The 288,358-nt window shown below is 46.0% G+C and overlaps 4 protein-coding genes and 1 long non-coding RNA gene across 11 annotated transcripts; 2 read left to right on the forward strand and 3 right to left on the reverse strand.

Moving 5' to 3' along the window:
• Positions 1-62,317: 62,317 nt before the first annotated feature.
• On the reverse strand, positions 62,318-90,692 carry LOC125708555 (phospholipid phosphatase 3-like). Of its 2 annotated transcripts, none has more exons than XM_048976167.1 (6): positions 90,066-90,692; positions 77,754-77,908; positions 74,573-74,853; positions 74,244-74,301; positions 68,433-68,609; positions 62,318-64,074 (listed from the first exon to the last, which is right to left on the reverse strand). In XM_048976167.1, the coding sequence occupies exons 1-6, from the start codon at positions 90,202-90,204 to the stop codon at positions 63,949-63,951; spliced, it is 936 nt and encodes a 311-aa protein (XP_048832124.1). In that variant the 5' UTR covers positions 90,205-90,692; the 3' UTR covers positions 62,318-63,948. The 2 variants fall into 2 exon arrangements, with proteins under 2 accessions (XP_048832124.1, XP_048832123.1); XM_048976166.1 differs by lacking the exon at positions 77,754-77,908 and adding an exon at positions 77,318-77,475 and having other exon boundaries at positions 90,066-90,691.
• A 1,102-nt stretch (positions 90,693-91,794) lies between these two features.
• On the forward strand, positions 91,795-113,406 carry prkaa2 (protein kinase, AMP-activated, alpha 2 catalytic subunit). Of its 3 annotated transcripts, none has more exons than XM_048976387.1 (9): positions 91,795-92,255; positions 98,683-98,824; positions 100,920-101,013; positions 101,338-101,482; positions 103,934-104,021; positions 104,387-104,611; positions 106,377-106,878; positions 107,237-107,363; positions 107,766-113,406. In XM_048976387.1, the coding sequence occupies exons 1-9, from the start codon at positions 92,180-92,182 to the stop codon at positions 108,005-108,007; spliced, it is 1,641 nt and encodes a 546-aa protein (XP_048832344.1). In that variant the 5' UTR covers positions 91,795-92,179; the 3' UTR covers positions 108,008-113,406. The 3 variants fall into 3 exon arrangements, with proteins under 3 accessions (XP_048832344.1, XP_048832342.1, XP_048832345.1); XM_048976385.1 differs by lacking the exon at positions 91,795-92,255 and adding an exon at positions 92,268-92,453; XM_048976388.1 differs by lacking the exons at positions 91,795-92,255; positions 98,683-98,824 and adding an exon at positions 99,705-99,904.
• A 3,491-nt stretch (positions 113,407-116,897) lies between these two features.
• Positions 116,898-127,178, reverse strand: LOC125709365 (neurofilament heavy polypeptide-like). Its single transcript, XM_048977688.1, has 15 exons — positions 126,830-127,178; positions 124,917-126,183; positions 123,713-124,013; positions 123,474-123,577; positions 123,139-123,161; positions 122,745-122,785; positions 122,105-122,249; positions 119,827-119,986; positions 119,180-119,303; positions 119,026-119,060; positions 118,846-118,909; positions 117,768-117,799; positions 117,398-117,458; positions 117,020-117,091; positions 116,898-116,916 (listed from the first exon to the last, which is right to left on the reverse strand). Exons 1-15 carry the CDS (start codon positions 126,836-126,838, stop codon positions 116,898-116,900), a joined length of 2,457 nt encoding a protein of 818 aa, XP_048833645.1. The 5' UTR covers positions 126,839-127,178.
• A 2,450-nt stretch (positions 127,179-129,628) lies between these two features.
• Positions 129,629-130,303, forward strand: LOC125709272 (uncharacterized). Its single transcript, XR_007382669.1, has 3 exons — positions 129,629-129,744; positions 129,898-129,983; positions 130,079-130,303. It is a non-coding gene; the product is annotated as an uncharacterized LOC125709272 (long non-coding RNA).
• Positions 130,304-132,071: 1,768 nt separating this feature from the next.
• On the reverse strand, positions 132,072-225,393 carry LOC125708317 (disabled homolog 1-like). Of its 4 annotated transcripts, none has more exons than XM_048975764.1 (15): positions 225,030-225,393; positions 187,523-187,730; positions 164,633-164,772; positions 163,129-163,227; positions 152,856-152,987; positions 151,964-152,083; positions 150,395-150,433; positions 149,314-149,379; positions 147,773-147,826; positions 141,712-141,774; positions 141,490-141,586; positions 139,105-139,683; positions 137,886-138,013; positions 135,751-135,846; positions 132,072-133,337 (listed from the first exon to the last, which is right to left on the reverse strand). In XM_048975764.1, the coding sequence occupies exons 2-15, from the start codon at positions 187,587-187,589 to the stop codon at positions 133,284-133,286; spliced, it is 1,734 nt and encodes a 577-aa protein (XP_048831721.1). In that variant the 5' UTR covers positions 187,590-187,730; positions 225,030-225,393; the 3' UTR covers positions 132,072-133,283. The 4 variants fall into 4 exon arrangements, with proteins under 4 accessions (XP_048831721.1, XP_048831722.1, XP_048831720.1 ...); XM_048975765.1 differs by lacking the exon at positions 225,030-225,393 and adding an exon at positions 216,463-216,925; XM_048975763.1 differs by lacking the exon at positions 225,030-225,393 and having other exon boundaries at positions 135,724-135,846; positions 187,523-187,727.
• Positions 225,394-288,358: the final 62,965 nt, after the last annotated feature.

Here is a 288,358-nt window from a genome sequence, read left to right on the forward strand (position 1 = left end):
CCGATTTAGCAGATGCTTTGTCCAAAGTGACGTACTATTGAGGCAGATGAAATATCACTTCAGGTTTATTGAACAACCTCTGAGTTTAGGCAATTGTTAGTTTGTAATGTCAGTTTCCATTACCAGTACAGAAGAGTAACTGAATTAACAACTGAAACTAATCAATAAAAGTAGATAGAATGAAAACAAACTGTGCACTATTTCTCATGTTTAAAAGTGATACAATAGTGATATTATAAATATAAGTATATATCTATATGCAGTCAATAAAGTTTAGTAAAGCAACTCTTAAAAAAAAATGACCCACATATTACATGCCCTTTAAAATCACCAATGAATTTAAGAGATGAAATAATAAAGTGATTCTAGAATTTACAGGATGTTTGACACATTACTAGAATAACAGAAGAGAAAAGCAATACAGAAGATGAAAGATACTTTACTTAACGACTGAAGGATGTGACAGACTCTGTCAAGATGGAAACCCTAACCAGCCTGAGGACGGATTCAGTGAGGAGAAGACTGGTCGATGTCTGGGCCTCCAATCAGTGCAATGAAGGGGAAGCCAAGTGTAGGTGATTATCTGTAATACCGACTGTTTAGATGCAGCGTAAGACCGGAGGGTGGGTGTTCAGCTGCAGCTGTCAGGCTGTATTCGCTGTCTGTCATTATTTTTGTACAGAAGTTTATTGTTTTTTTAAGCACATTCCCCTTTATAAACATGGGAGAAAGAGACCAGCGGATGGTCATCACACCAGCAATCTTGTGCTGATCTGGTGAGCAGGATTGGCATAGCAGTGGGGGGTGGAGGGGGGGGGCACTGCTGTGGGCTACCAGCCTCAGTCTGCAGTCTGAGGGCCTACTGACCTACAGCTACAGTATCCAAAGTTAACATAAATGTATGTGTATAACAAGAGCTTGAGCCCCTTCAACTGTAAACAGGCATGGATAAAAATGTACTCTTTAGTGGACAATTATAATTTTTGAATTTTTCCAGTGGACATACAATTCATAATATAATGAAATAAAGAAGTAAAATAGAGGTCTGCCAGGGTATGACGTGTCTGTGGTAAATTGGAAAGATCTCAGAAAAACATCACTGCTGCAGTACTCCAGTAGAAATGCATAAAAGCAACATGTGCTGGGGCTATTCTGCAGGGCCTCATCTTCCCGGCCACTCCAGTTATAATGCCGGGCCTGAAAATCAATCACTCAAAGCTCTTCAAATAATCACAACGATGTCCGTAGGACCTCAATAAATCACCAGTGTGCAATATGAATGCATGGCTTTACTCAGTGTAGTACATTCTGTGCAGTGTAATCATTTACACGATACGTCCACCCTGTTAACCGCTTCCTCTGGTATCACATAATGGGGGGGGGGGATGGTTAGGGCCTCATAGACAGGGGTAAACCCTGGACAGGATGCCAGGTCATCACAGGGCACATACACACACACACACACACACACAGGCAGTAGAGGAAGGATTTGTTTAAACACCCAGGTCTGTGTCCCTTTTAAAATGCTTCAAATCAGTGGTTGAATCAAACAATTCAGTATTAGATGGGAAGCTAGAACAAAAGCCAAAATGCGCTTTGGATCACAGAAGGCAGCGTTGTTGTTACTTCATATGAGCAGTAACTTGTAAACAGTATTTTTTCACCTACATTTAGATATTGGTCTTTGCTTCCCTGGGAGACTGTCTGTTTGAACCTGCTTATGCCTGAATAGGCTCAAATGTGACAGTATGCAGCCGTGCTGACCCTGCAGTGGCCTGCCTGGAGTCTCAGGAAACCTCGGCAAGGCTCTGGGACGTTTGCTGGAGATGCCTGACGTACCGTAGCTCGTCAACAGCAGGTGGTATGAAGTGTCCTCGCTTTCTGTCCCCTTTCCTGACAGTAGGATTATTTGCATCGCTAAGAGTAGGGTGCCATAGCTGTCTTTTAGATCAATGGTTATGCGCATGAAAGCTACTGCAAGCGCATGGTTTTTGTGTTTGTGAAATATTGAGCAGAGGTCGAATACAAGGTTTGATTTTAATGGTGGACATTTGCGATCTTAAAGGATGACTAATGGGCAGCAGGGCCAGGCTTAGGAAGGAAGAGGGAACGTGACGCAGAGCAAAATAAATCTGCCTGTATTTTGTTTTCCAGATGTTAGGCAGCATTAAGAATCCATCACTAGTGGCTCATGTTCAACTTGGAATTAGAAACCTCAGAATTACTGCCTTCTGCCTTTTTCCCAAAGATATATTTGCTGACAAAAGGCTGCCCTAACTGCTGTACTGTAGTCTCATGTCATGTGAAATGCTTGAAATTATAACATTTAAAAACAGCTCCTCTAACCCTGTGTATCTGATGCTAATTAATTTCTGGAAATTTCATTGTCTCATTACCAGCACACTTTGCCCCAAATCACTTAGAAATCCTTGAAATAATATAAGTATGAGTAGATGTTAAAGTGATTCTATGCCATTGTTGGCACGCCGCAACAAAACATATCCTGCGCATTTTACGCATGTGTGACATAGCATTGGGCTGCTATCACTTCGCAGCCAAAGAACAGGGCCTTGCCGGTCAGAGATTCAAACCAGCAACCCTTCCACTCATAAGCAGTCTTCCCTAACCATTAGGCCACCACTTCCTCCCAGACTAAGACTGAACAGCAGTAAAAATTATACAACTGAAATGGCTGAATGGAAAAATCCACAAAGGGTGGCATCATTTTCAGGAAATACTAAAATGCATTGTATTGTGTTTCAGTCCGAATGCGGACCAGGGTCTGCGATTTCAGTACCTCTGCTATAAACACTGTGGCTTTGTCATATTAGCATTTTTCTGGAAATTTTAAGGTCACTAGCAGATCAAAAGCAATAATGTGAGCAGCTGAGAGAATCTGATTTGTCTGCAAGTCGACAGCAAAGCAGTCCAGACCTTCTGAAGTCGGGGGAAAGTATCAATTTGAAACAATAATTCTGACTTGGTCATGATTTGTTGACAGAGTTAGACTCAATCGGTCTAAGCGGAGCATAGAAAAGGAGTATATAGCAGGCACCCATCCAGACTCACTAACCTCCAGTACAAACATCCTGACCTAGATCTAAAAGATGACTGATTTGGTTCCGGCGTCGATCACTCAGCTTCTGGTGAACAGACTGACTCTCAAGGGATGCTGAGGAGATCTTCAGCCACACACGTACCCACCGCCTTTGTGTTGATGGACGTCTGACATTGGGATCAAAAGGCCCAGCCCTTCCCATTCCCATGAGAGACAGCCTGCTGAATATCCTCAGTTCCCACAATCCCCCTCTCACCTCAGCCAGCCAATCAGAAACAGAGATGCACGAAGGCCTCTAATATCTGTGTCTGCTCTGTGTGGGTAAATGACCCATTGTCCACGTTGTGTGTATATAGAAGCTATCGCCTGTTTAATCAAATTACAAAGGGAAAATATATAAAGAGGAATATAATGAGCAATATAATAAGGAAGCAGCCTAACAGCCAGGACTATAGAGAGACCGTAGCTCCTACAGTAGTTACCTTCCAGGGCCTAAAATTGACCCCAGATGTGACCTAAAAGGCTTCAGCTCTCAGGAAATGTGAACTCTTTGATTGCAAAAAGGTTTATGTAAGAGAGCAGAGGCTCAGCCCGTGAGGGTTAGGCCGGTTGACTTTAAATTAGAATCAAGTCCGTCCTGTCACTCTATATTATCCAGTAAATACCCTTTAACTTTAAGGTTTTCTCATAGAGGAGGCCATTCTCAACATTGATTGCGTTTTGGGGGTGAATTTTATTAAAAAGGAAACACTGTTGGAAACCTTACTTGTCCTTTGTCAGTTATTATTTTGAGCGTACAACATAACCATCCCAGTAAGTGCTTTGCTTACTTTAGCTTGATTCGAGTCAGATGTTGAGGTGCATTGTGCTTTTCCACACATTCCCACATGTCTGGCTGAAGTATGGCAGGACATTAATGCTGTACTTCTGCAGGACTCGCTGCTCCATCTGGTCACCGCTTATTACTGAAATCTCACTTCACTACATACTTGCTGTCATCGAGGCGGCTTTCACATGAGGGCTATTTTAATTATATTGATCAAAAAGACGTTTTATGCATGGTGCCATGGTTAACACTGTCACCGCACATCTCCAGGGCCTAGGGTTCGAATTCCACCCTGCCCTTTGTATGTGGAGTTTGCATGCTCTCTGTGAGGCTGTGTGGGTTTCCTCTGACTTCTCCAGTTTCAAATCCAAAGTTGTGGCGTTAGTGAACTGGCATCTCTAAATTGCCCATAATACATGCCCTGTGATGGACTGGCATCCTGTCCAGGGTGTCCCCTGCCTCCTGCCCTGTGATGGACTGGCATCCTGTCCTGTGTGTCCCCTGCCTCCTGCTCTGTGATGGACTGGCATCCTGTCCAGGGTGTCCCCTGCCTCCTGCCCTGTGATGGACTGGCATTCTGTCCAGGGCGACCTCTGCCCTGTACTGTGCTCCCTGGCATATGCTACAGCATTCTCAGTGATCCTGTACTGAATAAGAAAATGTATGTATGGATGAATGGATGGATGAATGGATGGATGAATGGATGGATGGATGGATGGATGGATGGATGGATGGATGGATGAATGGATGGAATTTTTAATATTATCAGTCAAACCTCTTCTTAGGTGTAATATGTATAATGAATATTTACTTTAAATTCAGATATTGCATATTTTGTACTAAAATCAAAGTTTTCTTTTCATTTATATGTTTAACAAGTGTTTCATTACGATTGCCAATTTGTTTAGTCATTCGGTCAATTAATCATCGAGGCCCAAGACGGAAATAAAGACTTGGTGAGTGATTAGAAACATTTTACAGTGAGATATATGATCAGTGGAGCTCAGGCAGTTTCTCGGAACATTCTGAGATGCTATTGAGGTGTCTGTACCGGAGATCAAGACAGGAGAGTCTGATAGTAATTGGGTGATGGCTACAAGAGGCCAGACCATAAAAATGAGCAGCTCTCTAGGTGAAGTCAGGGGTCTTGGAAAAGAGCTAAAGGGGTATCAATAAAAGTCCTTAACACAGCATGCTGAATTTTAATATTAACCAAAGCTCTTTAGAAATCAGCTTTAAAAGACGCAGTTTGTTTTCAAATATAGGCATATCTCGTTATTTTATAGTTTCTCTGCAGCTTAGTGTGAGGGACTGGGATTGTGATCTCCTAGGATAGACTCTAAGCTCACCATTACTTGGATACTGGATAAGTGATTATGGAAGATGGATGAATGGATGGATGGACAATAAAAAGTCCATCTCTGTATAAGTACGTAACGAAGATGTTGCGAATGACCTCAAAAGCAGCCCCTGGTGCTGTTTGAAGTTCACTGCCCATCCATTCGGCGGCTCTGCTTTCATCGTTTATTGAATCATAAATTAAACTTTTGGACAGGAAAACCTCACGCTGGTCGGGAAGCAGGGATCCGAGGTTTTGTATCCTTTTTGGCAGCCTGCCGCTGTATGTTCGAATTTCAACGGGTGGATTTTCATAACAATATCAAACAAATGCCCAAACACTGTGCCTTTTCTCTGCCGATACTGGCTCATGGAATGTTTGAAACGGTATTCTCAATACCCATCATTCCCGGGTAGAAGATGCACAAAGCATACAACACATTTTGAAGCATATGTAGTGTTTTGCTGCTGCTGTCTACAGTCGATTCTACCTTGATCTACGGCAGTAATACCGCTGAGAGGGGATTACCCCTATATGTTCTTAGTGGTATTCGTTTTGCAAACCATTCATATCCCTGCCTTCCAAAAGGCATTTCCGAACAAAGCAATGGATAAATAATATAGTCCTTTTAAACTTAGCCGTGGGGGGTGAGATCAGCAGTTTGAGAGTATTCTGCGTTGCACATAGATTAAAGCGGATACAGAGACCCGTCAAATCATTCATGATGAGTAGGAGAGGTACGGATCAGGTGTCTTGCTGTTTTCAACAGTCAGTGGTGTCAGTGATATTAATGCAGTGCATTGGCTGATTCTCTGTGATCTTCTGGAGGTCCTGCCTTGGACATGGTGACAGTCAGCTGTCTGAGATAAATACCTCCGCACTGCAGTACAGAAGCCTTTCCCTTTGTCTTTAGGGGGCTGGCGACATCACGGGAAATAACACGGTAGATGCACCTCCACAGGACATTCGAGATGCTAGACTCAACTCTAACAGGAAATGATCTAATCCACCCTGCAGACTGTACCTTCCATAACAGAAGACTGAGGTCACAAATTGGCCTGCAACAGTTGACGGTTTCATCTGGGATTTTTGAAATGCGTTGCTGCCATATTCGTGACGCATTCTCCTTGTCGTATCGACGCATCGATCCACTGTGGTCTGTGGGAAGGCCGTGGACTTTGTTATTACAAGAATGAATATGGCTGTAGCTGCATCAGTCTGGAGCCGCTAACACGACTGGCAGCGCAGGCATACAGCAGTACTGCTTCGGCATAATGCCGCGCTAAATGAATCCAGAGTCTGGTCAGATTTGATGAGGAAGATTCATTTGAAACTAAGGATGGCTGCAGCACTGGTGCCAGTGGGTAGAATTATTAATTCAAAGCATGAATAAAATCAGGAATCGCCATGCATCCTGTGTTTGGACAGTACTGATTGACATTCTGGAAAAGCAAAGAATGCCACAGGTACTAATAGTTCTTCAAAAGAAAAGCAGAATGATCAGCTTGGTCTCATCTAAGCTTGGGCTTGCATTTAATAGCCTGGCTTTCATTTCCCTGTCACATTTGAGTGCACGTTTTATAAGATATATCTCCCACGATTTCAACAAAAGTGGCTCATTTATTCTCGTTTTCTGTTGATCAGAAGTTTTTTTTTCCATTTAAATCTGAAAGCAAACTTTGTTTGGACTCACATCCTGTTTATTGCGCCAATATTGCGAGGCCTTCAAAATTCACCCCTTCCTGATCCACTGCCACTTAGCATGCAAACACTCAGTCAGATTTTCTGCCGTGAATAGCAGGCAGTGGTTAACATTGTTGCCTCCCACCTCTGGGGCTAAAGTTCAACCCCCCACCATGGCTCCATGTGTGTGGCACTTACATGTGCTCTCCATGTTGCTCTGGGGGTTTCCACCAGGTACTCCCACCCCCCTCCCCCCAAGGCCAAAAGCCTGCTGAGTCTAATTGGAGTTGCCAAATGAACTGTACTGTAAGTGTGCCCTGCGATGGGTTGGCACCCCATCTTGGGTTGCTTCCTGCATTGCACTATAGGTTCCGGACCCCCTGCAACCATGAGTAGGACAAGCAGTTTCGGATAATGGATGGATTGAAATATCAGGCAGTTTTGTTTTTGCTCTTTGATTCAGTGCAGAATACAATTCCTCAGTTCAATCTTGGCTGGTATGCTAGAAACAGAAAGATAAGATGCTGTTATCATGATCAGAAATGTTGTTCCCTCCTAAGAGAGTCAGCATGGATCCACTGCATCTGAAATCTTTTGATTTATTACCTTAGTTTTATAAAGATATTTATAAAGCTCAGCACAGCAATATATAGAGAATGCACATGAGAATAGAGATCTGCACATTGCATAAGCTGATAGATGTGCTGTGGAATTTCAGGGCCATTTTTATGAGGTCACGCCTGCTGCAGTAATTCTTTCGTCCTGCACGTGATACAAACGCATCTAGTTGAGCAACGTTATTCTGTCAGAGTCTGGTGATATATTTAGGATCACAACACTGGAAAGGGTGCAAAATGGCCCCAGAAGACTTGAAGCCAAACAGCAGCCTATGAATCTGAGAAGAGCTGATATCCTCACAAACATTTTAAACATGACGTAGCTTGTGACTATCAGTGTCTGTTTCTGTTACACATTTATCGTGAAAATCGCACATGGTTGTTAAACATAAAGGGTAATTTAAATTTTGTTTCCTCTTGCAAAATCCACCCTAATAAGCTTGTTTTTTTTTGTTTTTATTTTTGAATGAACTATTAGGATTGTCCTTTGTCTTGAAGTCTTATATCTAGGGGTGTAATGAGATATTGCAACATGACGAGATTTCTTGTCGGAGTGAAAATCGGTCTCGCGAAGGCCCTGCAAATCAGCTGCTGTAAATCAGCTGCTGTAAGCATGTTGGCGTCTGGTGAAATTACCATAGTCGATGCCCCAGACACTTTTACATCTTTTGCGTGCTTTTTGGGTATAAATGGCGAAAGGGTGACAGACAAAACACGAACCATCTGTAAGCATCGTAGGAAACTAATGCCATGCACAGCGGCTAAAGCTACTGCTATGCAGAGCCAGTTACAGCACCATCGTAGCTCTTTACTTAAATCCACTGCACCGGTGAAGAAAACATAAAAAAATGGATGGATGGATGGATGGATGGATGGATGGATGGATCTTATGGTGCTAGATATTTGTTCTATTCTTTACTGCATATGATGATGCTGATTATTTAATTTAATTTCACCATACATCTGCATTATTTAGCATTTTTTTGTTTTTCAAATTAATCAGATAAAAGGCTGCTTTCCAGTAATATATTTCCTCTGAAGTTCCCCTTAAAATATTGTTAAAATATCGTGTCTCGTCTCATCTCGTGGGCTGAGTATATCGTTACACTCTTACTTATATCTAATCAAAAGACTCCCAAGGTGGGCCAATAAATAGCAGATGTGAGCTGGTGTGTCTGTACGCTTCTGCTCGAGCACCTTTCATTCTCGCTGGTCTTCTGGAAGTTGCTTCTCAGCAAAACAAACCTTTAAAACGATAAACACGCCTGTCAGACTCCTGTCATTGGAGTGCTATGCCTACATTTCTGATTATTTTTGGTAAATTTCATGTTGCGTTTCACTCAGCCACATGCATTTTCCAAATGAAATGCAGGAGGGCTTCCAGTGCTCATATTTGACATGAGGTGGCCCCATGTTATCTCTGGGGCATAGAGCGCGACCTCACACAGGAGGGGGGAGTGGCCCCAGCATAGTTAGGCGTGATGACTTCCTGGTCAGCTGACCGTAGCTGACACTGATGAAACCCTATATTCACTATGGAGCCCACTCAGGCCTTGCCAAATATTTATGGATTTTTTATTGATGCTTCAGTCGCCACTCAAGAGTAGCTTTTGCTTAATGTCCCCATCATGAAGCTACAGAACGAGTATCAGTCAAAACATGTACGTAGTTGCTTTTGAAGCCCAAAGGGGACATTTGACATTGCCAATGTTTTTTAAAAGACTTTAGTAGTTGCACTAAAACTTGCAGTAACTTAACTCTTTTGTAACCTTTCCCTTCTGTAACATTTGACTCAAAGAGAGAGGACAGCAGAGGGAGGTACCAGGAGCAAGGAACAAGCAAATGCTGTAGTGGAACATGACGTAGCAGAGAAACATGCACTCATATTTCCAATATTCCAGGATGTCTCGTAAACATGATGATTCTCTTGCAAAGTAGCTGGCTTAAGACAAAGAATCCCTTTAATTATCGCCTTCCGTCCTCGTATAGCAGGGTAGGAAATGACCACAGAGGCAGCGCTGCACTTGCTGTCAGTGTGACGCTGTAAAGTGAGATTGGCGGCCTCCAACCCGCCTTACCGTCTCGTGGCACTGCAGGCCGCAGAAGGCTGATCAATCACAATTATAAATGCTGCTTTGCTTTGTCATTTTCATCCCTTTTTTTATAGGATTTTTAAAGGATTAAAAAGAACAGGATCGTTTTGCCATAAAAACTAAGCGATGATTAAACTTTTGAGATCCACAAGCTGGACTGTTTACTTGGAATCAGTTTTAATAACTGGCAGCACTTTGCTGGGGTATAAACCCTGCATCCACCCATCTTCTAAGCTCGGCACGGGCACAGTGCAAACAGTAGATCTCCTGTACAGTTGTATTTGTCTCGCGTCTATACAGCATTTCTAATAACACTTTAGAAAGCACTTTGGTTTATGTATTGCTGGATGCGGCTGCCTTTGTCAGGAATCCAGCACTGCCCCGGAGGCCTGCAGCGTTAAACACGCATTACCTTAAAAGAACCAGGGCCTCGTGGAATTTTCACCACCTCCAAATGGCAGAGGAGACGGCCCCCTCTGCACAGCCCTGGCTGGCTCCGCTCAAAGGAAAGATGCATTAGATCATAGATGCTGTTTGTCCAAAGCTCAGCCTTCCAGACCTTCTGTGTCACCCAATCGCCGTGCCAGATAAACTAAAATAAAGGTCACAGCTAATGGCAGCTTTGGAATGGCTGCAAACAAGCCTTAATTAATACCAACTCTTTTGAGGATTTACTTTTTAAAACCTGATATTTTGACGATCTCATTGTCAGCAATAAATCACAGATAGGAAAAGGAAAACAATCCATCCATTCATGTTTCTTGCAGTAGTGGGATTTTCAGAATATCTACAGTTCATTCTGTATTCAACAGTCAAAGCAAGGCATATGAAAAGTCTCTCACCCCCATAGTTGAGCATTCATGCCCCTGTGTTTATGGTATCAACAAGGTAAATCAGACAGATTATAACACACCTAAGCAGTGGTTGACATTCATGTTTATCCACCTATCACAACAGACAATGGCCTGTTTACAGAGGGCCTTCAATGAAGAAGGTCTTGTATACAGTACCAATCAACAGTTTGGACATGCCAAACCGCCTGCAAAGGAGAGTGATAGCGTGGCATCACATGACATGGATTGGAGGAGTTTGACCAGAGAGTGAAGGAAAAGCAGCCAGTGAGTGTTCAGCATACGTGGGAACTGGATTAAGGGCACCCAGACAAAGCATACCAGAGGGGCACCTCATGAAGGTGCTGTAGGGGAGACAGGCCCTGGAGTAACTGGGGTTAAGGGCCTTGCTCAACAGCCTAAAATTGGAATCACTCTGCCAATCATGGGATATAAACCTGCAACCTTCTGAGTCCCAATCCACAGAGCTGCCCCACACCAACATAATTTTCTGTTTAATACTTCTTTGGTTAGCACATAATTCCATATATGTCATTTTATAGTTCTGATGTCTTCATAATTATTCTTAAGTGTAGAGAATAGGAGGAATAAACCTTTCTATGGCTAGGTGTGTCCAAATTTTGACCGGCATTGTATATCACGCATTTTCACTTAGAAGTATTTTAATGTCACTGTGCCATAGTGTTAAGAAAGTAGCTTTTCCTGGGGAGAAATCACACTGCAAGGACTGTACACAAGATGTGCAAAGGGCTGGAACACATACAGCATTTAAAGTTCTTCAAATAAAGCAGTTACTGCAAAATCTATTATTGTCTAATTTTGATGCCGCTAACCTCCTTAAATTAAGAACGAATATTATATTTCTCAGTTACATTTCTCAAAATTGTCATAAAGTTTGAGAAATGACTTGGTCTATCTCAGGAATTTTGGGGGTTTTTGGCATAGTTTGATATCCTGGAAATGACTGGAATGCATGATATCATTAAATCGGGGGTCTCAACTGCCAAGTTAATGGCGGTAATGCAGTAAAAAGCTATTATGACCCATTTTGTTTAGGTGGGGATGATGAATTGAGAGGCTACGGAGTGTAATTCACAGTAGGCATTCAACAAAGGTGAAGGGCAATTATTACTGCTGTCAAAAATAAAACCCACCAATAAAAAATACAAATTTAATGTTTGGAATAGATCACATTTAGATTTATGTCGTCTAATCGCTTGCCAGATAACTTTCTTTATGTTTGGAGCGTCAGTTTCTTGGAATCTGGGAGGTAATTTTACTGGTTCGTAAAATGTGTCTAGTCAAAAACACTAACCGCAATCTAACCATCATTGTAATAACTGTGGATGTTGAGCTAGTGTGGTTAGCTATAGAAACACTCCGTATGCTGGATGGGGTGGGCACGGTGGGTGGCATGTTGGCTGTGGTGCCAGCGGGTGCCTGCTGCAGCAGCTCCCCAGACACCGGCGGATGCCAGCAGGGTGGCCCGAGCCTGTACATCAGCGGCCGGTGTTCTGGGAGTGCCTCTTGAATGATCCCCATCGTCCACATTACATTTACAATGAGTCATGTTTGAATTGTGTCTCTTGTAACATTAGCGCAGTTCACTTATTTCCAGACTGAATTCCATGTTCCATTCGGCTAATATTTATGGTTAATGAAAGTTGTCCCACCGGGGAACAGCTGCGAACACTCACTCTGCAGGAGAGCAGTAAATTTTCATCCTTGTGACTTTTCTTCCTTTAGGAGTTGGACCACATTCCTCATGAGCCAAGTGGCGACGATGGTTCAAGTGCAAACTGCCGTCTCCCCCAGCCGCACTCAGAGGCACGGAGACTCCAAACAGCCACACGCGTGTGCGGTATCCTCGGCTGCGGCAGGTAGCCATACATTACAAAGAACGATGACAGCCAATTATAATTATGTGGCAGTGAGCATGAAATGGGAGAGGTGAGTGTGTACTTTTGGTTGAACCATAACATAAATTATGCACAAATATTTTGTAGATACTGACATTTCACTTGTAGCACATTTGATACCGAAGCAGATCTCATTGCAAGGGCCTGTCATTCAGTCATGCAGTTGGATATCCGGGCAGAGAGGAGACGAGCAGTGGGGTGAGCAGAAAGACTTAAACCTACAAATTCTGACGCAACATTCCAAAAAATGCAGATATAACAGTGACAGGCAGTGTTTGCAGCTGAGTCATTATTGTTCCAGTATTTTCAGGTGTGGATTTAACAAACGACACCAGCTGAAATAATTCAGACTTTTCTTTCAAGCTCCCACGACGAATGGGGCGGCAGAGACGGAGCTGATCCAAGCATCCTTACTGCCCGCTTATACAGTACAGGCGCCCTGGGCATTGGGCCAGCTGGAAGGACACAACTGGGAGCAAAATGTCCACTCTACGACCTGCTGGGTTCAGGCATCCCACCAGAATGTTCTCACACACTGGTCCCCTGAATAGAACATCAGTGAACGTTATGATTGCGGTCTTCTGTTGGAAATGGTCATCCCAAGGCACAATGGTAACCTCATATTTCTGAAACACCACACTGATCATCTTACTGTGGGATACAGACAATCATTGGCAGCTTGCAGGAGAAATGTTAGACAAACAGTTGTTTCACAGTTACAACATGAAAATCACATACATATAGTTTTGGGTGTAATAATATTACAATGGGACACTATAAACGATACAATTCATTTCGACCAGCAAGTCTAAAACAATTGAAAATCATGACAAATGCCAATTGTTGAAGAACATTTGCATACAAGAAATGAAACATTTGGAGATTTGAGTGAAGCAATGAGAAATGAGGTTTTGCTCTGCGGAAGTGACATCACAGTATGGGCGGGGATTACACTTGTTGTTTTGCAAATGTTAATTGTCTTTTTGAGAAATGCCCCAAAACAATGCAGAAAAACTGCAAAAAAAAATTTCTTTTACAGTTTTTCTCGATTGCTTTGGGACATTTTCATGAAACATTCTCATGGCTACAAGACCATTTGTCACAAATATTTATATATATATATATATATATATATATATAGCAGAGCATTAAGGTTAAGTTAACAAAATGCTAAAACTCACCCAAAACAATAAACTCATTTCTCAAAAGCAAATAATTCCATCAATGAATTAGTTAATGCAGCTATAATGAAAAGTAACTTCAGCTTTGCTTTAACCACGAGACTCAAAATGCTTACGTATATTGTCAGCATGTCAGTGTAAGCAGGCTCCTGAGCTCCACAATGCTGAATGATAGTCGGGTCCCTCTTTCTCATTGTCACTGACCGATCATCCCTCTTTAGTAAACTGATACTTATTCATGTCAAACGCACTTGTTTCACGTTACAGTTTCACACGCACAGTACTGTATGTAAAGTTCAAGAAAGCACTCACATCAGAGCCTGCTCCAGATCAGCACTTGCAGGGGGGCATTTCAGCTTCAGGGAGGGGGGGGGGGGGGAGTGGGGGCAACTTCAGATTACCTGACGATGTGCACATCGCAGGACTGAGGCAACTTTTTTGCTGCTTGCTACGAAAGGACAACTCACACGGTTCTCATTTTCCACGAGGAGTCAGTCAGATATAACTTAATTCACTCTGATGGAAGTGTTTTCGAGTTTGTTGCTAGTGATCGGCATGTAGGCACTGCATGCACTGCGAACCACCAATCAGAATCGTACTTTACACAGCTGCACAGTGTGCGATGTTACACTTTTTCCTCGATTGCTTTGGCACATTTGTTGACACATACTGAACATTCTCAAGGCTGTACACTTTACAGGTTACTTACTGTAGATCACAGTATGTAAACTGTAAAATGATGCTGATTGTTCTTGTCATTTTGGCGGCACTTGCTAATTCATTGATGGAATCACTTGCTTTTGAGACATGAGCTAATCGTTTTTGGTGAGTTACGGCTTACTACAGTTAAAGAATCTGTGTCTAGTGTTGTGCTATATGCATAATCTGTTTTGAGAAATGCTCTTATAATTGTGAGAAGGTTAAGTATGTTTCATGAAATGTGCCAAAGCAATCGAGAAAAATTGTAACTAACCAAGGTCCAGGGTGTCCCCTGCCCCATGCCCTGTGATGGACTGGCATCCTGTCCAGGGTGTCCCCTGCCCCATGCCCTGTGATCGACTGGCATCCTAGCCAGGGTGTCCCCTGCCTCGTGCCCTGTGATCAACTGGCATCCTGTCCAGGGTGTCCCTTGCCTCATGCTCTGTGATCGACTGGCATCCTGTCCAGGGTGTCCCCTGCCCCATGTCCTGTGTTCGACTGGCATCCTAGCCAGGGTGTCCCTTGCCTCATGCCCTGTGATGGACTGGCATCTTGTCCAGGGTGTCCCCTGCCCCATGTCCTGTGATCGACTGGCATCCTGTCCAGGGTGTCCCCTGCCCCATGTCCTGTGATCGACTGGCATCCTGTCCAGGGTGTCCCCTGCCCCATGTCCTGTGATCGACTGGCATCCTATCCAGGGTGTCCCTTGCCTCGTGCCCTGTGATGAAGTGGTTCCATGCTAGTTAGTCTGCAGTGAAAAGTTTCACTGATAACCTGGAAAATTCAAAGGCGCTATATAAATGCCAAGTATTCTCCTTGCGGTGGACACCTTCCAGAAGACGAGTGCTCCAGCACCAATTGTGCAAGCGAGCGACTCGCCAGGACGTGGGGTATCTCGCACAGAGAGCTGCACGCTTGTTCCTTCTGTCTTAGCCAAACCCCACTGCGAAGCCCACTGTGTTTAATGCGACGCATAAAAAGCAAGAGTCGGGAAAATGCCTTTGCTGGAAAAACTTCCACTGCATGCCACATTACAGTGCTGCAGCAGTCCGGGACAAAATCATTGTCGTTCGTATTAACAAATTTATTTGGGGGTGCATTGGAATTGGATTTGTTTTCATAGCATGCTTCCTGATTTCTACTGAATCTGGACTATGCCAACTGAAGCTGGACTCTTTCCATCGAAGTTGGACACTTCTTACTGAACACAAACTGTTTCTTTGGAAGCTGGACTCTTTCCATTAAAGCTGTTCGGAGTTTACAGAGATTGGTGTGTTGAAAAGAAAAAAAAAAACTTTAAATCAGTGGAATTTTAGTGGCCCAAATCACCTGGTTATTGAGAGACATCGGAGCAGAACGGGCAGCCTCTTCTAAGCTGAGAGGGAGGCCACAAGTTAAAAAAAATAACAGCTCAGTACAGCAGTAGCAAGCAGAAAGGCTTCCCTGAACACACCACTTGTCCACCTTTGAAGTGGTTCTGAAAGCAAAAGTGGGCCAGTACTAACTAAGCATACACAATAAATTGGGTCCCACCTGGCACTAGCTAGGTATACCCAGTAAAGTGGGTCCTGCCCTGTATGAGGAAACCACACTGCCTTGGTGAAATCCACATATGGGGGGGTACGATTTGAATCAAAAACCATGGAGGTTTTAAGTTGCAATGAGACAGAGTGCCATGCAAACTAGCAGGCAATCTTGTGAGCTTTCTTACGCTTTTGAAATCAAATGATTTGGTTACAATTTTGAGAAGACTTTGGGATCCCGCACCTTGAAGATGGACATAGTTGATGTCTGATGACTTCAGGTTGTTTCTTCACTCCTTTAGGGTTCTGCTTCTGCCTGAGAGCCCCGCACACATACGGCCGACCCCCCCCCCCCCCCCCCCCCCCTTTTTGCCCGCATGTGCCTTCATTACCATGCACATGGATTTGCTCTTTGCTGGCTTTGAAGCAGAGCCGGTACACACATGAAACATTGTTGTTGCAGATTGAAGCACTGTTTTGTCAAACATCCTAGTTCCCTCATGTATATTTTCCAACACAGAATGGATTCATTTTCACGCCTCTGGAGTAACTCTGAACATTTCGGGGAAAGGCTCCATCTGCGCACACAAGTTTTAACTTACAAATGCGTAAAAGAGAGAAAATTACTTTAATGACTAACAGCTTCAGGCCACTTATGGAAGTTCTGAGAAGGTTTATTTAGATGAATAAACCAACAGTGTTCAGCTGGGTTGAGCTGTGAACAATAAAGCAGATGCAGTCTTGCATGTGTTCTTCACTTTACCCACAAGCCCCATTCTCCGAAGATGAAGGCTTATCAGACTCTGACGCTTCCTTCAGCACTGAAAACGTCTGAATGCCTCAAGTGTGAAAGTCCAGATGATCCAACCAGCCCTCAGTGGTCCAGCTGTCCTATAACACTCTGCAGATCACCGTGAGGTCCCTCTGGGGAAGATGAGCCTCACTGTGAAGATGTTTCTGCACATATAAGATGTCGCGGGTGGCGAACAGACCAACCGTGGGAGGTCATCCGATAAATCATGTCAGAGTGTGTCGAGCAGATGGACTTATGGGAAATGCAAGTTCAAACTCAGCTACTGTCGCCATGTTTCAGTCCAGGCTACATCCGAATCCTGACTATACTATTTTTTCTGACCTAAAAAAAGCATCATTCCAGTACCTCTACAGCACACTTTGGTTTGCAGCACCTGCAAATCATTTTTAAAGGGATTTTGATGATGGCATTTTCATCACTGCGCTGTTACCGTATCTTTGAGTCACCCGAGTGCCTCACCTCCCAACGCCCTGGGGCCTTCGGCGTCAACGGTGGGAAAAGCCCTTCTGCCAAACCACGACACTGAGATAATATTTGCAAACCCCTGAGCATATCATGAATTTCTTCGCCCAAAGTGGGACCCCATCTCCCCCTCGGACAGCAGCGAGATTGATAATAGCAGCATGGTGGGGGGGGGGGCCGCTGGCTGCGGGGCTGGAAAGCAACCTCATCCTGGCACCCTCCATCTGGACGGCCATCAAAGGCCCGGCCGGGACGTGCAGCGGGTGAGGGCCCCGGCCTGGATGGAGGGGGAGGGAGACTTGAAAGGCACTCGGCAGGGTGTCTCGATGGGGGGCAGTTACAGCCGGTGAGGAGGCATATGCAGGTTGAGAGCCCAATGAAGGCCGGCCAGCTTATTTATGCATTGGCTTCAGGTTCTTTAAAACATTGCTCTGGTCTTGTAAAGCCGCCTCGAGTCGTTCCGTATTTTTCTTCCCTGTATGACATAATGTTAAGTTTGGCACGAGAGACTCTAAACAGCGAAAAGGTCATTTCCACTCATCTAGCACACACACACACACACACACACACACACACATGTTTGTATACATATCTTTATGGGGACCATCCATACATTTGCATGAGCATAACCCTAATCTCAACCATGACAAGCTTAACTACCACACAGCCCTAACCTTAACCATACTGTAAGTAACCAAACAGAATAGTTTTTTGATTGCATTCACAGTTTTTTTTTTATTTTTTAAAAATAAAATTTAGGTTTCTATTGTGGGAACCTGAAAAATGTCCCTATTAGCTTAAAAGTTACAGGTTTTACCTCATTGTGGGGAGAACATTTGATCCCCACAATGTGGTAAATGCAAACACGCAACACCCACACACATTCACCATAAGAGGGAACTTTTCTCTCAGACACGTTCTTCATTGGCCTGCCTTGGCCTCAGTTGTGCAGCATGCGTCCATTCAGCTAACGTTTACTGGGTGAAGTCAACACAAGTAAATAACTCTTACACTCTTGTCGTCTCCCTGGCAACAGGGCCCCAGTCAATAGGCACGGGAAAGGGTCACCTGTAATACTCACACTGCGACTTCATTGGTCAGTGAAGGGCATTCATGCCATTTCTGTTCTATATTATGTGAATTACAGTTCTACTACCCTTGTCTGATTTCGATCAAGGTACAATGTCTCGTGCGGAATTAATTTTCAGAGAATAAAAGATGTTTTGTGTGATGGTGCTCCTTCTCCATTCTAATTCTTTTATAATAATTGTTAATAACATGGCAAAGAAAGGATGCAATATAGCTTTGCGCAGTGCTGTGTTCCAGATTTGATCTCAGATTCATGTTGTTTTTGTGAAGGCATTTTACTTAATCGGGCTGAATTGTTCCTACATATGAAATCTGTTTCATGGTATTTACACTTGCACTGTCTCTATTCATCTGAAATATGTGAACTGATGGGGATGCTTTACTCCCCATTGAAGGAGTTTCACCAAGGACATACTCCAGAGTGTTTAAGTTTTGGGTTTCACAATGAGTATGACGCTGACTAGCTTGAAAGGTACTTTCGAAGCAGCAGATAAACAGCTCACCGTCCCTGGTCAGTGATGGTGGTGGGTGGGGGGGCGGGGGGGTGGGTGGGGGGGGTGGGGGGGGTCCGGCAAAGAATAACATGGATTCACAAACACTCACATGTCTGCACATACGCACACACACAGGTCCCGGCAGCAAAGCACACGGCTCTCACGCTGATAATGGCTTCAGCAGAACGGAACGTTTCAGTATAGAGCCTCAGAGCTTTGGCAAGACCTCTGGTCGCTTATCAGCCTCTTTGTTTTTGTGCCGCGCTGACCGGTGATGTTTGGTCTGTGCTAATCTGCACACACTGCCAGTGGATACATACTACACAGCATCTTGCTCTTTTCCTAGAAAACACTGCATTTTGCTTTGTAGTCAAAACGCTAAATGCTATTCTGACAGAACCAAAATATCACTGCTTTAAATCTTGGCAGGTATTAGAGTGTCACTCTGCTCCTGGTCTGCCAGGATATTGAAATGATGAAAAAGGTCAGTTATATCAATCACCTATAAGCTGCCTTTGTCCAGAGCTGGCTACATACATTGTGCAGCCAAGGTGAAAGTGCATCTTGGCAGAAGCCATTTAGGTCCCTCACCAAATGGTACAATAGCAGTTCCCCTGCAGTAAATGGGAAAGGTGAAAAGTTCAAAGGTGACAGTGTCAAAAGTCTGCATCCTCTCCTCATCGAGTCGTTATCTATTGGGATCTAAGCCCAAACATTCAGGGACATGATGTCCCCCGGCATGGAAACAGCCCCTTGTGAGAGGAGGCGATGACGTCAGGGTGCCTGGGTGAAGAAAGAGAGGAAGTGAGGCTTGGTTACCCCCAAGTATAACCAAAGTGGAACCCGCCTTGGGAAATGGGAACCGCACCCACAGGTCCCTGCTCTTCAGACATGTCACCAAGATAACGTTCTCCAAAGCCCTGGGGGGGGGGGGGGAATAAAAGAATACCTTTGTTAAGTCAACAGACAGGCAGTTTTTCCCGTGAAGCAATCAGGCCCAGTCTGGATAGAGGTCGACTTTCAGCCATTCATATGGTTGTCCGACTACAATTAGCCGTGAGGGAACAATTCTCGTCCAACCGGGTGAAAGTTCTGCAGGCCTCAGTGGAATTGATACAGTTTTTGGCCTGCATGTCAAACACCAAATGAGGTAACTAATTATGCAGTTAATTATTACAATTAAGAGCTGTGGCTGACTGCACAGCAGAGTGATTGCAGCACTCAGAAAACATGGCTGGGTGCCTGCTAAAGTAAGTAAAAAATTTTCAAGGCCATTTTAAGATTAAAGGCCATTTACTGTCTACAAAATACCGTTGTCTTGTTGGCAAAGAATGCAAATAACACTATTAAAATGACAATATCAAATTGCAATTTAATTATAATTAATAAGATGCTATAACTAATGACATGTTATCATGAAGCCAACTGTGCTGTGTAGTTCTCTCATTGCTCTATCCCAGCCAGTAGAAATGTATGTACAGGAACCTGGAGTTTCACAATCAAAGAGCTCCGAAATTTAAACCTTGGCCTACAGACTGATTTAAACCCCAGGGCTTGAACAGAAATTCTGGCAGGGGAGAATTTGTTTTAATCTATCATGCTGAGATCTACCATCTGCTCTCCAGGTCCGTCTTAAGCAGACAAGTGCAGAGTTAAGAGAAGATGGAGGGGGAAGATGAGGTGACCGCAGGTTTTGCATGCTTGAAACTGGTTTGTAATGCTGCTCTGGGTGATGACAGGGATCGTTAATTCCACACCTCATTACTCCATGGTGTCAGAGTGTCTTATTTTACACCTTGAGGCAGCACTAATATATAATGATGTTAACGAAGGCCAGCACACACAGCCCTGCTGCATCATCATAAATAAATAATGGCTTCCTTCACTGTGCTCATTAATAAGATTAGAATGGCTTGCACGTATAGACAGAATGATACGGTTTCATTTGGCTAAACTCATAGTTCTGTGTTAGCCACAAATTCTTAATGCACATGCTAAAAATGTAGGAATTACAATGTTTGTTTCATGTATGTGTGTGGGGACTGTTAGCCAATGTTGCTTTGCCTTGGGGAGACCTGTGTCAGTGTGAAGCTGATGCTCGGCGCGTCCATATGGCACCTGGGCCTGATTGCAGCGAGAGGCACACATGCACGGAGATCACTGACGAAATGTCCCGATTGTGATTAGCATTCACTTCGGCGCTGTTTCAAAATGGAGCCTTTATTCTGAAATCAGATTTTGGCCTCCAAGGTAAAAAATATAAATAGACAGAAAAATACAGCACGTTGCAGCATCTGTGTTCGATCACACAATCGCCGCTTTCATCGCCGGAATGCAGCTGAAATGGAAGCCGCTTGAGGGAGCAGTCCGTACCCACCTCACCCACTGCGAATGGTCTGGCTTCCCTGCTTCATCTGAGCAATGCGGGCAAATCACATTTATTCAGTCTGACGTGGTCACCAGTCCAGTCTAATTAGCCTGTGAGAAGCAGTGCCTCAGGCCATGTGCCACTTTGAACTTATGCCTCATAAAGTCCCTCATTGGTTGAGTTTCATGTGCTTCTCGGCATGTTGTGGAGTGTTTCTTGAGTGTGAGGCAGGTTAGCGAAGAATGATTGAGATTGGTGAAGAGCCAAAGCAGGAAACCCAAGAAGCAGGTACTGTTCAATGGTGTGACAGGGAGGTTGGAGATGGATGCATGGAATATATATATATATATATATATATATATATACACACAAGTAATCTGTATCCCAAAGATGACCTTCGGAGCATCAGATGCACTTTGATTTTTGCTTTATTTCCTAACAACTTCATGCTTGGCAAAGGTGTTGAAGGAACATGGATACCAAAGCTGATTCCAGGGGCCTGCACTGTATAGAGGCTGCAAAAAAGCTACCAGCAAGGCTCAAACTTTAAGGGGGTCGCCCCCCTGATCGGAAAATTCTGACAATTCTTGCCAACCTAAGCAGGGGGCCCAAGGTGACAATTGTCAGAATTTCTAGCTATTAAATAAATAACAAATTATCAATCGAATATGTTTTTCTTGTTAGCCATGTAACTAATTTGTTTACCAAATTATAGTCTTCTGTTGAGCTCCTTCAAGCCGGTATTTGAATCCAACATGCCATATGAATGAACTTAAACAACCCTATTCTGAATTAATGTCTGTTCGTTTCCGTCCATCTTCCTGATCACGCTGTAATGATTTTGTTGTTGGGAGAGTATTTAAAATCATTTATAACGAAACACGCAGAGGTTCAATGTTTGTATAATTCAGAATCTCAGTAAAACTGGTGTAGAGGCCAGGAACACATCTGTAAAAGTATTGCCTCAAACTGCTGGCCAGCTACCACGTATCTCCACAGGAGCGGTTTCTGTGCTGCACCACGGTCAATCTACAGCCACGAAGTACTACTGTGTAATAACTCCCACTTCACTCAATTCCAGTCATTTTATTCTTCAGCTTAATCTGTTTTGTCCAGTTTCATTTTTCAATCAATTTCCCAAACACTGAGGTATCTACTGAACGGAGAGGATCTTAAATTGTTGATGCTGTAGTCTTTCCTAATATTTAATAGTTTTTCCATCTGTTTGTGTCCTCGTGTCATTTTGCATTAACTATTCATACTTGTAAATCAGAAGAAAAACTGCTCTAAAAAGACTTTCAATCAAGACTTTCAGATATACTTGTAATCCATGCAACCCGAACGTATTTATCTGAGGTATAAAAATCTTTTAATATTCCCATTTTTCTCTGATAAATATCTTTCTAAATTGTAAGGAAACACATTCATTTTACATCACTTATCAGAGATAAAATATAATGAAGCCCTGCCTAGTGTTCATGGTGGGTAAAACATACATAAATATAAAGCCTCTATTGTTTAATTTCCCTTCAGCTCTCCATTCTGAGATTTTTTTTGGAAAATAAAAATCTTGATGGCCTCATCCAGGGAATTCAAGCAGCACAGAACGTCCTGCACTATCATACCAAATCAGCGATGAACGGCCAGAGGATTCGCACAGAGTTATATCATTTGATTAAAGGCGTACTATGGGAAAAGCCAGCGGTAGTTTAGCCAAAGGCTACCCAAAAAAACAAAACGATGGAGAAGACACTACAATCATGTGGTGCCTCGGTCGAGGGATTCTTCTTGTTAAACATCCAATCTCTCATTTTCCATTCATTACATAACTACCCGTAATAAGTGTCTCAATAGGGGAATTGTGGATTTCTACTCTTGGAATACATACACGGGAGCCCGAGAGAGTTGGTTTGGATTTGGTGTGAAGAGGCTTTGAGTGTGATTTAGCGTAGCAAATATGCTAAGCTAATAGCCAGTAGTGTTTGACATTCTGTCACCACCGTGTGAAGACCAGAGTGCTACTGATGAGAGGGACTTATTACCGAACCTCCCAAGGAGATCAGATTGTCAGGACAGTCTGTAAGCACTGTTCCCAGAGCCTGTCTGCCTCGAGCTTGTTGCCCAGGAGACCCCTTCCAGATTCTCTCAGGCCTCGATTCAGTTTGAAAACAGAGAACATCATTTCTGTTTGAGATCACTGAATTCAATTGAGGAATTTCATGAAGAGAAATCAGGAGAAGATAGTAGCCTTGAAGGGGCATTTTTTGGCTTACAACCATTTCAGCGGAGGAGGTGCTGCCTCAAGTGGAGGAGTTCAAGTATCTCGGGGTGTCGTGAGGGTAGGCGAGATCAAGAGCTGGACAGACGGCTCGGAGCAGCATCTGCAGTTTTGCAGGCGCTTAACCGGTTCATCGTGGCTAAGAAAGAATTGAGCCGGAAAGCAAAGCTCTCGATCTATTGGTCCATCTTCGCCTCTACATGAGCTTTGGGTAATGACCGAAAGAATGAGATTGTGGATACAGGCGGCCAAAATGAGGTTTCTCTGCAGGGTGTCTGGGCTCTTCCTTAGTGATAAGGTGAGAAGTTCAGATATCCAGGAGAGTAGAACCGCTGCTTCTCCACGTCGAAAGGAGTCAGCTGAGGTGGTTTGGAGACCTGGTGACGATGCCTCCTGGGCGGCTACCCGGAGAGGTTTTCCATGCACGTCCTACAGGGAGGAGGACCCAGGGCAGACCCAGGACATGCTGGAGGGATTATACCTCTCAGTTTGCCTGGAACGCCTTGGCACCCCCCCCCCCGAAGAGCTGGTAGAGGTAGCTGAGGAGAGGGAGGTCTGAGCATCTCTCCTGAAGCTGCTACCCCCGCAACCCGAACCCCGGACAAGCGGAAGCTAATGGATGGATGGTTTGACACAGCAGACTTAATAACTTGACCAATTTACTTGCTCAAAATGATGTGGCAGGCATCCTACTCCACACAGTAGTATCTCTCAAATGCACGAAAAACTTTCATTACAGGAGCCAAGTTCACGCATAGAAGATATAAGCAAATGCAGGAGCGATGATCAGGCTGAGCAGGAAAACAGAGGCATGAATGAGGGTGTGGCTTCTGGGATTGGCGTCATACCGCTATCAAGGTTCCTGTAGAAAAACAAAACTACATCCAAGGCCAAAATACACTGACATTTTCAAGAACCGCAGGGCAGGTTGAACAACTCATTTCAAACACACCAGGTCACCTGACTCTGCCTCCCCATACGAGGCTGGACCCCTCCCAGAATATTGTTCATAGATTTCTTAAATACAGTGGCACATTCATATATTACTAGTCATCAAAACCAGTTTGTCCAATTTATGCCAATTTTTTCCACATTGAGACGCTGGTTGTGCCAGTTCCTTTCAGGGACAGATAAACTGGCTGGGTGATGGAACCACATACCTCCTCCGTCTGCCACTACGACAAACGATTTCCTTTGTCCAGCCTTTCATTTTCCGTTCGGGGATAGAATCCAAGAACGTCAATAAAAGCCTCTCTGCCCCACTTTCTAGCATATTCTGGAGTCGTCCAGCCATCCTCATATCCTCTAGCATTTTCTCTCTCGCTGTGACCTGTCTCACTGCATTAGGAATTTAAATATGGTGCAGCATCCCAGAGTCCATTCTCAGTGCTCCCATAGCAGGGAATTCTGTCAGCAGGATCCGAACACGGGTAAAACAAAAGTTGTGTAACGAAATCCCTACCCACAAAAGAGCCTACGAACAAAACGCCTCATGTCCACAACAGGAAGACAAGACGGGTGTTTTCCCTCAAAGTCTGGAAACCCCAAGTAGAGTCAAGGAACCAGAGCTTTTGAAGCACACGTCAGTGAATGACAAAGTGCTTCATCCTGCACCAGCTGATTTAACTCAACATCCCTGTCGTCCCAGACTCCCAGGAGAGCAAAAGCTGCAGTGGGAGAAGACTACATGCACTCCATATGGAATTTTTAAATGAAACTGTCACGTGGTGTTTTTCTTGCAGATAAAAATTGTGACTAACGAAAAACATGCAGAGCTGCTGTTGTGGACCAGCCTGCTGTTGTTGGCCGAACATACAAAGTGTCCTCAAAGCGTCTCTTTCCTTTTAAAACTGTCAGCTTAATCACAGTTTCCTCAAGTAACAGTTTCTCCCAATTCAAGACATAATGCGCAGAGAGAAAAACGAGACAGTCATTCATTAAATACTCTCAAGTGTAAATACAGCCCACTTTCTGATGATGGCAAGAAAATACCAGATATGCATTCAAATACAAGACATTTTATTGCACGGTAGCCTCCAGCCTGTTTACAGTTAGAGATACCTATGGAAAAAAAATCTGGAGAGGGCGATGGTTAAAAATGGAATTAAAATTGATTATTATGGGTTACTGATATCTTGCGACTGAGGCATTGGCCACCACTGCATCACTGCACTCTGTATGCTAATAAAGTTAGCTAGTGACCTGGCAATGCTCATCCAAACAAAATACAAGACGTTTTTAGCTTTTTGAAGGCACTGAGTTTTCATAACCCTGAGGTAATCTTTGTGGGGACCAAACAAGGTGAAAAGTTACAGTTTTTATCACCTTGTGGGGAAATCCGGTGCCCACAATGTAATAATTGTAAAAATGTGTAGTAACATATCTACACACACTTACTATTGGTAGTTCAGTGACTCCAGTTGCCCCGACAGTGCAACACTGTACACTGGGTGAATGTGGGCAGTGGAGATGCACATCTTGGCTCAAGGACAGTGTTATTTGTCAGGCTTTGGGAGAGGATGACTATACCCTGAAGCTTCCTCTTCCTTTGGCTGCAGTGTGAATGACACATACTTTCACACCAAATCCCTGGGTCAGGGAAGCCAAGTTTTTTACCCTGAACATTCCCAACACTGAGCTGCATTGCTCAGTTTCTTAGGGTGTCGTTCCAAGCACAAAGCCTCCATCTGTTTCTCATTAGCAAACCCAAATCATCATGGTCCATAGACCCAGAGCTGGATTTGTATTTAATTCTAGCACGCTGAAACTCCGAGTGCTGTCCAGCCTGATACTGGAGAATCCCTCTTGTACGGAATTATAGATTCAGTAGAATGAACAGTGTTTACAATGAAATGTCACCTCAGACCCCCATTCCAGAATGAACATTAAAAGTAACACTTTTGTCAGGCAGAACTGTCCATTACGTAATAGAAACAGCGGTGACATGGTGAGGTGGACAATATCATTCACACCCCATGGCTGACTTTCTTGTGGCTTTTATAGAAAACATTTTGGACACAATATGGGTATGACATCACTGAGCCAGCAGGAAGTGCCCTGTGTACAAACAGGATGTGGCGAAGACTCGATGGAGACGGCAGCTCGCCATTTGCCTGATGCGTCCATCTCCCCTTCAGCACCATCTTGTCCCACAGCTGACTTAAATTTTGGATCCATTTTCCTGCCAAGGGTCTTGCTATAACTTTTGAATGACAGTATCTTTAACATTTTTTTTCTTGTGAAAAAGCGTTTTTTAAATTTTAGATGGTATTTCAATTGTTTTGAAAAAGACTTAAAAGTTGCTTCATCCTAACAGCCATCGTCCAACTTGACCAAACAGATGTCCAAAGAATGTACAAGAATCCCCAGTTCATGATGTTGGAGGCTGACCGAAACACACTCAAAACTGAAAGTGCTACCAGAGGTGCTCATGCAAAACTTTAACTACAAAGAGGACTAATGGTTATGATTATTTCACTGAATTTTTGTTGCCTAGTATAAATTCTGATACTTCAAAATGTCAAATCCTTTCTGTCACTGGGTTAAAAATAAGACCTTATTAATGTACTGCCTATAATATAATAGAGATATTTGATATTTCATGTTCAATTGGGGTCAACACTTTCATTTTGTCCGGGGGAGCAAATACTTTCTGAAGCCACGAATGTCTATTTTATCTTTTTAATTAAATAACTGTGTATAACAAGAGTGGTCAGAATGGAGGAGTGACTGTTGGTGTAGAAGAGGAGTGATCAGAAGGGGGGGAGGTACAGTAGGGAGGGTGATTGAGGGCCAGCCAGTGAGATTGGCTGATGATGCTTTTCACTGGGAGTGAAAGCAGGCTACAACGCACTAAGCTCGGCCTGGCAAAAGAAAGCAGATAGATGATAAGAATAAGCTGCTCCCTGGGCTGAGGCTGGCCTGGGGGGCGTCCCGGGGGTGAACATGGCTTTGCTGATCCTTTTATACACTGGTCTTCGTTTTTTTCTTTCTCAGGTTTTATCAGACTTCAGGCCCATTTATGACATTCTGTCACACCCTGACAAGTGCCTAGCGGGGACATGGGCCCCGGCCATCCGAGGCCCGGTTCAGCCCAGGCTGTGATGCGGCTCCTGTGGAACAATATGAGAAAAGCATAACCCAGGGTTGGCCAGTCTTATCCGCAAAGGGCCGGTGTGTCTGCAGGGTTTTAAGATGACCGGTAGGTCAGCTGTTGAAACCCAAGTGTGAGCCAATCAGTCCTCTAATGAGTAATCTAATGAAACCTAATCTAATGATCTTCATTTTTTACTCTCAATGCAGTCAGGACAGTGAGCCACTTGTAGGAGTTAATACAAGGAACTTTCCAAATTCCCTTTTCACATTTCAGATATGCCAAAGCTTAACTTGATTCATTCTGGTTGTATATTTGTTAATCACAAGTTTTCAAATGAGCAGCAATTTCACCAGAATTATTAATGTATTTGTAAGAGTCCTTCTTTGAGTAGCTAGTGCTCAAGCATGATGTGCTCTGGCCCGACACCAATTTTGGTTTTTCTGTGGACTTTGCATGTTCTCCAGTGTCTGTGTGGGTTTCAGTCAGTGTGGGTGTCAGCATGTGAGGCAGGTGTCAGGATGAGCACTGGGCTCCATACAGGATTCCTGTGGGTGAGAAAGAGCCAAGCAGAGCCGACATAAACAAGGCACAAGTGGACCGAGTCACGGTAAACAGCCACAATCAGCCGGTCCTCCCACCCAGAATGCCAGCAAAACAACAGACACCAGAACCTTGGAGTACAAATTGCACATTTCCTAGCTGACGCAGTCGCATTGATCTGCACGTATGCTTCTCCGGGGAAGTGTCTGGCGGACTTGTCTGAGAAACTTCAAAGAGCAGCATGGATGCAAAAAATTCGCCCGTAACACTTTAATCTCTCTAAAGCCACAGCCATGTCTGAAGCAAAACTGCCAGTGTTAAGCATTCACTGCAACATTTAGGATTCATAACTTTTACATGCCAATAAAAATCTCGGCAAGGATCCCGACTAACCCTTTTACAGTCTCTCGTATATTTGTTGCTTGGCATGTGCATTTGATTAAACGTTCATTGCGTGCAAATAAACCATACAGTGGGTGTATATCGATTCGGCAATTCACATTATTCAAGGTTTAGGCACTATGAGCTCTGTGTAACAAAACAACATGTCTGGCGCGTGGAACAAAATGATACAAAATGCACGCCTCAGCATTTTGGCAGGTGCCACCACGACAACCTGCTGGGAGCTGACCACAGAGGGTAGGTGGGGGATTTGGGTAGATGAGTACATGTTTGATCACATCAAAAGGAGGCCATGGTTTGACTGGACATATTTACTCTTGAACATTGAGCGATTTCATAACCCACTACGGCTCATTTGAAAAAAACCCGTAGTTGCCGTAGGAACTTGAGCAGGGGTGGGAAACCCGATCCATGGAGGGCCGGTGTGGATGACCTTTCCATCAACCAATAATAAAGCCAGTGGTTCTTAATCCCAGTTCTGGGGACCCACTGTTATTGGCTGATTGAGAGGTCATCCCAAAAACTCGCACTCATATCGGCTTTCCATGGATCCTGTTTCGCCACCCCTGAACTAGAGTGTGACACATTTACCCAGATTTGTACACCTAAGGTCCTTGAAGGTCACATGACATATTCAGTTCTATGTCCCTCAGGACCTAAGTTGCTCATCTGAACTAAGCGAGTGGCAGGTGTGCTCTTTATAGGACATGATGTCCCAGTCATGAGGCAGGTCCCCATGAAAATGTGTAATACTGCAGGAGCCCTTGAAGGTCAACTTCTCCATGAAAGCGTTCAGCTGAGGGTCGTACCAAATGCCCTCAGTGCCCTGTACAGAAGATGCTGACTTAGAGATAGATAGATAGATAGATAGATAGATAGATAGATAGATAGATAGATAGATAGATAGATAGATAGATAGATAGATAGATAGATCCATTGTTAAAATTGTTACTTCATTTCTGCTGTGTTTTAGGGTTAATACATTTTGCTATTGTTTCCTTGTTTATTTTTTAAAATTAGAACCAGCTTGCAAAGTCACATCATTCTGATGAAAAGAGAACAGTAACACAAATTGCCAAGCATGTGTTTCCAATTCTGCACACATGTCCTCAAAACACAAGTTCGAGTCCACTGTTTATTCTGCTCTCAGGACGGGAAATGCACTGCATGACATCATAACGAATGAGTGATGGACGTCTGCCAGCGGTCAATCCCATTGGTCCGACAGATTTCATTTCCTGCAGTGGCTGTGGCCTGTGTCTCCGGGTTTATAGTCTGATGGTCTGCGTCAACCAGGACTGGGGGCTTCTAGTCCATCATCCTTTCTGCCCCGTTGCCCTTGGAAGGATTTTTAAGAGGGTCATGCAGCACTAGACTGGGTTCTGTTGGCCATGTTTAACAATGAGGGGTTGTCTTCATACCTGCACCACTAAGTTCATTGTCACTAACAACCCTAAAATTAAAAGTATGGATATGTGATCTTTGAGGTAATAATTAACACATTAGGGATTCCGTGAAGTCAGATGTTAGGCCAGCTAAACCAAATTCATGTGTAACGTCTGTTCAGCATCTGATTAATTTTTTTCTTTCCTTCCTTCACTGGTGGTGGGTGGTAATCATTAAAACATAAACTATAATTAGTTAAGATAATCACCATACAGGGTCTGCTGCTAACTTGACTGCTCCAGTAAATGTTCAGGTGTATACTTAAGTTGCATTTAATAAGGGACAACAGTGGCTTAACGGAAGTAGGCAGCGTATAAATGGTGTGTTCCATGGCAGAATCATAGCAAACTTCTCAAGCCCCAAATGAGCCAAGGGCAGCATCTCCTGCCTTTGGGAAATAGCAGGGTGGTGCCAAAACCTATTGTTGCCTATCTCAGCTATAACTGATCTGGCGGGTGGGGGGGTCCTGGGTAATTTCCTGACACAGTGTGATAACGTTTCACACTGGCCATCCGATTTCCACGTCCAGCACAAACATGCACAGGATGCACATCGAATCCAGATCCAAAGTCTAGCCGTCATTGGGCAGCCGCCTCAGCTGACAGCGGTCCAAGTTCAGATCAGAGTCAACTCTGGTCTTCCCATGTTTTGGTCCAAATCATGAGCAAGTTCAGGGTGACACCGACAAGGCTACAAGCGGGGATGGAAAACAGAGGGATGGATGGATGGATGCTGACGCTGTGTTTGTGCGAACATGCTCCACACGGGGCCCCTGATCAGAGCTGCTCCCAAGGACACAGACGTTTCATATCTGTACCAAGACTCATACTGATCAGAGTCCTTCCCAGAAGTTACCAGCTCAAGAGATTAACTCTGGACGGGGTACAATCCCTTGGCAGACCGCATAGACACATACATGGACGTAACATGTTTTTGGACATACAGAGCATGAGGAATCATTCAGTTTTATTTCAATATCTCACCATGGACAGCATGGACCTGTGTTCTATCTCACATATATTGTCTGAGTTTATAGGGTCACGGATGTAAACACATAATGTAGCCTTCATCTAATGTAAATAGGCTAAGAAGCTGTTCGTGAAAGACACCACAACCTCCCCAGCTGCTGAGGTCAGCTAATTGGTTTGAAACTAAGCGCATTTCACAATATCGCCACTTGAACCCAGATCATACATATCCTGCAGCTTTGTGCCATGACCTTGTGAAATATTTATTTTTGCGTAATTGCGTTCAGAAATTGAATACTTAATCAAACAAAACAAACGCCTCCCACACTGTTGAAGAAGGACATTTGGATGTTTGTAAACGCACAGAGGGGTCAGCAGGATCATACCACACACACAGAGAACAGAAAGGGGTCAGGTTCTGTGCCGATGGCCCCCTTCCTGTTGGGGCCCGATCTTCGGCTTTGCAGGTCAAGCCGAAGCCTGGACTCGAAGTAGAGATAATGACCTCCAGTCCACGTTGAGAAAGCTAACCCTTCTGACAACAAGCACAAGCTGCAAACACGCTTTCAGCAAAAATCTCCACAAAGAAGGTCTTTGGTCCAGGATGCATTTTTCCATGACAAGCTGTTAAACAGGGGGCTTGGTCTGGGTCCTGTTTTCTACACGTTGATGGATTGTGTGTATTACTACATTCTGAGTATTGTGCCGGTGTTGCATGACACTGCTGCTGTTGCTGCTGTACAGCATCCCTGGTAAGCCAAACGTCAAAAGATCCCAGCACCGTCTCTAATTCAGAGGTCTGTCAGGGTAAATGCAAACTAATTTACTACGCCATTTAAAACGTGCATAATATTTGCTCCTGATATGAAAATGCCAGTGGCATTATCAATTAAAGCTGTCCAAAGTTCTCACTTCATGGACATTTGTAAGGACCAGCATGTAATTAATTTCACTGAATCTGCCCTTCAGAGCAGAGAGGAGATGCATTTGCTCAGGAGCTCATTGTTAATGACCGAGACAGCTGCGAATGGCAGTCGTGGTCAGCAGCCTGGACCAATGACGCGTCGTTGCTAAAGTTAGCTTGCCGGTGGAGTCCGAGCGCGCTCCAAAGCAACTCACATGTCATTTTCCATCGGGGCTGAACTCTGACCTCGGCACCCGGTTACTCTCATCCTCAGGGAATGCCAGCATGCCGACTCGATCTCATATGACACTTTCCCTGACACAAAGCTGCCGTTTGTGTGTCCTCACCAAGCCAGCGAGATTCTGCCCCCGGAACAATTGCCTGCATATTATGGAGACTCACGGAGCAGCCTGCTCCCCAAAATAGAGATGGCGATTATTATATCGGGCTGAGATGAATGCACTCTTCACAGACACTGCAGCCTTTGTGTGAGCTAGAAGGCTGCCTATAATTAAATAAATGGGAGTTGGGTGATGCATCTACAGTACCCCTTCCAGGGGGCCCTGCAGCCCCAGCCGAAAGACCCCCCTCCCATCTCAGAACCCAACCATAGCTCGACGACCATGAGAACAAACTCATGATCGGGCTGCTGGTTCCTCATCATCATCCACATAGGAGACGTGGAGCAAGTGGCATGACTTCTTGAATGAGCTATCAATGCACTGGTGGGTTCACATTGTGCTGCAATTCCTTGTATAAGATTGGCACTCATTTATCATATTTATTTCGGCATCAACAGTTTCCAGGTGAAATAAAAACCTCAGGCTAGGTGTGCTTGTGTCACACATACTCTGTACAAGAATATTTCAGAGAGTGTCAGGCAGAGTGTAAGTTTCCCCTGCTGAAGTTCCCAGTGCTACTGATCTCCGCTTCTAACATTATAGCTGAGCCGAGGAAGGGAACAGTGCATCTTGACTGTTTAAATTTATCCACCAGTAACACCAGATGACATGAATGAGCCCCGTGGCACCAAATGAGTTATCAAGTCCACCAGGTTCCTGTGCCTCCACATGCAGTCAGCCAAGGATGAAGAAGGTCAGGGGTCTTATTTTAAAATACCCACTTGGCAGACAGCTCTTGTTCATAAGCTACATCAAACGATGCCTATGAATCTGAGTAAATATGAATCCCAAGCTGAAAATAAAGTGTCTCGACATTTTTAACATTATTATTTAAAAACTTAGCTGATTTTTTGTTCACACGTTTTCCATAATTTTTGCATGCATTAATTTGCAACTTAGTTAATGAAGTATGCTTTGCATTTGAACCATGTGGAAGGTTCTAGAAGCAGCTCTGGAGCACAGCCTAGGGCTGTGGCGCGCCCTCTCAGTGAACATGCGCTGCCTCTCTGAGGGCCGTGCATTTGCTGTCATGTTTAACATGCCACATTTCTGCTGGATGAAAGAGGTAAATGGTTTATTCTGTACTTCATGCAAAGCAATATCGTCACTGTCGTACAGGATACAGGGCGGCTATTGCTTGTTGACATCCCTGAATTGTCGGAGACCCGTGGGTTACTTCCCAGCTTCCTCATTGACCTCGGATTGTCCCAGCACCACATTTAACGGGGTCCAGGGCGTGGGCAATGAAACACCCCTAATGTTGGACTCTGTCCTTCAAGTGCTGCTACAACACTAGAAGGTTGTGTCTCCTCAGCAGCTGTCAGCACTGGAACACGCTAAGATGTTATCACGCTAATGGGGAACAGCCAATGGTGTCTGAACGTGGCCAGTTCATTAATTGTATACGACATAATCATCACAGCTTTCAAATGATTTCCAATGGTTTTGATGATTTTAAGCTTCTGTGGATCTGAAATTATTTCATGTCCATCTTAAGATCATCGTAATTCACCTAAAAAAAAACTCGAAGCACAAACTATCGGAGATGTTTCTCTGTGCATTTGAACGTTTGAAAGCAAAATGTATTAAAGATCAAACTGGATGTCTTAGAAATGTTTTGGATTCACCTTTACTTTAAACGTTCTTAATACTTCTTTGATTTTAGGCTGGTAAAGATGTGAAATTCATTGGATCAAGAATCCCGGCAAAAACAGACCCTTTACTGTGTTATGATAGAAAGGGCAGGCCAGGCTTGTAGGACATGGCTTACTTTGGATTCTCTGCACTCGTGACAGATTCCTCTGACAGTTTGTGTTCCGCGAAACACAATGACAGAACTGCCAAAGCATAAACATGGGTAGGAATATCCCATGGGGACTGTCAGGCTTGTTTACTTATTTATTTGCAGTTATGCACAGATGGTTTTCATTTCGTTTAATCAGCTAGCTACTCATTACTGCATGTTGATATTGAATTATTTACCCATCGGGCCATGTTTAATATCATTTTGCCCAGTTATGGTATTGATGGTGCAGAATTCAGAGGTGAAGATCAGGGGCCTCAAGACTAGCTGATGAGCTATCATGCTAACCACCAGTAACAGTTTATTTATCAGAACAGAGTATGATGCGGACAGTGTGGTGGCTTGGTGACAGCCTTGGACCTTTAGGGGCTTGGGGTCTGGTCCCCACCTCCTTTCTGTATGTGTGCGGTTGATATATTCTCCTTGTCCTCTGGGTTTTCAGGTTTCCAACCACAGGTCAGTCTCTCTCTCTCCCACAGAATAGAATAGAATAGAATAGAATAGAATAGAATAGAATTTATTTATTGTCAGGGGTAGTTTAGGAGGGTGGGGGGTAGATGGCAATACCCCCATGACAACATTCATGGCCCTTATAAATATGTATGCTACTTAGATCTGAAATAAATGAATTATTATTATTATTATTATTATTATTATTATTATTATTTACATTTAAGTACATGAGCTAAAAATTTGTGGGCTGGGAAGAGGCGAACCACAAACGTGAGCACATTTTCCTGACGGAACGCAGGTGCGCTGGGTGGTCGAGTCGCCTCATTTGGGGAAACGCGAAGTTAACGGCAGAAAAATAATCAAGCTTGCGGAGATGGGTCAGTCTAAACAAGAAATCAGAGCGAGTTACATGTTTGTAAAAACTGGGAAATGTGACTGCAAAGCACTGCATAAATAACTTATCGATTTTCAAAATTGTATTTTGCTTGTTAATGCTGGCAATCTGGTGTACTGTAAGTCATACTTGGAAGACATTTAGGTCAAATGCATCTGGCCCCCATAACAGAACAACTGGCAACAGTTGGAATGGTATAGAATCACACTGTTTATTGTCATTGCACTGGTTTATACAATTAAAATCAGGCAGAGCTCTAATAATGAATATAAGTCACGGTAAAATAAACAAATACACAGTATAAAAAGAAGAATATAAAACAGTATATGCGAGTCTCACACACACACACAGACAGGTAGGGTATACCTGTCCTTATGGGGCCCGCTCATTCACTTCTATGGGAAAAATGCTAACGCTAACTATGACTACCTTAACCCCCACCCTGCCCTAACCATAACCATAAGTAACCAAGCAAAATGCATGTTTAGTTTTTTCATAGCAGTCACCGATTTTTATAAAATAGAGTTTTCCCTTATGGGGACCAGGAAAACAGATATTTATCACATTATGGGAACATTGTGTCGCCATAAGGATAGGTGTACCCGTTCACACTCACACACACAGACACACACACACACACACACACACACACATAGACACATTATGCCTACATGAGCACCCTTATGTACACCTCAGGAATAATAAGCAATAATTCCTGAATATACAACCAAGGGTATAGGATATTGCAAAGGGGAAACCATTACACAGAATGTGTAGCCCTGAAGTTAGTGCACACTGTAAATATAAATATTGCACACGAGTAGCTATTGCACAGTATATTTATATATAGATCCATAGTGTTTCCATGACCCTGATGGAGTGGCATCCTGTCCAGGGCGTCTCCTGCCAGGAGAACTCTGTACTGGGTATGTGATTCTGCCTGCTGGATGGGAAATATAATATTATGTCTATTTATGGTCTAAGTGTGGATTCACTTTCATTGCTGCTTTAATTTGTTAGCGTTATGTCTCTAAACAGGTCTCAGATTTTAATACTTTGTGTCTGCCTAAAATGCTCATTGCTCATTTGTGTCTTGACATTGTAAAGATTTATAGTGAAAGAAGAACATGGGCAGTTTTGGCATGAACGTTTCAGCACCATGTAGAGTCGCTGATTTTTGGTTCCATTTGCTGCTACAATATTATCGTCATTTTGGGCCTTGTGTTTTTGTATATCTTGTGTTTTCCCTTCCACTGTAATTATTTAGATGACACTGGGTAGTACTGACCACAGTAATAACGACGGCGAGTTCCAGCACTTGATTCATGTAGTTCTGAGTCAAAAAACTCAGACAGACTAAGGGTGTGGTGAAAATTGTGAACATAAGTTATTCTATTAAATTCGCTAAATTATGTTTGCTACGGAATCGCGTAAATAACTAACTGCATATTTATCCTGTTAACACTGGAGAGATTTCACTGTGGAATGACCGTCTGCTATAAATTCAGTAATTCTTTTCCCAAAAGCTACGCATTCATACATCCCATAGCTAGTAGCCAGTCACGAGCCTTTGGCAGATGAGTTGGACATGCTCTCTGTTGTGTCCCTCCCTTACATCGCAGTCCGATGTCACCCATCAACATGCAGGAAGGGGTGGGAATGCAGGAGCACTTTAGCCCCCACGCAGCCGCCCATCAGCAATGCTTTCCTGCTGAGTCACACTCAAGCGAGGCGTCCCGTTTGAACAGTGAGAACATCCCCCCCGACGTTACTTCATGGTGAAGGAAACAGCATTTAATAATGTGCTCGATCTTCACAGAGCATCCCGTTGTCTATTCTTTTTGAAAATATGAAAGACGCAGGGTCATCCATCTTGGGAGTGTTAACCAACAAAGGAAATGATATCACTGCTCTTCTGTCAAACTAGTCCATTATATCTTCTCCCTGAATGGATGCCCTCGCCCACAGGGCGCCAAGCTGTCTGCCCTGTGTCTGTGCAGCCCTGTGTCTGTGCTGCCCTACGCCTTTGCTGCCCCATGTCTGTGCTGCCCCGTGTCTTTGCTGCCCCATGTCTATGCCGCCCTGTGTCTGTGCTGCCCCGTGCCTTTGCTGCCCTGTGTCTGTACTGCCCCGTGCCTTTGCTGCCCCATGTCTGTGCTGCCCCGTGCCTTTGCTGCCCTGTGTCTGTGCTGCCCTACGCCTTTGCTGCCCCATGTCTGTGCTGCCCCGTGCCTTTGCTGCCCTGTGACTGTGCTGCCCCGTGTCTGTGCTGCCCTACGCCTTTGCTGCCCCATGTCTGTGCTGCCCCGGGCCTTTGCTGCCCTGTGACTGTGCTGCCCTGTGTCTGTGCTGCCCTACTCCTTTGCTGCCCCATGTCTGTGCTGCCCCATGCCTTTGTTGCCCATGGTCTGTGCTGCCCTCCACTCTCTCCTGTTTCTGTCCCATATACGTTTCTTTGCACTGAAAGGTACTAATCAGGCTTACGCTCCTCCACAGTCCTCCATGTGAACCGACACATGTGTTAGTTTAAATGAGCACTGCTATGTGAGATTAAGCCATATGCTGCCTTTAGCTGTGTGTAGCATTTAACATGATCACAAATCTTCTGCTGTGAAACTGTCACAGAGAACTAACTCATAGTAACATTGGCTTATGGTAATTATCAAGCAGTGAATCGTTTGCAGTCCGTAGCCCTGCACGTCTCAGATGTTGAGTAGTAAACGAAGTGGTCCTGGGGGACGTGGCCTGGCCTTCATGCTTCACTGACTTCACAGGCTTCTCCGACACTGGATGGGATTCGCAGGTGCTCCTAATCCATCGCTGGATGGGCTTGTGTGCCGTAGCCATTCCAGGAACTGCACAGGCTCCAGAGACACAGGTTCCAGGATCCAGTCCAAGGTTCTGCCCTGAGTTCAGTCCCTGCCCACCAGGGCACATTCCTTACCTGTCATCAACATGTACATTTAGTTACCGTCGTCTGAGATCCAGGCCTCCAATCAAGACAGAAGCCATGAAGATAAAAATCAGTTTAGGGGAGGCCTGACACTAGGAATGCCATCCATCCATCCGTCCGTCTTTTAACCACTTGTCTTGATCAGGGTCGCAGGGATAACAAATAGAACTGAGAACACTGAGCACTGAAGCTTCAACCCTGTCCGTGCCGACCATCTTCGTCCAGTATTTCATTATATCGGCAAGAAGGGAAAAAACGCATCATTTTGCTGATGGTGTCTGAGTCACAGCTCAATCGTCTGGGCTTTAAGCTCTTCCCATAACCTTTCAATCATTTATCTAGAGCTGAGCAGACCCCTTCTTCACAGACCATCCATCTGAGACGACACTAGGACACCGGCCGTGATTCCAGTTGTAGGTGTTTATACAGTACAGCGTTTTATGTCCTCGGGGGGGAGCATGTCTAATGGGAACTCATGTGTTTCCACTATCCTTCACGTTTAAATGATTCTAACATCATGCTAGAGCTGGAATACAGCTTAAGCACTGATTTGCTAAATGGGGGATTATTGTATTCGTTTCAAGTTCATGGTCTGGAGTTTATGCTGTACGTGCATCGTTCAGTCGAAGCCAAAGCACGGGAAACACACGCATGTGCTCCTCCACAGCCGCATGTCTCAGCTACATACAGGACTATAAAATGATCCAGCTTGGATATCCATATTTTCACAGCAGAGTGATGTTTGTGAGGCCAGGACATAAACACACCCGGCTGGACCCCGGGTTCCTAACTTCAACCCACAAAATCCCTCACATTTAAATCAGAAAGCTTTCAGCGAATACTGGAACATTCTGTGCGTGGATGAAAAGTAGGTTATAATGAAAAGCCACACATGTTGTGATTGTGATATAAATGAACGTGATTTTGAAATAAATAAAGCTTATAAAAACAAAAGTCTCATGTGCAGGGCAGGTTTGCGGTCAAGCCTCCTAAGCCAGCTGCTTAATGAAGTGCATTTTATCCCTAATTACACATCAAACAAGAGATTTAGCGCAGAAAAGAAAAACATATTTCTGGAGTATAACAATGAAGGAGATAAAGTCAGTGGGAAGGTTTCTGCGATTCGTCACCGGCTACAGAGTAACGTCAGAGTAGCTGTAGAGAGGGAGAGACCAGGGTCGACGTGCTGTAAGGTTACCGTGGGCAGGCAAGGATCGTTAGCACACATACTAATCAGGCTGCAGGAGTTCCTGGAAACGAACTACACCAGGCTCGTCCCCATCCAATTCCCAGATCCGATTTCTTTTCAAAAAGATTTGCAAAGATTACCTCCACATGTTCTCAGAACAACTTACGATACAAAACAAGAAAACACACATTGTTATTCCTTACTTAGACATGATACTCTTCAAAGAAATCCCCTGCTCCCCATGTATTGGTCCAGTTCTGCTCGTTCATGTTCATTCACATTAAATCAAATTGCTGTTATCTTATATGAAGTTTCGTCATAGTGTCTGGTGCTCACAGTTGCTTTTAGTTGTTTCATTCTATGAAAGTGAATGTATTTCCAAGATACGCACGGCTAAATTTGTGCTGAGGATGCTCATCTCCTTGCATCCGGCCTGATTCAATCTTAGATAATTCAGGGCCTAGATTCTAGTGAATAAAGAAGTTGTAGGTACTGCTGCTCTGCCCTGCAGCTGTGTGTTCCTGCGTCCGCATCTGTATGAAGTGTGGATGATTATTTTCACCTCTGACTGGGTTTCTCTCGCTCCCTTTCGCCTCCAAATGTTTCTGCCCTGAAAACCTCAGTGAGGAAACCCGAAACCCCAAAGATGTTTTTCATTTTCACATGTGGATGTTTCTCGTCTTTATACACAATCGCGGGAAATTGCAAACTTTTGTTCCTGTAGTCATCCATTTGAAAACAGAGTAAAACAATTCATATGGGGTCATAGGGCTCGGAGTTCAGGGGTCTCCAGGACACGAGGGCGTCTGTGGGCTTTACCTGCCTTCAGTGTTTGGAAAAAGCAGACAGTTTGCGCAAACTGTGACAATCACAGCTCTTTCTTCGGCTACCTCCCCCGGCCGGCATATTTGTACGGGTCTTTTCGTGCACGCCAGCAGAATCCCGAATCCCTAAAGATTTTGCCCTGCGAACTATGCTGTGTGGTATGTGCTTTTCCGCCCAGTTGGATGACAGAAGTCTTTAGGAGAAATTCCTTGGAAAGCTCGCATTACTCACATCCCTCTCGAGCTCCAAGAGCTTCGGGGCCCTGAGCACGGAGCTGCCACGGCCCCAAGCGTGCGTGGGGCCCCTGCGTATGGTTAGCCTGGGTGCTGTCCTCGGGGATGCAGTTCATGTGCAGCCAGATATCTGGCCAGTGAGGGCGCCCCCCAGAGGCTGGATCCTGCAGAACTGAACTTCACACCACGGAAAGATGTCAATGGACAGTACTCTCACTCACACTCTGAAGCTGATCTGAGGTCAGCACTATGTAGCTGTGATACATGTATAAACCTGCTTAGATATTTCAGAGAATAAATGAAACACACTGCATATATTTACGTACATCTTGTGGCAAAATTAACATTAAATGGCATCAGTCTCACAGGATCCACCGTTGTTCACATATATTTTCACATGTCAGATGCACAGGCATGGTTGGGAAGAAGCCCCCATATTTCTGTTCCTTTTGTCCTACCCTGTTCCACCGTAAAGAGACTAAAGTCCTTAATTCCATGTTTTACTGCTGGAAATCAATCCCAGAACACGTGTCCGTTTCCAGTGTAGCCCAAAGCACAATTTACTTCTTTTACTTGAGCTATAAACATCAGTGGGGGGGGGGGGGGGGCTTCATATTGTTGTAGCTATAATGAGAAATCGTTAGCGTGGTGATATCCATGTGGCAGGAGGTTCTGAAAATGCTGCTTTGCATTATGGACGCCGGGGCAGCAGATTAAGCACAGAATCGCACGTGATTTCAGCCCAGTCGACGTCTCCAAGATGCTCCTCAGTTACTGAGTGAAATAATCGACTCGCCTAAGACTTTGAAGCCGGCAGATGAGACGTGGGTTAGAAACTACACTTAAGAGCAAACAGTATGACGGTGTGGATGCCAGGGGTGTGTGGAGGCTGGATCAGGGCCTGCAGGAGGGCAACGAAGAGCTTCCGCAGATATGGCTGTTCTTTGCGGTGCGTAGACAAAGGGTGGTGCTCTGGGCAGCCTTACTGTGTGCAACCAAATGGCGGGATAAGAGGCAGTGAGCAGCTGCTGGGCGCCAGCTGCAAAGGGCTGCAATGGCCACCCCTCACCCTGCATATCAACATGCAACTCGCAATGCATCCCAGCAAGTAATGCGAAAACCCAGTATACCTGTATATGGGTGGTATAACATTAAAGCCTGCTCATTATTATTCATCTTCTACTTCACCTTCTTCATCATCTTCTTCTTCTTCTTGTTCCTCTTCTTCTTATTATTATTATTATTGTATGCTGTACTGTGGACCTGGGGGGATTTTGTTTTATGCTGTTGTTTACCTGTATATGGGTGGCATGACAATTAAGCTCCCATGACTTAAATTAACTTGATTTAATGAGCCAACCTAGTGCTGCTAACTTAACTATATATCTGCTGAACGCTAGTCCACAATTCTGAGGGCATTTGAATGGATACATGCCTGCAGTGAACAGTTATTCACGAAAGAGAGAAAAGGGGTCAGGAAATTTGAGCCAAGAAACATCTCGCTTGGTTCTCTTTCCCTGCCTGGATCTCGTCCATCCTGGCACAGGGAGTAGAGCTGATTAAGAATCCAGTGATGTAATCCGTAGGGGCCCTCCTCCCATAGTGGGCAGTAAATCACCGTGACCCCCACTCGCCAGCTCCCAGGGACCACGCAGGGGGCCAACACGCCGTCCAAAGAACGGCTCTACTCCGAGATCTGAGGAAAACTGATATTCAGCAAGGAGAAGTGGATAAACAACAGCATCTGTGATGGAATAATCTGTCAAAAAGAAATATCTGCATCCTTTTGAAACCAGAGCGCATTTATAAATGTCCTCAGAGAAAGAGGAACATATGAGCCACTCGAAAGCGACATTCTCCGTGGCAAACTGCGAGACTGCACTCAACTTTTCCACCGAGCCTCTTTCTGCACATGCTCTGGTTTTCCAGCGCCTGTTGAAGGACAAAAGTTACAGTGACACATCCTTGGAGCTTCTCAGTGAGAGGAGAGTCCTCACTGGAGCCCTCGTCACCTTGCAGTGAGCTGCAGGAATGGGACTTGGCCATGAAGGGCTCACTGATCAGCCTAGTCACAAGCACACGCACAAACGGACTCTGAAATCCGCCCACCCCAGCCCCACCGTGCAGCTGAAATGAAGATGTTGAGGTGCCTTTTCAGGCCAGTGAAGGGCGAGCAAGGCCCACTGGACAGGGCGCTTAACCAGTGCACTGGAGGCCTCGTGATGACCCAAGATGAGTCTTCGGTCGTTCAAGTCCCAGGGTTGGCAGAGTAATATCATCGTTGGGCCCCTGAGCAAGGCCTCCAGCTGTTCTGGGAATTGTCTGGTGCAGCTTGGTCAAAAAAGAAATGTTTTGAGTAAAAATGTCTGGTAAATAAATAACATGTAAGAGTACTATAGAGAAAAGAAAACAGACTATTACCATTTACACAATTGATTTTTATTAACTTGTTTTACCTGAGGATGTGCACTATAACTGTGACAATATAGCTGTGACAAGAGCCTGTGCATGCTGGGAACTGGAGAAGACACTGACATTGGTGGAGTACAGTGAGCGGTAAGGAGATTAGCATTCATGCTAATTGATAGCAGGCCTGGGACTGGGATTATAGACTGGTGTTTTCAGACAGGCAGTCATTGCTGGAGTGATGAGCTCTCTGTTGGGTTTATCAGTTCTCACATCACAAAACTATGTTTGGTATTTCCAAAGAGAGAGCTTTAATTCCTTAGCCCATTTGTTTTAATTGTTCCTAGATAACACATTTCAGTGAGGAACTGAATGGCGTTTATCTTGGTGATTAAGGTGTTTCAGGTAATACGATATGGTTATAAAACCAACGTTTGCCTGGTTCACACTTGTGAATTCAGGACCAGATTAGTTTGTACTTACACAAAAGAAAAGCAAATTCATTTCACTGTACTGCTGCATTTCCTGGCAAGATAAAAAAAAATTTAGCAGGTAATAGTCCATAGTATTAAGTGAGATTCCCGACTTCACAACCAAACCCAACTTCCCGACTTCATCTTGTTTCTCTGGCTACGGCTTCAGTGTTAGGAAATAAATTCACAAAAACATTGAGGAAGCTGAAAGGAATCCTGCTTTACTGCGGTATTACATTCATCTTCGTGTTGATCAGGGAACTGGAACAGAAACAGAAATTTGAAAAGCTGACTTAGCAAACCACACTTCTAATAGCATGCATGACAACCAAGAACACTGGCAGGAACAGCGCAAGACGTGGACAGTGAAGCTGTTGATTGGCTGCTGGCAGTAGCAGCGTAAAATGTGAACATCAAAAGCAGTCGATTGGCTCCTTGTAGGAGCAGTTGACATAGAAAGCAGACGATTGGCTCCTGGTAGTTATTATGACAAAACACCAATGGCTCAGGTGAGCGAAACATCTCCGGCTGGACAGCATCCTGGGAAGCTTGCAGAGCAGTCCAGAATATGGCCACTCCCAGTTATTTCCCATTGTCGTTCCTTCCCCCGTAATTTGCCAGCTAAATTTAACAAGTTTGACAAGCCCATTGTTCCGTACTGCAGTGTCTCCACCTCCTGTCGGAACTGGCTTGCGATGGTTTGCATCCTTTCCCGTGTGGGAACGCAGGAAAGCGGAGATGGGAGGAGACTCTGGTCAGACTGGTGGGGCTGCAAGATAGACATGCCATTTCCAAACAGTGTACACAGGTAGTCAGTTTATGACACTTTTATAAAAGACTGACATTTCCAATTTATTCTTCTGTGAAAGAAACTCTAATGCCACCTAATTAAACCCCAAACAAATTTAAGAGACTGAAACAAACATGCTTGAACAAACACCAATAACATATAGCATTCCTGTGAATAACTTTGTCTGCAATTCCCATTTTATCCACCAGAGGGTATGTATGAAAATTCAGGCTGAGTCACGTGTTTGCTGATTTCACCTACATGGATTCTTCCTCTGCGATGTTTAATGTGAGATATCCATGAATTTATTTTCTGAAGATCTAAGCTCATGCGCTAACTTGAACTTAATACCCATAAAATTAATTATCAATGTCCTTTATCGACTCTTGCATCTCTTTGGGTGGGTCGGGAATTATGGCCATGTTCAGTAGGTCTCCAGTTCGAATCCCAGACCTGGCAGACTGATGCTGCCTTTGGGCCCATAAGCAAGACCCCGACCCCCCAGCTCGAAGGGCACAGCGCGCTGGCTGACCCTGCACTGTGACCCCCCCAGCTCGAAGGGCACAGTGCGCTGGCTGACCCTGCACTGTGACCCCCCCCAGCTTGCTCTCACATCTGTGTGTCTCATGGAAAGCAAGATAGGGTAGTAGAAGACACAGTTTTGCCACCGAGAATCTCTGCCTATTCTATTGTTTTTTATTTGACTTGTTAAAGACTTTTGTCTTCAGTTTTTCATATAACTTTAAGTTAAAAGCAAAGAATACTTTAGACGTGTTGAAGTTATCTGTGTCTTTAATGGTGAATTTCAAAATAAAACATGCATGCAAAATTAATCAGTTAGGTCATGCAAATATCTTAACCGTTTCCAAGCTCAAGATTATAAATGCTCATGATGTCAGCGTCCAATTAAGGGAGAGAGTGGAACCAGTGAGAAAGTGGATGGTGTTGATCCATAGCTCCACCCTGCATGGGTGCTGCTGCAAATGATGTAATCCTCGTGTAAACATAGCAAACAAAGCTCGTGGTGCGCAGATGTTAAGAGCAGCAGCATGCCTTGAGCCCCTTGGTGGGGATCCCAGAGAGTAAATCACCACGACCGCCACTCACCTGGATCGAAGGTTCCGAGGATCTGATGTTCTTCTCTATTTATAGCAGCGAAGCTGATGTAGAGGACTGGCACTCTGTGTGCTCAAAGATCTCAGTTCAAACGATGGACTCATATGACCTGCCCAGCCTTTAAACATGTGGCACATCAATATGAGGTCATTCATTTGGAATAAGCTTTTCAGTTTAGCGTAGTGTATGCGTTGTATGCCAGCGAACCCCACCAGTGCTGGCCGCCCATACACCACCTTACAGAACACTCTCACGCTCTGCTCCTGCTCGGTGTCACGGGAACCCTGCACACGCCATCCTCTTCGATCGCACTTGAAAAGGAAACCCACCTGCCAAGTAAAATACTGGCCTTGCTTGGCGGGGCTCTCGGTCGTTTCCACCAGCTTCTTAAATGACCTGTAACATCTGAAGTGCCGTTCCAGTGGGGGTTCTTAGGTTCTGCTGCCTTAGTTCGGGCAGAGGTGCTGTGCAGGCCGGTCCAGACCCTAAACTTTGTGCGACAGACAAGTGTTACATTTACGGCGGCATGACGAGCTAATTGCAAGCCGGGGAATGTGGGAGTTATGGCACCTGTTTGGAGCGAAAGCACAGTGCCCACTGCCCCCCTCCCAGAGAGGGCTTTCCAGGTAACAGCCAATCAGCACTGGCACCTGAGGGACAGTGACACGTCACACAGGAGCATCGTAGAGTAGGCGTCACGTGACCCTAACAGACGCAGGGAGCTATTCCCATGTGCTTTTCCCTAACAGATCAGAGGAATCACGTTTTTCAAGGGTTTTAAGGATTAGACATGGTTAGGTCACTGCTCTTGTAATCAAGACATTGTCAGTTCAGCTCAGAGATGGTGCCTTGTTTCGCCTTTGAGCCAGTATTTAACTGCTGAAAGATTCAGTCGTTTTCCATAAAATTCTACCAGCAATGCTATTATATACAGCCGGCCTCTACACAAAGCAAACATGAGATCGCAGAATATCCACAGGGGACTGACATCCATACTCCATAAATCATGAGGAGAGCATGCAGTCCACACATGTAGGGCGGGACTGCGATGCTGGAGTGTGACATCATGACACGGCGAAGTGAGTCACCGTGCTGAATGAATCACAAATGAATCACAAAGTGCTACAGCTACAGTACGTTTCTAGAAGATGCTATGCATTCATCTTCCAACCAAATATTATGTTACAGTAGAAACGTTCATAAAGTGGACAGGAATAACCTTTCACCATACGCTGAGCTCAGCAATGCTTTGAGCAAAAGTCTTATGCAGTCAAAGAATAAGGCTATTTATCTTGGTTCTAACTGTACATTTTCTCAGCAAAAAAAAGAATAATTTACCATTATAACATATTCAAACTAACAGTAACACAATAAAATAAATAAACAAGGACTTTGTCTGCTCTCCAAAAAGGTCCTGATATCTTCTTGGAAACCTAGTTAAACTGTGCTTCAGAGTTAGCTATAAGAGTTAGCATTTCTGACTGGATTACATTAAAATTATGCCTGATTAATGTGTTTTTCAATGGGAGGTAATGCATACCAGGGTCAATGTGTCGTCACTCACACACGTTACTTTACAGTACATTAAAATTCACCCTGTAGATAGTGTGCCTGGCCCTCTAAGGTCAGTCATAGTGAGAGGAAGCTTCCCAGTCTCAGTTTGCTGTCAGACGGCCTTCCTGCTTACAGCCATTTAGCCCTGGAAGTACCTCTTTACCCTAGAAAACCAAAGTTTTGTGTGCGCTTGTCTTTAACCAAATCATAAGACAGACATGCACACATGTGGGGGGGTGATGAGGGTGCCGCTGGCCGGTTTGCTTGCTTGTCCATGTTGGGATGAGATTCACCAGGACCTGGAGCACCGTGAAGCTCACTGGCGGCGTGCCCTCCCTCGACCGCCCCCCAACCCCCCGGATGCAAGGGCCTGGCCGCACCACCCCCCTCCCTCGCCTGCTCCTTCCCCAGTGCACTTGGTGCCTTTTCTTCACACTGTGCTCTCTGGGAGAAGCTTTCTAAAAATCCCACACTGCTGATGGAGGCCAGACAAACATCCACCACCAACGATTTCTCATGGCTCTGAATGCTGATTTAACCTGAGATCTGTACATGAAATGTTTATGAGTGAAGTTCATGAACTCCAGCTCTGCTCTGCACTGTAACCCGCATAGTAAGGTAACCATGTCTAAGGGTTGCTTACTTCTGTACAATGACGAGTGCGAGCAAACAGACAGCACCTCCCCATCCTGTCTAGATGAAGATGCTCTGCACCATTTTGAGGAACCTCTTCCTAAAGCAGCTCCCAGTGGAGCACCAGGCCTCCATGGTCGATGAGCGCAAAGCTCACCTGTGACTGACTTTGCGTCCTCAATTTAAATGATCAAAGTGCAGAGATGCAGTGCAGAGTGCAGAGATGCAGTGCCAGTGAGCCAATAGCCTTGAACTTGTCTTAAGGGCACCTCTGCGTGTGAGTGAACGGCCTGCTAGCATCGCTTTCTGGGTGATTCTATAGCTCAGAAGACCAGCTCGGCCTTAGCATCCACCCTTCGAAGTTGAGTGGACTGGGATCCATCAAAGGAAAACTGTCTTGGAACATGCTGAAGACACATTCCTCAAAATCACAGACCTCCTGCTTCCCCGTCTGGTAAAGAGAGGTCAGTGACAGCATTTCAGCAAGGGGAGAGGCATCATGATTAGCTAGCAGACTTCAGTGATCTTCTGCAAGGTTGGGTGCTGCAGCTGTTAGCAGAGGCCATTAGGAAGCCCCCATGTCAACTGTGAGGGGGGTGGGGGGCACCTAGAGTGTCAGCCCCCACTGTGGTAAATAAGGCCCTTTTGTCCTGCTCACTGTCTGTCACTGGGGGGGCCTCCTGCAGGAATTTGGGCCTGACAAAGGTGAGCCAAGACGAGCAGATTAACCCAGGAGTCGCCGCCCTGGACCTTTACATTGCCGAAATGTTCTGAACATCCCCAGCTGCTCCTGGAGTAGCTTCCATACACATTCCGGGCATTAACGGCTCATTGCTGCTAACCAGATAAGTTACAGCCAATGTCGAGGAAGAGGGTGTGGCCTTCCCAAGCTGTGGGTTCTCTGTCCTGCGACGATACATGCGGTGTCCCCTTGAAGGCTTCGTGGGGACGTCTCTTATTGGTACTATGGTATTTTTCTGAAGGATACTTGAAGTCTAAGTCCCAGAATACACAGAAATGGCCCGAGAACAACTTCTACTCATCCATCCCATCCCAAGAACCCTTGCAGGAATGTACTGTAGCATTGCAGTCAGTCACGGGTTCTATAAATAATCTATATGTTTTATTATACTTATTTTGTTATATTTATAGTCATTCCCATGTGAAAATACCTCCCATTTATCTACTCCATCATCTACAGCACCAGAGAAGATGAAGATAACTGAAAGATTACAGTTTTACCATACCAGGCCGCCCCTTCTCCACCGGACATTGGCGGGGGGGGGGGGGGCGGGGGGGATGGTTGGTGGTGTGGGGACAGCTGGACTTTGAGCAAAGCAGGTGCTGATCCAAACCCGGCAGTGACTTGATGTTCCCAGTCTCATGTTTCATCCTGTGGTTTGTGAGGCTCCCTATCACCCCCCCCCCCCCCCTTCCGCTTGGGGGGTGGGGGGGGCACAGCTGTGCCGTTCCATGAAGGTGGGGCTGCAGCATGGCTGGGAGGGCCAGTGGGGGTCTGAATGGCATTCAGGTGGCTGATGGGGACCCCATGTTTGGGGTTTCCTGTATATCGCTTTACCTCAAGAGCAATAATTGTAATTTTCACCTTTAGCTTTCCTCTGCAGCATTTTATCTGTAGCTTTCCTCTGCCACATTTTATATATAGCGTTCCCCTGTAGAATTTTACCTGTAGCTTTCCCCTTTAGCATTTTATTTGTAGCTTTCCCCTGTAGCATTTTACCTGTTGCTTTCCCCTGTAGAATTTTATCTGTAGCTTTCCCCTGTAGAATTTTACCTGTAGCTTTCCCCTGTAGCATTTCATCTGTAGCTTTCCCCTGTAGCATTTTACCTGTAGCTTTCCCCTGTAGCATTTTATCTGTAGCTTTTCCCTGCAGCATTTTACCTGTAGCTTTCCCCTGTAGCATTTTATCTGTAGCTTTCCCCTGTAGCATTTTACCTGTAGCTTTCCCCTGTAGCATTTTATCTATAGCGTTTCCCTGTAGCATTTTATCTGTAGCTTTCCCCTGTAGCATTTTATCTGTACCTTTCCCCTGTAGCATTTTACCTGTAGCTTTCCTCTGTAGCATTTTACCTGCGTGGACATCACTATGTCCATGCCATCACATTGAGGACTGTTGCACACCTAAAACATTGTTTGCAGGAAGAATGGGACAAACTAACACCTGCAACACTTAGTCACTTGATTTCTTCAATGCCTAAACGTCTTTTAAGTGTTGTTAAAAGACAGGGGAACTGTACAAAGTGGTAAATGCTGTACTGTCCCAACTTTTTTTGGAATGTGTTGCAAGCCTGAATGGCAAGAATGGATGTTTATTTACAAATCAGATGATGTTGACCAAAAAATACATGAATTATCTTGTGTTCATACTGTCTGCAATGAAATAAAAATTAAGGGACATTTGTGAATTACTGCTTTATTTTTTTATTCACATTTTCCACCCTGTCCCAACTTTTTCTGATTTGGGGTTGTATATTCTTGACACATGTCTGTTTATTATCTGTTTAGCATATGTACTGTAGTGTGTTCTTTGCAGGCACCACATGTGTCTGACTGGTCATGCCTGTATGAGCAGCAAACACGCTGAAAAGATGCCTGGTCTGGACCCCGTCTGTGCTTTTCTCTTACCGTCACCTGTGAGGTGCAGCGAAACGCAGATATCCATCAGTGACGTGTGTGCGTGCGAACGTACAATGAAGAGGCTCTTCTAAGCACACCATCCTCACCGGGGAGCGTCAGGACCTGGCAAAGATACTGTGTCCCCTGGGTGCTCATCTCTCGATCACGGTTATTACGTGCTGTGTTTGCGTGAGGAAATGCAGCAAATTACCAACCACTGCGATGTCATTGCTGCCCGACCAGCGTGACCTTTCAGCTATGTGGGAAAACATGATTTTCCCGGGCAGGAAGAGGCCACAACCTTAAGCTAACTCCGGACGGCAGTTTTCCGTGCTGAATCATGAGACAGACAGATGTTTGCCCCTGAATATATCTGCCTGCTCTGCTCACCCCAACTGCACAGTGAGCCCGCACAACACCCACATCCAGCTGCATCTGTGAAAAGGATCGAATTCCAGAAAGCGTCCATTTCTCGTTCAGCATAACTCATCACGTCAGTTTATAGCTGTTTATAACCATAATTAATGACCATTAAATATGCATCAGCAGTGATTAGGAGTACACACAGATGCTAGACGTCACATGTAATCTGTAATTATACAGCGTACTGATTACTGCACAATATTATTCTGGCCTGCAAGCCAAACACAAGTCCTGCAGTGAGTGATAACTGGTAACGATGAAGTGGCAGGAAAACCAGCATTTTAGGGAAAATTTAGTTTCACACAGCAGATTTTTTCAGTGTAGCAGTACTTGCTCAGAGAGGTGTATGATGCTGTCTTCGAAAGGACACTAAGCTGTGACAGGTGATCTTGCCATTTCTTCCTCCATCTTCCTGATATGTAGCGACACTTTCCAGGGCTGTTCGCTGCGAGGTGGGAATTCCAAGTCTGGACCACAGACCTCCTGCTTTTCCGCCTGGTGAGGAAAGCCCAGTGACAGCATTTCAGTGTGGGCATCATGATTAGCGACCATAGTTCAGTGATGAACTGCAAATTCCGGCACTGCAGCTGTTAGCAGTGGTCACTGGGAAACCCCCCACCTCAACTGCAGGGGTTGGGGGGGGGGGTCCTGAAGCTGTCAGCCCCTGCTGTGGTAAATAAGGTTAATTTTAATGGGTTCAGGACCAATTTCCTGAACCCACTTCTCCTACTCAAGGTCATCGGGGGTCTGGAGTCGATCCCAAAGGCTACAGGCACAAGGAAAGCCACACTCACACACCATTCACACACACATGCACACCTATGGGCAATTCGGCAACTCTATTAACCTCAGCATGTTTTTGGACTGTGGGGGGAAACTAGAGTGGACCAAAGCATCTCACAGATAAATAAATGTATGTTTGAATAGCACCAGCAGCTCAGCTAGCATGATTCAACGGCGCTAACAGACTGTGTTACTGTTGGGATGTGTAGACAGGTGAGTGCTGCTTGGGGTCAGGGGCATGAAGGATGGGCCAAGCTCACGAATAGCACACCTGGTCCCTGGAAATAACCCTGTGCTGGCAGAAGAAGTTTCCAGGCGTGACCACAGATGCATCAGATCATAGCGGGAATCAAAGCTCCAGGAACTGAAACCAGTGCAAATCTCCACATGCGCATTTACATGCGCTTTGGAGAGGTGTGTCCGTGCTCCTCCTGCCTTTCAGCATTTACACACAATCTCGCATCTTCCCATTCATACAGAAATTACTGGCTATGTTAAGGTACGGTAGGACTCCTTTAACAGATCCATGGGTAGCACAAAAATGGGAATTTAACCAAGAGGAATTAAACAGCCACTTTCTTTGACTGATCATACAAAACAATTTCTTAGTTTCTAAAGTTTCTATGAGAATCTCAAACGGAACGATCCCATAGAGAATGTACTGCGTCCATGCCGAGGAAGTGTCTGAATATTTAGTGTGAAGAAGTCTTTGCGTCCTGTTGGTAAATATGTAAAAGGGAGAGTAAAAAAAAAACTCACCATTGAATGAACTTTGTTTAAGTCCATAAAAGGGAGGACGGGATGCTTCCAGTTACCATGACAACAGCATCAAAAAGGGCTTGTTCAGTCAGCACTGAGGTTTCAATAAAAAAAAGCAGAATCCACATGTGAAAAGCAGGGAAAAAAAACATGGATAAATGTGAAAACAGACACATTAGTTGGAATCAAACGAAGAGCAGACAACCGTATTAAAAATTCCGCGGTTATATGGTTGGTTACAGAGCAAAACTCACCTCATCATGGTCAAGCCACTTCCCCTCATTAAGACAGAGTTTACTAGCTTTTAACCGTACATAACGATCCTTGACATATAAGCGGCCGTTTTCAGGCTGTTTATGCTAGAATGTGTGGAAATTTGGTAAGAAAAAAAAAAAAACATAAAACAGCAAAAGAATTTTTTAAATGCCATCATGTAAAACGGCAGTGAGGATGAAACTGATATGGTTAAATTGTCGGAATTCACTACTCATTGCATTCTGTTCCGCTGATTGCATAAACATCACTACCTGCTCAAGTTCCTTCCTGTTAAGAGCAATCTTAATGTTACAGTTACATTAAAATGAATTTAATCTGTCAGCCGCTAAACCTTCATCCCTCCCCCCCCCCAAAAAAAATAAAAATCCTGCTCCAGAAATCACAGCACTGGTTTTAACAGACGGGTTACTGGTGTGTTTCCAGTGTGTCAAACAAAAGGTGCATAGCTGTTGTGTCCCTATATGGACTCAGGGTGCATATCTAGTGAAGAGCTAAAAATCATGTGCCTTTTCGAGGCTGCTAGATGCTTATCTTCTCACCAAAATTGTGAAAATGGGGAGACGGGAGGCAAACCCCCTCCCCTCCCATTTTCACAATGAGAACCTTTCTGAGCACAGATATACATATGAATGAGCACCGACTCTCAACTGGTCTATTGAGGCTTTTTGTGTTTGTGTCAGGCTGCGTTGAGAAGGGTTTCTGAGTCTGCTAATCTGCCATTTAGCGATAGACGACGTGAGGTGCCTGCAGTGTAGGTCATTGAATTCATTTGCACTCACCAGGAAAGAGAGAGACAGAATAGCAACAGACCGATCCAGCCACTCAGCACATTCCGGGGCAGCGGAAGCCCGGGATCCTTCCCGTCTAAAGGCAGCCACACAGAACCTCGACACAGGGACCAGCCCAGAAACACCGGGAAGCCAGTTTCTCCGAGAAACCGGAGAAAACTGAGTGACTCGCATCAGTCCAGGGTACACCAGCTTTCTGGAACATCACAGCAGGGCAAAGATGGCTTAAACTCTGCAGTCCAAGGTATATCAGGATTCTGGAAGATCACAGCAGAGCCAGAACGGTTTCACTGTTATTTCTTTAAATCGCTGAAGTTCTACGGGACAGTACAGTTTTGGATTTGTACTTTTTTGCAGACTCATGCTCATCCTAGTCACATGCAGCTTCCCAGATGTCGTTCATGTTTTTATCATATTTATAAGAACCTTTGATAAATGGGGCCATTGTTTTATTACTCTATAATTGACACCATGTACTTTCTAATCAGCCCTCGCAGTGAACACACCCCATCCCACCACACCCTGCCTCGCCCCACAGGCACCTGTAACATATCTTATAATTACACTCAGAGAGATAGAAGGCAATTCCCTGAATTGGGACCTCTGTGTGTAATTGAGATTAGCTCTCGCTGACCTGTATTCAGTATCTGCGCTTCCCACCGATGACAGCTGGACCTTTTCTGCTTTCAGATAGTGTTTGAATTTCAGTATGCTGATTACTGTGGCCCACCCACCCTGCCCCCCTCCCTTCCTTGACCACATTTCATGTTTTGTAAGCCATTGTTTTGCATTTTGACTCATTAAATCTACAGCTTTGCAGTAGGATCTCTCCGATCACGTCATTTTTGTCCAGGGGCACCCAAAAGCGGAAGCGAGCGTTAATTACGAAAAAATAAAGACGGAATTCAGGCTGTGGTGTTTTTCCTGAAATGAATGGGAGGCACGCCTGAAATCCTTTCAGCATAAAGAGGATGAACTTGTTTCCTCCTTAGATGATTGAATATGAGTATAGACTGCACATGTGAGCCGGAATTATCCTGTTCCGTCTGAGATCTGCTCCTCCCGGTGTGATTTATAGGAGGCTCCTCAGAGAGCACACGTGAGGGAGAGACAGCTGATAGGTTTAATAGAAGGATGACGTCTTGAGAAGGTCCACCTGGAGCTACACACACTTATCTCCTCTGACTGGCAACCAAGCTGCCATGTTTGCGTAATATTAACACTCACGGGAGCTTTCAGTCTGGGTGTCGTTTGACGCGAGCACACCACGGCGCGTGTGCTGATGATGATGTAATATTCGTCAAGGGAGCAGGCCTTTCAGACAGCCTAAGGGGGCCACGAGTGAGGGAGTGAACCATTCAAACGACGAGCCTCGATCTTTCATTAGCCAGGGGAAAAGTAACAAAAACTTAGCGTGAAGATCCGACCAGCATTTACATGATTTCTCCCAGAAAACTACAAACTAAAATAAAATACGTTTGTAACTCCAATGTTATACACCTTTGCATGTCCTTGCATCAGTGTTATTATAGTTCTGATGTTTTTAGTTTTTATATCATTTTCAATTTTCATTTGAAATCCAGTTTAGTTTCGGCTTTCGCTGTGGTTTCATTAGGTTTTGTCTTAAAGATGTGTATCTTCCGTTAGTGCTCTCCAGGGCATTAGCGCTCACTGAAGCTGTAACGCTGGCTGGGGCACTGGCACTCGCTAGGGCATTAGCGCTCACTGCAACATTAGCACTCGCTGTGGCATTCACGCTCGCTAGGGCATTAGCGCTCCCTGGAGCTGTAACGCTGGCTGGGGCACTGGCGCTCGCTAGGGCATTAGCGCTCACTGGAGCTGTAGCGCTGGCTGGGGCACTGGCGCTCGCTAGGGCATTAGCATACGATGTGACATTAATGCTTACTGAGGCATTAGCACACGTAGTAGCATTAGCTAGAACTGTAGCTTTAGCGCTTACTGGAGCCACATGCTATGGCCTGGCTGAGCCCAAGCTGAGGAGCAGGCAGTCAGGGCACATGAAAATCTGTCCCAGGTGCATGGAAGGACAGCTATATCCAGCGTGGCCCTCTCTTCACAGAGCGCATAGCCATTCCCGCCAGTTAAATACCTACACACTGGGCCCATTTATCTGTTGGACATGACGAGGGGCTATAATAATACACACATACACCTTCTGTTTGTAATCCAAGTAGTGAAGCACAGCGCAGGTCCACGTCCAACCAAGTCCATTCTTAAAATGGACTTTTTCAGAGCACAGTCAGGCCTGAATAGGAAGTAGTATCAAATCAATCATGTATTTATTTCACATAACTTTAGGTCTTATTCAGCACTTAACCTAATTCATCAAAAAAATAAGCTCCGTAAATTCCACATAATTAGGCACGTGGACATTTTTTTAAAAGTATTCATAGTTTCTCCACTCCTTTTTCCTCGATTCCTTTTAACTGCTGCTGCGTATACACAGGAAATAATAAATATATATATATGTTAAAAGAAGAGGATTATTTTGATCACTATTCTATAAGTCTTTCAAAAAATAATAGGTAAGAATTTAGTGGGGTCCTGCAGCTCGTGTTCAGCCTGTTTCATTTGCAGATGCCCCAGGCAGTAGAACAAACTGGCCTTGTTCCACCAAGGGTCTGGGTTCGGCTGCTTTACTCATGAATTCATTGGGCACCTGGCACCTGGCCAGTCACTGGTTGTATGCCATGATGGACATGTTGTTCCTCCAATTGGCACTGAGATCTATTATGAGACATTGGCTGGTTGCTAGACTGACAAGATACCTGGTCAGTTATTGGCTGTCTGCCATGATGGACATGTCGCTCCTCCAAATGGCACTGAGATCTGTTATGGGGCACTGGCTGGTTGTTAGACTGATTAGGTAGCCATGTTGCAGGACAGGGGGGCTGGAGGATGCCACAGAGGCTGTCGTTTTGTGGCAGAGAGTCCCGTCTTGGTATCAGTGATGACCTGTACGGCGTGTCTTCAATCAAACCAGAGTGACCATCTGGCTATGAGATCTGATAGGGCTGACTGGACATGGAGAGTTTGTTTCCACTGTGGTTGAACACCAGAACATGTGCAGAACGTGGCAATGCATGAGGGTCCTCGGAGGACAGACCACTCTCAGTTTCCCATAAATGATAATCTGTCTGATTTGCTACCTGCTGACCACTGATGCAGAGTCCCGTCCACGATGTGATGCAGAGTCCCGTCCACGATGTGATGCAGAGTCCCGTCCACGATGTGATGCAGAGTCCCGTCCACGATGTGATGCAGAGTCCTGTCCATGATGTGTTCAAAATCCCCTGTGCATGCTGTCCATGGTGCGCAGAGTCCCATTAAAACTCAACAGCACTATAAACATATGGGTAGCAAAGTCTTGAAAGATAAATCAATAACTTTGTTCTTTCTCATAAAAATAACCTTTTGTATACACACTTCATGGGTACCAATTTTTGAAGTAAAAATTTACTTGTGCTTGAGGAAAGCTCTACAAAAAAGTCTTATGAGGAAAAACAGAAAGTGAAATATTGCATTTTCTACAGTTCCCCAAATCAAATATTTCACACAACTAGTTTAGTGTCTTAGCTTCCAAGTGCCTTGGCAGGAAAACAAATGCAGCTGTTTCATATGCCGTTAGCTGTGCTACAGCAGGAAATGGCTTTGAGCCTCATAGCTTAAGAATCAGCATTGCGTTGTTGTGAAATTTTGCTGCAAAAATATTTAAAGGATAGTGAAAAACAAAAGATGAGGTTAAGTGCTTTATTTCAGCAAATATTTGTATTAATAGGGTAGCGTCTTTTGGTGTAACTTCCTGCTTTCCTGTTGCAGCAAGAAAGACCGTCTTTGAACTCTGGGAAAGTTCACAAGTGGAAAATGTGATTTGTTGCAGCTTTAGCGGGATGGTAACAGGCATGAAATTGGCCATTGGGTGCCAGGTCTCTGAGTGGGAGCAAGCTCGCTGCGTGCAACACAAAGGTCACTCTGCCCAGCAGCGAACTAACATGAGATGCAATGCCCAATGTTGAACTGGCATGAGACGCTTTGCCTAGTAATGAACTGGCATGAGACAATTTGCCCAGTGGTGAACTCATATGAGATGCTCTGCCTAGTGATGAACTCGCATGAGATGCTCTGCCCAGTGGTGAACTCGCATGATATGCTCTGCCCAGTGGTGAACTCGCATGAGATGATCTGCCCAGTGGTGAACTCGCATGAGATGATCTGCCCAGTGGTGAACTGTTGTGACACACTTTGCCCAGTGGTGAACTATTGTTTACAGCCCACTGGACAGCCCAGTGACCCGAAAGCTGGACTGGTTGGGAGGGGCAGCAGGCCAGCTTGGGCTCCTGACATTGATTGTCCATCATGTCTTAGCCACATAAATGTTCAGTGAAAAACTTGGTGAATCCACATAGTGACAAAATTGAATATGTGACCAGGCTGTGAAATTTTAGGTAAGGACACAATACAGACACGTGCAGGCGAAAGTCCTGGCTTTGCATAGTGTCTGATTTCAACCGTTTGTTTTTTATTTTAACAATAAGTTACACAACATAAGATCCAAAAACAGCCCTCGAGAACCCCGGGCAGCCCTCACCGGTCTCTTGAACCCGGCACAGAAATAAACCCCTTAATTTTGAAATGTACACAAATGTTCCAGTAAGACGGCTGTGAGAGTCTAATGTTCATTATGGACCTGGGTTCTGATTCTTCACACGAGCTTGAAGCCCCAAAGAGCTGAGGGGCCTCCCCCACTCCCATCATCATCCCCCGCGTGCCAATGGGGGGGATTTTCACGCATCTTCCTTCTGTACTTCATGCTGATTTTTAGCTCTACAAAAGGCAACTCTGGACAGCCCAGGGTCTCACTGAGCCTCACAAAATGTCAGGCTGAAAAAGGAAGAATACTGCTTTTTCATTTCCATATGAACAATATGCTTTTCTTTACAAATCGGCCAACTGACACTGCAAGGCACAAGAGGATTGAATTGTACCTTTCATCGCCCCACCCCCCACGAAAAACATCGAGATGAAACTGACAAGCTGAGACCAAAACTAATTCTCATACAATGGGGCAGACGAGCTCTCAATAAGGCAGCCTTCTGGTGTTTTACGACTCTCCTCTAAGAACCATCCGGAACATCGTACATCTTTCCTGATCAGGATGTATTTGTTCATTGGCTGAGTGTGAAACCCAGCAGTGCCGGAAGGTCCAGATCGCATCTGCAAGAAGCAGCTGTTTGCTTTGGGCGCCAGCAGAGAGTTTGCATGTTATACTAGAAGGACTTTCTGGTTTTTTTGCGCTCCATCCACATCAGGAACAAATTCGGAGATGTGAAGGCCAAGGAACATTCCGTATCCATGCAGAGCAAGCATGAGGCTGCATCGGTGCCTGATGAGCCTTGGCCACCAATGACATGCATCACATCACCTGTTGTCCACATCTTCATTCACACAGCTTAAAACTTTATTTAGCACTGCACTCCTAACAGCAGGTACATGTCACCAGACCTCACCGTGCACCATTTGTTTGTACATAGAATTGCTTTTCAGAAACAACATTCCATAAAGAATGCCTTTCGGAATTTATAATCTTTTCCTCCTTGTAAAGGAAGCTAACTGGAGCAGTACAGTGCAGAGTTAGTGCAGGTAAATAGGCTAAATTCACTCACACTTATTTCCCACTGCTGTGGAAGCTACAAATAACGTACAGTAGTACTGTTTCATATTAACAAAAACTCCAAAGAGATGTTTAAATGTAATTCTTTTGGAATAAACTTGTATTTTAGCTTATTCTGTTAATGTTTTGCTAGTGTGAAATGCTTCAGTTTTACATAAAATTTGCACATTTGTTACATCTCAGTGTATTTGCAGTGCTTTGCTCTGTGACTGTGCCTTGTGCTGCAGGACATTCCAGTGGCCGCGGTGCTTAATTGTTCCTGTTCCTGCCGTCAGTGATTGGCTGTGCGGCTGTATAAAAGGGGTGCTGTTCCCTTGAGAGAGGAGGCTGCACTCTACCATCAGCGATGCTCCGCCCAGTCACATTCTGTCATCATGACTGCTTTTTGCTTGTGTGACAGACAGGCATGACTTTGGTATTGTGCCTTGTAATTTTTGTTATTGGGTCCTTGTAAGGTGTCCTATCCCTAGAATGGCGCTTAACAAACTTCAGGTCTATTCCTTTTGTTAAACAAAGACCCCACATAAAACCCCCCTTTCGAAAAACAGAAAAATAATTTGGAATATAGATCACCTTTTGTATTTCAGCATTTGACGGATGTTTGGATGGATTTTTCAGATCTATGAGTGTTGTGACGTGATGTGAAATGAAGCAAATAAATCCCATGAACTTAATGTTAACATATTTATCTTTAATACACATACACATACATTCAAATAAAAATAATATATTAATGTTTCAATTTATGAATTACAAGATATTGCATTTTAATTTCTGCAGCATGTCAGTGTAATAGATATCACTGTATGCAGATTATTGCACCAATCAGTAAAGGGTGTGACATTAACATTGCAGCTATTATGATGGAATTTTACTGTCAAGCTGAATGTGAACAGGGACAAAATGCAGAATAAGTATTAAAAAATTATTAATACAGCAGGTATTGGTTCTCATGGTCGTATAAAGGTTAAGCATTTCAGGGCAGGTTGGGAAGCGTGCACTGCTACAGTGGGTTGTGACATCCGCTATATGATGAGTCACCTCAGGATCCCAGTTGGCAATGGAAGTGACACAGTACCAAAGGAATCCAGTCTTTGTCTAAGGTCACTGAATAGCATCCATATCTCACAGCCATGTAACAAATCAGTGAGCACCGGACTCTAAACACTTGGACCTTCCTCCTCTTACAAAGATATCAGGAGTGCCAAACACCCTTTTCCAGTGACCTTATTACTCTCCATGTTCTCCCAATTCGTCTACTGGCTTCACAGGAAGACGCACCAGAGACATAAATGTTGCTGCCAAGTTAAGTCAACCTCTTGACGCGGACATTCTCTCTGCAGACAGACATACTGCTGGTGGCCGCACCCAAGAAGTCATTAAAGGTATGGAACTTGGTTTTTATCCAGGACACTCGCAAGCCCAGACACTCAGACTCCTCGCTCAGTCTCTTGAGACCCCCGGTCAGAGCCTCCATTGACTCCACGAAGATCACAGCATCATTGGCAAAGTCGAGATGCTGCAGGACCCCACGACCCTGCCCAATACCCAGTCCATGCAATCATTGAACAGATCAGGAGCAAGAACACATCCCTCAGGAACACCTGAATCAACTGGGAAGAACACAGTGGCTGTGCCTCCACTCTGCACAGCACTCACAGTACCAGTGTACAGGCTGGCTGTGGCATCCAGCAACTTTGGGGGGATCCCGCAAAGCCTTAAAATGTCCCACAAGGAAGCCTGACTAACTGAGTCAAATGCTTTAGAAAAATCAACAAAGGCTGCAAAGAAACTCTGCCGATATTCACATCTGTGCTCAAAATAAGGACCCTTGGTGCCAGGATGTGGTGGATGGTTCCTCACACCTACCTGGATGGGCCACCTCAGATGATGACCCGAGTCCTGCCGTGCAGCAGGCGACACCTCATCGAGACACCAGCTCCGATTCCCAACTGGCCCGACTCCCTTGGCTCTCCAGTGGTGTCGACTCTTCCGTGGATGAGGATCCCAAGAGACTGGGAGAGAGCAGAGCTACTCGCGCAAGGAGTTTTTTTTCACAGTGGGCGCTTTGCCATTCTCACTACAAACAGAGAAGTTTTTTTCCCTGAGAGTTAGAGGACCACGTGCAGGGCCGGATTTTGCATCCTACCCATTTCAAACTATTGTAGTTGCACTTCAAGTTAATATAAATTATTATTATTAACTGAAACACTTCTCCAGCGGCCCACCCCTCCATCGTCTAACCATTGTCGTGGGAATAAGCAGTTAAAAGCAAGTAAATATAGTTTATGTATTAAACACTCTATGAACAGTCTTTGTTGACCAAGATGCTGTATGGAGTAAATAAATAAATAAATACATTTATAAACTGAAAATCCACTCAAAAAATTTTTTGACGTCCCCAAGGCTAATAAAAAAGTTTTTATTTTAGTTTTAACACCAGAAACTGAAGAGGCAGCCCTGCTATGGGTGGGAAGACGCTTCAAGGCCTGGATGCTGTTACTAGCGCAGTAACCCTTTGATTTTAACCTCACCTGAGGAACTTGCTGTAGAGGCTGTTCAAATGACCTCAGCAGTTTTGTGGTGGTGGGCTGATGGATGGATGGATGGATGGGTGGATGGATGGATGGATGAATTACCTCTGAAGCATGTAGACACAGAGTGGTCATTTGTAGACGAGCGAGCGGGGTTTGACAGTGCATAGAGACGCCTGTGTGTGACTGCGCACAGGGATTATTACAGATTACACAGAGCCGGCTGTCACTACCCAAAAGGACGGCTCATCGCCTCCTGCTCTCAGTGTAAACCGAACGTCTGCTTTGCTCGCTTTATTTTCTCTCAGGGAGTGATTGAGATGCATAACATTTACCTAAAGGAACTGCATAATGGAGCTCCAAGCTGCCTGAAAAGACACTCTGATGTCTGGATGGCCTCCCCCCATGCGGTGCCCGGCTTGTGGCAGAAACGGCAGTGCACATAAAGTCACTGTCAGGCGCAGCTCGGCCGTGCCAGTGAAGCGTTCGCACACACGGAGGGGCCCCGGCGGTCCTGCTGACGGTGCGATCTGTACACTTCCCCAGGTTGAGGCAAATGGGGCATGACACCCAAAAGTGCAATATCGCAAAGTAACTCCCATTTCATCGCGCGTGAGGAAGAAAACGTCATTGTCAGGCTTTGAGGACATTAAACCATTCACTTTGGGGGCCTTGGTGATGTGGTGCCTCAAGCAGTGCCTACATACTCATGCTGTAGTACACCTCATACTATAAATAGTATGTATATATATCTATATATAGTATGTATATATGTATATAGTACGAGGTGTGTGGTATGAGGTATATATATGTGTGTGTGTGTTCTCCCTGTGTTGCTGTGGGGTTTCTTCTGGGTGTTCTGGCTTCCCCTCACAATCCGAAAACATGCTGAGGTTAATTTGAGTTACCAAATCGTCCATAGATGTGTGAGTGAATGAGGTGTGAGTGTGCCTTGTGATGGATTGGCACCCAACCCTAGGTTGTTCCCTGCCTTGTGTCTGTAGCTTCTGGGATTGGCTCTGGGGCCCGCATAAGGATTATCGATTATACACAGTATGTTGTTTTTATTACAGGCAGCATGAGGATGCAGTGGTTAGTAGAGTCTCCGCCGGGATTCCATGTGTGTGGAATTTGCATGTTGGTGCACAGGAAAAATTACCTCTGAGAAACTGGTTTTCGTCTCGCAAAATGAGTTAAGCTCATAACAAAGACCTTGTTATGGAAAAATCTGCACACAAAACTCATCATAGGAGCCACAAATGGCCCAAACGCCTACGAATCTATTTGTCATATAGTTATTTCTGGGAGCAAGGTTTTCTGGCACCATTTTACGCAAAGCATAAAGGTATAATAATAAGCTCCTTGTTTTCAATTCCAACACCCAGAAAAGTCTCAAGGCAGTTTGGTTTGTGTCAAACCTGATTTTCAAGCTGATGATGCTCCAGTGTTCGTTAATTTGCCTGCTTGGCTAATGAAAAAAGAGAGGAACGGAGTGAAGAGCCACATCACATGCGAAAGACTGCAGGAGTAAGTACAGGAACATGAAGAGCTTTTTGTGATGAGATTTTTATTTAAAGGCATATGTATTATAACTAAGTACATTTAGCAGGGGAAAAATGCTAATAATTTCTTTTGTACAAAACAAGACAATACAAAAATACTAAAATATATCTTTTCATCTGTAGTTGTAATGAGATTTATGCTCCTTACAAATCCAGAATATTTTAGTTTACTAAATACAAAATATAGTCAATCGATGCATTTGTTTAAGCAGCATTTTGTAGGTAACACAGGACATGACACAAACATTTTAATTCATAGTGGATATATCTAAAAAAGTCAGGCATAATATTTTACATAGTTCATTTTTAGTGATATATACATTATTTATACATTTATCAAAAAAACAGCTTACTGTGTTTGAAATGACAGGACGGACTAAATAATATGTGAGACGCACAATGTACGAGTTTTCTTTTCAGAGTTCTTGCATATAAAGTGAAATACCAAGACTGTACATTATTATGGTTAATAAGGCAGAAGGCACAGTATTAAAGGTGTTAGATGCAGTTATAACACACAATAAAAATCCACAGTTCTTTTTTTTTTTGACACATAATAACAGGCAACGCCTCTGCCCCCCCTAGACGGACGGCTGTGTTCGTGTAGCAGACTGACGCTCAGGCCCCAACTTGTCTGAGACTGATCCATACACCGGGGGTGGTGGGGGGGGGACGCTTTTCTTTGTGTCAGTTCCCAACATGTTGTGGCACTTGAGTCAACGGGGCCCATCCCAACCAGCGGAAAGAGCCCCCAGCCAAAATGTGCTTACCAGCCCCAGGAGTCAATCCCAAGACCGCCCCCCCCCCCCGCCCCCCCCAGACAAACAGCCCCAGCCCACAACACTGACCCCACCATGGCACTCAGCCTGGGGGTAAACAGCAACCGGACCCCATGTCTCTCCATCCTCCTCTCTTCAGCCCCCCCCAGACAAAGCCCCCTCGCTGAACGTTCGCGCCATAACTAAACTTACACTGCAAGTCTGTATGCAGGCATTCTAATGGGGCAAACAAGTGGCTCATTTATGCTGAGGATCCTCGTTTTCCTCGGAAAAGGACAAACAACCCCTTGGTGTCTCATTAAGGCTTTTTTAATCATCCCATTCGGGACAGTGAAATGGTGACAGTTAGCTTGGATATAGTGCTGTGAGTTATTTAATATTGTTAAATTTTGTGCAGAAAAATATCATTCCTATTACTAAGGAATTTGTTGTCCTATATGCATACAGGCTTGGAAACCGAGGGAATGCATGACAGTCCTGTCCCGGGGAAAGAACTGGGGCGAGCAGTGAATCCTCACCCCCGTTTCACGTTTTCGCTTCTCTTTCGTTCATTCTGGTGATTCCTCTTTGCCTTTTCATCCAGTTATTTCCCACAGAAGGAGATCCATTCCGAGCCAAGAGCCAGTAGCTGCTCGTCATAGTCACTCACATTTAGGATTCAGGCTCTCCTCTAACGTGGATCTAATGAATGTCATGGTGAATAGTCTAAGTAGTGGGAATTAGTTCCCTTGCCTACATTCTAGTGTCAGACGAGGAAAGTGAGCAGCAGTGGGGGAGGCTGTCAGTCAGGTGTATTTTCCATGTGGTTCCCATTGTCCTGGGGTGCGAACCCCCCCCCCCTCACACAATGTTATGGTGGTTGTTCCTGTCAATTATGTCTGTCGGAGGAAGAAGCTCCTTCTTCACTGGAGATGGCGGCGAGACAACCTTGGCCTTGGGCTTGAAGAGGTCAGACACATAGAACACCTGGGAGATGGGAAAGAACAGGATTAACGGGCGAATCAGGCCGCGCGCTTTAGTTCCGGAATGTTCTCCACTCTTCAGATACAGTTATCACACTGGCAACGTCCTGCACTCGAGGTATTCGACACCAAGGCTGGAAGCACTGTTCAGCTGTGGAAAAAAAATGCTTGTCCTATTACTGTATCACACATCGTGTGGATCACACCGTCAACTGTATTTGCTCATCGTGCATTTTCCACCAGGATTCTGTCATAGGTCGTGCTTAAGCATGAAATTCACTAACTTATTAATGATTTATTTAAAGAGTGACATCACTCAAGGGGGTAGAATTTTGCATGGAATCTAAGAAGCAAAATGTGGAGACTGGGTCACAGATTTAGTATGACCCAATGTAACCCCATCTGACAGCTTTCAGTCAAGAGTCACTGATGTAAGTCATTTATCGTAAGACCTGCTTACTCAGACAATCGGTGTATTTCAAAACCGCATCGTTATGATTTTATAAAAATGGCACAGAGTTAAGATGGTTTATGGATTGCGGGTGTCACTGGAGATCGGCTGAATTTCCGGGTTTAGCAGAATACTGTCGACAGGCATTCTCTTGAATATTAGAAACATCCGCTAACCACTATGGCGTTTAGGGCGAAATGTTGAACCTCATCTCATTGCACATGTTGAAGGGAATCCTGTTGTTTCGTCAAACACAAAATCACAAGAACTTGTATATGGCCCTCACCGCTACACGGATCAATTGTTATGAAGCTTCCTGGTAAGCACAGCCTGCCAGTATCACCAGAGCAGTTCTACACCATGAGAGCGCCAGTGAGCCAGGAATACTGAATAATGGCGTGCTGGAGTTGCCCGCTTTAACGGCGCTCTGGACGCAGGGACACAACTGCAGGAACTATTTTTGCTAGCAGGCAAAATTCTGTCACGTTTCCTCTCTCACTGTCCCATCAGATCTCGCAAGCCGACCGGTGCCAGTCAGAAAGGCCTGCAGCTAAAAAAAGGAATTCACTTCCTGTTTTGTGTAAAGAGTCGGGAATCCCAGACAGAGGCATTCTCTGCTTTGCTGTGGCTGTAACACCGAGTGAGACGCCCTTTGGGAGGAGCTGAACACCGGAGAAAGGGTGTAGCAGGAGATGGTGTGACATCAGTCGCCTGCCAGACACAACGTGAGGGAGCACCCTCAGTGATGAGCAGCAAGGTGGCCATGTGTCCCACTTGTGTGGGATATCTTCAGTCAGGAAGTGTCATCTGTGCCGTTATCTTTTGCAGTGTGACAAGCAGCACTGACAGCATAAAAGGCTTAATCGTTCTATTCTATAACACAGGACAGTTAATTCTACTCTGACATGAACAGACCTTTTGTGTACGTGTGGTCACACAGGACTGCAGCGCCAGAATATCTTAAGGAGGCCCTAGACTGAGCTCTGCCACGAGAGGCTGACCTGATGAGGAACGTCCTGACCCCAGTGTGAAGCCTTATCAGAGCTGGGAGACTTCCTGTGTCGTAACCTGCAGAATGCAAACGACCATCGCCTCGCTCTAGAGCCCATTGTGCTGCGAATGCACAATCAGCAACAGGAACCAGCTACGAGTCTGTTTGCCCAGCTCCGGTTCAGCTGGAAACCCCGCAAACAGTGGAGGGGTAAGGGTAGTGGTGGGGGAAGGGGAGGGCCAGCAATGAGCTCAAGCGGATGTTAGCGGAGCGGCAGCCACAGAGATGAGACCAGGACCGAGGCAGCCTGAGGCTTCTCTGCTTCTACCTCTGACTCTGAGGACTTTGGTAGACACATATGACAGTGGCACAAGCAATGACTGGAAGAGTGAATTCACGCTCAAGGGAGATTAATCACGAGTCTCTATCCATGATTATGCTTCTCCTGCAGTAGAGAATATTAAGTATGGTGAAGAGGCAGAGACTCGAAGAATGATGGGATGGATAATGTCAGGAAATATGTGCAGAGAGAAAGGCCTTGATAAGTTCAGCGAGGAGCGGGGGAGGCAGCCTTAGCGTGGTTTCACAGCTGCTTCCTCATGCCTGACCTTGGGTTTGGCATTTCAGGAACAGTCTCCCCCCCCCCCCCCCTTTCCCGCTGCCGTACGCTAGCGTGGACCATTTCCACAAAGGTCACGGCGCCGCGGACAGGAAGCCCCACGGGATGCGACGCACTAAACTTCCTGTCGAACCACTCATAAGTATTTGTGCCTGTCTGTGACTAGAAAACGTCTAAGAGTTCGCTTAGTGACCTTCGCTGTGATTCAGACCAGTTAAAATATATGGCTCTTGTTGATCAATGTGGCCACCGCCATGTGCGAGCGAGTCTCCCGTCACGTCATGGCCCTGCCGTTTAAATCGCCACGTCCGAGGGCTCTCAGGGTCACTAGCACAATGAAACTACAGTGGCGAGAGTCCATCTGGCAAGCCAGTGCCGAGGGCCACTATTCATCGAGGGAGAGGAGCTCAGCTGGCTCCTTCCGCGGGAACACAAACGCGAATGAGACCCGAAAATATGGAAAACAGACGTTCAGCTCTTCCTGAAATCAAAACTGTTTTTCAATAAAAAAGACTTGTTATTTTCCATTTTTCTGGAGGAGAAAATCCTTACGGAGTGTCGCAGCATTCAGGCTGCCGTAGCCATGGCACGGATCGCAAACGTAGATGGGAAAAAGGTCCGGAAAGTTCATCCCAAATGACAAAGAGGGCAGAGTTCACTCTGATCTCAAGTATAAGGTTCTGTATTTGTACCCAAGCCAGGAGAACAACCAACCATCCATTTACTGTATCCATTATTCAAGGTCGTGGGGGTCTGGAGCCTAACACAGAAGCACAAGACAATGAATAATCCAGTATAGGGTGGCGACCCATCACAGGGGCAAGCACACACACAGGTTTGTAATTATATCTTTGTGGGGACTCTCCATTCATTTCTATGGGGAAAAATAACAACAGGACAACCTTAAACCCTTCCCAGCCCTAACCTTAACCATAAGTAACCAAACAAAATATGAAACTTCTGGCATTTTTATTATTTGATTGCAGTCATAGATTTTTATAAATATGAGTTTCCCCTTGTGTGGTCTGATAAGGTGGTCCACAGAAGGACAGAATCACATTATGGGGACATTTGGTCCCCACAATGTAATATTTATATGACTCACACACAGCTACAGGCAAACTGTCCTTGGTCTGTAGGGGGAAACCTGGAAGAAACCCCACAACAACACGGGAAGAACATGCACACAGGCAGAGCCAGGCTAGAGACTCAAACATCAGGCCGAGAGGCGTCAGGCACCAGTGCTAACCACCGCGCCACCATGTCACCCAGTCAGGGGAAGGAAAAGGAAGCCAAGCGGAGGAAGAGCCAAATATTTAGTTATGGAGAATGAGCCAATACGTGAGAAACAGCACATCAGGCTTTAAGAAGTAATACTCCATTGCTGCAGTAAAGCGCTTGTCAGTGTCGGTTTCTGCTATTAAAAGCATGTCTAGTCTTGAGAGAATGTAGGGTGTCAGATTGTGAAGTTTAACCTGGACATTGACCTGCAGCACAGTGACGGTACTCAGCCTGATGTGTCTAGAGACCTGGCGGCTGGCTGGTCTCTATGAAAGCCATTTTATTTCATGAAAATCTCTGTGTCTGTGTTTGAGGGGGCAGGGAAGCCCTGTAAACTCTGACGTTTCTTAACAAGAACCTGATAATAAGAAAGGCTCGTGAGATTAAAGGATGCAGCGAAGATGGTGGCTCTGCCAAGCATGTGCTCAGCGGCAGACATCAGCAGTAACATTCTCCTCATCTCACAGCTGGCTGACAGGTTTATGGTGAGAAATGATCCCAGTGTGGTAAAAGCATAAGAATGACACTGTTTTTCACTAAAAACATTATCCTGCTGTAATGAAATGTAATACAGACGCTCCTCTACTTACGTTCCGAACGGCCGTTCGTAACTTAAAATGTTCGTAAGTCGTTATTCAACATCATATTAAGGGTACGTGCAAGTACTAGGAACTAGGATGCGGGGAGTTCGTACGCTATGCTGCTGCAGGGCGGGAGTAGCGGCCGGAAGATGTACCAGGCGGAATTGGCATTTATGTTGCGGACAGGAAATGGGAGCCCAAGGGACACAATTTGGACTTACACTCCTCTTCGTTCGTATGTCTGAATGTTCGTAAGTTGAAAGTGCGTAAGTAGAGCGGCGTCGGTATCTTCTTTTTGTGATGCAGATTCCTACACTATGCTATTGGTCAAACAAACAGGCACATCCAGAGGTGATGGGGAATGTGAAGGAGATGGGTACAGGGGCCTGTAAGGGAGGACATGCGAGGGGGATCGCGACTACCGTGAGGAGGCACTCACCACGCAGTAGGCCACGAGCGCGCCCTGCGCGAAGCCCGCCAGCACGTCGGTGGGGTGGTGCTTGTGGTCCGAGACGCGGGACAGCCCGGTGTAGAAGGCCATCATGAGGAGGGTAAACTGCAGGAGGGGCCTCAGGAGACGGGCGCCGCGCCACGTGAAGCGCGATTGAAGGTAGAACTACAGGGGGCGACATAGAGCAGATGTTTGTGTCGCCAATCAGACATTACAAATAATAACCCACAGGTCCATCCATTTTATCAAGAAATAATAATAATAATAATAATAATAATAATAATAATAGCACAGGACACACAACTTGACCTCATTCCTTAACCCAGAATATTGTTCTTTATGGGAAATGAAGTATCAATAGTAAACTGCAAGTATGACATATTGCGCTTACACATACATGTAATTATTTTATATTTGGAAGTGAGGAAACCTGCCGGCTACCACTGCAGTTTTACCCCAAATTGCTTTAAGATGAGTTTTAGAGGTCAAAATCAACTTTCCGTTCTTCCAGCGCTTAAATGAATATATTTACTTTAGAATGTTCAGCATTAGCTGAATGTTAGATGTAAATTTTCTAAAGTTAACAGAATTAAGTGGCTCTATTTTCTACTGGAAGACCAAAATCCAGATGCATTAAGCTTATAACAATGTGAAGCGAGGAGCCATACACTTCCTGCTTTAGTCTCCTCTCGCTGACATTCATCACTTAGTTTTCCTCAATTTCCTGTAAGAGTGGCCAGGAAATGTGGACTGTGGGAGGAGCACAGAGTCAAGGAGATCTCTCCTTGACCTCCTAAGACAACAGAGCACTTAAGAAACCCAACAATGTTGAAGACATTCGGGACTGCTGTTAATGTCAAACTTCTAGTAATGGGGTGGACAAGGTCCTGCTTGGCTTCCAAAGCTGCTCCTCAGCTGACTCCCAGATGGATAAAACTCTGTACATATATAACCTGCGTGAATGATGACTTTTAGGAGGCTTGATGAGGTTCAAAATAAGGACTACAACCTTAAATATACAGAGGATGACCATTAGTTTTGGGATTTAACCAAACAAGCCTAGAAGACCACAAATAGCCACAAAAAGTACAGTATGTAAAACTCATCCATCCAATTTCTGTACCAACTTGTCCTATGCAGGGTTGTGGGAGTCCGGAACTCATCCCAAAAGCTACGGGTGCAAGGCAGGGGTGTCAAGCAAAAAATGGGACAAAAATATAAATATTACATTTTCCACCAAAAATCATATTTCACCAGCCACCATTAAATCAAAATTTCTTCTAAAAAGTACATTTGCAACAACAGGTTTTTAGGTCAGTGCAAATGAGCGGAAGAACCAGGCTGCTATTTCAGCTCACGGGGCAGTAAATGCAACATCTGTGAGCATCACACCACAGAAGAGGAACTCAGAGCTCCAGCCTGTGTGTAGGAGATTGGAAGGGGAGCAGGACACTGGTAATGTTTGTGACTAAACCATGCAATTACTACACTTGCCTCTTTTTTCTGATTGACCTGTTTTATGCTTTCATAATGATGCTTTAGCTATAAGTTTTCATGTTGGTTTGACCATGAAATATTCAAAAACTATTTTCAACCTGTTTATGTGACGTGTATTTCACAATTAGGCATTCCAGTGGCTTGGGGTAAGCGTTATTAGCTGGACACAGCTAAACTTTAATCCGTTTTTCAGTGTAAAGCCTTACTACAGTGTACTCTGTACACAGCAATTTTCCATAGCATTTACAAAGTGCACAAGAATAGCAAAATGATAAGAAATTCAGGAGACGGAAATTTGAGAAAGGAGGGGCCGAAGCTTCTTGGAGTAACTGGAGCTTAAGGGCCTTGCTGAGGTGAAAATACTGCACGGACCCAGGGATTTAAACCAGCGACCTTCTGATCACAGACACAGCCTCCAACTGACTGGGGCAGACGCCTCCTATTTGCCCACAGAGCAGCAGAAAGAACATCAATAAACAGAACAAGCCCTCAATTTCAAAGGAAATACAGAAATACAAGCAGCAGAATACTGTTCACTGTGATCAACTTAGGTTGGGTCATCATAGTTAGAGTTGTATTGACTAAGATAGTGGATAATCCTTCCACTATCCTTCCAATATCCAAATGAATCAGTTCCACCCAAATAAGTCTTATGCATAAACTCTCAGGACAAACTTAAATGCAGGGCAGACGTATTATATTAGTATGTCCACTACATGTGCTTATTTCAAACAATATATGGGTAAAAGTATTGGGATACACCTCTGAATCCATGAATTCAGGTGTTTCATTCAGAGCCATTGCCACAGGTGTATAAAATCAAGCTTTGTGAAAGAATGGGTCGTTCTGTAGAGCTGAGTAAATTTCAGCGTGCTACTGTCATAGGATGCCACCCGTGCTATAAGTCAGTTTCCAAAATTTCTTCCCTGCTAGGTATTCTACTTTCAACTGTAAGTGGTCTTATTCCAAAGTGGAATCATTCAGGAACAACGGAAACTCAGCCATGAGGTGGCAGATCACGTATAGTGGTCTCCAAGTGCTGTTGACTCAATAACTATAGAGGTCCAAACCTCCTCTGGCATTAACATCAGAGTGCTGAGAGCTTCATGGAATGGGTTTCTATGGCTGAGCAGCTGCATGCAAGCCTCACATCTCCAAGCACAATGCCAAACGTCGGATGGAGTGGCGTAAAGCACGTGGCCACTGGACTCTGGAGCAGTGGAAATGTGTTCTGTGGAATTTTGAATCACACTTCTCTGTCTGGCAGTGTGATGGACAAGTATGGATTTGGCAGATTTCAGGAGAACGTTACCTGCCTGACTGCATTGTGTCAACTATAAAGTCTGGCGGAGGAGGGATTGTTATTCAGGGTTTGGTCTACGCCCCTTAGTTCCAGTGAAGGAAACTCTTAATGCTTCAGTATACCAAGACATTTTGGACAATTCTATGCTTCCAACTTTGTGGGAACAGTTTCGGGAAATCCCTTTTCTGTTCCAGCATAAATGTGCCCCAATGCACAAAGCAAGGTCCATAAACACATGGGTGGTTGAGTTTGCTGTGGAAGAACTTGACTGACTCGCATAGAGCCCTGACCTCAACCCCATCAAACACCTTTGGGATGAACTAGAACAGAGATTGTGAACCAGGACTTCAATGATCAACATCAGTGTCTGACCTCACAAATGCTCTTCTGAATGAATGGGCAAAAAATTCCCACACTCTTGTGGAAAGCCTTCCCAGAAGAGTGGCAGCTGTTATAGCAGCGAAGGGGGGACCAATTCCTTGTTGATGCCTATGGATTTAGAATGGAATATTATAAAAGTTCCTGTAGGTGTAATGGCCAAGTGTCCCAATACTTTTGTCCATACAGTCTATGTACACTAATGTCCCCAGAGACACCTGTTCTCCCCTGCCTTTCCTGGTCATCATCTATGAGAGAGCCCACCAGCACACAAGCCAACCCTGCCCTTCTCTGTCTCCCAATGGGCCAATGCAGCTTTTATAACACCTCACAACCCCAGCCACACTGTTAATACCTTCTTCTTTCAGCACCGAGGTTTGCTATCACCTCACTATCTCAAAAGAAACGTCTCCTCTTCCATTTGAAGAGGACAGGTGCCACTGATTGCTATCAAATAGAATTAATGCACTGAGGTCAACTCACGGTCTTTCGGTGAGTGAATTCTGAAGGCCATGAGGCCTCGGTGAATCCATAGCAGGCTGCCCACTGGATGGTGAGCTGCAGCAATGTCATTGCCATCTGGAGGTGCTGGAGGACCTCAAAGTAGGCAGAACTTCCTACATGTTTGACCTGTTCATCCACTACACAACCTCAGATCAAAATTACAAGCAGATATTGAGTTTTGACCACTAAATGTAGGACAAGACCATGAAACATGACTAGGGTGAACAGAAATTATCCTGAGCCCTTTCCACAGAACGTGTGATTTGGCTGGAGAGAGGCCATTTGGAGCATTTTTCCACTTTGCCATCCAAAGAACACTCCCCTCCGCCAGTTCTCCTGGATCCCCTCGGCCTTGGCGCCTTTCTGCTAGGTGGGACTGCCCTTCCCAGCTCCCGATGTGTGCCTGAGGAACTTTGGGGAACCCCCCCCCCCAAACCACAGGCCACCTTGTGCTAGGCGGCAAATGAGGAGGTTGGACTGGGCTGGGAAATCACGGCCTGGCCTGCTCAGGCATTAGCGGCGGCTTGCTGGCTCTCTGAGTCATTACTCTAATTTCCATTGTTATCGTCTACATCGGCCGCCCGCCTCGATGTACAAACGCAGCTCGAACAAAAAAAGAACACAGGGATGGATATCATGGCAAGACATCCTGCCCTGTAATTATGAGTCATTATCCGAAAGACTGCAAAACCTCTTTAATGCAAATCCGCTAATGGGAATGAATGAAGTGGCAGACTTCAAAGCCCCGTACATGCTATAAAGACCTCGGAGTTCTCCATGCCCTGACGGCACAGCTCATTCAGCATGAAGGGAACCACATTCATCCCAGTGACTAACCCTAACCGACCCCTTCCAGGGCCCTTCTGCCTCTGCTGAGCCGGCAGTCGGTCAGCGCACATACGCTGCCTGTTGCAGCAGGTAGGTCTCTCTGGACCACTTCAATATCAATACCATTAAAAAAAAAATGAGTTCAGTATCTCACCTGACACAAACCAGCTATGTCTAGCTTCAGAAAGTACAGAATTTCCCTCCCAAAGAACAGAGGGAGATGTGAAGTACTATATATAAATATTACAATCCCCAGCTTAAGAACATCCAGGTTACAGACAGCTCATACTTATGAGACTAATGCCTGTTTTATGAAAAATTTGGGTTAAATACAATGGTTCGTAATAACTTTGTGATGCTGGTAAAAACATTGTTCCGCTTTGGTGGTTCATCGACCTGAGGAACAGTACAGTACCGTATGCAATTACTTTTATTATTATTGCATTATTATTAATTATTATTATTATATACTGTATTATTATTCTGACTTACCTACAAATGTGACTTAAAGACAGGCTAAGGGCACTTTTCCACCGCACCAAGTACCGTACTTTTGGTACGGTACTTTCGGTACTTTTCACATTGACTTCACATTGAGTACCGGTACCAAAAGTTCCAGTACGGAAACTGCCAAACAGCTGGAGTACTTCTTTGGTACTTTGGGGTGGGACTTGAAAGGCTTTCTTTGCTGATTGGTTATGCAAATAGCCTACCTCTAAACACAATACAAACACTGCTTTGAAAAAAAGTTGCAGAAGTCAGAAAACAATGATAAATGCAGTACAAAAATGCAATTTGGTCAGAAAAACATACACAACAAAAGAAAGGCAGCTGGCATTACGAGAAATTGAAAAGCATTTTGTTGAATAAACTAATACAGCACGCATATAGCACGCTGTCGTAGCGAGATGATTTTGTTATAAATATATATAGTGATTTTTGTACAAATTTCACTACAAAATGCCCCACCTCGAGTTGTGATGTAATTCGGCACCTTGAAGTACCGTACTGTTGGTACCTTCTGAAAGTACCAAAACTATGGTACCTGGTGCGGTGGAAAAACGCCCTTAGAGAATGGATGTCGTTCCTAACCTGGGGACTGCCTGTATATTACGTTTACTACCCCTTTACTGGACCACTCCAAGTTAACAGCTTAGCCCCAAACTACAGCAGCTGCAGCCCCTGAGGAACGAAAGCATTGTTGTGTGAAAACGCTCCAAGCCGTGCTCCTCCAACAAACCCACATGGGAGATGTCTGCTTAACACACACAGGAAGACTGTTTACTCACCACCAGGTACAGCATGGTGAACATGGAGAAGGAGGCGTGGCCTGAGAAGAAGGACTTCCTGTGGGATATGACAGCACACAAGATAAAAATCACACTGTAAACGCGAGGCTAATTACGAGAGCTATAAAAACAACATAAAACATGAACAATATGAAATTCGTTTATTGTGCACCCACTGTGAGTAATCTTAGGATATCATTCCAATATGACTACTAACTACCAGTTTTATTATGATTTAATCAGTAGAGTCAATCAGTAGAGTTAATTAGGCCAATGATCGATTCATATCCAGTCGAATGACAGATCACAGTGAGCTTCGTCCTGCATACCTTGCCTCTTGGACCCTGCTCTCCGGGCCTTGGCACTTGTAATCCACGACGTATCCCACAGAGCAGTTGATGAGGCTGAAATCGGGGTCACACACAGCCAGGAAGTGGGGGCGCATTCGGCCCACGGACACCTTGGCGATATCGGTGAATGACTGGCTGACGGCGCAGCCAAAAATGAAGAAGCCCACTTGTTTATAAAGAGCCGAGACGTAGGGGTTGCCGATGAAGGATCTGGAGCCTTGGCTCAAGTAGTGGATCCTGTAGCATTCACCTATGATTATCTGCGCAGGGGGAAACGCGTCTCAGGTAATCACGCTCTGCACAATCCCCCAGTGACACAAATTCTGCTGCTTTTCTGTCAGTCAGTGTTTTCAAATCAGGGCAGTAGTTGAACAGATGCTGAGACTGCCGTCACCGCTAGACTTTGCATATTTTTATAGCAGCACAGAGTTTGAGTCACCGTCAGATTGCACACTGATGGTCACACACATGCATAGACACGCAGGGGTGAACGTGGCAGAGAAGGAGTGTGGTGAGAGATGGCGGAGAGGAATATCAGCATGGCCTGCCTTGCCTGGACAAACGATTGTTAGCGTAGCACAATGTAAACGTTGCTGGTATGTCGCTAAAGCATTTTACAGGAGCCCATCATCTCACACGTACACCAGATTCTTTCCTAGCAAACATTGCCAGCCACCCTTTGTGTTAGACGAATGACTTATGGAATAATGTTGGGATGAAGAGGAAAGTTTAGTGCTAAATTAGCCATTAGCGGTGGTTTTATTTCTACAGACAAACAGAACCATAAAAGCTTAGTAAAGTTTCAAACAAAGTGAACTGGCATTGAACTTAAAGCACATAAATAGCTGCTGTGTGAGTATTAATAATTATATGTAACCAGGAGTGAGTAATGTAATAAAAGTGAGCGGCTTGGGCCGGGCCTAGCAGGGACATGGGATATTAAAGAAAAACTGAAATGCACTGTTCCAGCAAGGAAGATGGAGGCCAAGCACTGGTCACGCAGGGACGTGCCGATCAGACACATCAATCAGGAATCATCCCGGGGACCTGACAGGCACCCAAAAACACATCACTCTTCTCCACAGCCTCTCAATCGACTTACAAATAACCTAACTGAGTTTATACTGGATCTTATCCATCTTTAACATCTTTAACAACAATTCCAGCACAACTAAAATGGCCAGTAGTAATAATGGGTCTCAAAAAGATGAATAAACAAATATTGATTCTGGTATTAGTGGTGGCCTGTTGTCTGGAAGGATTTGTGTAAATATATCTACAGATCAGAAAGGATTCCTCCATGATTTTATGAAATAGAAGACAATGACCATGGAAGAAGATCTTACTCTTAGGACATAAATGTCCTGTATCTAGTACATATCCCTCTGTATGTAGAAAGTCCCCAGTTTCGCATCGGAGATGTTGAGAGCGCCACCAGCTGGTTACTCAAGCCCAGTGTAGGTCAGATGTAATCTGAACTACGTGGACTATGTTTAAAACTGCTACGTGTGACAAACATGACTCCCAAAATGGACACCCCATGCCTTCCCCGTGATAACATAATGCCTAAACTCTCGCTTCCCATGTTGTTCTAATTCCAGGAATCGCTCACAACACAATTTGCCATTTAACACCCCCAGTTGCTCCACACCAACAGACACCCACAGCTATGAGATTCTGCAGCCGGAGGGCCAGCAATGTTGGGAAGCCTGGCCCTAGAATGTTCCACGGATTTATCAGGAAACTATGCGCCGTCCAAGAATGTTTCATTCCCATATATACTGGGCGACCGGCATAATGGCCCCACTGGGGGGGCTTCCTCCTCCCTGCTGGCTCAGCCCCTGCTTTTCTCTCAATGGCACTTTCACTGAAACTTAGTCCAGAATCTGACGAGTGGGTCTCAGAGACCCCGTCAGCGAGTAGCTGGAGGCTTTCTGGAGGCAGCGAGGCAGCTTTGGCTCTCTGGGATGGAATTATTTACCGTTGCTATGCAAAGGGGATTTGCGGGGCAGCGACGAGAACAGCGCCGACACCACAGGGAGGTGACAGAGGAAAGCAGAGGGACAGAGGAAGCCCACAGTGAAGCCAAGAAGAGAGGGATGACTAAGGAGGAACACTGAGGAGGGACGCTAAGGAGGGATCACTAAGGAGGGATCACTAAAGAGGGATCGCTAAGGAAGGACCCTAAGTAGGGATTCTAAGGATGGACCCTAAGGAGGGATCGCTAAGGAAGGACCCTAAGGAGGGATTCTAAGGATGGACCCTAAGGAGGGATCGCTAAGGAGGGACTCTAAGGAGGGATCACTAAGGAGGGAGCCTAACAAGGGATAGCTAAGGAGGGATCCTAAGGAGGGATCACTAAGGAGGGATCACTAAGGAGGGACCCTAAGGAGGGAGCCTAAGGCGGGATCACTAAGGAGGGACCCTAAGGAGGGATTACTAAGGAGGGAGCCTAACGAGGGATTGCTAAGAAGGGACCCTATGGAGGGACACTAAGGAGGGACCCTAAGGAGGGATCACTAAGGATGGACCCTAAGGAGGGATGGCTAAGAAGGGACTCTAAAAGCTCATACTCTCTAATACTACACAAAGGGCACGAGCAACACACTCGGCCTGCAGAGTGTTATCTCCTATTTGTACCTGTCAGCGCTTTTATATTCCACAGAGGGTGGGGGGTGGTGGTGGTGCCAACATTGATTTCGTTGAAAAGAAAAAAAGACTTACAGAAAAGACGGTAATAAGAATGCCAGCAGCGGTAAGCACAGCATCGCTTATGGTGTCTCCGTCTTTGAGCGGGAGCTTGATGGACTCGTCGCTGCAGTAAAAGCCGCGCCGGTAGGGCTCGACAGCGCTCGTTTCGATAACCAGGAAAGGCAGGCCGGCTACAGCGAGGTCGACAGGAAGTAGAGAGACAAGACAAAAAGAGAAGGGTTCAAAGTCAGTGAGGAGGACACTCAGACGTAGGTGCAGCGTGGGGCTGCCTGGAGGCGTGGCAAGGGGCGGGCGGAGCTCTGGGTGGGTGTGGTCTATGCTTCTGTCATTCCTTGCCATGACAAAGTGGGCAAAGCTAACTGAGCTAACTAGTCTAACTAGCACCACCTCCATGCCCCCCTACTGCCCTGCTGAGCCCCCAGGCAGCACCGTGCTGTAACCGACTTACAGAGGTGATGGGCAGAATGAGGCCAACAGCTAGCAGCACCGACGAGGAGACGGTGCTTCCCTTATAGGAGAAGCGGATGCTGCCGTCATCACAGTAGAAGCCCCTCTGATAGGGCTGGACGCTCGACTTGTGGAGCATGAAGAAGGGAAAGGTGACTGTGCAAACAGACAACAGGAAGAGCGTCAGGCCTCCGGGGGGAGCCACGCACCTACCTGCCAGTCCACGGCACGCTGGTATTTCAGCAAACTGTCATTCTTACACTACGGATCACTGATTATTTTGTTTAGCATTTTCGGTTCGTTCAAGTGAGCATTGAATGAACCACTGGAGGTAACATCTCCATGACGATATCACACAGCAGTATGCAATGAAAACAGGAGTTTTCTGTCCAGATATTTAGAAGAACGATAGATCACTATTTTACTTCTTCATCATTCAGATCATCTTCTCGTCCACATTAATATCGTGTTTTGGAATCTTATATCAATGATTGAATTGAATTTTTTTGCCGAGTCACACAGAAAAAAATAATGTTTTCTGCAGTTTGACAGCATAAGGAAAGGCATTTAGGGTGATCTACCTGTCTAACATGCTGGAAAACGTGCTGCACCAGCTTCCCCAGGACATACAAACAGAGAAATCTCTGGTTAAGCTTGTGTCTACAAACAGAAAGAAGCACTTTCCTTAATCACCCAATCCGGAAAACTCTCAAGAAGAGGAAGGGTGTTTAAGTTCGTATGGTAGTGCCTCGGGAGACAGGCCGGACTCAGGAACTTCAACTTCCAACCATAGATTTAGAAAAAAAACTGGCTGCCTTTGAAGGCCAGGCACTATGGCCTAAGGCAGCGATTTTCAACCACTAGTGTCCCGTGAGAGATTGTAAGGTGAACTGTGGGAAATTCTAAATAGGTCTAAAAATTTTTTTGAAAATTCAGTTTTATTTGCAAATAATATGCAATTGTCGAGTGTCCGTGCTGTAATAGCGATGTATCCTAAAGAAACAAAGCTATTTCAAGGTTACTCCCATTTTGCACGACATATCTGTGAGAGCTGACATATAAAAACAAAAAAGAAAGAAAGAGAGACTGAGAGCTACTGAGGAAGAGCTTCGTGTGTCTGTCTGTCTTCAATTCCTGCCAGGATATCAACTTTGCGTTCATCCAGACAGGCTCAGGTTTCACACTGAGTGAGTATAAATAAATTGAGAGACTATTTTCTCATTACTAGGCGACAGAGTGTCATTTTGTAACACTTTTGGTTGGTGGTGTGCTGTGTGATTGTTTTCGGTGTAAAAAATGGCTCAAAGAAGGTTGAAATACACTGTAGTAGAGGGTTAGAAGGTGACAGGGTGACACAAACAAAGAGAAAACACGTCGCTTCTCCAAATCCTGAAGGTGTTCAGAATGTGATCTTTCCATAGGAATCCATTGTTTTCTCCCCCAATTCTCAGGCCTGCTTCCGGTGAATCAAAGGTCAGACCCAACATGGAATAATTAAGTAGCTACTTTGAAACCCAAAACATATAATTTTATCGAATCGCAGGCATCATTACAAACAAGTTCAGCCTTCTCCAAAAACAACACAGATCAGATTTTTAATATAGAGGGATGACAAAGAAATGGGGTAAAACACATCTCATACATGGTCTGTGGAGACACAGGAAATCCTCAGTGACAATCACTTAGTCAAATATATAGGTTCTTAAGCGGTGCTGTGCTGTGCATTTGGGATCAGGTACTAGTTAGGGTTCTATTTTCTTTCTGTACAATCTGAACAGCCGGACTGCCCTTTCTTTCTGTTACAGCTAGAATGGATGCCATTAATAGACTAACAGCTGCAGAAATACAGAAGGAAATTTGATGGGATTGGAGGGACAGAGGAAATTATACCAGATAGCTGTGTCATACTTTCCATAAAATGCCATCGTTCAGTTGTGAAAAGGGCTCGATGGAGCTCAAGGCAGTAGGTAACACCGAGAGACCCGGTTCCTCCAGAGTGGCTACTGAGGTTCTTTCAATCGCGTTCATTTTCCACGCAGGAGAGTCAGCTCAAACGCACTCGGGTAACGTTACCATGTTCCACCCGGAAGTAGAAAGTTCTGTAGCGTGACCAGCCTACTGAGTGCAAGTCCCCATTGGACCAGTGGGTCAGCAAATGCACCAAGGTACCCTGAAAAAATGGGGACACTATGGGACATGGGAGATCACAGTGCGGGGATTTTAGCAAACTGAGGAAGCGCTGAGGCAGACAGACCCCAGGGAAGGAAAGCAGTTGGCATGAAGGGGCAGGGCGGAGCTTCCACTGAGAAGCCGAGCGTCCAAACAAAGCTCGAGGGGCTTTCTAAACAACACTCTGACCCGTTGGGGGCCTGATCCAGCCCCAGTCTGTCCACGCTGCATCTATCTGTTTACAAAAACCCCTCTGTCCCCATTGCCTCCCTCCAGCCTATGGGAGGCACTGTAGCAGAGTACCTTTGTATTGCCCTCCATACCATTGCCATGAGAGCAGCCTGGTATGTTGAAAACACTCACCCCCCCCCCCTCCACTCCTGCGCCCCATTTCACCCCAAACAAAGCAAAAACCTGAAAAAAAAAACAAAAAGCCAGTTTCCTGGGGCAGACAACTAGCATACAGAAAGTGTGACCAGAGACGAGAGAACAACAGAAAAATGTGTGGGTGACTCCTTTATTTGGCAGTTTTCATACGAAAGGAACAGAAAGGAAGCAGAGGAGAAGAACAGAAGAGGGCAGAAGAGACGGAGGAACAGGGTCCATTGAGTCTCAGTAAAATAAAGACCAGAAAAAGAGGAGAGAAGAGCAAGTGGCATGGAGCGCAGAGCATTTGTGCTCAGTGACACAGGGGAGGTGGAGAAGAGACAGACAGGACGGGCAGAGAGACAGGACGGGCAGAGAGACAGAACGGGCAGAGAGACAGAAAGAGCGGAGAGACAGAAAGGGCAGAGAGACAGAAAGGGCAGAGAGACAGGACGGGCAGAGAGACAGAAAGAGCGGAGAGACAGAAAGGGCAGAGAGACAGAAAGGGCAGAGAGACAGGACGGGCAGAGAGACAGAACGGGCAGAGAGACAGAAAGAGCGGAGAGGCAGAACGGGCAGAGAGACAGAAAGGGCAGAGAGACAGGATGGGCAGAGAGACAGAACGGGCAGAGAGACAGAAAGAGCGGAGAGGCAGAACGGGCAGAGAGACAGAAAGGGCAGAGAGACAGGATGGGCAGAGAGAGAGGACGGGCAGAGAGACAGAAAGGGCAGAGATTCAGAAAGGGCAGAGAGAAAGGTACGGGCAGAGAGACAGGATGGGCAGAGAGGCAGAAAGGGCAGATAGACGATGAGCTTTTCAGCATCTTATTTTGTAAAAAGTGAGAAATGTATAAGGCAATGGGGGGGCTGGGGGGGTCTGAGCAGTGTGTCGGGGACGTTGGTCACAGTCCCATAGGCACTGGGACACGTCGCCCATAATCAGCAATGTCAAACTGGCTGCTTAATTAGAACAGAATAGAAAACATTTCTATATAGAAATAGGCTGGGGGGGTTGGGGGGGCGGGGGCGGGCAGTGCACCAGTGATGACAAGCAGCTGTGGAGTGGTGCGCTGTGTCACCCAAGTTTGGAGTGACTTATCAGATCTGGACACACAACCTGTGGAAATCACCACACTGATCATGGGGGTCTACGGGGCCTACCCAGACTGCAGGAAGAACGCCCCATCGGAAAGTATGATATGCAGTGGAGGGGAACCTTCCTATCGGCATTTAGATCATCTCCGCTTACAGGACCGCAGCGGTCCAGCCGGGCTCGCAAACAGCTCTTTCTCATTGAAGAAAAACACCACAGAATCCCTCTGTCTGAAACATCTACCCGTCAAAATGCAAAGCAAAGCCAGCACTGAACTGAACCCGTCTCGTTAAACAGGATTAAAGACAAGGGGATCTTCCAGCTCATCCTATTACTGTATTGAACTCAAGCACTGGAAGAAAGTACTTAGATAACGGCTGTAAAGCACCTGGGGATTTACCTGTAAATTCCTCACTTTCACTACCTGGTTAGATAATTTAGCTTTACTTGTCTCAGAGCATCATCATATCAAGACAAGGAATCCATTGCCATTCCATCTCTAGCCTTCAGTAAAATGTTTCATATTGCAGAAGAGAATGATTGTATTAACCAAGTGCATAAAAGGATCATGATGTAAGTGATCTTTCCATAACAGACAATACAAACCATTCAGCTAGACGACCAGGCTTTTGTTTCTGCCGTTATGCAACCTTCCAGATATCACTTAAAGAAACTCAAAATGAATCTTCCAACAGTGTAATAAAATCTCTTCTTTAAAACGATCTTGAGCGCTAAAAAAACTGTAATTATAATTTTTTTAACATTCTTTAAGCTTGCAGTGTGACTGGAAAGAAGCTAATTGGAATTATAGTCATTCCTCTAACCAATTATAACCTAACCTATCCTTACCTAACCTAACCTAACTTATCACTAACCTACCCCCACGGTCAGAGAGTGTGGTCATCCTCTGTCCTCAGCCTATTGCTCAGTCTCTTACTGGCAGCGCAGAGATCAGTTGCAGCTCAGGGATGGTGCACTGACCAGAGAGAGTGATGGAGGACAGCAGGAAAGGAGGTAAGGTGACAGATGCCTGCTGTTCTCCTCCAGACCATGGTGCACATCTGCCCTCCATCCTTCTGCACACAGAGGTGAGGAAAGGTAGATGGACTGGGTGGAGGGAGATGGGCGTGCAGTGGGAATCATTCCTTCCTTCTTCAGAAAAAACTATGGGCTTAAAATCATACTCACTATGTATCTATTCTACATCTCATTCATTACCAGTTAGACGTGTATGCAGATCATCTACTGCTACACAACTACTTAGGAGGAGGCTGGGTCCCCGGTGTCTACAAGGTCTCTATGCAGAATTTGGTGTCAGAAATTCACTGGCATCCTAACAGCCGAACAGCTACAGAGGGGCACGTCCGGCGGTGAGGAAAATAAACACGCATATACTGAGGCCTGCATGGGGCACAATGAATATTCACTTCTGGAGACGGCCAGGCAGTGACACGCAGTGCGGCAGTGGGCCGTGTGGACAGAAAAGGCTACTCAGCGCCCACCGCGTGTATTTAGGTGATCTCCAGCGCAGTTATATTTAGAAGTGAAGTTTGCGGGTGGAAATCCTCTTTAGCTGCCATGTGATTGCTGTGAGGAGATTCTTGGCAGGCCAGGTCTGCATTTTAAACTTGGGGGGGGGGGGGGGGGGGGTTCACGCCTGGGCACATGCTGTAAACACAACGGCTCTGACTGCATTCTTCAACCCAACGGAGAGCAATGGTAACATTGAACGTGAGGCAGATCTGGCCTATAATTAGTAGGAGCATGAGCTGAGGAATGGGGGCAGAGACATTAAGGGGGGGTGGGGGGGTACACAGAGATTTATAACATACGCTGAAACGTGGCTGCTGTTGTATATAGATCTGCTTAATATATTCTGCTGTTAACAAATATAATATTGTTAGATAGGAGGCACTGTTTGTTTGAGATAACCAGGCTTTAGGAAATGCCTTTTATTTGTGGTCTGCTCCCATATCATCACCGAAAGAGAGAACCAAAAATAATTCCTTAAAAAAGTAAGACATCTCGTGGCGATCAAGGAGGGAGTTTGACATGGTTCAGAGTAAAACGGACCGCACTCCATCGTGGTCAGTTATAAAGCCAACTGCGGTTTGCAGTTGATCATGCTCCATCGTGGTCGGGGTAAAGCCGACCGCCCTCCATCATTTGAATTCTTGCTGTTGACAGCTGATTTACACCCTGAATGCCCAATGAGGTTGACTTAATTAATGATAAAATAATTAATGATTAAATGATAAAATGACTGAAAGAGGGAACACAGCACCCATTGTGGTTGGCATGGTATTCAGAGCACTGACCCAAACACCGTCTACATTAGGGTTGTGATTTCACCCCTGTGGCTGCAGTTTATGCCCATTCCAGGGGTCATTGCCCATCCCCTGAAGCGGCCTGTTCTCTGCTTCAGGGAGCTTTGTCTGCACATGCTGCTGAGGTCAGCAGGTCGTAGGTTCAGCCAATCCCTTCCTTTCTTGCTCTCTCAACACATGAAGCAGGGTAAGGACCCACACTGCGGCTGCAAACTTGCCTGTTCGGAATTTTATTTAAATGTAAGCCTTTGGCCGGGCCGACACCCTCCCTGTGCAGGATGTTCTGCGGTAAAATTCATCTGCAGGCTCCCAGCTGCCTCAAGTGGTCACAAATCGGAATAAACGTTCTCACTGCTCCCTCAACACGCTTAGGCTTCAAAACATGTCAGGAACTGAATTTGGGGCCTCACATTTCAATTACTTCTGACACCGCGTAACCAAAGAAAATTATAATATAGCCACAAATGTTTAGTAGCCAAGGAATTCACTGGTGGGAACTGAAATGCACCAAAGGTATATACTATTTCAGGTGTCAGGTGAGCTACAGAACAGGAGGGCAGATAAGGCTCTCACTGTTTTTCATTTTCATGCCAACTAAGGTTGAGGATATAAATGTTTTTTTTTTGTTTTAACAATGAATATGATAATTTAATGATTTTTCTGAACCGGCCAGACCCGTTCCGGTCTGAGGTGTAGGCGAAGTTGATTGATTCTCTGCACAGTGCACTTGAACTCAAAGCTGACGTCACACTTCAGATCACTTCCAAACAAGATGTTGCGGGAACGAAAAAAAATAATAATGTTTAGGGGTCAGCGAGGCAGATCGTGGCATTTCCACTTTCCCGTCCATCATCAGTCATCTGGCTGGAGCTCCTAACTCAGCGCTCGCTATTGGGAAGTAAGGGGAGGCTGAGAGTCGTAAACCAGACAAACAGGACGATTTACTTTAAAGTGTCATGCGATATTAAATTCAAACCTTGGGACTAGAATGGCAGTGAGAGCTAGAGACACCACCTTTGCCTCAATCTTAGGTTTCCATGGTGGTTGCAAAAGACTCCCCAGCAAGTCTTCTCATGCAAGCGAAAGAGAAAGCACCTGTAAGGATCACCGAAGAAGATCATCGCCCCAGCCTGGTATTTTGCTACAGGCACAGGTGAAGATGAGGACACTTTCTCCAAACAAGGGTTTTTCAAGTACATTGGAGTCATAATAATTTTTATTGTTCTACTAGGAATTGTGAAAGGATAATTAAATAATGACAACATAACAATAAAAACACGGTTTACAGAACTTCTCGGTTACTCAAATGTTAACCATTTCTAAACTCTGATGGTGGGCTTTGTGGAAGTAGCGCCTCAATAACAGTGATGGAGTACGCTTGCTCCATTTGGCTTGAACTCCACACCTTGTGTAAGGTGACAGTGACAGCACAGCAGTATGGAGTACGCCTGCTCTGTTTGGCCTGACGGGGGGCTCCGCGAGTAAGATGACAGTGGCAGCAAGGCAGTTCAGAGTACGCCTGCTCCATTTGGTTTGACAGGGGGCTCCTCGAGTACGATGACAACAGCACGGAAATTTGGAGTACTCTTGCTCCGTTTGGGTTGATAGGGGATCCTTGATTAAGATTACATTGACAGTATGGCAGATCAGAGTACGCCTGCTCTGTTTGGTCTGATGGGGGCTCCTCGCAGGTCTTGACAAAGAGACACTAGTGCAGCACCCCCAAGTCCCCCTCCCCCTGGGGAGCTCTGACACATTCGTGCCCCTCGGCCTGTTGTGCATCCAAAGGCTTCTTTGTTCATATACAGGCAGAGCTTTTCTCTCGTGCTCTCGGGGGGCATCTATTGTTGACAGGAAGGGAGCCGCAGCAGCAGGGATCAGGACAGAGATCCAGTTGGGTGCTGAGTCAAGTGAAGAGCGAAGAGAGAGATGACACCAGAGGGCGGTCTGGTGCCTCACGTAGCACTGAGAGCTGAACATGTCACAGCAAAAGCGGCAGTTTACCACACTTATTATTAATCACAGTGCAAGTTAATTTACGTTTTTTCTTCTGGCGTAAGTATGGACATACCCAAGGCTGTGAGTTATTCACCATCTGCATCACGTCTCATATGCTCTCCTTGTTCTTACTCATCCTTCATGAGAGGACATCCAGACAGACCCAAATTTAGGCTCATCCCTATCTCCAAGACTTTCAGGGAAAACTTAAGTCCCTTATCAGGAAAATAAAAACTTTCACGGAACAGTTAACATTTTGTGTGTCAAATCCTTTGTAGAAGGAATATCATATTTCACTTGCCATCCTGTTAAGTTTTTCCAAAACAGCACCTCCTGTGGCACAAGCACCACAGCGCATAAACATAACAGCGTTTTTCTGAGGTGTAACATGGTATTACGCCACATCCCAAAGTTCAAGTCTTTTTCATGTCAAAGCTCAACAATACACTATATGTTTTGTATAGAAAAAGCAACATTAATACGTAGTTAATTTTATTTGTAGAGTCATAAACATGGTAACACAGACCACAGTGTTTATCCATCAAAAGCTTCTTGTCTGGGTTTCAAGAAAATGGCGATCCAGATGTTACACAATAAAGCGCTTTATTTACTCACTGTTTTCCTCAACTGTACATTTTTGCAGCTTAATTACATAAAGAGTAGTGGGGCTGCAGAACTGTCTACGAGTGTAAACAGAACTGGCCCCAGTCAATGACGCCATTCCCAGAAAAGGCACCCCCACACCAGTGGAGCGACCCCCCAGGAACGCCCCCTGGTCCCGACACCTCCTAATCATCATTCCCGTCACACAGATGCCGGCCGAGTTGCTCGGCGCGGGGGACAAGAGACGTTCACAGCCTCCCCGTTAGGGGCCGTGAGACGCTGCCGTAATCGCTGGCTTGCACAAGCCTTCATGCCCTTTAAATCTCACTGGTGTATAATTTGGTGATATTGTGAGAGGCCTCAGAAACCGCGTTACGTTGTAAAGGGGACTAGGTCCTTACGCGAGGCAGACAGGGCCGGCCACCGCACCGGAGCAGTGTGGAACCGAGGGCGGCTGGTCACCACACGCAGACACTGCCTCATTTCCCACGGAAGTCTGCTCTCCGCCATTCATCTGTCTGTCTATTGCACTGCCCACTGCAAGCTGCCTCTACGTCTGCCCTCAGCCACACAGTCAGGCGGGGGAAGAACCTTCTCCATCACACAGCAGCTTCCTGTCTGTTGCCAGGTGACCTCAATTAAGCCGTGTGACCCTAAATCTAACAGTGACGCTGCTTTTGAAGTGATTATCAAGCCGTTCCTAACATGACACAGCGAAAATTAAAATAAAACACTGTTTATAATACGTCGCAACCGCCCAGTTACCAAGGGAATGTAATCTGATTAATGTGTAGCAACTAAGCTCTGCTATGGCAGAATGAATGCTTAACGCTGATTGTCTGAGTCTATTTGGCCTAGACCGAAGAGAGAAATTTATGATCGAAAAAAAAATTTGCCAAATTCCCCAGACAGAGCATTAGAGATCCCTCCATCGAATCCCTGATAAATGCTGTCTGTGGGGTTTAGCTGTCAGCCAACAGCCTGCTCAGCTGCTAAACCTTTGAAAGTCCATGTAATAATATGCAAGGTCAGAGTGTCTCTCCCAATTACTATGTAACCACGACGGTGGTCGATGGCAATGGCTGGGGGGAAAAAAGGGATTTCATTTCAGAGGGAAGTGGGCCACACCTAACTCAGCTGAGCCGCTGTGCCTCTGCCCACCCTCTCATGGATTTAGGCAAACATACTCACCTCCAAAATAATACCAGATGTCACTTCAAGAGAGATCTCTGCTTGGTCGCCAGTGAAGAATGCGGGAAATTCTTTAAAATATTTTTAGAACGGGCCAAGTCAAAAGAGTTCAAAAGGTAAATAGTGGAGTGAAAAATTCAGAAAGGTTCCACGCAGAGAGTAGGCCCTCTTTAAGGCAGGTGTGCGGCGTTAACATGTTACAGGAGAACGGAAAGCAGTTCAGATGTGATATGAAAAGTGAAAGATTGTACGATGCTTTCCGTACAAAGGACAATCCATTTGATAATTACACATTTCTCTACAAAGGTTAAAAATATATATTAATGGCCGACAGTAGGTCTTCCCACATTACATAACCTGAAGATTCTATTAGGATTCTGGTAGTTATACTGACACCAGGGCATTGTTGGGCACTTTCACACCACAGGAACTTCTTTCAGGAACCACACCCTTTTTTCAGGAACCAGGAACTTTTGTTGTGTTTCCACCACAGGAACTTGGCCTGATTATAGCTCATCAGAGGTAGTTCTGGAACCGCTTTTTAAGTTCCTACTCCAGACTAGGTACTTTTTGTTACAATGATAGCTTGCTGATTATGCGGACAGACTGGGAAGAAAAGACAAAAGTTGTGGAGGAAAAAATAAGCAGATGTGATTATTTTTGGTAACTGGTTACATTAAATGCATTGATGGATACCTTTTTGCATGCGTCTCCATATTGAAAAATTTGCTTGATAACTTATATGCAATTTTGTCTATATCACTGGTGCCAACAGATCCTTTGCAGCCTGGGAAAAGAAGGACGTATGTCTAGGCTGCACTTGAAAGAGCCGTCTAAACGGGACGGCCTTGTCGCACTGCCGTCACACATTCAGCCTTCGAATGCAGCCTTAGAAAGCTGCAGCCATTGAATTGGAGCACAGTAAGCCTGTAAGGTCTTATGAAAAGCAAGTTCGTATCTCCACCGCTAACGTGGCCCAATGAATGTTCCAGTAGTGGGGGTCAGTCCAAACCTCATACACATTCCAGTTTGTGTCCAATTAGGCATTAACAGCAACTCTGTGCCAGTCTTTCTTATGCATTATTTTTTTATATAGCACAACATCTCTATTTCCTAACTTATTCAAGTATTTGTGAGACATTGTGTTGATAAAGAGGAGTGACAGAGGCACCCAGACCAGCAATACCGGATCAGAGTATCTCAAAAACAGTCATCAGACGGGATCGTAGACATCGGAAGGGTGATCTGGAAGCGATTTGCACCGGCGCTGTTACAGCCTGTCCGCTAAACAGACTGCTGGAGATCGCATAAACCCGGTTAGGCTCGGCTCTGGCAGGATCTGCAAACAAAACACCACGATAATAATGGAAACCATCCCGCATCCCAGGGTTTTAAGTGGGACCCCGGCACTCCGTTACTAACACGGCTCTCCTCTTTTTCGATTGACGTTAAGTAACCCAGATTTCTTTTTAAATGGATGTTTCTGTTGCACTGCTGCCTTCTCTTAATTACCAGTCCACTTGATATAAAGTCTACATTTCACTCAAACCCCGCTAAACCATAGATCAGAATGTACATTCAATATTGCGTTCAATAATATTTTTATATACTCATTTTCTAATTTAAAAATTATATTGGCTTACGTGTTAAACACATGTAGTAATCACCCCATCCACAGTCATTAAAAACATAAGGACATAAGGAAAAAATACGGTAATTTGATAGCCGGGGGGGGGTACACTGGCAGGAAGCTCTTATATAGAGAATGTGTGTGAGGTTGGCTCAACTTTCTTAATGCTCTGCATCCCAAAACTGAAGAGCCACCAGTCTCATGGAGCCGAACTGGTTCCGAAGCCGTCATGAAGCGTACAGTATATGGTGCCCTATCAATTCACCTTGTTTACCACGAGAAACGTACAGATTCAGAGACAGCGATCACTAAAACATTCGTATTTCTATACAAATTTCCCAAAGATTTATTTTCCAGGCACAACCCGCTGAAATCTAAAACGTTTCAGCACCATTATACATTACGCTTGACCTGTAGCATTACAAACAGTCCACTTGTCATTAAGTTGGATCTTCTCAGTTCTCGGATTTGAATGAGATTGCATGACATATAATTCAATGTTCCCTGTACCATAGAAATTGTTGATTGTTAGGCTTCTGCACATTCACGCATGTATAATTCACAATAACTGAGGAGCAGACATGGTCTAAACATTAAATTAATGAGTTTTAAAATGACCCGAGATGTGTTGCAAGAAATGAAGTGTACTTTATCTAGGCCAACCTTTGATCAAATCTTATTTAATTATGTGATTGATTTCCTAATGATCGACTGTAGATGCCTGGCATTTAATCGTATCTCAGCATTCCGTGAATAATCTCATTAAACTGTCATAAGACATCGGCTTTCTTTAAATAAAAGTGATCATTAACACTTTGCATTACATGTCAATAGTACCAGTTACATCCCTCACTGCGCTATATTTTTCGTTGATAAAGGGCACTGGCACAGTCGTGTAAATTACAACAGCTGAAATAAAGTCGTAAAAGCACTCACCTAAAAGCAAACAGAAGACGTCTAAGATAATAAGCAGTTTCCTTTTGCAATTGTCCATGCCGTTGCTATTATTTAACGTTGTGTTTCCTCCGTTCCTGCTCTCTGGTGCCATTGCTTTCTCATAAATGTACTTTTGCATTGACAACTGTCTTCTGTTTTTTGGTTAAAATCCAAAGCAAAACAGACAAATCATCAAAAAACATTAAGTTCCGAGAAAAGTTTTGCATTCGTTGGGAGGGGAGCATGCGATATTGATGAAAGCAAAACTTTGACAAAGTTCGCATCAGCCGATACGCTCGCTTTGATTTGCAATGCAGCGTCTATTTATCTGCAGGGCAGACAGACACTGACTGTAACCGGTAACTTCGATTCTCGAAATTCGCTTGAAAACAAAACAAACACAGAAATATATATATATAAATATATCTGTGTTTTTATGTAATAAATGGAATTTCTGCGCAGTCCTGCTGTGTTCAAGATCCGAACCTAATGCATAGCCTTTCGTGCCTGGCGATCAGCTCCCGTTTAAGGAAAACCTCCTCCTTCTTCTCCTCCTCCTCCTCCCCAGAGTAGTGTAAGAAGCTCGGCCCCCTTCCCGAAGGTTTTTATCCCCAAACCTCCACTGGAGCGGTATGAAGGCGCCTGTCTTTGGTACTCCATGTGGTCGCGCTGGGTAAAAAAAAAAAAATAAAAAAATAAGGCAACAGTTGGTTGAGGAAAAAATTTACACATGCCCCCACATGGCTGAAATTATAACTCAGCTTGGCTGACAAACAATCACAAAAATAAATAAAGTAAATAACTAAACAAATTTAAAAAAAAGATAGGAGTAGGATAGGTGTCATCTTCATATCGCAGTATGAAGGCATCGTCGACACCCATCAATCCATCCATTTTCCAACCGCTTATGTTGGTCGCGGGCGTGTATGATTTTTCACGTAAAACTGAAAACAAGTAAAATGTATGACTCCCCTAGGAATAATAACAATAATAATAATAATAATAATAATAATAATAATAATAATAATGGAATCAGAAAACTTGTATTGTCCTAAAGGACATTTTTCCAGGGTTTAATTTATAAAAAAGTTTTACAGTTTTTGCAGCATATAGGTCTACATTTGATATTAATATGAAACGGCACGTTTAGAAAAAAAAATTAAAGTTTGACTTTTGCCAAGTGTTGAATTTTGTGTGTATGCAGTGAAAATGAAACGTGCATACGTAGTGTTACTCACTTTCTGCCATCTGGTGTTCAAAACTATGAATTACATGAGTCTCAAATGAATATCCATCCATATGTCTGTTTGTTAATATTCATCTACTTTGCATTCGCTCATCCTTGGTTATCATGTTTTTTTGTGTTATTATTATTATTATTATTATTATACTATTATTATTATCGTCATCGTCATTATCATCACCAAATGCAACACAAGCGAATAGCCTATATATGACCACAGAAAAGACAAGAAGTCAATTTAATCTAATATTACACATAGGTGTATAATATCTACTGACGATATTTATTATAAAGTCAGTAAAATACGAGTTACCATCACAGATTGACAGGGTACATAATTATTGCACATGAAAGCCCACATAGCACCGGGATATCGCGAAACTGCATGTAAACGAAATACGCGTGAAAGATCGGAGTCACCCGCCCCGAGCTTCATGCATTAGTGATGCTGGGAGTGCATCAGTATCAGATGGCAGATTTCTCCAAACAGACAGACACACGCGTCCTGTGATCCTGTGAGAAGTGCTGTTTCTTTATCAATTGCGGGGGGTCCAATATAGGACCGGGAAAATACTATGGGTCAGAGAAGAGAATATAAAAATGGAAACAGACTTGAGGTCGTGTGTGTAAGGCGGCATTAATCCTATGTAATATTTTATTAAAGCACTTCTGTTGAGTCCAGCTCATGCATATTAACAGTCATTTTAAAAATCAGTGCGGTAGTACATGACGCGCTGATTGACAATCAGTTAAAGTATGAAAATTCGGTTCAATTTATTTTTATATAGCGCCTTTCATAACACAGCCGCACCATGGTGCTTGGCAAGAATGTGTGACAATCCATTACTACATGGTGTATACGAAATGATGCATGAGACGGAGAAATGTGGCGAGAGAACGTGAGGATGCCAGAAGCAGGAGCAACACTCGGATAGGAGCGTTTTCAGGTGTGAGACAAACGGCGCGCAGCCCGCGCCACGCCGCGCCGCGCTCGGACCCGCCTCCCCGGGCACTCTGCGTAGAGCCGCGCCGGGCTGTCCCAAACGCTAAAATGGCTGAGAAGCAGAAATACGAAGGTAGGGTCAAAATAGGGCACTACATCCTGGGAGACACGCTCGGAGTCGGCACCTTCGGAAAAGTCAAGAGTTAAGTCATATCCTTTTTAAATTTCTCATGTTAAATAAATGTTTTAAATGATTGCAGGGAAAAACCCTGCAGGTGTACGCCTGTATTTTTAAAACCCGATAGTGTAAAAGTTGCCGGTAGGAAGCGTACGCTGTTTGCGCAATGTGGGGCGCTCCGGCTGTGGGTAGCGGGGAAAACTGCGTAAAGCGTGTCTGAGAATGGGGAGGGTTATAAATGTAAATTCGCATCGCACCAAAGATTGGAGCTATTCTGTTGCACTTTTATTCAGATCTGATACATTGATACCTTGTATGTTGAAAGCACGTTTGCTCGAAATATATATTTTTATTATTATCGTGTATTCCTTAAATATCCGACAGTTTGTCATCGCGTCCATTAGTATAAACTGGAGCCGTTCAGGTGCAAATTACAAAATACCAGGAACATGTTACTGTTACTATGTAATCGTATTATTTTACATTTAAAAGCGGCATCCGACGCCCAAAAGGATTTCCGTGTCGTTTCGTTTACGGGCGCGGTCGATTAAAACGTTACTGATTTGCTTTAGTTTGACCTTGTAGCGTCAGTGAGAGATTATTTGATGTTTTCCACGTTGTTGTTGTTTGTTTAGGAAACTGGAGATGATATAATCTGTTTCGCATGTGTGTTTGTTTTCGGCAAGCGGATAAATTAATGCACTGTAGCCCCCACCCCCCTATACCGTAGTATTACTGATGTATCATCATCATCATCCTCATTTAAGTTTCCCATCACGTCACGATAGGTATTGTGCACACCTAGATTAACGTTATTATATGGTAATAAAACTGCTGCTTATACGATGGTTTAGCGGTCGAAATGGTGACACTTGAGGTTGAGATTTTCTTCAAATATAAATTTTACGGGATTTAACAAGTTTTAGGCGTTGTTCTAATATGCTGAAACATTACATGAAAACAAAGATCACAACAGTTATGCAAATTAACTTTATCGTATTACCCAGTATACCTTAACACGTGACACTCTCACACATTCTCCACTATAGTGTTTAAAATAGTTTCTCTGCAAACGGCAGTAGGACTTTAATGATTAGTAAATAGTGACATTTAGGTAGCATTGGGATACTTTCCTTCTCAGAATCACAGATCATCACAGGTTTTTCCCAGAAGGCCGGTGTGAAGGTCATTTACCATTAATTTTGGATTTTGAGCATTTTACATGTTCCTCTGCCTGATTTAAGAGACTAATTAAAACAGTGTACACTTTAGTGTACACAAGATACAGGTGTAATTGCTGTTGTTTCTATAGTCCTTAATATTATGTGATATGGGTGTTGTTATATGGGATGTTGTGTTATGCATAAATTGTTTAGGGACAGGAGAATCTGAGTGGGGGGGGGTTTGGCACTCCCCTCCTCCCTAAACAGAGTTATAGTTAGCCTGAAAGTTATCTTAGGAAGCACAGGGTGAGGCGTACACTCAGAAAGGGCATCTGCCCTGCACCGCTGAGCGCTGCTGAACACCGGCCCAGCGTGCAGGGGTACGAGAAGGCGGCGTGCCTTGGCATCAGAGCCGTCAGAATAAGCCAGATTGACCGAGCCGTCCTTTCAAGGCACGGAACCCCTTTCCTTCCATTAATAGCATGACTTCTACGCGGATCTTGCTAGAATTTTATTCGCATAATCTTAAATTCCAAAGTTAATCCCAGGGGTTACAGGTAAAATGCTTGGTGAACTGGCGGTTTGGACTACAGTCAGCTTCAGGATGTGGTCCATTTCTGATGCCGAGTTTATTCCGTTTTCTTTCTGGTTGTAGTCTATGTTTTTAAAATGACTTCTAACGGCTAACTTTCACATGGAGGACGTCACCCAGAAGACACAACAGTCCCTCCTATAGGTCTCTCTGAAGCAGTTGTTAAATGATCAGGGACTGGTTTCTCGAAACCTTCTTAACGCTACGTCCTTCGTAAGTTCTACCTTAACTTGTCTCTTAACGCTCCAACGTGTTTCCCGAAACATTCTTAGTTAGAATATCTTACAGAAGATACTTTTCTTAAGGTTGATCTCAGCCTCTTACTGGACTCTTATCGCTGTTATCGGGTCATACTGCTCATTTAAAATAAGACTAACATCGTTAAGGGTACAGTTTCATAATCAAATATCACTTAATTAAAAAGTAACTGATCCATATGATAAAATCATCTTCTCTGGTGCATGTCTTCGTTAGGTTTCCTCCTTGCGCAGTGAATCGGCCTCAGTTACACACGGATTCATAAAGAAAGATAAGGACCACGACGTTAATTATGTATTTATTTATTAATTGGGGGGGGGGGGGGTTCTGTCGATGTTGGGGTGGACAAGTTACCCCAATTTTCGTCGCCCTTGGAATGTCCACAGCTCTATTAATGTGACAAAGTCACAGTATATCAACACTTTGGTGTCTTTAGGTTGATAAGAGTCAACACTGCAGGTGTATTTACATGTTAGTCTAATATATTTTCCACAAAAACCACCCTGGAATAGTCCATTGGACCTTCTCTTATGTTTTATACAGTAACGCAACTGGTCTTTCATCTGTTGTGCCGTTGCTCATTCCAATATCAATGACACGTACACATATTGGTGCAAGGCGGTGTTTTATAGAACAAATAAAAAATAAAGTGGTGGGGGGGCTGGTTTGTGCAGTCAGTCGGCGAAAATCATATTTACGATTAGATGATTCAGGTTGTTAATCCATCCATCCATTTTCCAAACCACTTATCCTACTGGGTCATGGGGGGGTCCGGAGCCTATCCCGGAAGCAATGGGCATGAGGCAGGGAACAACCCAGGATGGGGGGCCAGCCCATCGCAGGGCACACTCACACACCATTTACTCACACATGCACTCCTATGGGCAATTTAGCAGGTCCAATTAGCCTCAGCATGTTTTTGGACTGTGGGGGGAAACCAGAGTACCCGGAGGAAACCCCACGACGACATGGGGAGAACATGCAAACTCCACACACATGTAACCCAGGCGGAGACTCGAACCCGGGTCCCAGAGGTGTGAGTCAACAGTGCTAACCACTGTACCACCATGCCGCCCCCCCAGGTTGTTAATTTTGTATTTTATTTTTAGGTTCTCCCCAGTTATGATTACTGCAATGTTTGTAAGCATTCCTGCAGTGTTATATTTATAAAGAGCACGGTAAAGAGTAAAGAGTCTCTCCTGCAGCAGTCAAGCAATGGCTGCCTGGAGGGAATAATCAATTCTCTGGCCATCGATGTCAACCAATCAGGTGCTCCGGCGCCAATTAAGGTCGCACTTAAGAAGCTCTCCCTAAAGCAGCCTCTTAAGAGACTGATCGGGAAATATACATAGGAAAACAAATACCTTTCGGAAGGTGTATCTTTAGAGTCTTAGCGTGAGATGCTAAGAGTTACTGTTATCAAGAAACTGGGCCAAGACGTATTGATTCCAGAACATTCTTAGTGGGGACCTCACCGTGGTTGAAGTACGTTTACATTTTTCCCCTGGTCTGGATAACGTTCTGTTGGACTTCATATTTGAGCAAAAGTGATGTGCTTGTGGTTTATTAGCTTGTTTTTGGGTGGAGCCATGCTGGTTTTCACCTTCTTCATGTCTAGGCACTATTTCTTTAGGGATCGTTATCCGGCTTCAGTGCCGTGTGCAGTGCGTCATGAGGCCCTCACAATGAAATTTCAGTCTAATTTGAAGTACGGCTGTTATATCACAACATTCCTAATACCCACATATCGCGGCGTCGGGCAGAACCAGGCATTGCAGAAGCAGAGAGAGACACGGAGAGTCGTCTGCTGGGGAGAACACGCTCTTTATTGGTGGTCCTGAGAAGGACTATGTCAGGCACCCAACGAATGCAATTAAACACTGGAAGCACAAGGTTGTCAGAGGCTGAGCACACGATGGGAGATTTACACGAACTGAATATACACCAGGATCGGACAGGGTACACACAAGGCACGGGCAATCGCGTGCGACAACAGGTAAACGCAACCACCACCACCAACACAACAAGGGCTGTTTACAGTTTCACGCACGGCATGCTGGGAAAGTGGCCCACCGGTGCTGCAGTATTAATCGATTTAATTCGCAAGTTAGCAAATATTTAAAATCTTTCAAAAAAAATCTTACTACTTAAGCTATAAACTTTTTTTTTTCCCCATGGAGACTCTAGTGATTTCAGTTCAGTGTACGTTCCTAGCTGTTAAAATCCCAGGTTGTTCTGATATTAGGATCTGTTTGCACGACTGTTGTCTGTGGACTGTGACAGGTTTTCATGTTGAGGTCACTGTTCCAAAAAAACGCCACCTTTGCTGCCGTCTGTCTGTTACATCCTGTGACAGGTTTTCATGTTGAGGTCACTGTTCCAAAAAAACGCCACCTTTGCTGCCGTCTGTCTGTTACATCCTGTACTGTTTAGAGTACGTAAAAACAGAGGCGTTCTGTCATGAGTTTGCTGTAAACATCAATTACCGACCAATGACTTATTTATGCTATGTCAGCAACAGACCACTAGCAGTCTAGATCTGGGATACGATTCTGGAATATCCGGTTTTCCCAGAACGTCATTCTATTATCTTCCCATTGAGATGTGTTGTTTTGCTCAGATTAATTTGCTGACTCTCAGGTGCGATGACAAGTTATTTGCTAAGTTTTAAATCACAGATCCACTGCCCAGCTGCCTCAGGAGGTCGATTTAGTAGTTCTTAATGGCTTATGTACTCAATTGGTAGACTTGTGCCTTCCCCCTTACCCTTATCGAGTAGGCAGATTTTTATCATCAATATTCAGAGTAGGACATCCGCCCCCCTCCTCCCAAGGGGGACCTATCAGTAGGATTACTGGACATCCCACGAAATTTATTTTTACGGTGCTGGGCAGTGGCCTTCGCTGACTCCAAGATACGAATGAATTACCTAGTGTGCGTTAAGAAATCCTGTGAGCAAGAATAAAATGCATGACAGAAATGGAAAGCAGAGAATGGTTGTTTCTGAGAAACTGGTGCTCGCTCAAGCATTATCAACGTAACAAAGAAATAAGAACATAAGAACTATACAAACGAGAGGAGGCCATTCGGCTGTGTAAAGAAGTGCTTCCTTAAATCCAGCTTGAAATGTTCTCCCGCTAATTTCCACCTATGGCCACGAGTTCGTGTATTTAAACTAATGCTGAAGTAACTATTTGGTTGAACAGCATCCAAACCTGTTAGAATCTTATATACCTGGATCATGTCCCCCCTCAGTCTCCTTTGCTTGAGACTGAACAGATTTAGCTCAAGTAACCTTTCCTCGTATGACAGTACGGCACTCTCTTATACAGTAGCAAACGCTTGTCCTTTTCACGTTACTATTTGTAATGATTTCACTGTCTGGACTGTGCGTAAATGCAGCGGTGGGGATTGGTGCCGAAATCGCCCAGCCGGCGTATGTAAAAGAGGCAAGGGGACGCAGTGTCTCCGGCTGTAGAGAGCAGGAAACGAGACAGAGTGCGCAGGAGGCTGAAGCAGGACAAACATGCTGAAGTATCCCCTTCATTAACGGGGTCGTCATGAGGGGAGGGGTGGAGGCAGGTGTTCAGGGCGAATCCCACAGCCCGGGGGGGTTCAGCGGAGTTGTGGGCCGCTGCTCTTGTTTGCATGCTGCACTAGCAGTTAATCTCCTCCGCTGGCCAGCATCCCTAACAGGAGCTGACGGAAAACCCCTTAGTCTGACACACAACGCACGTTGGCATTTGAAATATACAGCAGTCAGAGTACAGAAATACCTCACCCTGCGTCAGTTATCGGTTCAAAAAGGCACGACTTAACACGAAAAGCCCCCTAAAAATTCGGTACCAAACACCAGGTAAAAAAAGAAATATATTTTTTACATTTGTAAGTTTTTATCTGATTCTGTACATCACGATATATAATTTTTAACATATTTTTAACATCGCCTGACCGACGTAAGGTTGTGTAAACCAACTGTATTTTTCTTTCCCATATTTTTAACAAAAAGTAACACGAATCGAGGATGCCATCGACTCCAGAGGGTTAAATTCTCTTCCTCGTTTTAATGAGAGGATATCTTAGTAAGTTAGCTGTCATTTCATAATATTGCCTGCACACTGACACAAAAGTAAATAAACAATGTTATACATATAAGAAGAATTAAGCCACTGTTAGCTTGCTAGCTCTGTGTGTGTCAATTTCCTGCAACATGCCTAAGAGTCTGTGTGTGTCCCATCAGTCGGCGAGCATCAGCTCACGGGACACAAGGTCGCAGTGAAAATCCTCAACCGGCAGAAGATCCGCAGCCTCGATGTGGTCGGAAAGATCAAGCGGGAGATTCAGAACCTCAAGCTGTTCCGGCACCCACACATCATCAAGCTGTGAGTGTGCCGCGATGTCGTCCCTTTACTGGGAGCCCAGTGGAAACATCTGGAGCGCAGTTATGCCCAGAGGAAGGAGGAAGTAGGGATATTATATCAGTCACTCGGAGACACAAGTGTTTAGCCAGCTGTGCGCCTGCACTGGCGGGTTTGTGGACTGTGCAGCCCACCCTGGATCCTGCTGCTAATTACATTTGATGTTACAATATGGAGTGAATTAATAGCACTGCCAGTGTTACTGACTGTCGTCTGTTTCTCTATGAGGTTCCACTCAGTGGGAAAGATTTATACAATAAAATATGTAAAACCTGTGGCAAGATTTTAAGATTTAGTAGCACAGAATAGTGTACACCCACAGAACAATCAATACAAGCACCTGCAAGTAAATAGTAAATATACAAGCGAATAATTGGACTACAGAGAAGTGTATTTCATGTCCAAACAGGAGTTAACCAAAAACATACGTAGCATTTTACAATTATAAGTATATTAGTGTCCGCAGGAAGGTTCCAGTCAAAGTCCACATGGGTGCTCTTTTGGCTGTTATGGAGATTATTTTATATCGGAAAGTCTGCCTGCATCCTGCCTAAGAGCCTAAAAATAAGTTCAGGTAAGATAGCCGCAGCGATGGCTGCCCCCTTAGAGGTTAACGCTGTGCTGTTATTTTTAGGACTAGAGCTGCACTGGTCAGTATGAAGCACCAGAGATCTCGGCACCCCACCGACGTTGTCAGGGCAGACTCTGAAATAAGCTATTTATCTCTTGTAGTAGCAGCCCAGACATCTTCTGTTCAATTTAACAAAATATCCACTGCAATCGTGGCAAATCTGTGAGGTTTGCGTTTCTCTGCAGCGCTGTTGGCAAGCTGTTCTCCCCGATATCTCATTTGTCACCGTGACTGAGGAAGATTAAGGGAAATGGGATGTACTGTTCTCGAGACCGTGGTGCAAACCATGGTTAAACTCTTCCTCCGCTTCTCTAAACACGTCTGAAGGTCTTTCACCACGTTTCTTTCAAGCCGTCTGCCTTGGTTGTAGCCAAAACATCGTGCTGACCATCAAATGCGGAAACGTTATGGAGGTAAATATTGACTTCAGCTTGTATTGAATGTAGAGAAAATGTTATTGACGAGCAGCTACGTGTAGAAAAATGGTTATGGGATGCAATGCAGGGCTGAGGTGATGCTGTCCTGCCAGCAAGAGCCGTCTAACAAAATTCAGTATGTACAGTAGGTATATGACAGAGGCTGTAGGTAAGCTGTCCTACAATCACTTCCCAGACACGTTAATATAGGATATGAGCCTAATTACTGTTCTAAGCAAAGCCAGTTTACACAGGGATATTTGTCGTACAGTGTTACTCCTGTGTACTGCTTTGGTTCCATGATGATCAGGCAAACTGCAAAGATATTCAACTGCAATGTTAATGTAAGCATGCTTAGAGCTGCAGTGCCTGGTATAGGCATCTCAGGTGGATTGCTGTACATACTACAGTGGTACTTCATTTGTTTATCCGTCATCTCCGTGAAGGACTGGTATATTATATGTATTACTTGTACTGGCCATTGATAAGAGGAACTGGCATATTAATTGCTGGGGGGGGGGGGGTTCTATATTAAGAATAATTAGTAATTACGATGATAAAACTGTATCTTTTCTCAAGATTTCAATACATGCTTAGTAAATACTCTCTAAACACGCCACACCATCAGTCTGACATGCAGTGGCTTCTGTCTGCTCTGCTGGACAAGCATAAAGTCTCCCTTGGTTTTCATCATTCATCGGAGGTGTTTTCTGAGTGTATAATTTCCGGGGCTGCCCCTCCCCCACCCCATTAAGAATATTATAATGATTTTCTTTTTTATGTTTTAAAATTCACTAAAACCACCATTATTGTATGTAGTAATGATCACTGCTTTTTAATGTCATTTTTGATTAAATGATGGCCAATGTATGAAAGTTAAGTAGCGCATTACAAACTAATTAGAACTGTAATTCGCCCATTGTTTTTGTTACCATTTTTAATATTTGTTCAGTAGTTTGTAATTGTTTTTGACGTGGTCATGTGACTAACACGGACGGCCTTTTTGTTTCAGGTACCAGGTGATCAGCACGCCTACAGACTTCTTCATGGTGATGGAGTATGTTTCAGGAGGAGAGCTCTTTGACTATATCTGTAAGCATGGAAAGGTAAGCGTGTTTCCCAGCTGTCGCTAGATCAGGGAATCTTCTAGCTTATGTTAGAGACTGTAGATGGTAGATTAGTTTAACACTGTACCGGTGAACGTCGACGTGTTTGGCCATATCGGCACTGGCACTTGGGAAACATGATCCGAAAAAGTGAGTGAGGGCTGGACTTCATGAGCAATACGTGACCAAACCTCCCTGACTTCGGCCAATAAATTATTACAGGGTTTTGGGGATGTAACCAGACACCTCACTGAATGTCCTGTGGTCCGCCGTGTTCCGGCAGCATGCGGACGGCCATGGTCACAGCTGTGCTGCTTGTTGCAGGTGGAGGACCCCGAGGCAAGGCGTCTCTTCCAGCAGATCATCTCCGCTGTGGATTACTGCCACCGGCACATGGTCGTCCACCGTGACCTGAAACCCGAGAACGTGCTGCTGGACGGCAGCATGAATGCCAAGATCGCTGACTTTGGTAGGCCGCCGCACGTAGCTGAGGGGCAAGGCCAACTGCTGGGTTGCTGGGTACATCAGCTTCTTTTTTGTTTGGTGCTGGTGGGGGTAAGGTGGCGGGTAGCCGCAACTCGATAGGCTTGGGGGGGGCCACTGGCTGCCATTTAATAGGCTGTCACCCCAGGCCATTTCTGGATCGTGCAAGACATGTGGGCTGAATTTGGCGTCTAGTGTTGAGGGGATTATGAGTCAGATCAGCTGTTTGAATTGATCTTCAACGCAGGTGGTACTAAAGGTTAGAAAGGCCAGCTTATTGGACGTAACAGAGAGAGTGAGTTTCCAGTGTGCATTAATCATGACATCCTGATGAGTTTATTTAATTGTATCAATAAAGCCAATTTACCAAGTCTTTGGTTACAGGAATATAAAGAGAAAGTAAATAGTTATTGGTAAGCATTTTTTATTTTAATGTGCGTAATCATAAAAACTGATAGCCTGCATTTCATTATTTTTCCATCAGTCCATATTCCAAACACTTGCCTGGTCACATGAAGCCAGTCACAGTCCATCACAGGGCACATGGGAGGGGACACCCTGGACAGGATGCCAGTCCATCATAGGACATGAGGCAGGGGACACCCTGGACAGGATGCCAGTCCATCATAGGACATGAGGCAGGGGACACCCTGGACAGGATGCCAGTCCATCATAGGACATGAGGCAGGGGACACCCTGGACAGGATGCCAGTCCATCATAGGACATGAGGCAGGGGACACCCTGGACACGATGCCAGTCCATCATAGGACATGAGGCAGGGGACACCCTGGACAAGATGCCAGTCCATCATAGGACATGAGGCAGGGGACACCCTGGACAGGATGCCAGTCCATCATAGGACATGAGGCAGGGGACACCCTGGACAGGATGCCAGTCCATCATAGGACATGAGGCAGGGGACACCCTGGACACGATGCCAGTCCATCATAGGACATGAGGCAGGGGACACCCTGGACAGGATGCCAGTCCATCATAGGACATGAGGCAGGGGACACCCTGGACAGGATGCCAGTCCATCATAGGACATGAGGCAGGGGACACCCTGGACAGGATGGTAATATCCTGGACGGCAGCTACAGGGGGATATCAATGGTCTCAGTGCCGTGTATGATCCACGCCAGGGTCATCCTCAACTCGCTTACCTACTAGTGATCAGAGAATCTGGTTTTATGCCTAAGAAGTCTAGCATCGACCTCATCCTGGCACTGTAGGTTCTCACTGAGGGCAAATGCGCATGTTGACAAGGTTTCTTTGCAGCCTTTGTTGATTTTTGTACAGCATTTGACTCGGTTGAACGAGCTGCCCTGTATGATGAGTCTGAGACTCCATAGGATCCCCCCGAAGTTGCTTGATGTCATGGCCAGCCTGTACATTGGTACTGCGAGTGCTATGCTGAGTGGAGGCCTGCCTTCTTCCCTGTGGATTCTGGGATTTGTCAGGGGCGTGTTCTTGCTCCTAATCCGTTCAACGCTTAAATGGACTAGGTGTTCGGCAGGGTCGTGGGGCCCAGTGGCCGTGGGGCATCTGTTGGTGAGGAAACATTCACCGATCTTGACTTTGCCAACGATGCTGTGATCTTCACAGAGTCAGTCGGAGAGTATGTCGACCTTGCCGAGAGGTTCGCTTACTTCGGCAGTGACATTCGTGTCTCTGGTGACTTTTCCTATGAGGTCAGTATATGGATTGGGAAAGTATGGGGGGCATGAGGTCACTGGAAAGGGATGTGTGGAGGCCCCCCCATTTCTTTGTAAGAGGACGAAAGTCCAAGTCTTTAGAGTCCTGGTGCTCCTTATCCTGCCGTATGGTTACGAGACATGGACACTATCCAGTGACCTGAGACGAAGACTGGACTCCTTTGATACTGTGCCTCTTCGGAGAATCCTTGGGTACCGCTGGTTTGACTTTGTGTCGAATGACCGGTTGCTCAGGGGGTCCCAAATAAGGCACATTACCTGCATTGTGAGGGAGCCTCAGTTATGGCTTAGCGGCCATGTGGCACGTTTCCCTGTGGTTGATACGGCTCTCAGGATCCTCAATACTGAGGTCCGAAGTGGCTGGACCAGGCCGAAGGGACATTAGCGTAACCCCTACCTGTGGCAGATAGATGATGACTTCCGGAGGGTGGGACTGGACCGCGTGTCGGCCTGGAGGGTCGGCAGCTGGGATCCTGAGGTGTTTCATCGTGTAGCGGGGGCGCCAGCGTGCTGCACCAGTGCATGCTCCCTGACCTGATCCGATCCGGAGATGTGAAGTGATGGTGCTTCCTACTGTGTATGTGTCATAGTAAGAAATCTACCAAGGGTCCATATAACTGCATGCACTGTATTTTAACACCTCGGTTCTTAATGTCTTGCATACCATTACCCCTGCACACTGTACGGAAGAGTATGGAGATGTGCTACATTCTTCTTTCAGGGCTCTCAAATATGATGTCTGATGGAGAGTTCCTCAGGACGAGCTGTGGATCCCCCAACTATGCAGCTCCTGAGGTCATCTCTGGCAGGTGCGAGTAATGCCTCTCTTATCCCCCCACCCCTCCCCTTGTATGGGTCCTACGCCTGTTGGCATATTTTTGCGTTTCTGCTATTGTTGTACTGTATTATATACCTTCCAGATATAGATGTTATGTGAACACTAACCGGACCTTGTGTGAAACCTGAACTCTCTTCTTTTGTAATGGTAAACGAGGTAACTATTTCGCTTTAATTTAATATATAAATCTGGGCACTTTCCAGCACAGATGTCCTAATATGCTGAGGGATGTGCAATGTAAACGCATTTTAGATGACATAGGCAGAGCCGGAAGCAGTGTGGTCAGTGTTTGCTGGATGATGTTTGTAGGTGAAGGTGACGTGGTGCTGTTCCTAGGCTGTATGCAGGTCCCGAGGTGGATATCTGGAGCTGCGGGGTGATCCTGTACGCCCTGTTATGTGGGACCCTGCCCTTTGACGACGAGCACGTGCCAACCTTGTTTAAGAAGATTCGAGGAGGGGTTTTCTACATGCCCGAGTACCTCAACCGCTCTGTGGCCAGCCTGCTGATGCTGATGCTGCAGGTGGATCCTCTGAAGAGAGCCACTATAAAAGACATCAGGTTTGCATTTTCACTGGGCTCCCGAGGGGCACGGGAACACAAGGAAAACTCTACGGAAAGTGCTGGGGGCTACCATATTGCATTAAGGTTCAGTGCTCTTAAACTGAGCAAATATAGGATTAAAGGGAATAGAAAACTCTTATTTATTGTTTTCGCTATTAATTTCCATAGCTACCCTGCAGTGGGTTGCACCAACTAAGCATACATTCCATTGTCAGGTTGGGTGCAAAGTGTACGTTGACAATAGTTAGTTTCAAATTAACCCCGCATTTTGTGAGTTGCATTGCTGCTATTTAAGTTACAATGTAGTTAGTAGCTACTAAAAAAAAAAAAAATACTATTGCACAGTGATGTTTCAACCATGGACGACCAATCAGTATCACTGTCTGATATTGCCAGAGCCAGCTCGCTGTTCCACATGGTTGTTGAGTTTGAGTTGCGTATAGCTACTGATTTATTTTCTCTGTATTTGTGAAAAGTATTTCACCCACAAATATACTGGAAGCCTGTAATGTTCCACCATCAGTGATGTAAGACATCTTCACTAGGTAACTTGTTAGTTGTGCTTTTGGAGAGCACAAAACTCATGGTTTGGACTTGCATCACGTTATTTTTTTTTCAACAAATTTAAACTTTGTTTTCTATTTATTACTTGGAGAACTTAAGGAAAACGCAAAGCAAGGAACTTTTAACATGCCCCATTCAAGTGAATTCACAACTGCTTTATCACTGCATCTTTTCACTGCAACTCTACATCGTACAGAAGACATCCAGCAATATTGTTTTTGTCTTATTCACTTATTTTTTTCCTCATACTCTCATCAGAGCCAAAGTTGATTTCTCTACATCACGAAATAAAAGTTATTTTGGGAAAACAAAAAAGTTGTAATTAGACACACAAACAGCATTTTTTCAGGAGAAAAAGGGAAGCAGATTTCACTGAAAATGCCGTAGTCAATGCTATTGAATCCATGCATTTTTTTATTGCGTTCCCACCAAAAATCTAAACTTCTCCCATGTGCTATACATAGGGGGGGCGGGGAGGGGGGGGGGGGGACTTCAACTTCAAAGCAACAGCTGCAGTTAAACTGTATTTCACACTATCGTGGTTGAATTTTGCAATTACGAACTGCTGAGGGGGATCCGTATGGGTCATGGATCAATTACGGTCCGTTGCACTGCTAGTTTGTTTAGCAAATTAGTAGTAATTTTGTAGTAATAAAGTTTACTAGACATTTATTAATAGACATTTATTGTAGGTGCTTGGCATCTGTTCTGCTGCATGAGATGCTGGAGCTCTGGGAATACAAATAGGCTTCACTCGGACCATAAGGCAGGGCAATGCACTTTTCTAGCTTGCCAATGATGTTAACTGACTAGACTGTGGGTTGACATAGCAAGCCTGTGACCTTGTTTAATCAGTGAATAATGTGACAATTTATTGAAATGATTTCTGTTAGCGGTGTAATGTTGCCATTTTTACCACTTTTAACAACTTTATATCTAATGATGAGGATGTGTATAATTTATGTTTTAACTTAATGTTACTTTGAAATTCCTCGTGTGGTGTAAACTCAAACGTAGGTGCTGTTTACATCCACTGTATACTACAACCAAACTTGTGCTTAACTGGTACAACCCACTGCATTTTATATAACCTTTTTTTGCTTGAACATCCTGGACTTTCAGATCTCACATTTTCCACACAGATGCTCGACAGTGTTATTAGCCAGTGTAACGTTTTGGCTTGGTTAACGATTTCCAGAGAGCACGAGTGGTTCAAGCAGGATCTGCCTGGCTACCTGTTCCCCGAGGACCCTTCTTACGATGCCAATGTGATCGACGAGGAGGCGGTGCGGGAGGTCTGCGAGAAGTTTGAGAGCACAGAGTCCGAGGTTATGAGTAGCCTGTACAGCGGCGACCCACAGGACCAGCTGGCCGTGGCGTACCACCTGATCATCGACAACCGCCGCATCATGAACCAGGCCAGTGAGTTCTACCTGGCCTCCAGCCCACCGACCGGCTCTTTCATGGAGGAAGGCATGCCCCTGCCCCCAGGGGTCAAGCCCCATCCTGAGCGCATGCCGCCACTGCTGGCAGACAGTCCCAAGGCCCGCTGCCCTCTGGACGCTCTGAACACCACGAGGCCCAAGCCGCTGGCCGTGAAGAAGGCCAAGTGGCACCTGGGCATCCGCAGCCAGAGCAAACCCTATGACATCATGGCGGAGGTGTACCGGGCCATGAAGCAGCTCGAGTACGACTGGAAGGTACAACCTGCTCATCCCAGAGCCACAGTGAGGAGTCACTGAATGAGTCGGTGCACAATGGTCCATTTCACCCCTGTCTACTAACGTACAACTGAAAGTCACTTACGCAATGGCCAGAGAGCTTCAGGATCTTAGGAAGTAGGCATGTACACAATAAGAAGAGGAATGAATAGTTTAATGTGTTTTATATCCCATCATTTTGGTAGCATGAAATGTCCTTTTACAGCAGAAAACAGACGGTAGTAAAAACGTGTGCATTCGTATGTGGATTACTTACAGTTAGGTGCAGAAATAACAAAATAGAATTGCTCAGGGTAAAGGTCTGACAGGGTCTGTCATGGACTGCTTTGATGGACAGGTAGTCAATCCCTATCACCTGCGAGTGCGACGGAAGAACCCGGTCACAGGGAACCTGGTGAAGATGAGTTTACAGCTCTACCAAGTGGACAATCGCAGCTATCTGCTGGACTTTAAGAGCATTGATGGTGAGTCATGCTGAATAAGCCTACTTTGTGTTCTTTGTGTAAAACCGGACCCTTCTCTGTGTCCCCTAAAGCCGGACCCTTCTCTGTGTCCCATACAGCCAGACCCTCCCCCTGTCCCCTAAAGCCAGACCCTCCCCCTGTCCCCGAAAGCCAGACCCTCCCCCTGTCCCCGAAAGCCGGACCATCACCGTGTCCCCTAAAGCCGGACCCTCCCCCTGTCCCCTAAAGCCGGACCCTCCCCCTGTCCCCACCTCTTCTTGACTCACAAGAACTAAACGCCCTTAGTGCCGGACATCTTAGTCTCTCCAGCCTGACTTGTACTGGCTGTTGTGCTGCTCTCATGTGCTTCTTTAATGCTAGTGGTCACATCGCCGCAATACAGATGTCCCTCGATTCCCGCAGATGATGTCACAGAGCAGAAGTCGGGCTCCTCCACTCCGCAGCGCTCCGGCTCAGCTGCAGGACTCCACCGGCCACGGCTCAGTATCGACTCGGCCTCTCCTGCTGTGGAGGTGCCCCTGCTCAGCAGCTCACTGCCAGGCTCCTTCACGGGCTGCGTGCCACTGCTTGCCCCACGCCAGGGCAGCCACACCATGGACTTCTTTGAGATGTGTGCCAGTCTCATCACCACACTGGCACGCTGAGCGTCCTGACTGGCTGGAGACCGCCTGGCACTAGGGGGCTATTCCTGGAGTAGTATCTGTGGTAAACCAATCAGCCGCACCCCCCACCCCTTTCGTGTTCACTGAATGCCATATATAGCAATACATTGGCATATTACCCAGTGAGGTTGCAATTCTATTCATTTAGTATTTCTTGTTTCACATATATAAATGTGTGTGTGTGTGTGTGTGTGTGTGTGTGTGTGTGTGTGTGTGTATGTGTATGTATGTATGTATGTATATTTATATAACTTACCATACCCTCCTAACATCACTATTTAGATTTCTCACCAGAAATGAAATATACACAAGGAAAAAAGTTTTTTTTTTACTTTTAACATGTTTTATAAGTGCTTTATGTAAGTATACTTTCAGGCCCATATCTTGTGTGGTGCAGTAATCTGTATTTATAGCGCCTTGCCCTATATGGTCAGTAGGGAAGCCCAGTCAGCCAACACAGGTTGGCTGAGCACCGCCGGCGCGCCCATTTCCCATGATGCACCCCAGCTCCCACAGCTTGCCATTATCAGCAGCAGTTAAACCAGAACAGTGCGACTGGGACCTGGTGAACGACTCCTACCTTGATGAATCGGTCCGGTCCGGTTGCATGGTCAGAATCACATTTTGTCAGACGTCCCCGTTCACAAATCTGTCATTTAACCGGTTGGCTCGTTTCCGGATGCAGTGACAGCATCTAAAGAAGCTTCGCGCAAAGCATGCGGACAGGTGCCGTGGATGCGCCCTGCAGTGATCCCGATGCTCCATGTCAGCTGAGGTGGTTCTGCGGCAGAGTAGTAAAGCGCTGGACGTAAGGCGTAATCTGCAAAAGCTCTGCAGAAGTGCGACCAGCTCGGGCTGATAACATTCTGCAGCATCGGCTGGAGCAGATGAGCAGCTAATCTCCTATAACCAGTCTCATTTAAGGTGAGGAGCGGAAAAATCCCCGGAGAATGGCCACTCCCACCCTCCAAGCCGTGGTGGGGGGGGGGGAGGGGGGTGCAGAGCTGAAATGAGCTTTGGGATGGGAGGCGGTGCATTCGGCCCACCGCTGCTAGACTGTCCCCGTACAGGCTGAGATAGACTCCTGCCAATGTAAAGACCACAGAAGTGTCTGTAAAGCCGGATAAGCAGCATGTTTCAAAGCAGCACAAAGTGCACATTCTGTATATCAGTACATTACAAGGAAGGAGGTACAAATAAGTATATATCGTCATTTCAAGGATTTCGCTGGAGACAGGTGCTGTGAAAAGGTTGTTGTTAGTCTGTAAATAATATTTAAACTGTATGGTGTATTTGCTAAAATTGGGAATCGCTGCCAACATCCGGTTGGTGTTGTGGTTTGCGGTGTTAGCAAGTAGCATTGGAAACAGCTGAGGTAACGCATCACCTTTATGTAAGACCACAGAAACATCTTCGCTGTTGCCTTAACACATGTTTTTTTTATTATTTTTTTATTGAACTACTGCGGTGGGAAGTATTTTATGTTAGAACTGTGTATTAGTGCAATATTTCACACGACCTCACTCTTCGGAAGTTACTGTGAATCAGGCTGAGATGCCGGATGGGCGGCGGCCACGCAGCAGTGGAGTTTCGGTGCCAACGTGGTTGCTGGTGCTATAACCAAACCGTAGAAATGAGGAACGGAGCAGCTCTGTGGCCAGTGAAAGGTTAATTTTCTCTTCCTTACATCTTTGGGGGAAAAAGCCTTGGAGGCATCACTGGCTGTATCGAAGAGGCAGTCAGGAGATCCCAGCTGCAAAAAAAAAAAGAGCGGGACAGGCGATCACTCATCCGTGCGTCAGTGCCTGCCGTCTCCTTTAATGGCTGCTTGCAGGACATAGACAGACCGGTTGTCCCTGCTTGAGCTCTGTGTGTTTCTCTGGTACCACTTCATGTGTTTCTTGTGTATGCAGTGGTGGATTTTCATCCTGGCTGACTGTGAGTTTCGGACGGGCCGTGCATTCTCGGGGCTCTGTCTTGCGGTCTTCTTACACCTTGTTCTCCACGTCTACGCTAAACGCTCCCGCTGCGTCGTCTTGCCGTTTGGTTTTCCCCCGCTCCTCATGCAGGACCCGTGACGTACTCTGTGACTTGACTTGCTTATCGTGTCTCATGGGAGTGTGTGAATGGGCTTTGTGTGTCGTGGTAAACTGTAAAAAAAAAAATAAAATAAAAATAATGCAACCTCGGCATGCACAAAACCGAATGTGAGATCTTACTGCAGTGCGTCGGAATGAATTGTGCCACCTGCTGCTGAAAAAATGCAATTACACTTAATTACAATACAATAACATGATTACAGGTTACATTCACTTTAGGTATTAAAAGGAAAAATAACACAAATGATATATACAAAAAAAATGAACGAAATAACTGAGCTGTATGTTTGTGAACGATATAGAGTGTTTTCTGCTAATTCACTTCCTGAAAACTATTTCTAGGTATTCTGTGGATCCTTACTTGACATTCTGTTATCTAACTCTGTATTTGTGAATAGGAGGTTGTGGGTCCCTTATTCATAAACCGTGTGTTTGGGTCTGAGGAATGCGTACTTTAAAGTCGCACGGTGAAGACACTTGTGTCCAGAAAACATGTTTCTATTGGATCTGCTGTGTGGAATTCAGCTGTACAATCTGCAGTGAGTTCACGATAAAAGGTGCTGGAGTGCAGTTCCCAAAAGTTTTGTGACATTAAGTACTTTATTGTACCAAAAATATTTAGTTGATCAGCGAGTGTTTCTCAAAACCCTTTGTAACAACTAAAGTAGTTCATAAAACTCATTTGTAAATTTAACTAGTGAACTGACCGACTTATTTTAATGAAGTCGTACTTCATTTTAGTTTTTTCCTGCTATTCTGTCAGAGAGATAAAGGTCGCCGTAAATAGATCAAGGAAAAATACACACTGGTGATCTTTTTTGGACAACGTAGTAATAATAATATTTGGTCAAGGTTGCAATATAAAATTGTAATGTAGGTTATAAAATATAGCAGAAAAGGCTCTTTGAAGTTGTTACAGCTGCATGTAACACCGGTCTGTACCAGGGTTGTGCATCATTCAGAACTAAATTGAGAATAACCCCTGAAATTTTAATTCATGAATTTCTGCAGTGGGAAACTGGATGCAGAATTGCAATTTGAATTGAAGGAAGCAGAATTAAGGGAATTGAATGCACATAAATTCATATAAATTATGCGTATGCAGCTTTTAACAATATTTCAATGCGAGTTACACAAGCATGTTAAAATGCACAGCATATAATGTATCGTTGCAGTAAAAATGGTATTCGGTATGAAGGAATGCAACATTAGAAGAGCTTATTTAAGTAATTTCGTGTACCATCATGAAAGAGCACTTCATACGGTAATACAAGTGTCCTCCATCTGACAACAGACAGCTACTCACATGAAAAGCTACTAAAGTTCTGCCATGCATGAATGGTTAAATCTGAAAAAACAAAAAATATTTGCCCATGGAAAATTACTTGGTAAACCAGCATAAACCAAAAGTATATTACAATTCAATAGGCTAAAAGTTATATATAATTTAAGAAGTTATACATAATTAAACAAGTTACCCACTGATGCCTATATAAACTTAGTATATACAGTACATCTACCCTCTAGGAAGTAAATCTAGTATATAATTATTTTCATTTTGCAATATTAAGTCATATGTGATTTCATTGAATTTCTTTGAAGTGAAATGAATGAAATTTTTCTTCCTGTCATTAAGTCAATTCAAGTCAGGTAGGTTTATTTGTCATTTTAGCCATATACACAGTATATAGTGAAACGAAACATTGTTTTTTCAGGGCCAAGGTGCACAAAAATGGACAGAAACACAGCACTACAACTGCAATATACAGGACAAGTGCACAGTGCAGTCGACAGTAGTAGCCGTGATGGTCTGAGATGAATGCTTGAATCAATTATTTATTGCAGAAACAGTATTTATGACTTGTACTGTATTTTAGCAGCAAAAAGATGGCAATAAATGATAAATAAATGTGCGAATACATTAAACTGTATGTGAAATTATTTGTAATTCAGTTTTGATTCAAGAGTCTGACAGCCTGAGGGAAGAAGTAGAGGTTGGTATGTTGCGGAACCTTTGGCCAGACGGAAGGAGGGAAACGAGGGTGTGTGTGTGAGGGTGGGGGGGTGTGGAATCATTCACACATTCTAATTCACTTTACAATTCAGCATCCCAGAGGTTGTAGCCAGTTCAAATTCTGATTCGTGAATGGAATGGGACAGAATTAATAAATTATACATTTTGCACGATCCTGGTACATCATGAGCTAACCTGTCAAACTTGCTGTGTATTCAGTCACATCCTTTAAATTGAGAAGCTGAATCGCCACTTACTATACGCAACGACAATGGCTGCTGTCCACAGAATTTTGTAAACTGTCTGAATGCTGTTTTGTGAATGGGCATGGACCCCCTTTGATCATCTCAGTAATAAACAACTCATAGAGGAAAAGCAGACTGTCCTGGGATGAAATAGTGAGTCTTCATGGTCTGCAGCAAGATGAATTGAAAAGAGGAAGACGCCAAAATGTCGTCGTTCCTCCCAGCGTGCAGCTTCTGATGACTCTGTTCTCTGCTTCTATACCACTGGATTCCTGCAGACCACTGTTGATGCGTGTGGCCAAATCTGTGCATGCAGTGACCAGGTTACTATTGCACCATGCATGCAACAACACGATTCTAACGCCTTCACAAGTTCTCGAGGGTCTAAGATTTTTCCCCGAATGCTGCTGTGCTGCACAACATCGCAGTAATTATTAAATTATTAAAATGTGTTTTCTCATGTGTTTGCTGGAGAGGAGCCAGCTAAGAACTATAAGTTCATTGGTTAAAGCTTTTGGGAAACATTCGCAAAACTCCCTTCTTTACCTACGTTGTTAGCTTGTGTGTTATTTACTAAGATCGATCATTATTGGGAGATGCACCTCTGACTGGTCACATGTCTGATGTGTTAGTCAGTGTTCCTCTGGGATTTTGGTTTTGCTTGTTCTGAATGGTCCTGTCAGTAGCAGTGTCATCTCACACCCCTGGTTATGGGTTCAGATCCCGCCTCCTCTCCAAGTGTGTAGCTTGTATTGTGTTGTCAGACTGTCCTCTCGCTGTTTGGTTAACTGGCATCTCTAAGCAGCTCATTGTGTGAGCCTTGTCCGGCATCCCAGCCCCCCCCCCCCCCCCCCAATCTGGTATGAAGGGTTGGAAGATGGATGGATTTTATGTGGACTGCACTGCATGGTGTTGCTGTTCTGATTTGCACTTTATTCAATATTCGTTGTTATATTTTTGTGACATTATGAATTAAGCCAAATGCTGTTTTGGTGCAAAATTAAATGCTATTAATTATATATATATTTGTGTGAATGTGTCTATACACAGTACTGAATGTTACATAAGCAGAGGTTCAGATGCAGAGAGTGCAAAACCAGCCCAAGATTTTGTCTCAACCAACAAGTTGAGTGTAAAGAGCGACAGTCGGAGTACCCAGCTGTTGGTTGAAATAAAGGCCCGTTTTGGATTCATACTTTCTTGACCTGAACTTTCCACATCTGATCATGGCAGTATTTTACCCGAGGCCTGGGCAAACTGGTGTTATGGAACATTGCCATGTTGCCCTGGGTACAAATGGAGCCATGGAGTCTCACTGGTTAACCCTGCAGTCTCATGTTCAACATCGAAATCCCATCCCTGTCCTGTATCTGTGTCAGTGGAGTCTGCAGATTCTCCCTGTATCATATGGGTTTCCTCTGTCCTCCTGCAGTCCAAAGACATGCAATCAGGCTATTAGAGGTGGGATTCAAACCCACAACCCTGTAAGTGTGAGGCAACGATGCTCACCAGTGTCACCAAAATTAAAAAGTTTTCATTTAATTCTCAAATTCATATGCAAAATATCTCAACATGAGGTCACTGAGCATTCTGATTGACCATTTCCAGGCGAAGTTCCACTCTGCTGATATGTTTTAGCACAATAATAAATGTATTGATTTTAATTTACCTTTTATTCTGTAAAAGAACGTGCCTCGTGTTACGTATTCATGGCACCTGACGAGTTTGGAGGCTGGTCGAATATTTACCCGTAAATCCTAAAACATCCTGTTAATTTTAAAGGCTTTAATTGTCTACAGCTAACCCCATAAATTGCTGAGTCACCGTGGCCAAAGACGTATGACTCAAATTAATGTGGCGGAAGGGGTCAGGGACCTTAGAGGGGACCACAGCATCTGAAGCAAACGTGACCCAACCAACTTCATTATCAGGGGCGGTCAAAAGGCAGTGAGATCCTGAAAAAAGGATTTATAAGAGAGCACTGTGCTGGAGCCCACACCTTTTCCATCAGAAGAAAGTCAACTTTCCCATCTGTGAGTAAAAGAAATCCTCATATGAAAAGAGTCTAATAATATTCATTTGTGTCAGCATGCAGAACTGGGACGCTTTCTTTTCTTTGCAAATGCCAAACCAAAGATTGCAGTGCATCACAAGAAGAATAAAGTGTCATTCGCAAAGAGGCATTGCAGCCATAGACCAAAAGGAGAATGATCTATATATATTGCAGCTCTCTCTCTTTTCGGCTGAGCCAGACATTCCGATGCCCCCTTGACCGTCAGTGTCCATCAGACCCCATCGCTCCATGAATTCTGATTTTGCTTTCTCACGGCCGCCTGCCCCCGTCGCTCTCGTGCACTGGATTTTCACCGCTAGCTTATGAAACCTGCGACTCCCACCTGGGAGAAGGTGATAGAGGTAGGCCGACGTCCTCTGCGATTCCCACCATGTGGCCAAAACTATCAATCAATCAATGCTCAATACATTTAGTCTCACTAAAATACTGTACAGCGTGCGGGAGCAACATTGTCCACTGCGTGGACAACCTTCCAAAACTAAGGCGACAACTGGAAACACTTTCCACTGAATTCACGGTTTTTATCCGTAACAACTGATATGATGGAAGCTTACATCATCCTCTTTGATGATCAGATACTTAAGAGGTACTTTTTGAAAATAATGTACAAGGCATTGAAAAATCATGCACTTACAGTTCATTAGCTTATACATTTCCTGACTGTAACAGTTTATAAAACAAAAATGTTTATTGTTAATAAATCAGAGAACCATGGTTATGGCATTCATTTAATATCTGTTTCATCCCCAGTACTAATACTTATATAAAACATTGTTAATACTTATTTAAAGCTTATTTCCATGTCTCAGTTAGATATATTATAAAAGCAGAATATTTAAAGAGAATTAATAAAAATTATCGTGTTATGGAATCACCATATATACAGATATTAAAGGGTCTTTAGGTTTCTGTGTCCTGTTGCCATAGTGGAACAATATTCCGTTTTCAGGTTGTTTCCCACACATATTCTAGTAAAATCAACAACTCCTGCCTTCCGGGGCTGAATGCAGTCCTGACTCCAAACAGCCTACATTGGTTATTTATTCCCTTTTGGAAGCTAAAATTCATAAATGGCTCGAAAACAAAGCAGTACTTCTATACTTCATGAGTAACTTATGTCTCTTGACGGGATGAGAGCATTTCCTCATAACAGATGACACCTGTAACTTCTATACCGGCGCCCCCTGGTGGAAACCATCTGTCAATCTTGAACTCACAGCAGTCTGTCAACACAAACTGTAAGAAGAAAAAAAGCATGCAAGCATTCCAATGAGTAAAGGCATCCCGGGAATGTTAAAAAAGGAATTCTGCCCTAAAGCTTGGGTTTAGTCACCGAAATGTGAGCCATGTTTACGTACATAATGCACAGACTTATCACCCCCCCTTGATGCCCTGCACATCCGTCTGGCTTTAGGCTTAACGTTTTTGTCACTATTGGGTAGATTTAGTCACCTGTAAACTTTCTGTGAATTACACGTACTGCCCCAAAACATGGTTCACACAGGTTATAAGTTGGTGTGTGTGTGTGTTTTTCCCCACTATGGCCTGGCACAGCTTGGGGGCAGAAGGGGCAGGTTTGTCAGGTCCTGGTTCTGCCTTCCAGGATTATTTCCAGCTCCACCCTCGTATGGGGTTGAGTGGTTCAGAGGAGATGAGGAATGCTCTATACGTCAGGCTGCTCGCTCGTGAACAGCCCCCTGAGAGAAAAAGATTCCAGAAAGACCTGAGCGGATCAGTCCAAGATGTCGGCATAGAGATCAGGAGGGGGGATGATGTCCGTCGCCGTTTCCTCTTCCTGGTTACGGCTTTTAGGGAAAATGAAAGAAAAAGACCCGCATGACAGAAAGCCATGGTGACATGGTGACATGGTTTAAGTAGTGACAAGGAAATGAGACTGTAGCATGAAGTGCACACGACCGAGCGTGAACTACTCACGGGGATGGCAGTCCTTTTTCATCATTTGTGATGCCTACAGGTAAAAATCAGTACAAGAAAATGACTGTTTCAGAGGGTATTCCTGTAGTATTTACCAGGGTTACTGAGCATACTGTAGCATTCTCCCAGCATTCTTTTTATTCGACAAATTTTTCTTATTATCCTTTCATCCGTTTGTTGTGTGTGTGTGTATGTGTGGTGGGCTTCCAAAAGTCCAGGGCTGATTTTTAATTACAGCCCTGGTCATCACTGAATCCACCATTCAATTGAACAAGATGTATCATTAGAAAATCATCACATCACACACTGCATGGAACAAACTGTTTTTCCTGAAGTTCTGCTTATTTGATTTATGCACCTAATCTTCTTTGCCATCGGGGTCCATGCTGACCCACCCCGGCTGCCCCAGATGAACCGGAAACCGGTGGCGGCACAGCGGTATGCTGCCAGGTCACACCCACCCAAACCCTTCCAGCCACACTGCCCCAGGTCAAACACAGCAGCCTCACTTACTTGGTTCACTTCTGCATGGAGAGAGAGAGAGAGAGAGAGAGAGAGAGAGGGGTGAGCGAGACGCACATGGCCCAAGGAGACAGTCACACATGGTATCTTCATTAAAAGGCTCACCTCACTGATGGGGGGCTTTCTGTCACCCTCTGGTTCTGGAAGAATGTGGCCAACTTCTGAAGAGCTTCCAGGCTTGACGAGGGAGGAAGAGGAGGGAGAGAAGGATGCCTCAGAGAGAGTTTCATTTCTCAGGACATGGCTTTTTCTCCACTCCGATGCTATTATGAAAAATTACTCTACCCACTGAAATAAAATGAATTCACTGCAATTACGCTCTTACGCATTCCTACATACAGAACTGCCCACCGGCCCTGCCGCATCATGAATAGCGTCATAATTGGCATAAATTAGTCACACAACTTGCTGAATTCGACATGAAAGCCTCGCACCATTTTCCTTTGGGGGAGTCTTTGGTGCCAGGAAGGTGCATTAACTTACTGGGTAACGTTATTCTCCATGCCGCCATCGTGCTGGGTCTCCACGAGGCTGGAGTGCTGCTCTGTCGAGAGCAGATCATGGGCCAGATTTAATACTCGGCTGGTTTCATTCACCCTTATTCAGCTCTGACCCTGACAACCGTTTAGAAGACCAAGTCTCCTAAATATATCTGCTTTTACAGTCCAGGGCACTACAAATGTCACAAAATACTGCAAGCTAAGATACTCTAGACAGAGATGACCTATTGTACAGCAAATCCAAAACACAAAAACCATTGAATGACTGAAAAATGAACAAGCGATGAAGCATAACCAGAATAATTTGTTTCTCCATCATAAATCATAATATTTATGCTAATAATTTTACTCACTTATTTCAGGTGCTGAGAAAGGTTGAGGCTCCCTGTAAAATAAGAAGGCCCATGTGTAAATAACTCCCAGACCTGGTCTTAAATAAATTAACATAGAAATAAATATATAAAGTGCCAAATATGTTATGAAAAATGCATCATTAGGTGATTTCACTGTTGAACACCATGGAGTGTACTTGCACAAACCTAGATGGTATAGCCTACTACACACCTAGGTTATAAGGTACAGCCTACTATAAACCTAGGTTATATGGTATAGCCTACTACACACCTAGGTTATAAGGTATAGCCTACTATACACCTAGGATATATGGTATAGCCTACTATACACCTAGGTTATATGGTATAGCCTACTGCACACCTAGGTTATATGGTATAGCCTACTGCACACCTAGGATATATGGTATAGCCTACTATACACCTAGGTTATATGGTATAGCCTACTGCACACCTAGGTTAAATGGTATAGCCTACTGCACACCTAGGATATATGGTATAGCCTACTGCACACCTAGGTTAAATGGTATAGCCTACTGCACACCTAGGATATATGGTATAGCCTACTATACACCTAGGTTATATGGTATAGCCTACTGCACACCTAGGATATATGGTATAGCCTACTATACACCTAGGTTATATGGTATAGCCTACTGCACACCTAGGTTAAATGGTATAGCCTACTGCACACCTAGGATATATGGTATAGCCTACTGCACACCTAGGATATATGGTATAGCCTATTGCACACCTAGGATATATGGTATAGCCTACTGCACACCTAGGTTATATGGTATAGCCTACTATACACCTAGGATTTATGATATAGCCTACTGCACACCTAGGATATATGGTATAGCCTACTGCACACCTAGGATATATGGTATAGCCTACTGCACACCTAGGTTATATAGTATAGCCTAGATAAGACTAAAATGTACAGCATAGTACATATATAAACTAGAAACAAAGTTGTTTATTATAATCAAGTATTTTATACTGTGCCTCGTGTCCATTGCTTCCGGGATAGGCTCCGGACCCTTAGCATATATTAATAACATTAATAACTTAGACTCACTTGGACACTGTGGGGGACATGGCTTCCTCATCGTCATTCGTCCACTCCTCACTGTCATCTGAAACTGAGCGAGAACCCAATCACATTTGTGTGAAGATACCCAGAATCCTCAGCGCCATCTTTATGAAGCCATCTGCGGTACATTATATATAAACACTATACGAAGTATGAAAGACTCACAGCTGCCACTGGACAGGGGAAAGTGATTGGAGGACCTGAAAATGTGATAAGCACAGTCCTTCAGAGCAACAATGTCAAAGCTAAGACTATCAGGGTTTAAGCACCATTTATACACAGAATTTCAATGAGAAAGAGGCTCAGTCAGCTGGGATACCTGCTTCCCGTGCTGCTGGTCTCTCCGTTGACTGGTCCGCGGGCTGAAGCTTGGGCCGCCTTCTTTCCCAGCTCCATCATCTCCTGGATGTCCAGCTGGACCCCCTCCACGGAGATGTAACCATCTGGAGAACAAAGACGACACACACGCCACCTGTTAGCCCAGGGCCGCGGCAGCAGCTCGCATCTAGGGTTGGGTGCACTGAGCTGATACCGACCATACATAAACACAGAAATGCACACTTGATTATAAGTGTGCAGTGAAGTACAAAATTGTTATAATTTCAATGAATAATAATAAACCTCTTAATAATTTAAAATGCATACAATAAAACAAAAAAAAAACTGGCATCTTAATGTTGTTGTGGTGCGACACACATAATCCAAGGCTAAGGACAGATTTGAAAGCTAATTATTCCTAAGCATTTCATAAGAGTTCATTCTTAGGTTAACCATTTTAGTATTAAAATTCTTCTACGAAAAGCTAAGTAGGAATAACTCCAGGGGGGCAGTGATGCTAGTGAAATGATGAACAAATCGATCGTTTTGTGTTTATACTGTAAAAGTGAAGAACTACTGAAGTAAGGTTAGCATCATTAGCATCGACTACTAGCTTGGCACCATCATGGCCGCCACGCTCACACTCACAGTTGTTGTCCTCGCTCCTCGCCAGCCACTTCCCCTTCGGGCAGTTAGTGGTGCGGATGATGCTGATGATGTCCCCGCTCTTCACGGCCAGGCCGTTCCTACGGCCTTTGCTGGCCACTGTCACCCTAGCCTGGTATATAACCTCCTCCTGCCCAGTAATCTGCATAAATAATAACACTGGCCAATCAGTCACCACATAGCGCTAATGACGTGCTAATCGCTCTAACAGCCACGTGACAGCACAGCATTACACCTAAACGGCATGGGTCATACTAACAGCAGCGTGTAAGTATTCCAAGTATGAGAACTCCAGACCGGAATGACTGAAACACAGCCGCTTTAACTGAACTTGTTGGCAGACAGAAGCAACAGGCGCAACAAATTCTTATTTCATGTTTAATTAGACAGTTTATCTGTTCCGTGAAGCTGGGCATCCGGATGCTGCGATGCCTAACTGATATCACCATGAAATACACTGCATTCAGTCTACAGCTGGGCTCCCCCTGATTTTCCCTGAGGGCCAAAGTCAAATCTATTGGGGGAGGATCTAGGTTCATGACTTTAAACGTGGTGTGGAAGGAAGGGGGGGGGGGGGTAGTTGGACAATCGGTTGACCTTGGACATTTTTCTCCCAACTTGGGTTTTTTGGTTCCTTTCCTCCGCTGCCATCTGTCTGCCTTTCTTAAATTCCTCCGTCTTTCCTTGTATTACTCTCCCTTAATGATGTAATGTATCATAATAAAGTATCCTGAACCTGAACACACCCACGTGAAGCTCCTTGGGGCTACTCTATTATGAAAGGCACTATATAAAAAGAAACGGAACTGAACTGAACACGTATTTTAAAAAGCATTTAATGGGGTGTGGTAGCGAACTGCGGGGCTGTCGGGGTTTCTGAGCTCAATAGCACCTCGTGTGTCTGGAATGAGGAAGTACGTGGAAAGCGTGCTGACGATGGTGTATGCGCTCAGCAGAGGCTCAGAGCAAAAAGGAAGCTGCTGTCCCGTCATCCATGGAGAATTTCCTCCTTCCTTACCCTCAGAAAACATCACTAAGAACGTGAACTAAATGAGTCAAAAACGGAATTTGTTATTAACAATTAGATAGAAAATTTGGTCAGGTGGAATGTAGGCAACAGGTTAAACTCTAAGAAAGCAAAAAAATAATAATAACATATAACAGTAACATATTCAGAAAAACTAGCAACGAAGAGAAAAATGCGTCTTAAAAAGCTAAAATAAAAATATAAAATGACCCAGACCGTTGAAAAAATCTAGATCACATTCTGAATTGAAAATAAAAATTCATAATGAATGTCGAAGAGAAACAGATAAGTAACCTGGCTAACGCTATGCAGCAGGCCTGTATGAATCTAACGCTATGCAGCAGGCCTGTATGAATCTAACGCTATGCAGCAGGCCTGTATGAATCTAACGCTATGCAGCAGGCCTGTATGAATCTAACGCTATGCAGCAGGCCTGTATGAATCTAACGCTATGCAGCAGGCCTGTATGAATACCAAGAAAGACAAGCCAGACATTTCTGGAAGGTCTCTTTCATTGTCATTTTGAATGAGAGAATCAGACTTGGGGACGTGTGTAAGGAACTGTCATGCATGTCATAAACATGCAGGGCAACCCCCCCCCCCCCCCGCCTGCCTCCTGAAATGTCACCCTGGTGACAGACGGGTGACAGTGTCTCTCACGGTGCATGTATTACACTGTTCCATACTCACCTCAGATATCGCCCATTGATAAAACTAAGTAATTAAGTACAGTCTTAAAATCTGACAGTGTGTGCTTTATGTGTGCGTTGTTTGATTATGCATGAGAAACTGTGCAGCACAGAGATAAATACAAATATTATGAAGGGCGCTACAAATGCAGCAAGTGAAATATCCTAAGATATAAGATTAATGCAGATGAAACTTAATAGTGATGTCTGTGAGCCATCGCATGAAGTAGGGTTACTCTGTTACTGTGACCTCCATGGGTGACAGCCTACATTTGTGGGGGTGGGAGGGGGTTGCTGTGTGGCTTAGGCCAGTGTGCCTGTGATCAGAGGGTCACAGGTTCAAATCCCAGCAAGCGACTGGCCGATCTTGTCTCCTGAATCGTACGACGTTTGGGATAAAAGCGTCTTTTTAATATATTAAATGCACTGGTGTGTTTTAACCTTAGTGGGGCTCCCATAATGTGCCCCCCCAACTCCCAACCTCTGCTTGTGGACAGATGTATTCCTATGGCTTTTCTGCCTTTAAAGTCCCCCATCGCCTCACCTGGAACTTCTTCTTTAGCATGTTCTCTTTTTTCTCCCTCTTTTTCTGCTCTTTCTTTTCCTTCTCCAGACGCTGCTTGTCTTTCTTCTTCAGCTCCTTCTCTCCCGGTCCACTGGGGTCACCTTTCTGCTCGCTCTTCCCCTGGCTGTGAGGGAAGAGTGGTGCCTTTGAGCAGAGACCGACACCTCGGTTGGGGTGGCGCCTCCCAGTGGCCGCACCGGATAAGGGTCGCTGAGGAAGCCCCGCCCCCTTCTGTTTCATTGGGGCACACAGCGATGCTCAGCTTTAAACCCGACAGTCGCTTCTCATGTATGGTTTCATAACGCAGAATCGGCACTTATCATAATTAATGTTAATTAAACCGGAAAACAGCAAAAAGAGACAGGGTTATTATTTCCGATTAATGTCTCGTACATATTTTGGTTTCCTTTACTGGCTAATTGGATAATTCTGTCACCAGGCAACATAAAATACAGAGATACCTAAGCGGCAAATTCTCACACCAATGAAAACCAAAACGCACTATTTTTTTGTTATCTGTCAGTTCTAAAAATCCATCAGAGTTTATCATTTTTTAAATCATTATTCATGGACTGAAGATGAACTTTGGCGTTAGAAGATCCTTGTGACAAGAACATACCGGGATTTTCGGAACCAAGAATTCCTGGGGGCATCGGGCCTCTGGACAAAAAACGAAATGGGGAAACACGAGAAGGACGGTTAAGGCCGGAAAAAGCTGGAATATCATCACGTCCTCATACTGAGTATGTGGTAATATGTGGCAATAGCAAAACAAAGGCAAAAAGCACATTATATATTACTGTCTGACTTCTCTCACAGTGTAACAATACAAAGAGTTTGAAACACGATCACAGTGATCATAACAAAGCAGTGATGGATGCGTTTGAAGCCGTGCAGTGTGCTGCCATAACTGACTGTGAGTAATCAGAGACATCACGAGAAATGCAGTGCTGCAGTTACTCTTTTCCACAATGTTTTATTAACTGCGCAGTGTGACAGCAAACCCCATTTACCGTCGGCTGTGTTTCATAGGGGTCTGTAAAACAAAGACAAGCAAAGGTAAACAAACTGCGGAGGGATATACACTGTATTTACATGTACAGTTTGCTTTCTTTCTGAGGCATACAGATTAAATCTTTGTCAGATAAGGATTTCATAAATATCTTTCACACAGATACAGTCAGCGCCTATACCAGGATCTATACCAGACAGTGTAGAAGATCATATTCATAATGTGTCATTTTCTATCTCGAAGGCACATCGAGCCTAGTGCTGGAGATCTCTCTGCTATAACATCATAATGTAAGCAGTACCGAAGCCGTTTCGCTAGTGCCAAAGGTTATCTTACTTTCTGGGTGTCCGTTATGTTTGCGTCCATTTAGACCCCTGCGGGTCTTCTTCTTCTCCTGAGGGTACTTGTGACTGACAGGGCTTTCATTTGTACACTGAACCCTAGATAGAAAAGTCATAAAAGAAATCAGTTCTGTCAGGAACCTCATAAATTCTATATTAAAATACAGATGAAATGCACATGAAAATGAAAAACACACTCATTTCAGTCAAGCAAGTTTCATAAAATCACATTACCCAGATACTGGCAAGGGGTCAGTGATGGGTCCAGTCATCTCAAGTGGGTGATCGTGTTCCAGATCTCCATGGCCCGATTCCTCAAATTGTGAAAGCTGATAGTCCATAGCTTCAGGTTCTGCAGCTTCAAACTCCGGGGCCTGAGATTCTTCAGGGTTGAACTCTGGTGTCCAACGATCTGGAAAATCTGCCGCCGCCAACGTCGAAACCTCAAATTCCTCGAGGTCTGGACCTTCAATCTGTGACATCAGAAGAGCTGGATCCTCAGGGACTGACTCTTCTTGTGCTGCAAATACAAGGTCTGCAACAAATGCACGAAATAATGCAATGCATATCATCTGAGGCTACCAAATACATGCCTGAATTGTATAAGCAGTCTGCTCATGAATTCTTCAATAATATGAACCAAGTATGTTATTAGCCCTGTAAACCACAAAGGTTTTCCCATTTGTGCGTTGCAAAAAAACGATTCAAGAATCACATTATGCTTATACATTATTCGTGTGTTTCGCATTCGGTGATTCGATGTCCACAACTGGCCTTAGTGGCTTCAGTGTGAAAGGACCCAAAGAATTTTTTTAGAAACTAACTTCAAAACCTGGCCTTCCAAAAGTGACAGGGTGTCATTCTTGAGGTGCAGAGCAAATAAAAGGCTCAGAACTGAGACAAACATGTCAACAGAACACAGGCGCTTCTCCCCCGCTGATGTTATGAAAAGAATGTTCTCCTGCACTGCACGTTTCTCACCGCAATTTAAAGAGCCTTTTCGTTGCTGCCGTCTTGCGATTCTGTAACTTAGACGTTTGCATGGTTCCCCTTTGCAGTTTTACGTCTCACTGTACATAACCCCAGTGTTACAAATGCGATATTTCAGATACTCGCCCCCCTTATGAGTCAAGCTTGACACAAAGCAGCCTTTCAGTCCTTTGATATGTAGCCTTCAAAACGCACCACACCTATTTCTCAACTCATTAAAATTTCAACAAGTGCTGGCTGTTTATACCATACAATATAAATTTGTATATATATATATATCAATGTAATGATATCATCATTCTGTCTGGAAAAAAGGGTGAAATAAATCACCGTGACCTTAATTCCAAATTCTAGCCTTGAGTTAGGATCAGCCAATCCATTTTTTCTTCACATAGAGATTATTTGCATTTATGGTTACACTTTAATAAACAGACAAAAAAAAACATACTTTGAGATAAGCCATTAATCTCAGCAGCTGGAGGAGGATCGGAGAAGGTGTGGGTGCGGATCTCCATCAGTGGGTCCTGATAGTCTATGGGAGGCAGCACCAGCAGACTGCTATCCATACTCGCGGAATCCACCTCCTCTTGGGGCATGCTCGTCGTTTCACTAAGTGGCGACGGCTGAACTGCGGAGATCTTCATCTTAGCTTTCTCCAGAGCTCTCAGAACACGCCTATCACAAGGTGGAGTCTTGCATAAAACAGGGTCGACTTCAGCCCTTGGTTTTGTGGATTCAGCTGCAGCAGGGTGATCCTTTTTGGCAAAGCAGGTCCCCTGGCTTTCACCCAGCTCACAGGCTCTGATTCCATTCTCCGGTTTCTGGGCTTCTGTGAAGGCTATTGCGGGTGCCGGGGCTTCTATGAAGGCTTTCACAGGTGTCGGGACCTCTGTGAAGGCTTTCGCGGGTGTCGGGACCTCTGTGAAGGCTTTCGCGGGTGTAGGGACCTCTGTGAAGGCTTTCGCGGGTGTAGGGACCTCTGTGAAGGCTTTCGCGGGTGTCGGGACCTCTGTGAAGGCTTTCGCGGGTGTCGGGACCTCTGTGAAGGCTTTGGTGGGAGTCGGGGTTTCTGTGAATGCTTTGGCGGGTGTCGGGACCTCTGTGAAGGCTTTGGCGGGTGCCGTGACCCGTGTCTCTGCAGTGCTGCAGGCTGCTCTGGGGGAGTCCTTGCTGGTTTGAGGGGATTCCTTGTCAGGATTTAAGGTTGGTGCTGAGCTGAAGGCTGGACTTTCGCATTTAGACGGTGGACTTTTGCCAGGAGTGAGCAGGTCGGATCTGGGTTTAGCTTCTTCTGCAGACACAGGTACGAGAGGCACCTTTTTATCATTATGGGCTGGCTTCACCCTGCTCACCTCTTTCTTCTGGTTCAGATCCTGGACCTCTGCGCTGAACCTGGGCTTCTTATCATCCTCTTTGCCTTTGGGGGATGTGGGGGATGTGGGGGACGTGGGGGATGTGGGGGACGTGGGCTGACATTCTGGCCACTTCTTGCTTAACCCCTTACTGTCATCTTTGAAGACCACTCTTGGTATGATTGGCATCTTGTTCTCCATGGCTAAATTGATGGAGGTCAGAATGGAGGAGCGGCCCCCGGAAGGGGGAATCTGCTTTGGTTTCTCTGGAAGAGCAGGTTTGCTTGTTGTCTGTTTCAGAGCCGCCTCTTCCTGAAACTTGGCCCGCAGGGACCTAAAGTCAATCGCGTCCTCGCATGGACCCTAAGTGAAAAAATATAATGTGATAAATGTTCATATCTAACCAACAAATGACATACAAAAGCAAAATGTCGCTGACAAATGTGGTTTTTGCTAAAACCTTTAATATGCATCGTAAACATTTATTGAATTAATAGAGAAAATACGGAGTTTCACAGTGTATGTGAAACTGTGTGATATATCTTCGTTTTTAACTTATTTGTTAGTGACTTTAGATAGATAGATAGATAGATAGATAGATAGATAGATAGATAGATAGATAGATAGATAGATAGATAGATAAATAAAACATAAATCAGGGAAAGCAAAGGTATAGCATCAAAATGTGTATAAATGTGTATATAATATTCACATACGCTTAGGTATAACAATGACATTGGCAACACGCTTACGGGAAGCTCGGCATAAACGCCCCAAGGGCGTTTAAAACTTTTAAACTATGTATAAAACACATACATAAGAATAAACATTTAAGTGCCACCATGTGCAGATTAATTTGGCTGAAAGTTAACGTTAACTATCGCGCAGGAGGATGGTGATGTCCAGTGGAATGTTAAATCTACGTAATGATAACTTCATAGCGTGACGCTTAGAAACTGTCACTTAATTACACGTTATTTTCGTATTAAGACAAACTTTATTCCCTTACCTGCTCCATGGTCGATCTCGTGTGAAAGTCCCTGCGAAAACTGGATGGCGAGTATCCTTTATCTATTTATTTCTGGGAAACCTTCATAATATGTATATGATTTTCCCTACATTAATTCACTATACAAGATGCCGGTGCAGCTCCGGCAGAAGGGCAGCTTATTTTACTGCAGCATTTGTTAGACCCCCCGGCTTCTCTCTGCTGTCAGACCTGGTTCTGGGTTGCAAATAAAGCAAAGGACGGAAGATTCACGCAGAAATTATTCAGTCGGTTCGGCTTGTTTGACTTGTCCTGCCTCGGTGGCGCGCAGCGCGCTCTGCCGCTCTAGGAATGCAGCAGATCAGGTGCATCAGTGCGCTACATGACTTTAGTGACTCGCATTAATGTCCTTGTCTACTGTTCCAAAGCACGTCTATTTTTTTTTTTATGAATATGTCGTATGGGAGAAGTACCCTAACCCCTAACAACCCCCCTCCACCCTGGACTTGCAAAGTTACCTGCGATAGATTACATGTGATCAAAGTGCAGTTTGATGTTAAAAATCTGTAAACTGTGATCGGTATAGTTAAAGTTTGCCTTATCTTGCTGTGTACGAAAGCACTTTCAATTTCAGGGCAGTCCGAGCTGACTAATCAGATTAAATATTATTGAAATGCATTTCCTCATTCCATGTGCCTTATTATTAATACCTATAATCCAAAATGTACCTGAATATAATAATTTATACAATCGCAGCTGTCATAACTATGGTATGTAAAAAGCATGATACTTGAGGACCTAGTCAAAGGAGACTTCTGATGTTCAGTGGACCACAGCGTTACGCACATCACTGCCATTTCATCTTTCTTTAAGTGTCTAGAGAGTAGAGCATCTCCTTAATGTAGCAGCAGATTATGCATGGAATGAAAGGGAAAGGCATCCCGCCCATGTTAGAAAACCGTAAAGCCTCTGAGTAAGAGCCTTTGACGCATTTGTGACATTATAAACACATCCTTCTCCCAGTCAGGCATCTTAAGACTTTTGTTGCAGGATACAATCATGTCTCAGTATTGCATTTAGTCCTTTTTTCATTCCACAATACACCTCAGCTTAAACCAGTTGTCTGACTTATTCATTTATAATGTTATATTATATATCATTATAATGTAATAAAACATTCCTTTTTGGTGTAAATATTTTAAAATGGTAACAGGCCAAGAGGTATTTGTGTCACAGTACAATTGGCAGCATTGTGGTAAGTTTAACGGAACAGCTATTTGCTGGCTGACGAGGACTGAGAGAGTCCATTTGTCACCCATTTGCCACCCAGACTGAGTCCACCTCACCCTGGAGTGAACTAGACCCTACACACCAGTCATGAAGCATTAGAAGATGAGGCAAAACCTACATATGATGTGTGATACTTCATGGGCTAAGATCTGAGTGACTCTGAGTGACCTTAAGTAAGTAAACCTATGCGGATGACTCCGACTGAGCATCCATAAGTGAGTGACCCTGAGTGAGGGACCCTAAGCGAATGACCCCGAGTGAGCATCCATAAGTGAGTGACCCTTAGTGAGTGACCCTAAGCGAATGACCCCGAGTGAGCATCCATAAGTGAGTGACCCTGAGTGAGGGACCCTAAGCGAATGACCTTGAGTGAGCATCCATAAGTGAGTGACCCTGAGTGAGTGACCCTAAGCGAATGACCCTGAGTGAGCATCCATAAGTGAGTGACCCTGAGTGAGCATCCATAAGTGAGTGACCCTAAGCGAATGACCTTGAGTGAGCATCCATAAGTGAGTGACCCTGAGTGAGGGACCCTAAGCGAATGACCTTGAGTGAGCATCCATAAGTGAGTGACCCTGAGTGAGTGACCCTAAGCGAATGACCCCGAGTGAGCATCCATAAGTGAGTGACCCTGAGTGAGTGACCCTAAGCGAATGACCCCGAGTGAGCATCCATAAGTGAGTGACCCTGAGTGAGTGACCCTAAGCGAATGACCCTGAGTGAGCATCCATAAGTGAGTGACCCTAAGCGAATGACCTTGAGTGAGCATGCATAAGTGAGTGGCACTATATTTCTTACCTCTCACATCAGCATGAGGGACAAACACGCATTAAACTTTAAAGAACAGCCAAAAACAAAATCTGTAGATATCACAATCTCTTCTCAAGGTACCTGACTAAAATGACTGGATTGGTTCAAATAACAGATTAAAGTGTTAAAATGAAGTCTAAGACCCAGTTGTAAAGAAATATGGCTAAACAAAGAGATTAGATAAATAGATACTTTTGGCCATATTGGATGGATATATGAATGGATGGACGGATGATAGATAGATAGATAGATAGATAGATAGATAGATAGATAGAACAGTAAATGACACCCATATAGAGTTTTTGCAGTGACTTCAAGCTTAGTCTGCTTATGGAGTCCTAATTAAACAGACATTATACTATTGGTCAAACTGGTCAGGTTGGATTTCTACCCCAAGAGGGTAGATGCTTGTCATTCCACAGAGTCCTATGTGGTGCTGACAGTCTGAGTCGGCTGCAGTCCAGGAAGGCAGGCTTACTGAGCTCTAGGGGTGTCTCGATTTGAATAGCTAGAACTGGTTCCGGTAGCCTTTGTTTGAATGCTGTGAGTAGAGGATGCGTGAACGAGGAACTAACCTGGAATTGCTCCAAGAAGACAGACACATGGGGAGAGGTTATGTTGCCTCATTTAAAAACACAAGTGACGCAGCGTAAATATAACTTCCAGTGAACCTCCCACACTTTTGCTCAATTACAGGTTAACTCTGGAGCAGGACTCTGGAGAATGCGAAGATGGAACTTAGACGATGACCTGTCACATAGGTGGCAAACCACAGCTGACCCTGAAGCAATAAGAAATGCAAAGCAATGCTGTGGCAGGACATGCACTAATCCCAGGTCAGTGAGTGGGAGTGCCAGAACCTCCAGTACTTCAGAATGAAACTCTGGAGTAGTCTTACACTAAATCAGAATGTTATGGCTTTGTTAAATGACTGATACTCACTATATGTACATCCCAGAATGACTGTTATTCTTATTTTTCTCTGACAGGGAGAATAGGGACTAGCTAGACACCAAAAGAGTGGGACCATTGGTGGGCTGTTGACCTCCAGGAGGATCAGAGTGCTCGGCTGCAGGTCATTATTATGTACAGTATGGTTATTCGATCTGCAGTACCATAGAAGAGGGTGTCATTCATTTTTTGAAACCGGAACCAAATTAGTGCTTGTAGGACTATGACCCAAAACCTCATCCTCTCAGAACCTTCTGTGCTGACCTACCCAACCCACCATCCAGGAGAGCAGCTGTATCAAGCACAGTGCTGTATGTGGGGGGGGGGGTGGTAACCCACAGTTTGTCAGTTTGTTAATATAAAGCTTCCGTTTGCTGTTCACACAGGAAATCATTATTCCTACCAAGAGGAAGCAAATACTTGCATTTTGTTTTTCTGTAACAATTGAACCACAACTTATGAATGATATGGATCAACCCACGACATCCTCACAATGCTTAATGCTTCTCTTCATGAAGTCAAAAATGTTCAGCACGTTTTTTGTACATGGCTGCATTTCTTTGGATTGCAGGAGAGAGCCCACCTGACACGGGGGGGGGGGGGGGGGGGGAGGTAGGATCAGATGGGAGGTAGGATCCGACCCCTCCGGAGGTGTGGAGGAGTGAGGAGACGCTGGGTGACCTTCAAGCAAAACCACAAGTCCAAAAGCGCGCAGCACATCCACGTACAATGTTCATGTTTCACATTTTTTTTTCTTTTATCAAAAAATGTAGTTTCTTGTGCTACTTTATTTTATTGAAAACTGAACCACAGAACTGCTACGGAAACGAAGAAGAAGAAGAAAAAAAACACATTTAATTATTGTAAGCCAAACACTAAATCAGTACTAAACACTAACAGGCCATGAAGAAACATTTTACGCTGACACACAAAAAATATTTTTTTCTAGGCAAAAACTCAGCTAGTTCAGCTACAGATTTGGTGAATGTGGAATGTGTATGTGGAATGTGTGTATGTGGGAAATGTTACTATGAAAACACGCCAAAGACAAGTCATGTACGTTTGAATGGGTGCCTACCACAGTGTATTGCTCAACGCCATGCGTTAGCGCGCAGAGATATCCTGCCACAGTGTCAGACTACGCAGGACCCGATCCTGCTCAAGGAGATGTGTCACTTGACGACGTTTCACGCTCTTATGCAATGAGATTCCACCCATAGCACAGCATGCAACCTCAATCTCCACAAAGGCCTCTATTATTAAGCAGAGCCTTCATTTTTTTCAAGGTGTTACAGGATTCAATACTAAGCTATTACTACAAAAAGGAGACCTTTATTTGCCTGAACAAGAAATAAGAGCAAAATATCTAGCGTGTTTGATTCAGTTAACTAAAATGCCATGCAGCCTTTTAATGCAGTAAAGGATATTTTTTTCAATCAGTCGCGTACAGAAGAAGCAGACCGTGCGTTTTGCGTGTTTATTGGTAACAGTATTACATGGTGGCATCCATAAACCAAGAGAGCGTGATGAGATTCTAAAAAATCCACGGGCGCATGTTTACATAAAGATAAAAATAATGTCGATTTACATTGACAAATCGTTAGCTGAGGTAAAGTTAAAATAAGTCTACAAACATACTCAAACAGTAATGCTTCTCCTTTTCTTACCTTTTTAAATTCAGTTAAGAGCTAAGAGTTGAAAAAAAAATCACTGAAATCAAAACAGGGCTCTGGCTATGAAATGGGAAGTGGGTAACAGCACAGTCCTTACAGAGAGACCGTCATGCTCAGTTCCACGTCCCCGGCACTTGCCAAGCCCACACATCGAGCGTGTGACACGTCTTCCCGTCGGGGGCCGTGGGGCTGAGTACGAGGCTCTGTCACATTTTGCTGGCTTGGTGGCCTTTTGCGTTTCTGGACGGAGAGCTACACACACCGTTCTCGCTCTGGTAACACAGCTTACTCAAAGGATAGGTTACGCAGAGATGCACGACATGGAAGTGTGGCGGTGGCAGGGCGAGCGCGTTTTGTCTTGGCCGATGGGTCGATATCAAAAGGAGCTGTCAAACACACAACAGAGTGGTATCCAAGGGCAACTGTCTGCTGGTTAAAGTTCAAGCTACAGGCGAAATGAACACGCACACTGCGAGAGCTCTGGGTTAATGTGGCAGACGAAAAGTCACTGGTCCTGTAAATAGACCATGGAAACATGATTTAAAAATGTAAAACTCACATTTATTAGTGCCCTAACACTGGAGCGAGCACTGCAGGGAAACAGAGCTCGAATGAACATGTTTTTGCCAAACTGATTCTGACAAAAGCCGTTAAAGGGAGCGTCAATGCGAACACCCACTGCGATCTGTGGACATGATGCTTTACTAACCCTTAAAAACGCACACTTCAGGCTTTTGAAGGCTCTCCTGTCGTCCTTGAGATTTCTCTCAAGATCACAGTTAAAATTATGGGATGTCTAAAATGCAGGACAAAGGAGAGCTTAAAAACGCACAGAAAGTCTGCCGTCAAGCCAAGGCGTAAAAGTAATCGGGTGTTAAGGGAGGCGCGCTCATGAACTCGAATCGCTCCCTTAAATTCGCAACGACATAAGAAATCAAACAGTTATGAATGATTTTACAACACACAAGCAGCGTAAACCATCGATAGACTCACTGTATTGCTTGGGTACAACTACAACTGAGGCCTGTCTACTTTATGGCACAGAGGTCCCGGTGAAAAATGAACACTATTATTTACAAAATTAATTTGGCAAACTTTAGTTCAGATGCCTTAAAGCCATTTTTAACCTAAAATACAGAGACGACCCCAACGGCTCCCGTGACTTATAAAATAAAAACTCATTTCGTTTTGTGTTTTAATTAGTATTGTACAAAAAGTTATAGGTAAGGAACAGTTCTGTGCCCAGGGACGCTGTGTTGCCTGAAGCTCCGCCTACTCACGCCTGACGCAAAAGGAAATTCAGCCGGTGCCTTCGCACGTGCTTCTCCAAAGGGGGATCCACAGCTGGTCTTTTCTGCATAGCAGTCTAGCAGCAGAAGGAGTCGTGGGAAGAGTGAAGCGTCTGCTGGCAGATAAAACTGCGAAGGCTGTGGCGGCCATCTTGCGGACTTCCAAAGGGCACACTCCGTGCGAGGGAGCCCGGTGCGTGGGGGGAGTAAGACTGGGGGGGCGGGGGGGAGATCACACGTGGCTATGGACCAGCATCTCCTGTCTCTCAGCAGATCCGTGGAGAAAGCACAGTAGAAAATAGGGTCATGAAGAAAGAGTAACAGAGTCATTTCTCCACTTGATATTTTTTTTGGGTGGGGTGGGGAGAGCAGCCTGGCCTTGTGACCACCCGGACCCCCGCTGTGTCAGTCCCGAGTCCCCCTGTCAGCCCCGTGCACACAGCCAGGGGCCAATAAAGTTCCTCAGCATTCCTGCTTCTTCCCTTTGCTTATCTGGGCATAAAGGGGATCCTTTCCCTGCAGATATGGGAGACAGGAGGGTTAGCGTGTCGGGATTAGGGCAGGCCCCACCCTGGGCCGAAAGTCTCTGAACATCCAGGAGAGAAAGGAGCAGAGAGAGAGAGAGGGAACTGGAAAATCCATTATTTTGTAAAAGATAATAGAATGACCATTCTTTCTTCATTTCACACAAAGGAAAACCACACAGGGATGGAAAAAAAGATACGATTAATGTCCGCCTGAATACACCAAGCGCAATATGAGTAATTCCACTAAGGACAATTAGTAGTTAAAAACGAAAGGAGGCGTTTTTGCCAAAGTGATCCAGGTTTGCTCTGACTGCAGTGGCCGTCCATGCCAAGGTGACGCAGTCCGTACGCATGACCAGTAGGTGGCAGTAGTGCCCTTAGCACTAACACGAACAGCAGATCCTGAGTCACATGCAATGATGCATTTGCTCGCTGGTGCTGAACACTCAATGCAAACACATAAATGTAAACCACGGACGAATCAACCAATCCGAAGGAGGGGAGTGACGGTGTATTTAACTCTGCCTCACGTGTGTGTGTGTGTGTGTGTGTGTGTGTGTGTGTGTGTGTGGATGTGTGTGCGCGTGTGCTTTCAAAGCTACGCCAAGCACATGGAAAAGGGGGAAATGCAATCTCAGTAAATATGGGAGATACAGCCAAACTAATGCCGGCTTTTGTCTATTATCACTATAAACAACAATTACAGTTTTTTTATAGTTCATAAGTATGTGACTCTAAACGGTCATTTAAAAAACCCCGGAGTAAAAACGTTTAAGAGCCTTAAATTGAGCTCAATGATCAAGCAATAATCATAAAATTGGTACCAAAATCCTGACGCCACATAAACATCTGCTGCTGTTCGCTGTCACACAGAGTCCGGGCATTATGGGGAGGGGGGCAAAGTGACAGGGTGACCTCACCAAAGGAGGGGGGCTCGTCTCTGAGGGATGTTGCTGGGGAGCTGTCAGAGCTGAGGTGCGGTTGAGGTGCCCTGGTCTCTCCGTGATTTCCATCTGCCCCCACCACCCCCATCCCAGACCGAGCTTTTCCATAGCGGCGGACGATCGGCTAATGGCCCGTAAAGACACAGCATGCGGATGACCGCAGGGAAACGGCAGCGACGAGGTGGACAGACAAATGTCACAACTGACCGGGAGGAAAAGGACCCCGAGGGCAGTGGTACGAGGCTCGCAGTGAGGTCATCGGACACGGGTGACTCTCACTGAGACTGGGGGGGTGGCGGGGGGGCTCACGATGGCGTTCGCAAAAGTCATGATTCAACCATTAGTGTCAAAAGGGAATTCGAGTGTGTTTCGGCACTTTGTCGCGGAAAGGGGGCTGGTCATGCAATGCCCCCCACCCCCTGAAATCAGTCACCAACAAAACCCACAATAACATAAGTGCTCAAACGGCCCTGGTGAGTCTCCCCCCTTTTTTCCCATACAAAGAAGCTTTCACCTGAAACAATAACACAGGAAAACTCCTCTTTTTCCAGCTCACTGCCTGTTTAAACAGTCCAGCAGAATATTAAAATATAAACATCCATGTTAAAATGGATTTACTATAAACGCCACACTTGTGATTATTCAAGCTTGTTTATATATATTTTCTTTTTATTTTATCTTGTTGTGAAACTCAAGGCCCTTTAAGGGATCTTGAAATCCGGAACGCTCGGACGCATGAAATAAATGCGCGCGCCGCATTCAATCGCGGCAGTGCTGGTGTGTTTTAAAGTAGCCAGGGTTCTGATGGAGAACAGGAACCAAAGACCAAGGTTCCAATTAAATGGCAAAAGCCCCCAACACTCTTATTTGCTAGCTGGGATCTATTAAATCAGCTTCATTATTAAACATTAACAGGTTTAATGAATTCATCTTTAATTCATTGGGAGCTCTGACAGGGAGAGTATGTCAGGGCAGAGGAGAAGGAACACTTGAATAATATAGAGGGTCTTAATGAAATCATTTCTTCTGCGGAACGCAGGATAGTGCTCAGGCCAAAGCTACTGCAACACAAACTGTCATTTTAGCGTCAGTCTCGTTTCATGGTGGGAGTTCACTGGCAACGGCCCTGAAGACGCTTTCTCTAGCTCTGAGACACTTAAAGAAAAGGTCTCCTGGAGACCCGTGCTCTCGCCGGCATGCTCACAGATACTCACCTCCTTCTGAATGCTTGGGAGAGAGGCGTGACGCCACAGAGGGACACACGAGCACGGCACATACCCCCAAGCACGGCAAGCAGGCACATCGAGGGGGGCGTGGCATGACGTGCGGGGCAAGGAGGACGGAGGGATCGTGCAAGCTGGGGTCGGGGGCGTGCTGAGGCAGCTGGCGGCAAGGCGGAGGAGGAGAAGGAGAAAAAGGACAGATACCTACCCTGACCTGCGCTATCTAGCTACCGACCTGTGGATCGGGCTGCTTGGCGGGGGGGTCTGCTGAAGGCTCTGAGGGGGGTTCTGCCAGGGGTTCGCTCGTGGAGGGGGACTGAGATCCCCCGGCCTGGAGGAGCAGACAAGAGACCAGCTGAAACGGAGAGCCGGGGAAAAGATGGGCAGGCAGAAAGGGGGGGGGGGGGGGACAGATGGAGAGATAGAACGAGGGGACAGACAGGATGACAGAGGACGGAGAAAGAAAGAACATAGAATAGGCGGGGAGACGGATGGGGCAAGCAGATAGACAGACAGGACATGGAGGGGACATATGCAGGAGAGACAGGCCACAAAAAGGGGACAGACAGAGGGACAGAAAGGGGAACTGTCAATGGGACAGATGCAGGGGCAGACAGACAGAGGGACAGAAAGGGGAACTATCAATGGGACAGATGCAGGGCCAGACAGACAGAGGGACAGAAAGGGGAACTATCAATGGGACAGAAGCAGGGACAGACAGACAGAGGGACATAAAGGGGAACTATCAATGGGACAGAAGCAGGGACAGACAGACAGAGGGACATAAAGGGGAACTATCAATGGGACAGAAGCAGGGGCAGAGAGACAGAGGGACATAAAGGGGAACTATCAATGGGACAGAAGCAGGACAGACAGAGAATGGAGGGATTTACCCATGAGCAATTTCACAAGTTTCACTAGAAGGACGGAAATCATCATCTAATAGACTGGCTCTCCATCAATCCGTCATGCATTAAACACACACTTCAGTTTCACGTTCCCGTCCCTACAAATAAGGCGACATCTCAAAACATTTGTATTGTGCACTCGAAAAGACATGATAAACAGAAGAATATCTTCGGGGAGCCACTTAACGTGAAATTGGAATGAGACGCCCCTTATCCTATGATGGAACACAGCTCCCGTATTGCCGCACTGCTCAGTGCCCAATCACGCTCCTACGATTCCTGCAGAAGCTTCTGTCAATACAGCCTTGGGCTGTAAGTGTTTATAGCTACCCGTTGTGTGTCAGAGCAGTGTGGGAATCGCGGCCCCGGGCCCCTGTGTGGCCCCCTCTGTGTGGCCCCCTCTGTGTGGACTGTGCATGCTCCTCTGTGCTACATTGTTTTTCGGCTGACTGACATCTCTAAATGCCCCCTGGGTGGGGGGTTTGTGTGCCCTGCCACGGCCTGGCATCCCGACTGAGGTGTGTCACCACTGCCTGAAGGGGGGTTGAGCCCCTGAGAATAAGATCATTAGCATCGGCGAGAAGACGAAAGTGTCTGTCACAACAAGCAGTATGAGTGTTGCACAGCAACACTGCCGCTACTGACAGATGCTGTGGGAACACACACACACACACACACACATTTATATTCATATCTTTGTGGGGACTCTCCATTCATTTATATGGGGAAAACTCCAATCACAGCAATAACAACCTTAACCCATACACAGCCCTAATCTTAATCTTAAGTAACCAACCGAAATACAAGACTTATTTTAGCTTTTTGACTGCATTCACAGACCAAGAAAATGGTCCCCACAACGTCAAAATGACCCCCCCCCCTCCACACACACACTTAAAAGGAAACAGTTTGTACTTTCTAGCATATTTATACATAAATAACCCATATTAAATGTAGTCACAGCATTCTTTTCATGTCCAAAATTGTGCATACATAGTCATATAAAATAAATAAAAATGATCTTAAAAGTTGGCTAAATTTAGCTAGCTCATGGAATTACAGCTTTCTTTGGTGCCATACAATCCAGATCCTTGTTTCAGTTTACTTATATGACAGTAAGTATATTTAGACTAAGCATTTCTCTAAAATGACACAAGCCTGTTGAGTATATTGGACATTTACAGCAGCAGCTGCCTAGAGGAACATGTCGAGATGGGGGGGGGGGGTGTGAAAGGTGTCCGACACACCTCACTTACGAGGTGACGGTAGTTAATGCCAGCCCAGTCTGACAGCAGCTATCAGCTCCATCTGCTGTTCCTGATGCATTGTGGGTCGGCAGAGCAGTAGCCCCCCCCACACACACACACTCAGCTACCCACGCATTACACACCGTGGACTTTATTCTGGAAAAGCAGGCTCACACTGTGACCCGCCACCTCGAACCCGGGACCCTCATACTCACAGCGTCCTCCTCTCCGCTCCGGCTTGGACTGCCCTCGGCCTCGCCGAAGGAGTCATCGGTGGGGGGGTCGCTGGCATGCGAGGCTGATGATTTGGAGGGGGAGCTCTGCCGAGGGGCCGGAGTAGGGGCTGAAATGGGAAGGAGGACGTTAGAGACACCTTCTCAGGGCCCGTCCTGCTGCCCTGCGTCCTACTGAGACAATAAGCATAAGTGCAGTTTAACAGGCTCCATATAAGGGGCCCATCTGTCATTTAGCCAAAAATCACTGATTCACACAAGCTCTGATTTACTGCCTAATTGACTTAGGATGTCACAGCTAACCCGGCTCAATGTACAAGGGAGACATGAAAATGTATGTAAAGCACCCAACACGAGTACATTTGAAATAAGCTACAAGGGTTCTTTCAATAAGCCGTAATCTGGGTAATCACCAGTACGAGTCTTGGCATTTCCTGACATTTAGACAGAGGTATTAAGGCTTCTCCATATCAGGGGTAGCGACCCATTCTGTAAGTGCCCAGCGAGATATGAGGTCATGTTTACCTCGTCATCGGATCATTTCAGGTAGATTCATGGAGGTGAGAGGTTAAAGATTAAGCGCTCTGCAGTGAGAGTACACCTAGCTGCCACAAACTCGACAGAAATCAGGTCCCATTGGTCCACAGTCTATTCGCTTCTTTATGTTCCCACGGAACCAAATTTAGACCCAACTTGCAAACTGGACCACAGAACCATGTCCGAATCACCCAGCTAAGACACATGGCCCACCGGACACAGTGTTTAACCAGCTCCTAACCAGGGAGCCCCAACAGCCCAAGCTAAACACATAACCAGATATGGGTTTCTCTACAGGTACTCCAAAATGCAGACAAGAAGAGCGATATCCACCACAGCGGGACACAACAACAGCACGATCCCAGCTGAGGGAGTGTCTGCCCGCTGTCGATGCCGGTGGAGGTCTCATTCGGGACCCGGGCAGCTCGCGTTGACATCATCTCACTCGGTTCCGGTGCAGCAATTAGCACCATGAGATGTGAGACGTCTCGCAGGAACACATGTGATGACCGCCCCCCAAAATCGGCGGCTTCTTCCTCAGGTGGCCCCCCGGCCATCTTGTACTCTTACTCGCCACGTTACTTTTTGAACAGGGAAGTAGGAAAAACAGGAATTCTACCCTGAAAACCAGTTGGAGTGGTGTGGGGGGGTGCGGGGGACTCACGGGAATTGGTGGAGGGCGTTGTGGACGTGACCGGCGTCAGGTTCATCTGAGAGATGTCGAAGTCGTCGCAGTCGTCGGCGTCCTGGCCCACGCCCATGCGCCCGAAGTAGCTGCTCAGGGCATCGGTGCCACTCGCCAGGCTGGCTTGCTCGCCCCTGCGCCCCCCCGCCACCGTCGGCAGCTTTGCCGCCTGGAAGTCTTTGAACATCTCCTTGCCGACCTTCTGCTGGGAGCGGTCGGCATGCGGGGGGCTCGAGGCACCGGCGGCGGCGGCTGTTGGGGGCTCGCAGGACGGTGGCATGGCCGGCACCGGCGCCAGCGTCTGGAACATGGCTGCCGGCAACGGGCCCACAGTTTGCGTTGGCATGAAGGCAGCAGGGGGAAAGGCTCCCGCCATGGTGGCCCATTGCTGCTGGGTGCCAGGGAATAGGGTGGGCTGGCCCCAGATCACGGGCTGGGTCCCGGGGATGACCTGAGCCACTGGCACAGGGGGCTGCATGCCGAACGCTAGCGGGCCCTGGGCCGCAAATGGCTGCTGGCCCCAGTGGGCAGGCTGGACGGCTCCCATGGTGACGTAACCTAGACAACGGGGGGGGCAGGAGTGGCCCAGTCATTTGTCATTATTATCATTATTAATAACACTTTTTAAATGTTAACATTAGCACTCGTATTAACTTGACCAAACATATTGTTATATCTTGATTATAGACTGGGCAGGCTTTTTATAGGCGAAAAAAAACTATCTGAATGCAATAAAACAAAAACGATATGCCGAATGGAACACTGGAAAGCAAATCTTCCCAAAAAGCTCAAATGTCAAAACAGACAGCCCACATCGGCTCTCTGTAATTCTTGCAAAGACTGGCCATTAAATATCCTTTTAGAGCCTCAGCGAAAATGGCTTGCGAGTCCTCGCAGCCCGCGCGCGGACATGCCGGAGGGTCAGACAGAAACACAGTCGCTCTGCCGCCCTCACGCTACGGCAAACACAGCAAACCCTCTAAATTAAAGTTGTATATGAAAATTAGATGCTGCGATTTTCATGGCTGGAGAAGAGGATGAAATCTCTTCAGACCAACTCAATTTAAGCCCCCGAATACAGGCGACTCCAGACGCTACAGCTAATCGCATTACATAAGGGGGCCAATAGGATATTTATTTTGGCAGATTGGCTGGCAACGCGCCGGCATTTTACAGTAAAATGACTAATGTACTAACGTGTTCCCATTTGCATATAGAGTGCCGCCAAGATAACCTGCGCGATACGTGGCGTTTCAATTAAATTCTGTTTGCATTCCCAGCAACGGCTGCAGCTCTCAGGTGTTTGATGTGGGAGTCGCCTTGCTGCATGAATATGAATAAACGCTGCTTTGGGGCCGGTTTCAGAGGAAGGGCGGGGCCCCGCAGCCAAGGGGGGGGGGGGGGGGGCATCTAACAGGGACAGGGTCCGGTTAATTACAATTTGAAAGTAAAGAATGAAAAAGAGAGATGACCTTCACGTACCCCCCCCCCCCGGGCAGTCGCTTTTACATAAACGTAGCGGGGAAGAATGCAGAGAGACCCTGAACGCCAGACTACACAAGAGATGAGGACCGACCCAGGCAGCACCGGGGAGGAGTGGGATGCCTCCCCCTTAGTGGGTGACGCCAAAATGACCACGTAGATCGTAGAATTGGGGGATTTACACCAGCACCTTCTCCCGTGTTGAACACTTGGATACTTCGCCACAAAAGTCACTTCTGTAACTTCGTAATGTAATTTTTTTTCCACACTCCTGGCGTTTTGCTGATGCTGTCAACTTTTCTGGTGTTTTTCAGCTACAATATTGGGACAGTTACTGTTCCTGGAATAAAAAGGTCTCCTGCAAGTTCCTTCCACTACGTTTAACTAATAGTGTCATGCAATGTAGAAAAATTTTACATAACAATTTTGCTGTGAATTCATAAATTCTAAGAAGTATCACATTTAAGGAATTTAAACCTATGTTAATCACAAATTATTCTATTATTAAAACAAACAAGAAACGACGCTATCGCTCTGTGCTGTAGTAACAGCCCATACTCGTATTGTGATTACTACACTCACACTCATTCACGGAGCCCTCGGTCCGTGCTGTAGTAACGGACCATACTCGTATTGTGATTACTACACTCGCACTCATTCACGGAGCCCTCGGTCCGTGCTGTAGTAACGGACCATACTCATATTGTGATTACTACACTCACACTCATTCACGGAGCCCTCGGTCCGTGCTGTAGTAACGGACCATACTCATATTGTGATTACTACACTCACACTCATTCACGGAGCCCTCGGTCCGTGCTGTAGTAACGGACCATACTCGTATTGTGATTACTACACTCACACTCATGACGATACGGTTACCTGAGGGCACAGATGCAGGGCTGAAGGGGGCAAAGAGCTCCGACGGGGGTTGGTGGGTCAGGGAGGGGTCCAAGGTGTTGGCCGGAGAAGCAGGCGTCTGTGGGGAGAGTTAGGGTCCCTCAGTTTGCCCCATTTACCCCATGACACATAACCGAGGCTCATTCAGCAGCTGTTAGTGCCTCTGGAGGTCTGAGGAGGTCACTGTGGAGCGGGAAGACTTACGGAGGGAGAGGTGATGTCCGGGGGGGTGGACATGTCCCCAAACAGCTCCAGCTGGTTGATATTCTGCAATCAAAGGGGGAGGGAGGGCACGGTGGATGTCAGTAGCAATGACACCACTCCAGGGGGTGTTGGGAGGGGGGCTGATCGCAGCGCGTACCTCAGATAGCAGCTGGGTTCCTTGTACTGCGGGTGGGGGACTGTTCACTAATTTATGGGGCTCTTAGTGGATGGGTCACATGGTGATGAGATGTTAGACTCATGGACAAAATGTAATACGTACCTAAAAGCACTCAGAGGCTCGAAACAGCTCACACCCACTCTGCCTTGCCATTACTGAGTAGTTCAGAGTGTATATGGGGGACCAGGCCAGCCAATGTCTATGTCACAATTCACAGCATGTACTGTTATTTAAATCACGATGTTAAGGCCTCAGGCTGATCATTCTCCATCTTTAGTTATAGGAAGGACATTCGGTCCTTCTCATGAAAAAGGTCTTCAGATAAGCTGTAAGTTCTTCTTGCCCTAAAGCAGTGAGGACAAACAGCATGCTTCCACGCGGCTTAAAGCTTTCCTCCAAATCACCAAATTACAGGAATACACTTTTAATTTTGTTTAAAATTCAAAGCTGCAGCAGAGAGCAGATGGTGCAGAATTACGCACTAACAAGCCTCATGTGAAATGCTGAATATCTGCTTTGCCACTCTTTCACTGATCTTTCTCGCTAAAAATGCAACACCTTCATAGCCGTGTAGCGATTCTGTCAATAGCCTTTATATTAGGGAAAGATCACTGCAGCATTTCTCTCTTTGGTGTGCTGGGAGAATTTAGCCTTGGGGTTTATATTACATATCTATGCCTGCCTGTGTTACAATCCAGCAAGCCAGCAGTGCCTCATCCCGGACCCTTTACTTACCTGAGACATTCCTACCACATCTCCATTGAAGCCAAGAGCTTAATTTCCTCATTTATTAAAGGTAGATGGTGATGAGGTCAGAGATACTCTGTCACACAGATTCCTACATGGGGAGTCTCATGCAGAGAGTCTTATAAATAGAGTCTCATACAGTGAGATGGGGACAGGGATGGTGATACAACATAGGGACAGGGAGGGGGGTGTGGGACAGGGACAAGGAGGGGGGTGCGGGATGGAGACAGGGATGGTGGGGGTACCTGGACTCACGGGGAGCGTGCCTGAGGCCCGGAGTGGTTCACAGCAGACACACAACATGGTGCATGTTCTTCCCATCTCACGCCTCGTGAAATGACCGCCGAACATGGGGGTAACCCGTAGCAGCCAATCATGCGCGATTCAAAATTCACGGCCCCACTACAGGTCGTGCTTAGATAACAATAACTGGATTGAACTTGACTTGGATTTAAAAGTTTGAAAACCAATGAAACGAGCAAAATCCTTTTGTCTGTGAATTAAGGGATCCCATTACGCAAGGTGAGGAAGGGAGGAGCAGCTGCAGAGAAAGATAGCAGGACCGTTCCAGGCAGACAGGCGTTCGGAGAACGGGGAGACACAGGGAATGAGAAAGAAAACACAGGCACAGGACAGGGCAAGACAGGAACGGCAAGGAGCGGCCGACGGCCATGGAAACGTCCACTAATCCAAGAACAGGACACAGACATGTAATGGGTTCAAGATCATTCCAGGCGTTAGCGGTAAGCATGGCGTGAGCGGGGTGGAGAGAGGGAGGGAGGCGAGAGACCAGTACAGTGATGGAGGCTTGTTCAAATGGAGAAAGACAACAAGAGGTGGCGAGGCAAAGATAAGCACTTCAGCCCCAATCTAGTTCCCATGGGCTCATAATCTGTGACATTATCAGAGCGACTCCCTCTGACTGACGTGTGAAGCTATCAGAGCGCCTCCCTCTGGTTAATGTGTGAAGCTATCAGAGCGCCTCCCTCTGGCTCATGTGTGAAGCTATCAGAGCGCCTCCCTCTGACTAATGTGTGAAGCTATCAGAGCGCCTCCCTCTGACTAATGTGTGAAGCTATCAGAGCGCCTCCCTCTGACTGACGTGTGAAGCTATCAGAGCGCCTCCCTCTGACTGACGTGTGAAGCTATCAGAGCGCCTCCCTCTGACTAATGTGTGAAGCTATCAGAGCGCCTCCCTCTGACTGACGTGTGAAGCTATCAGAGCGCCTCCCTCTGGCTAATGTGTGAAGCTATCAGAGCGCCTCCCTCTGGTTGACGTGTGAAGCTATCAGAGCAACTCCCTCTGACTGATGTGTGAAGCTATCAGAGCGCCTCCCTCTGACTGACGTGTGAAGCTATCAGAGCGCCTCCCTCTGACTGACGTGTGAAGCTATCAGAGCGCCTCCCTCTGACTGACGTGTGAAGCTATCAGAGCGCCTCCCTCTGGTTGACGTGTGAAGCTATCAGAGCGCCTCCCTCTGACTGAAGTGTGAAGCTATCAGAGCGCCTCCCTCTGACTGACGTGTGAAGCTATCAGAGCGCCTCCCTCTGGTTGACGTGTGAAGCTATCAGAGCGCCTCCCTCTGGCTCATGTGTGAAGCTATCAGAGCGCCTCCCTCTGGCTAATGTGTGAAGCTATCAGAGCGCCTCCCTCTGACTGACGTGTGAAGCTATCAGAGCGCCTCCCTCTGACTGACGTGTGAAGCTATCAGAGCGCCTCCCTCTGGCTGACGTGTGAAGCTATCAGAGCGCCTCCCTCTGGCTAATGTGTGAAGCTATCAGAGCGCCTCCCTCTGACTGACGTGTGAAGCTATCAGAGCGCCTCCCTCTGACTAATGTGTGAAGCTATGAGCGCCTCCCTCTGACTGACGTGTGAAGCTATGAGCGCCTCCCTCTGACTGACGTGTGAAGCTATCAGAGCGCCTCCCTCTGACTGACGTGTGAAGCTATCAGAGCGCCTCCCTCTGGCTGACGTGTGAAGCTATCAGAGCGCCTCCCTCTGACTGACGTGTGAAGCTATCAGAGCGCCTCCCTCTGGCTGACGTGTGAAGCTATCAGAGCGCCTCCCACTGGCTCATGTGTGAAGCTATCAGAGCGCCTCCCTCTGGCTGACGTGTGAAGCTATCAGAGCGCCTCCCTCTGACTGACGTGTGAAGCTATCAGAGCGCCTCCCTCTGACTGACGTGTGAAGCTATCAGAGCGCCTCCCTCTGGCTGACGTGTGAAGCTCTCTGAGCGCCACCCTCGTCCTGCTCCTGGATGGTGGTTTTATTACCACCTTCGTTTGCTCTCACCTGACCTTGAATGACTTGAATGTCAAGTGCTCAAAGTTCCCCAAGGCAGAGGAGGCCACCGACCCAATAACATGGCGTCAGAATCGAACCCCGGCAGCGGTGATTTATTAACCACCTTCCGGGCCCAAGAGGACCAACTTTGAAGGGAAAGAACAACAGCACTGAGATCTTTGACACGGGGTACCCTCCCCCCCAACCAACATTCTTAGAAAACCCCTGGATACAAATCCATTACCTGTGGCCTTCATGTAAGCCATCAGATCCATTTGTGCTAATGAGCATGTATGAAGGTGATGGACAATGGAGGTGGCCGAACGTGCTGAGGGGGGAGGCGGCCTGCCAGCGCTGTCCTTGGCTAAAACAGCTTCATCACCAGCCACCTTCTCTTCTCAAAATCTGCTGGTACCAGAAGTCCCTCCATCCTACTGTACGGTTTGTCTAGGAGAAATTCCCATTAAAGCTGATGGTGCCCCCCCCCCCCCCAACACACCTCACTATGGAGACCTCTTAATGTGCCTTTTCCATGGAGTGTGTAATTATCTGCGTGCATGTGGTTTGCATACATTTGATAAAGCCCAATTAATTAACATAACATCTGTAAATTCCAATTTCCTGGTTGACCATATGGATAAATTTCAATTCTTGTGACAAATTTAAAACCAGATTGTGGAAGCCTGTCTTCCTTCAACATACGTGCAGAGGGTCTTTTGAAGAAAAAATAGTGTATTATTTGGTTCTTAATTATTACATTTATTCAGTGGATACTTTCATGTGAAGCGACGCACATTTCAGAAGGCAGGGTTAGGACCACAGCATATTAGTAAAAGCGAAGGAGAGAGAAGTGCCCTTCGAAGAACATAAATCCACCGCAAGAAAATGGCAGCCACGTGTGTCGCGTTTAAAAGTTTAATGGTTCACACGGCTGATTTCCCTGAGCCATTAAAATGTCTTCAATCAGAAAAAAAAATGAACATAATGCTACTGGCAGCGGTACCAAGTTGAATGATTCTTAAAGTTTATATGCGCTTATATCCACAAACATGCAGATTCTCTGGAAGGATAGACAGCGGTGCAGTGAAAGGGTCAGAGCATGCGAGCCCAGCTTTACGGATAATCCACCCATTAAGGGGAGGGTGCCGACACGTCAGCCGCTGAGACCCCCTGACATGTACAGGACTCCATTCATCGTCATGGACGGAACAGGTATTCACAGATATTCAGAGAGAAAGACGAGGGGCTGGGAAAAAGAGCTCTATCCCTGGGGAGGAGACACTTCATTAGCTACGGATGTCACTGAGATAAAGAGCTGTGGGAGAAGGGGAGGAACAGAGCTCTTTCAGGACGTGAAATGAGTGGCAGGACTGCGTCATGGGAGATGCTGTGCGGACACACGTGTCACGTGTGCGTGTAAGCACACGCACACACAGTACATATGCATAGTCAGACATACAGATGGACCGGTCAGGCAAAGACAGTGCATACGTGACTTACAAAATAATAAAAAAAAAGACAGAATAGCAGCTATCAGTGTAGTGGGGCACTTTACCCAAAGCAACATTCAAGTAAGTCCTGGTGACAAGACGGTGACACCAGGAAGGTGCGATCCCATTGACGCGTGCCTCTCCCGGTTAATATGCCGTGTTCTCTGAGACTTACTGCCACGGAAAGGCCCCCTTAAGCTATCCCCGGTTCGAGACCAGGACAGGGAACCAGGGCTGGGTAATGAGCTGATTGGGGATCTTTGAGCACTCAACAAGCTTCAGCTGAATGAACAGACCAGCAATAACACCTGAGAAGCAGCAGCCAATTCAATGGAGATAGTGAGGTTCACAGATCATCGCTGACCAGGGAGAATGCCACACAAGGTATGACTCATGAAACATAGCATTAATGCAATCAATATGTCTTCTCCAAACGTCTGGATAAGGTAGCAGGCATCCACGGAATGATCATGATCTCATAACTACAGTCTAGCCGCTGCGGATGGAACACTTACTATCTCCTTTGCAAACTGCTTTTCATCTCGTAGGCATACCCAGATGGAGGAAATATATTTTCTTTCACACTCCCTTACTTCTAAACAACCCACACACTCCATTACAAATCTGCCGTAATGATGTTTGTGCAAAAACCTTGTATCTGAGACTAATATTACTGTTGCCCCCAAGCTATTGAAAATATATTTATTGTCCATATGGGTAGTTTAGAGTCAGGCATTTCTCACCAGAACACTACACTGCATGCAGCTATACCAAGCAAACACAACCTCGAGCAAACCTCTCAATATTCCTGACAAGCAAGAGGGAGCATCGAGAAAGACATTACAGACACTCCTAAGAGGATCGAGGCACCGTGGGCAATTACTACATGCTCAGGGCATAGATAATTCCAGAAGAAAGGAAACAAACAAAACCTGCATGGAATTACTTTTTTTGCCTAATATAAATTCTGTTTTGCATTTTCTCCTTGAGAACCATGAACTGTTTCCGTCTTGATCTTTTCACAGCTGAAATTAAGACTGAAAATCATCCAATTTCTTTTTGCTAACTCATTTAAGCAGCATTTCACTCTGGCCAGTTCGACTAATGGAATATTTCAGAGGAGATGGGCGCCCCCTGATGTAGGAGCTTGAGGAGGACGCCCACAGAGGACGGGCAGGAAGTTTCCGGTCTGACAGGGAGGAACCGGGGCTGCGGTGGTTATGCCTCCCACCCCCACACTGAGATGTTTAAGCAGAGCGGTAGGTGACCCGAGGCGCTGAAGAACCAGAGCAGCGCAAGGTCTGGAGCGATTGAGAGGTTTGCCTTTGGGACCCAAACAGAAACACAAACATCTACACTCACTGGATGCCGTTTGGGAACATCATAGACCCCCTCCTTCTGCTGACTCGTAGGTACCTAGATTGGCAGACGGTCGAGCCAAAAATAAGTAGAGAATAAGTCACCTTGAGACAAAGCAAACATCCCACATTACCGCGAGAATCTGCTTCCTCCAGTTCAAATGTACTGAGAGAGCCACACTCTCTGCTTGTGACCGTCTGTGTGGTGAACTTCTAACAAAGCTCCCAAAAGCCGAATTTTAATGCCTGCTTTGTAAAAAGCTTAATCTCCTTTGAGTTTTTATGTTTTTTGGCAGAACAGACATCCTGACGTATCGACTGTAGTATTATGGTGCGTTAAGCTACCTCTTCAGCAAACTAGCTCAGGTTAATTTATAGAAAACAGGGTTAGGGCAGGCCGCGATTTCCCCCCAAATCTCGTACGTGAGGCGGCCCGCAGTAAAAGCAGATACATTTTTATCAAGCCGACTGCCGCTGACAAATTGGCTTTATCTGCGAGATCCAGCTCACAGCCAATGGCTGCACGGATGCCTGCCAACCCCCCCCTCTGTTTACGGCTTTCGCGTTTATTCCATCGCCACCATTTATAACGATCCTGTCTCTGGCTGCCTGATTGATATTCGGCAGATTTTGCACATGCTTCAGCTCGAGCTGATTTTTTTGTCTATTTTATTTAAAGATCAAAGAGGCCGGCTGCTGATTAATCTCTGCGCAGCTTTCATCTTATCACGCAGGAGGAGAGGGACGGCTGCTTACCAGCCAGCCGGGGAATAAATCAGGCCCACAAAAGCCTGCAAGGAGGCTGACATGTGGCCACCACACATGGGACACGCACTGTGCCACGACGCCCAGGGCAGTACAGGACCCCGCCATCACAGCCACATAACTTGATGACTCTGAACGAACGAACGATTACCGCTTTATAACTCAATGTTGTCTGCCAAATATGCAATTATAATTTCTGCTCTGCCTGGTCATCGGAAATGTCAGATAGTACCTTAATAACCATAGCAACTCTATAGGGTCTTAAACATGGTGAAAAATTTAACATTAAACATCCAGAATGAACATTAAAGCTTTTATGAGAATCGTCAGAGAAGCCCAGTGCTTCTACGTTACTATACACCCCTCAGCACAGGCTGGGACATGCTTCAGGCTCACACCTACTCTTCTCTTTAGCGATTTACGTCGCCGATGAGGACGTGAAAATGCTCCATGTAGTGCACGCTAAATTAAAAAATGACATGGGTGCCCAAAAATAAGACACCACAACCAACGAAAAACAAGCTAAGAAAGAAAAATACCTTAAAAAGCAGCCTAATTCTACGACTGAAAAGCTGCAGTAAGTAGGTCTTTCATAAACAAGAAAATATAAAAACATTGAGAATATACATTTTTAAATGAACTTAAGAATTTGAGACAGATAATTGTGCTTAACTATTTATTAGATTACAGCTGTCATACTCAAATAATAAAATAATAAGATATACTTAAAAAAAACCGGCTCCTCCCCTTCATGGGTAAAGGGGCGGGGCTTGATAATACCTGATAAATGCTTTCTTCTGACTGGGGGTCACGGATCAGCTCATGTCCAGCCTCAAACACAATGTACTACAACATCGGCAGCGGAGGAGAAGGGGGTGAGGGCAGAGGGAGACAGTGGAAGAGCAGAGAGGTGATTGGTAAACAGAATCAACACCAAGCACGGCCTGAGCAGCCCATTGGACTCGTGAGAAGGCTGCGCTCTCTTGGCCGCCTGGACCTCACATGTGACCGTCACTCACATACCTGCCTGTCACATGACTAAAAAGAATGACATTCTATATTTCCATTTATTTAATTACCTCTTTTCTCTTTACTTTGTGATAGGTGAAACAATGCCACTTCAATCAAAAATTTATCTGGGACATTCCCAGAAAAGGGGGCACCCCCCCACCGATCACAAAGCTGTACGTCATCCGTAAGAAATATATCCCACACTGGTGTTCAAACACAAATATCTTTCGAAATTAGCTGGCGTTCAGACACCTTAACGAGTCACACTGTCCGCTGTCACCGTTACGGACTTTACACCAATCCGTTCTGTGTATCGTCGACATTATTTATAAACATGTCATTGCGAGCGATTGCAAGAACACACAGAAGACGTGTCACACGTGTGCTAAGGATATATTCCTCCAAAAACGAAGGGAAACTGTACGACCGCTCAGCATGCAACATTCGTGGCAAACTCTCGCGGAAGTGTCCGGAAATGTTCGGCATCACCTCACGTCATTCAAGTGTCTGCCATTAGAGGGTTATAGGGTTAAAGCTGTCTGCATTCAGTGAGTGCTGAAGAGTAACACTTTCGGGGGAAATGGTACAGGGGCTGGCCTTTGTGAGCAAGAGGAGAGATACAATCGCACGACGCTGCACTGGTAAAAAAGAGCCATCGCGCCATGATGCTCCAGGTGGATTAAGAATACAGGAATGATGAAATAACATGAATTATTAATTCAAGGGGAGCAAAAGAAAAGTGGAGCAGTGTCATTGTCACATATGAGATTAAGAGAGATACTGTATAGAGAACAGGCACAGTAAGCAGGGAGGTGACAACGCTGGGGAGGGCGGAGTGCTCAGGCTGTACCTGGTAAACGGGGTCCTCCACGTCGTCCTCCAGAATCGTCTTTGGAAGCGATTGAGAGGGAGAAACAGAGAGCGGGTCAGCTGGGGGGGGTTTGGAGGGTTGGGAACAAAGACTCGGTGAACTGACAGACTTGATGTCCAGTTGTGAAGATATTATTAGCGTGGTGTTGCATCTTCCTTAGGGGCTCTCTGCTGTCCTCCAGCCCCCCCCCCCCCCATCATAAACCTTGTGGCCTCTCTCACTCCAGAGAAGCTGCTGTCTGACAGATTTTGTCATTTAATTGTACATGCTGCCTGAATGGTATCGCCCAGCAAGATCTATGAGCCTGCGGCCACACTGCCACTCAGGAGGAGAGCTGGGAAGGCGGGGGCGGGGGGGACGTGGAAATCGCTCATCTCCTTAATGACGTGCGTAATTATATAGCCCCTGGCCCGCAGCCCCCAGCTGACGCCTTCATCTCTTCTACGGGTCTCCGTTCTCAGGGTCAGTATACCTGCCGTGTGCCAGCCAGTCTGCTACTCCCTGGAAGCGCTGACAGGAGGCGCTAACGAGTGATCCTGCCAATCTGGGACCCCCCCTTCTCTTGCTGTCGGTCTGCCCGCCCAGCACCACAAACCCAAATACGTCTGTTAATTTGCCCCTACTTTATCAGCACATGCAAACATCACCACGCCAATATTACCACTTCAGATTCATACAGTAAAACATACACTAATATTTTTTTTCATTTTGCTTCTTTAACTACAGTTCCATGGTAACACAAACTAGCAACTTTCCCTGGTGCCTATAAACACTGTCATTCCCAGATGAAAGGGATTCTCTCAGAGATTCAAGTGTGGAGACATGACAGTGTGGGGACATGGGGGCATGGGGACAATGCAGTGTGGGAACATGACAGTGTAGGAAAATGGCGGTGTGGGGACAATGCAGTGTGGGGACATGACAGTGTGGGGACAAAGGGGCATGGGGACATGACAGTGTGGGGACACGGGGGCATGGGGACAATGCAGTGTGGGAACATGACAGTGTAGGAAAATGGCGGTGTGGGGACAAGGGGCGTGGGGACATAACAGTGTGGGGAGATGGAGGCGTGGGGACAATGCAGTGTGGGGACATGACAGTGTGGGGACAAAGGGGCATGGGGACATGACAGTGTGGGGACACGGGGGCATGGGGACAATGCAGTGTGGGAACATGACAGTGTAGGAAAATGGCGGTGTGGGGACAAGGGGCATGGGGACATGGCAGTGTGGGGACATGGGGGTATGGGGACAATGCAGTGTGGGGACATGACAGTGTGGGGACAAAGGGGCATGGGGACATGGTATTGTGGGGACATGGGGGAGTGTGGGGACATGGCAGTGTGGGGACAAGGGGGAGTCAGGACACAGGATCAAGGGAGGGGAAAAAGGAGGTGCCTGGAAAATGGCATCATGGGGATGCAAGAAAGGGACACAAGGGCATGGGGACATTGCAGTGTGGGAGCAGGGTACACAGGAGAGCAGGGACGTGGGGACATGGGAGCGCAAGGCAGCAGGAGACATGGCGGAGTGGGGACACTGGGCTCACCTGGTAGACAGCCTGCTCGCACTGCTTGTCCTTCTGTGCCTTCTTCTCGAGCTCTTCCCGCTGTTTAATCTCGTAGATGAGCTGAAAGAGGTCGCGCAGGTCCAGGATCACCGGCTCGGCCTGGAGGATCAAAGCAGAGAACAGACCTCAGTGGCTCAGTCAACAGGCTGTTATCAGGCAGCAAAACGAACCAACTAAAGCACAGCGAACGAAAACAACCGCGGAGGGCGTTTCATTTCTGAAGGGTGGCTGTGGCATATCAATTGCCCCCTGTGCTGCACCAACCCCCCACCAAAATAACTCAGAGGCTTGCCTCCCGCTAAGCCCCACACCAACCCCAGGGGGCGCTGTCTGCAGACCGGCTTCTCTCACAAACCCTGAATACACCCAGCAAGTAATATAGGTCCACCATACTGCAATGGGCTTCATATCCATATGAAAATCAGGAAGAACACCGGCGATGCAAGCGGCCGCAGTACACAATGCAGCCTCGTCGCATGCGCTTGCGTCTCGCATGTCTTTGTAAGGGGGGCTGCGAGGCTGCTTTCAGACACTCATCGATTTCCAGTGAGGATCGATGATGCACCCCACTAGGCGACAGGAGGCGCACAGCAAACAGAAAGCTGGCGTGGGGGGGGCGAGGCCATAGAAGACGCACACACCTCACACGCCATGACTCCGTCAGTCCCTGCACACTGAGGTGTTTATAAAGCCCCAACCATTATGAAGACTTAGGTAAATACACAGACAGACCTATGCAGATTCTGTCAGGACCACCCCCTCCCCCCACAGTACTTACAGACCGACATGCACAGATTATATCAGGAGCCCCCGCCACCGTACTTACAGACCGACAGGTAGTTTCTGTCAGGACCCCCCCAGCAGTACTCACAGATTGAGCTGTCTTGATGGCCACGAATCGGTGGTTCCCCTCCTTGCCGCAGACGTAGCCGAAGGCGCGATGGTCAGTGATGTCCTTGGCGATGTAGGAGATCTCGTGGACTGCGTGGTGATGCTGTAGGACCTGCCCAGGCAAAGGCGGCATCACGCAGTGAGCAAAGCCTCCCTGCTTCCTGTTTCAGCTCAATGACACTTCAGTCCTGCCAGGATTATGGACAATCACAGGCGCATTTCTTAAATTTCTACGTGACTTGCCGTAGGTTTTCCCCAGATCTCTCCTGCTCACTTGACATCGCAGCTGTCTCGCGGCCAAAACGCCCAGCAGGATGCTCTGTTGTTAAACGCCTCACCTCACGCACACCGGCGATTTTTCATTCATGGGAGGATCGTAATTAATTTGTGTCCTGAACCCTCAGCAGGCTTCCTGACACAGAGACCGGAGCAGACGATCTGGAGGAGGTCAGCTGTACCGACACCGCAGGTTGCCCACATACAGAGTCCTTCAAATTACCTGCTAATCAACTAAATCTGTTATTCCCAAGAAAGATGGAAAGAAAATTCATTAGTCTATTCTCAGGCCCACACTGCAATGCTGCACTTCACCAGGGTGATCCCAATTTACGTTTATCACATTTATCAATAGGCTACAGTGCAATGCAGAATGTACGGAGTCAGGCCTCAGCAAATATAAATCCTCCATCGGGGTTTTTGTTCCACCTCCCCACCACCCCCCCACTCGCTCGCACACAGTGGCATTTATTTCTGATTAGACATGGTATAGCACTTCAGAAAAATCGACAAAAGTCTGAGAAGGTGTAAATGTCAACCTCTGAGCTAAGAAATGAATTGATGAAGCTTTCTGTCAACGTTTGGGAGTCTAAAGGAATCCACATGGGTTACGGGCTAAAACAACCTCGGGGTCTGTGAGTACTGCTGGCGGGGGTGGAGGGTCCCGTCTGTGTATTTAACTAAATACTAAACTTTATAATGGTTGGGGCTTTTTTGCATTGCCTAGCCTTGGAGCTCATTGTAATATTACGGATAAGTTGAGCACTAAATATTCAAAAGTGGCTCGTACCTCTTAAAGTCAGCATAAATGCAGCAGACAGCACCGGAATCGCTCTGCTGGGTAGCATGTCTGGCTGAGGACAGGAAACAAACCTGCTGATATACCACAGTTGGCATTCACTCCATGTCCCCCGTCTTTGGAAGAGGAAGGGACCATGCTCACCTTGTCACCTTCTGCCAAATTTCAGAGCGAACGATTAACTGTGATGGTTCAGATGTTCTTGCCCAGAAAACTACATAAAATGGCTTTCCAGTGTGGTTTGAGCTATCTGACGCTCCCCAGTAGAAAAACGCACATATTTCTACCTGACTTTTCACATGATCTCACATGCACACCCCGAGGAAGCCAGCAGGAAGCTCTGTGGCTCATTTAAAGACCATCCAGGCTGAGCTGGAGGAACATCTCACACGCTGTCATGGATAAAGCCTGATGCAGCACGCTTATTACTCGCGGTGTGGGGCTTCCTTATGAAACCTGAGTGAGAGGATTAGTGCATACATGCGAGAAGAATAACCCCCCCCCCCTACCGGTCGGCTTGGACTCTTCCCAGTTATCAGCATGAAAGCTCGACCTCATTAAAAATGTGAGCAAAGCAGGCCACGTGGAGGAGGAGGACAAGAGACAAGGTGACCTTGAGGCCTGGCATAAATGTGCCGCCCTGCTCCGAGCACAGGCTGATCACGTCCCCCACTCACCGCACCCTCCAGCGTTATGGCGTTTGTGGGTCAGAAACATCCATCCCTGCTAAGAAGGGGCAGAACTTCTGCTGGGGGCCCTCCTTCAAGGAGCAAGCGGCCTACTGCTGCCAGATGGCAGGGGAAGGGGAGCCAAACAGGGTGCGAGCCTCTCCACAGACCTGAGGCCGAGGTGAGCACCACGCGGGCAGGTGACGTTGGCTGTTTCCGGGTCGAGATCCTACGCAAGTGCATCTGGCACCCACGGGACTGCAATGTGTATGATCACCGCAATGGTGGCATGCAGGCCCCACCCAGTGACAACACGTTAAGGACACATACGACACACTAACATCATGCATGTTAACGGAGAAGGTGACCACAATAGTGACACACAGGTGGCCCAACCACCGGGGACACGTTATGTTAACAGAAATGGGTAAAGTACTGGTGACACACAGGCCCTGATCACCGACGACCTGCTAACGACACGCATGCTGACACAGAAGGCAATCGCAGTGGAGACCACAGGCCCCATCCACAGCAGAGACGGTCTCGAGCGGCAGCGTCGACGCACGGCTGAGCGAAATGCTCAAGCAAATCGACAGCATCAATGAAGAGACGAATCGGGATTAAACGTGCCTTGACACGTTTTACGAATCACGTCTGAATCTATTACGCCTGATTCACAAATAGTTCCCATTAGTTAGGAACCTCATATCTTCCATCCAGAATTAACATGGAATTAGAGGACAGCGTACTTGTCTTTAATAAGGTAATTATCTCATTATAAATATCTATGCAAAAACATCTCTAATGCAAGAACAAAAGAAAAACACAGTGGTATTGTTCTAAGGCAGTGAAACCCCCTTGTTTCTCATTGTCATGGAAGACAAAGTCCTTGCAGCAGGTTCACAAAGACAATTATTCAATCATTAACATTTCACTTTATTGCACCATTTGGACTCAACGGCGGAACTCAGCACTCACAGGTTCCTGTCGTCTCAAGCATTTTTTAATGAATAGGAAAGGAGATCTCAGAGTAGGGAGGTATAAAAACCTTCGATGGAGTCAGGTTCACTTGCATTTTAACAATATTTGTCATTTCATTTATACGTCAACGCTAAACTGGCAAACTGCAGTAGAAGACAATCAATCACGCGAGTCCCCCTGGACGCGTGGATATGGAGAGAGCGGGAGAGCTCGCATAAATCCAATCTCCAGGAAGAGATCCCGCCTTCAGTCAGCAAACCCCACCACTAAAACACTGTCAGGAAGGTCAATTTGCAGCACAGAGCGGCCCAGACACCATCCACACGATTCTGTACACACATCCTGCGCGCATGCATTACCGCTGAGATTGAGGCAGCGGATGCACATGTTACGCAGAGAGACGGATGAATGCAGCTTTTTGTTCGCCCTGGCAGGGGCGACTCCCCAGGCCTGGTCCGCGTTCACCAGGCTGCACGGCTCTCCCTCTCGCTGTCCCTCAGCGGCGTCACCACAAGCAAGGCCCTCTGTTTTCACAGTCAGAATCCAATTACGCGGCCAAAGAGCCAAAGCACACACTGCTGTTAAGTTCTCACCTGGTCCCATTAAGTACAAGTAACCGGCCAACTGGAAACATCCTGCTGTCAGCAGATTGCAGTCGTCACTCCTCCCAGAGATGCTGGGGGGGGGGGGGGGGGGGTGGAGGTGGGCTTTATTACGCTCAGACCAAGTTCATGAGCAGACAGGAATCAAAACAGGATGTTCAGCAAAGAAGCAGAACGAGAGGTTAGGGTTGTAGGGGGGGTTTCTGGCTGATGCCCGAGATCCAGTCAAAACAGACAAATGCACCAAGTCATGAACATGACCACCATGTAATCACATCTGCGGATGAATGCACATGCTTCCAAATCAAACCTGATTCAGTACCTCTGACTAACATGCCCACGTTTAAATTGCACCCAATTAATTGAATATATGTAATGGACACGCCCACCTTTACATCACACCCAATTAAATCCCTACATGTGATGCGCACACCCACTTTTGAATTACATCCAATCAAATCAGTCTACGTGACGAAAATGCACGCTTACAAATTGCATTAATGAATTTCAAAAATTTAATTAAATACCTCTGATGTACACCCCCACCTTTACATCGCAACCGATTAAATGACTATACGTGATGAACACGCCCACTTTTAAATAGCGTACAATTTAAAGCTTGAAAGAGATAAACCTGGCCCACTTTTAAAGTGCATCAATGTAAATGCATCTATATGTCAGACCCACCTACCTTTAAACTACATCCAATTAAATTCCTGCAAGTGATGAAGATACCTGACTTTAAAACGAGCCCTTGTGTGGAATATGGTCTGCAGCAGGCAGCTGTGTGCAGAATTGGCTGAGAACAGGCCTGCACCTTCGATCCCGCAGTGCTGTAGCTGTCATGCTGCCAGCAAGATTCACAGCCCCAGCTGAAGCGCCAGCCTTCATCTGTCAAATAAATAAAGTGCAGCCTAATAGTGACTCTACCTACTCATCTGCCCACCGACAAAGCCTTTCTAACCAGAAGAGGTGGTCAGGTGACCTCTGGCAACATGAGTCTGCAGGATGACCGGCGGCCCCTAGGTGGCAGTGTCACCTCAGGGCCAGAGGTCACAGATGGAGAAGCATCTTCAGCGTGTGGCAGTGGATTACCAGTGCAGCAAGCCTCCAGTGTGGGAGTGGACCTCTACCTCAGGCCTCCACATCGGGCCCCAACCTCAAGGGGCCTCCATATAGGACCTCCACCTCATTCCTCCACCGCAGGCCTACCCATCGGACCTCCACTTCAGGCCTACTCATTGGGCCTATAGCTCAATCCTCCAGCTCAGTCCTTCACCTCAGACCTCCGTCTTGGGCTTCCGCTGTATTTAATGTAGCCGCGTTCTCATTAGTGGATCTTTCGATGACTTTTCGACAGAATCTCCGCACCGTCTGACTCTCTCTTGGCCCTTATTTCACGGACAGAGCAGTAGGGATTCCCAAACAAACAAGATGAATACAAATCGGTTTCATTACACTTATTATAATTTTCCTGGCACCACAGAAGAAACCACAGTGGCTACGAGAATGATGAATACTTACTACTATCCCCCCCCCCCACATACACACAACATAAATGGCACATGGGGGTTAGGCTTAATGTGGCTTTAATTCATTTCCCATCCACCAATGCTAACCCTTATCACACACACACACATACACGACTCTCACATACACATATCCACACCACTAAATTCAGTCCTCACCAGCAGAACTGCAAACAGAAAGCCCTTTTGACTAATTCTTTAGTGGGGGGATAATTACACCCTTATAGTGTGATGTGGCCCTTGAGCTAATGAGGTCTGCGGGCTGTTTATTCCTTGGGATGCAGATACAGCAGAGTGATCGGCGCGTCGTTCACGCAGTTAATAATGCGATTAAAAAGCAGGCGCGGACAGATTAGCAGCCGGGCTAACTCACTAGATCCCAGGGCCGGGCAGCACCCTGGACGTAGGTCGGCTTAATGGGAGGCTTTAATGCGAGCCAGCGGGGCAGCGATGCAAAGCTCCACAGCAGAGTGCAGACTCGCAGAAGGGCCCCCACATGACGACGACAGGAGAAGGAACGAGGGATTCCTCGTCTCTTTGGGGTGTCATGTGGCTGCAAATGCCCCGTGGCACTTAGAGGAAGACTTCCGTCTGATAGCAGCACCTCTCATAGAGCCAGATTCCTCTCCCGGACAGTGCCAAGCCATCCCGTCCTTGCTAATTCTCTCTCCGTGCAATTGGATTGTTCCTGGCTCTCTTCTCCTTGGGAGGAGGCGGGGGGGGGGGGTGTTGGAATAATGAAAAGTCTCCCCCCCAGCAGCCTTCCAGCTCTGTGACGACAGGGGGAGAGGAGCCCAGCAGTGGCGGTAGATCGCGATGGCACTGAAGGCTACGAGATGAAGGGAAGCGGAACAGCAGACACATGAGTGGTGGGACGGGTTTGCGACCAAGCAGGGAGCGACGGATGCTACTGGAGCGATGGGCTACCTGCTAATGCGACTTCCAGTGCGCGGGTCATGCGACACGCATTACTATGTGTCATGGGTTTTCCTGGTGGTGATGCCATGCTGAGATCTGCAGATCCACGGATGTTGTGCCACGTTTGTTTTCTTCTGCTCAGGTTGTTGCAACCATCAGCGTACAGCATCCCAGGATAACAGAGACAGCACGTCTTCAAGATGCGGCGTGACGTTATGAGCGGGGGCCCCTCTGCCAGATCCCCAAAAGTCAGCCCCCCGGCAGGCAGCTGAGACCTCCTGTTTTTAGCGAAGCGGTAGACGGATATGGTGAACCTAGTTGTCCCGGCCTCACCGAAGCCCCGCCTACCAGGTCACCCTTAATTCATTACCTCACAATGTGTTTATGTAGTATGGAGCCACCAAAGAGATATAATCGATTTGAATTTTGGGCCAATTCATCCGTGTGGAATGGAGCGCGGCCGGCTGGGGCTGGCTGGGGCGGGGGGCATGGCAGTGCCGCTGACATACCTGAGGCTCTGTGCGACATTCACAGACCGCCCTGGCATGTGTTCCAATAACCCAGCCAAATACACGCTGGAGGCTGAGTGCACCTGCCCCCCTTTCAACACCCAGCATGGCGGTTAAGGGCTAATTACCTGCAGGGGCAGAGTGTTTCCATGACGCCTGACATGCCTGTACTGCAAAACATGTAGGTGTGTGTCAGCGTGGCAGCAGAGCATAATGGGGCAGGAAGGGGACTGCGGAAGAGGAGGATGGTGGAAAATGATGTAGGAGGAGTACAGCACGTGATGGCACAGGAGGGGGGTGCCACGAGAGGGGAACGGTGGAAGATGGCACAGGAGGGGGGTGCCACAAGAGGGGAACGGCGAAAGATGGCACAGGAGGGGGGTGCCACAAGAGGGGAATGGCGGAAAAGGGCACAGGAGGGGGGTGCCACAAGAGGGGAATGGCGGAAAAGGACACAGGAGGGGGGTGCCACAAGAGGGGAATGGCGGAAAAGGGCACAGGAGGGGGTGCCACAAGAGGGGAACGGCGGAAGATGGCACAGGAGGGGGGTGCCACAAGAGGGGAATGGCGGAAGATGGCACAGGAGTGAGGTGCCACAAGGGGGGAATGGCGGAAGATGGCACAGGAAGGGGGTGCCACGAGAGGGGAATGGCGGAAAAGGGCACAGGAAGGGGGGTGCCACCAGGGGGGAATGGCGGAAGATGGCACAGGAGGGGGGTGCCACAAGAGGGGAACGGCGGAAGATGGCACAGGAGGGGGGTGCCACGAGAGGGGAACGGCGAAAGATGGCACAGGAGGGGGGTGCCACAAGAGGGGAATGGCGGAAAAGGGCACAGGAGGGGGGTGCCACAAGGGGGGAACGGCGGAAGATAGCACAGGAGGGGGGTGCCACGAGAGGGGAACGGCGAAAGATGGCACAGGAGGGGGGTGCCACAAGAGGGGAATGGCGGAAAAGGGCACAGGAGGGGGGTGCCACGAGAGGGGAATGGCGGAAGATGGCACAGGAGTGAGGTGCCACAAGGGGGGAATGGCGGAAGATGGCACAGGAGGGGGGTGCCACAAGGGGGGAACGGCGGAAGATGGCACAGGAGGGGGGTGCCACAAGAGGGGAATGGCGGAAGATGGCACAGGAGGGGGGTGCCACAAGAGGGGAATGGCGGAAGATGGCACAGGAGGGAGGTGCCACAAGAGGGGAACGGCGGAAGATGGCACAGGAGGGGGGTGCCACAAGAGGGGAATGGCGGAAGATGGCACAGGAGGGAGGTGCCACAAGAGGGGAATGGCGGAAGATGGCACAGGAGGGGGGTGCCACAAGAGGGGAATGGCGGAAGATGGCACAGGAGGGAGGTGCCACAAGAGGGGAACGGCGGAAGATGGCACAGGAGGGGGGTGCCACAAGAGGGGAACGGCGGAAGATGGCACAGGAGGGGGGTGCCACAAGAGGGGAATGGCGGAAGATGGCACAGGAGGGAGGTGCCACAAGAGGGGAACGGCGGAAGATGGCACAGGAGGGGGGTGCCACAAGAGGGGAATGGCGGAAGATGGCACAGGAGGGGGGTGCCACGAGAGGGGAACGGCGGAAGATGGCACAGGAGGGGGGTGCCACGAGAGGGGAATGGCGGAAGATGGCACAGGAAGGGGGTGCCACGAGAGGGGAACGGTGGAAGATGGCACAGGAGAGGGGTGCCACAAGAGGGGAATGGCGGAAAAGGGCACAGGAGGGGGGTGCCACGAGAGGGGAATGGCGGAAGATGGCACAGGAGGGAGGTGCCACAAGAGGGGAACGGCGGAAGATGGCACAGGAGGGGGGTGCCACGAGAGGGGAATGGCGGAAGATGGCACAGGAAGGGGGTGCCACGAGAGGGGAACGGTGGAAGATGGCACAGGAGAGGGGTGCCACAAGAGGGGAACGGCGGAAGATGGCACAGGAAGGGGGTGCCACGAGAGGGGAACGGCGGAAGATGGCACAGGAGGGGGGTGCCACAAGAGGGGAACGGCGGAAGATGGCACAGGAGGGGGGTGCCACAAGAGGGGAATGGCGGAAGATGGCACAGGAGGGAGGTGCCACAAGAGGGGAACGGCGGAAGATGGCACAGGAGGGGGGTGCCACGAGAGGGGAATGGCGGAAGATGGCACAGGAAGGGGGTGCCACGAGAGGGGAACGGTGGAAGATGGCACAGGAGAGGGGTGCCACAAGAGGGGAACGGCGGAAGATGGCACAGGAAGGGGGTGCCACGAGAGGGGAATGGCGGAAGATGGCACAGGAGGGGGGTACCACGAGAGGGGAACGGCGGAAGATGGCACAGGAGGGGGGTGCCACAAGGGGGGAATGGTGGAAGATGGCACAGAAGGGGGGGCCACAAGGGGGGAATGTCAGTAGATGGCACAGGAGGGGGGGCCACAAGGGGGGAACGGCGGGGGATGATGTCAGAGAAGGACAGTGCATGAAAACAAATGAGTGGAACAGTGCAAGATGACCTAAGTGGGGGACAGTTCGCAGCAGTACAGGAGGGGGGCAGCAATGAGAAAAGACTGACTGCTGTAAAAGCAATGCTGCTCTTTGCCATGATTTTCACATCACCTGCTCTAAGATGTAAAAGATACTGCTGCCCACTGATCGAGCTGAATCAGCACTCTGTTTGGTCAGCCGTCTGTCTATAACTACACCCTGGCAGTGGTGCTTATTTCAGTTAAGGATGCAATGCCATTAAAATATCTTACATGACATGATTCACTAGGAGATACTCCTAAAAATTGAATAATCAAGCAGATATGCTGGCTATTTGCCATTATCTGCTGCTCCCCAATAACCAAATGCCCTCTACCACCTGCTACCCCATCATGCTGTGTCCTCGTTTCCAACTGCAATTCGCAGTGCTTCTAAAACCCAGAGCGTGCAGGTTGTGTTCAGCTGCACGCGGAGCGGAGCGTGTTCGGCTCTGTGCAGAGCGTGTTCAGCAAGTCTCCGATAGAACACGATGCTGATTGAAATCGCCACGTCATAGGAGCAGGGCGGCATTATTAAAGCTACAAGAAAAGGTCAACGAAGAGCTGGCAGCTGTCAGAGCCATGGGTGCTGATTAAAGGCCTGTCACACAGTGGGGGCGTCACCCTCGGCCAGTGACACGAGCGTCTGAGGATGATGCCACCGCGGCTGTACCTCGCTTTCTCCAACAGCCGCGGCTCCTTGACCAGCACCTCTGTCGCGTAACCCAGCTCCCAGACACACCATGGCTGACACATGGATGCCAGTGACATCTACTCGGTTTGAAACATTAATGGCAGTTTCCCTAACCTTCCCTCCTCAGCCGTCTCCATCGTGAAAGAGCAGACAGTTCTTTCTTTTTGTAAATATGGAATCATACTTTGATATTTCCACAGTAAAAGCAAAATATGATTCTATAATTTACAGTGCATTTACATTGCGATATTTTGCATTTTATGTTAGATAATTCAGATTACTTAGCAGGCCCCTGTGAGGGAGCTGTCAGCATGGCTTGGTTAGGGTCAGGATTAGCATGGCCATGAGAGGGTCACCTTTGCATAGTCCTCTGAGAGTCAGGGTTAGCATGGTCCTCTGAGGGTCAAGGTTAGCATGGTCCTCTGATGGTCAGGGTTAGCATGACCCTGTGAGGGTCAAGGTTAGCATGGCTTCAACAGAGTCAGGATAAGGTTCTGTGAGGGCCAGGATTAGCATGGTCCTGTGAGGGCCAGGATGCACATAACCCTGTGAGGGTCAGCGCTCTGGTGAGGAAGCCGTCCGCATGCTCTGGTGCGGGAGCTGTCAGCATTACACACCCGTGCCAAGCCAGCAGATGAACTCAGAGAGACCTCAGGTTGACAGCAGCTCAGCTACATGGTAGCTGCCCTTGCCTGAGGATATGGTGACCTGAAGGTCCCTCTCATTCCAGCTCTCAGAAAAGGTTCAATAAGTCCATGCTATGTGGACAAAGCGTGCTTCAGGAACTTACCCCCGACTTCTCATCGAAAATCTTGATCCCACCGAAGGAAACGGTCAAGAAGACTTTCTGCTTATGTTCTCCTTTTGAGCGGGCGGCAGCAGCGATTCCCTGGGGGCGATTAAAGGAAAAGCAAGAAGAGAAACATCATCGCCTTATCCTGTTAATCCGTAGGCGTGGAGGTACCAGGTGAACTCTAATACAGTCAATATGCAGCCCGCGGTTTCTCTCTGCCACGGAACAGATGTCGTTGTCAATCATGATGGGCAGACAGATGAACCGCTGCTGACCAGTGTTAAAGCAACCCAGAGTACTGCACCAGGTCTTCTTTTCAGATAGACATGGGCCTTGACTTCCAAGGGGCTGCCCCCCTACAACTACTGCTGCCACTGTCCCATACTAACATATCAAGCCATCTTGATCCAAGACACCCCGTTCATGTTAACATTGTGTACAATTACAGAGCCTTTGAATTCCCATCCAAACACCATGACGGATTTCTACAAGCTGTCTGGAATGAATCGAGTTTCTCTACCAAGAAAACTACCTACTTTTAGGGCTTGGAACAGGTAGATGAGAGGAGAAGTGAAACAGTTATCCGTTCCTATCAACTGGCAATCCCCAGCTCCTGCGAATTGATCGTACTAAGCTTCAAAGGTCGATCAATGCCAATCCCAGACTCTCAGACAATGGGATGCGAATATCGATTGAACCATTTCTCTTGATGTGACCATACGTGGCAGCTGGGGGTGGTTCATTTGTGCTCCTCCTCTACCATCACAAGTCTTGGAATTTGGGATGGACACAATGGATGCTCTTACAAATTTCAGGTGGCATCTCGAATGTGTAAAGGGGTCAATCGAGTCTGCTCCCCCCCTCAGTCAACACAGGTCAAGGATGCAGGGAAGACTGAGATTAGTAATAATAATTCCGAAACACTGGTTTACTGATTAGTAAAGGTTCTGTTGAATATGAAAATGGATTTACTGACAAGGTGACTGATGTAAACAGGCTTGATCAATCGTCTCCAGGACCCACACAATCACAATTAAGCACCATGCAAATGCCCCCCATTCTGCAATCCTCTAGAGAGAGAACAGAGAGCACTGAAGTGGTCCCCATGCCCCCCCCCCCCTCCCCCTCACGCCACCCCACAGAGCTACAGTCATGCCTCAGTTACATATGGTGAGCTCATGGGATTTTTACTTATACAAAAATGTTCAGAGGGCAGAAAAAAAATACTGGATCAGAGAAATAGCCAATTAGATTGTAGAGGAGGGGGGTCCAAGCTACTAGAGGACGCTAGACCAACCAATTAGAAGTCTTACTCCCGCCTCCTCTAGTTGCATGGACCCACCTACTCTACGATCCGATTGGTTATCTCTCTGAACCAATCATTTTTTTGTTCTACGCTCAGAACATTTTCATGTAAGTTAAAACTCCCACTAGCTTATGATGTCTGCAGCTCTAATATCATTCCCTGACTCATGCTGGGAGATGCTCAACAAAGGCTCACCTTCATCTTCATCATGGAGTCTTGGCACAGCTTGTCCCCCCTCGCGGCCGTGACCTCATCAATGCCGATCAGCTTGGCTTTGTAACGCACTCCATCCCCCTTGAAGCGTTTAATCAGCCCGGCTTCGCTGCGATCCTGACCTGCGGATGCCAGGGGGTAATGCGTGTCAGGCCAGAGGTCACCCCCCCCTCCCCTTACTCTGCAGCCAAAGCTGCGGTTAACAAGCTCCCGCACAATCGATACATGCAAGCCAGTCTCTGGCAGAAACAGTGCATTTGCATGGAGAAGAATCACTATAACAGACAGGTGATATTAGCAGAGCAGCTCATCAAACCCGAAGCAAAAAAAAAGACACATTCAGCATAAGTACAGTGCAGATCGATGTTTGAAATAAAAGCTAAATAAATTCACTCAGTCTAACGCTGCTTTAAACTGACTGCCACTCACTCACCCTGCCTGCCTGATTGAATCTGATCAGTCGAAGTGAATTTTTCAGACATAAGGACCTGTCTGAGCCAGACAGCTCTGCGGCAGCAAATCTTATGCCACAACCTTATAGGACATTGTAGCTTATGGTGTTCTCAGCCACAGGTCCTGAATGAGGAAAATCACATAAACATTTATAGGTAACATAACTAGAAGCCATATTTTAACAGACACCCCACCATTTTAAAAAAGAAACTAACAAAAAAATAATCTTTTGACCAGAGAGAGTCCTGAGTTGGAGCCATAAAGCTGCAGGACACAGGAATTAGTCATTTGGACAGGTTCAGCAAATAGCATTTAGCAGCCCTCAGAGGCTGTCAGAACAGGCAGTCCCTGTCCACTAATACTCTTTGATCTGCAATCTGCAGCCTCCCTCCTAATTCAAGAGGCAAAGGGATTACATATTTCTTAGACACTGGTCCAAGGGAATGGGAGGTCATGTGATTGAAAGGTAACATGACCAACAGGCCACTGGTGGTTCCAAAGCTGACAACACAGCCCAGAGGTCGCAGATAAACTCCCCTCTGGCGATTCTGCACTTCAGTATTTATATCAGGACAAAGAGGATTTTGGAGCATCTCAGCAATCAGACCACCTTGCACTGTATTTTGACGGTGAATCAGGGCACTGGGTCTCCAGATGTGCGACAGGGTTATGTCATACGTACTGTAATAAGGTGACACTGTTGTGTCACTGAGGATCAAGAGCTGCGCTGATGATCGTATCCCCTCTTTAATGCACAATCAGAGGAGGCAAGACTTTACAAAATAAGGACAAGTACACTGAGGGAGGGAACGTCTAAGGTAGTGACGTAGAAATTGGATGGGGGGGGGGGGGGATTGGATAAATGGAAGGATGCACTGAAACAGAGGACTCTTTATACCGGCGCATTAGGGTAACATTGCAGTTAATGCGACCCGCTGCTGTGCTACCCGGCACCAATCTGGAGTCATAGGAGGATGACAGCTGGCCGGTAGCTCAGGGCGTCACATGAAAGGAAGGCCCGCCCCCTCCCTCGTGGCGCACGGCCAGGGACCCACCACTCCCTCCCAAGACACAGCCATATCGAGCGGCACAGACATGGGCAGGGGCGTGCCAACCAGACGGGATAGACAAGGACCTACCTGGCAGGCAGAGTCCATGATTAAACCACCTACTGTATGCTAACCGTCATCCCCCAGGTCCACCACCCACCATCTCGCACTACCAGCTCCCGGTTCCTCCACCAGCCCACATCCCCCGGCTCCCCCGTCATACCAGCGTTCCTCCTCGTGGAACTACAGCTACTAATCCAGAAGTGAACCAAGCTTCACCTCACTTCCATTCTGGGGTTTCTTGGTCACAAAACGTCCTTCAGGACAGGAAGGGAAGCAGGAAGACATAAGAAGGAGGTTGTTCAAATCAAACACCCCTTCACATACAAGCAAGATCTTCGAGAGGTTCGACCTGTCACACGATCCGGCACGGTCCAGCCTCACACACATACGGCACAGAATCATACGTGACCAGATGACCTTGGAAAGTGATGGCCGCAGAGGACGAAGGCTGTGAAAATTGTGGAAGAACTACAGGAAAATGAGGATTTCACTCTGTAACAGAGTTCTGCGATGTTGATTGCTGGCAGTTCATGTCAAATGTTTTCATACGCTTGCTCGAGGCAGGGTGGGAAGTGGGTGGCATTACGAGTTTAGCATCCAGGCCCTCAGAAGCATGATGCTGGGGGTATTACTCTCCCTGGTTGGTAGTCCGCTCACGAGCAGCTCTGAAAACCTCTGCAGACACTGCCTCACATCTTACCACTGTGCTGCCAAGACAGAGCACCATTGAGGCGTAACCACCGGCACCTCTGATGGCATCCCGATGGCCTATAAAGCCTGGGAGACGCTAAGCTAATTAGTGCCCCTTCCCAAGCAATCGTTATTCTGTAAGGGCCTGAAAGCAAATTCATGTGAAAGCAAGATACAGAGGAATAACAGTGCATTTCAATCAGTACGTTACAACGCGACAGCAAAAATGTGGGCAACTGTATCAGCTACACCATTAATAAGGTAAATACATGCTTAATATCAGACAAAAGGAAAATATAAAAAAAAAAACTAAATATGCCAAAAAAAAAAGAAAAGCTCTCAGATTTATACCTCATGGAATCCTCATCAACACAGAGACGGAGTCATAGAGGCCATCAGTAATTTGTTTGGCTGTAAAACGCACAAAAACAGAAATCTCATGCTCCTCTGGCTATGGGCATTTTATTTTCTTGTTTCCTGTTATAGGTCAGACCAACTGAGATCCTGCTAACGTGATGTTTGCTGGATTAAGGGATTCCGGTCTCACGTGAAGTTAAACCTCTGACTCATTCAGAAAGACCCAGAAAGACCCGGAAAGAGGAAGGCGGGGTATCTCTTTTCGGGGAATTTTTTTCTTTACCGAGAGGATTCGGGAGAGAGGCAAAGCAGAGCAGCGTAATCCTAACGCTCTCCACGTCCCACAGCTCTGACAGCAGTGTCATTATGGGGAAATCGGCGAAGGGCGAGACCCTCGGTAGGACAGCGTTGACAGCCTTCCACCACAGCGATGTGGTTCGGGGTGGGGAGGGCTGTGGCAGCATGGCAACGGAACACAGCGCGTCAAACAAGCCGAGTTAGGGTGGGGGGAGGGGGCGTACAGCATCATGGTTACGCAACGCAGTGCGTTAAACATATTATGTAGGAGGGCAGCATGGCGATGTAACACAGCACGCTAAACATGTTGTGTTGGGGCAGCATGGTGACGTAACACAGCACGCTAAACATGTTGTGTTGGGGGCAGCGTGGCAACATAACGCAGCACGCTAAACATGTTGTGTTGGGGGCAGCATGCCGATGTAACACAGCACGCTAAACATGTTGTGTTGGGGCAGCATGCCGATGTAACACAGTGCGTTAAACATGTTGTGTTGGGGCAGCATGCCGATGTAACACAGTGCGTTAAACATGTTGTGTTGGGGCAGCATGCCGATGTAACACAGTGCGTTAAACATGTTGTGTTGGGGCAGCATATCGATGTAACACAGTGCGTTAAACATGTTGTGTTGGGGCAGCATGCCGATGTAACACAGTGCGTTAAACATGTTGTGTTGGGGCAGCATGGTGACGTAACACAAGACACTCGGTGAGCATTCAGGTGAGGTTCTTTCTGATAAAATAGTTGTATTTTTTCTTTCCACGCTCACAGCTTCATGACTGTCAGCTGAGCGGATCCTCACGCTCTAACATAGCGGCCAGACCTGCCTTTAAGCGGAAGCCCACTTGTGACTTCAGGAGGGAAAGCTGCCCATGTTGCCCCTGCACACACTTCCCATTCGCCGGACCGAGCTCAGGAACGAGCTCCACTGCCATGCGTGCCCCCACCCCCGCTGGATGTTCACGCGTGATCAACTCGCCGCTCACCTGCCACAGTCCGCGCCTGACACGCTGTTTATCTGGAGTGCGGCGGATTCCGGGCCGATATCAACGCGGGCGACTCGCATCTTTGTTTTCCATTGTTCTTTAATTAGAATACGGTAATTAAGACACCATAGGGGCCAAATCTGAGAGATTAACGTGTAATAAGCACTAGCGTTTGAGGTCACAGATGGGTGGTTCATTAGGCTGTGCGGGATTACGGAACCTCATCTGCAGTTCACAATTAGAGGAAAACTCAGGCGTTCCATTCCAGTGAGCAACTTTCACCAAGTTTGTAGATGTCAACAATCTAAATGGAAAATATGAATCCATGCAAGATGTACGTTAATTCAGAATATCTTTCAAACCAAAAATGATTCATCGTCATCAAATAAGTATATTTGTATCTAATTGAGTACTACTAAAAAGGGCAACGATGTGCTCGATCTGAGCCTCTGCTGACCTCTGACTTCTAAGTCACCAGTAATTCAGTCACCTCCTCTTGAATTTAATGTCCATTCCAGCAACTGAATTTGCTCTCCACAAATAACAAACCAAATACGCCGAGCAGGACTGACTCCAGTGACAACAGGAGAGACAATACAGATAGTGTGGTGGTCAGACTGCTCACCGGCACCTCACTGCTCACTGCTCACTGGCACCTTAAAAGGGTAGAAATACGAAACAGTGACAGCGGGCCTATCCCAACACCGCCCCCTATCTCAGAATCCGTGAATAACTTCTGACCAAGCCTAGCTGGTTCCTCCCTTCAGGACACGCTGGGCTCTACATGGGAGAATATCAGCTTATTTCAGCCATTTTCATCTTCGGAGCAGAGACGCGTGACCTTTTGAGGAGAGGCATAAACAGTCACTTAAAAGAGCCTCTTTTGTAACACCATCTTCATCAAAGAAACAGCCATTCGAAAATTAAATCATCTTTGATATTAGTGAGAGACACATCCATTTGGCAATAATAATATTCCAAATGTTGTGCAGAAATCAAAATTGATACAATTTCCCGTTTCGTGTTTTACGTGCCGAAAGTGCACTTTTATTATCTGTTTGAAATTGAAATTACAGGCGTATGCTACATACAGACGTTCCAATCAACGAGGACGCCGCATACGACGCTGACCCCATAAGATTATGCAGTAATGAAGCTGAAAAATTCCTAAGGCCTAGTGACCTTGTACCCATCAAAAGATCGGAGCACAATGCATAACTCGTGTGTTTGTGGTGTAAACAAACTTCTCTGAACTGCCAGTCATATAAAAGCACAGCACATACAATTATGGACAGGACATAATACTTGATAATGACAATAAACTACTAAGTTACTGCATTATGCATTTACTATACTGTACCTTTTAATATTATGTAGGCTATACTATATAGCCTAGGTGTGTAGTAGGCTATACGTCTAGGTTTGTGTAAGTACACTCTACGGTGTTCGCATAACAACGAAATCACTTAACGATGCATTTCTCAGAATCGTTAAGCAACACATGCATTGAATTGCGTCTCAAACAGGTTGCGATCCTAATCGTTTGACAGAGACACTCGCTACCTCACCTTTGACGGAGCGTTGGTGACAGCAGCGGGCCCCTTACGTTGGAGGGGAGCTGCGGCGTAGCACAGCACCGGCTGCAGAAGGGATTACGCACGGCGGCTTCCCTCCACGCCCAGGTGTTTGTCGAGAGGTGACAGGCATAGACGCCGTGCACCGGCCTTCATGATGTGCTAATCTGCACGTGTCTGGAGAATCCCCACCCCGTGTGCCGGGGGTTCTACGTTGAGGCCACACCGGGCATCCCCTGGATCCCACCGCGGACAAAACCCTCTCCGCCTTTCTCTGGTGCCCTCCTTCAGGGTTATGAGCGCGAGAGACGGGAGCAGACGTCTGGCAGCTGCTGTGACGCCGAATGCCTAATCCTTAACAACTTTCTCGCCCGACATAGATGAGGCCAGATGACGGCGTGAAGCTAATCCAGCGAGCGCCCACGCTCGGTCTGCTCCGGGTGCTTCGACAGTCAATCTGTAGTGCCGGGGAGGGGGGCTGGTCGTCAATCAGGAATAAGGAAAATGAAAAACAACGAACAAGAACGAGCGATGTGGCAAAGTATGGAACCTACATTCCTCTATTTAGCGAGCTGAGCCCAGATTCTCATTCTAACTAATTTTAACATTTTGCAAAACATCCACATAGAGGCATGGATTGTGTATGTGCATGAATAGATCATGCCCAGGATTTTGTACCTGACGCTGTCCTCCTCGGTCAGGTAACAACAGCGTGGAGGTGTGTGACGCAAGGCAGGGAAACCCCCCCAGCTATACCGTGTTTATACCTCTCAGGGAAGAGACCACCAACCTCCCCCCATACTTTTACCAGCTGCCCTTGAAGAACACGCGCCGGCTGAATTATTCATACACGCGTTTTGTTTATTTGTTTGTTCTGTGTATCATCTTCCTATCCTCAGTTTACATGCATTTTCCTCGGGCCAATTGTTACAAGAACCTTCCCCCAGCACCAACACCATTGCCTCGCCCGACGCCCACACCTCAACCCCCCCACACCGGCACCTTTATCCCGCAACCTCCCACCAGGCACCCTTACCCATCCCCACACCAACGCCCTCACCTGGACCCCCCCACACCTCGGCATACAGTTCATCATGAATGATCTTGATTTTCTCAGGAGTGAGTATTAAAGCCAGGAACCTTTAACGGCGCCATACTTTAGCATATCAGCATTAACTAGCAATGGCTCATTGACTCTAATGCTTTGAACCTGCGACAGTGGGCTGCTGTGCCTTTTCTATGGCTTCCTGATCCTGTGGGGGGGGTTTGGGGCAGCTGGAAATCACACAGGAGGGCAGCAAGACAGCAAATAAGGGCAAACGAAGGCCCGCGGGGAGGCTGTGGTGCAAACACCCTGCAGACACACCTCCCAAAATCGGTTACACATAGGAAGAGGGGAACTTAACTCTGCGTGCTTTATTGTGGCAAATTAATAGCCCGTGTTGCACAGGGGCCTTTTAAATGCGCTCAACTGTGGTTTATTAACGGGGGGAGGAAAGCCTGCAAGTACATTAACCCAGCCGGGATTTTTTAATGAGACACTTGATGTAAAATTGGACGCTGACGCAAACCTGATGATGACTGACTTGGAGCGTCACCGTTTTACCGTTGTCCGAGGGTGCAGAAGTGATTACTGCCCATGGACTTTGCTGATGGACAGCAGATCTTGATGCAAGGCCCGTAGATGCAGGCATGCCATATAAACAGAGCGCAGACCTGTTTGGTGGCCAGAACACGTCCCTGAGAAATGGAAGGTGGTTTGGGTCAGCGCCCGCCTGGAGGGGTAGTACCAGGTGAGGTCAGGTGACCATCTCTCTCTGCCCTGATACATGTCACCGATTCCACCTTCCTGCTGTTTATTCATATGTGTATTTTTTCAGCCACCCCAGAACTAGGTAAGTTAGGTACAAGTGCAGCTAGGCTGAGCGTCCAGTAAGTGACCGGAAACAAGTGCAAGTTAGTCTTGGGCTCAAGAGCCATGCAAACGCTGTTAGGGCACCAGGAAAGCTCTGCAAAAACAAGAGAATCGAGGGAGAACTAAGTGTGAAGAAGCAGGCGTCCAGAAGCAGTACCCTGTAACTCTTGAAAATATTCCATTCACTGAATTTCGTCGTTATCTACCGCTTCCAGGATTTCACCGTGATTCGTGTAAATTCACTAATCGATTCAGAAGGCGTCTCAGCATTAGTAAAAAAAAAGGCAGAAACATCCTTACGAAGGTGCACAGAGGACAAAAAAAATGGGAAAGCGCACACTGATTTATCATTTATCAGTAACCACGAGGTGTCGGTGATAATCAGGGGCTCCTGCGTGAGCTGCCACAAATGTGGCGTCACCCGGGGAAAGTGGCCTTCCAGGACCCTGCGAGGGCCTCTACAGCCACGCCTGGCCCACACCGGCTCTTATTATGCCTGCCATTGATAACTGGTACATATTCATGCACACATGACAATCTGATGAAAATGGGAAGCCCCCCGTTTCTCAGAAGGCTGAGATGGGGGAGGGGCAGGCTGCCCCCAGCACCAGCTAATCCATCCCTTTCGGAGAGCACCACAGGATAACAATGAGAGAGTTAACCGCGACAAAGGCTTTTTGGTCTTTTGTCATGGCAGATGTCAGGACAGACGACAGGATACGGACCAAGGAGACGGCAGCACTACCGGATTCGGACGTGGGCGGATCTTACAGACAGTACGGCGGGCATAGGTCAGGTCTCCAGTGCTTAAGGCACCAGATGCGTGTGCAGGAGGCACCTGGGAGAGCAGAAACAAAGGAGACATGCCTGAATAATAGAGCCTGAGAAAAGTACTTACAGCAAGTCCCCTGCGTAATTGGGCTCCGGGTGAGACCTAATAAATAATGCTGAATTATAAATGAAGGCTAAAGCATGTTTAAACAGGGACACTGATCACAGTGGACAAGGTCACATGACAAAGCCAACAAGACACACGCTGTTCCCAAGGGAGGGTGGGCGAGTTTTTGGCAAATTTAAACACGTAGTAGTAGGAATTTCGGTAGTAGGAACTGTTACGTTTTAAAAACTGAAAGATTACAGGCATTTCGTACTGTCATGGAAATGCAGCATCTACATCACATCATTAATATGTTAAATAATACCGTATTACATATGAATGATGCTCACCCCCCGCATTTAAATGAGCCCCATTTTATGAACCCTTGTGACTTCCTGCCCCCTGCCCCCTGTTCGGCATGAGGAGCTTGGCCTGGGGGTTTTGCTGGATATTTACCATATTCACCCCTCCACCATTATCATCCTTCTCACACAACCTAAGGACGGACACAATCGCCCACCTCCCTCCCCGTCCATCGCATCTCCTGCTTCAGACGGGGGGGGGGCTTGCTGGGGGCACTCAGACCTCAGACGATGCGCTTCCCTCACTCCTGACCTCAGGCCCGTCTCATGTTTCACAGCAAATTAAATCAAGTCCCCCCCTCCCTCCACCTCCCATGCGATCGATGCGAGGCTCCTGTACCAGCCAGGCCTCGCATTTCATCTTTAACTGACATTTCCTGCTTCGTTCAGTCAGCCTAGATTCCATTATATCCTTAACAATGTTGTTTCGACAAAAAAAGACTGATAAAAAGATTGAAATTCTGACTAGGTCCTGTAAATTTTATTTAAATGTTATTTGTACGTGACTGCCAGCTGAAGTATAATAATGCATTGTGAAGGAGAAATAGAAAATATGAGCTTTTAAAGATGGGTGATATGCAGAGCGGTATTATTGGCATGAAGAACAACAACCTTCACCCGTTACAATGGGGACTATCAGCCATCACCTGTTACGTCGGGGACCGTCAGCCTTCACCTGTTACAATGGAGACCGTCAGCCTTCACCTGTTACAATGGGGACCGTCAGCCTTCACCCGTTACGTCGGGGACCGTCAGCCTTCACCTGTTACAATGGGGACCGTCAGCCTTCACCTGTTACGTCGGGGACCGTCAGCCTTCACCTGTTACAATGGGGACCGTCAGCCTTCACCTGTTACGTCGGGGACCGTCAGCCTTCACCTGTTACAATGGGGACCGTCAGCCTTCACCTGTTACAATGGGGACCGTCAGCCTTCACCTGTTATAATGGGGACCATCAGCCTTCACCTGTTACAATGGGGACCGTCAGCCTTCACCTGTTACAATGGGGACCGTCAGCCTTCACCTGTTACAATGGGGACCGTCAGCCTTCACCTGTTATAATGGGGACCGTCAGCCTTCACCTGTTACAATGGGGACCGTCAGCCTTCACCTGTTACAATGGGGACCGTCAGCCTTCACCCGTTACGTCGGGGACCGTCAGCCTTCACCTGTTACAATGGGGACCGTCAGCCTTCACGTGTTACAATGGGGACCGTCAGCCTTCACCCGTTACAATGGGGACCGTCAGCCTTCACCCGTTACGTCGGGGACCGTCAGCCTTCACCCGTTACGTCGGGGACCGTCAGCCTTCACCTGTTACGTCGGGGACCGTCAGCCTTCACCTGTTATAATGGGGACCGTCAGCCTTCACCCGTTACGTCGGGGACCGTCAGCCTTCACCTGTTACAATGGGGACCGTCAGCCTTCACCCGTTACGTCGGGGACCGTCAGCCTTCACCTGTTACAATGGGGACCGTCAGCCTTCACCTGTTATAATGGGGACCGTCAGCCTTCACCCGTTACGTCGGGGACCGTCAGCCTTCACCTGTTACAATGGGGACCGTCAGCCTTCACCTGTTATAATGGGGACCGTCAGCCTTCACCTGTTACAATGGGGACCGTCAACCTTCACGTCGGGGACATTACAGTGCAGACCTGAATAGACCTTGAAAACCCCACACTGGCACAGCCATGAGTCAGCTCAGCCCCGCCCCCCCACACCTGCCAGGTCACGGTCGACCTGGGGCTTTTCCCCTATGGCCACCATGTTGTTCTGCATCCTTCTGTATATCACAGACTCCGGTAGAAACAACCTGTATAAACCGTGTGTACAGAAGCCGTCCTGCAAGGGAACTGAAGGTGGCGCCATGACTCATGGGCAGGCATGTAAAGAGAATCTGAATGCCTCCATCGAGGAACATCAGACAGTCAACCGTCTGGCAAGACAGAACAGCAGACAGACGCTATTTCATTTTTAAGAATTATCCCATAAAACCCCCTCAGGGTGGCGGGGTGGGGGGTCAAGAAAAATCCTCCACCCTAAGCAGCATACTCACACCTCCTGGTGCACCTTGAGTTTTGGCGCCGCCCTGCTGCTGGGGCGTGGGGGAGAGCATTAACACACCGGCGTGTTATCTCGCCTCCACATGCACGCGGCCGTTTCCTATTAAGCCATGGTTATTAATCATGGATTTGCAGCACAGTCCGGGCGACACTGATGTTAAATTGCTGGGCTGTGGGGGTCGTGCATCACGCCCCACCGTACCTCTCCGTCTTTCACCTCACCCTCCTCCCTCCTTCCCTGCACGGAGCAGTCTGACGCTCCGGCCAGACGGCTTTATTTATTTATAAGCCCCACGCCGTTCGGCGGCGCGCTCCGCTCTAAAGGTGTGATGCATCTCCAAGTCCTCCTTTTCACTGGATTAACAAGCCCAGGAGCAGCGAAGCTCCCTCTGGTCTCTCAGCTCACTCTGAGAGCACGGCTCACACAAACCCCCCCCCCCCCCCCCCCCCACTCGCCCAGGCCTGCACAAAGACCTGCCCGGCACAAAAAAGACAGAACTGTGGATTATATTTTGATTTTCATTTCAAAAATCATATTTCTAAAGAAGCCCCCCAATATCAAGTAGGCTTTAATAACATATTGCCCACTTGCCAAACAGCTGAAGGACGGACCTCCTTAAAAGGTCCTCAGTGCTGCGGTTCACCACCCAGCCCCCCCCAGCAGCACCCCACCTCCCCACACATGTCTGGGACCCTCAAACCCCGCCCTGCCCCATCATCCTCTCCACTTCCAGACCCTCACAGTGCTTTCTCCCACCCCTCCCAACCCCATCCTGTCCCACTCTGCCCCGCAATGTGATACTGAAACGGGTATTTGATGTGCTTGGTCCCGACAGTAAATCTGGCACCAGCTGAAGTGAACAAACCCTCAGGATCCACTAGCACCCCGGGTCAAAGGGCCATCTGTCGCCGGCCGGCCGCCTCCCCAGCCGACTCTCAGCACTGTACCCCCCACTGCCGCCCCAGCCAGCCCCACTGATTTAGGATGCACTCTGTAACACTAAACGCAAGCTGCCTCATTATCCGAGACATTCCTCCATGAGGCTCTAGAAAGCTGTAGAAAGACCCAGCGCCTTTCACAATGAAATCTGGACGTGTGAAGCTGATTGGCACAGACCACAACACGCCACCCCCAGCTTTGAGCAACGGGTGGCCATTAGAGGAAGGAAATCCATGGGATTAGAGTGTTAAGGACAGAAAGGCCAACTAGTATGAAGCAACAACTTACTTTCTGACTGCAAATTTTAGGAATTTGCACATTGTGCACAACCTCGACAGGGCAAGGAAGACAAAGTCTTCTCTTATTTTCCTGGTTCTGGGACACAACACAATGTTTGGGGAACATAAAGAGGGCAAATCTGTTGCTGCCATCTGCTTCCTTCACTGCATGCGTGCTAATCACATTTACACACGTTTTAAATCAAGGCAGTTAATTATTGCAGCCGAGCCGAGCTTGGGACCATCCAAGAGCATAAAGGATAATCATCGTACCAATTACAGGACTCTTGTATACGAAACAACAGTAAACAAAATTAGAGATCTAATCTGATTAAACTGGCACTAATAAATATACAAGAAATAATGCATTTCAGCTATCCTTAAGTAAGGGTACCTCGGGACGACACTTGGAAACAAATGTCTATTCCAACGTGCTGATTTCTGATTAAACACACTCTGCAATAACTGTGAATCTCAGTGGATGACAAAGAGCGCAGACAGACGGCGGAGATGTTGCCAATCAGGACGTTGTTACTTGTGTCTCGGAGGCCCACTCAAATCCCTGGGAGGGGGAGCACAGGGGTACGGAAACAGAAACCTTACACTGATTAGTGTAACGTACATTCATACCGAATCACCCTGCATTCAACCGCCAACCTCCAAATCTATCAAGTCCTGTTTCTGAAGATCTGAGATACCCGGAAAACGACATGCGCCCCACCCCCCCCCCCACCCCCCCAGCTTGAACAGGAAGAAATCTGTATACTTTATGTCTGTTGCTCCACTGGTTAGGGAACTTAAAGCCAAATTATAGTCAAAACAAAGAGGTGTGATTCAAGTTGTTTGCAGAGACATTTTAAAACTATGGTGTCAGCCATGCAAATCAGAATGTTGTCTATCACTTTAATGTAAATATCATAAACAGACGTACGATTACATGGAGAAAATCTATAAGTGTCATATTGAAATAACTTATATTAGAGCATATTTAAAAAGTGTAAATCGTGTTCTATCCCTCAGTAGCCAACTAACATAATTGTTCAGTACATGTTGAAGACGGAATGAAGTTTGCAGCAAAGAATGAATCCTTAAACTGATTAGCATTCAAGTTTTATAACATGCAACGATTCAATGCACACTGCGCACTTACAGTATCTATATGTAAAGAGTTATATAGATGAGCCAAACATAACCATCTATTTTAAAATAATTTTCTGTATATTTCTCTGTATATACTGGGTACTTTTCATTTTTTGGCAAATTGCTACCGGAGAGCAACAGTTGCTATGGAGATGAGAGTCACTAAGGCTGTCAAAAAATAACTCCAACAAGCTGTAAGGGACCTTCAGGCTAAATACAAATGTTCTGTTTCATGCTGGCCTCAAAATATACTGCATAAAATTTTAAATAAAACTATTAGCTGTTGCTGCTGCTTGGCAGACAGGTAGCAAACAGCAAACAGGAGATTAAAGCCTTCTTGCCATGCAGGGATACGGCCCAATTTTCCGTCACACTACATGCAAATCAACTAACAACCTCTAAAAAAATCATTAAAAACACATTTTTACATTTAAAGGCTTATGTTAACACCACTCTACTGTTTAAATGGAAAGACAAGGAGGGCAGCTTGAAATCTGATTTTGCGACAGAACTCAATGTCAATGAACCCAAACTAATATGCCCAGGCCCTATCATATGTTGAACATGCCTTCTAGAACAGTCTGTAAACACCAGGCGAATAAGTTGACACACACCATGCACCTGCCAAGTTAAACTAATTAAAGTACACCAGTAAACCCCATCATCATAGTTTCTGTGACAAAACAATACCATCGATGTCTTAACAATACAGAGATCCATTTGTGTGTTTACCAATTACGTAATTACACAGCCATTTCATGTATCAGGCACGCATTACTCAGCTGCTTTAGCTAAACTAATGAAAATGATATTAATTAATCTGCTATCCAGAGAGGGACTCAGTGTGCCTCTGTACTGCTGTTTAATGCCATTTAATATATATTTAATATGCTTCTGTTTAAAGCTTATTTAATATACTCACAATCATGTTTATTTACTGTGTGCAAACCTTGAAAGCAAACATTAAAAAAGATGTCTCACCGGAAAAACATAGATGATGTTAAGGAAGCTTCTTGCCCAAGTGCATTTGTTAATGATGAGAATTTAATACTGGACTGATAACATCTCACTGCGTGACCGCACACTGGGTATATGAAACCAAGGTCACGCTTTCAGAGGGACCAGAACGGTGTGGCGAGCTGGCCTCTGAGAAGGATCCCCACCCTGACCCCTAGAGCACAGTCAGAGGACGAGCACCTCACTTCTGAAGAGCCGTCTTCCCGGCACCAGAGCGCGACGAGGAAGCAGGACGGGGGACCGTGTTTGATCCCAGAGCACAAAGACAGGAAGTGCTTCAGCAGCACAGGGTTTGGATAGGCAGCAACAGGAGACGCACTGAAGCTCGTAACCAGGTCATCCAAATCCCCCCCCCCCCCCCCCACTTGCTGCACCAGAGCAGTTTATCTCGGTGAGCAGCAGCGGTGCGCCGCTCCCGCCTGGCAGCGCTCTCAGCTTTATCTAAAGGCCCCTTCTCCCTGCTGCGGACCCGCGGCGGCGTCCGTGCTTCCGAGCGCGGATTCGGGAACGCCGCGCCGATCCGCAGGGCTGCCCGGCGCGTTTCATGCCCATTGTTGTTGGATTTGCACATCGGCGCTGACTCATGGCTCCACACAGCGTGGAAGAGAGGATTTTAGAAGCCACACATTTAAAAGCATTAAAATCTCCGCAAATGCTTCTAAAGATATAATCACCCACATGCCACCTTGTTTATTTAACAACAGATACATATTCTTTTGTGATAATGCAACCTATATAAGTAATAATAATAATAATAATAATAATAATAATAATAATAATAATAAAAGCAACAACCACAACAGTGAGCTTGTCAACGATGGGTAGTGATTTGCTAAAGGGCACATGGGCATGTGACTATTCTACCTAAGTAGAGTTTGAACCGACGACCTTCTGATCATAGGCACAGATCCACTGAAGCACACACTGTCCACAAAATGCAAACCTAAAAGCAAACCTGTGGAAGGTTTTCTGTTAAAAATGTTTAGAAAGAATTATGATCTATAATTATCATATTAGTCTATAAGCATTCTTCCAAAAGGACAGAAATTAGTGTAGAAAATACAGGGACTCACAGTGAGGACAGATTACTGTCCACAAGGGGGACTCACAGGAGAAGTCACAGAGAAGACAGACCACTAGTTATGAGGGGGACAGGAGCACTCACGGGGTGGGAAGACAACTGTCCACAGGGGGAACCCACAGGGAGGACAGAACACTGTCCACAGGGAGATACAGAGGGATTCACGGGGAGGGCAGGCCACTGTCTACAGAGGGACGCAGAGGAGAGGGATTCACAGGGAGGGCAGACCATTGTACACAGGGGGACATGGAGGGACTCACGGGGAGGGCAGACCATTGTACACAGGGGGACACAGAGGGATTCACAGGGAGGGCAGACCACTGTCCACAGGGCAACAGGAAGGGATTCACAAGGAGGGCAGACCATTGTACACAGGGGGACATGGAGGGACTCACGGGGAGGGCAGACCATTGTACACAGGGGGACACAGAGGGATTCACAGGGAGGGCAGACCACTGTCCACAGGGCAACAGGAAGGGATTCACAAGGAGGGCAGACCATTGTACACAGGGGGACATGGAGGGACTCACGGGGAGGGCAGACCATTGTACACAGGGGGACACAGAGGGATTCACTGGGAGGGCAGACCACTGTCCACAGGGCAACAGGAAGGGATTCACAAGGAGGGCAGACCATTGTCCACGGGGGGGGGGGGGGGGGACACAGGGGGATTCAGCAGAGCAGATCACTGTCCTCAGCAACCTACATTTTCACAGTTTGACAATTGTGGAAATGTAACAAATAGGACACAAAACTCAAAAGATAAATCATTGATAAAACAGACAAGATGGCAGATTTGGAACGCCACCCCATTACTCTAGCATGCAATATTAATGACGATGAGAAACAGGCCTCTGATTCTTCGCTGCTTTCATTTACTGTGCGCTGTCTGGTGAGTCAGCCATGACAGAGGGGCTGTGAAGCAGACCGTAACTCGGAGGTCTTCCCAGCAGCTCCGAGATTCTCCCCCGGCTGAAATGGAGACTCAGCGAAAGCAGGCAGGAGTGTCAGAGCCCTTAGCCAAGAGGAATCGCTTTAAGCTTCACCAAACATCCCGGTCTGGGAACCGGAATCTCAATGCGGAGCTAAGAAATTCATTTTGAATCTTATTTGTTAAAAAAGGTGCCATCTGTAGAGAAGGAGACGAGTTTCAGGGTGGAGATCTGAAATGCCGAAGACACTGCTACCATACAGTATAACAAGACGTTTACGCCCTGAAACACTCCAGTATTGCGGAGTGATTCTCAACCACGTCACTCGCATCAAATCAAATCACGTCAAATTAACCACCCTGACGGAAAAACACGCAGGGGTCACGCTGGCGGCCCCCGGGAGCCACAGTGGGATTCTCACTCTGATGAGGTTTTACCCTGTGGTCAGCGCCGCCAGGCTCAGAACACGACACTGATATCGATCCCACGGAACAAAGGCAAAACACGGAATACTGCAGGCTCCCCAGCCTCCATTAAAACCCACAAAACTCAGCTTTGGTCAATGTGACACCGTGTGTGGTGTTAACCTCAGTGATGGAAAAGCTTCTTCTTGGATTAGTTGATATTTTTGCAGTCATAAGAGATTAGAGTGGCTGCATGGCCTTGTTCATGATAAATGGGTCAATGAGTCTCTCTTGATGTTGAACAAACCCGGAGACACTTTGAATAATGTACTGATTCTAACAGGCTCGGCCCACGATACTTTCCCGCTGAATAAAAGATGAACTAAACTCTATTGGTTACCAAGGAGATATGATTCAGCCGAGAACAGCAAGTCTTTCAAAGAGGGGACAGAGCTCCGAGAACATCTTGTATCTACAAGAAAACATTCACCATTCATACGAACATTCGCCAAAACCATTCATGCTATTTGCTTTTGATACTTTTACTGATACTTTACTTTTACTCTGTATCTCAACTACACAAATCTGAACTGATGGGTGAAGAATCCCTTGTTTAAATAAGGTTTTAGCTGCTCAGCAATGCATTACTCAGAGATCCTGAATATAAAAGCCCGAACAGAAACAAATTTGTACTTAAATATGGGGGCCAAAACACCCCCCAAGGATTATCAAAGGCTCCCGGCCAGACAGACAGGTTAATTACAATGGTAATTGGGGAGACCTGCAAACTAATTCAAGGAGAAGTGAAATGTTTATTTAACTCTGTCTCAGATGTTGATTTAGCGAAACAGGTTTGTTTGAAACACGTTATCGATGAACTCTGAATCACAGAACACACGTGTTAAAGCTGTGAACCCGGGGTCCGCACAGACCCCAGGGGGCTCAGCACAGACCCCAGGGGGCTCAGCCCCGAGCTTAAGAGGCGGGCCTTCCCGGCATGGCCACGGCAAGCAGAGTATGGAACAAACGACAAAAACGGAAAATAAAGATCAAAATCCCTGGCCTGCCGCACAACGATCGGCGGCAAACACATGCAAACACAGCAGCAGCCAGTGACAGTAACCCGACACCCAGGAAACCAGGCAAACAGCAGTCCGACTGAGTGAAACCTACTTCATTTCTTTGCTGTTTCCCCCCTTGACAATTTTTATTAGCCCACTGAAGGGGGGGGCAGAGGGGGGTGCCACACAAGCAGATTACAGACTGTACAGATATAGGAACTGGGAACCAACACCATTATTCTGAATAATACAGCTGTCTGTGCATCCATGGCTGAGGCACTCAGTAAATCTTCGAGACGAGAGACGCCGCTTGACATCTGTGCGTCTCCTGCAGGTACGGACCACATCGCTCAGGTGTCTCCTTAACCGGAGCCGGGGAAAAACCCCGAACCATGCACAGCACACAGGGCATGTCCCCCCCTACCCCCACCACCCCCCCCCCCCCCCCCCCCCCCACTGCATTCAACATTACCATCAGGGTTTCCGAGAAATATATCAGGAGTTTCCCATTACAAGGTAATATTCTGAGACATCAGGAATAAAACAACACTGATCCATGCTGGCTTGTAGAAAAAAATATTTATATACAAATAAACTAAAGAAATGACCAATCTATCCGGGAAAGAGTCCTATAACAGTCCAAGGATAAAGAGAAACCAAATAAATCTCCTCTTTCCCCTCTAACATTAAAATAGAACCAGTCTACGCTTCACAGCCAGACTTACATTATTTACAAAGTCTTTCCTGTAGATCACTGTTGCTGACTGCACAGGTCAACATTAAGTGGAATTACAGAAAGACAATGGCGGTCCCCCCCCCCCTCCCCCCCCCCCCCCGCTCCTCCATGAAGAGCCTCCCTGGTCAGCCCAGCAAGCTAAGGAGCTTACGTTTGCCTCCTCCTTATAGATGTTGGAGAGCAGGACCTGCAATGCAAGCTGTAGCAGGAAAGCAGTCCGTAGTGGAGGGAGGCATTGGGAAGGAACAGAAACGTCTTTCACACATGTGCTCACAGAACTGGTGATAACGAAGATCTCCGTGAAGTATAAACAATATTAGCAGCACAGCCACTGAGTATAAATGGGGGGGAGCAGAGTAACCCAGCGATGCATGAGAATGGCTGCATGCTGCCCCCAGCCTCAGCGATAGGGGACCCTTTAAGGAGCTTGTTACCCCATGAAGCCTCACGGGCATCTGGGCTAAAGTGGCCTTTGATTCACCCTGCAGCTGGAAGTCTTGAAGTGTTCGGTTCTGATGGGTTTACACTGTCCGCGGGTTTGCTAAGGGGCACACAGGCAGGTGCTAGTCAGCCCGACCCGGAACCCAAGCTAGTTAGCGGGGGCCAAAGGGGTGAGAACGAACCCCCACCCGCCCGTCTCCATCCACAGCTTCCTCAGCTTAAACACAGCCTCATTCGGCATTTCCACACGGCGCCGGATACGGTATGAAATCGGTACGAAAAAAACGCTGACGCTGAATGCACTCTGATGGCTATTTAAGGCGGCTCTGATAGCTATTTAAGGCGGCCCTGAGACGGAAATGCCCACACCCATTCGCAGCATATGGAAATGCACTCGGCCGGCCGCCTCCCGCATTCCGGGAACGAGACGGCGCACAATCTGCCAGCGATGCCCATTCCCATGCGCGGAATTGACTGCCTAATACAGTCGCATGTGGACTTTCAGATATTCTAGCCTCATGCAGACGCATTTATATTTCAGCGGCGTTCCAGCAAAGCAGGGAAATTCCTGTTTTCCTCGGTCTATATGCACTGAAAGCTGTCAGATGAATGAGTGATTATACAATAAAAAGAGCAGATTAAAAGGTCAGGAATTCTAATAACACATTTTATTTGACCTATCCCGTCTCCCTTCTGCACTATAAAATGACACTGCTTTCAGGCAGCAGGAATTGAAATGTAATAAACATACAAGGCAGAAAAATATACCAACACTACAGATGCTTCACCCTAAAGGTAAAATCATATTTGTATGTCAGACGTTACAGGACATTTACGCTGGTATAAAGCAGCAGCAGGAATATACAGAAAAGACGAAAAACAATTAACGCGTTGATTAGACAAATTAATCCAATGGCATTAAGATACCGAGGACAGCGTCTCCCGGTAAGTGTTACATAGTAACAGATATTTAATTCGATTAAACAATTAGAGCGAGTGGAATTTCTCTTTCTCATGCTTGGCGCATACAGGCAGCTCAGTTAAGGTTCAGCCCCTTATCAGGGGGAAACGCTGGGACACAGAGCTACAGATAAAACAGCTCCTTCCGCCAGGAGACCATCTCCTCCCCATCACGCACTCGCACGTTCAGTCCTACTGGACGTCAAGACTAATCGTAACCAAGGTTACCATAAAAAACATGGTCTTCCCCATGTAACACTGTGAGTTTGCTACAAAAACAACAAATGCGTTCATCGCTTAAAGGCAGATTTAAAAAAAAAAAATCATTTGCAATTTCGATCATTTTTTTTTTTTAATGAGGATTTTCAGGTGACTGGACTGCGGTTGTTTCCTACGATTCCCAGTGAGCCCGTCAGCATCACCTGCATTACTCTTCATCCTTCTGTAGCGTGGAAGCCTCATGGGAAACGGAGGCGTGGAAAGGGATGCGCAGAAAGAGGCCTAACGTTTGGTATAAATAGGTACATTGGCAGAATAAGGCAGAAGCGGGGGTGATGTGTGCTGACAGAGATAAATACGCTGAAAAAAGTCTGGGCGTGGCCTCCGAGCTCTGTGGGGATTCCCAGTGATGTCAACAAGTGACATCCTTCAGAGTCCCCGCCCCCAGGACAGCTAACAAGTCCCCTGAATGCCATCACTCAGCCTGGGCCACCGTAATAATGAAGAAAGCAGCTTGTCAGAAACTGACCTGAGAGAAATAGGGTTTTTAAATGTTTATTAAAGCCTCATGCTGAAACGGCACAATTAAACACGTCAAACAGTCAACCTCCACCAGCCCACAGCACTCACAGTCAGCTATCCATAAATCCCTCTTCCACACAGTTTACAGGGTCGAAGGTCTCACGCATCACTGCATGCGCTGAATCAAGATCACAGCCGAGACGGCCCTGTTACATCAGCCGGGAACTACCAAGAGGACGAACAGCACCGCAAACCAACAGAACGGCCGCAAATTGACCCAGGTATGACGAGGCTTGTCATTCACTTAAATGCTGACCGCAAATCTATAAAGTCATGGTGGGATAACAGGCTGGGAGAGTCCTACATCTGAATATGGTTATGGGTCATGTTGGCACACCCGGAGTCCTGTTCGAGGGTCGATACAACTTAAATCCCAAAGTTCCTGCAAGACCCACAACCTGGGCTAGCATCTGGTAAGTGGGTAGATTGATGGAAGATTCCTGGGGTAAATTCATAGGATGTCTCACTAACGAGCAAAAGAGCAAAACCCAGGTGGGAATAACAACAGAAAAAGGGGGCAGCTTCATACTGTACGTGTCGACTTATAATCTAACCGCCAGCCTGTTTCAAAGCGGCCAATCAGGAAGCAAACAGCTCCTGCGCTCACGGCAACCTCGCACAAAAGTGCCTGTAATTGGGTTCCGCAGCAGAAAGCCTGCTTCTGTTCTGCCCCGAGCCACATTATGCCTGCGCCTCGGCAGGATTAAAAGCTTAAAAGCTGGATTTCATTCATGTGCTTTATACAACAGTCAGAAAAGGGCCTCTCCACGTGACAACTGCAAATAGGAAGGAAAACAATGTTAAAGAACGACTGAATTACTAAATACCCCAGATGTAGCATGTAAAGGCAAAAAAAATCCGCATTATTCAAAGTGAGGAGGCTATAATGAAAACGAAAAAAAATAAATAAATAAATAAATAAATAGATAAATAAACAGGTTTAAAGCCATTATGAATGTAAAGCAATGCTACAAATTATTTGCGCTGCACATTCATATGAATGGGTCCTATGGCTACAGTATCTGCCTTTCCCTGTCAGTTGAGCTTAGCTTGGTCAGATAGCTTCAGGTTTTACAAAATGCTTTAAAACTGAAAGGCTACTGTGCTTGGCTAAAACGTTCAGTTCTTCTTGTGCTTTGACTGGTGTGTTTCTTTGACTGAGAGACTCATCCAGCTGTTTCACAATAACACTAGTGACACGTGCATGATTATAGGAGACTGACCGATCAGCAGTGAGAACTTAGTGATTAATTGAAATCCAGGTCCTTCTCACTGAAAAGTTAGTTTACAAATCCTTTCCTAGCTCAGTGGATTATCTGGTCACCCTAGTTGAGCTTCCAAATCAAAGAATCCTACATAGATTTGGCTGTAGGGGAATCTTGAGATGTTTTGTTACCAAAGCTTGGTTTGGACGTCAACTGTCTAGAAAGGCAACAAAACCATCAAATTGCACTATAACATCTGGAAATATTCCAATCAAGTAAGTGGCTGACCCCAATACCTTCCCGCTTCAAAGACAAGGGCATTACATACATTGTGTATTGCAAACACCACCACCCCCTGCTGGCTGGCAGAGCACATGACATGCGCCACGTATTGTAAACTAGGCCCCCTGCTGACTGGCAGAGCACATGACATGCTCTATGTATCGTAAACTCCACCCCCTGCTGGCTGGTAGAGCACATTACCTTCAATGGCCCCTCAAAAAGGCCTTTAAAAAGGCCCTGTTTGAAACAGAGGACAAACAGACCTTGAAGCAGCATGATCTTCATAGTGACCACGCTGTGGCCTTTCCAGGGACCATGAGGACAGGTACAAAATGACAAAGAGAGTCAGTCTCTGAGATGTGCCATTTAGGCAGCATTGTGTCACCGTCTGTGAAAGCCGGGAGGCAGCCAGGACATCTCCTCATTTAGCAAATGCTGGATTATAACCAGGAAGAAAAAGGTTCATATTGAAAGGAATAAAAGTCTTCTGATTAATTAGTAACGATCCTTATGAGCGAGGAGCTGAGGATGAGAAAGTGTTGCCATTTAAACACAGAATTTGAAATTAAAGCTTTGCGAGAAACTTACTGTTTTGATCAGCCGCAGCAGTTTCATGATCAGCAGTATTTACCGCCACTCAAACCAGGCACTGGAGTGGGGGGGCCCCAAAGTTATAAGGCCCCCTGTTGGCTGCAAACTTTAATGCTACTACATTAAATATTAAAGGCGTTCTGCTATCCAACTAGCTGGTTGTACTCTTCTGACGCTACTCGTTAGCTAACGTTAACATTACACGCAGCCATGAAGTGATCGAAGTCTTTTCCATGTAAACTGCTTGGACACAGGCACACTAATACACATGGACACGTGGGCGGGGCAGGCAGACAGCCCCGCCCCCTAGCTCACCTCTCTTCCTGGTTTCCTTCCTCACGCTGGGTCTGGCAGCCGGCTGAAGCTCCGCCTCAGTTGACATCCTACTGAGTCCTTATTCCTCTTCAAAGCAGGTCCGGTCCGGTGGCGTACGCAGGCTCATTCAGGGGGGTCCCGCGCACTGCCGGTCAGTCGCTGCTCGCACTCAACCCTGACACGGCATCTCAGTCACTCTCGTCGAGGGCTGCGGGATGGGAACGGGGGGCGTGATTTAGTAAGGGAGAGTAGCGGGTGACAGTTTAAGGCTGCAGTCATATGGATTTCACGAAAGTGCCTAAAAAGCATTAGCCTGCAGCTGGTCATTTTTAAGGACTCCAGGGTAACCTGAGGACCAGGCAAGCATCCTCCTTGCGAGGTCGGACTGCTTCTTTAGGCAGAAGACAGACTGCATGTGGCCGTCAGCGACTGGAAAGGAGCTTCATTCAGGGAGGACAGAGGCGGGCCGTGGCGGCGATCGCTCGGAAAAGGCAGCATGCTCGATGCATTTTTGATTAGATTAAAAGCACGGAGGGCCGTGCGCATTACTAACGGCGACGGGGAGCCGAATGTGAATCTCTGGCTGCTGCCGGATCGCAGAAAGACAAGAAGCCGCTGCAAAGATCTTTCCAGAAAGTAGACAGTGTCTGTGCCTGCGACAGGCAGCTCAGTTTCAAAGCGATAACTGCATATTATTAAACACTCATGAACTAAATATTATATATATTACATTTTGTCCCCATGTGTGTTCATCTAGACTCCAAATGCTGAGTAAACCTGAAAGATATCCTATTTTATTATTTTTTTGAATATAAGCCCTCTACTAACACCCATCTAATACTGAGCGTATATATATATATATATGTATATATGTATATATGTACACACACACGCACACACACACATAAATACATGCATTTACAGTAAAAGAAGACTCAAGGTCACCTCACAAAAGTAAAACTAACTTACACAAACACGATAAGACCAATAAAATAAGAGGTTGCATAAAATCAAAGACTTCGAACCAATAAGTCTCGAGCTTTCAAACAGATAGACAGATTTCAAACAGACTCAAAGTGAATATGCCGGTTAAATGAAAAAGATGAGTTTTCAATTCTATTACAGAATCCAGTCGACGGATATGAGAGAGATGGGAATTCCAGAGTTTGGGTGCAGTGTGGGAGAAGCGTCTTACACTGATGATGGAGAGATTCATTCCCAGGACAGAAAAGCAGGCAACATATTTGTGGGACCAAATGTCAATACAATGTCATAAAAACCTGATATTTTAATATTTTTCTGGTCTCCACAAGGAGAAACTAAATTTTACATAAATCTGTGAATGCAATTAAAACACTAAAAACGGAAAAAGTATTTTGTTCTATTACTTATGTTTAGGGTTAGGGCTGGGTGGGTTTGTCATGGCTGGGATTAGGGGTATGCCCATAGAAATGAATGGATGGTCCCCACAAAGACAGGAACACAAACCTGCATGTGTGTGTGTGGGTATGAATGTTTTACCTCACAAACCACTGCACTGTATTATAGGGTGCCACACTTCTGGATGCTTCGAAACATGCAGTGCAGCAACACTGACACTGCCCAGCTGAGCACGGTAGCATATCAATAAAATATATATATTTTTTTTTAAATTGCACTTCAGAATTGATGTTCTTGGCATTCATAAAAATGACCCTGACCAGAGAGGCAACACTTTACACAAATTGTTAAATGCATCCACGCTTATGCTGCTGAATAGTTAACGAGCTCCATCTCGACTCATTCCTTTTCTTAATTACAGTGTCCTGTTGTAATAATGTTCTGCAGTATTTCATATTTAATGAAGCTCCATTTTTCAGAATTTTAATGGTTCGGCAAAGACTAGTCAGCAGGAGTTCAAGACAGGTCGCTCGAGTAACGTGAGATGACGTCAGGTGGGATCCTGCAGCTCTGCGGAGTGTAAACAGTGGCGGCTTTCGGTGTCATTTGGTATGATAAGGCGAAATGAAATGTATGGCCAATGCTGCGATAGTCACCACAGCACATCTACAAGGCACACCGCAACCCTATGAAGTAGCAGGAACTATTTCCCAGAATTCCTAGTAACTGGGCTCATCGGCAGTCAGCCTTTCCCTGAGAGAACCAGCTCTGCTCAGATCCACAGCTACTTTCACGAAAGGGGATGATCAGCCAGCTTCACCGGCAACGTAGCCAGAACTCCCCTATCCTTACACCACCAGGATGCCGCCCAGAACCCCATCACTTATCACCTTTATGTCTTTAAACACCAAATACACAAGATACACAACTTATTAGCTCAAGAAAACTGGAGAGAAACAAGACGAAACAGCAGAGGACATGATCAGAGGGTTTCCTCAAAACAGAAAGGTGAAGATGTCAGATTTGTGGAGCAGCCACAAGAAGAACAATGTTTCTCTGTTCGCTGAACTCCTACAAAAGCCAGAAGCAAAAAGCAGAGCTCTCCGCTAATAGCATCCAAGAGCGTAATTATTTCCTCCTGCCATCGGGGGAGGTATAACAGCAAAGGATAAGACATTTTCAACATCTTGGTTGGGAAGCTTCATCCCGCAAAGACATTGCCTACCAGCTATCTTAGACGGTTCAGAACAGTTATTTGGCAGCCCAGTGTGTGAGAAATCTGCCAAACCTGCTACACGACACACTAAGGGTCGCCCTCGGAGTCACACCGTTCATTTTGTCAGGTCAGGGGTTCAAATGTGTGCAGTCTGAATGTTCACATCCGCGCATGTGCAGCTAAGCTAAATGACATCCCTGCTGTATGTGCCCCGCGATGGACTGGCATCCTATCCAAGGTGCACATTACACGTTTTTATTTAGCATTTTTATTTATCAGCTGAGGTGACATGCAGGGGAGGAAGGGCTGTGGTTAGATAGCAGATGGAATTCAAACCCATGAGTTCCTATAAACAAGCACGGATCGCAAGCCCTACTTAGCCACACACCAGCGGTGGGCAATCTTACCCAGATAGGGCCGCTGTGTATGTGGGTTTTCGATGCAACTCCCTAATTAGATTATTAATTAGAGGACTGATTGGCTGAAGAGTCCTCACACCTCGGTTTGAACAGCTGACCTAACGGTTATCCCAATACACCCTTGTGCTCTGTGCTATCTGGGATAGGCTCCAAGCCCTCCAGTGACCCCGGCCTTGTGCTCTGTGCTGCCTGGGATAGGCTCCAGGCCCTCTAGTGACCCCGGCCTTGTGCTCTGTGCTATCTGGGATAGGCTCCAGGCCCTCTAGTGACCCCGGCCTTGTGCTCTGTGCTGCCTGGGATAGGCTCCAGGCCCTCCAGTCACCCTGGCCTTGTGTTCTGTGCTGCCTGGGATAGGCTACAGGCCCTCTAGTCACCCCGGCCTTGTGCTCTGTGCTATCTGGGATAGGCTCCAGGCCCTCTAGTCACCCCAGCCTTGTGCTCTGTGCTGCCTGGGATAGGCTCCAGGCCTTCTAGTCACCTCGGTCTTGTGCTCTGTGCTATCTGGGATAGGCTCCAGACCCTCCACTCACCCCGGCCTTGTGCTCTGTGCTGCCTGGGATAGGCTCCAGGCCCTCTAGTCACCCCGGCCTTGTGCTCTGTGCTTTCTGGGATAGGCTCTAGGCCCTCCAGTCACCCTGGCCTTGTGCTCTGTGCTGCCTGGGATAGGCTCCAGGCCCTCCAGTGACCCCGGTCTTGTGCTCCATGCTGCCTGGGATAGGTTCTAGGCCCTCCAGTCACCCCGGCCTTTTGCTCTGTGCTGCCTGGGAGAGGCTCGAGGCCCTCCAGTGACCCCGGTCTTGTGCTCCATGCTGCCTGGGATAGGTTCTAGGCCCTCCAATCACCCCGGCCTTATGCTCTGTGCTGCTTGGGATAGGTTCCAGGACCTCCAGTCACTCCGGCCAGGATAAACGGGGAGATGTATGGATGATATGCATGGATTGTGTCCATTCAAGCGCAGACCCAGGACCAACGATGGAGCGACGGTATTCAGTTCATCTCCACCCTGTTAGCTAGACAAAACAGAGACACCCCACTCTATACACGCTAAAGCCGATTCCCTAAATCTGGGTTAACTTCTCCTCCGGGAGAAGCAGCCACATTTACTGAGCACAAATATGGCACAATGTTCCAAAAATTGCCGTCTAAGTTTAGACCCAATTTCCTCAGTCCTAGATTTCAGAAAAAAAATTTACCAAGAGCTGACTCTCAGCAAAAGCTCCACTGAAGCCCCCCAGGAGGCAATACAGAGTGACAAAGCTTTGGATGAAGACCCGCGATTTACTAAATCTGTACGTTATGTGAAGCCACTGTCCCCAGGAGCTCTGTGAAAGTGCATTTATATTTAGGCTTAAAGTGCATTTCACCCATCACTGATATTAAGATGCTTTTGCTTTATTAGTAATATTGAGTTACATGCTCTGAACGTCTATTTGTGTTATGTCAAGAGAATCTACCAGTCAGATCACCATGCAGGTTAAAGCAGAAATTATACATTAATAAATGCTCACTTTAGGACCTAAAGAATGTAAACATGATCCTGTGGGAATTCAAACGACAATAAACATTCTCCCATAAGACAGATTCAGACTTCGGCTGATTTCACTAGAATGTGCCTTAAAGCAACAGAAAGCACACTGTTTGACTTAGTTAATGTGTCTCACAGAGACATAACATTAGATTAAAAGATGAGCTCATCATGTATCCATCAGAATTATGAAATGCATATTTATCGCAGTCGTAAGACTGACTTCACTTGTTCGGCACTGATGTGTTGCCGTCCTTAACAGCTGTGATGCAGCTCAACAGTCTTTGGACTAAAATGATTTCTCCGCATTGATCAGACAGCAATCGCACAAGTAAGTATATTGGTACCAGCTCCACATTCGCTCTGTGACAGTCACAGTTTGTCATTACAAAGCCGATTCTTCCCATGAGCGTTTCAGATGTGTCTGAATCGCGAACATTTATTTTAACGAATAAATGTTTGAGAAAGGCTGAGCCAAAAGCAGGCATCTTACACAAAAGGCAGCTCCACTGTTACACCATCAGCGCGAACAGATGTGCCACGTTTGGGGATTATCCACCATGTTAGCGAACAGTATATTCAGAAACAGGCGGGAAATTGGACGCCCGTAAGTCAGGCTGCAAACGTAATCCCCATACATCACCCACAGCCAACAAAAAGACAGCGCCAAGGAAACCCCATGTACTACGGCTAACAGTAACACCCTCTACAGGTCGAACCCGGCAGTGCAGGCTGGGCAGCTGGATAAGCCTACTTGGCTAGCTCGTGAAACGAGGGGAAAATGATAGAGAAAAACCTAACTAAACAAACTTTTAGTTTTTTAATCACATTCGCAGATTTTTATGAAACTGGTGAGCATATTGTGGTGACCTGAAAAATATCCCGACAAGCTAAAAATAACAGGTTTTACCACACTGTGTTACACTGAGAGTAACATACACACAGTCACAGACAAACACTAAGAGTAGCAGACACACAGTCACAGACGTACATCGACAGTCACAGACACACAGACACATTGTCAGCCAGCTACCTCAGCTTTCGAATTTCACTATACGCCCCAGAGATGAACCGATCAGACCTATTAGACAGATCAGGTATCGGCCATGTGTGACGATCCACATCCGATACTTACTTATTTAGTTTTCGGCAGTGTGATAAGATAGCCATTACTTATTAAATCAATTTGTAAAATCAACCGCAGGACAGCTGTTTCCTATTTTAGATGTGTTTTTTTGTGGAATTCAAGCTGAATGCTAACGCTGCCACTCAGTGGATGTGAGAGCAGTGATTTATACCTGCTGTGACATCATGCGCATATATTCTGCAGTACGAGGAGCGTAAGAACTTCAGATAAGAAGGCAACGATGTGGGAGTATTTTACACTTTTAACAGCAACTTGTAGCACAGCAACTTGTAGCACAGCAACTTGTAGCACAGCAACTTGTAGCACAGCAACTTGCAGCCTTTGTAAAAACAAAATTTTGGAGAAGCCTTTGAAGAAGCATTTAGTGAAAAAGCCCTCTAGACAAAGTGCATGCAATTATGAGCGACAACACGAGTGATATGAAAAAAGAAATGGATGATTTGGGATTTGCTAGCCTGGGCTGTTTTGTGCACTCGATACAGCTTGTGATACGCGAGGCGCTGAGATCACAATGAAGTGTAAGTGATGCTGTTGCCAGTGGGAGAAAAATGGTGGGGCCATCCATCCATCCATCCGTCCATCCATCCATCCATCCATCCATCCATCCATTGCATTTTATGCAATCGCTACCTCCATGTCCTCGCTTGGAAGATATTCAATTTGAACTCAAAATTCCTCAAAAATGCTTAAAATAAGCCATACAAACATGGTGGAACAATACAGTTTTTATGTTTGTAGTAGCCTAATTATAGATTTTTTTTTACATACAGCCACGGCAAAAAAGTAAGAGACAGCAGCACAATTTTATGTTTTGCTCATTTCTCAGTTTATGGGTCTGTGAATAACAGGTATTTTTCTGCAAACTGCAGCCTGGTTCTTCTCTGTTTCTCACTGATGAAGGGCTTCTTCCTTACTTTGTGGTACCTCAGTCCTGCTTCTAGGAGCCTGATACGAACGGTCCTAGCGGTGCACTTCACACCTGCACTTAATGTTTCCCATTCCTTTTGAAGATAACTTGATGTCATGCTTCGAGTCATGAGAAACTGTCGGATAAGTTAACGGTCATCTCTGGCATTAGAATATCACTTCCGTCTTTTACCTGGCTGGTTTCTGGTCGTTCCCGGTGTCTCCTGCTTCGCCTTATTCCTGTGTACTGCTGTTTTAGAAATTTTGAACCAGGAAACAACCTGCTGCTCAGCGTAACCTTCTGCCGGCAGAGCCACGATTGAACCAGGATTTAAAAACGCAGATTTGTTTAAAAATATAGAGTATCTGTACATTGTTTAATTTGTATTTCCTAGTAAATTAATAAGATAAAAAAATTATTATATATATTTAGTATATTAAAATATTACAATTAAAAGAGCTTTTGTATCAGAATCTGTATCGGTATCGACAGCTGAGTATCAGAATCGTATCAGATCTGAAAAAATGTGGATCGGCCCACACGCATCAAGCCTGTATTACGGCACTATAATCTAAAATCCAAAAAGATATTAGGAACCATTTAGCATAATTGCAAAATAACTATTGCCTACATATATATACATTGATTAGAGTAATTTATTTTAATCTATCGTACATTACAGGGTTGGGGGGGGGGAGGGGGGCTGCAGAAAGCGGGACAGATCACACAGTGAAGCCGGTAATTTTGGGAAGCCAATTCATCATAAAGTGGGAGGAAACCAGAGCACCCAGAAGAGGATTCACCCCCCCCCCCCCACCCTGGAGGCGTGAGGTGTCACTGCTGAGCGAGGGCCCCCATGGCTCATTTTACCAGACGGTGGTTTTTAATACAATGTCTATTAATCATTACAGCGAGACGTAAAGTCAACAGTCAGCACAGATCTACGGAAGTAGCCGGAAATAAAAGCTGGCTGTCGAGAGGAAACGGGTCTGTAACGCACAGTGCCAGGTCCTGCAGGAGGATTCCGCAACCGCCACATCTGCTACGCCTTCTCATTTTCTCTGCCATTTCTACACGATCATCAACAGCCTGTTAATCCTGTCATGGGCCCCAGTTCAGCGCCCAGCACTCCTCCAACTCAGGAGGGCTGAGGACCAGCGGACACCTTCGGGGACGGTCTGTCCTCGCACGGCACCCAGGACATGGCGGGAGACGCGGGGCACATGAAGGACAGCACTCCACCCATTCTACCCACCCTCCTGATGACATCACAGCGGTGGCCTGCTTACCACAAAGGGCCATTCCAACAAACAGCAAAGCCAGGAAATGACTTGCACTCTGCTGGGGAGCCCTGACCCCACAGCTGGACACGATGCTACAGCAGGGGACAAAGATACACCCTAACAAGCTGGTGGGCCCAGCCCACGTGTCTGTTTACTCATCACTAATGACTCCAATCGATGCAAGTGTAGGGCCACTTTTTCCAATCTGCTCTTTGCTTTAACAGCTCTGATTTCCTTCAAAGCTAATAAATGTCATGCATTCGGCATCAGAACAGCAGATGAAGATCTGGCTGCAGAACGACCATCTCCACCGAATCACCTGCGTCTTCTCTAATCACAACAGCAAAGTTATGTTCTTCATTGACCGGAACCTTTCACAGGTGCGTCCTATAAAGGGGAACGGGTCCCTAGCTGTGACAGATCCGATCTGTCCGCCACTCATGCAGTGCCAGACTATGGGTTGGAACAGAAGCATTCAGGACCTGTAAAATGGGTTATTGTATCATGTGGACTCAAGCGTAGTCCTGCGGTCAGGTTATTGCAATATCAAGGAGTCTTACAGCTGAGGTTCAATGGGACTTCCTAAGAGTGTGGGAGGTGGGAGATCTCAAAGGAGCTGAAAATGTGAAGCGCAGCCAACCGGCCGGCTGGGGGAGCTGACTGCAGACGAGAGGAAGGTCAATTCCTAATATTTTACCGTAAATTAAAAGCCATCTGTACCCCAGGTCACTTCCACTGCAAGGTACAATGATGTAAAAAGTCTTTTTCTCCCGCATCCAAACTGGCAGTAGGAGCCACCGACAGATACGTGCAGATTAAAGATGATTTCATCTTCAGCACTAACCCATCACGCCGGTGGCTGAGCAGAAGAGCCATGGAAGCATGCCATGCCACGCAAACCCACCCGTCTGCCACCCCGAGGGCAAGAGCGAGCAGCCTGTGGACGCGGCGCGTTTGCCAAAAACGAGCCCTTTCTGATCGTCACGTTCCACTGCCGAGCAAAGCCCTGCCCTGAATTAGACTGACAGCAGAAAGAGGAAATTCACACAGAGCTGCTGCTCCAGAAAGTGATTACGATCATAATGATAATAAGTAATATTCTAATAAACGGGAAAGGGCACTTGTGCTGAAATCTGATTAATCTCCATAAAGAAACATAAGTTAGGCACAAGAGCTCCAGAAATAACAGATGAGATGCAGCTGGGCCCAAAGAGGTGAAGCAGAAGCTAGCGTCACAAGCAGAGGAATCCATGCCATGTTCCATGCCACCACCTAATAGGGCGCCCCCTAGCTGACTGTGACCAATCACGGCAGGTCTTTAACAGGAAGGACCTTGTCTGCTCATCAGAAATGACCTGATTGTGACCAATAGGGCTGCTGCAATTAATCGACGTATTCGATGACGTTGATATTGAAAATGTGTTGATATCAATATTTAAAATCGATGCATCGTTTTTAAAATTATTTAAATTACATTTATGATTTCTAAAACGCTTCAGTTCATTATAACAAATGTTTTCCTTTATTTTCATTTTATTGTTATTTGGGAGTAGTTCAAATTATCACTAAATAAAAAGGTGGTTTTACACTGTGCAAAGTGAGATGGCACTACCGCTATGCATGAGCACCAGGAGAGAAAACACACAGGCACTATTCTAGATCGCCAGAACAGGCATGCTTACCGCTTGTATCACAGGTGACTCACCAAATTTATTAAGCATGAGGATATGTCAAATTTATACAGATTACTAACTTTTGAGCATTACAATACGCATCTCATTAATATTTTTAGATACACTACTAATCTGCTTAACAAATTGAGGGCGGAAAATGTTCAAATAGAGTAACTTAAACTAATGGTCAAGTTGATTTTCTGGAGGAAAATCAATCGTTTAGATTAATCGACCAATCGATAAAATAGTCAATAGATTAATCGATTTATCTATCGAATAATAGTCGTTAGTGGCAGCCCTAGTGACCAATCACAATGGGCCTTTAACAGGAAAGATTCCAACTGCTTACCACAAACGACCTGACTGTGACCATTAGCAGCAAAGTTTTAAACCCATTTTGGGACCCAATAGAGCAGATTGCTAGGAGCATCCTATGATTATAAGTATAATATATTATAAATACAATGTATAAACACACACACACACACACACGTTTTCATTTTTTTTTTTTTTACTGTACCAAGGAACCAAGGGAAATTCACTTAATGATATAACAGAACATAAACAAAAATGTAGCTATTTGCACGGTATTATGTGCAACATTTTTCCCCAGTGACCAACAAAAATAATTAAAAAAACTAATGTTGCTCAGACCTCTAATGAAAGTATCAGTGCATTGAATTAATACATCTGCTATAGTGAACAAAAAAAACACGCCCTTCACTAACTCTGAAATAAAACAGCACAGACAGGATGTAAACAGGAAGCACTTTAACACAGTTAAGTCTGGTGAGCCGGTCGTCAGACAACTTACTGAAAGGCACTCATTTTGTGTCGAATGGATCGTTAAACTTAACGACATACGGCGACATCCCAACTTCACAGTCACCTTGTAAAACATGTCCTTCTGAGTGGCCCGCTTCCAAGAATGATGGATGGATTCCCATCTTAATTCCAGTTTTCCAGCACGGACCCCACAGAATGAACTAACATCCCTCTTGAGGATGAGACCAGGCTGCCTCCAGCCCCCCCGGCATCATAGGCTGCAAAGCATAGCCGGCATCTCAATGGACATCCACGAAGTGAGAGGATTTGGGTCTGGGAGTGCGGTGGAGTCAGGAATGCCAGGGAGGCATTAAAGAGGCCTGAGACACCACATGTAGCCGCCTTCAAGGCGAGATGATGTGAGGCAACAGGCTTCATTTCCAGATGATGCAAGATCCCGCCACAGCTCCATCTCCTCCCACATGACAAACCCCCCATCCATGGTAATGCTCCCATGACACTCCCCCACCCTGTCATTTACCGTGCTAAGTTCCCAATAACAAAATCCATCTGCCCTTTAGATATCCAACGGCCTGAGATGAACCAGAGGCACGGAAATACAATGTCTCCGGAGCACCTGAGAAGCCCAATCAACCTTTGTAGTAACATCTGACTGGTGTTTTGCAGCCTGTCCTTCTCAGAAGGCCTATCCTCAGCCATCGGCCAACGTCATGGCCATTTCATCTGGGACGGATCTCATTTATTTTATACGTTATTTTAATCCATCCATCCATCCATCTTCTAAGTGCTTATCCTGGACAGGGTCACAAGGAGGAGCTTCCCAACCTCACGCTACTCCTTGCTCACATTAACACCATCACCATGGATACGCAAAGGAACCTTTACCATGGGCTTTGGACAACAGAGTAAAAGAGGAAGAGAGGAAGAGATTTCATGTGAGGCTGTGAGAGGTGGGAAACTCCGGAGCTCCACACGTAAGGAGGGGGATTTCAGGTCAGGCAGTAAAGAGGGAGGGGGGTGGGGGGGGGTGCATCTCACTCGCAGGTTCGCTCGAGCAGCAACGGCAGCAAAGGAACGCCATTTTAGCAGCTCTCATTAGGCAGGGCAGATCCATCTCAGCAGGCGGCTAAACACTCCCAGTACTGCAGGGAAAAATCCGACATCCGACAGAAATATCACCGTCCTCCTTTCGAGACTAAAGGAATCAATCGGTGGAAAAAGCAGCCTTTGTTAAAGGAGGAGGAATTCGTATTTACGATTAACGTTCCGCTGTCGACGACGTTAAAAGCTAGAAATAATGAGTAAATCAAATTAAACCATTAACCACCTTCACTGGTGAAGGATCACGTGTCGGAGGGACTGCGTGCTGGTGGGAGTGTCACTGGGAGCGTCTTTGTTTATTCCTGAGGCGACAGCTTGAGGGCCCAGCTTACGGCTCCCTGACTTCACTCACGCGCCTGAACCATTGGGCACTCTGTATTTTCATGATTTACAGAGGGAAAATAAAGCCTGAATAAGGAATGAGCAGCATTCTCCTGTGACTCTACCGCCGCGCTCCTTGTTACTCCCGCTAAAATGTAAATTGGAGCCTGTTCTTTGCGCCCTGCCTTCATGCAGGACGAGCGCTGCCTTTGTGTCTGGGTTCCTGCCCTCGCCTTAATTAGTATCGCTCACTCCAGTGCCTTTTCCGCTTAATATTTCCATTCTGCGTCACCCACATGCATTTAATCTCTAGAGTCGGGTCAACAAGGGAGAGAGATTTTAAATATGCCCGTCGTTGGTCTTATTTTAATGGACGTGTCTTTAAGAATTCATAAAGCCAATTTGTGGAGACTGCCAGATACTACAAGAATGCTAACAGATATCTAACAGCAAATCATTCTGCTCAGAAACAGTCTAACCCACTTTTACAGCACAGAATGTCAGGCACATAAATATATCTAATGAATAATAAGCCTAAAGATTTAATCACCAGGCATAAGAAATACTGTTTTTTTTTTTTAAGAGTAGAAAATCTGGGTTTAACGAGGGAGGCAATCATCAATTATTCAAATCCGCTGCGCAAACAAGTAGCTTCTGCAGGATTGTTCTGGGGTCACGCAGAAGTCTTGCACTCCCCTTAGACAGCTCTGTCCTGCCATTGGTGCTTCCCCAGCTTCCTACGGCTTCCTCTTTAATCTCGCCGAATTGCCAGATCGGATAAATGAAGGAAACTCGCTCCGCGGAGATCTGCGTCTCGCTGGAGACCAAGGGTAAAATTCCAGTTCGCTGATCGCAAATCTTCTCAATGCGGCCATCGCGCCAGGAAGTGACACGGGAGACGCAGCCACTGTGCATTCTCCTGTCGGCGACAATAAGCCGATTACCGGCCCGTGTTTCGCTTTTCCATGGCAGTGTTCTGCTAATGTCACCCCGGGGAGGGAACGTAGAAGAGCCCGCCTCGCTGGCCTTGCTGTGCGAGCGTTAGAGCTTGAAAAGCAAGCGTGAATCTCTAAACCAAACGTTTAGCCGCCTCTGTGTAAATGCTGATTAAATCTAAAAGACTTGATTAAATCAAAGTGCATAGCAACAACAAGCTATTACCATTAAAATGACGAACACAGCTTTACCACTCGTTAATCCAGGAAGCACAAACAGACATTAAACGTGCGGCTTTCAAGGCCAAATAAAAGACTCAAAGACAATGGCTGGATGCTTTGGTAGGAAATGACCGCCAACTAATAAATAGATCCCTCTGCACTCAGACACTTGCCAGTAATGCTAATGTTAAGTCAATACCACTTGCTTAAATATTTTATGAAGCATCGAGCAAGGCTAATTGGTTAGCTTAAAGAACATTTTATCACTCTTGGTGGTGAAATATTTAACCTCTGCCTCAAAGCACATGAGTAATCATTAAAGAGCCGGTGAGCTCTGATGGGAATCAATCACGGAGCGCTTTTGGGACTTTTGCGTTTGCATTTTCACGCTCCTTTTGACAAGGACCAGGCCCGCATTCCTATGCTAAAGGGGAGAGCTGTTTGCAGATGGCCGCATCACCGCAGAAATCACTCGGCGCTCTTCTGCAGTCGGCGTTTCCATGCAATCTGTGACTTTTTGGGTTAGAACTGCATCCCAAGACGCCAGTGCATTGCTCAGATAATCCGGCATCAAACATGGCTCCACTGATTCACTTACAGTTACAGCTCTGAAGGGCTTGAAGCTTTGAGACTCCACCCGCCGGCGCTTCGGTATGCATTATGAGGAAAAGGCAACGTGCTGCGAATACGCTGAACGGCAAGACGCCCAGCCAGGCCCCTAACAGCCGCCACTGAGTGTTTCCAAGCAAAACCCTCACCAGCTAATTGCAGTGTAAGATGACAGAACGCGGTTTGTCTGTGCTCACTAATTTGCCGGTGTGGGATCTGGGGATCAGGGTTGCCAGAGCTGTTTTTTGGCCTTCCCCTTAGGCGAGCAGATATGTTTGCGACGGGGGGGGGGGGATATCAGCGTGCGGGATTTGAGCCTCAGGAAAGCCAGCCCATTCATGCCACATTTCTGGCACATTCAGCCAGAGGCCATTTCATACGGAACACAGTGGCTCAGCGCAGGCCATCGCCAAGTGGTGCATTAAGCGGCCCAAATGTCTGCGTGAGGATTTCTCTGATCTCATAACGAAGGCATTGTGGCGATCCCCACGCCAGCTTACCGGAACGCCTCTGCAGAACAGGTGCGGCCTGCTGCATCTCAGTAGACGCACCCCCCGATCCACATCCTTTACGGTCTGACTGCTGCTGACTAAACGTGTTTTACCCTGTTCTGTGGATTTGCGGTCGTGTCGGAGATGATCAAAGAGCTTTGCCGTGTATTAGGATGGTGAGATATCACAGTAAAGCGTGTCTGTGAAGCGTCGCTCCTGGGGACACCATTGTCTTTCCGCTGAGACATCCATTCTGCGGGGGGGGGGGAGCTCCCTTTACAATGAGCCCATTTCTGAAATCGTAATCCCTGGAAGACAGCATTTGGTCAATTGGAAACGGGTGCATTTCTGACAACAGATGGACCAGTCATGTTGGTCAAGGGCAGAGGAACATCAGCAGAAGGTTTATGAGGATGGGGAAGGACGAGGAGCATGCCTCGTGTAGAGCATCAGCGATCACATGGCCGTTTAGCGACTGGTGGACATGATGGATGCTCATTAGCATAAACCCGTCAACGTAACACAATGCAAATTTGCATGCAACCCACACGACGTGGGCAGCCAGGGGTCCTATATGAGGGAGTTTCAGATACAGTCTAGATTCAAATCCCATCATGCACAACATATTCAAGGTACCTAAAAACCCAGTCTCAAATTAGGACTCTACTTGTGTGGTTTACAGTGCCTTGCAAAAGAATTCACTGGCATTCTCTCTATCTTGTTCCCTTACAACCTGAAATTTTAAAGAAAATTTGGGGGGGGGTTGTATCATTCAGGTTGCACAATTAACACTTTGCAGATGCAAATAATAAGACCAAAAAATAAAACCTGAGCGTGCATGATTATTCACCCCCTCCCAGAGTCAATACTTTGTACATTGATGAATTTGATTAATGCCCTCCTTTCCCGGTCTGTGAGTCTTGGTGGACGACCCTCTCTTGGCAGGTTTGCTGTAGTGCCATAACCTTTCCATTTTCTAATAATGGATTTAATGGTGCTCTTTGGGATGTTCAGGGTTTGGGATATTTTTTTATAAGCCAAGCCTGATCTGTACTTCTGTACAACTTCGTCTCTGATCTGTGTGGAGAGTTCCTTGGTCTCCATGCGTTCACTTGCTTGGCGGTAGCCCTTACTTAGTGGTATTGCTCTGGTGTCAGGTGCTATCAGAGCAGGTGTATATATACTGAGATCTAATTAAGTGGCTTTTGAAAGTAGTGGTTGGGGCTTCAAGGGGGGTGAAAACATATGCAGGCACCAAGTTTTTATATTTTTAGAATTGTTTAAACAAGTTGTTTTTCCCTTTTAACTTCATTAATCTGTAGTTTTCTTGTAGGTCCATCACTTAAAATCAAATTGAAATTCCAGGTTGTGATTGATCTCAGATACTGTGAACTGAAGGACCAGCAGAGGTCCATCCCAAACTCCAGGCCCCATCCCTCAGCACCATGGTCCCATGCACACAGCTGGATGGCTTCTCCTTCACTTGCCAGAAGACCCCCCCTCCCCCGCCCCCCATCTCCATGCCGAGGACAGGGAGGCATGTCCAACCCCTGGGACAGAACCTGTGGCTGCAAAATCTCACCACAACAGCAGCAGCCACCTGCCTTCTATAAAAACTGGCAGCATTTACTGGTTCCTCAGCAAAGATTTCTGCAGATACTTTGCAGAAGCATTCAAACATAGATTTACTGTGAAAATGCTAACCGTCTATGACCCTGTAGTAATACTATGACCAGTCAAAGCCAACAGAATACAGGGTCTTATTATAATTTAGTAAACTGCCTATTTGAATCTGTAGTGTTTAAGGGACAGTGCCTTTAAAATGGCCTCCAGCCAATAAACCAAAGCTTCCTGTGTCCAGTTAGCACAGCGCCAGGGTCAGTAACGAAAGCAGAGATGAAGACCTGCCACACAAGGGGGAGGTACTCAGGGCCATCAATCATGGTCCACGAACCAATGACAGACTCACACATAGAAAGCAGCAAACGCAATGAAATGTGGACAGCGGGGAGACGGTCAAATCAACAGCCAATTGCAAGAAATGCACAGGACTGTGGCTCTGTGACTAGAATCGGCAATCAGGGTTCCCCGCACGTGTCCAGGGCGGCTCCCAGGCCCTCGAGAGTTATGCCGGCTCGTGCCACGTCACTACAGAAGCCAGTTAATTCAACTCAACATTTACAGGTTAACCGGTCACAATTGTGAGTTCATAAAGAGTTTTGAAAAAACTCATTCATAACAAACATAAGCAAAAGCATTTGAATCAGAGTTTAACCCTCAGTTCAGTTAATTATCAGCACCACAGAAACACAGTCTAGATTCGACACACTGTCCCTCCACACCAACCCGGCTGTGAACGTCTCCTCCTTCAGCCTCAGTTTAAATTCAGCTCACAGCAGCCGCCGTGTGACATTGTTACAGCGGTACTCAGCGTCGTACTGTAGTCCAGAGCCATTGCTGGTGTGCAAGTTGCATTTCGCCGTTAACAAATGCATCATTACTTCTTTGCTCTTTAATACTCTGACACTACAAAAATGTACATTTAAATATGCCTTTAGACCTTTAGTAAAACAACTGTTAGGTATGCACGATCACGGTTAAATACATATTCTACTTTAGTTTGTGGCAGGGCAAATGTGACTGATGTGATTTGTTTGCTGAATGTCTAATTGCAACAAATGCCATTAGAAGTAAAACATCGCATTTGAGAATTCGTCATCAAAACCATACAACTGTGTCGGTGATACTGTATACACTAACACATCCAGACAGATTTGGAACATTATATAACTAAGAGGCAGGTCACACTGGAGCGTTCCCCCACATTGCTGTCGATGCATCACATACATTAAATACATTACACACTACATAACACCTATATGGGGTTTATCAAAATATGCATTTTTTTAAGTGCAGCAGAAATGTATCAAAATTGTCATGGGTGGCCAGAGGCCCAAATGTAATCACCGCCGAGTAATTTAGAGGACGGAGAACACGTTACACCCTGTTACGGTGAGTATGAGAGTTAGCGCTGCGTTTACAGACACAGGGTCCATGCTTAATTCAGGATGGAGATTGGCAGTCAGCAACGCCACAGAGCATCCGACCACTGCCGGGGGCGGGGGGGGGGGGGGGGAGTCACTAGTAAATCAGCTTTAGGAACAAATCAGAAAACGTCCTCATCAGCATTCCTGCAAAGCTGTCACCGTGCACACGCTGTGTGATCCGGCCCCCGCTCCCATCCCTTCCCCATGGAAACGGGCCCAAACCACAACCCCTCCCCATGGAAACAGACAGCTTGGGGCTGGATCCACTGCTGGCCACCCCAGTGGAACGACCCCCCTTCAAGGAGGTAGCCGGAATGGGCGTACAGATGTATACCTACATCACGTTCACATGCAATCGTGCCTGTGACTGTGGAGACTGCAAAACAGCCCAAGAGCAGCCGCTCGAATTCCTCCGTTACTTTAAAGATTCTTATGATATGCAAATGAAGCACAGGAAGCAGATTTACGCCTTGCGGATGGGGCCAATAAACCAGGGCCTCTTGGCGTTTTAGGACTAATGAAGTTAAATGAGTTAAATCATCTTAAATAGCTGAATTCGCCTTCGCATCCATATCAGCAAGATGGAAAACAAGGGGGGACTTTATTGGGATTCAGCTGCCCCCAAGGTGGGTTTTAGATGGGCTTCTGAATATTAGACTGATACAAAGCCTTTTTTTTAAGCCCCACCCACCAGCGGCTCTGCATGTGGGGGGGTTTCACCCACAGGACTCGAGCTATCATAATCCACAGCTCACACAGGAAGATCGGAAATAGATTGCTCTCATCATAACACCAAAATCATCCACTACAAATGATATCCAACCCCAAGGAGAATCTAGTGACCATCAGAGGTGACGTTCTGGTAATTCTAAGATGCCGCTGCACCCTGTCGCACCTCCTTGCATATGCAGAGCCTGCAAGGATGCGCTTCTGCTGGATTCTGATGGGGCCGCTGGCCGGGTTATTAGATTCCCTCACAAGTAACAGGATCTGGACGGGTGATGGGAGACTGGCAATACCTTCCAACAAGCTCTTGGCAGAAATTGCCAATTAAACTTCTGACAAGAAACAATGATTATGGATGCTCTCCATCATCCTGGGCGAAAAGCATGCCAGAAAGCAAAGAAAGACCAGCCCAAGGTGTCCATCCCACAGACACGTTACATCTCCAGTCCCGTGAGGCACCCGGCATCTCCAAATTACCCTCTGAGGACCGTGGCGATTTATTGTTTCCCTCTTCTTCGTCTCCTTCTAGACTTAGACTATTAGCTGAAAGAGCCCATTTAGCACAAGCTGTCAAAAACACTTGGATGAGATCCAGGAGTAAAAGAGCTAGAGAAGGCAAGGCCACCCTAAACCCGACGGTACCTCCAGCCTACCAGAACGAGCTAGATACTCAGACGCATCCATCCCAGGAGGCCGGATGGAGATTTAAGAGAAAGAGTAACATCTGCCACATTCATCATGGTCTTAAACAACAGCACCTAAAGTTACTGACACCTTTGCTAAAAGATGAACTCACAATGAAAAATATGATGCTAACTACTACCTTAACAGGGAAATGAATCAATATCAACATACAAGAATAATTTACTTTACAGGAAATAATATATTTTTTTAAATATTATGTTACAGCTAAGGGGTGGCATGGTGGTGCAGTGGTTAGCACTGTTGCCTCACACCTCTGGGACCCGGGTTCGAGTCTCCGCCTGGGTCACGTGTGTGTGGAGTTTGCATGTTCTCCCCATGTCGTCGTGGGGTTTCCTCCGGGTACTCCGGTTTCCCCCCACAATCCAAAGACATGCTGAGGCTAATTGGAGTTGCTAAATTGCCCATAGGTGTGCATGTGAGAGTGAATGGTGTGTGAGTGTGCCCTGCTATGGGCTGGCCCCCCATCCTGGGTTGTTCCCTGCCTCATGCCCATTGCTTCCGGGATAGGCTCTGGACCCCCCCCCCCCCCCCCCCCCCCGGCAACCCAGTAGGATAAGCGGTTTGGAAAATGGATGGATGTTACAGCTATAGTGATTTGCTGAAAAGAGCCCAAATTCATGACTGCTGTTTATTACTGTAAGTACAAGATAAAATGGGATACAGATTGCAAAGAACTGGTTATTGTATGGTGAAATGGTACTTATGGAGCAGGAACGTAAGTATTCAATAATATTCATTCATTCTCTTCTATACCGCTTTTCTTGTACAGGGTGGTGGGGCAGTAGTGGTCAAAGCTCTTGTGGCACCCTAGGCAAGCTTCACCGCCCAATTCCACCCTGTATGGGGGGGGTTCACACCAGCAGATTTCCAAGCCAACACCCCCTCAGAAGATGCCACCCTGGGCAATTGCCCATCTTGCTGTTGTCTGGATCTGCCACTATATGGGGGTCCAGAGTGTGATCCAGAAACAACAGGCATAAAGCATGGAAACTAATATGTAAATATTTACATATTTAGCAGACGGTTTATCCGAAGCGACACACAAGCAGGCATTTTGCGAACATTCACGCTGTCAAGGAATAAACAGGCGTAAGTGCAGCTCGGCTGAGCTTTCAATGAGTGCACAGGTTCAAGGCTAAGCTACTACATCCATAAGTATAAACAAAGTGAAAACCTATTAAGACTATGCGAGGGCCAGTAAATGCAACATAAGAGCACTCAAAGAACAATCGGGTAAGTAAAGGAAGTCATGGAACAGGTGGGTCCGGAGACGAGAGGGAGAGTGTAACCCAAACTGGATGCGGTTCGGCAGCTCAACAACACAAGAGACCTGTCTGGGTTACCTTCTCACATGGTGGAGGGAGCTTCAACATGAGCTCAACATCAAGCTCAACATGAGGACCTTAGTTAAGTTGTGGGACTCTGAAGTCAGCTGAAAGGTACCAGCAGGCCCAGCAGACTGCAGATTTAGCAGTCATGGATGCAAAAACTTTAGTGAGGGCATGGAAAACGACTTACTGTTATTCTCAAGGAGAGTCTGGGGCAATCAAGGAGGCGAGGGTATCAGGGTCAATGACCCCCAGGATTGCATCTTTGTTCTTTGCAGACAACGTGACCCTTTTTGCTTCTTTGAGCTGTGACCTCTGGTGTACACCGGCAAGCTTTGATACCTAGCGTGTAGTGGCCAGAATGAGGATCAGCATCTCCAACTGAGACCATGGTTCTCATCCTGAAAATGGTAGATTGTCCCTTACTGGTCAGAAATCAATTACTCAAGTGGAGGAGTTGAAGTATCTCGGGGTCTTGTTCACAAGTGAGATAAAAATTCAGAAGCAGATTGACAGGGGGACATTTACGGGTCTGTCATGGCAGAGCGAGAGCCAAGCCGGAAGGCAAAGCTATCGATTTACTGGTTGATCCATATTCCTACCCTCACCCATGGTCGCGAGCTCTGGATAGTGATAAAAAAAATTATATCACAGATAAAAGCAGGGAAAATGAGGGCCCTTCACAGGGAATTAGAGACAGGGTGAGGAACTCAGATATTTTGGAAGAAACTTAAAGTAGAGCAGACAAGATGCCAGCTGAGATAGTTCGGGCATCTGCCTAGGATGCCTCCTGGATGCCTCCCTGGGGAGATGCTTCAGGTTTATCCAACTGGGTGGAGAACAAGGAGCACACCCAGGACACGCTGCATAGATTATATCTGGGAGTGCTTTGAAATCCGCCATAGAAGAGCTGGCGGAGGTGACAGTGGAGAGGGAGGTCTGAACTTCCCTGCACAGACTACTGCCCCCATGACCCAGACCCAGATAAAGGGTGAAGAATGCATGGATGGATGGATGGATGGATGGATGGATATAATGCTGAACTTCTGAAGCGTAATCAAGGCTGATCAATGGAGATCAGTCACACCAGCTCACATTTCCTGGCCAGCCCCAGTCCATCAAGTGTTTCTCACTTCATTTATGTAAAAACACAAATAACGCGCATTGATTTTCATTGCCATCAGAACTGGCCTGTCTTCATTCCTCACCGGAAACTTCAGTGTGCTGGCATATTGATCTCATTGCCATTCCATCTCCTGCCCTGTTCACAAGCTCAAAGTTCCACCGGGACATTTGTGTACAAGTCACATGATACAAAAGCACTGATGCACCATCTGTAAAAGTCATACATCATATTCTGCTTGTCTCAATATCAGTGAACAGTGTCTGAAAGAGGCTCAAGGAAAAGCAGATAAGACCATTTCCTGAGAAGCTGAAATTCTGGGGGGAAAAATATAGTATTTTTTTCCGTAGAATTATAGTGCTTTTCCGAAATCATTGCTGGACCCATAAATTCATAATCGGTCATTTTGGACCTAAATCCAAAGTAAAAAGGTAGTAAGAAGGTTAAAGACAAGACTTACCGTTCCTCCCACCCCCGGACTGCTTCAGCAGCCCGTGAGATTTGTGCAGACTGGATTTACAGCATCCACGATTTAATTAAAACAAAACAGCCACTCTGAGGTTGTTAGGATACAATGCTACGGGAATAGTTGCTTACCAGGCAGTCTTACACAAATGGCTTTCCACTCCGGTCACCAGGCACTCACTGAGGTCTTGGCAAGTTCTCCAAGAATGATGGTTTACTGACCCCACCCCCTCCCCCACCTCAATACCATCTCTTGTGTAAATCTAAATCAGTCACTGTCATTCCAATGCACATGAAGACCATTAAGGTTTCGATTTCCCAAGGGTTTTAGTGCCTAGAACCAGTTTAACACATTGAAGAGGAAGGAGAATGTTCATTATTAAGCAAAGTCAAAAGAATCAAACATCTAAAATGATCTCAGGTGATCTCAGGTGTGAGCAAAGATGTCATCAAGCAGCCACTGAAGCACTAAGCTGACTGTTGTAAAAGGGATTCACATAATTTCATGGTTAGTACACCGGTCTCTGTGACCCATGGCTGGACGAGGTATTCAAAGTCAAGAGTCGGCGACGAAGACTGAAGGCTTTGGAAAGGCACAGATCCTGCGAGTGAGAAAAGGCAAGAAAATTCCAAGTACATCATCAGCCAAACCAATTAGGCATCTACAGAAGCCACTGGCCAGACGGGTTATCGATGCCAGCCATTGAACATTCAGAGAGACCCACCAACAAACCCGAAGGTATACAATCAGATCCGAGTCAAAGGAGCACCAACCAAAGGTACAAAGAACATCTCCAGATCGAGAGTTACTAAAATAACGTTCCAGTGTTCACATTTTGTGTTCACGTTTTACATCTTAAAAATGTAGGCCTGTAGTTCTCTACCAAGATGTGTTAAGTTGCTAAAGCCCAAAATGAAGGGGTAAAGAGGCCATGTCTGGGCATCCTATGACAGGCAGGACTGTAGCTCTGCAGCTCTGTAGCCAGCAGTGCCACTGACTCCTCACATCCCAGCCAACTTTAGCTAAAATCTGAAGTTAGACTTTTCACACTGACAAATGGTGAACACTGAAATGATGAAGCCATATCTCCTGCCCTATCTCCTGCCCTATCTCCTGCCCTATCTCTTTTTGATTTTTTTTCCCCTCAATTCACTTCCTCTACTCAAAGCAATGAGTAGATTGTGGCTTTTAACAAAATCACCAAATGAATTCAAATTTCAGATAATATGTGATAAAGTACTGTAGTAGCTGATACCTCCACTGCATAAAACCCATCCATCCATCTATCCATCCATCCATCTTCTCTAATTACGTGTCCTATTCAGGGTCATTGAGGGGTCCTGAGTCTATCCCGGAGGCTGCAGGCACATGGCAAGGAACAACCCAGGATGAGGCATCAGCCCTCTGCATAAATCCTTGCTCATATTCCTGCTCAAGTTTCATAATTACGTTAACAAGGGGAGTTTGTACAAGACGTATTTATCTGTGTATACGAGCCAACACGTCTGGCAGAGAGAGGCGCCAGTCACCACAAGCAACTGATCTTGGAATAGAAGCATAACAGTTGAGACAGCTCTACCCATGTTCCATTCATGGCTGGTGGAAGCGGCTACTCCTGAAGCACTTCAGCACGTGGACACTTCTGCAGGAGTTCGTCAATCCCAGAGCACTGCCTACCATGCTTGGAGTTTACTCCCCCCATCCCCATCTCCCTTTTCCCCACCATCTGGCCCAAACACCAGCACATTCCCAATGGCCCTGCCAGCCTAGAGAGCTCAGCTCACATTGTGAGCTTTCAGGAGATTTCTGCAGGCTGCACTCTGCTATAAACAAGACAGAGGGGAGACCATCCATCTTTCACTTAGAGCAATTTCAGCAGCTAATTATGGAGGCTCCCGTCAAAGACTTGACGACTGCTACACCATGACATCCACGCCTTTTCAGTTTTTTTAAGTCGATATCGCCATAGAAGCAGCGCCGCGGGCATGCTGACGGGAAACGGCTCTCCATGGTTACCCGGCTCACTCCATGCCGCAGGGGAGATTCGCCGGCAGCGCCCAACACACTCGCCGGTGAAACACCGAGTCCCGCCTGATAATCTCCCCGGCGGAGTTTGTCTAGTTAATCTTGCGTGCGAGTAATTAAACATGCCGCAGCACCTGGAACGGCAGTCGTGTGAAATGTGTTTGCGGCCCCCTAGAGGCCAGTGCTATGTCGCTCCACCGCATTCCCGCAGAGCCAGCTAATCACGTGCATATCAGTCTCCAAAGACAGTTAGTGTTATAGCTTTATAACTTACATCCATGACATGAATGTCATGAAATTACGCCTGGATTTGAATAATAATTTATGCACCTCGTATGTTATTAGTAACATCAACAACAACCACAGCGGACAAGAAATTTTACCCCCCATTGGCACAGAATTAACATGCAAACTAACGTAAGATGAATGCAGCACACAGCCAGCTCCTCCCAGAATGCCGTGCGATGGTGGCCGGCCCCTCCCCCATCTCACCTTCCCGGAGTCCATCTCGTCCAGTCCCAGTTATCACGAAGCGTCTTTTGCCTCTTATCCATTTATTTCAGAAGCTGATGCCAGAGAGTCAATTAACGGCAGAATTTTCTTTAGCGGGATGTCCGCCGACTCGGTTAAAACTCGACGGTGCATAATTAATCCCCATCGGGCTTAATGACATGCGAAAAACAGGGCCTTTTAGTGAACACACAGCAGGAAAAGCCTTTCATTTACATGCACTAACCTTTACTGTATATTTTGTGTGCATAATCTAACCCAAATACATTTGATAAAAATAAAGTTGCACCGAAATTTTCCCAGTAACTTCGTTACCATGCTGTCATTCCCCCTACACACGGACACTCTATAAAATAAATATTCACAGAAAAATAATCCTCCTTCTGTAACTTAATGAGTTTTAAAACCTGAAAGGATAAGTCTGTGTAAACCTCCAGAATCCAAAATTTTGTAAAAAAAAAAAATTACCTATAACAACACATTAACACATATTCAAAATAACACATTTAAAAGCAAAATGATTTGGCAATTGTGAGTAGCACAATAAAAATATAGTTAAATAAACTTGCTTTTTCTGTTAAAGAATTAATAAAATATAACTAGATAGATGCACAGCAGGATGTCTCCAAATACTTCCATCCTGGCACAGAGGTATTCTGGGATTTACACCAACGCCGATGGCATCAGTGACTCATAGGTGTCTTACAAGGTATATTAACAGGGTGTTTGAACAAGCAATGAGGTTTAGGTACAGGAAAATGTGATGGCTGTTATTTGTGCCTCAAAAATAACTGGTCTACCGCTGGCAGCCCACATAACTCCCAGGACTCGTTGATTTTCGCAAACGCTGACCTCTGTCTTCTAACAGAATCATTTCTTGGGAAATATACACTCGGATGGAAACAGAGATAACAAGATATTCTCAATGACATCGTGAAGAAGAGCAAGACAGGGTACCGATATGGTACATAACCTGCTTTTAGTAAATCTTGCTTTTGACACTTTTGCGACTCTTTCCAAATATCCACAGTGGTATTCGACACTGCAAATTGACAGTACAAATATGCCGGATCAGGCTAGTGCACCATTTAACTTAACAAACTCTGCCGGGCTTCCACGCTTGGCTGTCGGGTGTTGACAGAGAGCCAACGTCGACGAGCTGGGCATGGACTCCTCAGGGACCCTCAAGGGGTCACCGCAGAAGGGATATTCATAGGAGACAGAGGACATCCTCGAAAACACACCGTCTGCCTGCCTGGGACCCGTCACCTCCCCACTGGCACCGGTGTGATATACTGCTGCTTTAAATCCCCTTACTGCTGATATGAAAAGCAGCAGTAGGTGACTGGTGAGAGAATAACGTTAAATCTCGCCGCAAGCGATGGTCCAACAGCGTAAGGTGACGGCGTAGAGGCTGCTGCTGCAGTCACAGTTATTTAAAGAGCACTCGTGCCCTGGGGACTCGCTGACCCAAACCCAATTTTGCCTCAAGGCATAAGGTGGTTTTGGTTCTACTGATTTATTCTGACACGTGTGTAGAGTAAGAAGCAGTCACACCGTACCCCCCCCCCCCCCCCCCGGAATAACTGCTGAAGGCTCTGATGTTATTGTAATCTTTTCATTTTACGAGGGGGCTTCAGCAATCTACCTGCTCGAGGAGGACGAGCAGGGTGCTGGGGACTACAGGGTCCCAGGGAGATTAGGATCTGAACACCTCCCCTCCTGATTGACCCTGTCTATCACATGACGGTTTGCCGAGTAAACAGCCCCACCTTCCGCTCTCTCCATCTTCATCCCAGCCCACATCTCCAGTCTCCTCCTCGAGTCTGCCGACGCGCAGACTCCCGATTCTGGAATTAATCCAAGCCAGTCCCAACATCTGGCATTCCTACTGGCGCCACACACGATGCAGGTGGGGCCACCGCGAGGGACAAAATACGGCCAAAGCAAAAGGAGCAGATTATGAGAAGCCCCACCCAACAGCACCACCCCCGGGGAGATCCCTTAGGGGATCAGGCTGTACTAGAGACATCCTAACTGAACTATGTATGAAAGTCCAAGAGCTACTTTGCTCGGGGGGAAGGTAATTGGGGCCCACAGCTGCGTTGTGATCTGCAGGTTATCTTTCCACACCACCTTTCCGACTCCACCCCCCCCCCCCCCCCCCCCCCCGATGTGGCCCGTTTGTGGTCCTTCCCAAAATCATCTCACTGTCACTGAATACTGATGGTCTCCAGATTCTCTTGGTCAATGCAATAATTCCTTGTTATCGCCCTCCTCCTCGGTGGACTCTCAGCGTGGGTCAGTCCGCTCTATGAGGAAAGAATCAGCTAAAGTTGCCCAAATGCTGCCAATTCTGCCGCCTTTTGATCCAGTGCTGGATGTTTCACTGGTACAGGCACCGATATCAAGGTGCGGAAGGAGGACTCCACTGCAGGCATCTGGCTAAAACCCTCATTTGGTCACCCAGTGAACCTGGATACTAGGTGCTGCTGGCACAGGCCAAAGCCATCCCCGCACCACCCAGGAGAAGCCGAGGGGGCAACTTCTCGATGCCCACACCAGATGAAGGTATGAAGATAGTAACGTAGCCATAACTCCCATCATGCACCTGCTACAAACCAAGGAAAGTCGTGCTCCTGACAATAATCCCACAGCTACTGTAATCTCAGACCCCCGGAAAATACAAATCTTTCAATCCTACTAGGTCCCCCTTGTACTACAGTGTAGTTACCAAAGTCTGATTGAGTCTATGCTGAATTCAGCACATCTGTTACTTTTTCTATCAGCCGACAAAGAACTAAACATGAAATATTAATCCTTTTTAAGATCAAGCCTGACAGCCAAAAACAATCGTGAACCAGGGACCTTATATTTCTTCCAGTAATATGATAAGATTTCTTAGGGGTTAATATTACCGTGGCAATTTTAAGCATTTAACCGGCTTTATTAAATCGACCGGTAATCAACCCAGTTAGACATGCCCTTTACCGGCTCCCCTGGGTACATCACAAGGCCGGATAAGAAGCATCTCTGGCACCTAAAGAGATTCGAACATGAGCCCAGGAGCCAGATTCCAGTCAAACTCAATGGCCTCTTCTGAGCATAATGGCTTCCCCACTTGACCTCCACAACCACAGTGCCTCTGTTCCATGTGTCCCTGCTCAGCCTCTGTGAATATGGTGCCTCTATTCCGTGTATTCCAGATCAGCCTCCATAACCACAGTGCCTCCGTTCCATGTGTCCCTGCTCAGCCTCTGTGAATATGGTGCCTCTGTTCTGTGTATCCCCGATCATCCTCCATGAATATGGTGCCTCTGCAACCATGGTGCCTCTGTTTTGTGTGTCTCCACTCAGTCTCCATATCTGCAGTGTCTCTATCGTATGCGTCCCCGCTCAAGCTGCAGTGCTTCTGCCGTGTGTGTCCCCACTCAGCCACTGCGACCGCAGTGTCTCTCTCTTGGCCTCTGCAACCACAGTGCTCTGCAGCATGTGTCCCAACTCAACGTCCATGACTGCGTTGCCTCTGTCCCATCCCCATGTGTCTCTACTCTCCATCCATGACCGCGGTTTACTCTGCCATGTGTGTAAAGGGACTCAAAAAGCAGTGAGATTACAAAGGTGCCCATCTGCAGCATGTCAGGAGTCACTGCATGTGGCCGTCGGGAGTGCCTCCTAGTGAGCTTGTGTGGTACTGCAGTGGGCCATTCCACTACCGCAACTAGAACTCTTTCCTAAACACCTGGCTTAACTGCCTATTTCAGCTCTTTATACGGACTGAAAAGATCAAATTAGTCAACCGCATTCAGAGGCCAACTGGGGCTGCAGACCCAGCATGCATGTTAAAGCAGCACTGCTCCTCCTTCCCTACATCCCCCTGAAACAGGAGCACAGAAACCAGCTTTTAGTACAGCTATTCCAAAATGGACCCAGAGTGTCACGCTCATGTCGCATCCTGGGCTTTTAAGGGGCTCCGGTAATTCAAAACAAACAAAAAGGACAGTAACAAAAGGTATTATAAAGGCATGAAAAGCAGCAGAAATGAAGCAGGCCTCTGGGAGGTGTAAAACAACAGCATAGAGGCCCGACGGCTACAGAAGGCTGCTGCTGAATTCGCTTTTGTGCTGGAAGCAAGACGAAGCAACAGAGAGAATGTAGCAGTGACTCTCTGCACGGCAATTATGGAGCAGGATAATATTATACATTAAAATGCAATTCATTACACTCCCACGGCACTGCCATCAAATGTCAGAAGCGTGGCGTGATACTGCTGGGAGGACAAACGGAGGCGTGCGAAGGCCCCCCCCCCCACCCCCAGGGACAGCCCTGGATACGGCTTCCAGCCCCTTGGCTGGAGAAATGGGGAATGTTGGGTACAAATTAATTAGCCGGAGCACTAATGTGGCGTGACTCGCGCTTCTGTCGCGGCTCAGAACGTGTCTCCGTGAACTTCATTCCGCACAGCACGCTGAGGGAGAGACGCTGGAGTCGGGAAGCACGCTCATATTTACCTAAAGAGCGCTTTAGGTGGGAAAAAAAAAAATCACAGCAGGCCTGCTGGCTATGTAAAAATACTCGCAAACAATAAAACGACAAATTGTTACATCTGGCCTCATCTTCACTGCAAAATCAACAGGCCAGTTGGTGAAGTCAGCCCAACGTGTGAAACCTCACGACAAACGGGCAGCACCAGAACTGGATGTCGTCCCTCCCCCATAAGCTGAGCCCCTTTTTCATCAGGGAACATAAACTCTAATAGAGACTTGGGGGGCGGGGGGGGGGGGTTAATCGGAGTGTTCACATGCTCTCCATAAAATAAACACTTTCATTTTCGGCACGAATGTCGAAATGGAAACGGTGTGACGGGGAAGATGGTGCAACCCCCCCCCGTCAGCTTTCGTACCGCCCTCACACTCATATATCCTCACCATTTACACGGTTCCACAATAATTTTCATATTTCCGCTTTACCATTAGACTGCAGTTCCTTTCTCACCTGCTTGGGGGCGCCGTCACATCAGCCGGCTCCGCAGTCGCAAGCCGCAGGATAGTTTCCATCTCGCCTGCAAATGCTCCCGGCCAACACCGGAGGAACAGCGATCAGAACGTGCTGCTTTCTATGTCCGTCTTCTTCCTCTTTTCTTCTCGCGGATACTAAGAGCTACCGTAAAACTGACATGTAGGTGCTCTCTTCTGCATGGCATAACATAAATGTCACGTTTTGATTTACATCGGTATCTTGTGAATAAGTATAGCGCCCTTCATACTGCAGCGTGCAGAGAAATCTACCATCACGCTAAAGACCTAAGAGTTAATTTCCTACGATTTATGGAGGAGACGAGCCCGCCACACAAAGTGATTAATGCAGTGCTGCTTATGACTCCCGTACTGCATCCGAGCCCGATCCACACTCCCGTCCTTTCGAATTCGCATCCATATCTGGCTAACTCAACGACAGCATGTCTCACGGAGACAAGGAACGTGGAGGAGACGTCACTCCAGCGAGCGGGATTCACTCCAGGGTGTCTGGGTGCTGAAAATGGTGCGGGGCGCACAGCTGCTGTCTGGGGTGTCGAAGCTCTCGATATGGTCAAGGGGCGCCGCTGGGCCTGAGCGTAAATGTGGGAAGGGGAACGGGTCCAAGCCACATTATGCAAACACGATTCATCGACTCCTCGGTCAACAGCCAAAAGTGAAGCTTTACAGTCATTTATTTTTTCTGAAAATATGACATTTAACCAAGGGAGTCGATATTATTCACGGCCGTGGGCTGTAGCTGCAGTTAGCGGCGGATCCACGGTGAGCTTCATATTTAACTTCTGCATAACTAAACCTGAGACGCGGGAAGGTCTCTACATCTGCAGGACCTCAGGACCCATCCTCATTCACGACCAAGTCCTCTCTACAGCTACATGACCTTCATAATACTTTTTTTCTACTCCAGATTTTGCTGGAGTAGAAAATCTACGGTCTTCATGATATGAAATTTTGAACAGATGAACAGATTCAACACTTATACAAAATACTAAGCATCCATCCATCCATTCAATTTCGGTAACGGCTTATCTTATTCAGGGTCGTGGGGGTCCGGGCGCAAGGCAGGGAACATCTCAGGATGAGGTGCCAACCCGACGCAGAGCACCGCCATACACCAGTCACTCGCCCATGCACGCCTAAAGGCAATCTGATAACTCCAGTTAACCTCAGCATGTTTTGGACTGTGGAGGGAAATCTGAGTACCTGGAGGAAACCCCACGATGACGCGGGGAGAACATGCAAACTCCACACACATGGAGCCGTGATGGAGACTCAAACCCAAGTCCCAGAGGTGCGGACGACAGTGCTAACCACTGCGCCAGTGTGCCGCATATTCTAAGCATCAAATACATAAATATATCGGTCTTTTAAACAAACAGTGACGTGCACATTTTTTGACCAGAAAAACACAGATTTCAAGCGATAAAATCATGGGCAGAGGTTTTACCTTTAAAAATATCCGAAGGCTTATTCTGGTGAGCACCTGGCACTTTCATGTAACACACAGCATTTTGAAGACATATTATCTAAGGAATAATGTCACAATAAAATAATATTAGGAATATATTATCCAGTAGGGGGCAGCACTGTAATCCCACACCTGCAGGTAGAAGGTTTGAACCCTGATGTGTGCGCATTCCTCTGAGCACTCTAATATCTATGCATATATCTACATATTATTGCACGTGACACTGCACATTCCGTCCAGGGCGTACCCCAGCCTTGTGCCCTGTACTGCCTGGGACTCGATCCAGGGCCTATATGACTCTGAATACAATATGTGGGTAGAATATTAGACAGTATTTTACCGTAAATAATAACCAACCTGATTCATTTGGTTCCAAAGGTATAAACATGAATGATGCTTAGATACAGAGCCGTTGAAATGTCTAATACCCACAAGTTCAGTTATAAAGAAATATTGTAACTACTACTCTTATGTAAGAGATGGACATTAGAACAGACCATGTGATTACAGATGGCTATCGCTGCAGTTTAAGAACGTGGTCCTACAGTATACAGCCTAAGATGGAGCCCACAAAATACCGCCAAGGGTTGATATAAAAAGGACAGCTTCAAAGGCTGCCTGTTACTGCGGCAGACACAAATTACAGCTGATGCAATATTACTGTAGTCACATTGTAATAAGAATTAGCCCGTGAGTCAGATGTGAGCATTTATTAAAGAACGATAAAGATGACAAGCAATGCAAATGACAGAATGTTAGTGTGAGTGTAGCTGAGTAACGATGACAGACTATACTCACAGGGGAGTAACTCGTAACCTGAACACAGCTCTCCAAGCAGTACGGTTTACCCCAGGCCCACCCCCTGCCACAAACACAAACTGGCTGTCCTCTGAAGAGCTTAACCGGGTGTGACACCAAGAGCTGCTCCAATTCAGACATTTACTGTAAACAATACAAAGTGTAAATATCATATTACAACCTTTCCTTGGTGAGGTGCGCCTCATTTTGACAGCTGTACTCTTTAAGCTGCTCTCACTCTCGACGCCAGGATGTCTTTGCAAGCACCTTTATAGCAGTACCTCCTTAAGAATTCAGCGCACTCTTTAATGGGAAGCTATCTGAAAGCACATCACTTTGGAAATGGAGATGAACACGGAAGACGAGGCTTAGAGGTGAAGTGGTTCAGGTCGCCGCAGCGCCCGTGCATCATTCTCAGCCCCCTCCTCCAAGCCCCCCCCCCCATTCCCCGCCCCCAAATCTGGTCAACCCTATTGGGATGTCCTCCATTTCCTACCCACAATGCACCGGTCACAATTCCGGCCAGCGCACAGAACCCAGGAGCAAGAAATTCACACACTATGGTGGGAGAGACGATGTTTCTTTGTCAGCGTCAAACTTAATGCCTCCTCCCCCCCCCCAGAGGAGAAGTGCTCCCCCTGCAGGAGTCTTCACCGGGACAAATATCTGTGACCAGATAACAACACAACATATTCGAACATGAGACTTTCCAAACCCTGGGCTCTGGGCATCATCCCATGCCAGACGACCAGGATAAGCAGTTAAAAGATGGACGGACAGATAGATGGATGGACGGACATACAAATGGAGGTACAACATACCAAGCAGAGGATAAAAAAAAAAAAAAAAAAACTCAGCCCACAGTCTCAAAGTGAAGGACTTCCTGTCTAAACACCCGAGTTCCTGATATCATCAACCAAATCAGGGAATCGATGAGGCAGCCAATTAGCAGCACTCAATGTTTCCTTTCCCGATGAAACAAAGTTCTTCACTGACACACTGTAGCCAGTGAATAAGGTCCTTCAGACCAGTGGACCATCCGGTTCATGAGACAAAAGACACATAAGTGAAACCGATCACCATGTACTCTCACCGTTCACTGAACATTATGTCACAGTATCAAGAGACTGAATAATATAGAGTATGGCGGAGAATAATCATATAAATATTTTAAAACATTTTGGCAAAACAACACTAACCACCAAGACACCTATACAAACAACACACTCCTAAAACAGTACAGTGGCTCAAAAAGAGTCCCAACCGTCACATTAAAGCATTAATCAATAGCCGAGTGGAGACTCATTTAAAATTATTAAATTATTCAGTGTGGTGGATACAGTCGAATGATAGAACAAGACACAAAAAGAGCTACAGACAGCTTCTCGCACTCTCTCTCTCATACACGCACACACACAGACACACACACACACATGGGTAAACATATCTTTATGGGGACCGTTCATTGATTTCTTTGGGAAAAATGCTAACGCTAACTATGACAATTTTAACCCCTACGCAGCCTTAACCATAAGTAACTACGAAAAGTACATTTGCATTTTTAGTTTTTTCATCACGTTGTGAGGACATTGTGTCCCCATAAGGTAAGGTATACCCACTCGCACACAAACACACACAGACACGTGCGCAAGACATCACATTACACTGAACTTAATACCTCTGGTCAAGAGCATGAACTGTGCTTAAAAATCATACTTTAATTTATAAAAGCGCTCAAAGCAGTACCACGTATGTCGTGCAAATGCAACTGTCACGTCACAAGCTGGCTACAGCCAGCTGGATTGAGAAGAGGCTTGGGCAGTACACTGAATTCTTTCATACTGTCCAGAGTGCACAGTGTTCTGAAAAGCAACATGCTCTTGGTGATAAAATATGTCAAGCAGGGAGGGGGCATCCCCCACAACAAAAATTCACCAAGAGGTACATTTCATCCCCCCCCCTCTCCCCCAAAATACACATTTTACTCCGTCATAGGAAACCAAGCTGAACACGCTCGGCAATTTTTATGATTGCTCCCTTTCACAATAATCTAGTCACGTTACACATCACTGTGATGTGTAGCACCGCTGCTTTCGCACAAGTGCTACATCCAATCAATCATTTTCAAAAAAAAGTGTGACGTGTTTTTGAGAAATTTAACAATGATGAGTGCGATGGAAAAACGCAAATAAGAACTGGTTACCAAAAAACATTCACCTTCCACTGTGTGGAAGTATTGCAGATTCCATGCATATCGTGTGATTCATCGATGAGCAATTTGTCGACACAAGTCCTGGCAAAACCACTAACTAAACTGACATTCTACTGATACATACGTTCTATGTGGCTATATTTGATTTTGGGTAAATTTTCAACTCCTTTTTCGCTTCATAATCATCTCAATGTATTGAAAATATGAATCACATCATGATATTCCTCTACTAGCCTGATGCCTCTTCACAATGTGCCATTTGCTTGACTTATACACTGCTTCGGAAAAAAAGCTTCTGCGAAATATCATTTACATATTTGAAAATTTTCCAATATCGTGCAGCTCTACCTCATCAGAAAACAGATTAAAAGTGTAGGGGCATGTGGTACAATGCGCTGTAAAGAAGAGATTCTAAATCCTTCCAGAATGTTAAAAGTCAGCAATAGTTTTTATGAATTCATTAAAGGAAGCAAAATCAATTATGCTACCAATTCCATATTATCGTAGCAAGTTTTAGACTGTTCTCTATTTATTTTTAGTAGCTATAGTGCTTTTCTGCTTTATTTTTTCATGGTGCTACCGAATAAGGCTACCGATATAAAGAGTTTATGAACCTGGTTATTAATTAGGTTGTAACACTTTGTAAATTAGTAATAGACAATTTTAAACAAGTTGTATCAACAGGTTTTCTGTTTATTAATGAGTTACTACCACTTACAAGTGGCAAAGGGGAGCCTTATTGTAAAGTGTACTTTCCAGGCTCTTTACAGTGGTTCTCCTGCTCACATAAGTATCCATGAGTTTATATTAATATGAGATGCTCATTACCGAAGAGAGGGATGGCCGTTTATACAAATACATAAATACAGAGAGGCGATTCAGCTCGGTGTTTAAATGGGCGGCCGGTGACACTCCAAGCGATCCGGTCCGGGGGTTAGGGGAGATCAGGACGGAGTTTATCCGAGAGGTAGAGGAGGCAGCCTTCATCTGACAGGAGGATGTCGGCCACAGGCAGTAATTAAGAGACAACCGCGGGGGGTCTTCTGCCTGTCCCCCGCCTCCCTGTTGGTGACAGCTTTACGAGAGCGGCAGCGGAAAGAGTGCAGCCCTGTGTGTCTGAAGCACTCAGGCACAAGGTGAGAGGGAGGGATGACGCACAGACACAGACGAAGGGTTACGGTAAGATCTCAGCAAAGGCTCCCAGCCTGCAGTGCTGCGTGACAAAGTGAGGAGATGAGAGCGAAGGAACCTACAACACACACCAACTTAAGGGACACTAACCGAGCAGGTAAATTCACTTTCAACCAGCCACACTGGATGCAGCTTTCCAGGGGACATGCCTGGAGCCCAGACCCTCTTCCCCCTCGAAACTGCGGGGCCTCACGGGGACGCTAACCAAATCTGCTGATTCACCAGCAGGGCGGCAGCAATGAACGACTGTGCCCAGCAGGCCGCCAGGAAGTTTACCCTACCGAGTTCGCCCAGGAAAGACGCAAAACATGCATCAAACTGAATATTCACGGCGTCCCTGACACTTCCTGCATTTCACAGAAGGCTGGAGGTCTTTGTGAGGGTGTAAAAATCACTCACTGCGTCTCCAGAGCCTGATTTTTATAACGTGTGGCAGCAGACTCCAGGAGACTAAGCAGCTGCATCGTTTATTTAGAGACAAACAACCAAGAAAATAAAATTTAAAAAGCACCTTCATACAGAGAAGTTCTTTTGTGAAGTCTTTAGAGCAGCCCAGTAGACTGTGTGGCCCCTGCTTTGTGCCCTGTTCTGCCTGGGACAGATTGCAATCCCCCAAAACACTGTAGCTGGATGGATATAATGAATAGCCCCCCCCACTAATGAGGGCCCCCAACTAATCTTGTTTAAAAAGAATTTAAACCCAAGCTGTTATAAGAGGGTTGGTCATGTACCTCCTCTACAAATTACTGAACAAAAATGAGTTTGAGGGTTTATTCACAATGGACACAGTTTCCAAGGAGACCATTTTATCTGGTTAGATGATACAGGCCATGGTCAGAAAGTTCCCTCAGTGGAAATGAACCGAAGGTTACAGCACGTGTGCATAACGTGGAACAGACAGCAGCCTCGGCCGACGACACAGTGGGAATACCGTGTTCCGGGTCAGTATCCCATCCGCAGAAACGTCACCACCTCCGTAGCTTCCGGACATCAGATCATATTTAAAACTACTACCATGACTCCTAGAAAAGTGTGCTGTGAACCTATGGGTTCATGGTTCAGCCGGTCAATTCATGGCTCTCCGCAGCCATCACACACACACACACACACACACACACACACACACACACGCACAGCACGATGGTAGATGGCCCAGGATATTTTTCCCAACAGAATTCCAGGAAAATGAGCAGGAGCCTAGATCCCCCTCAGATGGATTTACCACTGAAGTCACCCGTATCTCTTTAGATACCAGAGTCATGCATTTCCTGCAGTAGGTGCAGCAAAGCAGCCTGACATGCGGCGTCCAGCAGAAAAATACAGGAGGACACAGTGAACCTAAAGAGATCAGGCGCGGACGCCCCAGCATACAAATTGGCTGCTTTCTTCACCAGCTGAGATTTCCGCTATCGGGCGCAGTTGCTGCTCTGCCTCGCATTTCCTATCATCACACTGTGGTGCTGAAGCGCCGATCGGCATCTTTTTAATATAACAAGTAGAAAGAAGGTGCGCATCTAGTTACGACAGTGTAACTTGTGAGTCTCCGTGTGACTCTGCTTCTTGATGTTTTTGCAAATTGAGGCAACTGAATCATAGATTTATTTATTTTTTTGTCCTTCATACTTTTCGGAGGAATAAAGAAAAACTTGATTAGACTATTGTCGAGTCGCCTAAATGCAGAAACTGTGGCTAATCCGGGCAGCCCCAACACTGCAGCCTGCCTTTTATCCAAGCCCCCATTCAGCGGACACGGGAGATTCCCACGAAGCTGTAACCCCCCCACCCCCATACACACACTCTCATATCCACCCCCGTTCCCAGCACTTTAGCACAATGAGAGCCCATAGATCAGAGCCGCAGGACCCGCCGGGCGCACGCCTGCTCCCGCTTTTCGGCTCCCCGCAGACTGGCAGCTATAACCGGGCTGATAGGCGCCCTGCCTGCATATCAGGAAAAGACTGACCATAAGACCCCAACCCAAGCAGACCCGACAGAGCCGTCAGCTACCCCGCAGCGGCTATAAGCTGATTTACAGAAACCTCGTATTCATTTCCCGAATCATCGCTGCAGTGCCGCTTTAACTGGATCCACAGCGCGGTGAATCGCCGCAAACCCACGCAATCACCAGCAACTGTTAGCTATTTCTTTTTAACAAAATTACCAAACTGATGATTTATACTGATTACTAATATATACTACATATGCAATTAACTAATAAACTTGGCACAGTTTCCCTGTTTATCCCCTCTCCCATTAAAATACCAGTTACGCCAGGGGGCAAAGGCGGATTATCGTCCACCGTGCATCAGTTTGAAAATATGTTACAAGCACGAAACATAATACAGCGATAACGTAGGTTATAAACTAAACTAAATGTTAAGCGGAAAAATACACTGTCACCTGTTTTCCACTTGGAGCTGATCTACCCGTATCTGCAAAAATGTCGACCGGGTCGCCTGTAATATACACACCACCCTTTTCTGCCGTATTTCCACGAATAAATAAATGATAGACATGATAAAAATGCCGCGGCCACGCACTGGTTTACCTGTTTAAAGGTAAACTGGTCAGCATCAAGCTGGGTCCGATGTTCCTCATAAATGCAGCTCCGCATTGCAATCCGTGGGTAACAACTACACATCAGGAAGGTTCTCAACTCGTTCGACACGGAAAGTGTAAAAGAAGGTCTTAAATGCATCTTAAAGAAAATGCACTTGCAGGAATCACGCGACATATGCAGCCGTGGAAAACGTTCCGCGGATCGATGCATGTGATTTGCACGGAGCGGAAACGTTTCGCGGACCCGTGCATGCGATCGGCACCGCGCTGCACTTCCAGAGGCACTTGCTGCTCTTACCTTCCCGCTGATGTGAGAAAGCGATGCTCCGGCACTTGTCATAGTGGGAACCCAATTAACCCCCGATGGCGATGGCTACACAGGTCCATGACTGCTCTCAAAGCAAAGGTACCATCCCAGAAGTAAGTGAAGAGAGCCCGTACTACATCCTTTCTCGGCCAGGCTTTCTCACACTCTCGGCCGGCTGCCCCTCTCTCCAGGCTGGCCGACACCTCCGCCAAGGCAGCCAATACCGCGCCAGCCAGCGGTTAACTCTTCCCTGGTCTCGCTGACCTGGTTTATAAATACGGGAGCGGGAGGGTACACAGGGGGTCCTGGATCGGAAATACAAATGGGAACGTTAAGGTGAAGAAGAACTTTTGATACGCGCTGCTTGTTATTTACATAAGGAAAACGTGATCGGTATATAAACCCACATATGAGGACTGTACTTTATACTGCATGGGAGAAGGATACATGCATAAATGTGTGTGTGTGTGTGTGTGTGTGTGTGTGTGTGTAACAGAACAAATCATACTCAGTAATTACAGCAGACCATTTTCAAACAAATGTTCCACATCATCCATCCATCCATTTTCCAAACCGCTTATCCTACTGGGTCGCAGGGGGTCCGGAGCCTATCCCGGAATCAATGGGCACGAGGCAGGGAACAACCCAGGATGGGGGGCCAGCCCATCGCAGGGCACACTCACACACCATTCACTCACGCATGCACACCTACGGGCAATTTAGCAACTCCAATTAGCCTCAGCATGTTTTTGGACTGTGGGAGGAAACCGGAGTACCCGGAGAAAACCCCACGACGACATGGGGAGAACATGCAAACTCCGCACACATGTGACCCAGGTGGAGATTCAAATCCAGGTCCCAGAGGTGTGAGGCAACAGTGCTAACCACTGCACCACCATGCCGCCCCCTGTTCCACATCATATTAATTTAAATTACATTAATAATACTGAGAAAGGCCAATTAATTCTGTGGGAACCTACCTCACTCCACCAGCTGCCCTGATCTACAGATGCACTGGCAAATCCTGGCATCCTGATATGGGGAAGTTGCCCATGACCAGAGGTGGAAAGTTCAGGTTCAGAAAGTATAAATCCAGACCGGGATTTTGTTTCAATCAACCAGTTGAGTACTCTGTGACTCTTTATGTTCAGCTGGTTGGTTGAAACAAAACCCTGGTCTGGATTTGTACTTTCTGAACCTGAACTTTCCACCTCTGGCTACCTCCTCGATAAATTTTAACATGGCCACCCTTACCCCTCCCCACCCCCGCAGTCATCAAGCTTGGCAGGGGGGCACCAGTGCTGGAGGTTTCCTAGGGTATCACATGGGCTTTGACAGCTACTGTACAGAAGGGATCCACATCTTCTGACGTGATCGAGAGCAGCTGAGATACAGCAAAGGTACAGTGGATTCAGTCTTTCACACCCTGTTACCAGTTTCTTGAGGTCAGATTCAAATGACAGTTAACTGCCATGGACCTGATGTTAGTCGTGGATGACAATCAAAGATAAAAAACACACATGACCACAAAACAGCACCTGGAGGCAAATTCAGCAAATCCATCGCCTCCAGACTCCCACTCTGCCCAGATCTCTAAGCTAGGCTAACTGATAAGGTGGAGATACATGAATGGCTAGGTGGCCCTGTCTTGCAGTTGAATGAGCTTGATATCTCCTCAGAAAGCCATGCTTCACACTGTTCCTTGGTGCTTCCAGCATAAACATCATGTCTGACTGGCACACTTTGTTTACGCAGGGATGTATCTTCTGCTGTCGACCCCCTCCTCCGCAACGCACCCAAGTACGAATGAAGGAGAGACAAAACACGGCCTGTCAGAGGGGTGCAGATGCCCTGATCTCCTGTAAGGTTTCCTGAAATCCTGCATTATGCAGCTTTGATGTTTATGCTCCAAATTCCCCGGAGAATTAGGACAGCCTAATGACATCTCCCATGCTGACTGTCAGAACTGCCCCTCTGATGATCCCTTTGACTGCTGGATGTCACTCAATCTCAGGATAGACTTGAGTAACAGCTTGTCAGAAAGACTGCCCTGGATTCAAGACATCTAGCATTGTGTTTATATTCAAGACTGTCTTACTGGTTTGCAGGTCAAAAAAACAATTTTTACTATCTTGTAGCAATACTAAAACCGAGAGAAAATTGTCCACGTTTTAGATATACCTGTATAAGGCTATATATCAGTATGCTGTCCTGGATAATTAAGAATAAGCATGCTTGTTATGTTTTTTAATTGAATTCTCCTGTTATCATTTGAAACTGTCACAGCCCTGTAATGAAAAATACTGAGCAGCTCATTACTTACTATGACCAGCTCATGAGGGAGGAATTATTGCAAGGTCACCAGACATCAATGATGTGAAAAAACAGCACAGTTCTTCATACAAAGGATTGCCGTCGCCCTTCCTCTTCTGATGGCAGGACACTTGGTTATGTTGTTACTGCATGATTCTCATGTCGCTGGTTGAGTTGTATTCCCAGTCCATTTTTGGGAATCCCAATAAATCAGATGGCCTTCTTTGCATTTAGCTGTGAGATCTGGATATGAAGTGGATTTTTTCTGTTGCCATTTCTGTCTGCTTGAAAGTATTCACTGGTTGGAGGACGATGCTGGACACGGATACGAACCAAGATGACGAGAAAGGACTCTACAGATACAAATATGAAAGGGCCAGGTTTTGTCACACTGGTGACACTGAGCAACCGAAAAAAAAAGTTACTTGGAACTTCACATATATTCTTTTTAAATCTGATCATGATTGCTGCTTTTAAAAATTATGGCCCTAGACACTAGAAGGCAATACTAATGCATTATGCAGAAAGGCAGATTCAACACATCTAATCAACACATTAGATGAGTGTAACGGTCTCTCGACACAGCATAGAAAGAGTGCAAAAGCAGTGGCATTACTTTAAACTGTATGATGCCTGTGTTTCCATTGTTATACTCTTCCCCTAATTGCATTGTGATCTTACAAATTTGAGAATTTACTGGGTGGATCAATATAGCTTGTTCAGCTATTCCATTGTGTTATCCCTGCACACGGTACTATTTTAGTCTTATTGTGTACTTTCATCCATATTTATGGGGGTAAACATTTAACAGTAACGTCCCAGCAACAAACGCGAGAATCATATATGATTTTTGTTTGATTAATTAGACTAAATACTTTTATGATTATCAGATGCCCCAGTGTTTGCTCTTAAAATTTAACATAACATGATAAGGAATATGTGCAACAGAAGGGATGAAGACCAGTCTTCAAAGGAGCAATAAATTGTTAATTGGTGTAATTAGGATTTGGTTTTTCATGTGATGGGACATTTTTCTTACCAGACATTGTGACATTCTTATTACTTATTATTTGACACTGAAGTTCTTGCGTGTGTGAATTGGTGAATTGATCAATGAAGATATTTCAACATGGACACTGAAATGGCAGCTATTCAAATTGAACCCCTCAACCATTTTAGAGTTCACTTTTAGTAGAATATTTTGACAATAGTTTTCAGAATTGCACTTTCATTTCATAGCAGGTAACCTTAATGCGCCTTGAAACCTCTTAGGGATAGATCTACAATGTGCAAGCTATGAAAATGTTCAAAAGCTTCCATGACGGAGATGTTGAAATATCACAGCGATGTCTGTGACACAGAAATCAGGCGAGAGCATGGACAGTCCTGCAAAAATCTGCTCAGAGATGTGATTCACTTAAACATCGGACACATTCATTTTATTTTTAACAAAAGCTAGTTCTGTTGGAGGCAGCCCCCTACACTGAAAATTCCACACACCTCGTTCAAAATTAGCTCTCCACAAACGTAACCGTTTAAATAAATGGCAAGCAACTGGCTGCAAAGACTACCGACTATTTAATGCTAATTTAAATATCTGTTTTTAAAAACATCTGTTCACCAAGCGTGGTTCTTTCGAGTTCATTGAGTTTTGATCTTGCTGTGTGTCTGCTCCCCTCTTGTAGGACATGCAGTGGAGAAAACAGAATTTGCAACATTACAGCACAGTAAAAGTTTTTTATAATCAATTATTTAATAACACATTTTTTATGCATGTTGCTCTCATCCATTTTTAAATTGGTGATTATGCACTGCCTCCCTTTTCTAATAAGCTGAACCTTCGAGTTCCACCACAAGTTAGGTAAGACTAGTTAAAGGTTTAGATGATAAACTAAATCTCATAACTGACGTAACGATTTTCTCAGGTGAAGCTGTATGTCAGAATGGCGTTTGATACGTAGGCAACCTTTAAAGAATAATTTCTTTCATTGGTGATGGTCTTCAAGCAGACACAATTATCCCCTGATTAATTTTGTGTGTAGAAGAAAACTTGGGCCAGTGTCATTATGTAATTTAATTGGAACAATCATGAACCAACTTCTGTTGTATTATTCATATGCAGACACTGAACAAAATTGCCAACAAAAGTCATTAAATGTTACAGCGCTGTCATCGTTCTTGGGCAAATTTACACCAGTCAGGAAGACCCCAGAGGTGTGTGAGCATGTCAAACTCCACTCAACTGTCTGTTCAAAGATTTTACTGGGTCTTTTTCATATCTGCGTCCTTGCTGTTTTCAGAAATAACATATGTAATGCATCAAATGCAAAACGCCAGGCTAACCTCAATTTCACCACGGCTGGTTTCCATTTCAATGGTTCTCAAGCAAGAGGAAATCACCTTGGGAAATAATGAGATGAGAACCCAGAGAAGGGCTTGTCACGTTTCGCCCGAGATCGCCTGAAAATCCTCTCACAGCCTCGCTTACAAGTCATCACTGTTTAAAAGGTATCTGTTCGACGAAGATGCGATTGTCGCCTTAAACCGTAGCACAGTGATTATTAAACAGGCCCTCGGCTGAAAATCTGAGAGCAATTAGAGAGATGGGCAGGAACGGAACCTGGCAAATTCCGTTTAGCTGAGGTAAATATGTTCGGTGGCTGTCTCTAAGCGTGAAACGTTGTCTAGGGAGCAGTCTTATGAGACCAAACCAACTCCTCACATTCACCGCCGATTTTCATTTGTTTACAAACAGAGGTGCATTTTTTCGCAATTTCAAGATGGCAGGAAAAGGGCTGCATTGTAAGAGGATTTTCTGGCAAAACACGGTGTCAGACCGCAGAATGTGCTCATTAAATATGGTGCAAAGAAGGGGAATATGGCGAAAGTGGCCTAGAGCAAACTGTTTGCCATTAATTAGGGTTCCAGATCTCTCACTCTGATTCATTTAAATTAATTAAGTTATTCAGCACTCTGAATCAAGCGTACTGGGCATTATGCATGAAGGTATAGGCTAATATCAAATGCTTATGCAGCCAGGCCAGAGGGAGGTACTGGGAGCTCTCTAAATGATCAGTGAACTGTAAGCTCACAACTTTCCTTCGTATGAGAAAAACTGGAGATTGTTTAATGATATATTCTTCAGTCACCATGTATTAAATTAGCAGTCTCACATGCTCAAGTGAAATAAAGGTTTTCTGTTCAAAACATGATTTTTCACATTCCACTTCTCTCCCAAGAAGAATGAACTTTTAAGATCATACCATCGCGCACTATTAATTTTATTTTAAATGTTGCATTTATGGTATAGCAGTACATTATTTAATCTTTAAATGAAATGGTAGAAACAACTTGTAAATTGTTTTAAAAGCAAATTAAGTTTAACGATCAAAACATCAAACAAATTGGCTGTCGAACCAGTGCTCCCTGAAAAGTTAACACCCTTGGTGGCCACCTACGTCACCCATGGGATTTTATATATAAATATAAAGATCTTATAGCACTTGTCAACCGGTGTCTTTCCTGGTTGTTCTTATCTTGTTTTGCTCCCCTGCAGTCCTGCTTCTTTTCACTCCCTTTCTTGCTTCATTTTATTTCACTTAAACCCTTTTTTGGTTTGTCCAAACTACCTGCATCATGTCTTCCTCCTTCATATTGTGACAGGATGACTGGACTCCCACAAAAGCCTCCCTGCAGCCGGTGGACGGAGTTATCAACACTGTAGGTACCACCCCATCTCCAAATGGAGGACTTCATCTCCCTTCTTAAGGTCCATCAGGAGAGGAGGACTAATCCTGCAGCCTGGAAGATCCCCAAGGCTGTAGTTTTCTTCTAGTCCGGGGGAGATGTTAACCAGATTCTCCCTGGACCTTGATCCCCAGGAGGCAGGGAAGGTCTGGCGCTTGCTGCTGGAAGTGCGAGGAATAGATGAGCATGAGGCTGGTCAGCATGGCGCTTCTCCAGAGCCCACTATGATTCCACTGTCCACCGCTTCTCCAGAGCCTGCTGCAGACCCGCCTCCCGCCATTTCTCCAGAGCTTGCTGTGGTCCCGCTGCCCACCATTTCTCCTGAACCCGCTGTAATCCCACCGTCCACTGCTTCTCCAGAGTCCGGCTGTGGTCCCACTGCACACCACTTCTCCAGAGCCCTCCATGTGTCCATGAGGTGAAGTCACCCTACCAGCTGGCTCCTCGCAGCTCACCTCTGATTCACCCACTAGCCTCCTCGCAGCTCGCCACTGATGTGCCTACCGGCCTCCAGCAGTTCGCCACAGATCTACCCATAGCTTCCTCGCAACTCGCCGTATCCCCTCCTGCTGTTACCCATCACAGGAGAAAGAAGCCCGACCCTGGTGAGACCAGCCCCATGCCTCTAAAGTCTGTCTTCTCTTCTGCTGTGCCTGCCTCAGCGACTCTCCTGCAGCAGCCTTCAGGAGAGAAACTGCGGCACGCTCCTGGTCCTGTCCTGCAGTCCCCTCAGCGCCCTCCTCTCCAGCAGTCCTTGTCCCAGTGCCCTGTCCTGCTTTTGTTTTCACCCGGTCTGTGTCTCCAGTGGCTTCCTCTTCTGTTCCCACCCCTATCTCTGCTGCTTCTCTACTTGTCTGCCCTGTTGTGATACGGCCTGTTCTGTTTGTCTTTATTTGTTTCTTCTGCTCCCAAGTTCCCATTGATGTCCAGTGTTTGTTCCTGGCACCTGGACATGTCCTGTGTCTAGTCTGTCCCTGTTTATTTCCTTTTATTTTAATAAAACCCCTTTTGGTTTGTCCAAACTACCTGCCCTTGAGTTCTTCGTACCTCGTATTGTGATAGTCTGTGTGCTTTTGTCAGATTATTCCATCTATTCTGTTGTCCTGTTTGCCCCTTATCTGACCGCTGCCTGTTCCTTGCCCCACGTCATGCCATTTGTCCTGTCCTGTCCTGCCCTATCCTGCCCTGTCCTGCCCTATCCTGTCCTGTCCTATCCTGCTCTGTCCTGTCCTGTCCTGCCCTATCCTGCTCTGTCCTGTCCTGTCCTGCCCTATCCTGCTCTGTCCTACCCTGTCCTGCCCTATCCTGCTCTGTCCTGCTCTGTCCGGCCCTGCCCTGTCCTGTCCTGTCCTGCTCTATCCTGCACTGTCCTACCCTGTCCTGTCCTGCTCTGTCTTGCCCTATCCTGCTCTGTCCTGTCCTGTCCTGCCCTATCCTGCTCTGTCCAGTGGCTCTGTCCCTCTGACCTTTTGTGGTGTCTGTCCTGCGTGCCCTGTTGGCGCTGCTATGCCCTGTATAGTGTCTTGTCTGTTTCACTGCCCCGTGTGTCCACCCTGTTGTTCGATCTCCTTGGTCCCCATACCTGTTCGTCCTCCATGCTTCGATGGTTATACTGTCATGTCCTGCCCACGATGTCTGCCTGACCCTCCTGTCTCCTCCCTCAGGTAGCCCTGATGGGCCACGCCTGATGGTTGTTTCCCCTCATTAGTCCATGTATTTAAGTACCTGTTTGTCTCAACGCCGCTCCTCTTGTTAGCCCATGTCCTTCCTTGCTGTAGGCCTCTTGTTTCGATCCCCAGTGTTCCTATTTCTTTCCAGCCGCTGTTTGTTTCATTTTATATCAATAAAACCCGTTTTGCCTTGCAAGTCATTTGTGAAAATGCTTTGAATTTGAAATAAGGAAAATATTTATTTATAGTCCACCATCTTTCATTAAAGAAAAAGAAAGTTTGAAGGAAACAGCTCCTTATTAACCAAAGTGTGATTAATATGGTCGGTTGGTAAGCAAAGGTTACAACAAATCATTATCAGCCATTCAGCTTTTTTTCCGTGAATTTGTGAATGTGAATTTAATAATCTATAAAGGTAGGCCCCTTGGACATACTGATTTGAATTTCATTGCTCTTCCAGGAATACACTGTTCTTCAACACTGATTTAAGACAGATACAGAATAGAATACAAAATATATAGTTTCAGAACTATATATTCTTATAGTATATTCATAATAATATTATAATGATGTACAAAAAAAGCATATATGAAATATTAAAAAGATGCACATTCCAGACAGCATGTGACTGCACACAGCATCGTTGATAAATCATTAAAATCTTCCAGAGACTGTAGAGTTTTCTGACTTTAAAGCAGCTTTTCCACAGTCCCTTAGCTGTGCTACGCAGAGTCGTGGGGCGGGCGGGGGGAGCGACACACACAGTACAAACTGGGATTTAATTAAGAATAGCAAAAATACTTTATCCATCCATCCATTCATCCATCTTGCAGCCACTTACCCAGGTCAGGGTCACAGAGAATATGTATTACATCAAATATAAAATATAACAAGCTGTGCAGTAGACTGGGGGCCCGGCCAAGGTGTCTCCTGGGGGGTAATGTCACTCTACACTGGGCAAGCAGGTTCAGGATCGTCTGCCAGGGTGTGCAGTAGGGATGGCGGCTGATATCTCTTTCTGGAAAAAAAAAACGTGATTTAACATCTAAACCCTTTCAAAAACAGATGTTCTGTGATAACTACATCCCCACCCCTGGATGCCCCCAGTGACTGGGTAACCAAATCTGTGACTCACTACCTTGGCTTATTACGTATCTTGTTTACACACCTGAGTGTAAACAACGTTTGTTTCAGACCATTAACAAAGCTAGCGGCGCTGCAGTCCACAGTGTCCGGCTGGTGACCATCTCACAAGGTTAAACGGCTTGTGGAAACACCTGGTTATACCAGCCGCAGTTACTGTATAGCACATCAGCGACTGCTTGAAGACCAGCTTCCCCAGGCTGGCTTTCAGAAGATCTTTTCCTCAAAGACAGACTGGGAGTTGAGCTTCACCAGAAATGTTCAATCAGACCCACGTCAGAGCTCTTGGGCGATGTGTATTTTGATCTCAGATGTCCTTATCCTCTTGTGTTTTTAAAGCACATATCTATACTGTTTGAGCTGACATGCCCAAGGTGAGAGATTTGCAAAACTGGTGTTTATATTTATTTTAGTATTATTTCCTCACATATGAATATGCCACCAGTAGCTCACATTTAGAGCTGCCGTCATTGTCTTACATCATTGTCTTACATCATGCCTGTGCATCCATGCCATTGGTGCACTCCCATGCCTGCCGTGATCACATGACCATCAGTGTTTGCCATGGGTCAGAGCCTTTATGAGCTCACTGCCTTATTCATGCCTGATCTACTTTCCAACACCTTAAATTTGGAATATTAAGTTATTTTTCCCCCAGTTTGCTGGCTTAGCAGCTTATTTAATATTTAAAACCTATTCTCACTCCCATCTACCCCCCAGGAGGCAGCAAAAGGTGCCCAGCCTCACACTGAATATCATGGGAGGGTTAGCTAGGTCTAGATGCTGGCTGCCTATAAGCATAGCGGATGTAGGGCTAGTCCTGGCTTTGTCGGAAAATTAGCTTTATTAATACGTTGCACTCCCAAAAATTCATGAGACGAGTAGTAGGTGAACGGCAATCTCTCTGCTGCCGTGTACATACCCGCATCACTGTAAACGACATCCTACTGCAGAAGAAATCCTAAAGGTGCAAAGCCCAGGATTTATAGATAGCTTATTTTACGCTATTTTTAGTTTTCTTTTTTTTTATCTTGGTAAAATCTGGATCAAGATGGAAGCACATTTCAGTAACTCTGAGTGAAATCCAAAGGGCTGTAATGTCTTCGGGCCACTGGAGGTTTTACCCCCAGATCTCTGAATAGCCTGTAAGCCAAAAAGAGAAGAATTTCCGCTGACTGAAAAAGTTCGCGAAACAAAGCCTCTATCGCCAGAGAAACCAAGGCCAGCCCCTCCCCCCGAGCCCTTTTCCTGGGGCTTATTTATAAACAAAAGCAACTAGACGGGTACAATAAAACCAAGGGCCGCATTGGACGGGGCTCTTTGGCAGACGCACTGTCCCCATTGTCGCGCCTCCGCTCCGTCCCCCTCCCAACAGGGTAATTGGACTGATCAGCGGTGGCGTAGAAGAGCTGAACTCCCCGACCGGCACAAACCCGGGCACCACCAGACTGCAGATGAGCTGATTCTGTCTGCTGTGAAAGTCAGAGAAGAGGCCCTTTACCTTGCGGATTACATACTGTTTCAGCCACCTCTCATTTCCTCGCATGACTACCGCGCGAGTCTGTCTCAGGAGATAATTAAAAACAGAAATGGATAATAAATTGCCTTTCAGCAGAAAAAAGATAAGAAAACTCTTGCTGGGTGTGTATTAAGAAAAGCCGACAGGGGTTCCAGCCTGGATGGTTTCACATTTATATTATAAAACAGATGCTGATGATCCGAAATATTATGAGGAGCAGAGGGCAGCATAAGGGGTAAGAACATACACTCAGCACCTGAAGGTTATTGGCTCATTCCCATGTGTAGCCCTGCCTTCATCTTTGAGCAAGCTCCTTAACCAGTGTAATCTATTCTTAGCTAATACACGGTCACAGTGAGTCTGGAGCATATCCCAGAATCCACTGGGCACACTGAACAGTCCAGAACAGGACATGCACAAGCCATTTAGGAAGACCAATCTACCGAAATCACACCGTTTACATTCAGTTAGTTAGCAGATATTTTTTTGCCCAAAGAGACATGCGAGTAAGAAGAGTTAAGGGACATAAAGCAAGGACAACCAGCATCCAGCACCTATGCAGCAGTTGGGGTTAAGGCCTCACTCAAGGGTTCAGTGGGGATCATGACCTTCTGGAAACAGGCACAGTTCCCTAATCCACTGGGCTGCAGTGTGAATGCTCCACGCACGCATAGCTCAGGTAGGAGCTGCATGCACGACCCTGAAGGAGTGAGGCCACAATGCAGCCCATCAATCCTCCATGACACCTTAGCAGAGTGTCGCGCAGCATTAACCATAGAATTGCAACTATTTTTGGACAAAAGGATAAGCTAACAAAACAATAATGCAAGTGCCAAAAATACAAGGTTAATCTAATCTATGAATTATTGTTATTGCAGCCAATATATTGGGGTAATACTACAGCATTACTAGGCTGGGGTGGAATCTATTGTTTCATACCGTCCTACACATGGGATTTAAAAACAAAAAAGAATAAGAACTCAATCATGTAGGCCGTGAAAATTCCGGGAATCAGCGAAGCCTAAAGGGGCGTATGAGCGTGGAAGTTGAGCGCTTAGGAAATGAGGAGACAATTCCTTGTTGTACAACTGAAAAGATCACCCTTCATTTATTGACACCCCTTCACTTTTTCGTTGTCGCAGAACACACCATGTAACCACCCCCTAGGGTGACACAGTTAACTAAACTACTAACAGTAGCTTGAATGTAAAGAACTGGGGCAAGACTGGTGCGAATAACATTACATATTAGTCCTGCCTGCAAATATTGTATTGTATTTCCTGTCAGTTAAAAAAACACACACACTGCTGCAACCTCTGAATTTTTAGGTAACTTTATTCACATGCACAAATATTCTTAATGTAGAATGGAAATGAAATGGATGGAATGGACACCGTTATGTATATCCGTAACATGTATATCCGTAACATGTATATCCATAACATGTATATCCGTAACATGTATATCCGTAACATATATATCCGTAACAAGCAAAACATGTAGGTCTACTCAACTGACTGCATGTAGCCACATGTTTGCCTATTAATCGGGGAAAAATAGCCTGCAAATAGCAAAAATTTAAAATATTTAGGCTAAGACAGGGCTCAGTTCCATATAAAGAGGAGAATCTGCATTTTTTGATGGTATGAAAAATAATAACTTTGGGATTTCTAAATACTGTCGTAATACCATAATACCGGCACACTGTCCAAGCCTAACTATTACCACGAAGACCAGCCTGCAGTAACCAAGATCAGCTCTAGACACCGGGACACTGGGCCCTCTGGGATAAACATTCAGTGTTATATTCTTCCTTCTAAATTTTCAAGGCAAAAGAAATTTTCTCTCTTAAATTGCAAATAATTTGTTTTTGAATTGACTAATTTAATGGTGATTTAGTGACAACGAGCTGCTCTATCAATTAAGCTGTCTATGAGTATCGGTAATGATGTGAAAATGGACATAAACAGGTTAGAATCATGCCCGCTCTCAGTACACTGGTCAGCAGTTGAGCTGTGCGAACCATCTTGTTAAAGCCACAGTGGTTTATGGGATTTGTGCTTTTATTTCTCATGATGATTAGTGGGTCTTTCTGGCTCTACCATCAAGCAGAAGATTCTGCCGCATAGAAAGTGCAGAACCTCTTACCGAGAACCACTTGGGCTTAATGTGTTATTAATGTACAAGAAAATGATATGAGGTATTATTGTACATCGTAAGACACATCATGAGTATTTTAAAACAGTTCTAACTTTATATGATGAATTAAAATGCATTGTGGGATTTATTGTGATATATTGCTTGAAACAAAATATTGTAGATTAGCATAAATCAGTGCTTGTGTTTTAAAATGTTATGTGTCATTCATAATTATATTACGCATTTCAGTTGCATATATGAATTAGGTTTCATTTTTCTCATTTATAATACAAATGCAGAATATTTGATCAACAGGATCTTATTAAATCTTATTTTTATCTATAGTATAACTAACAGTAAAATCGAAGGCAATGCTCTGGACTATACTAGGCAGAAAAAAACATCACTGCAAGGATTTCCTGCGTCACATGACTCAGAATAGGTAAATAATTCCAGTCCTGTGAAAGGTCAAATGGATGTTTTCCAGGGACTAAACTGAATGACTGCACTGTATGCTGTGCTCATATTTAAAAAAGGGAAATTTATTCATGTCCAGTCATAATGATCACTGCTGTTCAGCTCTTCTTGTAGCCCAGACAATTGACCTTCCCTGCATTTGGTAGATGATTGTGAGTTTATCATAAAAAAGAATGTAGATAATGAATATCTAGGTTGTATGGTGGAAAACAGGCTCTAAGTCAACAGGGAACCGCAATACCTTGCAGGACTGGAGAAGTGACGGTGCATGAGAGCATGATTCCTCTGGAACGACATCACCCTGTGTGGCGGTTTCTAAGAGCACAATTCCTCAGGGACCACATCACCCTTTAGGACCGGAGGAGTGATAGTTCATAAGAGCATGATTCCTCAGGAACCACATCACCCTGCAGGACTGAAGCAGCGATGGTTCCTGAGAGCACGACTCCTCGGGAACCACATCACCCTGCAGGACTGAAGCAGCAATGGTTCCTGAGAGCACGATTCCTCGGGAACCACATCACCCTGCAGGACTGAAGCAGCAATGGTTCCTAAGAACACAATTCCTTAGGAACTCTGTCTGGAAGGTGGCAGCCATATCTGTCACCTAACCTTCAGCCATGGGGGGGTAAGTACAGTAATACTGTTTCTGACAAGGCTTCTGATGGCACTACATTATGTGGAGTTTTTCCTGGGCCGCCTCTTCTCTCACCCTGTCTTTCTCTACCTTTCTTGCTGACTCTCTCTCTCAGTCTGTTATTCAGTCCTTTCCCTCTCTGCATTTCTCTTTTTCTTTTACTCTCCCTCTCTCTGCTTCACTGACTCTCTCCTTTCTTTCTCTATTTCCCTACTCTACCCCTTCTCTCTCTCTCTCACCTCTCCCTGTGCCCCCTCCCTCCCTCCCTCTGTTTTTCTGTCCTTCCTTTTCACGTTTTCTCTCTACCCCTCCTGCATTTTTGGTGCCTCCCCCACCCCAATCCCAAAGCCACCCGCTGCATCTACGGTGGCCGGGCATTGATAGCGCCGAGCAGAGCAGCCTGAGATTCCATGTGAGTCATACTAGGGCTACAGGCAGCAATGCTGGAGCCCCAAGACCCATCTGTCCGCCACATCGCTCACTCCTTTGCCCCCTCCTCCATCCTCGGCACTCCAGTCCCATGTGTTTTGCCTATTAAGGCCAAGCAAGTGTAATGACTATCATTAAACTGGGCTTTGTGTGCTGGGAGGGACTGGCCAATGCATCTCCTCTATTCCACTTGGCCTGCAAAGGAGAAGCTGCAGCTCAGACACCCCTAAACCTCATTAAAAGCACCTGTGAACGATTCATTACTCTAATATAACTGCAGGGGACGGGGCACCACCGAGCCATGGGCTCACGGAGCGGCAGGGGGGTACCAAACAGCTCTGTGGGTGGGGGATTTTTATCCTCGGGGCCAATATGGCGATAGACAAGACAGAGATGGAGTGACTGGTGAGGATTGAGATACCAGCCCTGCTGCGGCACAACAGCTCATCTAAGAATCCGTGAGAATCCATTTCGAAATGAACCTGGAGGGTTTGTTTTATATACAGTATGTATATATATATATATATATATATATATATATATATATATATAATGCACACATCCTCACGGGGAATATGGAGCTACCAACTATGTGTCTGAATTGCATGCAAATGGCTAAAGCCAGTTCCTCAGATGGGACAAATATATATCTTAGAGAAAATTCATTTGTGCCTTGGTATGACACCACAGCTCTCCCTGATCAATAAGCACCACCCAACTGATGCAACCACTCAGGGCCTCTAGTCATCTCTATGACTCTGAGCACTTAAATATCACAAGGTCGGTGTCACAGGTGAGCGCTCTGCACCAGGGGTGTTGCATAATGCAGCATACATGGTATTATTATTATCGTTATTACAGAAAGCTAATTAAACCCAGGCCGCATCGAGGAGGTCTTTCTGTCCTGCGTTGCAGGGATTCCCCTCAGTGCTTGTCATCACAGCAACTTCCTGGGACTGTTAAAGAAAGGATTGAAACAGGTAGCACAACCGCAGTGACCTCATCACAGGAGACTCCTGACCCAGCCTTTTGGGCGGAACAAATTCTGTTAAATTTAGATTCTAGCCCCGTTTCGGCCATGTAGATGGTGTCTTCCCTCTGCAATCAGAATACCTTAATATCTGTGCCACGGTATCCCCTTAGCTGACACTCTGCCCTGCCACAAAGACAAAGGCTTTTGTTCAGCATACTCTGCCCACTTGTAATGCCAGATATTTACCGGAGCAGCTGAGGTTAACAGTTTCTCCAAGCAGCTCCCATGAGACACGTCCTTGCTGGTTCCGGTCCATGGGTAGCGTTCCACACTGCTTCTCCAAACGATTTTCCCTGGATCTACCCACTTATCTTCCTCGTGCACACATCTCTCCGGTAAGTGACAGCACCTCGTTTTGTTGGTTGCCGGGATGCTTTTTACTGGTTTGCCAATCCAGCCTTCGCTTCATTCCACACTGTATATGACCCTATTTCTACAGTACAGCCCACAATGCATAAAAATATCCTGAGGAATAGCTATAATCAGAATCAGAATTATGGTTGTGGCCCGGTTGTCTTCATTTCTCGAAAATGCTGCAAATATATTTATATGAGTATGGATTTGGTGCAACATGAGAAAAACATTAGGAAATACAGTAGATGTTGCTGGGGTTGCCTTTCACATTAATCGATGCTTTTCAGTGATGACATAAAGATGACACTACCTTCTCAACATCATCGTTTCAACACCATTATGTGACACGCTATGACATGTGAATGAACCTCATTTCTATGATGTCATTTCAACACTATGATGTAACATGGCATGACATGGGAATGAGTCATATGTCTATGATGTCATTTGAATACCATTACATGGCATGCTGGGGGAATGAAACTCCCCACTTTGATGTCAATGCAACCCCAGGATGTGCCATAGGATGATATAGAAATGAAACTCATTTCTATGATGTTATATAAACACCAAGATGTGCCAAGGTATGATATGGAAATGAATCTCACTACGATGATGTCACTACTCTATGATATCCTTTTCACGATTATGATGTCATTTCACCAACATGAAGTGCTATGGCATGACATGTGAATAGGGCTGGGCATCGTTCAAAATTCTTCAATACCAGTACCAGAATGATGCCTTGATTTTGATACTGGTTCCTGAACAATACCTTTTTCAATATAAATATTTATTTTTAATAAATTTCAATGACCACAAAACACATTAAACATTACAGCACAAATCTTTTATTTGAACATGTCATTTTTTTAGTTATTGGTTAGTTACTAGGGGATCAATCACGATCATAACGAGGCACAGCGTTGTATTTTTTACTTATATGACCGAGGAAATGTCTCTCATAAAAAATATGGCCAGCCGATCAATGTATTATTTCTCATAGAATAAAAAATGATGTAATGTTATCCTGCTAATAAGCGCTGGCATGTTTAACCACCAACACCGGCAATGTATGGAGACACAAGCGAAAAGGTATTCAGTCTTATTATTCGGGTACAAAAATAATTCCTTCTGTTCCTTCTTTTTCTGCACTTAAGTGTAACTTCCATCTTAGTGCCACTGTTTGTGGTGAAGCAATCAGCAAATTTATTACTGTGAGTGCCTTCAAGGAACTGCAATCGGACCAAGTTCTGATGATCTCGCTAACACACATGCATACACACCAATTCTCACTCTCTCCGGGGTTTCAGGTGATATACAACGATGTGGTCAGCCACTATATGGGTTTCATATTTGGGCATAAACGATGGACATATTTACACCAGTGCATCTAATTATAAAATTTAGTCTCCAAAAATGCGACTGAATGGTCACTGTCTGGAACCCTGTGGAGCCACACATTTGATTTCTTGCGCATGTCTTACACTATGTGACAAAAAAATGATGCATGTTAGCCAGTTCGCAGGTTTGTCTCTTGGCATACATTTTCCTTCCGGCCTCTATGACGTGTTTGTGTAACGGTACGTTAGACAGCCAATCATCAGCGACTTTAAATCTTTATGCAAATATGCTTCATGCTTATTAGCTCACAGGTGCTGAGATATACTGTCAGGGTATCGGAATTCGGCACCAAAAAATAATTTATTTTTTGATCCTCAGTAGGATCGGAGTATTTTGGTCGGTACCACAAAAGCACCAAAGTTCGGTACACAGCCCTAAATGTAAATGAATCTCATCTCAATGATATCATTTCAACATCAGGAAATGCCTTGATATGATATGGGAATGGATCTCATCTCTGTTGAAATGAAGCTCACATCTATGATGTCATTTCTATATGATGTCATTCTCTCCTCTATTATATAATTTCAACACTGTGACATTCTATGGAAGGACATGGGAATGAATCTCTTCTCTGTGACGTCATTTTAACATCACCATATGCCATGATATGATATGGAAATGACTCTGATCTATATGATATCATATCAACACCATGTCATGCCAGAGCATGCTTTGCAAATGAAACCGAGCTCTATGATATCATTTAAACATCAAGATATGACATATTATGATATGTGAATGAATCTCATCTCTATGATTTCATTTCTCTGTGGTGTCATTTTGATCTCTGTGATGTCATTTAAACGCCATGATGTACCATGGCATGTGAATGAATCTCATCTCTATGATCTCATTTCTCTATGGTGTCATATTGACCTCTATGATGTCATTTAAACGCCATGATGTACCATGGCATGTGAATGAATCTCATCTCTATGATCTCATTTCTCTGTGGTGTCATTTTGACCTCTATGTTGTCATTTAAACGCCATGATGTGAATCTCATCTTGTTGATGTCATTTCAACAGCATGATATGTCATGACACAATATGGCGATGAATCTCACCTCAGTGATGTCATTTATACGTCATGATATATTCAGTCATGCTGAGAGTTAATTCCTCAAAGAATGACAGTTAAAGTCATTCTTCATTGGTTTACTTATTAGTTTGTGGTGAATATTTTTCACAACCTTTATAAAAGTGCATTGGTAAAAGATCACAGTCTGTAAAGCAATTAACAAATTCTTAGTTTTTGATTAACAAATCAATCAAGTTATATCCATCCATCCATTTTCCAAACCGCTTATCCTACTGGGTCGCAGGGGGGGGGGGGGGGGGGGGGGGGGGTCCGGAATCTATCCCGGAAGCAATGGGCATGAGGCAGGGAACAACCCAGGATGGGGGGGCCAGCCCATTGCAGGGCACACTCACACACCATCCACTCACACCTACGGGCAATTTAGCATCTCCAATTAGCCTCAGCATGTTTTTGGACTGTGGGGGGAAACCGGAGTACCCAGAGAAAACCCCACGACGACATGGGGAGAACATGCAAACTACGCACACATGTAACCCAGGCGGAGACTCGAACCCGGGTCCCGAAGGCGTGAGGCAACAGTGCTAACCACTGCACCACCATGCCACCCCCAATCTAAGTTATATTTATCAGCATTATCATAACTGACAACATTGTCTGACATATTATTGTGCACAGAACACATTTCAGTCAAACATTTCCTTTACTTTCTCCAAACCTGCATGCAGCCCTTAATTGTGACTTACCCATATCTGCACACGATCAGATCAGATGTGTGTATGGATTTCCTGGGTGATAAGCCCATGTGCTTCGGCAGTGCTAAGTGACAGTGGACACTGACGATGACGATATCGAATGTGTTGCTCAATAGCTTCACCATGACACCCGCACTGCCCAGTCAGCAGCCACAGGCTCCAAGCTGCCATGGCAACCAAGTCACTGATGTATGACTGGTCAGGGAAAGTGTGACAGCATGACGATACGACTGGGGTGTCAAAGACGCTGCTTCCAGCCAGGAAAGGGAGGCATGCATGGGGGGCCATTCTTATAAAAAGTAATAATTCACCAGAAGTCGCATTTCAAGAGTAAAATAACGTTACTTTGTGCCGACAAGTTAACGGCAAACATTAATTAATTGCTTAAATAAAGGAAATGACAAGTCAGTCTGGAATGTTTTGAAATTTGGGACATTTAATTAAAATATGCAAATGCTTGCATAGCTTTCAGAGCACCAAACAGACATATTAAAGAGAATAATTTTACAGAAGACGGCGGGTGAAGTTTTCTAAATGGGAAGATGAAAAAGAGAAAGAAAAGGATATGTTTGAACTCTTTTTTTGAGTTCTAGGAAGTCTTTTGTATTTAGATTTTATTCAATCTTTGATAAGTCAGAATCATATTAGATTGAATAATAGTGATTATATAGAAAAATCATGAATTATTTTGTATGTTTCTCTTGAAAAAAAATCACTTAAAATTCAAGATTTGAGCATTAAATTAAATTAAATTCTCATACTTGGCATGCTATTAACAGGAAAACCAAATTTCTTATTGATAATACTTCATGTCGACAGTTTGTTTTCTAGTCAAATAATTATTACAATATTATTACTGCATGCTACCAATAACAATGATTCCAATGGTACTTTGGAATATCTGTCCCCTGTCAACTTTGGCTTGCTCCTGATGAGGGATACCCATCTTGTACCTATCCCATGTCACCTCTGATTCGCCCTTGATGAGGGATACCCATCTTGTTCCTATCCCCTGTCACCTCTGAGTCACCCCTGATGAGGGATACCCATCTTGTTCCTATCCCCTGTCACCTCTGAGTCACCTCTGATGAGGGATACCCATCTTGTTCCTATCCCCTGTCACCTGTGTCACCCCTGATGAGGGATACCCATCTTGTTCCTATCCACTGTCACCTCTGAGTCACCCTTGATGAGGGATACCCATCTTGTTCCTATCCCCTGTCACGTGTGTCACCCCTGATGAGGGATTCCCATCTTTATACCACCCCCATCCATCTTTGGCTCACCCTCAGTGTGGCTTATCCATGTTGTTCCTGCCCCCATCATCTCTGGACACCCTCTGCTCCTGTATCTGCAGTTTACTTGCCAAATTTGTCAGAATGCATTAACATATAAATAGCAGCGTACTTACCACATCCTCTGTCATACCACGCAGATGATGGAGAAAGCAGAAACGATGCTCACAGAGATTTACATTTGAGTCCGTGCCAATCTTACCTTTCAGTATAACTGTGCCAAGGGCTTATTACTACCTCAGATACTGCAAAAAGTGACAACTTTGCCCTTAAGTCTGTATTATTATCATTTATATAAAATGCAACATTATTAATGACACAGTATGACAGTTTCACGGCGGCACTACATCATATGTCAGATACCAATGAGACAGCAGGCATTTCATTCATCTTTTTAGGTCTTTCTTTTCTCTACAATAGCTACTTACAGTATATGTGCTTTGTTTGTGGATAAAATAAAATAAAGCATTAACCCTGTGATCCTGCCCAGGATAAGTGGCTGGAAAATAGATGGATGGATGGATGGATGGATGGATGGATGGATGGTCTGTTATTTGAATTACCTCCTTTAAACCACAGGACATTGCACACTGCACCTCTGCAGTCTCCAACATGTGTGCACTCTGCATAACAAGTCACCGTGATGCCGTGTATTCCTCCAACATGCCTTAACCCTCCATAACAAGAAGAGAAACAATGAAAATTTAATCTTGTGGCTTTTTTACTGGAAGGTCACGTTCCCCGAAGCGTGCAGGCCAGGCTGTATTAGTTTCCCCGCTGTAGAAAACAAAACTGAATTAAGCTGAGTAAATGACTCTGCTGGCTCGTTCTATTTTGCGGAATGCCCTTCCTCCGCGTGCCGCGACATTAATGTGCTCGTTCATATCTTCACGATCGGCATGGCCGCATTTAGATAAAAACAGGCGGCGGAGAAATTACACTGGACTGCCAACAAACCTGCAGTTAAACCGGTATCTAGGATTCTTCATATAAGAGGAAAAAAAGCACTTAACACCGTTCATCGTGTCCCTCCTTTTTAAAATGTGAAACATCACAATCGTTACCCTGGACAGATACTGTAGATGCAGCCTCATCTTCCATCATAAACGTGACGAGTCTGACAACTTGCGTGTTGGATTCTGACATCTTCTCTGTGAACAGAGCGCAGCATCGGTCTGAAAAAACATCTGCAGATCCTTACTACAAGGGATTCCATTATACTCCATTCTGACATGCTGCGTATTCCGAGTCACAAATAAAGCCGTAATATGATTTTAAAAGACCATATAAAGAAGTATAAAATGCATTTTGCTCAATGCACTCCACGTAAGATGGCTAACTGCATTTGAAATGCAAATTTTAAAGAAGTCAGAGCATATGAACAATTTTTAGCAGATGAAATCTAATAGAGACTATTAATTTGGCAGAAATCCACTTAGTGAGAATGTATGGACCTATTTACACAGAGTTTGGGCTCTGGTGGGCATGATCAAATAATAAGCAGTGAACTGCCCATTCAGATGAATTGTACTGAAGATGAGCTGTGTTTTATTAGGTTGTATTATTTTGTTAGGCAGAATTGACTTTTTTATTGGAAGAGTCAGGTGCAAAATCATAAAAATGCATGGAAACATACCAGAAAAATGGATTGCAAATGAATGAGCAGGCTGCAGATACAAGTTGCCCTCTGGCAGAAATGAGGTCCCAAGTCTCATGTTAAACCTGCAGAAAACCTGTGGTAAACCTACTGTAAACCTGTACTAAATGCAGGAACTTCTGAGGAACAGCCAGCAGTGAAGCGATGACTGTTTAACGTCCCCTGATTCCGATCATGGAAAGTTTTGGAGTTACAAGTATTATTTTCCAGGGGCATGAAGTCACAGCCGGATTTCCTCTTCATGGTATGGATTTATGGTGGCCTGTTTGTCCTACCTCCCAGAGGAGGTGCCATCTCATCCACAGCATGGAGGTGACGAACCATCCCTGGTGACACGTCTGAACTGTGCTTCAGAGGCTCATGGGAGTTTTACTTACGCAAAAATGTTCTGAGGGCAGAACAAAAAGTGATTGGTTCAGAGAGATGACCAATCAGATTTTATTGTGCCCTCTGAACATTTTTGTGTAAGTAAAACTCCCATGAGCGCTTCAGACAGAATTCGACGGCAAACTGCTTCAGCCACGATCGCTATTATTTTACTGCTGACAGTTATTTATTCCGCAGGCGGCTGGGATTGTTTTCTCAGGCTCGGTTATGCATGACTTACTGGTTTATCTTATTCGAAGTGGCTATGGAGTGTTTATACGGAAATGTTAATATTCAAATGATAAATGTGCTTCAACACTCTACAGGAGAATCAGCGCTCATTAATTATGCTAATTATTGAATTACATGGACAGTAATTATTTCATAATGTAAAAAGTAATCACCAAAAGAAGTACACATGTGCACACAGCCAGAAAAATGAAGAAATAAATTTTTAAAATAAAACAGCAACACACCTCATCTTTAAGTGCTGAGGGCTACATAGCGAGACACGTAAACGGAGCTGTGATCTGAAAGGACACAGAGCTGAAGGCTGCTTCAAACTCCTATCGGGTCGCCGAGCCAGACGCTAAGGCAATGCAAGGAGGGCCACAGGTTTCAGAAAATCACACCTTAAACCCAAGGCCAGTTTCTACGGTGACCAAGCGAGAGTCATGGAATCAGGACAAATCTACGGTAGTGCATTGAGTCCATTGTTAAAGGTTAGAGATGAATCTCACAGCAGAATGAGGGGAAAGAGATAGATAGATAGATAGATAGAGAGAGAGAGAGAGAGAGAGAGAGAGAGAGGGTCCAACATGTGAGGGTCAGGCCCGGATTCAGCCCAGTTGCAGGCTCCAGCTGCGGACCTGCTGGGAAGAGGGCCGTGCTTATGGCAGGAGGTGACAAGAAGCTCCAGCAAAGTGACATGAAAGGGCAGAGCGGATTTGCCCCTCCACAGCTGACTCGAAATGCCAGGGTCTCCTGAAAGGCAGGTGCCACCCGGGCCGGATAACAGGATCGCACTAAAGCGGCGGCATCCTGCTGGGGCGCCAGCCGCGTTTACCGGAGCACCTGTCATGCCATCGCTGGAGCAGCCTGGCGGTGAAGCAGGTGAGAGCAGGAGTGCTCTCTATGTACAGTAAATATGTGTGTAGAGTAGGAGTGGGAACTGAACATATCCCCTCATGGGTCATTTAAAAACCTCACTCCACCCCCCAAGCTCAGCGTGATGTAAGAGAGCTTAGCCGGTACCACACACCCCAGCTGCAAACAGACACAGGGACGCAGCTGTGGGGAGTTTCTCAGCAGAGGAAGATCAGTCTTCCTAAGACACCTGATTTACTGAAAGGGAAATCTTCACAGCGCTCAGTGAAAAACGCTTTGTACTGAGAGCTCCTCAGTCCTGAAGCATGGAGGAGTACTTCTGATGGCAGACGTTTCATGACGAGGGGAATTCACCTCATATACTCATCATCAGCCGTTAGGACTGTTACAGGTTTATATTTTCAGAAAGATTTTTATGCGTATCATAGGAATCAGCACTATGGGAAATAATGAGCTTCATGTCAGTGTTTAACACACTGTGTGTGTGTCAGTACCTGATCAGTAAATTTTGGCCTGCTTTGGGAGTGATGGGTGTTGTTTTATTACGGCATAAAACAAGCATAAGTTAATATTAATCCCTCCTATGACCTCTGCTGCCCCATCCACGTGTTGCCATCCATGCTCAGAAGTGGTGGTCACCTGACAGGCAGCCTTCGAAGTCATCTTCAGTAGGATGGGCAAGGCAGGTGTGTTTGTGCTTTGGTTTCTGGAGGCCACGTTTATCTTCACCTGATCAGACTTGCAGGTGCCTCCCCCTTTTCCCCAATTCTTCATGTTTGACCTTTGACGTTTGGCCCACCTCAGTGGGAGGGGTGCGGTGAGGTTGACAGAATGTCCCTCCCTTCTAGACGGAAAGGTGCTTCCTGGGTCAAAGCAGGACCGAGTATCCGTGTGAGAAAAACGTCCTTGGCTATGACCAATACATACGAGATAAATAATTAACATGCAGCAAGAAAACCTCAATAAAACACTTTAAGAACCCTAGTGACACTTCATTAACACCCATTCATGAACACAATAATGTTCTTTTTACCTCACTGACAAGTACACAAAGCAGCCCAAGGCACCAAAAGGATCCAGTGAGCAAGAGCCTAAGAAAAAAAGGGGCGGGAATTCCCATAAATCCGGGGTGGCTTGCCTCTGCTTCAGAGGATATGGCCCAGGCCCATGACCCCCACTGCTGGACCAGCCTCATCTCAGCTTCTTCTCAGGTGCTGTCAGGTTGTGAGGGGTGGTCATCAGGAGTACTGAGCTGGCTGCGTGCATCGGCAAGCGGGTTGGATGTTTGGGACCGTCTGACAGTGACTACAGGCCTGCCGTGGGATGGCAGGATAAGGATGGAGGAGTGGAGGAGCTCATGATGAAAACCCAGAAACGAAACGAAAGTCAAACAACCACTAGGTCCCAGGATATCCCTGATGGTTCAGTCCGAAGTGCCTGCTGATTACCGCATGTGCCGGGCTCACTGCTCATTCTGCAGCCTTGAGGATATAATGTTTTCCAGACTCACTGTCTTTGTTTGCTGACTGATGTATCCTTTTATTTCTAATTTTATCACATGATCACTAAGAGAAATCCCAACTAAGCCTCTGTAATACTCCAAAAATGGCACCGCCAATAGAATATAATTAATCCATGCTGCAAGTCTCATGTATACAGTATATAAAACTGAAAATAACTTAAATTTCAATGATTAATCCTTGAAAATGCTTCTTTTACTCCTTAAAATTCTAAGAGTGCCCCCCCCTCCCCATAGAGAGCTGGATGTGGGGCTGGCAAAGCCATCAATCTGGTACCCCAACTCAGGCTGACTGTGACAGGGCAAGTGTGTGTCTGCTCACCGCATTTGTGGAGTCACTGCATCACCAGATAGAGGCGCTTCCAAACCCACACGTGTCTCGCATCTCACTGAAGGACGAATGTCCTATGACTGCTTCTTCAGCTTGGAACATACACTGCGGGCCAAAAAAAAAGTTGCCATTTGAATTTATATCAGCAAATAAGAGCCAATGACTGGGTCACTATTACAGCTCAGCAACGTTATGCAGCAATAAAGTAAAATCAGCTGAATACCTGAACCTACTGACTGGCCAGGTTACACCTCCATCCATCAGCAATGGATTTTCCTTCCCTGCTGGAATGGGCATATTCCAGGACAAGAATGGCAAGATTCACTGGGTTCAAATTGTCAAAGAGAGGTTCAGGCAGCATGAGGAATCATTTTCACGTATGACTTGGTCACCGCAGAGTTGTGACCTTAACCTCATTGACGGTCTTTGGGATGTGATGAAGGAGGCTTTATGTAGCGGTTCAACTCACTCGTCAATGCAGGATCTCGGTGAGATCAGGATGAAAATAATCTGGATGAAAATAAATGCCGAGATCCTGCACAAGCCTGTGGAAACGATGGCGTGACAAATGTGCACCATAATCAAAGCTAAAGGCCGTCCAACGGAAAATTCAAATGGAGACTTTTTTTTTTGGCCAGGCAGTGGATAAATGTCTTATGACCGATTTTTAAGCACAGAGATGCAATCGGTTCCCGGCGTGGCACAATGATGGAGAAACATCGGAGTGTTGAAGTAAATGTTAAAACGTCTGTGTCGGGGGGGGGGGGGGGGGGGGGGGGGGGTACTCCCTCATTCATGTCTAGCAGGGTAAATCGATCTCTCTCTCTCTCTCTCTCTCTCTCTCTCTCTCCCTGACTTGACCCAGCCCCCCATCTGTACACATTGTACCGTGCCTGAATTTTTACTTCTCATTCTTACCAAAGCAACTCTCTTTATTTCAGCCCCCGCCCCTCACTGAGATGACTCCAGTTCTTGTAGAACCTCCACCCCATTGAAATTACATTCCCACCTTCCATCCCTGTGTCACGCCATTATGTTCGCCTTCCTAAACGGAGTTTTTCTCATCATAAATTTACAAAATATTCTAATATTTTGGGGAGTATTAGAATGCAGTTCAATTATTTGAGTAAAAAATGTCAAGTTTTTTGCCATCTTTTAAATTTTTGGAGTTGATTTAATTACGAAAGAACTGGCTGTAACTAACTACTCAGATTAGCTGGTAGTTAGACTGAGTGAGTTTTCAGTAATTAGTTATTCTGTCCTTCCATTGATGAATTTAATAATCATTATCTCAGCTTGAAACAGGCTCTGATGACCGGTCATGCTCTCATTTAAGCAGTAATTTACTCAGCTTTTTTTAAGTAATCTAACAATCTGGTAGAGAGTCAATTAAAACCATGTTTGTGTTACTGAAGTGGCACCTTGATGTTTCATACGTGTCACTTTAGATTCATGCACTTGAAGAGCCCCTTCGTGGTGTTTTGGTTACTCAGGCGTCAGTAAGACCACATGGCACACAGACCACGTTGACTGTATTCGATCTGAACTGATATTTTATGGGGCGGATTGCTGTGATGTCATGCTGAAACGTCCCTTCAGAAAGCCCCCAGCGCCTCACCCTGTGAAGCCCTCCACCAGACATGCTAACATGGTACAACCTTTGTTGGGCATGGTGCAAGTACCCTGGCCTTTTCCTCATTCAGGAGGCACCAAGCTGTGCAGCACTTCTGCAGACTTAGATATAGCCGGGGAGGGTGGGGGGAGGATGTTCAAGGACCGCTGGGGGCTCTTTGAGAGAAGGGGGGGGGTGGTTTTGATTTTATGGTGTGCCCGAAGACACAGTATCGGTCACGGGGCCACAAGTGTTTTCTGCTGCCATGATCGTCTTCGCAGGCATGTCAGCAGGTTTTACAAACGTCTGTGTCTGTGCTGCATCTGCACCGTGTCTGCACCATTCAGCACCACTTCTACACCACGTCTATACAATATGTCTGCGCCATCTCTGACCTTCTCTGCCCTGCGTCTGCACTGCATTTGCGCTGATCCTGCATGACATCTGCATGTCTCCGCCCTGCATCTGAACCATGTCTGCTCAGTATACACTATGTTCGCACTAAACTGACTCCGCGTCTGCACTGCATTTGTGCCTCTCGGCCTTGTATCTGCACTGATTCTGCACTGTATCTCTACACTGCATCTGCACTAGGTGTGCAGCCCATCTGCATCGTGCACAAACTGCTATGCACGCTGGTGTTTCCTTTCATTTCATGTTCCCCCACCCAACCTGATGGGTTCTGGACTGAGGATTGAAGATCGGGGGTGAGGCCGGGTGCGGGGCCCCACTCACACACAAGCCTTAGGAAATAGCCCCTCCGTTACCCCCCATTTCATTAAGCACAAGTTTGGGAAACACTTAACTTCTGTCACTTGCCATCATGTCACGGCACTAGTGCTCCGGAGCCGGCCGAGCGGGCCCACTGATTCGTTCACAGCTCATTGATTTCCTTTGCCAATCCAAGCAGAGGAGGGAGCCTGGGCCGGAGAAGGGGGATGGGAAGCCTGGGAATGGGAAAGCTCATTACCACACGGGCTGTCCGGCCCTTAGTGGGGGCTGTTTCTGAATAACACGCACATACAATCATTTTCATAAGGCAAGAAGCTCTAAGGATGAACAGACAAGGTTATGTGGGGTATTGCTCAGTCAGACAGCCCTCTGCCCCGTATAACTGGGGGCATCTCATTCTGGGGGCAATTATCAATCTGCATGGGGCCCAAGGGAAAGGAGAGATTGATTTGGCCACCGGCAATTTCTCTCGCTTACACAACGGCGCAGATAAAGTGTGGATCTTATCGACAGGACCGTTTGTTAAGCCCACAAATAAATACAAGATACATAAATAGATGTATGAGAAGGAGGCTGGGAGACAGGCTGGGAGGGCCAAGAGCATAGAAAGAGGCCCAGGAGGCAACTGGGAGGGCCCAGACCTTAGGAGGACATCAGGAAGACACGCCTTGGGGTAGGGAGGACCACACCATAGGAGGGGGTCAGGGAGACAGCTAGAGGGTGCCCAGACTTTAGGAGGTTGCAGCAGAGACAATCTTGGAGGGATGGAGGGGGCAGACCTTACAAGGAGGTTAGGGATATGATCTAGGAGGAGGGGGGGCAGACCTTTCTCGGAACCTGGTTAAACTAACACTAGTTAAGCCGACATCTTTATTATTTGCTGCACAATAATTCTCTGTTTACACCTTGAAGGTTCAGAGTGCTAAAGTGCAAATCTATTCAGTTAAACTTAATTTAAACAGTTCCTAAGGATTTCGGTGTATCATGATGGGAAATGTCACACACGCACAAACACTGCACATATGCCAGTGTTGAGGCGCAGAACACTTTGGCGGACATGTAGTGCAAGGTCCACTGATCTTTATTTGACACTAGGGAAATACAAGTAGAATCGCGGAGTAGGCACCTAGTTGGAGTCATGGAACCTGGGGTCAAGAAAGCTGGAGATATCTGCCCTTTGAAGAGGGCACACAACAAACGATGTGAATGATACAAGGAAGCAGAGGAGGTGAAATGGCTTTCTGCCATGCCAGATATAGCTGGGTTGGGGAATTGAATCCAGCGAGGGGGGAAGAAGACGCCAGGACTTTAGCAGAAGGAGGTCAGAGGTTAACATGCAGCTAATCGTTCTCAGGGACACATGTCATGCGGCCAGTGCTCCTCTATGCACTGATGTGCAGTGTTACCACAGCTGGCGGCTTTAGGGGGTTCACTCTGAAAGCACTTTATAATAAAGACGAAAGCAAGGTGGACACAGGAAGACACGGAGAAGTCTTAACCGATGATGAAGCCTTCTCGCAATCGAAGATGATTTGACAGCCAGAACACATAATTACCCACATTATGGTGTGTGACACAGCATGCTCAATAATACTATCTCAAGGGAATATAAACCAAATGTAACCAGCTTACAGCCTGATAAACGATGGTTATTTCAAACCAGAGTCCCACCTGTGTGTGGCAATAGTGCATCTTGGGCACTATAACCAGCCACCTCTCATATGACATGCAGCAAGCCTTGCAGTTGAGTTCCTGTCGCCATGAGCTGTATTACCTGGTGCACTGCAGTATATGCCACAGCACTGCACTGTCTTAAACAATGTTTGCACTGTTAATGCATGAAGCAGTGACAGTTTTACTCAGGAACACATCTGTGTGAGAATCTTAAAGACCTAAAGAATCCAACATGAACCCCCACAAATACACGCAAATACACACACACACACACACACACACACACACGCACGCTGTTGCCCGGTGGTACGTCGTGTGGCTTTGGGGATGAAGCCTCCTGGCTCGATGAAGGCCGGCATCTGGGAGGACTTGTTTCCAGTTCAGTAAACCAGTTTGCGTGACACTTAACCTACAAAACACACAACACAGGCCCATTGGGTAGCTGGAGAGGCTGGTCAATAAATAACGTCTCTACTAGCACTTGTCGGATCAGGAGTTTTGTTTGGCTCACAGAATAAAACATGTATTTCACTTCTTGGAGATGGAAATTCTGGGTATTTCAATGAGTTATAATAATGTGTGGTGCTGTGGATTGGCACCATCATCTTGTACAAAAAGCAATCGAAATGACAGGCTAAATCAGCCATCAACACCCAGACTGTACAAAGGCCAGGAAACAGGTTTTATTCGTATATTTGTGATGGAGATGCTGACCTCCTGATGGTAATGTCACTGCAGATTCCTGTCCCAGCACCATCACCCCACCCCCCCCCCCCGCCAAACCACAACTCATAAGGGTTTCTGTTTTTTTTTTTTACACCCTTAAAGCAATTAAGTTAGAGCAGTTGTTGAAGAATAAAAAAAGACACTCCAGCTTCTTCATGAATATGAATCTTGATTTCAGTTTAACACTCTGACCCAGGTGTGAATCATCCTGTAGAGCATTTTCCTCGACCCATTCCTCGGGGGGGGGGGGGGGGGGGGGGGGGCAGACGGTCCATGTTTTTTCTCCCTCCCAGCTTTTAGCACCAAACGAAAAAGAAGACAGTGTACTCAGTACAGCTGTGCTGGGAGCTGTGAGGGAGCAAAATATGGACTGTCTGGGGGGGGTCCCTGGAGAGTGGATTAAGAAACAGTACTTTAGAAGATTGATGTGGAGAGATTTTCAGCAGAGGGACTCTGAGGTCCGCTGAGACTGGACAACTGCGACGTCTCTGCCTTGTTGAACCCCGCTGATCACGCAGCTGAATTAACCGCCTGTGGCATTAAGGATGACTGACAAAGAGCAAATTCGAATGCTCATCAGCATCGCAGTGACGATGCAGAGTCTGTGCTGAGAAAGTTCTTTAACACTATGGCTCATAATGTAATGAGACTGATGGCTGCTCCTTTGTGATGGATGGCTATGATGCAATGTACGTATTGGCACTGAAATCGCTACGTTCATAGCCATGTTCTTAAGGCACACTCCGGACCCCAAATGCCCAGGAAAGTTACCCTTCAATCTGATGTGTGTGTGTGTGTGTGTGTGTGTGTGTGTGTGTGTATACATTAATGGTTCAGTTAAGGGGTGGACTGAGTATATGGTCGTCATTGTTAGGGTTATGCCCTTAGGAATGAATGGAGAGTCCCCACAAAGAGTTTGATACAGATTCTGTGTGTGTGTGGAGTCGGAAGACTTGTACATGGGTAAACTGCAAATGAGCCATAGTGTGTATGCGTGTACTGTGACAGACAGACTGGCGTCCCACGGTGCCCTGTGTTTCCAGAATAAGGTCAGCATTAGATGGATGGGGGTTGTATCCTTCCACTTCCATACCATTTGCATAAGCCACCTTTTAACTTAACCTGAAGCCAAGTAAATAATATTAAATGCCACAAACACTCAAGATAGAACAAATTCAATATACAAAGGATGTTTCGTTACATGTGGGTCATTGTTTTGACAAAATCCACGTTCATCGCTGATCGTCCATTTCATGTTGAGTATGTCTAACTGCTGTGGATGACACTCAGGACAGAGGGCATATTCCCCTTGGTCTTTACCATATATAACTACAGACACACTCGACCCGACCGAACTGGGTACGAGTGGCATAACGTATGGCTAAGGTGCATTGTCTCAAGGGAAAGAACTCAATAAAGAGGCATTATTGTTAACTGTACTTTATTGGTGGATTTTCCATCAATGTCGACCAATCCGGAACTTTAATGTAGGCCAGTCAAAGTTTCAACTGAGATCTTCCCAGTATCCAAACCTCGGTTCTCTTCTTCTCGGGTTTAGGTCCAACGTTATGATTTGTTGAAGAGACTTTTGTTTGGTGCGCTAAGCAACCTTGCCATGGAGACAGAAACAGACTGGGGTGGAGGGGGTCTAGTTCATATCCTGCTTGGCCTGCTGAAGTCACTTTGACGTGAAGTGGAGGCTAGCACTGACCTGGGTGTGACCCCCACATCCCCCCAAGAAATACCCAGAATCTTACACTGAGTGTGGTGACTAGGGGCAGAACTTTGAGGAAAGATCTTTAACACCAACCCTCGCCCACTGGTTATAAATTTACCCAGACCACCTTGGCAAATACCCTGAACACCTCCAGTCAGTGTAACACCCCCCTTTGTAAAAACACAAACAGCTATGCAGCGAGGCCCCCACCAAGGGAAAACGCACCCGCCGTCTGCATAGCCAGAGGAGATGCTGCAGGCCAGTGGGCTGTCTGCCGTGAAAACACGGGTCTCCCCCTGAAAAGAGACAAAGGCAGTCCAGTTGCCCCCCCCCACCCCCCCATTGAAAGCCCCCCACCACAGTATAACTATGGAATATGTGTCTTTATTTATATGTGTATGTGTTTGTATGTATTACTTGTGCATCTTTATTACTGTTTCTACCTATTTTACTTTTATACAATTTGTTGCTTCTTAGACATTTGTCTTGATTGTATGTTATACATTATATGATATACCTCATATTATATGATATACCTCGTATTATATGATATACCTCGTATTATATGATATACCTCATGCCATATATGATATACCTCGTATTATATGATATACCTCATGCCATATATGATATACCTCGTATTATATGATATACCTCATGCCATATATGATATACCTCATATTATATGATATACCTCATATTATATGATATACCTGCACCAATACTAATTTTAAATTTGCAAATGACCTTTTGTACTTAGTGGCAAATAAAAGGATTCTGCACCAGTACTAAGCTGAGAATCTGCACAGCCACAGAGGTAAATGAATAAACATAATGTCTATCCTGACAAGCACGGTACGAGATGCAGATATCGGAGCGAAAACAGAGTGAAAAGTCCCATGGTTTGCAGGCGGCCGTGACCCTAAACGCAGAAGTTGACTGATTAATAACTGGATTCTCTTCAAAAAGCAAATGCAGCCAGTTTTTTTACTGAGCACCCAGGTTCAGTCGGTCTGCGTGGGACTGGAGTGCTGGTTTCCAGCAGTAATGTATATTAATGAAGGTCATGGGGGATGGGGGGCTGGCATTCTTCACGGCTCCTTAACCGCTCAGGCCAAAGAAATCCACTTCAAAGGCACATAATCATATGCAGGCTTCCTCACCATAAAGAGGCGCTTTTAAAGGGGGACAAAGCGCAGTGTGAGCCCAGCTTTCCTTCTAGACTCGCAGCAGACCCCTGGCAGAGGCGAGCACATCGGGCAGTGCGTAGCCAAGCCAGACCCCTAGAGAGGCAGACAGTAACGCGACGCCACTCGGCCTCGTGGGGCACTGTGAGGCTCCCTGGGAAAGTGAGTGCAGAGCGTCAGGATTTTGGGTAGCCCACTGACAGGTCAGTGTTGGTTATGGGGGGTTTGACACAGAGCGTTGGGGGTTTAGCACAGTCTACTAGTGAGAGAGTGTTGGGCACTGGGGGTTTAGCACGGAGCATCCTAAGTTTAGCATGGAGTACTGGGGGTTTAGCGTGAGTATCAGAATTTAGCATGGAGTGTCAGAGTTTAGCATGGAGTGTCAGCAGTTTAGCACGGAGCTTCGGGGGCTTAGCATGGAGTGTCAGAGTTTAGCATGGAGTGTCAGAGTTTAGCATGGAGTGTCAGAGTTTAGCATGGAGCTTAGGGGGTTTAGCATGGAGTGTCGGAGTTTAGCATGGAGTGACAACAGTTTAGCATGGAGTGTCAGAGTTTAGCATGGAGTGTCAGAGTTTAGCATGGAGTGTCAGCAGTTTAGCATGGAGTGTCAGAGTTTAGCATGGAGTGTCAGCAGTTTAGCATGGAGTGTCAGAGTTTAGCATGGAGTGTCAGCAGTTTAGCATGGAGTGTCAGAGTTTAGCATGGAGTGTCAGCAGTTTAGCATGGAGTGTCAGAGTTTAGCATGGAGTGTCAGCAGTTTAGCATGGAGTGTCAGAGTTTAGCATGGAGTGTCAGCAGTTTAGCATGGAGTGTCAGCAGTTTAGCATGGAGTGTCAGAGTTTAGCATGGAGTGTCAGAGTTTAGCATGGAGTGTCAGCAGTTTAGCATGGAGTGTCAGAGTTTAGCATGGAGTGTCAGAGTTTAGCATGGAGTGTCAGAGTTTAGCATGGAGCTTCGGGGATTTAGCATGGAGTGTCTGCAGTTTAGTATGGAGTGTCAGCAGTTTAGCACAGAATTTCAGGGGTGTCTGGGGTTTAGCATGGAGTTTTGGGAGTTTAGTATGGAGTGTCAGGGGTTCAGCATGGAGTGTTGGAATTTACCACAGAGTGTCAGGGGTTTAGTATGGAACTCCAGGGGGTTAGCATGGAACTTCAGGGGTTTAGCATGGAGTGTCGGAGTTTAGCACAGAGTATGAAAGGTTTAGCACAGAATGTCAGCCGATTAGCATCAGGGGCGTCAGAAGCATTTTCATTGTGGGGGGGACACACTGGCATAAAACTAATATTTTATTTTAAATGTGGGGGAGAGTGGGGGGTCCAAACGAATAATTATGAAACGTATGTTTAGCATAGAGTGTCAGAGGTTTAGCACAGAGTGTCAGGGGTTTAGCATGGAGTGTCAGGGTCTAGCTGACACTCCATAGTGTTGGGGTCTTGGGTGGCCTGCTGATAAGTGATCACTGAGCATCAAGGTTTAGTGCAGCCTGCTGGTGAGTTTGCACCAAGCATAGGGAGTTTGATATGGCCCACTTGAGAGTCACTGCCTAGCAGCCCACTGGGGAATCAATGCAGAGCATCGGAGGTTTAGTGTGCTCTGCTGGTGAGTCAACATCGAGCTTTGGGGTTTGGTGCAGCCCAGTGGCGAGTCAACATTGAGCCTCGGGGTCTAATGTGGTCCGCTGGCGAATCAGCGTTGAGCGTTGGGTTTAGTGTGGCCCACTGGCGAATCAGAGCAAGTGTGTTGGGGGTTTAGCATAGCCTGCTGGTGAGTCAGTGCTGGCTTACCATGCCCTCTTTGATGGACGAGTCTTTAATTAGCACTTCAAACACCGCCACTCAAGGAAGACATTCATGGTCTCCTTTCTGCTCTCCCGGTGGTTTGACGACAGTTTTCTAGGCCCATTTCTCCGGCACAGAGTGCTAATAAGAATGGCGGGGGGTAGTGCCAGCAAGCTGAGGGTGGGGGTTACAAACCTCTCACCAAGATGCGTGTTTAGCAAACACAATTTGCATGGACCGAACATGGATGGTGCTCCGTTTCACAGGAAACACTCACACATTAGCATAGTGCTAATATCCCGGCCAATACTGTATATGCTGTCTCTGTTTCTGAGGCAGAAATTCAACAAATAATAAAAAAAAACGCATTTAGAGCAAAAATAAACACAGAAAGATAGAGCATGTGCAGCTACTGGAGATGGGGCGCGGAGAGGGTGGGACAGGGAGCGGTGAGGCGATTTTCGTGGGCAGCTTGGGGACAGCGTTAGATTCGAGGAGTCTGCTGCGCAAACTCACTGCATTTTCTCGGTTTACGATGGAAACGCCTTCAAAACACTGAGACTTATCGCACAAACTGAGCAGGTTACTGGAGCTGCAGTCTGCTTTATTGTTCAGTATAATTCATTGTTTGCTGTTATTTATGGTATACCTTATTTACCGTTCCGAAGCTCAGTATCGTCTACTGCTCCTGTCTACTGTTATTCCTGGTTAATGTTATTGTTATCTGACTCTCTGCAGGATCCATGTGAGAACAAACCTTGATGCACTAAACACATACTGTATGAAAGCCACTGGAACCTGAATCTGATTAACCCTTTATATATTACTGAAGTGCAGTAAATTGTGGCCTGTCGTGAAGGAGGTACAGTGGCACAGGACAGATGGGGTGGCAAAACAAAGGCCTTAATCTACAAGAAAACATATCAGTAAACTAGGGCATTACTATGAGCATAAGTACAAACCAAGATAGTGACGAAACAGAAACCAGAAAAGATGAAGAAAGTGAACATATTTATAATCCAAACACACGGTCGTGAAAGCACACAGTTCAGTTGCACTGGAGACTGCAAATTCGTTGTAGACAGTAAGCTATTGTGAAGGTGAATTTAGGGGTCTGAATGCAAACTAGAACAGACCAGTTTGTAAATCTCAAATAGGCAACTGCAGAATTGTATATTCAATAGTGAAATGTTTGAACAGCGCTCCACAGAAGGACAATAGTTCAAATCATCAAATTATTAACATGCAAAAAAAAAAAAAAAATCACAGCAATTTTGTTGTGACTTTCTCTTTGACTGGATGTATTATCTCTCTGACAGTGAATATAGAGGTTTGATTTTTTGTTATGCAAATTCACACACATCGTGCATGATGGATTTTTTTCATGGAGGCACTTGTAGGTTACGGAAGGGGCACCTTTAGAAGATTTCCTTCATTAAAATAAGGAGACTCTGGTTGCTGTCACATGTGCTTTGTGTTGTACATGTGTGCGGAAAGCTCACATTTTCTCCAGTTAATATGAGCGATGGTCTTAATGCAGTTTGTGTGGAGCAGGTGCAGGACCCTGATCTGTGCTGTAAACTCCTAGGCTGGTAACTCAATGCGGAGCTGGGGGAGAGCAGCAAGGTACCGGCAGGAACCCCCGAAACTGTACAGGTGTCCCGAGACCCCTCCAGCATTCTGAACAGTCATGCTGAACAAAGAGGCGGCTTTTCCCAAACATATGCATATAATGCAAGTATAATTTTTGCACTTCCCAGAATTCCCAGAATATACATAATCATCATGCAATTTAAGATAATATGCTTCATTTTATTTTGTTTTGCTCACTTGATGGCAGCCTTCTTCTTCCTAATCTGATCCCCCCCCCCCCTCCGTGAAAATGATGTGGGTCTATTAAAATCTTTGCTCATACTATTCTCCTATTTGGGCAACAAAATACTGCATGCATTAATGCGATGTAAAAAAATAATACCATGACTTTAACACAACACGTTAATGCGATGAATTTTCCATACATATAAAATATATATGGCTTATATAACAATCCATCCATCCATTTTCCAAACCGCTTATTCTACTGGGTCACGGGGGGTCTGGAGCCTACCCCGGAAGCAGGGAACAACCCAGGATGGGGGGCCCAGCCCATTGCAGGGCACATTCACACACCATTCACTCACACATGCATACCTATGGACAATTTAGTAACTCCAATTAGCCTCAGCATGTTTTTGGACTGTGGGGGGAAACCGGAGTACCCGGAGGAAACCCCACGACGACATGGGGAGAACATGCAAACTCCACACACATGTGACCCAGGCGGAGACTCAAACCCGGGTCCCAGAGGTGTGAGGCAACAGTGCTAACCACTGCACCACCATGCCGGGCTTATATAACAATGTTTTATATATATACAAAATATGGTTAACACTTTTGCTATGTGCTTGCATGCATTTTACTGAGCAAAATGACTATAAAGTTGACTATTATAAAATAAATCTGCCTCTCCGGGAAATTGTCTGAAAATATTAAGGCGACTGTGAAATATGTCGTATGTTTTGCTGTCGCTACTGAAGTGACGGCTGTCAATGATTTACAGTTACTGAGCTGAAAAGGTGATGTCAGGTGCTGCAGTACCTGCGACGCCTGATTCCGGCCCATTTTCACGTCATCATACATTTTTAAGGAGATGCCAGACAACATTCAGATATTGACGAAGGATTGTGTGAATGTACTTTTGTTTGCAAATAAGGTTGATTTGTGTAGGGATAGTCGCGACAGTGCGTATACCACTGTGAGGGTACCGTGAGATTGGAGGAGGCAGGGAGTATGGATAACAAACCTTCGACCCTGTTTGAAAAATCTATTTTATATTTAAAATCACATTACTATACGTTGGCAAAACAAATGTGATGGGGACCTGATAGTAAGAGAGCGAATGTTTTAAAAGCATCTCCCTGCAGTCGCCTCCTGCTGGCTGTTTCTGCCTAATTCACATTTGTAATTTATTTTTTAATTCACTCTGGAACATTCCTTGCCCATTCCAGTGCACTCAATGCAATAAATCCTTCTAAATTATAAAATAATTCATAAAATATTAATCTGCAACCATTTGCATATTCAAATGAATCCAGTTTGTGCATGGAAAATGGAGAAGACATTAAATCCCTCCTACCGTCCAGGCACACAGTTAAAATGTCCTCACTTTGCCCTCAAACTTGGTCAATACCATCAGCATTATGAGCCTGGGGCTGTAGCCTGCTAAATGTTCTAATTGTATGCAGTTGGCCCTGGAGATGTACCGTGTAGGAACATCTCGTGTAGGACCTATAGCTGTAAGGTGTCATGGCTAATTAAAAGCATTTATTGGCCTTCATAAACAAGGTTTGACAACCTCAGCCTGGGCCATCCATTCATCACACCAGATCTTCTGGCCCCTGAGACCAACAGTCCCAATTATGGCGTGGCTGGGTGACAAGGGATTTTATTGGGAATTGAAGACAGGGGAAATCAGAAACAAACAGGACCACAAAGGTGTTAAGACAGGACTGGAAGGTAATATGAGAACAGAGCCAGAACTACCAAACATTAGGGGATACCAGAATCACGGGTACAGACATTACCACCAAACATTAGGGGATACCAGAATCACGGGTACAGACATTACCACCAAACATTAGGGGATACCACAATCACGGGTACAGACATTACCACCAAACATTAGGGGATACCACAATCACGGGTACAGACATTACCACCAAACATTAGGGGATACCACAATCACGGGTACAGACATTACCACCAAACATTAGGGGATACCAGAATCACAGGGACAGACATTACCACCAAACATTAGGGGATACCAGAATCACAGGTACAGATATTACCACCAAACATTAGGGGATACCAGAACACCTATATCAGAAACCAGCTAATCAAAAACCCAACACAAGATGCCCTTCAACAAGAACCATTGTCCTCAAGCTAGTACCTTCTGGCAACTGACAGACCCAGATAAAACAAACCTCTGACCAAACGCCCTATACCCTAAGAGCAATGGCAGTGATTGAACAGTGAGAATTACTCACCGTTTTACTAATATAAGGGTGAGCTCTAACGAGCACAGAGCAGGTTCAGTTACCTGATAAGTAAATCAGGTGCAGGTGTGACTTAAGGTGTTTAGGAACCTCTTGTGTATGATCTATAGCTGTAAGGTGTTGAGAAGCTTCCCCTGTAGGAGCTGTAAGGTGTTGAGAAGATTCTCATGTAGGAGCTGTAAGGAGTTTAGGGGCTTCTCGTGTAGGAGCTGTAAGGAGTTTAGGGGCTTCTCGTGTAGGAGCTGTAAGAAGTTTAGGGGCTTCTCGTGTAGGAGCTGTAAGGAGTTTAGGGGCTTCTCGTGTAGGAGCTGTAAGGAGTTTAGGGGCTTCTCGTGTAGGAGCTGTAAGGTGTTTAGGGGCTTCTCGTGTAGGAGCTGTAAGGTGTTTAGGGGCTTCTTGTGTAGGAGCTGTAAGGAGTTTAGGGGCTTCTCGTGTAGGAGCTGTAAGGTGTTTAGGGGCTTCTCGTGTAGGATCTATAATGTAGACAGTGTAAAAGTAGTTAAATTAATTCATGTGAATACCCATAATGGGAGGCACTGCTACTAAAAATCTAATGCTACCACTACAGTGGAATTTAAGATGTAACTAACATCTTAATGTTGGAGAAACATCCCCCCCCCGCCACACACACACACACACACACACACACCAGGTAACAGAGCCCGTGCTTGACAGAGTCTGCTTCAAAGTCTTAACTCTGGAAACAGGGTTACCCCACCTGAAGCCCCCCTCATCCCATAGACAGGATGTAGCTGCTATTACCACGGACCTTAAACGAATCATTTGCCAGACCCGTCAGTAGCAGAGCATTATTCACTTCTAATTAGTTGTTTTAATTAGTCCACGTTTTAGCTAATTAATCTATAGATAATTAGTCTATATTAAAATCGGTGCTGCCCTTTTGGGAGAGGACATTCAATTTGGGGGAGGGACAAGTCAATGACACTAAGTGAGAGTTTGGGGAACAAAGAAGGGAAACAAAATCAAAGTTCTGAATGGTGGATACAGGCGCAGAGAGGGTGAGATCAGCAGTCACATGATGCACCATGGCTCTCCTACACTGCAGGACAGCCTCACTGTATACACTATTCTGTATGATGTCATTCATCACATTCATCTTTAATTCTGCTGTCTAAGATCAGGGAAAAGGGAGAATGAAACCTGTATTTCATATAAGTGTTCATATTGTACACTTGCTATTTCATGTTAAGAGGAAGGCTAGGAGAGTTCCTTTGCTGACACTAACTCTCTGGAGGTGTCTGCCTTGGTACACACTGGATGAGAAAAGAAAAGAGAGCTGTAAATAGGAGATGACATCATTCCTGTCCATGCAGGAGTCCCCGGCAGTTAGGTCAGTGCAGGTCTCTTAAGTGTGGCCATCATGGCTGTTGAGCAGGGAGATATTTTTAACACGGGCACGGTTTCTTGGGCGTTACATCCCGAATGTGCCACGAATGGCCCAGTTACACAGTGAGTTTCACACACGCTACAAACAGTGTAGGTGTTATAAAAATACAGGCATCCGTCGTGTGTGTTAAAACTGGGAGAGGAACATATGTGAATTAGCAGAAGCTCAGGAGAACTCCAAGTTCCCAAGATCTGCATTCATACCTATTCGTCAATGTTACTAAACAGGCAATGTACAGAGCTACAAATGGTACTAGAATGGAATGGATATAGGATTCGTGTGGGTATTCGAATTGTGGGGACAGAAGGCTACTTCAAACCCTCTATGACGCATCTAATATATTAGTCTTTTAACACTGGAGGAGCTCAGATATATTCTAAATGCTCACATATGACCACTGTGACAGGTGGACAGAGTAGGCAAACAGATTAATCAAAATGCTAACATTTCACTTAAAGCTTTATGTTGCATTCTAAGAAGATGTTATTCAATGGGCAGCAAGGCTTTCTGGATACATTACGTATATAATGTACTGTACACGTGGCTGATTTATGGTGTACATTTATAAATCTTACATTCATAGGACATGTACATTTAAAATAACCAATCATATGTGAATAGAAGTGGAAGGAAGTGCAATATGATTGGACAGCCAATATGGGGCACGACCAATGTTGTATCTTTATCCCACACAGGGGAGTCGGCAGCCATTTGTGCAGAGCAGTAAAGCACCATGCAGTGCATAACGCTGTCTACAGCAATATTCATGTAAGGCTGTATAGTAAAGGACACCAATTAAAGTCATACCCTATTACAAAGGTGGACGATACAAACAATTTATTGTGCAGTTACTGAAACACAATGTGGCCTGAAAGTCTCAACAAAGTAATAATCATCATTTCTTAATAAAACAAAACAGGCACCGCAGTAACAAAAATAAATCCAGGCATTTAATTCACAGAGGTACAGGAATGCATTGGTAGTCAACTAAGCATAATTAGCATCTTCTCAGTTCAGTGAAGGATTGTGTTGAAACAGGCGAGCGTGCTTCCTATCAAAAGCCAGGTGTGTGTGCTGAGATCATGATTCCCCAGGGAGGGCCAGTTGTGGGGGCGGGGGAGGGTCACTTTAGACTGACACGCTTCTCCGCCTGCTTGAAGACGGAAGACCCACACAGTGCGGGGAGTGTGGAGTGGTTCTGAAGACAGTGTTACGCACTGCGTGACCCATGTGAACCCTGTGGAATTATCAGATGTGGCTAATTGATGTCAGAGATAACAACCGATCTGGGGGTGTGGTGTCCACCAAGGAACCTCACTCCCCCACTAACACTTGCCACTGTGTCATCCAAGCCCAGGAAAAGCTAGACGTGGAAGGAGATTCGAGACAGCTGAGAGGTATAAAATGGGACTACAGACAATGATCACCTTCTGAGAAACAAACATCTCAATTCGCAGCTCAACAAGGACAGAGGGCCACAGTCTCCTTTGGATCCTGCGGACATGAGACCACTCAAATGGAAACGGAAAGCAGAGACTCTCTAAACGTAACTGTGGAGAGATATTAATGATGATTTTCCAGCTTGTAGACAACAGGCCAGAATCAGGCCTGCAAAGCCCTTCTTCCGTTACCTAAAACTGGTTCCCATCCACCTGGACCGTTGGCCGCGGTGAAGGGCACCTCCGCCTGTCCTTCTCTCCAGGTCCAGGATGACCTAGGATGCACACGTGCAAACCTGCGGGGGCACATGCTGAAAACGCCTGATATGATCCACAGGAAGAGGCACAGCGATAGTCTGACGCTCATTAACATTCATGAAGCCTCTAAACGGCTTTTAATATTCAGCCTGAGAGCAGTGTTCATGATTCAACCTGCTAGTCAAGACAGGATAATGTTTTTAGCAAATTATTATGAGAAACAAATAAAATGCCGGGAAGTGCCTGTTTTTTTTCTCCAAGTAGAGTCAATTGACCCCAAAACCACAGCCGTCAGAAAACGTAGCTCTTCACAGTTTATAGGCTGTGATGCATCATTAAAATCCCACTAAACCTGTCAGCCAGAGAGTTTAAAAATATGTAAGTTTTAATGACTTACAGGAAACATAAATACCAGTGTAATATGAAGGAGACAACCTGAGGCGACTTCAGCAGCAGCAGGAAGAAAAACACACACCGTTGCAACAGGCCGCCCAGCTTCACTTAAAATGTATATAAAAATATTGTACAATGTGCAGTATATTGACTGTGGACAGGCGTCCCATCCAGGCTGTACCCCTGCCCGGTGCCCTATGTTACAGGGATAAGCAGCTGGGAGATGGATAGATGTATGATGGATGGATGGATAGATGGATGGATGGATACCAATTATGCCAATTGTGCTGCTTTGAGAGTTAGGTTGTTGAGAAATAACACGATGGCAGGATGCCTGTCGAATCGCTGGGCCGCAGTCTATAACCGCAGTGTCAGGCAGATTCAGGTGGTGTCAGGCAGTGTTAGGCGGTGTCAGGCAGCGTCAGGCAGTTTCAGGTGGTGTCAGGCAGTGTTAGGCGGTGTCAGGCAGTGTAAGGCAGATTCAGGCGGTGTCAGGCAGCATCAGGCGGTGTCAGGCAGCATCAGGCAGATTCAGGTCATGTCAGGCAGATTCAGGTGGTGTCAGGCAGTGTCAGGCAGTTTCAGGCGGTGTCAGGCAGCATCAGGTGGTTTCAGGAGGTGTCAGGCAGTATCAGGAAGGTCTGCTGTGTCCTTATACCCGAGTATGACCAACGATGGCCGTGCTATAGTTAGAACTAGATTTCTTGTATTGAAGCTTTGTCTTATGCTGAGACTGCCAGTAAAAATCAAAACTGTCCCCACCACATCTGTGCTCACCGTCTGAATGCAGAAACCCTCGGATTCCATTCAAAACAGCTTTGAGGATTTCTGCTGACATACCCCCCCCCCAAAATGTGAAAAAGGACAAAACAAATTGGACGCCCAAAATGATTTGTGTTAGGAGAGACCTTTGGTGTAATGACAAGCCTCCAGCCTGGATAACCCCCCCTGCTCGCTCTCCTCTGCCCCGCTGCCCTGCCGCCCTCCCCAGCCCAAGCTAATAATGTCTCTCTAAAATGGCTTCAGACACCGGCTCAGCGTTGGCTTTGTGATGCGTGCCAGATTCCAATGGACAGAGAAATCTTTCCTTCTCCTCTAGCCTCCACCCCTCCTTCTCTCCTCCATATCAGAGAAGACATCCATCTCTATGCCTGACGTTTAATTCCCGGTGCCTGAGATGCAGGAGGACTGGAGACAGGCAGCCTGGCTGTGAATCTGAGACCATGAGGATGATCTGGCTCCGGTCTACCTCACTCTGCTGGCCTGGTTTAAAAGCCGAAGAAAAGAGTATATATCTGCAAGTACACATCTCCAGAGCTGTATGAGTGTACAGAGAGAGAACAGGGTAACATCAACACTGACCCGGGAGAATCATTTATGGGACACATGTAGAGAATGAACTAGAAGGGGTGAAATATTCCAAAAGCCGTGGTGATGCTTGGATGCAGCGGATAGCGGGACCATGCAGACGTAGCTTCTTGTGTTCTCAACTAGCACACAAACCCGCCAGCTTATCATCTGACATACTCTCAGTGGTCTTTGCAACAACAAATAAATTTATAGTATGTCCACCATCCGAGTACCTTTATTGGCAAGAACATGTCATATCTTTCATTCGTCAAAATAACCTCCGTTAGCAGTTACACAGCAGACCAAATTTGGTGCATGCTTTCTACAAGGGACATTACACACTGCTCTGTTCCATGGGGTGAAACAGGTAACTAGTGCATTTAAAGTTAAAGATATGCAGGAAGGAACAGGCCATCCGATTCACAGAGCGTCGCCACTGGCAAGACCACACCCGATACACACGAGCAAGCCGGGTACCCATCCAGCTTCCACTCAGCTACAGACTGGTACATCCAAAGGAAAAAAATGGGAACTGCATGGTATGGAGAGGGGGAATCTGTTTGATATGCCCTCAGTGGGAAAAGAGAGGATGGCAGTAATGACACGCAGACCCACCCGCTCTCTCTCTCTCTCTCTCTCTCTCTCGCCATCAAGGGGTATTAGGCCCGGTTTGGGGCCGTCTGTGGGACAGAGATTAGAGTCACGGCAGAGGGGCGACCGTGCCATCCTACACCCCCAGGATCATCACAGTGCTTTGGAGAACATCCCCATTGCAGCCCACCCCCTTCCCCCCTCACTTTGATCTCCGCATGAGCTCCCCTCATTAGCCAATTAGGAGCAGGGGGCGGGCCCTCCTTATATTTGCTGTGATCTCTTTAACAGACACAGGGATATAGAGGTCGTTACGCAGAAAAATGCAGCCGGTGCGGCCTTTTCATAAGTGTTAAAAACTGCTGAAACACATAGAACAGGCTATTATTTCGGTCCCCCGCTTGCATGGATTTTAGACTCTATCCAATGTGATGCTTTTGATGAAAAATCTATTATTAAAAAGAAGAAGGGGGTGACGGTAAGGAAAGTAAATAAATGGATTTCCCCAAGCAGCAATACCCTGAAGTCACGGTACATCCTTACCCTTGACCTTAATTGTTAGAGTAACATGTTCCTTTAGCATGTAAAGTAAAACCTAAACAAACCGTTCCTCCTTTACTGGGATGTCGTCAGAGACATGCCTTCGAACAAGGTCAATGGAAATGCCCTTCCAGTGTGACAAGACACGAGTCACAAATCACCACGCAGTCCCCGCGTCATTATTCGGTTAGGTCCCGACAGCTGTTACACACGACGCCGTATCAATGCATGGGAATACCAATCAGCCCCCCCACCCCCCCAGCTGCCAGGAGGGAGGGCGGGCACAGAAGAGAGAGTCACCGTAATCCATTTTAATTAGAGACGCTCATCATGCAAACTGATAAGGAATCAGTCATTGTAACTGCAGGTACTGACGATTAGCCAGGCCTGTTAACATCTTGGCCGAGGGGGGGGGGGTGGTGAAACAGCAGTGATGGCCAGCATGTTTTTTTCACCAACCCAAAGGCAAAATCAATTCCCAGACAGCGGAGCTGAATTGGCCACCAAATCTCCCCCCTGACCTATGCACCCCCGCCCCCCATGCTCCCCCCCCCCCCCCGCCTCCCCCAGAGTCAGGGTACCTCTCTGAAGATGTTTCGAAAGAGGAATATCGTTACACGTTAATTTGTGAGATTACTGGCAATTGAGTTGTGTGATCTGATTTTAAATCAGCTCAGAAGGTGTGTATTCAAGGCATTGTGAAGGAGGCTCATGCTTGACGTCTAGCTGAAGAGATTATTTTTCAATGCCGGGGTGGGAGTACGTGCCCCCCAGCTGTGGAAATCTCTACCTTAATATTTATTATTATTACTTACTGGATTCTTGGATAAAAAAAACATGCATCAAAATTTCCCAGTTATCCCACTAGAAGAGTGAGATATTTGCCAAATCAGCCCTGGCTAAAAGGGGCATCATCAGCATGTAGCTGGTTGGCGGTATCAGGTTGGCGGTATCAGGGGAGGCAGGACGAAGCTCAGTTAGGCCACCGGGCTCTCAGCAGGGAGCGGCTGGGATCAGAGGTGGCAGGACTGAGCCTGGTAAGGCCACCATGCTTTCTGTCAGTGAGTGGCTGGGATCAGAGGCGGCAGGACTGAGCCGGGTATGGGCACGAGGCTGTCAGTCAGGGAGTGACTGGGATCAGGAGCAGCGGAATAGAGTCCAGAATGGCCACTGGGCTACTAGCCAGGAAGTGGTTGGCATCAGGGGTGGCAGGACCAAACCCAGTACGGGCGGAAATGACCAATTCACCAGTTTGAAGTCCATTGTGAATGCAATTCTTTTGTGATGCAGGTGATGTCAACCAGCAGCCATGCCACCCATCTGTGCCCTCTGCTTGGCCCTGTCCCCCCCAGGGTGCAGCCCAGCGTGAAAGAGTAGCCCTACTGTCCCTACAGCTGCATGCGGGATACAGAATCCCCGCAGTGCCATCCCAAGCACATCCAGCCACATGACTCCTCCGACTGAAGCACTCCTCTGCTCTCATTTGCTGCCATGCTGTCATGTTCCTATCGCACATCAGGTGGGCTTCTCAGAGCTCTGTGAATGCTGGCTCGTTTCAAAGATATAAAAAGGCAAATCTAGAAAACTCATCTAGAAACAATCTGTGTGGTGAAGGTTAAAAGCAAAGTCACCATTCAAAATCCCCTTGTTCGGGGGATAAAGAGAAGGATTGATTTACTCTTTTAAGTTTCAAGGTGGTATAATCTCTACCTGTATGCTTTCACATAGACATGACTGTCAAACGACTGGAAAGCTACTCCTCCGAGACAGGATATGTACAAAGGCTTTACTGCGGTGCAGCGTGATGTAGTGGAGAGGAGTTGAAGAATCAAACAATCAAAAAAAGTCAAAGAATTGAGAAAACAAGGAATCAAAGAATCAAGGAATCAAAGCATCAAAAAGTCAAAGAATCAAGGAATCAAAGAATCAAGACTTCAACGTATGTCAGGAAGGACAGCCGGCACCTGTATCAGGGACTAAAGAGGACAAGTACAAGAGGCGGTGGAGCATTTTTGGGCCGGTTAATTAAAGGGCCACCAGTGGGTGACCACTGATGTTGCGGAAGGGTTAGGGTTAGGGTGCATCTAAGGGTTAGGGTTAGGGTGCATCTAAGGGTTAGGGTTAGGGTGCATCTAAGGGTTAGGGTTAGGGTGCATCTAAGGGCTAGGGTGCGGGTTAGGGTTAGGGTGCATCTAAGGTTTAGGGTTAGGGTGCATCTAAGGGCAATAAAACTGCTCCCTACCATGCATCTTCACTCCTGTGTCACCAGTGGTGATAAGAATGAAACGTTCACATGGTAAGGAGGAGTGCTGTGATCATTCTCTATATGACACATTATTATCGCCCTCTTTCATAGTCTTCACAGTATTTGTTCTCATGTGTCTATCATGCTGTCTGAAGAAGGAGTTGCGACATCCTTCGGATTTTGCTCTCACATATTTTAAAACCACGTCTCAACATTCATTTTCCCACTTTCTTTTATATTAGTCACATTACTTTTGATTTCATATCATTCATGTTCCTGTATCACAGTAAGTCCAATTTGTATTAATGTTCCTGCCCATTTCATATTATTCCTGTTCCTTTCCATATTATCATGTTCTCACCTGTTTTATATGATTCATGTTCCTGTTTCAGTTTATTCATATTCCTGCCTGTTTCATACGATCCCTGTTCCTCTTTCATATTTGTCATGTTCCTACCTGTTTCGTACGATTCATGTTCCTACCTGCTGTATATTATTCTTCTTCCTTTTTCACATGATTTCCATAGTGTGAATCGCATACCACTGCACAGCAACACGATGGAGGGAAAAATCAGCAATTCATGGGTGACAGAAAGCAACGGCACATTCGGCAGGTGGCTGGCACGCCCTGGCCAGTTAGTCCCTCCCTCGGCTGACCGACGCCAGCCTGCCTTGTCTCCGCGTGGCCTCCAGCCATTTTTGGAGGATGACCCGAGCCAGGTTTAAAATGGGAGCAGTGATCTACAGCTAGCTCGCTGTTCAGGGAACACTTGAAGTCTCAGGGGACTCGCTACTGCTCTCATTCACCTGTCTTTCACCATATTTATGAATTCTATTCCGTCTCAGTAATATAGATATTGAGGTCTTTGCCTGAGCAGATTAACTACAACGGTTTATCTGAAAAAATGCTAAGCAAAGGCGGTTTAATGGTACTCAGCCTTCAGCTGGGGCTGCCCAGAACTCATTTTGTGCTTCACACTAAAGCCACATGATGTGTTTCCATCGTGAGAAAACAAAGCAGAAAAAATGAGAGGGATCACTTCAGAAGGGCTGCATAGCCCAGTATAAACAGGCTGCACACTGGGGTTTCAGGGCTGATCAATACCACTGGAGCTCCCTATATGGTCCGGATGGGAGTGTAAGGATGGATGCCTTAACCTGTGACTTATTACCTCCAGCTGTCATAGCAATCGAACCGATGCACACGCACACACACTAATACACACACACACAAACACAGACACACACTGAAAGACAGAGAAATGCGACACGGGTTTAGTAGGATTGTGTAAAAGCCAGCATAAAAAGCTAGAGAAGAGGTATGAAATCATGGTTTTACATGAATGAAAGGCAGGATTCAGCACAGAGTAGGTTCAGTTTCGGCACCAGAAACCTATAAAAAGGAAGTTCTGTAAATGGGACCCTGAGCCTGTACCCTTGCAGTGCAGGGGTGGTTTCAGTGTGTCACAGGGGCCGGGGCCTTGGAGCCAGACGAGGAACCCTAAGTCCTGTCCATCTCAAAATCCTCAGCTAATTTCGAATGTTAACCCATTTTTTGGCTTTTGATGTCAGTGTTTTTCCCTTAAGCACCAGTGGCCCTGCGAAATGTTTAACTGCAGTTTACTGCACTGCACCTCTAGTTTTGCCTGTGCCCTTTATGATGCAGCCCACTGTAATTCATCTCTGGTCCTGCCTGTGTATTTTATGAAAAATCTCACTGCAATGCACCTGTGATCCTCCTGTATGTTACGATGCAGCTCTCTGCACTATATCTGTGGTTTTGCCTGTATATCTTATGATGCAGCTCACTGTACTTCATCTCTAGTCCTGTCTGTGCCCTTTATGATGCATCTCACTGCAATGCACCTGTGATCCTGTCTGTGTATCTTAAAATGCATCTCAGTGCAATGCACCTGTGACCCTGCTGTGTGTGTTATAATGTGGCCCAGTGCATTGCACCTGTGATCCTGCTGTGTATCTTAAAATGCAACTCACCGCACTGCACCGGTGATTCTGCTTGTGTATTGTAAGACTGCAGCTCACTGCAATGCAATTCTGGTCCTGTTGTGTATTTTATGGTTCAGTTCACTGCACTGCAGCTGTGATCCTACTGTGTATGCTATTATGCAATTCACTGAACTACACCTGTGATCCCGCTGTATGTTTTATGGTTCACCTCATTGTACTGCACTCTGATCCTGCCTGTGTATATTTTGATGCAGCTCACTGCACTACACCGGTGATCATGCTGTGTATGTTATTATGCAACTCACTGAACTGCATCTGCGGTCCTTCCTGTGTACGTTTTGACACAGCTCACTGCACTGCAGCTGTGATCATGCTGTGTATGTTATTATGCAGCTCAGTGCACTGCACCTGTGATCCTACCTGTGTATGTTATGATGCAGCTCACTGCACTGCACCTGTAGTCCTGCCTGTGTATTTTATGATGCAGCTCACTGCACTGCACTTATTGTCCTGCCTGTATTTGTTATGACTGCAGTTCACCATAGTGCTGTCTATATTTTATGAACACTTATTTTTATATAAACAGAGGCACACACATGTTAATAGGAGGCAATAGGTTTTAAAAATGACGACAACAAAGACTGAATTATTCCCTTTACTTCTGGTGAATGGTAATTATATAACATAAAAGCTTTTAGCTGTTAAACAGTCATACTGTGGAGCTTCTCAACATTCAGTCTCATTTCCTCTGAAATTCCCTGGATGCTTTAGAAAGCCATTTAGCTGTAATAATGAATAGTGTACCATTTTATGTCATCTCACCCTGGATGAACAAATCAGCCGAGCTACTAATTAAAAGAATGAGTGAATGAATGAATTAATGAGTCAATAAATAACACCTGATCCTGAGCTCATATCTCTGCGCGGTGAGACAGCCCGCCGGGGTCCGTTACGGCGAGGAGAGGAGGAAGCAGCGGTCGCAAGACAGCGAGTGAGCAGCATGTCAAACGTGGCAGTAACGGAGCGCGCCGTAATCACACATACACACCTTTCTGCGCGCACACTTTGGGCCAGTCACTGTTAATTATATAAACTGAATGGGTACAAAGCTGCAGAGGTTGTACTCCTGTCTAAAAGGGTTGGCGACAGTGATGCCCTGCTATGATTCCCCTATGAGCCATTATCCAGCAACAGCAAAGCAATCACAGGAGAAAATAGGATCCTTTCTGGACGACGCATGTCTCTTTTATCTAGCCCTTTGAAGATATGGCTTCTTTACATCCATTACAAATTTGCTGTTGCATTACCTGGCCGTGCAAGTGGTTAGTAAAAAACACCGCCGTTGCCGGGATTTCAGGGTAAAGGCGGGATTACCGGCTCGTTCCTCCTCACCTTGGAATTACAGCGGGTTCTTGGGCAGCTGCTTTGTGTTTCACTGGCAGTAAATTGACCAGGCAAGCTGCTGGATGCAGGGAAAGGCTGATTTTTCTGCCCCTCGTCCCGCACATCAGTCAGCGCTGACGTTCATTATTCCGCTAATGCCGTGTTTATGGTCCGTGCGGTTTTCAGGGAGGCACACGCGTGGCTGGCCGGAACAGCCATATACAGTAAGTCATCCATCTTCAGCGCTTCTAGGAGATGCCTTGTCTTACACCCCCCTCCACACACACACACACACACCATTAGTATTCTTCTCACTGGATGAGTACTGTTGGCAGGGGGCGGGGGGGACCATCACAGGACTTACACATACTCACACATGTGTGAAGACTAGTCGGGAAACGGCCGCAGTCTCTGAATTACGGCCTCCCCGCTTTTGCGGAACCGTGTGTCACGTTTCGTGTTCATACACGCAAATGGGCATTTTGCTCTAAAGAGTGTCTGTAATGCGAGAGCGGGACTGCTAATCAATAATGTCGCTGGATGCGATTTCAGGTCCAGCCCAGCAGCTCTGCGACTTCAGACAACATAATTAAACCTGCCGGGCATATCAACTGACATGAACACATAAAGAGTGGATTTTAGCCAAGATTTACAGTTAGTTAACCACCTGCTTCACAGCTAGTTACTTATTCACCTATTCCAGACATGAGCCATGCATTACCACTAAATATTGATTCACACAGCATCAGACGCGCTTAAAACCAAAAAGCAAATAAAACACAATAAATAATGTACTGAACACCATCCACAAACATGCTCAAGTCCTGAGTGCTCAGCTTGTAGCGACGGTTTGGCTCTCATTTCTGCTCACAGGCCTTAACGCAGTGGATGCACACATTAGTACAATGACACATTTGCACTTCAAATAGCCTTCATCCAGCATGTTAAAGTTTTCCCTGCTAGTCATTTTCATGGTTGTCGGCTGAGTGACTGTGTCCATGATCTACCCAATTACAGATCTAGATATTCCTTCCATTTACCTAACTGGTGATCTTCTCGGAAGAAACTCCCGAGAAAGCTTTCAATTAGCATCGGATTAACCATTCTCTGAAATTAAATCTATGATATATGCCTGCATTTCAGGCTCTCCCAAAAGAGGAAAACTAATTTCAGACCTTTCATTTGGCACTTCTGTGAGCTACAATTTCTACATGTCAAAAATAATTGTAGCTAGGTGACAAATTGTAGCTAGGTATCAAATAATTGTAGCTAGGTAAGGTGTTTTCACCTTTCTGTGACAGAAATAAGATAAAAAAAAGAAACTTGCTTTCAGTTAGACTTGGTGTAGAATGACATGAACTGAATGTTATTTACGTTTATTTATATGACAATACCATAGTAATTCCGAAGCACTTTCAAAGACCAAAGCAGAGCAAGGTGAAAGTATATTCAATGGGATAACAACTCCCAGAGTCAATTAATATAGAGAGGAAGTGACAAAGTCATTGTAATGAAGGATTCTGTGTACACAGCATATATGAAAACAGCCGGCGAGTTCATAAACACTGCCAGCATTAGCAGGAAGCATCGGCTGTCTCAGTTTATTGACACACTTGGTGTCGATATTGTCTCCCGGGGAAACGTGTGCAAATTACTCTAGTCGTCATTTCTCAGCATTTTAGTAGGAAACAAAAGTAACACCCAGAAAACTGGGGGGGGGGGGTTGTTTTTACCGATTATAAAAAATTATAGTGCAGTAGTACATTTACTGGTACAGCTGCTGTGCTAAGGTAGCCATCTGTAATCAAAACAGTGTGCACCCCCCTAGGGATTACGTAACACGGCCGAAATGTAAAACCTGAAGACCGGAAGCGTGTCTCAGAATAAGGAATGAATGGCTCCGTCAGTAATGAAGGGACCAGTCTTCAGTAACCGAGGTGGAGAGAGTGGTCCGCACTGTCAGCCACCTGTCGGTTTAACCAACTTCTCTTTGCATTAAACCTGGCTGATTGACAGATGGCAAAGCCACCCACCCAAAACCTGGAAGCCTGTTGGGATGGGTGTGGCACGTATGCTGGCATTCAACAGAACCTATCGGTAAAACTCCCCTGATATCTCAGCCGGCTTATCGACAGCAGTGAGGTCGATGGCCCGCCCAAGCTGGAAGGCCAGGGGTTTATTTCTCCCCCCTGCTGACCGCCGGCACTCAAAGCGACCCGGGAGGAATTACGTTGGCTGCAACGCCATGATTGGCTGCGATCCCAGCCAATAGCAATGTCCCACGAGGGAAATGAATGTGGAGTGCCGGGGGCGTCCCTCTTGGAGCCCGGGCCGTCACAATGAATGACACCTCGCTTTAGGTGACACTGGATCTCACCAGATAATCCTGCTGGCTTTTCTTTGAAGTGGCCTTCCAGAGCAATATGAGATTATGCTCTCCAAAAAGTAGACCCGATATCACCCAGCGGGGCTTTGAGGGACGGCTTTGAGGCCCAGCGATCCATGACGGGCTGAGGGGAAATGCTGTATGACTGAAGCCTCACAGACCTACCTCTGAATCCACAGATGCAACCGCACAATAAGCCACTGTAATATGAATGTGTAGATTCATAGAGCTCTAGGTAGCCCTTTGTTCATGTTTGTGTTATTCATGTATGATTATTATTAGGCTACATTAGGAGGATCATTCACTAGCTCCTTTAGTAGACTTCACTATTATTATTATTAAAGTATATTTACAGTCACAGTATATTTACAAGTGTAGTATTTTCTGACTGTTGTTAACCACAAAGTAAATCAGCACACCAAAATAAACACCAACAACTCCCTTTGGCTAAATTACAGAAAGCAACTTGAAAGTTACAATCTCTCCTGGTAGCTACGGTACACACCACACATGCAGGGGCAGTCGGACATTTTTTGTTGCTCAAAGAAGGGCGTACATACAGTATATAGGAACCTGTGGGTCAGTGTGTGTGTTAGACGAACGAGTGAAGAACGTTGTTGCATGAAGCTCTTCCGCTGTTTAGAGTCAGTAGTCTGAGCAGGCACCCACCAGCCATGTTAGATAAGCTCGCATCATCGCTAAACTCAATGACAACGGTGCATCTCTCTCATCTATTTTTTCCAGGTTAAATAAATTCCCACCAGGCAGTCCCATTCATCATGTCGGGACTGCACTCCCCATCTCGTCTTGGCAGTCGCCGTCTCACTTCAATCACACGAGGAAAAACGGCGTGCGCTCTCAGCCGGCGTTAGCGTGATTGCGGAGGGCGGGGAATCGATGGAGGAGCATTAGAGGGAGGAGGTGGCCTCGAAAGCCACGCGTAATGGCGTCGCCGCCAAATTGCAAAATGCACTTAGAAAATTATTGTGCGTCGCCGTTTTAGACTCGAGGTTTTCGAGAGACACTAATTTGAAGATGAGAGGCGCTCTTTGAGGACGACGCTCCTCCACGCCGAAACGGCCCGCCGGTGGAGACCGATCCACAGCCATCGGGAAAACAGGATTCAGCCAAACAAGCCTGGTCTCTGAAGAAGGGCGGCCGGTGACCCGGGATATGGGTCAGGCGTGCATTTAATAAAATGTTCAGCTGGCATCCACACAGCACGTGATGACCATCCATCCATCCATAGGCGTAAATTATGGGGGGGGACTGTAACCCCGCCCCAATAATCAAAACCAACCGATGCAACCATCTGGACCCCTTTAAATAGGTGGTGACCTTAACCCCCCAGTGCTCAACCCAAAGTTATGCGCCTGCATCCATCGATCGATTGATTGCATCCATCCATCCATCTACACGCCAACCATGTGTCCAGTACATGGGCGTGGAGACATTGTTACCAAATAATCATTAGTAATTTTACTTTAATCATTATATTAATGAGACATTTATGCGCTTGATTTTAAAACGCCATTGTTCTACACAGAATTCACCGGAAGCATCCAGTCATTGTTCGTATGGGACAATTTAAAAATATGGCAATGAAACTGCAGATAAAATCATTGGTGAATTAAGTAAGCAGAGGGTCCAAACGGAGAGCTACTTCAGCACGTCCTTGTGCTGCAGATGTGGAGCCGAGTCACGTGATGTGGGACAGGGCGAGCCGCCCCGGGTTAATTGGGGACACGGTTTTCATTTTCAGGGTTAACAGGGACTGGGTGGGGGTGGCGGAGGGGAGGCAGGGGTAATGGAGGGACTGTTTCAGTGAAAAAGACTGTACACCCCCACCTAACTAAACCCAGCAGCGGGGGTGGAGCAGCCAAATAAGCCACAAAGCGGGTCGTGGTACATGTTAAGTCTGCAGGCTGAGAAAGAACAGGACATATGAAATGATGCCATCGGACCAACGAGCACAAACAGCCCCGCTCACCTTCTCTTAGTCCCTGGGAGAAATGATCCTGCACTGCCATCGCAGTCGTCAAAAAACACACAAATCATCGCACTCCATTATCGGCCCGGGACCACACTGGTGAGGGATACCACAGGCACCACTCGTCATGGTCCTGGGTCACCCACTCCCAGTTCTCCCATCTGTAGATAGTGTTTAGGGCACCCCACCCCCCCCCCCCCCATCCCCAGGCTTTCTGAATCCCAGCACAAATTGTATCTGGGTGGAGGAAAATAGATTCCTGTCTGTTTCAGTTTCATTCTATTTACTGGCAAAATATGGATGGCGGGAGGAGGGGGGATATGACTAATGGCTGTCTCAAAAGACGAGAGACCCATATTAAACGAAAGGATTTATTTAGAAGTCCTGATAGAATCAAATTACAGAGCATGTCTTAAACAGCGCCTGTAAAATACACCTCCTCACTGAGGTGGTCACGCGTGCTTCGAAATACCCGACATCTCTAGCTTATCACCTTGTCGAGGGTCTCCCGCACCTCCCTCGGACATTTACACCTCCGCTGCGCTCCCCTTACATCTCTTTAACCAAAGGAGGTTTATCTTTAGCCTTCCTGTGACCATAACATCCCAATCTACCAAGAATTATCTCCAACCTTTGCGGTTCCCATGGAAACCCAGCTGAAGTTTCATAAATGAGCACATTGTGTTTCTCCGTCATTATGCTTTAAGGTGCAGGCTTGAGCTTGGAGCTTCAGGGGGCTGAGCTGGGAACCAGGTGGCCAGAGCTCACAAACGTGGCTACCAGCAGAGAGCTCCTTGGACTGGATATTCTCATCACAAAGCCTTGTATTTCAGCTTCATGAAAGAATGAGAAATGAAATAAGCTTTGTGCTCAGACCTTTGGTGGCACGTTATATTGTTCTTACATTAGTCTATCTATTATTCATATTTTCATTTTATTCCTGTAGCACAGCATTATTAAAATGCTGAAAACAGTGAGGAGACCATTATTCGCATTATCTCTGAAAGTTATTTTCCCGGCTATTAAAACATCCGACGGCATTGTGCCCATCAAAGCATTTCGCAGAGAACTTGTGCTGTGCGTGCTGTGCTGTGGGTGACTATTACTGCTTGCCGACATTAATATTTTCACTCAGATTTGATTCATTGAAAATTCCTTTAAGTTCAATCATTTTCCAGCTTTCCTAGCAATCAGATTATGGCGTATCAATCAGACCAGTCTCTTCCATGAAGGGACCTTTTGCTAAACAGGCTGTCACCCAGGACCCCCTCCCCTTACTCCCGCCTTGAATAGAGGCACTGTATAGATGACATCATCTATGGAGCGGCAGAGTCAGGGCTCCCAAATCACTGCTTACGGAGATCGTTACCAATGTCATCGATAGATGAAAATCTGAGAGGTGCATTACAAGCAGAATCCCAAAATGTAAAACTGATGATAATTTCTTTTTTACTAGAGAGCATATTCAGTTCATTACCTTTCTGCAGATGTAAAAAGTAACCAGCCTGTAAAAGACTGCAGCTCTTTCGAGCAGCTTCTGGGTTAGGTGCACCTCACCAACCGGCTTTGATTACAAAGCGATTGTCCATTCCAGATTGACTAGGTTAGACATTCTATCCCTGAGGGCAGTGCCCTTCTCTGCCTCGATGGAGAGATCACCGTGACGCTCTGCGGACGTCTGAATCACGTAGAGTCACATCAGTCTCAGCCATTGAAGGTCTCAGCCTGGTGAGGATGGGACGGTTAAGCCAGCTCTCAGGCGGCGCCGATTGTTTAATAAAAGTTCCTGACATCACTGACGAAGGGTGTTTCGCATTACCAAGAACGTAGAGAGTGTACTTTTGGTCTTAGCAAGAGTGGTCTTGCTAACCTGCCTCCTAAGAATGAGCTTCGGATGCAGTGAATTGTGGGATAGTTCTTGTTGATGAGGACGCAACCGATCCTTAATATTTGAGGTCGTGCAAGAACGACATCCAGGGATTTTAACCTTCCTCTTTACTTCTGTTCTTAGTATTGGAGCAGGTCTTCGGCAGTGGAAGATGTACAGAATAGATGTCAGAGGTGGAAATTTCAGGTCCAGAAACTAAAAATCCAGACCAGGATTTTGTTTCAACCAACCAGTTGAGCATGAAGAGTCACAGTCATATAGTACCATAAGTGGTTGGTTAAAACAAAATCCTGGTCTGGATTTTTACTTTCTGGACCTGAAATGTCCACCCCTGATAGATGTTTGCAGGAGAAATGAAGGATCCTGTGAGCAGGAGCTGTATTCAGCTGGCTGTACACAGTGCACAGTTCACAACACTCTCTTCAGACGCTAGAGAATGACCGGTCACTTGCAAGCTACAAGATTCCCCACAACCCATGCGTCTCGCTGCAATAATTACATTCATCATGATGTGTTTGCATGATGGCTTCTTTCTGTACTAGTGCATTTCATAAGACTTTATTAAATAGAGACTGTCACCGTGCTTTGGGATATTCTCTTTACCCAGGGAAATCTCCTAAGGTCTAATAAAAGCAAACCCACATGCTCACCCAGGATGACACATTTCTTGCCAAAAAACTAAAGGTAAACATGGCCGACCAACCTGCAGCGTCTATCCGAGTCTCACTCTGCTAGCCATCCTCCCTCCTTCCCTCCCTCCAGGATCTGATCACTTCTGACTCCAGCTTGAGGTTCCTGGCCACCCAAAACTGCCTCGTTGTGACTTGATTTCCCTCATGATGACTCTGTACAGATGAGAAAGTCTGTCACTACATCTCAGTCTCCACAGATGTCTGCCTCACACAGCCAAGTTAAGAACACGGCATGCTACTCAGATCTGGCACCTCACTGCGTTTAATTGAGGTTTATTTACTTAAAGCCTTGTAAGATACAAAAATAGGAATTGGTTACTCCTTTTTACAAGCATTTTTAAGTGCAAAACTATCTGTGGGAATCACAAATAACAGTGGGTATTGCAAAAATGTAGCCCATTGTCCACATTGTTATTTATGCAGACTACTTTCAGATTCAGGTTCATTTATGTTCATGGTTTTACTTGGCTGCCTTTGCATTTTCCTGTTTGTGGTTTGGAAGCAGACAATACAGAAAACCCAGTGAATGAAATCAAAACAGGTACACAGCCCTGGGAAGTTCTCCAACACCCACCAATGAGTCTCTGAGGAAGGGGGAGGGAATAAAGGAGAGAGCGGAGCTTCCAAGAGCAGTGAGAGCTTCTCTTCATGCTACAGTATATTCCAGTGTTGGGTTCCCTACCTGTCATACTGTAGTAGATTCTATTCCTGCCACACTGCAGTGTTGGGTTCCATACCAGCCCCACTGCAGTGCTGGGTTCTCTTCTTGACACATTGCACTGTTCTGTTCTTGCCACATTGCAGTGTCCAATTCCCTTCCTATGAAGCAACAGCATTGGCTTATCTTCTTGTCACAGTGAGGTATTCGGTTCACTTATTGCCACACTGCAGTTTTTTGGGTACCATTCCTGCTAAATCGCAGTGTTTGGTTCTCTTCCTGCTACTTTGCAGTATTGGGTTCCAATCCTGCCATACTGCAGGCTTAGGCACTGAACGGACAGTAGTATGTTCACACAGCAAACTACCATAAGCACATTGACCTTTACCTCCAAGAAATTAACACAGTCCGAGCCTTAAACTGCAACACGTAACTTTACTCCAGTCCTGAGAATTATATAGAAAAAATGTATTTACATTAAAAATGTATGCCTCTCACAGCTGTGACAGGTGAGCTGAGGTGGAGTGTGTCAGTCTCTCTGCATGTTTGTTTTCCGGTTTATTTTTTTCTGGCATGTTCTGGTTGCCATCTCCAACGGACCCTGCCTTCACCAGTCCAGACACATATTCTCCTGCGTGCATTCCATCTCAATATCTGCTCTGATTTCTGCGGCACACGTACCCCGCAGGGAGCAAGTTAAACGGATATTGTAACTGAGGGGGAGAGGAGAACATGATACCCCCAGAGCCTCCTTGGGAAAAAGGCTGCATTATACAATCTTTGCACAGGGCTGTGCTTGCATTCCTAATTCAAATCTGCTGCCGAAGCTGAGAGCTTGCCTGCAAATAAACCTGCCTTATCAGTATGAAGAAAAGCAGAAGATCTTCCTCCGGAAACCAGGCTCTTCTTGGGAATTGGTCTCAGTGCATCCTGACACTTTTTCTTCTTTTTCTGTCTGAGCTGGGTGTAGAGCTGAGTGACATGTTGAACAACCAATCCCATTCAGACTTCAGAGTTGAGTGACATTCCAAACAGCCAGTCCCGTTCCGCTGGCTGCTTTCACACCCTGTGCCTATTTACATTTTGTCTCCACACTGTTTATTCACGGCTAAATTCAGACCCTGAGCTGAAGTGCCTCCGGCTTCTCCTTGTCCTACTCATGGCCCCATATAACCAGCCCCCTTTCTGGTCAGGCCAGACTCTTCATGCAGGAGGTGTCACTAAAATCCCACAGATGTCACTATTATTACATAGGGACCGATACTCTACCTGTAGCAGCCGTTCAGTATAAAAACACACAGTCACGTGCTGATAATGTAATCTGCCAAAAAAGACAGCAAAAATCTAACAAAGATGCTTGTAATGGATTACATTTGCGGAACAGGATAATATGCTTGATGTCTGCGTGATATGCAGGCCAGGAAAGTTAAGCAGATGCAGACCATCTTCAGGCGTAAATAGGCTGATCCTCAAAGCTTCTCCAGGGTTCCTAGCAAACAGCTTTCGATTAAGTTTCACCCCGTTCCTGCGTCGCTGGAAACTGCATGTGGAAATACTGCAATGTGCTGAGCGTGGATCAAGACATGCTTCAGATAAAAGCCCTGCATCTGGCGGCCATTTCGAGCACTCGAGCTGCACGTGTGCCTGCCTGCCTCCCTCACGCACGCCTCAGCTTAATACCTGATCCTCCGCTGCCACACGCAGAAAAACCCTCTCGTGTGATGTGTAATGTTAATAGCATCTGCTCCTTGCGCTCGCCTGGTGGGATGCTGTCGGTTAGGGTGCAGGTGAAGCTGGTCTTCACAGCCAGTGCGGGTGGGGCATGTTGTTACAGCCGCATGCCACGTACAGTAAGGGCATGCCACTCTGCTCTGAGGAGGCGTTCACCTCGAGATCTGCCTTTTCGCAGAAACCTGCCATTTTACATGCCTGTGAAACACCCCTGAACTTCACTCGCAACCAGATCCTTGGTGTTATAAAAATATTGGCATAGACAACCTGGATGCCCCCTCCCCCCCGATCCCGGATTGTTGTGCCACGTCTGGCTTATGGTGCCCTCTCATGCATCTGCACCTCCCGTGCCAGACGTGATTCTGTGCCAGTCACTCCAGACCATCACCACACTTACAGGACTCCTCCACCCTCACCCCCCCCCCCCCCCGACAGATGCGGGTCTGTGCTTCCCTGACCCCCGTCTGTATCCCTCTTGCTTTCCTTAGTGTTCCCAATCAGTCTTCTCCATTTGAGGGTCCTTGGCGAGGAACAGAGAAGCAGAGAAAATGAAGGACCTTCCTACTGAGGGATTGCTTCTGCGTAATGCCATTCCCATTGCAATGACCCAGGGAGAGGGCCTCCACGCTCATGTGGGATCAACATAAGAAGTATTGTAGAGTGAATGTAGCCAGTGAGGAGGCAAAATCACACGACAAAGATAAAAACAACAAGAGAAGCAGCGTTCTTATATACTGCAGTCAGTGTGGTTTTAGCAGTAAACAGCAGTGAAGCAGTCAAGCACAAATATGGTTAAAAGAAAGACAACACAATACAGGGCTTAGTATTACTGCTATGCAGGTATTTTAGCTCCTGTTGTAAGCAACCAGGTTTTCAGTAGAGACAAACAGCCCTTTCTGTGTACTCTCTGTGATGAATCAGCTGAATTTCCCCGCTTGCTGGCTTTTATGTGCGTCTCAGTGGCATTCCGCAGCAGCAGCCGCTTATCACAGATGTCATTTATTAAGGATTATTTGACACTCTGCCCCCCAGGTGCGCTGCTTAGGGGTCTCTCTGACACAGCGCTTAGCAGGGAATGATTTTGATGTATAGTGTGGCCCCACCTCAGCCTCGCTGTCTGGGGTCTAAGGCTGCACGTTGGTCAGCTAACGGCACAGTTCCAGGGCCGGTCCCCACGCAGTCACACCCCAAATAGCGGGAGGTGACCCAGAACTGGCTGCAGCCGTGACTGGATTAGCCGTCTGGCATACCAGCCAATGAGTATGTGAGCCTGCAAAATTTACCAAGGGCTGCCGAGGTTCATAAAAATATTACCCGCATAAAAGGTCTGGCTAGGCCCCTGTCATGGGGCCATCGGAGGCCCCAAAGGCCAGGGCTGAAATTTAATCGCGGCCCAGCCGTGTCTGTAGCCATCATGGCCATCGGTGCAGGTCTGGATGTGGAAATTAAGCATAATGAAGGAGATGTATACAGACTCTCACAGCTCCTCCCTAAGACCACTTCATGTTCATTTCCGAACGCTTCATGATTTCAAAGGTCTTTGACTGAACAACTAGCAATGAGAGTTTATAATGGGGGTACTGGGTACAGGCCCTGACCCCGCGCGCAGACTCCAAGCTCTGCTTTTACCTGTAAATATGTGCGTGCATGTGTCTTAAAGGAGAGTAAGGCGGGGCTTAGACAAAAAAAGTTACAGGAACCTTCATAATGTGATGTGCTCTCATGTCATTACTGAGTCCAACACTATGTGAGGCAACACTCTCGGTTTGTCATGTAGGGTGTTGCTGTACCATGCCAAGTGTCTGGCTATGAAGGCTGCTTATAGGCGTTATAACATGTTTATGACAGTTCAAGCAGGGAACTGCATCATCACCTAAAGAAGCTCAATCATGGTAATTCATTTGTGACCCCAGTTTGCCCCAGTGAGTATAGGAATTCTGAGACACTCCCCAGCACACTCCCCCCGCCCCCCCCCCCCCCGCCCCAGTATGTACTGCAGTCCTTTTACTTTCTGAGATAGTGAAAATGGGCCGCGCTGCCCCGCTACACCCCAGGAACAGCGACGAGACGCCCCGTGTGGCAGGTCCATAGAGGCACATTTCTAAGACCCTCCGCTGATTTGATCTCCCGGCTCACGCTGATTGGATTACAAGCCTGACATCCCCCTCCCCCCCTTGTCCGTTCAGACACGCAGATGAGAATGAGGGCTGGCGTGTACCTCTCCCCTCACACACACTCTGGGGTCCCCACCTGTCTCTTTAAGGCGGAGGGAGTGGGTAACAGCCTGAAGCACAGCGTTTGCAAATGTGGGTGTTCATCAGTAGCATCAGAAGGAGTTTGACATTGTGGGGGAACCGAATTTCCCCGACGGGGGGGGGGGGGGGGACATCACAATGGGAACAAATGCAACAGTCAAATGCAACAATAAAGGTTTTATAATTTAAAACAAGACTAACACTGTTTAGGGTACAGTTTCAGAACTAAATGTTACATAACTAATAAACAAAATTGATCAATAAGATAAAATGATTCTGTCTGACTATAATCTCCTGTTGGTGTATGTTTCATCCTCGCACTCTGCACTGAACTGAACTGGCTGCAGTAACGCAGAGATTCTTAATGAAAGATAAGAAACATGCACTTAATTCGTTTTATCCGTTTCATTTGTGTCACGACAGAAAGGCATTAAATAGCAAAAGGCACCGTTATGGACAGTGATCGCAAAACTATGAAGTTATCTGGCGTATTTGCTGTGGTATATTATTGCACCATTATCTTAAAGCCTATCAGGTGTGCCCTACAATGCAACACTTGCGTTCTTGGCCACAAAGAATGGTCTCCTGTCTCTCTCGTTAATGGGAGGACCGTTGCGTGGCCTGATATGAGGGATACAGGGATTCCGCAGGAAGGAAACACGTGGCGTGATAGTTTGATACCTAAACTAATAATGACCAGAAATTTTGTCACATAGCATTGTCATTGTTAGAGGATTTTATTATTTGCAGAAATCAAGAAAAATGGATATACAGTACTGGCCAAAAGTCTTAGGCAGCCAAAAAAATAATTATGTTTAAATAACTGTCATGCGGGTGGAAAACTATACTGTTATACCTGGCAAAGTGTGTCAGCTTAGCCATTTCAAAACCTCTGCTAAAATAACCCTATTATTTCCAGCAACCATGCAATACACCCGTGTAATTTTTGACATGACCACTAGCCCACCTCATATATCTATTCAATATCTCGTTGACTTTTTTAACTAATTAAGTTACTTAATAAATACATAGAATGGTTCGGGTGCCACTGAGGAGAAGTTTGGGAACTGAGGTGGTGTTCATCTAGCTATCCAAGTGGATATCAGTAACTTTTTGGAGAACAGCGATGTTGCATTTTTACTAGTTTTTATTGTGTTACTCGTAATTTTCATATGTTCTTATGTTAAATTATATTTTTTTGTTCTAAGAAAATGTGCACTTACTACCCAGATAAATAGCGTTTAAATATTTTGCACAGTGCTGCACTTCATTTTATTTTTTCATTTCTGTGTTTTTTCCCCGATGCCCCTCGTATTCACAATCACAGTCAGGCTCATTGAAAGCTCATTCAAAGTCATTCCCCAACTTCTCTAACCTGTCATTGTCTTGTTTACTTATACTGCCCTGATAATGAATGAAATTTGATGAGTTTTGCTTAATATACATCATGTTTACATCCTGCAGAAGGTGCTTATTCTATAATATATCTCATTTATCAAGCAGAAATAATACAAGGAGCCTGCGATGTGGGAACTCCACAACTTCATACCACAGGATATTGGATTTTCATCTCCGATCGTTATACTGTGTTTTCCTGTTCGGATGCAGTTATAAACTCAGTCAGAAAGCTGAATGCAGCAATAACGGAAACAGCATTTTAATACGACCATTTATGTTCAAATTCCC

Source organism: Brienomyrus brachyistius, chromosome 15 (genome assembly GCF_023856365.1).
Source record: "Brienomyrus brachyistius isolate T26 chromosome 15, BBRACH_0.4, whole genome shotgun sequence".
Lineage (NCBI taxonomy): Eukaryota > Metazoa > Chordata > Actinopteri > Osteoglossiformes > Mormyridae > Brienomyrus > Brienomyrus brachyistius.

Coding starts and splice junctions, on each gene's coding strand:
- LOC125708317 (XM_048975764.1), bottom strand. CDS start 187,589: ATGTCAACTGAGGCGGAGCTTCAGCCGGCTGCCAGACCCAGCGTGAGG. Junction 150,434..151,963: donor GCGAGCAGGCTGTCTACCAG/GTGAGCCCAGTG, acceptor TCGCTTCCAAAG/ACGATTCTGGAGGACGACGT. Junction 139,684..141,489: donor CCCTGCATCTGTGCCCTCAG/GTAACCGTATCG, acceptor CCCGTTGTCTAG/GTTACGTCACCATGGGAGCC.
- LOC125708555 (XM_048976166.1), bottom strand. CDS start 90,204: ATGCAAAAGTACATTTATGAGAAAGCAATGGCACCAGAGAGCAGGAAC. Junction 74,854..77,317: donor TTCTTATTACCGTCTTTTCT/GTAAGTCTTTTT, acceptor CCCCCTGCGCAG/ATAATCATAGGTGAATGCTA. Junction 68,610..74,243: donor TCACCATGCTGTACCTGGTG/GTGAGTAAACAG, acceptor CGCCCCCTGTAG/TTCTACCTTCAATCGCGCTT.
- prkaa2 (XM_048976385.1), top strand. CDS start 92,360: ATGGCTGAGAAGCAGAAATACGAAGGTAGGGTCAAAATAGGGCACTAC. Junction 98,825..100,919: donor CACCCACACATCATCAAGCT/GTGAGTGTGCCG, acceptor TTTTTGTTTCAG/GTACCAGGTGATCAGCACGC. Junction 104,022..104,386: donor CCTGAGGTCATCTCTGGCAG/GTGCGAGTAATG, acceptor TGCTGTTCCTAG/GCTGTATGCAGGTCCCGAGG.
- LOC125709365 (XM_048977688.1), bottom strand. Junction 123,162..123,473: donor ACATAACGGACACCCAGAAA/GTAAGATAACCT, acceptor TTTGTTTTACAG/ACCCCTATGAAACACAGCCG. Junction 119,304..119,826: donor GAGGAGCGAGGACAACAACT/GTGAGTGTGAGC, acceptor TTTGTTCTCCAG/ATGGTTACATCTCCGTGGAG.